Source organism: Ceratotherium simum, chromosome 1, assembly GCF_057802395.1.
Source record: "Ceratotherium simum simum isolate JZ-2026a chromosome 1, ASM5780239v1, whole genome shotgun sequence".
In the NCBI taxonomy this organism is placed as follows: Eukaryota; Metazoa; Chordata; class Mammalia; order Perissodactyla; family Rhinocerotidae; genus Ceratotherium; species Ceratotherium simum.
This window is the reverse complement of record NC_141900.1, coordinates 42,197,519-42,485,876: the sequence shown is the minus strand read 5'-3', so window position 1 is coordinate 42,485,876 and position 288,358 is coordinate 42,197,519. Positions and strand designations below refer to the sequence as shown.

Here is a 288,358-nt window from a genome sequence, read left to right as displayed (position 1 = left end):
TCGATGCGCACCCGGGATCCGAACCCGGGCCACCAGCATCGCAGCGCGCGCACTTAACCACCAAGCCACAGGGCCGGCCCAACCAGTTCTTTCTTTACTTCATCATGCCTAATTTTTGAAACATACCCTTGGTGGGATATGTACAGTTTAAATCATGAGTGCCAGTAGATCTCACTTTTAGATAGTATGGACTTCCTTTAATTTGTTCTTAGCATAGGGTTGCCAGATTTAGGAAATAAAAATACAGGACATATTTGTGCTAAAAAAAAGTATTGTTGATCTGAAATTCAAATTTAACTGGGTGTCATTGGACCAGATATGGTAACACAAGATTATAATTGGAACCAAATAAACTGTTCAAAAACAATTGCTTGTACATTGTCAGTCTACTCATCTCGTGTCAAACTTTTAATATTTTTATTTTAATGAAATTTTAAAGGTTTTGTTGATGTGGGATTTTTTTTTTTAATCATGTGCTTCTTTTTTAGATTCATCCCACTGGAAAAATGTTTATTCTTTCAGATGGAGAAGGAAAAAATGTAACCATTGAGTTGATGGAAGCTGTATGTTTAAGTATTAATTCTGTGTATTTATAGTTAATTCTTCATCTTGGTTTTGTTTGTTGATGTTTCTGATTCTTGGAGTGGATGTATAAAGGACCAGCTTATAAAACTTCCCTGGCTCTAAAATTAAATTGTTTTCCTCTTACATTATATTTCCCTTTATATATTTTTTTTATAATTTTATTTATTTATTTTTCCCCCAAAGCCCCAGTAGATAGTTGTATGTCATAGCTGCACATCCTTCTAGTTGCTGTATGTGGGACGCGGCCTCAGCATGGCTGGAGAAGCGGTGCGTTGGTGCACGCCTGGGAGCTGAACCCTGGGCCGCCAGCAGCGGAGCGCACACACTTAACCGCTAAGCCATGGGGCCGGCCCTCCCTTTATATTTTTAACCAATGATTCTTGGGCTCTGTGATTTTTAATGCATCCCTTAAATGCTGGGTGGCAATCCTCATTCCTTATGAAAGACCATAAAATCACATAAGAAAAATCTTCCATTTAAATCACTTTTTCCTTCTTGGAGGGTTTTACATTTTTTAATTCTATTTTCTATTTTTGTTTACGTATATTTTCAATTGCCACTTATTTGTTTTTACATTTTATGTTTGTTGTACTTAAAAACATTTTCTTGGTCTTTTATGAAGACAAATCCGTGTGCTGTGTATGTATTAATGTATACAGGACACACTATGCAAGAGATAGATTTCAATGGGTCCTTTTAAACAAATTACTCCTTATAGAAATACCGGACATTCTCTGTCTTTAAGTAATTTTGTCTTCAACTTAAATGTTTAACTGTATCTTTGGACCTGAAACTACTGCTAACGGTAACAGTACTTGTGACATGCTGACAGTAAGGACTCAAACATTTCTTAACACATTACAATTCAAATTTAGCATTGGTAAATCTTTTAATTATTTTGTTACATGAAATGAAAGATTAATAAACTGTATAACAATTTTCCAAGTTAATTATTATCTAAAGATGTGATGACACCAGGTTGATATTTTGTTCTTTGTGTTAGCTTGATGAAGAAATCTCTGGAATTGTGGAAGTAGTGGGAAGAGTAACGGCCAAGGCAACCATTATGTGTGCATCTTATGTCCAGTTTAAAGAAGAAAACCATCCTTTTGGTAAATAAAGCATTCTAGTGTTTAGTAGTTTCATGTAATTAGGAGGAAAACAATTTTATTCTTAACCTGATATATGTTAGTCTTGAGTCTCAGTCCTACCACATTTTCAATTTCTATAGAATTTTCTGATCTCAAAGGAAAATGGGAGGACATTTTGGCCTGCTTCTAAGTAGTGCTTGTATATGTAGGGAACTCAAAGATTAATTAATATTTGTGGAAAGAGAAATTTTTAAAATAGGGCAAACAAAAATAATGTTAATAGTTTTGTTTTGTTTTAATATATGGATTGAAGGCATCAAATAATGCATAACACCTAAAACACAACAAGGGAAGAAACTTGCCTGTATAATGGATGTCAAAGTGGATGGCCTCCTGTACTCCATGGTTATTTTTTTGGAGCCACAGTTAAATAAATATGACATCCATATCTCAGTTTTAGAAGATGGATTGTGAAAATAAGTTGACCTCTAAAAGGGAGAGAAGAGAGAAACAGGTAGAAATCTTTCAGATAATAATTGCTGTTACAACTTTCCACTGTAGAGTAAATGTTTGCTAAAATGTTTCTTTCAGATCTTGGACTTTACAACGAAGCTGTGAAAATTATCCATGAGTTCCCTCAGTTTTTTCCTTTGGGGGTTATGCCATATAATTGATCTTGAGGAATGTTTTATGATTACAAATGGGCTACATTGAAGACTATAAAAGGAGGCCCCTGATATTTGAGAGAGAGATTTCTGTGGTTTTTAATATTTAATTTGTTCTTTTTTTAATTTCATTTAGCTAACTTTATTAAATATTCCAATATGCCATTTTTGATGGAACTGGTATATTGACAGTTCTCACCTAAGTCTTCATGAAGAATCGCTTCTCCAGTGTATGGTCAGATCAGATGTAAGAACAAAGCAGTTGTCTGAGTTTTGTTTTCTGTTTTATTAATAAAAGTTTAAATGGTACATACTATTGGTCATTTCATTCTTATTCTTTTGGTCATGTATTCAAGCACAAACTTGGAATTTCATAGCTGTAAGGTCAGGACTTAGACTTACCAGTTGAAACCCTGGGCCAACTGTTTTAAGAATTCACTTGCTATCTCATGAACTACACCATGTTAATTACTTCCTTGACACTCAGTGAAAAAATGACTGATTTTGATTTATGAAAAGAGCAAACAGAATCCTACATCTTCTGTAATTTGTGAGTACCTGTATTAGGGTTTTCCAGAGAATCAGAACCAATAGGATATATATAGATAGATGTAAGAGGAGATTTGTTATAGGAATTGGCTTACGTGGTTATGGAGGCCAAGAAGTCCCATGATCTCCCATCTGCAAGCTAGAGAACCAGGAAAGCCAGTGGAGTAAGACAGTTCAAGTCCAAAGGCCTGAGAATCAAGGGAGCTGATGGTGTAACTTGCAGTCTGGAGTCGAAGACCTGAGAACTGGGAGGCCACTGGTGTAAGTCCCAGAGTCTGAAGGCCTGAGAACCTGGAGCTCCAATGTCTGACGACAGAAGATGGACATCCCAGCTCAAGAAGAGAGCAAATTCACCCTCCACCTTTTTGTTCTATTTGGGCTCTCAGTGGCTTGGATAATGCCCACCTACTTTGGTGAGGGCCATCTTCTTTACTCAGTCTACTGATTCAGATGCTAATCTTTCCGAAACACCCTCACAGACACACCCAGAAGTAACAATTTTTACCAGCTATCTGGGCATCCCTTAGACTAGTCAAATTGACATCACGGTAAAATTAAATTAACCATCACGGTACCACTTTCTTGGGATATTACAACTGAGCATTACTAGTGCCAAATAAGGGATACTTGATCATTAAAATCCTTGGTGGAATCATTTGATTTTTTTTTTTTTCTTCCTTTCAATTGTTATTATCCTTAGTATGAAATTCCTGTTTACTTGTACTTCATACCACCAAGTAACATTGGGGCTGAGCAGGTAGAGTTGTGGCAAGTGTAGGTGAGATTAATGCAGAATACCTGTGGTGACCTATATGGCCAGTCAGGTTTTATGGCTTGACCCATTCTCTTCAGTGAGGAAATTAACTCTAAATCCATTTAGATTGTAAATTATACCAAAAATATTTATTTTAAATTGCTATCATCTTTAATTTCAACTTTCATCCCAAAATATTCTACAAATTACTTAAGAAACATGGACATAGCCACTTATGGTAAAGCATTTTATTATAGGAAGTAAAGACAATTATAGTTGAGATTTAGGTTTAGGAGGGACATCAGCAAGTCTCAGTAACACAGTATTGTCTTGAATGCCACAGAAGGGGTCAGTCTTCAACTGAGTTAACCTCTGAAAACTGCTAGTAAATGTCAAAGGTGCCCTACCTGAAATCTTCCCTTGAACTACTACATTTAGTAAATTGGACTAAATGAATAGGGTATCTTGCTTTCCGTCAAATGAATCATTTATGCTAATAATTTATGGTACCATATCTCTAGCCCCAACCTCACATCTGCACCTGGATGTCCCACCAGCACATTAGCTTGAATGAGTGCAGCCGCCCTGCTATATGTTCCCTGATTTTTTGGTAATAATTTTAAAATATAATTCACATATATAATTCACCTATTTCAAGTGGACAATTCAGTGGCTTTTAGTATATTCAGAGTTATACAACCATCACCACAATCAATTTTAGACCCTTTTCATCATCCCCAAAAGAAGCTTTGTACCATTTAACTATCATGACCCAATCCCTCCACCACCACCACCTGCCCCCTAGCCCTAAGAAACCACTAATGTACTTTCTGTCTCTTGAGATTTGCTTATTCTGGACATTTCATATAAATGGAATCATATGGTCTTTTGTGACTTTCACTTAGCATAATGTTTTCAAGGTGCATTCAAGTTGTAGCATATATCAGTGCTTCACCCATTTTTATGGCCAAATAATATTCCATTGTATGGATATATCACATTTTGTTTATCCATTCCTCAGTTGGTGGTTTCCACCATTTGGCCCTAAAGAATAATGCTATCATGAACATTCATGTATAAGTTTTTGTATGTACATGTGCTTTTATTTCTCTTGGGGATATACCTAGGAGGGGAATTGCTACATCAGATGGTAAATATGTTCAATCTTTTGAGGAACAGCCAAACTGTTTTTCAAAGTGGCTATACTATTTTATATTCCCAGCAGCTATGTTTGAGGAATCTAATTTCTGTATATCCTCAGCAACACTTATTATCTGACTTTTTGATTATAGCCATCCTAATGGGTATGAAGTGCTATCTTATTGTGGTTTTGATTTGCCCTGTTTCTTTTAAAGCTACCATAACCCACCTCGTTGCCCAGAAGAGCTTGAATACCTTCAATCTTTTTCACTGCCATTGCCACTGTAAGTTTAGGCAACTGTCATCTGTCACTTGAACTATTGCAACAGCCCTAACTATATAACCAGCCTTCCTGTTTCCAGCCTCTTCCTATCACTCAGCCAATAGAGGTGCATTAAACATCAGTTGTAATCATCGTACTATAGAGTTTAAAAACCAGAGAAGTGTGGAAAGGGGAAAACTTCCTGGGAAGCTTAGAGTGGAGAGACCTGCCAATACTACCTGAACAAAGCGATGGAGGTTCCACCACCAGTGAGGACATGCAGATATCTCATGCCCTCTAATGTGATGTGATAAGAAAGACATTTCTCACCTCTGTGATATTTTTTTCAAAAACCCTTAACGCCAGTCTGATCATGAGAAAACATCAGACAAACCCAAATTGAGGGACATTCTACAAACTGTCTGATCAGTACCCCTCAAAACTGTCAAGATCATGAAAAAAAAGGAAAGATTGAAACAGAGCAGAGAAGACTAAGGAGACATGAAAACTAAATGTGATGCAGGATCCTGGATTGGCTACTGCAACAGATAAAGGACATTAATGATGAGCCAGCCTTGATGGCCTAGCAGTTAAAGTTTGGTGCTCTCACTGCTTCGGCGGCCCTGGTTCGTTTCCCAGTTGCAAAACCACACCACTCGTCTGTCAGTTGCCATGCTGTGGCAGCAGCTCACGTAAAAGAACTAGAAGGACTTATAACTATGATGTACGACCATACACTGGGGCTTTGGGTAGGGAAAAAAAAAGAATGATTACAAAAAAAATTTTTTAATAAGAACATTAATGGAAAAACTGGTGAAATCTGAATAAATTCTGGACTTTAGTTAATAGTCATGTACCAGTGTTGGTTTATTAGTTTTGACAAATGTACCGTGGTAATCTAAGACAACACGAAGGAAAGCAAACTGGGTGAGGGGTTATACAAGAACTCTCGGCACTATCTCCACAACTTTTCTATAAATATAAAATTACGCCAAAATAAAAAATGTATTTAAAAAGATCAACAACCTCCAAAGGCTCCCCACTGACTAGGTCAGGTCCATATGTCTAACCAGTAGTTGAGGCCCTTCACAATCTGACCATGTCTCACCTCAATCCCAAACCCTACTCGGCCCTCGAAGCTACACTCCAGCACCAATCTGCCATTCCCAGAACACACTAGACCCTTTAAGATCTGGGTCTGTTGAACTCGCTGTTTGCTCTGATTGAAATGTCTGTTTCTGTGCCCAAAGGAAAACATTCTCTAAGCTTTCCCTAACTTAGGCACACAGAATTACTTTATATTATATTCCTTTCTTTATACCTCTCATTACACTTAACTTTTTCTGTTTTTGAAAAAAGTGATTTTTTACATGCTACAAAAATCAGAAAGTAAATTTTCTAGTGTCTCCCCAGAGACACTGCTAGGGATTGGTGGATAGCTTTCCAGAACTTTCTCTACATAAACTATTTGTCAATAGGACCTCAATATACTGTTCTGCAACATGCCTTTCTCCTTTAATATGTCTTGGCAATTGACATATAGAGCTATCTCATCCTTTTTAATGTCTGCAAAATATCCATTGTACCAAATGTTCCCTAATTTATTTAACCAGTCTTCTAATTAGTCTTCCCCACTAAGGACAGGGGGGAACCTTATAGATGAAGAATCTGTAGTTAAAAAACCTGTCTTACTGGTATTTCCCAATGTCTAACATAGTGTATGAATAAATTAGTCCTATCCAGCCTGGAAGAAGCCACAAGGCTGAGAGGAGAGGTAATGAAGGCCTGAACCATAATAGGTGAAGTGGCAAAGGACAGTAGGCAAGGAGTTCAGAATATATTATAGTGGAACCCATTGGACTCAGTGATGATGCTAGGAGCTGAACAGAATAAGAACCAAGGATGAGGTCAATTGACGAGAAGGCAATAAATTTACCAATACAAATTTAAGTAGTTGATAGGCCCTTTAGTGAAGATGTCCAGAAGGTATTTGGAAATGTAGGGCCAGACAGAGATTTGAGAGACAACCTGTCTAAAAGAGTTTAAGATAGGGCCAGCCCCGTGGCATAGTGGTTAAGTGTGCGCGCTCTGCTGCTGGCGACCTGGGTTCGGATGCCGGGCGCGCACCGACGCACCGCTTCTCAGGCCATGCTGTGGTGGCGTCCCATATAAAGCAGAGGAAGATGGGCACGGATGTTAGCTCAGGGCCAGTCTTCCTCAGCAAAAAGAGGAGGATTGGCATGGATGTTAGCTCAGGGCTGATCTTCCTCACCAAAAAAAAAGAGAGTTTAAGATATCTACCAATCCCTTATCTGCAATTTCAAACTCTTACATGGTTTGAAACCCAAAAGCTTTTTCTTAAATTTGGGGCAAAACTCATTTGGCAACAAAAGCTGATAAGAATTATAGTGAGGCCACTTAGAGTCTTTATCCCACTTACTGTAAATACTCACATGCTTCACTGCAGGAATCTTTGATTAGAGGGTGCTGCCCTGGAGAGGGTGTTACATAACATATGGTAGACACACCCTATAACTTTTCTAAAATCCAAAAATTCTCAATTCTAAAGCACAACTGGCCCCAAACGTTTCAAGTAAGGGACTGTGTTCCTAAATCAAGGGACAGCATACAGAGTGCGAAAACCACAGAACCAGTGACAGAACCTGGGGGGGAACTGCACACTTACAGAACAGCAGTGGGAGAGTGACTGGGTCAGGAGAAGAACCCCAGTGGTGCCTGACACCTAGTAAGCACTCAATAAATACTTATTCACTAAGAGCATCTCATGAAAGGCAAAGAAGGAGAGTTTCAAAGGGTAGTCAATAATGTTGAAAGCTCGAAGAACAACTGAAGATGAGGATTGAGGATAAAAGAGTGACATTACTAATGGGCCGGCCTGGTGGCGTATGTGCTCCGCCCGCTTTGGCAGCCCAGGGTTCGTGGGTTTGGATCCTGGGTGTGGACATATGCACTGCTCATCAAGCCATGCTGTGGTGGCATCCCATAAAGTAGAGGAAGATGGGCACAGATGTTAGCTTATGGACAATTTTCACATACACAAAAAAAGAGTGACATTACTAACATATATCACACTTATTTCTAAAAAGGATTAGGAGACAAAAATAAAAAGGGAAACATCAAAAAAAGATGACAACTACAAAAACATTCAACTTAGTAGGAAATACAATTAGCCATTAAATTTAGCTCCAGGTGTTCCTGGGGAGCTAGGACAAGGAAGGAACAATAGGCTATTGAATTTTAATAGCCTTAAATTCATTAGGACAATCAAACTTTTCCCTAATATTAAATTCTAAAAGCAATATCACACAGAATCTAACGTGAAGGATGATGAACTACAAAATGGTTGTCTTCAGTAGTAATTTTACAGATGTTCTTCAAATGGTCATTTTTATTTTCATCTGACAAAGACAAAATTAACACAACTCTGAAAGCATCTCTTCACAGGGGGAGTTAAATGCTTTGAGTGATAAAATAGTATTATTACTAAATTTATAAAATTTTCAGGTTGTCTTTTAAGGTATTAATTTAATATGCATTAACATTGTGCATCAAGTCCTGGGCTAATTACTAGAGATACATAGAAACAAGGTCCCTGTCCTCTGAAATTTCAATCTATGGCAGTTTAGCATAATCTCTAAAGATATCTTAACTCAGAGCTATTTAATATTTAACTGGTCTAAGGTTTCAAAGAAATCCACTATGATTATGAACAATCAAATTCTGTAGGTTCTATTTAGTGAAACTCCAATTTAGTTTCCTCCCTTATTTAATTCACATGGAATTTGATTCTGATCTGTTGCTGAAAGAAAATCAATAATCTGGGTACCACAGGTTATCTTTCCTAAAACGATGATGCTAAATCTAGAGTACTAATAAAGCATATGTTTTAAGTTACTTTCTAATTGTGATGTTGGTTTGAGGTAAGCCATTTATGTCCTTGATGACCCCATTTGACCTACAGCATGGGATTTTGAGATGGCAAATTAAGACCAGAGGTGTAGGACTATGAACAATTTATAGTGTAATACATTCATCTTGATTGCAAGAATTAAATTTGTCATTAGCATGCCATTGTTTCTTCTTTACGTACTACACAAGGTCAGAAGGCACTATGTATTTCCTTGTCTTTTTTTAAAGATTTGGACTGAAATATAGTGGCTTTCATATATGAAAAAGTTTTTTCAACATGATTATTTCTGTAGGTGGGCAGATAAAAAACAACAATCTCTGTGGCCTCTATATAAAGTAGTATTCAAGATGCAAAATTCAGAAAACTTTAAGACAGTTCTTAAAAAACAGTGAGTACCTTAAATTGGAAGAAGGAAAATATATAAGCAGCATATAGTTTTAGGCAATGCCATAGGTGACAATGTGATGAAATTAGCCCCCCCTTTCCAAGATACTATTCATTTTTCATAGGAGTTTGAAATATTACCAAGGAAAATAAGTCAATTATTTTGGCTGTAAGGATCTCTCACCATAAAATGATATGTTAAGGTAATAAAGTGTATTTAATAATAGGCTTAAATGAATAGTTTCATCCTAAATATTGAAAGATGATCAGCAGGGAGAAATTCTTCTATTGAAAAATTACTAATTAAAAATCTAGATAATTTAATATTATTTTACCTTGGATATTCATTTAGGAAATAAATATTTAGCTCTTAACACTTATTTTCATTAATTCAACTCCACTTAACACACAGTGATTACTCAAAGCTAAATTGCATCAAATAAATTTAACATAACCTATAGAAAATCAGAAACAATGTCACATTTCACTTAAACATTTTAATATTTTTCTTTAGCTTTTGAGAAGCTTTAAGAGAAAATACATTTCTTCTTAAGAGCTACATCTATTCTTTAAGTGATCAGGTCCCATTTAGTCAATTATTTCTTCCATATGGCTCAAAGATGTTATGCCTTAGTTGGTCATGTATTTGACCTTTCATGAGAGGCAGACAGTGGACCAGGGGTTGCCTCATTTTGGAATCTCCTCAGAAATTACTGAATGTTTTCCAGATGAACACACTGTAGACCAAGGGAGGAGTTAGGAATTAGAAATCATTGCCTCCAAACCAAGGGAATTTGTAGACTTCATTTCCTTTTGTAACCCTGTGACCTAAAGGAATTGACCCACTGGGCAATTTCCTTCACTCTCAGCAGTATGATTAAGTCATGAAAACAAGTCAGGATGAGATATGATATTTATTTATTTCTACCCCACTTGTTTCCAGAAAAGAATTTAAGACAGCTGCAAAGGCTTCTAGCCTTTCCCTGTTTTCTCATCATAAATTCATACAAAGTGACTTTCCCAAATGTAAACTTGAGCTACCAATGGAGATAGAATGGGACAGTCAATTGATTACTGTCATTTGTCACAGGAACACTCATCTGCTAAAACTGGCACTAATATCCTGCTTTATCCCCTCTTAAGGAAAATTTTAAAATAACATTTCAAAATAAATAAAATATGTTCTATGTTGCTTTTCTTCCTTTATCTTCTATCTTATAACCTAAACCTATTTGAGATACAAATTTAAGGACATATTTTAAGCAATATAGGGAAAATACATTATCAGTACATATGAACTCAAAAACTATACCTACAATAACTTATTTAAACCAAAATAATGCTTTCCTGTTTAATCTGTGGCTCAAGGTTGATTTTTTTCAGTACTTATTTAAAGGAAAATAGCTCTCCCCGCCCAAAAAAAGCCCAAGAAATATTTATAAATTTCATCTACAATAATTGGTAAAAGATACCGGTTACATATACATCTATGATTCTTAATCAAAGGGCTGGAAAGGATTATAAGGCGCCATATGCCTCTAGGTATGACTCCCCAAACAGTCTGGAATACACGACATTTGGCTTCTATAATTTTTAAAATAGGATCTAGAGATAACTTCTCTCATAAATTATCTCATTGGAAATGAGGTTAGGAAACTGCAGAGATTTGGGGAAATAAAATAATGCACAAAGACAGCCATTTGCAACAACAGAACACTGAGGGATTTATCTAAGGTACATTTCAGAAATGAATGATTTGGATTGATGCATTTAAACTTTTAAAATTTTTATGAGTTAAAATCATTAAGTCAATGACATTTAGAAACAGTCATGCTGCCTTCTGTGTTCTCAACAGATTCTAAATTCAGCTACATGTGTCGTGTGATCACAGATCTGGTTACAAATAGCAATAATTGTTGCAAAGCAAATTACATGGTGGCACAGGAAAGCATTCCCCCTTCCAGCAGAAGGGAGAGTGGATTACCCCACTCATATAGCCTGCATGTAATATAATGAAGATTACACAGACTTTAAAATGAAAAAGGAATGGATGCTAAAACAGAAAAAAGATTTCATGAAAAATAAAAAGGCAGATTGCTTTATTTAGGGAAAAACTTTTAAAGCACTCATGAGAAACTTTAGATACAAATATTTAAGTGTTTATGAGCTATGGAAATTGTTGCTACTAAGAAATGATTTGTTCATTTCCATAATATTCATAAAAATACAGGCATGAAAATAAGAGTTTTATTCATATCAGGCTTGGATATATTATAGTATATAATATACACTGTACTGTAGTAAGTGCGGCATGCTCTGCTTTGGCAGCCCGGGTTTGCGGGTTTGGATCTCAGGCACAGATCTACACCACTCGTCAAGCCATGTTGTGGCGGTGACCCACATACAAAATAGAGGAAGACTCGCACAGATGTTAGCTCAGAGGGAATCTTCCTCACCAAAAAAAAAAAAAAAAAAAGTTGCAATGTTTGAAAAAAAATATCCACAAAACAGAAAAAGAAAACTCATACCACCAGGAACAGCCTAACTACTAGAATCTGGAAAGAATCTTAATTACATACAGGGCAGAAACAGCTAAATTGAGAAAAACCTACAGCTGGCTCCATTTCATTGTAGAATCAGTCTCAGCTCTGAAGAAAATGCACATGCACTTTGATTGGGTGACCAATATAATGTAGTTCAGGTAGTAGACTTAATTCAGAGATTGATTAAACAGTTGATCTCATGAAATTCAGAGGAGAGCAGAGACAGAAAAAATGGGAAAGTATAGGGGGAATGTACAAAAGAGTGTCTTGCTGGAAGACAAAAGTAGAAGAGGGAGTTTAAGTTCAGTAATATTGAGAATTCTGAGGGAATCCCAGGAGCAGACAGAGATGCTAAAATAGAAGTTCTAAGTTCCAGTCATTTTCCTTGGGTGTCTCACTTTACCAAAACTATAATCTGTTATTTTTTTGTAGGCCTATGCAGACCCTCATTCTCTGCCATCTGGTTTAGAAATGCAGCCCACATCAGCAAGACATTGAAATGATGATGTTCTTATCTCCTCCATTTCACTGTATCTGAGTATCAGTTGTCAATCTAGATCCTCTAACTTCCCTCTTTCTGGATTAATTCTGGCCTTTCAAAAATGCCTAACTCTACTCTTTTACTTTTTCTCTAATAATTTGGCAACTTCATTGTGCACCATTGCATGCAAGTTGCACAATTTCATAAATTTACATTTCATACAATGCAACAGTGATTAAGAGAATAGGAAGTTTGGAAATCTTAGTGGGTTGTACTTAAAACAACAGCTCCACTTCCCTGCCTTCCACGCTTCCTTCCTCAATCTAAGGTTTTATGATGCTGGCTGATCAGCAAAAACAAAACAAAACAATCTTACCAGGTGTGACGGAGTGACTCAGGAGGGATTATTTTGTGTTATTTTTTTTTTAATAATTTTATTTATTTATTTATTTTTCCCCCAAAGCCCCAGTAGACAGTTGTGTGTCATAGCTGCACATCCTTCTAGTTGCTGTATGTGGGACGTGGCCCCAGCATGGCCGGAGAAGCAGCGCGACGGTGCGCGCCCGGGATCCGAACCCCGGCCGCCAGCAGTGGAGCGCGCGCACTTAACCGCTAAGCCACGGGGCCGGCCCTGTGTTATTTTTAATGACATAACTTAATTATTTTATTTGAGTGTTAATTGATTATCCTAGCACAACCCTCTAGTGGCAGAATCAATTTCAGTAATGATGCTGATGGCTGCCATATAATTAACTGAAGCCTCCACCACTTGGTACAAAAGGAGTGGAAATGATAGGCAGCTCATTAATCATTTATCCCAGAGATCAATGTGTTCAGTTGCTGATAGGGGGCTATAGGTGAATGCTGCCAAAATGAGAAACGTTAATTATCAGGCCTCGTGCATAATAACTGTGGAGCTATTTTTAAGCTTCTTTGAAAATTAAAGTTATGATCTTTATCCCTATAGTTCTGGCACATATCCTTGGCAATTTTGTTCTATGAGAATTCATTTTCACTCTGCTCAGATGTTTCTGCTTGAGAAAATGTATACTGCTCAAAGTCTAGTATAAGACATTTGAAAAGTTATTTAGAAATCTGTAGAATTCCACGTATCGGGAGTGGACTCTAAAAAAGAATAGAGAAGAAGTAAAAGAGACAAACCAAGAAAGGTACTGAGTAACTTTTTGGCTAATTTTTCCCCATAGGGTATGTTTTATCAGCAAGGACAATACACGTTTTTAATTTCTCAAGTCCCCAGAGGGCATGTGCATAGTTTATAATTCACATAACATTTTCTGAAGATGGAGATAACAGAATTCAATAAAAAAGACTAAAAAAGATTATTTGTTTACCAAATTAGGTGAACAATGTTACCAAAAGAGTAGTCATCCCAAATGACCTGGAGAATCTGCCCCAGCTTACTTATCGCCAATTTGTGTCTGATCCTTCCAGTGGAAAATAATGTTCCCTGCCTGGAGAAGTATTCTCCTTTGGAAGCCAGCAGTATCTTAGCATTCACTGAGAAAGTTATACTCACTTTTCCAAAAAGAATTTAATGTATTTCAGAAATCTATCTATGTTAAAAAATGGTAATCTGTCCTAAGAGTCACAACTGACCCTACATTCTATTTTTAAGGAATGGAAGGAAAGGATTAGAAGATTTAAGATGATAAGACATATTACTTTTACAAAGAGATATTTCTCCTACATTTATCAAGTTGCTGAATATTTTTGCTCCATAAATTATACATCTTCATCTATTCTGGGAACATTTATATACCATAAAGATATACACCCATAGTTGTACAAATATTAAGTATACCCACTTAATGCGTAATACAAATTTCCAAATTGATGGGGAAAATAATTTTTTGACATAACTAATGTATGTGGCACAGGAACTTTGTACCAAATTTTTACCATGAAACCATCAGTTATCAAATCGCTTGCCGCTAAAAAGGATACTTAGTTTTATCACGTTTGACAGTGGCAACCTCTTAAACTGTCATCAGCAAAATATGTGGCTGCAATGTGATATAAATCTGAATAAATATGAATTTTGACATTTGCTAGTTCAAACTCCAGGCTCTTGCATGCACACTCACACACAAATCCACTCACACCCTCCCCCCAATATGTATGCATCCATATGTAAGCGGAGCTAACATTCTCTAAACAAAAAGATGTAAGACGAACAATTTGCATGAATTCTTACAAAAATGCCTGTTTCAAGTTTAAGACATTAATCCCTTCAAATGCTCTTCCAGACTACCCTGTCTTTATGACTTTATATTTTAAGAGACCAACTAATTAGATTCCTATATCTGAATTTCCAGTTATGAAATTATGTTAAGGCAACATGCTTTTCATAAATTGAATGATGAAAGACTGTATGCACTGAATTACTATTATTGCTGCTATTTCTAACATTACATAAATTATCCTTTTATGCTAAAGTTACCTTTTTAGTAACGCATTTCAAAACATTGTACTATTAATAGTATTTCAGTAAGAAATTACATTTTAGAGAAATGTTATGGACAATCTACTTCCTCAAATTATTTCTAATTAGAAAATAATTTTCTAAAGTCTAAAATTAGAAAATAAAATAAACTGACCTTTTTTTTTTTGGCTTGCAGAAAGAGACAAGATGCTAAAATGATACTCTTTCCAGCAATTATAAATATTAATCTGAATGGATTTGAGTCTGCTGAAAACTATGCTTATGTCTACCTCTTACATTAGACATACAGCTCCTCCAAGGCAACTATGGTGCCATCAATCCTTTGAAATCATAACCTTTAACAGTGTCCAGCACACCTAGGCATGCAAATACTTGGTAATTTGTTGAAAACATGGATATACAGGCATGTTCTGAATTCATTGCTTAAAGTAACTTGTTAAATTACTGAAAATGAGTCAAGTAAAATGCACTCTAGATTGGATTGGACAATAAATAATCAACAAAATTCTAAACATAGAGAACAGGTTTCCTACCATAGGCCCAGAGCCAAAACAGAGGAGTCAGGAGATATGAGGAAGATCTAAGAGACAGAAGATTGAAATAAAGTCATTAATTATGTACCACTAACATTAGGGAAATCAGAATTCTTTTATGGATCCATTTCCCAATGTTCTAAATGGAGAACAAAATGCACTGTCTGTCTCCAAATATGATGAAAGAGATGACTGAGAGGACCACATCTTTTTATTATTCCTATATATTACTATAGAGTATGAAATCTAGAAAAATCTTTTCCAAACAATTAGATCTCAATACTAATTTTCATAATATCTTGTAGCAAGTTTCTTCACCTCACAGAAAAATTCCCAATATTTGATTGTTCATTATGGTAATAACAAGAGACTAGGTCACGGATGACGGTTTTTTTTTTTTTTTTTGGTGAGGAAAATTGGCCCTGAGCTAACAACTCTTGCCAATCCTCCTCTTTTTGCTTGAGGAAGATGGTCCCTGAGCTAACATCTGTGCCAATCTTCCTCTGCTTTGTATATGGGATGCTGCCACAGCATGGATTGATGAGTGGTATGCAGGTCCGCGCCTGGGATCCGAACCGAGAACCATGGGCTGCTTAAGCAGAGCACGAACTTAACCACTATGCTGCCAGGCCGGAACCAGGTCATGCATGACTTTATAAAAGCCAGTAACACGTATGTGTGATATGCCCATTAATCTATTTATACATTCATCATTATTGTAGAAAAATTAGAAGACACAGATAAGCAAGAAGAAAAATGTCACTTAAAATCCCACTCTTGAAAGAGGATCACTGTCAAAAAAATTTTTTTTTTTAGATTTTATTTATTATTTCCCCCCCAAAGCCCCAGTAGATTGTTGTATGTCATAGCTGCACATCCTTCTGGTTGCTGTATGTGGGACCGGCCTCAGCATGGCCGGAGAAGCGGTGTGTCGGTGCGCGCCCGGGATCCGAACCCCGGCCGCCAGCAGCGGAGTGCGCGCACTTAACCGCTAAGCCACGGGGCCAGCCCATTGTCAAAATTTTTGTAAACACTCCTCAACAGTGTTCCATGCAAATATGTTATTTGCTATACATACTATCCTATAATTTGCCTTCCCCTCCATTTACAAATATATCATGAATCTTCGTCAATAAAAATATCTATACTATTTAAAGAGTTGTTAGTATTCTACTGTATGTATGTAACGATTTCTTTACTCTTTCCTATTATTGGAAATTTAGGTTTCCAAGTTTTTATTATAAACAATACTGTGATGAACCACTTCATAGAAACATACATCTTTGTGCACTTATCCAATCAATCCCTCAGAAAATATTCTCAATATACTATGTCAAAGGGTATAAATCTTTTTAAGGCTTTTGATACATATTGCTCACCTGTCCTCAAGAACATTTGTACTGATATATACTCTCACAAACTGTTATGTGAGAATATTCCTTTCCCACATCCATGAAAATTCATATTATTCTTTTTCATTTACACAGGCAGGTAAACAGTATCCTACTATCATTTTAATCAGCATTTGTTACTAATTAAACATTTACATATATTTATTGGCCATTTTAATTTATTTTGCCTGTACAAATTCTTGGTCAATATTATCTATTGGTTGTGCCTTTCTTTATGGATTTGAGAATGCTCTTTGTGAATTAAGGGTACATTAAATTTGTCATGCATGTTGTAATTCATCAGATTGCTTGCCTTTTAACTGTTTATGGTATTTTTGCCACACCAAAATTTAAGGACTTGGGAAAGAAGCAAGGGTGTGCCTCTTTCCACTTTCCTCTTCTGTATTGCTATGTGCAGAACCAGTGGTAATAACAGGATCCTTGTTTTCTTCCTGTCTATAATGGGAAGGATTCCTAGTACTTCTCCACTAGGCATGATGCCTGCTGTTTGAGACAGTAAAATAGGAGGGAAAAAATGGAGGCAAGACATTTCCTTTGCATGATAAAAACTAAATCCAAAAAACAAATTAGGAATCAATTTTTGAATTTTATCAAATGCCTTTTACATCCAAAGAGCTACTGACGTGGTTTTTCTCTTTTGATGTATTCATACAAAATATAATAAACCCTTCTTTGTCACAGTGGATTATTCTCTTAGACACACCCCATGAAGTAGTACATAGAAGTATAAAATGGTAATTAAAAGTGCAGATTGGGAAGTCAGACTACTGGAGGCTAAATCTTGGCTCTGCTGTTTACAAGCTGTGTAACCTAGGACAAGTGACCTAATGTCCCTACACCTTAATTGACTCATGTATAGAATGGGAACCATAATAGTATACCTGCCTCACAGGGCTACTGTGAGGATTAAATGGGATAAGGTGCATGACACCTGGCACGTAATAAGCACCAACAGTAACTACTGTTCTGATTAATATACTGTTGGATTTGATATTAATTTTACTTATGAATTTATCACATATATTCCTAAGTGAAACTAGTTCTTTGTTCTGGCAATCTATGTTAATTTGATACCTGGGTTATGTTAGCTTTTAAAGACATTTGGGAAGCTTTCTTTCTGTTTCTATACTCCGGAAAAATGAAAGTGCTGCTTTTTACAGTCAGCAAAGTAACATACAAAATTTTCAGGCAAGAGGGAAAATAGGCCAATGATGTCACGGAAGGAGTTAGAGAGGAGAGGAGAGCTGCTGTCGAGCTAGCCCCATGGCCACGTAAGTCACAAGCACTCAATATGAGGATGCTGAACTAATACCTAACACGTCGTCTCTCCTACCTCTCTGACGCATCTATCTGAGCAGATGTTAGACGTACAACTAATTAGTGCCCACTTGTTTTAATTACGGCTATACCCAGGGGGAACAAATTTCACAGTGTACTTCCTTTTTTATTACCACTACTACCCCAACATTTTAACTTAATTGAACAAGTGTAACAGAATGACAGAGAAGGAAGGATTCCACAGAGATAATGCTAGATACTTTCTCTTATGAAGATCAGGATTTAAAAGTTGAATATAGATATGAAAACCTCAAGTTTTCAAGAATTACTGGTCAACTGTCCATATTCACTAAATTTCCATCCCTGGGTTCACTCCTATATCACATTAAACTCCTAGGTGGTCATTTGGAGGATTTCTTCATATGGCAAAAAGTAATAATCTAAATACAGGATAAACAAAAGTAGCTAAGTCCTATCTCAAAAGAAAATGCCATAATTTATCTAGATTTGGGAAAACAAGTTCTTGGGAAATTTTTACTCCTGAGACAAATGTAGATCTTTCATTTAAAATATATCATGTTAATGGGGCCAGCCCAGTGGCATAGTGGTTAAGTTCACGTGTTCGCAGGTTCGAATCCTGGCGCCAAACAATGTACCGCTCATCAAGCCATGCTGTAGTGGTGTCTCACATACAAAAAAGAGGAAGATGGGCACAGAAGTTAGCTCAGAGCCATCTTTCTCAGCAAAAAGAGGAAGACTGGCAACAGATGAGGGCCAATCTTCCTCACCAAAAAAATAAATTATACCATATTCAATTTTTAATTACTAACTCATGAGTAACCAATAAAGATTAGGGTTACAATGACTATTAATCATTACCTTTACAGAGAACTTACTATGTGACAAGGAAATGGCACTTCATGTTTATTTCATCACCTAACACTCCCAATCACCCTATGAGGTGAGTATTTCTGTACCCTTCTTTCAACATATGAGGAAATTGAAGCTCAAAAAGGTCAAGTCACTTGGCCCCGATACTGGGGCTAGGATTATAATTTAAATTTCAAAGCCCATACTTTTAATATTTGCAGTCAAATGAGTGACTGAAATTAAATTCAGCCATGCAATTAAATAGAGAACTATATTCTTTCTAACTCTAATACAGTACTTACCACGTGTAGCATTGACGATGGAAAGCTCCTTTTTAAATGTACTATTTTAAAAATAGTAACCATTCTGGAAAATGTATTAAACTGAAAAACAGAGCCTAAAAAAAATGTTACTTCTGAGATTAAGTATCAAATTTGCCATCAAAATAAGTACTAATATTAGTTTACTGGATTATTTGTAGAGGAGTCATAGATAATTTCTAGATTAGACACGCTGACTTCAACTCAGATTTATTCAATTTTTAAAAAGTAACAAAAACACTTTTATTAAACACTTCTATTGAACATGTTTAGGTAAAATATCTTGTTGAGTTTAGGGACCCAAATAGCAGACACCTAGAAATAAAAACAGAAAAATAACTTGAATCTATTTTCATGGTCCACATACAGTGAAATGCAAAGCAAACATAATGGACATCATATATGATATTGGCTTCACAGAAAACATTAGGAGGTTGACACATAGGCATAAACAATTAATCTTAAAAATGTCACTCTATATGATTACAAACAAGACATATATAACAGACTTTATGTCTGATTATATTGTATTTCCAAAAATTATAAATAGTTTAGATACAACCCTATTCTAAATATAAATCCAACAATTTTATGTTACTTTAGCTAAGGAGAAATGAAAATGTGTATGATACTTGGATGTTACTTAAAGCTGACTTTTCATGTTTAGGACATAGTAAATTTGAAAGGAACACTTCAACTGAAGCAATTTTAAAGGTAAAGGTAAAGGTCATGTTTTAGTAAAATGAAATCAGGAAGACTTACTTAAAAGAAGATTGGAAAAAGTCCCCTCAATAGCCATCTTTGTAAAAAATTTATAACCATTCTCAACTGTTTCATTTCAAAAGAAGATTGTCATCTAGGTGAGACGTTTAGAGCAGATATGCAATAGAGTAGATATGCAATGTTTTCCTAGAAAAGGGTCTTTTGTATCAGATCTCAAAGTAAAAAATTTAATTCACTTTTGTTCAGTATTTAGGTCACACCTCAAACTAATCTAATAGATCTTAAGTTCACCAGGTAAAATTGCTAACATGAAAGCTCTTAAAATTCTTGAAGATACTTCTTTCTCCAAAATCTACAAAATAATTAAGTTTTAGGCTTACTTTTTATTTTATCTATGAATACACCTTCAACTATGACATTCAGTTCAGTCCTCTGCATATGTCAGATGATAGAGAAGCATGCTACAAATCCCTTGTATTTCTCTTCCAACTATCTAGCTGTGAAAAGGGAAAAAATAAAATTTTAAAACAAAGTCCCTGAATTGGCCCAAGTATACTTACTTTCATAAACTTACATTTAAAGTAAAACTGTCTCCAAAGTGACCCCTTTTTTCCAAGCATCTCCCAGTCTACCTTAGAAAAAACAGGGTTTTCCAAAACAGGAGAGAATTTGACAGTAGGACATACTGACACAGATATGCTGAATGGTTGGTCACATATAATCTTGCATAGACTTTGTGTTCAGTAAAATGCTCCCAGATGTTGAGCGTAAGATGATGAATTCATAGGAGAGAAATCTTTGAAGACAAATCAGGACATTGGAAAGCAAAAGGTTGAAAATTTTATAACATGTTTCTCTGAAATGGTGCATATTTTTCTCCTCAGAAGAGAAAAAGTGTAAGATTACATTCTCAATTTTGGCTTTTCTTAGGAAGACAATAATGGTCTGTGCCAAAAGATTTCTTATCTTAAAATGAAAATGTATGAGGGAAAGACTCCTTAAAAAATGTATATCAACCATAACTTAATAAAATTTATTCTCTAGTGTGGGGTATGGGCTATCCAATTCTAAAAGTAAAAATCCACAATTTAAATTTTATCTGAAAGGAATCTAAACATGGGTGAGCTTAAACTATCATCTGAATCATTGAATTGGTCATTTTATTCTATTTTAAAGTGTACAGATGTTATTGAAATATATCCAGTTTCAGCTGGGAAGATATAGGTTCAAGGTCTGTTCTTGATTATTCCAGGAACTCTGTTTGCACAGTGTTCATAATTTCAACAAAACCCTCTAGTTCTTCCAAAATGAACTTTTTCAATCTACTGAACAGAATTCATGTCCACACTCTGATGTTGATTTCAGCAGCATTTGTCTCTGTGAAGCACATCAAAATCACTCAAACATCAAATTGCTGATTTGATAGAATGATTTATTTTCCCATTACAGGAAAGTCATGAGTGACTTGTTCTGAGGTATGTTTTTGAGCTATGAAGGACATCTATTAGAAAGCTCCATACTTGAAGATTTGTCTTCAGGTGATAACATTTTATGGCTGGACAGTCTCTGCAGGTACCAGATTCCCTGTTGTATCCAACTGCATACATTTACACGTGCACGCAGAAACAGGACACTCTGCATGGTCCCTAAAAAAACAGGTCAAGTAACAGTTAAAAATCTAAATTATACATATATACATACATTTATTTATCTATATACCTATCAATACCTATAATGCAATTTTTCAAAATGGCATTTGGAAAAATACAGGAATTAAAACCCAAAAAGTATTAAAAGCATTAAATTGGAAATGACTGCCAAGCTGAACTTGGGGAGAAAGCTACTGAAAAATGAATAGCTTTATATCCTAAATACATAATGAGATATCTCGTTTACAGTTGTGAAGGTGACAGGGATGTGCTCAGAGTTTAAATTAAAGCCAATGTGACAAATTGGGTGTAAAAATTACAGCAATGAGGAGGACAGGGCACTGGCACTGTTCAAAGTAAAAGCTAAATACGGTCTTGAGAGGCGCCATTGCATGAGGTGTTTACTTACTACATAACAAGCTTATTTAGAAGATAACTGATGTAGTAGTTTGATATGTACTCTATCATTTAATTTATAATTCAATTATCTATTACATATGATAGAACATTTAGTCAGTTGTAAAAAACATAAACATATCCTTTCCCCAAAGAAATAAAATAGTTAAATAATGCTATAAAACATTTAACTCATACATAATATTTAAACTATTTCTTATATAAGTATTAACTTTATAGTTTAAGATTACATAGGATATCTAATGATAGAAATGTTGACACCACTTCTGTTAACTCAAGTGACAGTATAAAAGAAATTCATCCTTTGGTTGTATAAACCTGAACTATTTATTTTTTTATTCTTTTTTTTTTTTTAATTTTTATTTATTCATTTATTTTTGTGAGGAGATCGGCCCTGTGCTAACATCTGCCAATCTTCCTGGTTTTTTTTTGCTGAGGAAGACTGGCCCTGGGCTAACATCTGTGCCCATCTTCCTCCACTTTATATGGGACACCGCCACAGCATGGCCTGACAAGCCCTGTGCTAACATCCGCCAATCTTCCTGGTTTTTTTTGCTGAGGAAGACTGGCCCTGGGCTAACATCTGTGCCCATCTTCCTCCACTTTATATGGGACACCGCCACAGCATGGCCTGACAAGCAGTGCGTCGGTGTGTGCCCGGGATCCGAACCTGCGAACCCTGGGCCACCGCAGCGGAGCGCGTGCACTTAACCGCTTGCGCCACCAGGCCGGCCCCTAAACCTGAACTATTTAAAAGGCCATCTGTTTTATCTCCTCTAACTCTAAGCCTGTTGAAGAAGGAATGTGATTACCTGAACCAACTAAGCATATGTCCAGCATGCCCACCGTGTCTGCAATTGTGACACCATGTAAACCAGTTGTTAAATTGAGCTAATTTTTTGTCCTTGCTCAAGTCTACTTTTTCATCTGATTTGGATCCTCCTATGGGTCAAAGAAAATGATCTTCATTAACCATATCACAATATTTTATTCAAAGTTTCTCAAAATGTATTTCTAAAACTATGTCAAAATACAAATCACACATCATATTGAAATAGCAATTTTAATGCTAGGATTTAGTTTAGATTAAAAAAATACCACATAATTGGAGTTTCTTTACACTTTTACTAGCCAATAAAAAAATAGAAAAATATAAATTATCAAACCCACTAAGAAGCAATCTGAATTAACAATTTCAGAAAAACAAACAGTGGTTTAAAATCTTTCCCACAAAGAAAACACCAAATACAGTTTACAGATGAGTTCTACCAAACATTGAAGGAACAAGTGATTTTCATCTATACAAACTCTTCCAAACAATAGGAAAAAAAGAAGGGAAATTCCCCAACGCACTCACAACATTGGTATAATTTTGCTAACAAAACCAGATAAAGATAATATGACAAAGGAAGATGGCCAATCTCCCTCCTGAACAGACATAAAAATCCTAAGTAAAAAAACATTAGCAAACAGTATGATTTAGCAATTCTACTTCTAGGCAAATACACTAGAGAAATTTTTGCACATTCTAAAAGGAGACATATGCAGGAATGTTCATAGCAGCATTGCTTATAATAGTAAAAATCGGGAAACAACCAGTGTCCATCAAGAGTAGAGTGGAAAAACTGTTACAGTCATGAATGAAACACTAAAGAGTAATAAAATGAATAAACTACAGCTACATTTATCCACATAATTGAAACTAAAAAAAAAAACCCAAACCTTCAAAGGTTTGAGCAAAAACGGCAAGTTAAAGGAGATATTCCATATGATTCATTTATATAGAATTTAAAGCACAGACAAAACTAACATGTGATAAAACTATACCCAGACAGGCAAGAGACTGAATAACACACAATTTAGGCCAGTGGTTACCTCTGGGGAGGAGGAAAGAGGTGTAACTAGGCAGGGAGAAATGATCAACGGCACTGGAAGACAATGTTATCTTAAGCAGGGTAGGGGACACATTGATGTTTGATTTATCACAGAACATGATATATACATTTCTATCCGTGTTATAGTTCACAGAAAACTGAACAAAAATGTTATTACACATGCACATCTTCACACACACATTTATCTAACTTTCAATGCTCAAAAAATTCTCATTCTATTAATTTTGATCACCTTAATATGTTTTCTTTTCTTCTAAAACAACAAATTAAAATATTTTAAGATGGTATATAACTAGAGACAAGAATAGAAAAATGAGTAAGTAAAAATATTAAGTTCAATTAAGCAATTGTGTACCTATTAAGACATGATGCTATGCCCAAAATTTCATCTGGACCACTGCTGGTCACACTTTAATGACCACATGGATAGTCTTGCAAATAGTTTTTAAAAATACCCATCTGTTTTTGCTAATGATATGAAGGTGAAAGGATGTGTAGGTGTTGCAAGGATTTAAAATGTAAATACACTGAAATTCTTCCTAAAACCTTCATGAAAACAATTAACAATGAACAAGGGAAAAGAGGGAAGAGAAAATATAGACCTTTTAAAGATAAACTATTTTAGAGGGGCCGGTCCCGTGGTGTAGCAGTTAAGTGCATGTGGTCTGCTGCTGGCGGCCTGGGTTCGGATCCCGGGTGTGCACCAACACACCGCTTGTCAGGCCATGCTGTGGTGGCATCCTATATAAAGCAGAGGAAGATGGGCATGGATGTTAGCTCAGGGCCAGTCTTCCTCAGCAAAAAGAGGAGGACTGGCATGGATGTTAGCTCAGGGCTGATCTTCCTCACTCACACACACACACACACACACACACACTAAATAAATAAATAAATATTAAAAAAAAAAAAAGATAAACTATTTTATACCTTTGTGTATAGCTCTCCTAAGCGATTTTCACTTTGGTTTTGTAACTTCTAATACACACAGAAAACAGAGTGAATCCAGAACAAACTAATCCTTGTTTCTCTGATGAAGCTGAAAATATTAAGGTCTACCTCATGACCATGAGAAAAGGTTTTTTAAGATGAAACAGCTTTAAATTTAAAAAGATTTATAGTGAATTATGAGGATAAGTGCTACAGAATAGTTGAAGAAAACTAGAGTTTCACCTAGGCGCTAACTCATAATGATAATAAAAGAAGAGTAAGAAGGATACTAACTTTAAAAAATGTATTACATCTAGAAGTTAAGCCCTATAAGGTCCTGTTTTCTTTTGGAACTCAGATTCTGCTGTTTTTACACACCAAAAAAGAATATGTTTATTATTTTGTAATTACCTCAGCTCAGCAATGCCTTTAAAAATCACATTCAGGCTCCCCTAATTTTCCTACACTATTTCCTACCAAGTCTACTTCCTCAGCCCTTGTCACACTGATACACTTGCTGGTTCCTATACACTCTCTGTACTTATCATACTCACCAATCTTTTGCCCTAGTTCATGCTTTTGATACTGTCTACAATCTAGAAAGGCTTCCCTAAAATCTTCGTGTATTTAAATCTATGAAACTTTAAAGGACCAGATTAAATGGCATCTTCTTTCTGAAGTTTTCCAGATATCCTTCAAATAGAAGTAATGTTTCTGTCTTTCAGAATTCCTAACACTTTCCTTATATAAATCCCTTATTCACCTCAGGGAGCTAAATGTGTTACAGAATTCGTAATGTTTTGAGATTTAAAAAAAAATAATAAGCAAATATCATATAACACCTCCAGGAAAGTCTGAGGCAGCATTCTGTAATCAAACACATCACTATTTCTGCAGTGAAACATATGAATATTCACAAATAAGAGAAATAAAGACTTGAATAGCCTCATGTCACTTCTGAAAGGGTTTTTTTTTTTGGCCAAATGAGATTATTGTAAATTCATTTAAAAAAAATTGGATTTTCAGATCTTTTTAGAGATTTTGGAATGACAGATAAAGGATTCTGGGCCAGTATTTATTTTCTACAACATATCATTTCTTATTTTATATTAGTTATCCACGCTCATTGTACACCATAAGCTCCACAAGCATCTTTGATTCGTCTCAGCACATCAGCCTTATCTTAATGGATTAAACAAGTGCTCAAATATATGTTATATAAAGAAATTATTTCTGAAGCAAATTTAGAGAAATATTTCTGAAGCAAATATGAAAAAACATTAAGATCTGATAAATCTGAGTGTTGAATCTTCATTAAATTAATAGTCTCCAGGAGAGTGACGTCAGCAACATGGCAGAGTGAGTTGTTCCCTTTGTCTCTCCCCTCTAAGATACAACTAAATGGACATTCATTAACCAACAGAGGATTCCCTACACAGTATAACAGGACTTCTGAGAGACCCACACAGCTATACATCTGAAGGTGGGTGGACTGGCTCCCTGGGAAGCAGTGGAATTAGGTGAGCAGACCTCTCCCCCTTCCTTGTGGCAGTGATCCAGGTCATGGATCCTCACACAGCAGCCGGCATGACCATAAGAGGAGGCGGGGGCAGCCTGGCCCACGCATGAATGCTTTAGGAGTGGCAGCCCGGCCTGCAGGTGTGCCCACCATGCTGTGGCGACCCTGTGCATGGGAACGCTCCCCACCCAGTGACAGCAGCTCAGCCCCCTCGCTTGGGAGCCCCATACACCAGCTCTACCAAACTGCCAGGAGCGCAGTGCCGGACGATGCAAAAGAAAGCGCTCCCCCCACCTAGCGCAGCAGCTCAGTTGGTCCCCTGCCCAGGGGAGCAACCCTGCCCACACAAGAGCAACCCACTCACCAAGCACAGAGGCCCCGCCTGTACATGCGTAATCCACCAAGTGGCTGCGGCCAGCCCGTGCAAACGCAGAGCAGCCCCACTGGCACAACTTCTAGCAGATGGGGCGGGATTAGAAAACACAGCTCCTACCCCTCCCCGCCGGCGGTGGCAGGTGGAATCTGCGACCTAATACTACCACAAATGCACCAGCAAAGGATCAATTCATCAAAACCGTGAAGAACTACACTTCAGAGCAGAAGGAAAATGACAAGTCTTCAGAAAACAATCCTGATGTCACAGTAATTTACAATCTAAATGACAGAGAATTCAAAATAGTTGTCATAAGGAAACTCAATGAGTTATAAGAAAACTCAGACAGTTCATGAGCTCAGGAATACAATTAATGAGAAGAAGGAATACTTCACCAAAGAGACTAAAGCCCTTAAAAAAATCTATACAGACATTCTGGATATGAAGAACAATTAATGAGATAAAAAATAATCTAGAAACCATAAAAAATAGAGCTAACCTTATGGAGGAGAGAATAAATGCCCTAGAAGTGCAGCAAGGCAAAAGGAACTCCTACAAAGAAAACTTACAAAGGAACCCCTATCAGGCTTTCAGCAGATTTCTCAGCAGAAACCTTACAGGGTAGGAGAGAATGGAATGATATATTCAAAATATTGAAAGACAAAAACTTTCAGCCAAGAATACTCTATCCAGTGAAACTATCCTTCAGATACAATGGAGAAATAAAAGCTTTCCTAGATAAACAAAAGCTGAGGGAGTTCGGGAGTTCATCGCCACTAGACCTGCCTTACAAGAAATGATGAAGGAAGCACTCCTACCTGAAACAAAAAGGCAGAGGTTTACAAAGCTTTGAGCAAGGAGATAACTAGACAGACAAAATCAGAAAATTGCAGCTCTCCAACAGAACAAGTTAGCAAACAACTATAACATAAAAGATAAAGGGAAGGAAACCACCAAAAATAACTATATTACTAATTACTATAAACACTTCAATTTAGTCACAAACTCACAACACAAAAAAGAATAATTTATGACAACAATAACTCAGAAGGGGAGGAGAAAGGGATGGAACCTGCTTAGGCTAACGGAGATGAGAAGCTATCAGAAAATGGACTATCTCATCTATGAGATCTTTTATAAAAACCTCATGGTAACCAGTAAACAAAAAATCAGAGCAGAGCCACAATCATAAATAAGAGAAAACTGAGAAAACCACCACAGAAAACCACCAACTGAAAAGTCCAGGACCAGATGGCTTCTCTGGAGACTCCTACCAAACATTCAAAGAAGATTTAATACCTATCCTTCTCAAACTATTCCAAAAAAAGTACGAAAATGGAATGCTTTCTAACTCTTTCTGTGAGGCCAACATCACCCTGATACCAAAACCAGACAAGGACAACACAGAGAAGGAAAATTACAGGCCAATATCGCTGATGAACACAGATGCAAAAATCCTCAACACAATATTGGCAAATCAAATACAGCAATACATTAAAAGAATCATACACCGTGATCAAGTGGGATTCATATTAGGGATGCAGGGATGGTTCAACATCTGCAAATCAATCAATGTGATACACCACATTAACAAAAAGAGGAGTAAATATCACATGATCATCTCAATAGACACTGAAAAGGCATGTGAGAAGATCCAACATCCTTTTATGATGAAAACTCTCAATAAAATGGGTATAGAAGGAAAGTACCTCAACATAATAAAGGCCATATATGACAAACCCATAGCCAACATCTTACTTAGTGAAAAACTGAAAGCCACCCCTCTGAAAACAGGAACAAGACAAGGATGCCCACTCTCGCCACTACTATTCAACACAGTACTGGAGGTTTTGGCCAGAGCAACTAGGCAAGGAAAAGAAATACAAGGTATCCAAATTGGAAAGGGAGAAGAGAAACTCTTGCTGTTTGCGGATGACATGATTCTATATACAGAAACCCCTAAAGAATCCACCACAAAACTATCAGAAATAATCAACAACTACAGCAAAGGTTCAGGGTACAAAATCAACTTACAAAAACCAGTTGCATTTCTACACTCTAATAATGAACTAACAGAAGGAGAACTCAAGAATACAATCCCATTTACAATCACAACAAAAAGAATCAAAAACCTGGGAACAAATTTAACCAACAAGGTGAAAGACCTACACACTGAAAACTATAAGACATTACTGAAAGAAATCAAAGAAGACATAAAGAAATGGAAAGATATTCCATGCACATGGATTGGAAGAATAAACACAGTTAAAATGTCCATATTACTGAAAGCAATCTACAGATTCAATGCAATCCCAATCAGAATCCCAATGACATTCTTCACAGAAATAGAACAAAGAATCCTAAAATTTATATGAAACAACACAAGACCCCAAATAGCCAAAGGAATTCTGAGAAAAAAGAACAAAGCTGGAGGCATCACGATCCCTGACTTCAAAATACACTACAAAGCTATAGTAACCAAAACAGCACGGTATTGACACAAAAACAGACACACAGATCAATGGAATAGAATTGAAAGCCCAGACATAAAACCACACATCTATGGACAGCTAATCTTTGACAAAGGAGTTAAGAACATACAATGGAATAAGGAAAGTCTCTTCAATAAATGGTGTTGGGAAAACTGGACAGCCACATGCAAAAGAATGAAAGTAGACCATTATCTTACACCATACACAAAAATTAACTCAAAATGGATTCAAGACTTGAATGTAAGACCTGAAACCATAAAACTCCTAGAAGAAAATATAGGCAGTACACTGTTTGACATCAGTCTTAGCAGCATCTTTTCGATGTCTACTCAGGCAGGGGAAACAAAAGAAAAAATAAACAAATGGGACCACATCAGACTAAAGAGCTTCTGCACAGCAAGGAAACCATGAACAAAACGAAAAGACAACCCACCAACTGGGAGAAAATATTTGCACATCATATATCCGACAAGGAGTTAATCTCCAAAATATATAAAGAACTCATACAATTTAACAACAAAAAAAACAACCCAATCAAAAAATGGGCAGAGGATACAAACATTTTTCCAAGGAAGATACACAGATGGCCAACAGGCACATGAAAAAGATGTTAAACATCACTAATTATTAGAGAAGTGCAAATCAAAACTACAATGACATATCACCTTACACCTGTCAGAATGGCTATAATTGCCAAGACAAGAAATAACAAATGTTGGAGAGGACGTGGAGAAAAGGGAACCCTTACACACTGCTGGTGGGAATGCAAACTGGTGAAGCCACTATGGAAAACAGTATGGAGACTCCTCAAAAAATTAAAAATAGAAATACCATACAATCCAGCTATTCCACTACTGGGTATTTATCCAAAGAACATCACATCGACAACACAAAGAGATTTATGCACCCCTATGTTCATTGCAGCATTATTCACAATAGCCAAGACGTGGAAGCAACCCAAGTGCCCATCAACTGATGAATGGATAAAGAAAATGTGGGGTGTGTGTGTGTGTGTGTGTGTGTATCTCTCTCTCTCTCTCTCTCTCTCTACACCCAGTGGCATACTACTCAGCCATAAAAAAAGACAAAATCATCCCATTTGCAACAACATGGATGGACCTTGAGGGTGTTATAAGTGAAATAAGCCAGACAGAGAAAGACAAACACCATATGATTTCACTTATATGTGGAAGATAAACTAACACGTGGATAAAGAGAACAGATTAGTGGTTACCAGAGGCAAAAAGGGTGCGGAGACACCAAAATGCATAAAGGGTCACATACGTATGGTGATGGATAAAAACTAGACTATTAGTGATGAGCACAATGCAGTCTATACAGAAACCGATATATATAATAACGTACACCTGAAATTATACAATGTTATAAACCGATATATAATAATGTACACCTGAAATTATACAATGTTATAAACCAATATGACCTAAGTAAAATAATTTAAAAAAAATTAATAGTCTCTATAACAGAGAGCTTGAAATGTCTTATGATTTAATTTTCTTCAAATTCTAGAAAATTGTTTTTATCTTTTCTTACCTATTTCAAAAATAGAAAAGACTGAAAAGCTAATATTTAGCAAAAAGGAACAGCAATCAGGCCATGATAGCTTCCTGAAGCTTATGGTCCAAAATATGTATTAAATTTATTTCTGTGTATCTCAGTTCACACAGAACTTATTTGTGCTATATTCGGCCTCCTTGTTCTTTCACTGTAGTAGATTTTTATTCTGAATTGTTATTTTCTATTTATTGGTATCAGGACCATAAAAAAAAGTGATCACTATGTAATGTACAAAATGAAAATCCTTGATTAAAAATTTTTTTTTTTGTGAGGAAGATCAGCCCTGAGCTAACATCTATGCCAATCCTCCTCTTTTTGCTGAGGGAGACCGGCCCTGAGCTAACATCTATTGCCAATCCTACTCCTTTTTTTCCCTTTTTCTCTCCAAAGCCCCAGCAGATAGTTGTACGTCATAGTTGCACATCCTTCTAGTTGCTGTATACGGGATAACGCCTCAGCACGGCGGACAAGCGGTGCATTGGTGCATGCCAGGGATCCAAACCTGGGCCGCCAGTAGCAGAGCGCGCGCACTTAACCACTAAGCCACGGGGCTGGCCCCCACTTGATTAAAATTTAAATCAAAATTAACACATGTATTTGAAAACATTACATACTGTCTTCTTAAAAAAAAAGGCATCTAGATTGAGAAATAATTACTCAGCCAATGATACCAGCAAATCTCTTTTACAGATGTCAAAGTAACAACAAAACAAACTTACATGAACTAGCTGCAGAACAGAACTACAAAATCTCATAACTAGAAAGGATTTCCCAGTCCAACACTTTATATGAAAGAGGGCTAAAATACCTCTCAATGTCACAGACTGAATATCACAAAGCTAGAACTAAAACAGGCATTCTGACACTATACCCAGTTCTTTTTTTTTTTTTTTTTGTGAGGGAGATCAGCCCTGAGCTAACATCTATGCCAATCCTCCTCTTTTTGCTGAGGGAGACCGGCCCTGAGCTAACATCTATTGCCAATCCTCCTCCTTTTTTTTTTTTCTTCCCCAAAGCCCCAGTAGATAGTTGTATGTCATAGTTGCACATCCTTCTAGTTGCTGTATGTGGGACGCGGCCTCAGCATGGCCAGAGAAGTGGTGCATCGGTGCACGCCCGGGATCCGGACCCGGGCCGCCAGTAGTGGAGCACATGCACTTAACCGCTAAGCCACCGGGCTGGCCCTATACCCAGTTCTTTATTCATTATTCAATTATACCAGTATGCCAAATACTCAAACATTTTTAATTAAAATTTAGTATCATTTTCAAGTTATATAAATAGGTGGAATATTTCCAGCCATTGGGTACATTATATTCAACTATCTACTGTTCTCAAAATTTTTTTCTATGTTTACTATAAGCAGTAAACAATAATCCTAATATTTCTAACCATTAAAAAATACATATATGTGTGTGTGTATATATATATTCACATACACACATATATATATTTAGTAGGTAAGTGACAAATATAGCAGTAAAGGGATCTGACTTCTAGGTTAATAATTTCTCTGTGTATTTCACTGGAAGATTTTGAAGATGAAATAAGAGAAAATGTGAAAGTGCCTTGAGACTATCAAAAGCTCTTTATGCAAACAAGGTATTTGCTAACAGATGAGGGCACACTGACTTTCAAACATAAAATTTGAGGAAACTCCTCTTAGAAAAAGTGATAAGAAAATGGTATAATTATAAGATTACTCAATATGTAAGCTCTTCTCACAAACTTTAAAGTGGCCAGCATTTGTGAGATTACCTGAGATATCATGGATATAGATTTTACTTTCAATGAATAGATTTTATAAATTACAGGGAATACAAAAACCTTCAAGCCAGCAAAGTGGCTCACTCTCAGAAATAATATGAACTCAGGCTACTACGTCTTTGATTTACAACACTCAATCAATTATATAGGAATAACTTCAGCTCAGAAAAGTACATTGTAGAATGATGTCATACCAGGACAGCTAGAAACAGGTGTTCCCATATTAATGAGGCAAAGTGCGCATCGAGGAAGGGGTTTTCGACAGCCAGGGCAGCTTGTGACTTTAGATTTTGTTGGCGAGCCACTGACACCATACTGACTGAAACCTCTGCCCTGATGAGGCACAGTTGAACAGCTATAGGAGATAGACTTGCCACAGAAATTGCAACTCACAAACACCTATAAAACAAAGGAAAGGAGGAATAAATATCATGCCAACTTTAGAAATAAAATAAAAAATTCAAAGTTGATCCTAACAAATTATTTTTAAATATTTTTTAAACTTTATTTTATATTATAAAATAATTTGTCATCTGCTAAGTTTGACTAGTTCTCAATTAAGATTTCCACTTAGAAGTTACATTACTTGAGTACTTCTCTGTTGTTTGTTTAGTTATATTCTTCCTAATGCCACTGATTTCCACCAAAAAACTTGAAAACATTAGATCCCAACATTTTAGAAATAACAAGGACTTTAGAGTTCACACTGAGACATTACAAAATATCCCAATATTATTCCTAATCCAAAGTTCAATGATATAATCTCTTGAACAAAATTTTCTTGTAAAGAAAACACTCATATCCTTAAGATAAAAAAAGAGTTAAGGATCTTAGAATGGTAAATAGTTAAAACCTTAGAATAACTGCAATAGAAACTATTTATTTTGCTTTTACATTAAACTCCTAGGCTCTTAAATACTTATCATATAGATTAGTAACAAATATTATCATGTAATGCTATTTTACTAATATTTGGGTGGTTTTAATATAAGAACTAATTTCTCAACTTTCTAAAATAAGAAAATAGCACCATCCAGTGCTCACATTGAGGATATACCTGATATTTAATGTCTTAGATATAGTGATTTCGTGTCATATGCTTTATGTGATAATTGATCTCATGTTTTTTAAACTAATGCTAAAATAAAAAAAAATTCCATGTGTAATTAGACACATCTATGTGTATAGTTAAAGAAAAAAGCAAATCCTGCCTTATTACATATAAATAGTCCAGAAAAACTTAATACATAAATGGAATTTATAAGATCATATAATAGTTTTGATTCTGAAAGGGCCTGGAATATCCTGGAAAAACCTCAGACAGCCCTAGGATTGATATAGGTTTGCCTAAGATCCTCTAGGGTCTGCTGTGGTTTGCTCTATCTCAGATTAAAGCTCAAGTCAGTGAGACGATTGTTAGGAAGTGGCAGGACCAAAAAACAGGAAGATCAAGGACAAAGTACAGTCTAGAATACATAAAGACATCAATGGGAACTCCATATAAGCAAAAGAATGAGCTAATAATAACTTATTAAATTGAACTCTAAATTTATCCTATATAACATGCTGTAAATACTCTTATTTTTTGCTGGACTATTAGGCACACGTTACAATTTGATTCTCTCCAAAACAATGTACTTACTTGTGCTAAAGGCTTGGAACTGGGATCCAACTTACTTCTGTGGATATCAAATTCGGCTCGTTTGTGCCAAAACCTCCAAGCATCTAATAAATTTCTATAATTCTCAATCCAGTACTGAACTCTTTCATCTTTAAGAACATCTAAAGGAGAACCCTAAAAAAAACATGAATTATTTCAGTTGGTTAAAAATTTCCTGGCTAAGCCAGAGGACTCTAGGTAACATGTGAGTATGAGTCACACGGAAGAATAGGCCTCCTTTTTCCATAAAGTTGGCTCCCAATGAGGATACAGATAAAATAACTGATGGAAGCTCCGTTAATTTACTTTAAGCTGGTCTCTACTAATGACATAAATAAGTACTGTATATATCATTATACCTGGCCAGGGAAGTGCAATTTTCTCTCTCTTATTTAAGTTTAAAAACTCAAGAAGCAAATAATTCACCTTCCTGGCTGAATACAGTAATAAGTGATGTGAATACTCTTTGTCCCCAAAATTAAAACCTCTGGGTTCACAAAATCTGTTTACTATCTAATCCAAATGCACAGCAAAGTTGCTCACACTTTTTTTGTGGGGCAGGGGAGAGAAGATTAGCCCTGAGCTAACATCTGTTGCCAATCCTCCTCTTTTTGCTGAGGAAGATTGGCCCTGGGCTAACATCCATGCCCATCTTATTCTACTTTATATGTGGACGCCACCACAGCATGGCTTGATAAACAGTGTGTAAGTCCACATGTGGGACCTGAACCTGCGAACCCTGGGCTGCCGAAGTGGAGAGCACGACCTTAACCACTATGCCACGGGGCTGGCCCCACTCAATCACATCTAAAATAACAGAGAAACTAGTCCTTCATTCTAGCAATGTCCTGTGACCTGAGATGCTGTTTTTGTATTTATCTGAAAGTTAAACTTGTCTATTCTCTCTCCCCCTCAATAAAAACATACATTTATCACCTTAAAAATTAAAAAGAAAAAACCAAAACCAAACCAAAAGTGTTCTTAGTTCTTTTGCCCCTAGACCACAGTGAAAAGCAACAATTTCTTTTCCTTAAATTTACTTTAGATTTCTTCTCATTAAGAACTTCAATGTCTTGCCACTAAGACTTTTCCTAAAGTTACATTTCCCCCAGCAGCTGTAACATTTGTATTTCACCTATGCCTGCTCTGGGTTTTTCATAGACTGCTTTTAGCCCTGTCCAGGATATCTTCCTTAACTTCACACGATGAAGAAAGTAGAACAAGTCTCTACCTCCAATGATGCCATGGGCATCAATCTGAAGCCCAGTTTTCCCAGTCCTATTTGGGGGCCAGAGAGAAAAGTAAAATGTTAGAGAGAACTTAATATGCATCTTACTTATGGAAAAAGGTAAGGAACCTGTAACAACTAATAAAAACAATCTATCTTTAGGCATTACATCAAAATAGAAGGAGCATATCTTTCACCTATTAATTAGGTATTAATTTCAATCACCAGAGTTAAATTTAGCTAAAAGAACATGAAATGAAAAACTTTTAGCTGACAATTTCATTTCTTAAATCTACTCTACATCTACTCTAGTCCTACTTATGAACAACTACCCAGAACTAAGTACTAAAGTAGAAAATTTAAAAAGAAAATTCACAGAAAAATAAGAAATCTTCATACTTCACTCTTTCCCTTTCCGTGGCAGTAAGGATAAACTAAGAAAGAATTTGGTCAATTCATATTTGGTAAGCCTTCTCTAGATCTGCCCTGATAAAACCTAAAACCAAGCTGTGACAAAATCTGCAGAGGAAATAGTTCAGAGATTAAGTGTGGCCAAATTAGAAGGGCTTGGGAAATACCTAGGCCTTTCCACAAACCCACAGTAACAAAATGCAAGACCAAAGTGAGCAGCAAGTAACTGAACTTCCAAAAGCATTAACCAACATTCTTCAGAAAAATGTAAACAAATCCAAGTCTCTACAATGTATTATACACAACATCCAGTATTCAATGAAAAATCACTAGACATATTAAGAAACAGTAAATGTGATTCAAAGTCAAGGAAAAAGGCAGTCAACAGAAACTAAACCTAAAATAGCCCATATGTTAGAGTTAGCAAAGACTTCAATGCAACTATTAGACACATATTCAAAGATTTAAAGGAAAACAGTGTTTTAAATAGTGAACAGATAGGGATCTGAGCTGAAAAAATGTAAACTATAAAAAAATTGAGATTCTAGAACTAAAAAGTACAATAACTGAAATTAAGAATACCCTGGAAAACTTAACATCACATAGAAGGTTACAGAAGAGTCAATGAACAAATCAATATAATTTATCCAGTTTGAAGAACAGATTTAAAAAAGATGGAAAGAAAATGAACAGAGCCTCAGATACCTGTGGGACAATATCAAATGGTTTAATGTATATGTAATGAGTCCAAAAAGAAGAGAATGAGATTGAGGCAGAAAAAAACATTTAAGAAATAATGTCCAAAAACTTCCCAAATCTGATGAAAAACACTGACTTGCAGATGCAAGAAGGTCAATGAACCACAATCAGGATAAAAAGAACCACAAGTAGGCATCAAGGTTAAACTGCTGCAAATTAAAAAGAAAATCTTGAAAACAGCCAAGTTAAAATGAAACATTATATAAGGGCAATAAGATAATAGCTGACTTCTCATCAGAAACAATGGAGGTCGAAAGACCATGAAACCACATCTTCTAAAGTGCTGAAAGAAAAACAAGAGCCAAGTAGACATTTTCAGTTAAAATTAAGCTGAGAGAATCTGTACTACAAGAAATATAAAGAGCAAGATCAAAGGGAAATGATACCAAATGAAATTTGAGTCTATTGAAAGGAATAAACAGTACCAGGAATGGTAAATAAGTAAATAAATATAAAAGCCCATGTTTTCATTCTTCACATAACTTACATAAAAGACAAACTGACTGTTCAAAGCAAAAATAAAAACACTGTGAGTTGGAGTTTATAACGTATGTAGAAGTAAAATATACGACAAGAGCACAAAGGAGAGGGATGTGTAAATGGAATTACACTGCTGTAACATTTGTAAAACATGAAGTATGAAGCAAAAAGTAGAAAGTGTCAGTTTGAGGTAAGAAAGGCAAAGGGTGGAGTAGGAAGCATGATGTGTCAGGTGTGAAATATGAAGTATGAGGAAGGTAAAATGTCGACTGATGAGTTAAGGATATTGTTAGACCTAGAGCAACTACTTAAAAAAAAAAAAGATAATGAAAAGGGGTATAGCTAAAAAGGCAATAGATGAAATAAAATGAAACAGTGAAATATTCAATTAGCCCAAAAAAAGGCAGGAAAAGAACAGAGGAACAAAAGGAAGAAGGAAAAACAAAATGGAAAACAGAAGCAAGATGGTAGACTTAACCTTGACCATATAAATATATAAATGGAGGAAACATCCCAATTAAAAGGCAGCTGATTATCAGAGTGGACTTTTTTTAAAGCAAGATCCAATTATACACTGTCTGCATTTTAAATATATTTTAGAAATCTTGTTAAGAGGTTACCAACCCATTTGTACTATGTAGCCATATATCAACAGTTTGATTTAATAGATATAATCTCATTTCAGTAGGAAAAAAAATGATGCATTATGTTACAGAAGGACACCTTTTCTTCCATGGGCAGTGGCCTGACACCTTAGGGTAAGTTTACACTCTGGTCTGTGGGCCAGTATCTATGTTTGTCCATAAGAAGGTAGGGTGGGGGTGGGGGCATTTTACTACGTTTAGCCAGTACACAACATGCTATCATATTGTGTAAAAGGATGAGGACAGGAAAGATGACATCACAAAAGGATAAGATTGGGTGGAGGGCTACAGGAAATCTCAGGGAAATGCTCTAAATTTTCACCATATTTCCAACAAGAGTAAAAATAGAAGGGAACCTTTGCCAGGAATCTGTTTCTAAACATTTGACAGTAAAAACTGAGAGAAAATAGATGAACTACTTACCCCAAATCACACTCATTGATAATAAAACGGGAAAATGAGTTAAGAGAGTTGTGGTATAACTTGCCTTCTGCACTTCAAGTGAGACTGTAGTTCAGACCAGGGAAAGGCAATCTCTTCTGTAGAACATGTACTTCCATCAACAATTGGAGAAACTGAAGAAAGGTTCTGCTGCTCCATTTGAGCTTTATATAAATTCAAAGCTGACACTTCCCAAAGCGAAAGGAAAAACTGGATAACCCAATGTAGGAGGCTTAGAGACAGCAAGATAAGGCAGAAGTCCTCTGTAGACCAAGCGATTAGGTTAAAGCTAAATGCCTTCTAAAGATCCTAAGCAAGCAAGGCATACCCACTTAATGAGGGAAGAAAGTACAGAAGGTAGTTAAGCATTTTTTTTCTTTAAGCTGCTGCCACACTGCACTAACCTGTAACATGCAGTAACTTGCTGTTTGGACATCTCCAGTTCTATCAACATAACTCTCCATTAAGTCCACTCCATCTTTAGTCAGGCCTGTAAGCAGTATTCCCTCCAAATTTCCAGCCTCTTTCATTTCATTGGTCAACTTTTCGATATATCTATTTAACTGGAAAATTCAAAATGATTTTTCTGAAGCAATTCGTTTTACTAGATATTTTGTATTACAAAATTTCTACATTTGTAACAATTTTACTCTTAATGGAAAACATTTTAAAACAAAAGCCTTTGAAAAATCTAGATATGTGATCTCTAAGAAGTCTGCATCTATTATAAATTGCAATGCAGCATCCAAGATCATTTAAAATACTTTTTTAAAAAGGCAAGGCATTTACTATGTTTTGATAATTATTCTATAAACGAACTAATAGAGAGTTTACTATTTTAAATGTAAATAGAACTGTCCTCACTATTCTGCAAAGTTCTTGCTGTCTACTATAGTAGGATGTAATAGAATCACAGAATCTGAGTTGGAAGGGAACTTCAAGATTATCAAAAATAACCATCTCTTGTAACATCCTCCCTCACTTCATCCCACTCCAAACTCTAGCCAAGATTCCTCTATATTCCCCCAGCAGTTTCTCATTATTATAGTACTTAGCACTTTTGTATTACTAGTTGTTTATGTGCATTTCTCTTACTATACACGTAGCATATGCATTCAGTACCTGTTTATTATATTAGAAAATGAAGGAATCCTTTTATAGCATCCCTAAGAGGTGAGTTTAACATCTTTATCTACTGATCAATCTCATTCCCAAAAGCAGAAATAAACTAAAACATTAAGTCAGCATTCTTTTTTTTTGGTTAGGAAGATTCACCCTGAGCTAACAGCTCTTACCAATCTTCCTCTTTTTTTGCTTGAGGAAGATTAGCCCTGAGCTAACATCTGTGCCAATATTCCTCTTTTTGTATGTGGGTTGCCACCACAGTGTGGCTGACAAGTGGTGTAGGTCTGTGCCCGGGATCTGAACCTGCAAACCCAGGCCGCTGAAGCAGAGCATGCTGGACTTAATCACTAGGCCATAGGGCCAGCTCCTAAGTCAGCATTCTCTTTTTGTGTGTGCTGAGGAAGATTAGCCCTGAGCTAATATCTGTTGCCAATCTTCCTCATGTTTTTTCTTGAGGAAGATTAGCCCTGAGCTAACATCTGTGCCAATCTTCCACTACTTTATATGTGGGTCACTGCCACAGCATGGCTGACAAGTGGTGTAGGCCCACACCCCAGGATCCGAACCTGCAAACCCAAGCCACTGAAGCAGAACGTGCCGAACTTAACCACTGCGCCACAGGGCCAGCCCCTAAGTCAGCATTCTTAAACAAGTAAACCTAGTTATGATACATGTTTACAATATTTTGATCTAATAAATTTTTACTTTACTTTTTAGAAGAATTTATACATAAATGTCACACACACATATTTATACATAAAGATTAGCTTCTCAATCCAGTGACATAAGTACTAATCACTTCAAATACGGAATTAAATCAGTTCTTACCTGACTATCACTAAGGAATTTACAAGCAAATGCCACTCTGTCACGTACAGCAACTTTGTTTTCATACTGAAAAGAAGAGAAAAAGGAAGGAGTTACTTGTAAGTGCTATGAGTTTTAAATTTTTGAAGACTAAGTATTTTATATACCTAATATGTAATTTTATTTTCAAATGTATTAATAAGTTATGTGTATATATTGGCAGAGCTATTTATTGCCTAAGATGCCTTTCTTAATGTCTCTCTCAAGAAACTCAGTGCTAAGATTATTGTCCTTGCAAAGTAAAGATTTACCTCTTAAATACTGACCAATTCAGTTTTAAAAAAATTCCAGTTCAGTCTTATATAACTCCAGCATAAAACTTAAGTAATGATGTACAGTTTATCAAATTTAAGATGCCATGTAATCCTTCTACCATAGAAATTAATTTTGGGGAAACAGGAAATCTTTCCTTGGCTGCTAAGTTAATCAACAAGTCTAGGAAATCTGTGAATTACCAGTGAATATACCAGTGTGAATACACCAGTAAAGAATCTAGAAAGAATATCAATACAAGTTTCTAAATACAGAGTGATAAGTTTTAAAACATACCCTTACAAATAACAGGCACACTCTTGTGGCTACAGTAAAATATTGTTATATAGGTGGTTTCTGGCAAAATTTTCAGAGGCATGATAAAATAATTAAATTTTTGTATACTTGTCAATATTGTAAAACACTATTTTGAAAAGTGTTTACTACAAATGTAGAAAAGTACAACTTTGTGATAAGTAAAAAACAGTTTAAAAATGAAAAAAGACCCTATTTCCATTGAAGTCATTCCCTGAAATACAGTTTTCTTCCTTTAAATGTAAAATCACTTCAGTGGATACCTATCTTAGTGTGCTTTCTCACTCAGGAGAAAATGAATATGGTTCTGCCCTAAAGAGGGAACAGGTTTGGTACAAACTGAATTTAACTCTTAGATTCAGTTGCATGTGTTACAATTTTGATCTGCAAAGAGTTATAAATTTATCCATGTCATTTTACAGCCAAGAAAACTAAAACCCAAAATTTAACTGACCAGCTAAAGTAAGCGGCAGAGCAAGGACTCAGATCTTTATCTTCAGATTTCCAAATTCAGTACATTTCACTAGATTACTACAACTTATTTTTTTAAAAAGAACGTTAATGATAATTATTTACACATCAAGTATAATTAGGTACACTCTTGGACCTAATTCCTATCTTGAGTAGGAAGTTCATATTTCCAGCAGTTTGGAAATATGAACTTCCTACTCAAGATAATATATCCCTTATCTAATAACCCAAATTTAGGTATAAGAAGAATATTTATAATAGGTCACTTAATTTAAAATACAGAACTTTAATATTTACACAATATACTTCTTTAACCGTCAATTTAAAATTTGAACAATCCACTTCTTTTTCTAGCCTTCATCATTCTCTACCACTTCCTGAAAGTATCATTTTCTTTCTTCAAGATACATTTAAAATCTTCTGTTTAACAAAAAAGAGTACTAATACTAAAAACAACAAACAAAAAACCCAACATACTCTTGGATATTAATTTGAAGTGCTAGGAAAGTTCAACAGTAATTAATTAAAAGTAATGGACAAAATAAACTAAGGAATTGCCAAAATAGACACCAACAACATTTATTAAAATTCTCATTAAAATACCTCAATAAAATACATGTCTTAGGGACTGACATTTAAACCAATTATTCAAGCAATGTATATTTTATAAGAAATGCTTTAATGGCAAACACAGAAAAAGTTTCACATTAGAAAGCTCTTCTCAGCGCCAGAAAGAAGCCCAACAATGCAAAGAAAGTCGTGGTACTAACGTGAAGCCTAAAAACCGATACCTGAAACTGATAAGCAAATCTCACTTCATTCTTTCTTTCCCTACTTTGTGATACAGAACCCACTTGTTGATGTAGTCACAGGTGATTAAAGCAAGAGAGGAAAAAACGGCAACGAAAAGACCAAATAATGAAAAAATAAAATAGTCCGCATAATTAGTGCGATCATACAATTTATCTCCCAAACTGGAACGTGTCTGAGAATGATAAATACTAAGTCAGACAAGATATATGGTCATCCTGACCATAACTAATCATGTGTTGATTTACTTAACTAAAACAAAAGCACCACACATACTTTTTAAAAACTATATTTCAATATAATTCATAAAATTTATGTTTATATAGTTGTAGAATTCTAGAGCTTAGTTCTTAAACTAAAGGATACATACAATCCTATTCCTTCTATGTCTGTAAGTTATATTATTAAAACTATAAAAAAAAAATCAAGTTCAGTTTGCTGTCAGCTATTTAACTATAGGTTGGGAATCACATTCAAGAAGAGCTTCCCCCAAAATTTTTAAGATACTTTATTTTAAATCATATAAAATTCATCAAAATATAACAATATTTTATGCAACAGACATTTGACAATTTTAACAGATAAAAACTCCTATCTTAAAAGGAGAGTCTTGTGAAACAGAAATTAGCTTACCAATACTCCATCATAAGACCCTGTTTCACTGGTCAGAAAGGCAAACATGACACACAGATACGGGTTGTTTAACTGTAATCGTAGAGTGCTGCACATTTCTCTCCAAAGGGAGTTCTTCTCATCCGTATAACCCGATAAAGCCATTGCTACCACATTAAGATTCAGACCGCCTGCATATTAAAAACAGCCAGCTAATCAAAGTCATCAAAAGCTTAATATCTTCTTTCCAGTTCTTAAACCACACCCAAATAAAGATAAGACGGTGACTTTTACCCCCAGAAAAATAAGCCCACTAGAATAAGGGCTTTGACTCAGACTGGAAAATTTGGCAAAGAGCACAAGCAAAAATTTCCAACCTTATAAAACTTCTGCCCACACTGCAAACCCTGTGCAGTACAAGTACATCTTTTAATTGTCAAGTTCTCATTCCAGGCAGCTTCCTACACAGTATGTTATTGCTTAGGGCCTAAATGAAGAAAAGTGAAGCCATCCTATACCAGAATCATCACCAACTTTATCAACAAGTTCATTTATGTTAAAATATTTCAAAGCATTGATAGTAAATATTACTGTATCTTAGGGCTGCAATTTTCAAAATCATTTTGTTTTCCCATTCCTAAATATATAATGTATATACTTAGGTTTATGTTTTAACTGCAAGGTACTGAAAGCCAATATTTCAGCTTCCTTAATATAGCAGTATACTTTTAATTTTTCTAGGACAAAATTAACCATCAGAATTACCACAGAATTGTATTTAGACACGTTTTCAACAAAGCATTTGTTACCAATAGTCTTTTAAACATTTGTTCTTAGCAGTTTATGTGGCTGCTGATAAGCTGCTAACCTGGCAGTCAGCCCTATGGCTGCCTAGGCTTCTGACATAAGTTTAGCTATCAAAGAGAAAAGTAAATTCACCTTTACCTTTTACTCTTAAGTATTTTCTACATTTATTATAGCAGCTTTTGTATTCTGTTTCTTGATCCTAATCATTTTATTTTCCAAATAAAACAGCATTTCCCACTTTATGTTCTTAGCTTTGTTCTTCATTCCTATAAACACTTTCCCCAGTTACTTTGTGCTTGCTTCCTCTGCCTACTCTATTAAAATAGATTTAAAATCTTTTAAGATTAAAAAACAACAACAAAGGAATGTCTTCTTTGAATCCTGCTTAGAACAATTTATTTCCGAACAATTTATTTCCAAATGGAAAGGAATATTTGATTCAGGGAAATCTTTTCTTCAGTCCTTAACTAAGCTATTGAAATCACTGGAAAGATACTTTTCACCTATTGTTACTATGGGTGTTTAAATCTAACACCAACATTTCCAAGTACACATGACAGGGAAGTATGTTCCCAGGTCGTAGCAAATTACAACTAGAAATGACTTTAAATATCAATTCTTTTTTCCATCACCGTATATCTTCTATTGCACTCTCAAATGGGGAAGACTTACGTTAGAGCAAAAGTGAAGGAAAAGAGGCCAATCTGGGCAAAACATTAGCTTTGTCAACTTTTAGACTGCAAGTAAATATATTACAGTTAATTTCATGTTTTTCTCTATGGTACAACAGAGCTGTAATGGTTTCAAAATGGATCAGCAAATAAGAATTAAGTATTATGAATACTCAAAAATAATTTGCTAAGCTAAATAATTAGGTATACAATAAATAGCTGATAATTTGCAAATATTGATATTAAAAATCAACAGCTATATACATGTTAGGTATTTTCAAGTGAAACATTCCTGATAAGAAAAAAACTGAATTTCTGGCTTAAGATTTATTTCTCTGAGTATTCTCTTGCAAAATGTCAGAGTAAAAACTTTATCATATTTCATTACTTCTTCCTTTTTAACTACATTTAATTCTCCAGACTCAAGTAGAAGCATTTTTGCAGGTCAAAGTATCATTTTTATAAGAATCTATATTAGTCTAACTAAAAGTATCATTCAGAGTTTCCTAAAAGTCAACAAATAACCATCCAAAAGACAAAGTATAAACTAAACTATACTCAAATGTTTGCCATAAAAATACATGCAAACTAAAGTAGTCCTAATCTCCAAGAAAACACATTTTAAAAATGTATCTTTAAAGAAAAAACATTGAAAATGGACACATTTGAACATTCCTTATAATCTTATTAAAATAACAATTAAGATACAGTCTCTTTTTTATAGACATAAACCAATGCATAAACAAAAGGGATGGGCTAATATTTACTTTTCTAGCTACAGTTTTGTGCTAATTTCTCTTTCAAAAAAATTACATAAAAATAGATTAGATTTTTGAAAATTATCAGCATCTTTTCTTTAAAGGATTCTATGAACTGCAAGTATCTTAGAAAATAACCTTTTTCTGACGATGCCCCTTCATTCAGGATTTGGATTGCTCGTCGAATATCCAAGTTGAACAATGCCACAGCAGCAGCTCTCTCCCATTCCCCTTCTTGCACAAGGGAGTTCAAAAACGGCCCCACATCTAGATCTGTTCCTTTCTTTATCCACCCACAAAGCTGTAAAGCTAAGATCCTCTCTTCATTTAAATTCTGAATATCAGTTTGCTTATCCAATCCACTCCAACTATGTCTGCTGCTCTCCACCATTCCTAAAAAGAGAAACATTTTTATATTAATTGCTTTATTATTAGTTTTTGAAATATATTTGGAAAATAAGTCAGTTTTACAGAGAAATATTTCAACAGCAGATTTTGAATATCTGACTTCTCAGCCACAATTTTATGACACCATAAGTGTAAAATATGCCACAAACAAAACATATTTTACATATTTGCTAAGTACAATAGATTCTCAAGTTATCAAAAACAGCTATTGAATATAAGAGTGAATGCTCGATGGACCAAGCTGAGTCACTGCTTCAGAGAGGCCTCCCTGACCACCTAATCTAAAATAGGGCTCCACCTGTTATTATCTGACTTACCATTGTTTCCTCTATTTCCTTTAGCACTAACATAAGCTCCCATATTTTATTTATTAATTTATATTTCAGTCTTAATCTCTTCTTCTACTAGAACATAAGCTCCAAAAAGGCAGGCATCTTGTCTGTTTTATTTGAAAGGTATCCCCAGTGCTTGCTCTCTCTGTCCCTCCCCTACTTTCTCTGTCTTTCTGCTCTGTATGTATGTATATATATATGTGTGTGTATATATATATATACACACACACATATGAAAAAATGAGACCATAAACATCAAAGTACTCTGAAAGTTTAAGGTAAGTACTAAAGCTAAAATACAATGAGGATAATCTGAAGGTGTTTTCTCCCCTTACTACCTCAGGAGACTTGATATTCTCATTCTGTCTTCATAAGGAACCTAAATAATTCTTGTAGCATTTAGATTGCAATCAAGGCAGTTGATCTTAAGGGATGATAATTTCAGTTAGGATGACACTTGGTGTCAAATAAAAGTAAAACAAAGACAAAACTTAAGGACTTTATTAATTGCAACTCAAATTCTTAAATGTTCTAGAAAGTCTTATCATCAAAATTTTCATCATGTAATTATCTATTGTTATTTTAACAAAAAGGATTTTCAGAATAAACTGAATTAGAAATTAGGCAGCTAAAATGTCTGACATTACAAATGTCTTTTATTAGCAGTAATTTACATTTGTAATTTACAGTAATTCTACATTTATATAATTCCATGTAATACAGTAATTATACATTTGTAAATAACTAGATCACTAACAAATAAATAGGTTTTAAATAATTTAACTTGTCTGGTAGGCAAAATTATAAGATGGGCTTCATGGTTCCTGACCCCTGGTAACCACATACTTGTATAATCCCCTCCCCTTGAGTACAGGTGGAATCTATGACTTGCTTCCAAACAACAGAATATAGTACAAGTGAAAGCATTTTGCAGGTGTAATAAAGGTCATTACTCAGTTGACTCTGAGTTAATCAACAGATTATCCTGTTTGGGCCTGACTTAATCAGGTGAAACCTTTAAAAGAGCGTCTGGAGGTAAGAGAGAAGCAGCAGGTGAGTGAGTCTCCTGCTGGTCTGGAAGTAAAAGCTGCCATGTTGTGAGTGGGTCTGTTAGAAGGCCATGTGGCAAGGAAATGTGAGCAGCCTCTAGGAACTGAGGGTGGCCCCTGGCTGATAGCCAGCAGGGATATCTCAGTCCTACAACCTCGAGGATCCAATTCTGCCAACAACTATATGAGCTTGAAAGAGTAGTCCGACCTCCAGAAAGGAACAAAGCTTGGCCAACACCTTCATTTTAGCCTTGTGAGACCCTGAGCAGAGGACCCAGTTAAGTTGTGCCCAGACTGCCTGCCCATGGAAATGATGAGATGATAACTACATACTGTAGAAAACTAATATACTATCCAAAGTTAACCTTAGCTATACTCAGTCTGATCATGCATTAAAGGGATAAACACAAGCAAAAATGGGAAAATATTAAAAACAAAATCAGTTGTCATTTGCAAGTCAAATGTGTGTATATATAATGCAAAGCATTATTTCTTAAAATTCATTGAGTTTAAATACTTGGAAAGAGCAAAAACCGTACACAGCAAAAGTCTAAACTCTCTATTGTACCTAATTCATACTTTTAAATAGCTTGTTATATGATATTAGGTAATGGCAAAAGTCTACAATTTCATTCATATTAGGACACATTTTAAACTATATATCATTGCTTTATGAAAACGTTTCAAGATGCGTTACGTGTAAAATTTTGGAAATTTTAAAAAGTTAAATAATACACTCAAAATTACTTATTTTTAACCTTACTACTGGCAACTGTTGCCAGCTCAGGTCAAGGATTTTAGAGGAGACTTATGAAAAGAAGTTTTCTTCCTTTAAAAAGAGGAAGCATGCTGCTCTGTTTGCAACCATGAGGGAAGTCAGTCGAGACAAAATCACTTTTAACTTTTGGAAGTGAAATTTTAAGCACTATGAGAAAATCTTGAATAATTAAATGATTAAGTTAATAAACACATGTTAAAAATTAGAACATTATTTTCCTGAATAACTAAATTGTTTAGATAGAATGTAGTCATTAAATTTCAGGTAGAACAAGCTGCAGATGGAATGTAAGGTATTTATTTTCCTATCTCCCCTATAAATTTTGGATTCACTGCTGATGATATTACTTAATTAATGGTAAAAATAACAATTTTAAACAAAAAGCAGCAATTCATTTTCAAACAATTCCTCACAGTTTATAATTTTTATTTATTTATTTATTTTTTCCCCCAAAGCCCCAGTAGATAGTTGTATGTCATAGTTGCACATCCTTCTAGTTGCTGCATGTGGGACGTGGCCTCAGCGTGGCCGGAGAAGCGGTGCATCGGTGCACGCCCGGGATCCGAACCCGGGCTGCCAGCAGCAGAGGGCACGCACTTAACCGCTAAGCCACGGGGCCGGCCCCTCACAGTTTAATAATATTCCAGTTTTTAGAGTTTTTATTTTCTAGAAATTATATCATGGAATAGAATAGAGATCAAAAAATATGAATCCAAAGAGTTAATTTAATTGCTGGGAGGTAGAAAAATATCCTGTAAGTCAAGTGCATAGACATTGTGTCAGGTATTTTGGCTGCTCAGAGACCTTCTTATAATTATGATTGATAACTATGCTATACAGGTAATTAGGGTTATCAAATAAGCAATGTGATATTATTGTGGGTTTTTAAGTATATAGTCATATTATGATTATTAATATGTATGAATTTTTAAATATATCATTGTAAAATATCTCTGAAAAAGAATTAAAATCTACTTATGCATGTTATGCAATATTAAAATGACAAAATTGTATCCCCCAAATTTGAGATTATCCTATACATAAATAATACAATCAAGGTTTTATTGATAGTTGCAAAGGAAATAAGTTCACTTAAACATTAAAAAACGTTTTTAAAAAAAATTTGTTTCAAATATTACACCAATCAGACACTATGCTATTTGTAGATAGTAATTTGTTGCATTTTTACAACTATGTAAAAACAAAGCAGTAAAATTATCCAGTGTTTATAAGAACATTTTGTTGTTAAAAACACTAAGTCCTAGCTATTCTGCCCCTTAAAGTCACTCTGAATACACAAGTTCTCTAGATCAGGGTTCTTCTCTTTAAGCATGAAAAATATTTTCATCATGTTGGATGGAAGCTGACCAACATTTATTGTACAATTTTCTGCCATCTTTAAAGGAAGGAATTATACCTACCGACAACATCGTGACCACTGTTCTACAAGACTGTACAAGACATTTCCTCAGAATATGCATTCTCATCCTGGTTGATTTCAACATTTACAAGTCTGTCCAGTAAACTAGCCTCTCTCTTCCTTTGCTTCCTTATCTCCAGTGATCTACACCTCCAAGACTTTACCCATTCCTTTCACGGACACACTCCAAATTATTCCTTCTCCAAAAGAGCCACTTTCTAACCACAACCTCATAGCCTTCCAGAAATCTCACTTCTATATTCTTCAACCTCACAATCCCTTGACCACTCATATTTTTACTTATCAGTCTTCTCCTGTCATTTTCCTCCCTATCCAAGTTAGATCCCAAGGACCCACAAATGAATCATTCTCTTGCCAATATCCTTAATTCTCTTGTCCCATTGTCCTGTATTCTATCTTCTGGTAAAACAGCACTGCCCCACAATCCTCCAATGTTTATCAAGAAAACTCTCTTCTTCTCCATATCTTCTCTCCACAACCTCCCTGCTCCTTTTCAACAAGCAAGTCTACTACATTGAGAAAATAGGAGCCATCAGGTAGAAAACCCTTCAGCCTCTGGTCATTGAACCTTAAACAACTTGCATACTCTCCCCCTTTCCCTCTGGCTAATATGGAGAAAGTCTACACGCTCTTATCTAAAGATAATCTTTCACCTCTGCTCTCGATCCCATTCCCTCCCATTCCTAGGAATTTTGCTCTTCACTCCCTTTTCTCTGCATAGTTAACCTTTTTCTATAGGCCTCCTCATGCCAGCATTTAAACATGTTTAAATGAATCCCATGTTAAAAACAACACAACACAAAAGCCCTCCCTTGACCCCAGATTTGCCTGCTGCTACTGCTGTATATATTTTTATCTCCTTCATATGGTCAAATTTCCTTAAAGATTTAAAATGGATGACTTCACTTCTTCAATCTACTCTAAATTTCTTGCCCACTGGACCTCTCTAGCTTTCTATCTCAAATTCAACTTACTCCAAAATAAACTATTCTTTTCTTCTCAATGCACTTTTCCTATGTTATTCCTATCTAATTGACTGGTACCCTTGTAACCCAGTTTCCTAAGCTAAATATATGTATGCTATCTTTCACTCTTCCTTCTCCTCCATCCCCTTTATCCAAATAATCATTAAATTCTGTCCCACTCTCTAATTTATCCACCTTTCTCTAGATCTCCTGCCACTAACCTTGGTAAGAACACCATCATATCTTGCCTGACTACTGTGGCTTCTATCTGAGATCATTGCTATCAGTCTTGATCCTCTCCAATTCATTCCACACAGAGTGACACCTCTAAAACACAAATTTAATCCTGCCACTACTCTTTAAAATCTTTCCTTGGTTTCCTCGTTACAGGATGATAAATCTCCCTAATTCCTTACCATGATTTCTAAGTCCTGAGTTACCCTACTGCCTACCTTCAGGCCTCCATTCTTTCTTCACATCCTTTCCCGCGCTCTATTCCAGCAACACTGAATGTGTTATGCTCCTTCTCCTCTGGGCTCACTGCTTATGCTGCTCTCTGTCTGGACCTTGTCTTTGCCTCTTCCTCCTCCAGGAAACCTTCTCTAATCTCTACAACCAGATTAGGAATTCTTCTACACATAACTGACTGTTCTTCCTCATGTTGCAACTGCCTGTTTACTTGTCCATATTCTGAACTAGAATGTAAACTCCCCAAGAGCAGGGATGATATCTTATTCAATCTCCAGGAAGGAGAAGAAAGAGACTTATCTACCTTGCTGATAGTTATGTCTCCAGTTCCCAGGACAATTCTTGGCACATAGTGAGCAAGTAATAAATAGTTGCTGAATGAATAAACTTACCTCATATTCTAGTTATAAGAATTAAATACAGTAATATGAAGAAAGCAACTAGCATGATGTCTAATTCACAGTAAGCATTCAATATATATTATTTGTCACCAAAGTTAAAATTTAGCTGTGTGCTCCAATAAACCTGTGCGTTAGACTACTATGGGCAAAATGGCTCAACATGTTGACTTACTATGTGTTGAATTATTAGAGATACAATTACAGAAAGAAGTACGGCCAGATAAAATAAAAGACTGAAACTTAGGAGTGCCATCTTTGACAGTCATTTCTCTACTTTTTACCTTTGGGTAGTAGAAACAAAAATATCTAAACCAAACCAAACAAAAAGCTGAAAGTCTAGCAATGAGGAAATCTTTCCAGTCTTTTTCAGTCTGGGTAAAGACTACTTTTGACTCAAGTCAAGATACTCAGTTACTCTCTACTGCACCAGAAGCACATAAAGATATTCCACTTTTCCCTTTGCTTTTCCTCAAGGTAGTTTGTTGGTTTTTCCCTAAAATATAGCAAAATACTATAAAAACAATAATAAACCTCAGAGTAACTAAGAATGCAATGTGGCCTGACCTACTTTATAGCTAAAATACTAAAAATTCTATAAACTTGATGTTTAATTCTTTGCAGCAGTGGTTCTAAAATCATGAACCATGGTATTCAGGTTCGTTTACAGGTGTAATACAGTATATCAGCCCTTTTACTTATATTAGTAAAAATGGCAGTTTCTAATTGAACTCATTAATTTTATTATTTATAATAAGAGTTACTTTTTTGGTGGAAAGCTCATGAGAGAACACCAAAATTAAATAGATCAGATAAGACTACTGCATCTCTCAGCAATGTGGATCAAAGGAATTTGAAAGTGCTTTTAAAAAAAACCTATAATAATATAAGTTTAATTGAAATGCTTAACCTACTGTTATTAAAAAATAGCATTGTATTTTATATAATTTGTATAGTATTTAGGGAAGTTCTACTAAAAACTAAGTCGGATTTATTACTTCTACTACTACTCTTTGATTAATTAACGTGAACTACTTTTCTGGCAGCTTAACTTGGGCCCAAATACGACTGTTATCAAAAGCTAGATACTGAATCCTAGGTTGGGGAGATGATTATAATATAAACCACAATTCAATTCCAATAAAAACAATAACAACAAGTGTTTAAAGAAGTTAGTGAAAAAATAATAAGTTTGGCTCTTTCGTCATCTTTATTTTATTCTTAAATAGTTTATCAATACCCATCCTACATTAATTCATACATTCATCCAATCATCAAGGACTATTTCAGGCAAGTCTCCTTTAGGTAAGGCCATACTTCATGTCAGTTACATAGACCTTCCCATTAAATAGCTAAGTGCAAGTATTTGGGCAGCAAAATGAAAAGAAAGTCTCCTATAATTAGTAATCTTTTTATTTAGTTTTTATAAAAGCAAAATACTCTGATAAAATCCAAACTAACAACCAGGATCCTATAAATCATCTAATGTAATACCTCTCAAAGCGGATCTTCAAAAAAAATAACATTGAATAAATGAGTGAACAGATTTAGAAAGTCAATATCACTTCAAAGAACCAAGACTTCCTCCAAAAGATTTTGGATATAAAAACAATTATGCATTTAACCCAACAATTCACTAAAGTATCTAATCAGAAATAAAAAAAAAAAAATTTATGTACACTATCCTGAAATAACTAAATCATGGGGAAAAAGAGTACAAAAATTACAAACAACTGCAGAAAATAAAATGGAATTTTCTTACCCAAAGATGATTTTACAATTGATTTAATTCCTGCATAAACCAAGGATCCTTTGTTGCCTGGAGATTTCTGATCCATATCTTCTGTATACTGCTTCATAAGTATTTAAATGCATAGGAAATACTAGTAGTGAGCGTAATAAAATATTTCAAAGCTAAATTTATTTTGATTTGGAGCCAATTCATAATAGGCATCAGTGCAAATAAGGTGGTTCTACTCTATTGTAGAGATATACTTTTCTTCTTCCTACACAATCTGCAAAGCAGTATTTCCAGTTCAACAGTTTTAAACAATTTTACTTTGTAATTTTAGTATAATGCAACTGGTATTTGCATATAAAACATTCAGCATTATATTTACAGACTGACCTTTTGGCAAACTTCAAGAACATTTCTACCCGATTCATCTCACAAAATTGACAATGCAAAGGATATAGTGCAGAGTATACCAGAGTGACTTGAGCTGTGGATCTTCATTTCCAGCTAAAATATGGTTTCTCCACACCTGTTCTGTATCAAGTCCGTACCTTGATAAAGCCCGAAGGCGCATCTTCGTTGCTATATCTTTTTCTAAAGAATTATCATTTTCTTCTTCTGCACATTCATACAAATGACGACCACAAGCCCACATTAAAGATGTAATTGGGCTCCACGCAAGAGATATCCTTTCAAAAACAGTGAAGTCAGACATTGTTCGGTTGGGAGTTAGAACTATCATTCGATTTTGACTTGTTGGATGCCAAGCAAAGGAAGCAATGTAATTGTCACAAGGCTGCACACTTCTTTCGATTATTGTGGGTTCAGTTTCATCCCCAATGGGAGTGGGTGTGTGCTGCATATCATATAATCTAATAATGTTACTATCCCTTGTTAAAGTGGCAAGCAGACCAGTCCTAGTTGGACACCATGCTACTTTTGTTAAGGGCTTTGGTTGCTCAGTCAAAGTCAAAACTGGCTTCTCGAATTTCCTAAGATCCCATATTGCAACCTGACCTTCATAGAAGGAAGCAACACGATCATGGAAGTATGGGTCTACTGTCACCCCCTGAACAGCTTTTGTATTTACAAACATCTTTTGGCTTGTATTCCGAAGATCGAATATGGCTAAGTTACGATGCATACCAGCAAGGAGAAGTTTCTGGTCTCGTGGAAGCCAACAAAGAGAGAGACAAGCATCATTCTGTCCTAATTCATAAAGTGGTTTTGTTACTAATAATGTTGTTTCAGTTTCACCTGCTGAAAGTCTCACTTTCTCCATGGGAACTATATCAGGAGTATATTTGCTGCAAATATCCCAAATCAGCACTGAGAAATCAGCTCTATGTTTATCTAGACCAGCAGCGAGCCAGTTACTATCCAGTGGATTCCATGCAAGGGTATTACACTGTCGTGCATGTTTTGGAACAAATTCTTTTCCTATCAAATCTTTGAACTTTGAGTTATGATCTTGACCAAGACTTGTAAGCACAACTCGACCATTTGCTTGTCCAACTGCTAGGAGACATTCAGGATCATAATTGAGATACCAGGCAACACATTTCATGTAGGGTGTATCTGAATTTATTGATAGTAATGTAGCCGCAGAGTCTTCAGATAAACGTAAAGATCCGGCTTTGAGTTCTGAATTCACAGTAGATTCCACATGATAAAGGCTCAGTTCTGAGTCACATACAACAAATCTATCAACCTGGTGTGGTGCCCACAATATATCAGGTTTGGTACCACTCATGTTTACTGATGTGCTCAAAGAGTCCAGTCAGGTCCATTCACTGAAAATCTGTTTAAAAATAAAAAGTTTTAAAATGTCAACAAAATACAAGTGTAAGGTGAATAAACTATTCAGAAAGTCACGGAATTCTCTATACAGGTACCCTGTTTTTCAATATATTTGTATTTCTTCTATTTGCTATGAATTCAAGACAATATTTATTGATTAAAAGGGAAAAAGAAGCACTTCCTCCAATAAGATGAGCTGGTAGGAATCAGAGAACTCCATTCTGGCTTTATTTCCCATGATCAATTATCTTAATTGTACTGTTACTAGTACCTTCAATTTAACTTCAGGATTAAAATAACTTCAGTGTGGTGACCAAATTAATAAGTATCAACCCTTTGAAGGGGACAAAACTTTAAAGGGTTATGAATCATGTTCCCAAGCAATAGTTTGGAGCGGCACTATCCAACAGAACTTTTTGCAATGATAGAAATGTTCTATATCTCTATCGTCCAACACGGTAGCTACTAGCCACAATTGGCTACTGAGCACTAGAAGTGCAACTAGCACAAATTTTAAATTTCATTAATTTTAATATAAATAGGGGCCGGCCTGGTGGCACAAGCGGTTAAGTGCGCACGCCCCGCTGCGGCGGCCTGGGGTTCGCGGGTTCAGATCCTGGGGACGCGCCGACGCACTGCTTGTCAAGCCATGCTGTGGCGGCATCCCATATAAAGTAAAGGAAGATGGGCACAGATGTTAGCCCAGGGCCAGTCTTCCTCAGCAAAAAGAGAGGAGGACTGGCATTGGATGTTAGCTCAGGGCTGGTCTTCCTCACACACACACAAAAAATATATAAATAGCCACATGTGGCCACCATGATAGACAATGCAGATTTAAAGTACAATGCTACTAGTAAGCAGAGGTCTCCTCCTCAACTTTCAACAGTAAGAAGCAGCCCTATAAGGCAGAATAAACACTGGAAAGTTTATTGAGCAGAGTTGAGTTCTATTCCTAGCTCTGACATAAATTAGCTGCACGCCTTGGAAATGCCTTGTGTTTGGGGGTTCTTTCATTTTCTCATCTATACAACACAAGAGTTGGTTTAGATCAGTGTTTCCCAAGCTTCAGTTATTCACATACCACCTACGCTATCATTTAATATTTTTCTTTAAATTGACTCATTTCTAAAATCTGAAAATCAATTTTAACCTCATCGTAAGATCCATAAATGATGGGTATGATATGCTAATTATATTTTTCTAACATACATTAAATGTATAACTATTAAACATGCTTGATTTTGTTTTACCTAAAATCATCCTGTTTACAACCAGTGGTACACACACCGCACTTTGGGAAACACTAAGTGATCATTAGAGGTTCTTTCAGTTTTCAATTCTATAAACTTTGAATAAGTATTGAAATAGGACTTTTGAAAAGATAAATATTCTACCAATTTAAGCACAAACTACAAACAGCTATGTTAGAAATGTTAATTTAATAATAAAAGCTACCTACAAAAATTTAAATTTCTATTTCTAACCAAGTCTGGCTAGAGGGTATAGTCTGGATTAAAAATGAACAAAGATACTTACAATCTTCACTGCAATTAGTAACTATACAACCATGTTGTCAGTTCTTAGAAGGTGAAGCTATGGTTCATTCATCTCTCTATCCTCTATACCAGATATAGAGCCTGGCACAGACTCCTAATAAAGATTACTAAATAAATTCAACTCAAACATACTCGCTTTACTTTTTGATCTTGTAAAAGTTTCACTTAGGAATTATCAGTATAGAATTTCAATAGATTCATAAAATTTAGATGACCAGAAAAAACCTCTAAGAATTCTCACACTGGCTTATCTCCTTCCTTAACAGTTCTGAAGCCCAAGATCAATCATTTCAATTATCTTCTTACTAGTACCCTCAATTTCTTCGTTTCTTTGCCACTTTGGGTTTGCCTTTCCCAACCCTAGATCAACCCAATTATTTACTGTCTTCTTTCCTCCACTCAGGCTGCCAAGTCTCATAGCTCTGCAGACTGACTCCACAAGAAATTAAGGTATACAGCACGTCTGGCCTGTGGTGCTGGTTCAGCAATTCTTTTATTCATCTTTCCACTCTGGCCTTTATGAAATTCATCTTTATATAATACCATAATGATCTTTTTAAAATACAAACTTAACCAGGCTGTCTAACTGCGGTTTAAAACTCTCTAATGCTTTCCAACTGCTCTTAATACAGAGTTCCAAATCTTCAACATAACGTATAAAACCTTAAATGCCTTGGCCTCTATCTACTGCTCTGGCCTCAAGGCACACCATTCTCCCCCTTGCAAACTGTGTTCTAGCTACATTGTCCTTCTTTTCACTTCCTAGAATGTAACCCCCCTCCCCCCATCACCACACCTTTGCAAATGCTGCTCCCTCTGCTTGGAGCATTCTTCCCTCCCTTCTTGGCCAAGTTTTGATACCTGCTCAACCTTAACATCAATTATACTCTATCCCCTCCCCAGTCTAAGTTAGGTTACTGAGATATATACTCTCATTGAACAGTGTTTCTTCCCTTTAAATCACCTTTTCTGTCTCTCCTACTAGATTATAAGCTCCATAAGAGCAGGTAAAGTTATCTTTTGCTCTCCATTTGTACCACTAGTACCCAGCACAGTGCTAGGGACTTAGTGGATATTTCATAATTATTTGTTAAATGCTCCCTGTGATGCTTCTCACACTGCTATCCCCAAGTTTTACCAATCTCCTCATGCTTCCACCATTACCCTTCCTGGTAGAGGTTGGCTTCAGCCAAGAGCAAACTGCCTACTGTCATAACTGGTTCCAATAATGGGCAAGAGCCCAAAGTGAACCACCCTAAGAAAAGATCACTCTAATATACTATCTTTCATTTATTCTGTAAATATTTATTGGGCATCTACTATGCTCTAGACACTGTTCTAAATGCTGGGAACGCAGTGGTGAACAGGGAAACATAAGGCCTCTGGTTGCTATTGACTAAACTGTGTCCTCCCAAAATTCACATGTTGAAGCTTTAATCCCCCATGTGACTGTACTGGAGATAGAGCCTCTAAGGAGGTGATTAAGGTTAAACTAAGGCATAAGGGTGGAGCCCTGATTGGCTAGAACTGGTGCCCTTATAAGAAGAGGAAAATACCGGAGCTTTCTCCCCACCACATGAGGACAGTGAAAAGGAAGCTGCCTGCAAGCCAGAAAGAGAGCTCTCACCAGAACTGGGCCATGCTGGCACCCTGATCTCAGACTTCCAGTCTCCAGAAATGTGAGAAAATAAATTTCTGTTGTTTATGCCACCCAGTCTATGGTATTTTGTTACGGCAGCCCAAGCAGACTAATATACTAGTCTAATACAGCCTGCATTCTGGTGCTTAAGTTATGTCCAATCTTAAAGAGAATTTAAAAATTTAAGAATGAGAAGAGAGGAACCTCTTGTAATAGGAAGTAGCTAAGACAATAAAAAGAAAGAACAGATACTGCCAAGTAACGGTTCATACTCATGCCCTCACAAACAGAGGAAACCTCTTAATTTGAGGTATCCTGAGATTTGGCCCATCTTCCTATCTCAATAAGAGATAAATGCTTAAATAAGCACACTTTTTATCTAGGCTTCCATCACTGACTGGACTCATTAAACGAAACATCTAAGGTAAGAAAATTTGGTGCCACATAGAAATTTCCATCCTAAAAAACACAAATAGAAAGTATTACTGTAGTTTAAAAAACTATTTGATTTACATGACTCTCAATGGAGAATCATCAGCATTTCTTTCGACGTTGTGCATGTAAAATATTTATATCGCTATCTACAAAATCTGATTACAGTAACTCACACAGAATCAAAGAACTTGAGAGCTAGGAAGAGAAGAGCAAACCCTTCTCAATTCACGTAGGAGTAAAGGGAAGACCAGATGTTTTGGTTCTTGTCCAATGCCTCCCAACTCCCATCCTAGATTATGCATAAAGAAAGGATCAGCTACATCATTTGCAAAATGAAAATACAGGGCCCACTATTAAAAAATTATTAAGAATTTCAAGATGGTGACAGCTGAGCATTAAACCAAGTGCCAGCCCTTCTAAATGATGGGCCTCGTGTGACTGCAGAGGTTGCATGCCATGAAGCTAACCCTGAATAGAGAAGTATACCTATAAGCACCCTCTTAAGAAATATATTTCTTTACAATCCAATACACAATATAGATGGATCCTAACTCATGAACATTATCACTAGGAATATGGTGGAGAGCAGAGAAAACTGAACCCGGAATCGAAAGACCTCCAGCCACTCTAGCCACTAGCTAGACCCTAAGAAGTCCCTTAATAGTCCAAGACCCGGCTGGCCTCGTGCATAGCGGTTAAATGCGCATGCTCTGCTGCGGTGGCCTGTTGTCCGGATCCCAGGCGCACACCAACGCACTGCTTGTCAAGCCATGCAGTGGTGGCGTCCCATATAAAGTGGAGGAAGATGGGTATGGATCTTAGCCCAAGGCCAGTCTTCCTCAGCAAAAAGAGGACTGGCGACAGATGTTAGCTCAGGGCTGACCTTCCTCACACACAAAAACAAACAAAACAATAGTCCAAGACAAGAAAATGGAGATACGATACGCCCTATCTCATAAAGCTGTGACAATCAAATTAAATGAATTCTTCACATCACGTGTGTTAGTATCACTACCATTTCCTTAAACAGCCCTGGAAGTTAGTGTTTCCAAATGCTGGAGATATTGAAAAATTGGGAGTAGAAAGGGTAGGACTTGCAATAATTACAGCTTACATTTAGATCTTCACCTTCAAGGTTAACAAGTACTCCATTCCCATCAATGGTTTCTGAGCAAAGGAAAGACATGTTGATTCTGTGTTCCTCACTAGAACATGTATAACAGCATTGTCCGACAGAAATAGAGCGTGAGCCATATGATTTAAAATTTTCTAGTAGCCACATTGAAAAAGTAAAAAGAAATGTATGAAATTAAATTTAACAATATATTTTACTTAACCCAACATATCAAAAAGTATTATCTTTTCCAACATATAACAATGTAAAAATTATTAGTGAGAATTTTTACAGTTTTTGGTCTTGGAAATCCAATTTTACACTTACAGCACATCTCAACCCCGTGTGGCTACTGGACAGTGAAGATCTATAATACCAAGTGTACCAGGTATTCAATCTCCCTTTCACATCCTTCTTGTTGTTGTCTTCTATTTTTCTATGACACATAATAATAGTAGCAGTTTCAAGAAATTTCCACCATCACCATCTTCAAGGAGATGCACTGTATATATCCAAATTCCCCATAAAATATTAGTTACACAAAAGGCCTGCAAATGCAGTCATTTGCTAAGCAATTTAGCAATGCCCGTGGCATATGTCAGAAGCTTTATTCATCCTCTAATGGAGTTTTCATCACTCGTTTCTGCAGAGAACAGCGCTAACCGGGCGACAGGCCCTTTAAGAAGTATTTAATCGAGTCCAACTAGAGCCAGGAGCGTCGCTATTCCGGGTCAACCAGGAGTCCGAGGGCGACTCCCACGCTCCCGACACCCGGCGGAGCGTCTCGTCCAGGGCGAGGCCGCGGTTCCGCACCCGCCCGCCGCGGCGGAGGCTGCAGCGCGGACCCACCGCCCGGGAGGAGTCCCCGCGCACCCTCCGGCCGCCCGCAGCTCCGCGGCTCCCTCCGAGGCCCGGCCGGCCGCCCGGCGCGGTTACCCCGCAGCGCCGAACGCTCCTGCCCGCGCCCCGCGCCTTGGCTCGGAGGAGGCCCCGGGGCCGCCCCCGTCCAGGCCTTTCAACCGGGCTTTCCCGGGCCCCTCGCAAGGCCCCCGGCGCCCCTACCCGAGCCCGCGACCCGACCCGGGCCTCCCTGTCAGGAGAGCAGCGACGCGGCCCAGGCCGCACTCACCGACCTGAGGAGGCAGCGCGGCCAACGCACAGCCGCTTCCGGCCTGGTCGCCGCCCCTCTCCCCACGGGAATTCGGACACGCGCAAGATGGCGGGGCGGCCAGTAACCTAGGCCACCGCGCCCGGGCCCACGCCCCGCCACCTCGCCTCGGCCTCGGAGGAGGGATTCCCCGCCCGCGAGCCCCGCCTTTCGCTCGCCCGGGAGTCGCACCGCCCCGGGGCGGGGCCACTGCCCAGGAGGCCCCGCCTGCCGCCCGAGCGCTCCGGGGCACCCCAGCAGGCCCCGCCCCTGGACACGCCGGCGGGATCCGAGCACGCGGACTTGCACGGCTTCACGGAGCTGCGCTGTCGTCTTCAGGGGGCTTCACACACTTGAGCTCGTTTGATCAGTTGAAATTTCATTAAAAATTTATTGCGGGCCATCAATGTAGTAACAAGTCCGGAGTATTTGGTTCACAATTAACTCATATACTCATTCCACAAACAGGTCTTGAGTGCCTTGTGTGCTGGAATGGAGGGGAGACAGGAATGAACGGAAAAGACACGGTCCCAGCAGGAAACAGGCAGTTAGAGTGTTGCCTTGTTAGGGCTAATACAGTGCTCCACAGAAGGGGCGCCCCTCTAGTGTTGGGGGTTCAGGAAGGCTTCATTGAGGACCATTAGGCTGAGACAAGAAGGATGAATATGGGTTTAGCTGGGAAAGGGAACAGGGCGGAGAGGATTGGAAGAGAAGAGCTTTCTAGTGCGGGAAGACCAAGTGCTGTATCGGCAGGGAGGGCATAGCAGTGGGGATGCAGTGGAGTGTGAATGAATGAGCGGAGGAAGTGGGGAGAGCTTAAGATGTTGTATCAGAAAAGCATTTGGAAACGAGGTTAGTGAGTTTGGATGGACTTTCCTAAAGGCAATGATGGAGTCACTGAAGGTTTTTAACCAGGCCAGTGGTGTCATCAGTTTTTCCAGGAGAAAAAGGGATGGATAGGTAAGTATCCGAATGAGAGATGATGGTAACGGAAACTACCAGGGGTATGGAGAGTGGGGATGGAGAGAAGTGTGTGGCCTGGAGAGTATTTAGAAGGTGGGATGAACAGAGTTTGATGATTGCTGAGTGAGGGACAAAGAAGATTCTAGGTTTCTGGTTCTCATAACTGAGTGAATGGTGCTGCCACAGGTGTTACAAATCTGACACAGAGGCTTTCTTCAGATGTCTGGCAATCGTTACTTGTCTGTTCATGCTTCAAAGCAGGTGGTCTTGGGCTTGTGGTGATGGATATAAGCAGCAAAGGGAGCTTAGTCCTGATGATCTTCAAGGCAGATAGTTTGGTAAGAGAATGAGTTTGGGGAGAGTATTGCCTTTGGAGATCTGAGGCTCCTGTTCACTCCTGCCATTGGAGAAGTGGAGGCTGAAGAAAGGGCTGTTCTACTGATGGGAGATAACACAGGATTCATCATTTCAAATACTATCTTGCCAATCTTCTCAATGGTTTTGGCCCTGGCCCCAAATCCCCACAAGCAACCTCAAATCAATAGAAGTCTCTTCCTTATCCCCTCCCTTATCCTCCCTTATCCCTTATACACAGCTGGGGAAAACATCTCTCCCCATGCTCAGATGAGGTTGCTTCCTACTTCAGAAAGAAAATTAAAACCGTTAGTGATGCCGGCCCTGATGTCAGTTCCCCTACATTAAACCTAGCGTATACAGGGTTAAAACCAAAAGCACTCATCCTCTTTCCCTGCTTCTCTAAGTGACATTCATATGTAAATATCAGTTTTTTAAACCTTCACATCCCTGAACTTCACAAGGCAAATAGAAGTTACAAATTGTTAGAGCCCAGGGGGCCTCATGCTAACATTTTGGCTAGTTACAGGTCCTTTGAAGTTTTGTTACAGGGAAACTGATATCCAGAGAATATCAAGAAGCTAAAGCTTCTCAGACCTCAACTCCTTGGCTTCCTGGCACCAGAATCCACCATCCACCATGGAGACAGACAACCAAGGACACCCACCTTCGATTCCCTTATCTCGCCATCCTCCTCCCTGCCAGCAGACTCACAAGGCCAAAGGCAGGCTGGTGGGAAAGTGCCGACCAGGAAGGCCACAGGCTCCCCCTCCCTACAAGCAGCCACATTCCTCACAACCTTTAAAACTCCTCTGCCTCCCATCTTTCGGGAAGACGGGACAAATTTGAGAGCTCTCGTCTCCTGGCTGGTGTCACCCAAAATAAAAACTCTTTCCTTGCCATAAGCCTGGCGTTCCAGTTTTCTTTGGCCCCTCTTGTGGCGGGTAAAGAACCTGGGTATGTGTCCAGTAACATTAGGTAGGAATTCCCACAGCCTCCTGCTATTTTCTCTTTCCTTCCCCCAACATCTTCATTCACTACCATTCTTACCTTCTTCTAGCTGACATAGAGGAAGAGGAGGGACCCTATATGTTTCTCCTCCTCTGAGACCTCGTACCATCAATTTTCTCCTGTTGCACGTGTCTTCAGCCTCTCTATTTCTACTGGTTCTTTACTTTCAACATATGTTCAAGTCATTCTCATTTTTCTCCTCAAAGGAGAGGACCATACTTGCTCTCTCTAATCCCACATCCTCCTGTCTTTCCCTGAATTCTCTCCACTCAGGCTTTTACGCCCATCACTTCACCACTCTAGAATATATGCTTCACATCACCAGTTTTCATTCTGTTATACCTCCACCCCCAAGTGTTAGCAAGACACTTGGTGACCCAGTTAGAGATGACAATGTCTTGACCTCCCTTTCGGCTAGGTGTGGCTGTATCAAAAAGTTGTGACCAATAAGATGTAAGTAGAACTGGATCATGTCCCTTAAAAGAGAAGCTGCTTCCATTCACTTCCTCTTGTCCCTTCCTGCTGTCTGGAAAATGGCAAAAAGAAACGTGAACTAGATGTGGAAGCCATGTATTAAGGAAGGCAAAACTGCCCAATTAGTCAAAGTCCCAGCCTAATTCAGGGAGCTGAGGTACCTCCTCCCTTGGATCAACCACAGACTTCTGGACCATTACACAAAAGAAAATAAACTGTGTTCTTTTAAAAATTACTGTTGTTTGGACCTGTTTGTATAGTAGCTTAGCCTTTTCCCTAGCTAATACATAGCGGCTCTGTCTGCTTTATTCTCTGCTTAATCTGTGCTCAGTAGGGTGTGTGCTCAATAAAAACCTATTGAATAAATCCTAAAACAATATCTTTCTCTACCTACACTCCCCTCCAGCTCGTATCTTTTTCTCTCCTTCCTTTTTCATCTAAGCTTTTGTGAAAGTGTATTCTCATGTTGCTGCCATTTCCTTGCACTCTAAAGTCCCCATAGGATTAAGTGACACTTTTCTCATTCTACTTGGAAATTGATTCCTCTTCTCCACTAAATCATGTTCTTTGTGAGTAGAGCTCGATCATGTCCCTTAAAAGAGAAGCAGTTTCCATCCACTTCCTCTTCTCCCTTCCTGCTGTTCTGGAAAATAGCAGACAGCATTTTCCACATGGGTAGTGAACTTTTAGTATAGAACATGAATTTCCTATAGCACCTGCTGCATAATTTGTATTCAGAAAATATTTACTTGAGTCTGGCTCTGTGGTGTAGTGGTTAAGTTTGGGATGCTCTGCTTCAGTGGCCTGGGTTTGCATGTTCGGTTCCCGGGTGCAGACCGACACCACTTATCAGTCGTGTTGTGGCAGCAACCCACATACAAAAAATAGAGGAAGACTGGCACAGATGTTAGCTTGGGGCTAATCTTGCTCAAGCAGACAAAGAGGAGGATTAGCAGCAGATGTTAGCTCAGAGTGAATCTTTCTCAGCAAAAAAGAAAAAAAAGTATATATATATATATTTACTGAGTGAGAGAGTGCGTTGTATTTGTTGGAAGATTACTCTGTATCAGAGAGTTTAACAGACTGGCCTGAGGTTATGTTAATTGTCTTTATCAAACATTCATTTTGTAATGGATGCCAGAGTTGCTATAGTTCAGTCTCAGTGGGGTTTTTGTTTGTTTGTTTGCTTGTTTAGTTTAGACTTTTGTGTCCCTAACAGGATATTGTTCTTTTTAAGCTCTTTCCTTTTTGTTGTGATCCAGGATAGGATTTTTTGTTGTGGTTTTAAACCAATAAAGGACAGCAATTGAAGAATTGCTAATTTCCTTCTTATTTACTGCTGCCCTTGGCAGCAATTCAGTTACTATTGGAACTTTCTGTGGAGCCTGTGACTGGCTAATTCCAACTCCCTTTATTTCCACATGCACAAATCAGTCTGTACCCAAGTACAAGCTTTACTCTTAAGCATCTAGTGGAAATTAAGACCCTGTAAATATGTGACATGGCTTAGGTCATGTTTTTACAAAGTTTGAGGATGAGAAGATCTGAGATATCTTAAAATAGTGATCTTCAAAAAGTGTTCTAGCATACTCTCCTGAATCAATTTTGTAAATCAATGCACTTATTAATACATTTTTGGGATTACATCTAACATTGTCATAATAAATTTACATAGTTGCCAAAGATATGATTTTTAATACATTTATTTTTATTATTATTTTTTTTAATTTATTTTTTCCCCCCAAAGCCCCAGCAGATAGCTGTATGTCATAGCTGCACATCCTTCTAGTTGCTGCATGTGGGACACGGCCTCAGCATGGCCAGAGAAGCGGTGCATCGGCACACGCCCGGGATCCGAACCCGGGCCGCCAGCAGCGGAGCGCGAGCACTTAACCGCTAAGCCGCGGGGCCGGCCCAATACATTTCTTTTTATTTATTTTATTTTATTTTTTTGTGTGTGAGGAAGAATAGCCCTTAGCTAACATCTGATGCCAATGCTCGTCTTTTTTTTGCTGAGGAAGATTGGCCTTGGGCTAACATCTGTGCCCATCTTCCTGTACTTTATATGGGATGCCGCCACAGCATGGCTTGACAAGCAGTGCATCTGTCCGTGCCCAGGATCTGAAGCTGCAAACCCCGGGCCGCTGAAGAGGAGTGCGCGCAGTTAACCACCATGCCACAGGGCAGGCCCCTGATTTTTAATACATTTTTAATATTTAAACTGTAAATAAAATTATTGCATTGCACTTTAAATGTATCCAATGAATACATTTAGTGGGAATTGCTAAACTATCATTCATTTAAAAATTTTGTGAATGAAGCATTTTTTAATTGTAGGAAATTTTATATTTTTCTATTCTTCCCTCGTTGAACTTGTATTTCCATTCTACTTTCTCCCACTGGATTATTATTTGTTTGACAACAAACAATCATATAGCATATACTATGTGTCAGGAACTTTACAGCACGGGCTCATTTAACACTTTGTCTCAGGTTGGGTGCCCTGGTAACCATATTCCAAGATGGAGATTAGGATGTAGGATACTTATTAGGGAGTGTTCTTAGGATCAACACCTGTGAAAGGGAAGAGGAAGATGCAGGATTGGGCAGAGGGAGAAGCTGAGCTGTGATTCAATACCAACAAAGGCCTCAGCCATTCCATGGGAAAATTTGCAAGTGGAGTGGCCTTTCAGAGTTGTCTTGAGTTGAGATGAGGGACCCAGGCCTTTATACTACCCTGCTGACGTGGATGTGTCATTGATGTGAACTGTCCCTTGAAGGAAGCAAGACTTTGAGTGAAACAATTTTCTCAGGCAAGGAAGTCCCCCCAAAAGGCTGACAGCTCAGGGATGTCTGCTGGCAATGCTCACAGCAGCCGAAGGAGTAAATCATTCATTACTGAAGGGGGACATCTGGGAGATGCACCATGTAATCCACTACATCTTCATCACAATTTTATGAGCGTGATACTGTTATTTTTCCCATTTTACAGATGAGAAAACTGAGGCACAGAGAGGTTAAATAAATTGCCCAAATATCTGTTAAGTAGTGGAGCTAGGATATGAACCCAGACAATCTGGCTCCAGTATTATGCTTCTAACTACTAGCCCATGTACTGTCAAATGGAACAGCCACTTGATCTAATTCTAAGTGCCATTAAAATAGTCTTTTAAAACAGATATTGGCAAATTTTTGGGGGGAGTAAAGGGCCAGAGAGTAAATACTTCCAGCTTTGCAGGCTATACTGCCTCTATCACAACTACTCAATTCTGCTGTTGTAGTGCAAAAACAGCCCTAGACAGTCCATAAACAAAGGGATGTGGCTGTGTTCCAGGAAAACTTTATTTACAGAAACAGGGGGCAGGTTGGATTAGTTTTCTAACTCCTGTAATCAAAAAATATTTAAAGATACAGGAAAAGCTCATGGTTTATTGTTTAGGATAAAATAGTACTGAATGGAATAAACATAATGATCCTAACCTTATTTTTTAAAGACTAGAGGGAATTATGCTAGCCTTTTAACAGTGGATATCTCTGTGTGGTAGGTTTAAGAGTGATCTTTATTTTCTTCATTATACTTTTCTATGTTTTCTGAAATAAAAATGTAAGACATTTTTAATGAGGGAAAAAACAATGAATATTATTTTAAAGAGTATAGTTGGAGGGATTAGGATGCTAAATTCTCTAATGATAGAGAGGCACACATAATCCTATACCCACAGAGTTAAGGCAGAAGTAATAAGGTTCAAGCAGCATGCTAAGTGCTTTATTAACTGGGGCAGTTTTTGGATGATAACTGCAACATGGGTGATGCTGACATTTCCTGCTTTGCTCATTGCTTCTTCACAAGGTCTCTGCTTCATTTGTGGGTAACTTGGTGTTATCAACTGAATGTTTGTGTCCCTTCAAAATTGGTATGTTGCAATCCTAACACCCGATGTGATATTAGGAGGTAAGGCCTTTGTGAGGTGGTTAGGTCATGAGAGAGTGGAGCCCTCATAAATGGGACTAGTGCCCTTGTAAAAGGGACCTCAGAGAGCTCTCTCAAGGCTTTTCTGCCACGTGAGGACACAATGAGAAGTTGGCATTCTGAAACCCGGAAGAGTGGCCTCACCAGAACCTGACCATGCTGGCACCCTGATCTCAGACTTCCAGCCTCCAGAACCTGAGAAATAAATTTCTGTTGTATATAAGCCACCCAGTCTATGGTCATTTGTTGTAGCAGCCCAAACTGAATGAGAAACTTGGCTCTTCCCTTCTGATGAGCACCAAAGCACTAAAGCAGCAGCCATCAAAATTACTCTCAAATCAACACTGTTAATCCCAGTGAAACCACAGCCATCTCACTGCCTGGTCTCTTCCCTTCATTGGACAGGATTTGAGTAAATCACATTTGGGCTTTTGAAACAGACGATGTGGCTAAATTCTGCTAATCTCTCTGCTCCCATAGCCATTGCCCTAGTTTAGGTTTTAATTACGGCTCACCCAGACAATAGTCTCCCAATTGGCCTCTGGATTCCCTTTTCCTACCCTTTTACTCTAAACTGTCTCCTCTGTGTGGCCAGATTGATCTTGCTGAAGCACGTCTCAAACGACCATCTTATTTAGAGCCCTTCATTGGTTCATGTTCCCTCCAGACCAACATCGAAATTCCTCTGCCTGGAGTTAAGATGTCAATATTGTAAGTCTTAACAGTTGATGAGAAAGAAAATTTGTTTTTTCAATGGATCAAATTAATTTTAGAATTACCTAAACCAAACGAACCCAAAACAGTTGTAAAAGCAAGCTTCTCTTGATAGTCAAATAAGAAAAAGATTCCTAGAACCAACACTGAAAGGTAGACATATATCTAACTATGAAGATAATGCATTCAGAGCCAGTGTTGTTTTGAGGAAAAGACCAGGTCGCAGAAAAATCAAAGCGTATCTGATTGACCTGAGTCGACAATTTGGACTGTTTCTGCTGTAATGCAAAACATGTGACTATAAAACCTTCAAATGGATAATGGACTTAATTCTCATGTTCAAAATCTGGACCATCTGCAGCATATGTGAGAAGCTAAGCCTGCTTTTCTTAGCTAAGTATAATTGTAACCTCAGGAAGAGACGGAAGAGGTAAGAAATCAGAAGCATAAAGAGAATCAGGGCAGAAATGATGAGGAAACAAATTTACTTCCTAAGTTTTAGCCCTTTTGTAACTTTTGTATCAGTCGCTTTTATAATCGTTGCACTGTTGAGTGTATTTTGTCTTTTCTTGAAGAATATTTAAAAGACTCTGCTACTCTAACCTTGAGAAGAGGGATTCAGTTTGCAACAATGTTTACAAGTTTGGAGAAATCTAATTTATTAAATTAATATATTTTCAATGTATTAGTTGTATAAATGAGGTAAATATATATATTAATTTAAATATTAATAAATTATATATAATAGTGAATGTTCCTCTTCATGTAACATGCTCAAAAGCTTCTGGGATATTAAAAACCAAGTTATCAACATGAGGTTGTCCCCGTTCTGGCCAACATGTCTTTCCCGTTTGATCCCTTAACCCACACTAGCTCTAGCCCTACTGAATTGTTCCCTATTACTTTACATAGCACTTTCCCTATAACATGCCTTTGTTTGATTTTTTTCTTGGAATGCCCTTCTCCAAGTCTTATGAAAATTAAATTCTATCTATCCCTCAAGATACATCCCTCAGCTCATCCTTAGTCTCCTACAGCTGGATGGTGGGAGTGCAAACTGGTGCAGCCACTATGGAAAACAGTATGGAGATTCCTCAAAAAATTAAGGATAGAACTACCATATGATCCAGCTATTCCACTGTTGGGTATTTATCCAAAGAACTGGAAAACACCAATGCGTAAAGATACATGCACCCCTGTGTTCATTGCAGCGTTATTCACAATAGCCGAGACTTGGAAGCAACCTAAGTGCCCATCCAGGGACGAATGGATAAAGAAGATGTGGTATATATACACAATGGAATACTACTCAGCCATAAGAAACGATGAAATCCAGCCATTTATGACAACATGGATGGACATTGAGGATATTATGCAAAGTGAAATAAGTCAGAGGGAGAAGGTCAAATACCGTATGGTTTCCCTCATTAAGTAGTAGATAATAACAACAACAAACAAACACATAGACACAGAGATTGGATTGGTGGTTACCAAAGGGGAAGGGGGGAGGGAGGAGGGTGAAAGGGATAATTCGGCACAAGTGTGTGGTGATGGGTGGTAATTAGTATTTGGGTGGTGAACATGATGTAATCTATGTAGAAATAGAACTATAATGATGTACACCTGAAATTTAACTGCAATAAACAAAAAATTTAAAAAAAAATCTCCCACAGCTGGAGGTAATATCTACATTTCTGAACTCCTTGGCACCTTGTCTACTGCACCTCTATCAAACTCTTAGTCTCTTTACACACACACACATTTATATATAATTATGTATTATAATAATGCTATTACCTATTATATTACGATATACTCGTATAGTTCGACCATGAATTCCGTGAGGGTGGGATACATGTTACAATTATCATTGTTCCTCTCATTACTTGTTGAATCAAAACAATGAATGCATGATGAAAAATTATGCAAAGATATGAATGCTTCCATTCCAACTCAAAATTTAAAAATATTATTGTGAAAACAATATTGAAGGAAATGTTTTAAAATTCAGATATTCCTACCATGCACAACTGTTTTCATTTCTCTACTTCTCTTTCAGGATTTAGCCACGCTCATACAGCATATTTGTTTGTGTAAGAGGATGTTAAAAATAGGATTTGTCATCTCTAGTTTTGGCTAAAGCCCCACTAGACTGGAACAGAACAATAGGTGATGGATATTCCCACATCCCAAAGTGAGATGCTACCACCTATTTAGAACTGGAAAAGATTTTGTAACCTGAAGACCATAACCCTCCTAAAGGATATAAAGGGCTTGGAACTGAAGAGTCTGGGAGAGATTTCTTTGGAGAAATTCATTTCCAGGGAGTCTCACTCCTAATCCTCTAGGAGAGGCCTGAGGGTGCTGTTCTCTGACTAGAGCTTGATCTATGCAACTTGGAAAGGGGACAAGGGTAGGGAACGTCGTGGGCTGCTGTCTGAGCCATGCCTGAAAATGCTAAAGGCCAGCTGGTTGTTCTGAAGGCCGAGAGGTGAGAGGTGCCTCTGTTGGGAACAACCTTCACTCTTAGAGTTTGTCATGATAAATGTCATGAGCATGCCCTGTGGGCCAGATGTGGGCCACAAGGGCAAGAGGGGCAGCCTAGAGTAGTCAATAAGAGGGCTTTCTGGTGGGAGTGAGCCTATCTCAGCCGAGAGATTGGAGGTGCTCCACTGGGAACAGGATGCTGTGAGGGGGGATTGTGTTTGACACCTGCCAGAGAGGAGACCTTGCCTGCTTTAAGAAAACTTCAGATGAGAGATCCCCGGCAAAGCAGGGTCTCCAACAAATGCTGGAGAGCTTCACAGTGGAGAAAGAGATCACTTGAATCCCTTCCAAAACCAGAGCAAGGTAGTAACCAGTTAAGTAGATCTTTCTGGCCCTTCTACCTGGAAGAGTCAGAAACTGCTCTTCATGAGTTTGGGGAAGGCAGAGAGGCACAAGGTGGAGAAAAGGAAAATTTGGCCCTGCCCCCTTTCCCGCTGTAGGCTTCCAGCCTGAAGCAAGCCCCAGCTGGGGAGAGGAGAAACTTAAGCTCAGAGTTTTAGTAACTACATGGGAATAGACATTTTGATTATTGGAGTGAGATAGTTTTTATGACTAAATGTGAAAGAAGTGATTTTTGTATGAAAGACTGACCCAAAGACTCATGACACCCACCTGTGATTTCATTCAAGTGGCAAGGAAAATCCTGCCCTCAAAAGTAGATATGAGGGACTGGCCCGCTGGCGCAGCGGTTAAGTGCACGTGCTCTGCTTTGGTGGCCTGAGGTACGCGGGTTCGGATCCCGGGTGCGCACCGACGCACCACTTGTTAAGCCATGCTGTGGCAGCGTCCCGTATAAAGTAGAGGAAGATGGGCATGATGTTAGCCCAGCGCCAATCTTCTTCAGTCAAAAAGAGGAGGATTGGCATCGGATGTTAGCTCAGGGCTGGTCTTCCTCACACACACCCACGCAAAGTAGAAATGAAAGGACAATGGGGAGAAAAATAAACTTGTTTTATAATGCATCCTATAGAGTCCTGCTCTTTCAATGGATGAGTGACATTCAACTGGAATCATAATAAGCAAACCACTTTATGCAACTAAAATTTCAAGTCTTTAATAAATTAATACAAATTGTAAAATATAATAATGAATATACCCAAAATTTTTGCAACTCTACACTAATATATTAATTGCATAAACAGTGTGATGTTACACAGGGCCAAGGCCCACAGTTCTGCAAGTTGTGTATTAAATGCCTCCAGGTGGGACATTTGCATCTTGATTATTCTGATAGTTGTCAGGCAGCAGGAGTCTTGGGGAAGGGGCACTTTTCTGATATAGGGTATGATACTGTATGTCACATGTATGATAGTGTAAAGGGAATGATACTGAATATCATGAGGCGCATTCATACATGGTGTATAAATTAGGCAAATGCTCAGACTATTAAAAATATTCTTTTGTGATATGGATGTTTATACATTGGGTTTAAAAATAATCTGCTCTCTAGATAGCAGCTTAGTTTTTATAAATTTGGGGAAGGGGAAGCATCCCTGTAATTGTTTAATAGTTTAAAAGTTAAAATTTCAATTTTTATTTGTTTTTTTAACATGCCAGCCAAGGAAATACATATATTATATTCGTTTCTTCATAAGTATGCCAAAAGTAAGCATATTGGGTATAAATTAAATAGCCCCAAAGACTGATTTTGACTGGAAAAGACTGTTTTTAAATAGGAAGACACTCAATTATCTTCTGTGAGCAAGTTTAAGCTTTTTTTTTTCTTATCCTCTTCTATTATCTTATTCGATTATCAAGAACTTTGTCTCCCAAATATGTGTAAATTCTACATCTCTGACTGAAGATCTAAACCATTTTCTGTTTACATAGAAATAATTCTTTATATTAATGCCTGCAAGTTATATTTACTAGATACATGTCTTACTGCCTAAGAGTTTTTCTTTCTTGTAATTTTAATATACATGTCTGGGAAATAAGACTCCCATTTAATAGCCTATAAAGGCTACTGATGTATCAGCAGCTGCCTTGACATTATTGGATGCAAGTAAGCCCAACCCTGATTACTAAATAGAACTGGATCCAAAAAATAGAAGAGGAAAGGACTCTTCCAAACTCATTTTATGGGCCAGCCTTATCCTGATACCAAAAACAGACAAGGACACCACAAGAAAAGAAAATTATAGGCCAATATCCCTGATTAATATAGATGCAAAAATTCTTAGCAAAATGTTAACAAACCAAATTTAACAATATGTTAAAAGGATCGTACACGATGATCAAGTGGAATTTATTCCAGCATTCAAGGATGGTTCAACATCTACAAATCAATTAATGTGATACATCATGTTAACAAAATGAAGGATAAAAATCACATGATCATTTCAATAGATGCAGAAAAAGCATTTGACAAAATTCAACATCCACTTATGATAAATAGAATTGAATAAGATTACTCACTCTAATAAATGCATTGGACTCCATTTGTTTTCTTGCAGTTGAAATTAACACTGGTGTTCCTAGCACTTCTTTAAAATATTACTTTCTGAAAATTATTCCTTTTTACTTGAAGTTTTCTTTCCTTTGCATTTATTTTACAAGGTAGAGGTTGGGGATTGGTGAGTATATAAACAATGAAATAAAATGTAGTCACTTTTAGCTATGCCCATATAGATACACAAGGAGATGGGGGTTAAGAGTGATCATTATTCACAACATTCTTCCTCTGGGTTTGGAGTTAACTGAGAAATATACAAAGCAGTCAGAGACATGGAAATCAAAATATCAGCATTATTACCAACAAAGCTTGGAAACGTAGCTTGGACCTGCAACCCCAACGAAGTTTCCTAACTTGCATCCATATCTAGACTTTGGGTTTTCTCATCAAACAGAGTCTTCCAGCTGCAAAGGGTGTCACTCACTACCTCCCATTCTTGGATCCCCGATAGTAAGTATGGAGAAGATGAGGTCACACACGCATAGGACTTTTAGCACATTTACTCGTTCAGGAAACTTGGACTAATGGATGTTAGACTATACCTCATCATTCGGGATAAATCTAACTGCTCGTCCTGTGGAGAGGAGTGAATAAGGGGAGGAAAGAGATACTGAAAGCTATACTCTAGCAGAAGTGTCATAGAAATATGAAAGCAAGGGCATACTTGTTAAAGAAAATGGAAATGTCAATCAGCATTCCAAATGTTGGAACTATAGTCATTGATCAATTGCAACTTTAAGTTGGCTAAGGATGCAAGAATTTGGCAAAAATCAATGAAAACGTTCTGTGAGAAACAATCACTATATGGAATTTACAATAGAGAATATTGCACATTTTGTTATTATTTGTAAATTGTATACTACACACTCTTTATATCAGTAACATTTATAATAAACTTATATACATACATATACACACACACTTTTTTTTTCAGAGAGCCAATTGTTAAATACTTTTCAGCAAACCACTGGGTACCGTCCTTCTCCTTCATTTCCTTCCCTTTCCTAGGCCAATTAGGTACTAAGCTCTTTGATTCTGCTTCTTAAATATTTCTCGAAATTGTTCACTTCTTTCCATTCCCAATGCTGGTACTTGAGAGCCTTATCTCTCATTGGTATTTTATTAAGTTTCCTAATAGGTTTCTCAGTCTCTAGGCTTGCTTCCCTGCAATTAATTCTTCACACAGCCACCAGGGTGATTTTCTAAAAATGAAAATGTGATCATGTCACTTCTCTGCTTAAAATTGTTCAGTGGCTTCTCATTGCTTTCAAGATAAAGTCTAAACCCTTTAACATAGCACAAAAGAAATGCCTACTTATCCTCTGCTCCTTGCACTTCCAACCTCTGTGTCACAGTCTGGGATGGGTGCCCTCTTTCCAGGTCTCTTTTATAGATATTATCACACTGTATGCCATTGTCTCTTTTTGTCTATTATTTTGTTATGAAAATTTTCAAACATACAGAAAAGTTGACAGAATTATCCAGCAAACCCACTACCCACCATCTAGATTCCACAATTAACATTTGAGCTACAATTGACATATTTGCTCTGTCATATATCAATTCATCTACCCATCCCTCTGTCCGTCTTCTTTTTTTAAGATGCATTTCAAAGTAAGTTGCAGATGCCAGTACACTTTGCTCCCCAACACGTCAGGATGTTATCATTAGCTAGAGTTTGATATTTGATTAGCTAAGAAAAAATTTTTTTTGGTAAAATTTGCTATTGCCTTTTACTTACATATCTCCTCCACTGGGCTGTAGTGACTGGGTCTTATTTTTTTCTACCTAATGCCTCTGTGTAGTAGAAACTAAGTTAATGTTTGTTACATGTATTTTCAGATTTCAGAGTGTATTTCAGATTTCATCAGATGTTAGTTTCTTGATTCATATATAAAAGTAATTTTGTCACCCATTTGATTCATTTTCTTATTCCCCTACCCAGAAAATTTGTAGAAAACAACTTACATTCTACCTGTTCAGCATCATAGGCAATTAAGAATTTTAATCTGTTAATGATAGTAGACAAGCTGACTCTCACACCATGTCTTTCTACAAAGCCCCACAAGGTGGTGCCCAAATATCTTTTTTCAAACAATAGTCCCTCAAGACGCATCGTCAGTCCTCACCAATTCATGGTAGTAGTTGGCATTTCTGAATTTGGTCAATTAGTATAATGGAAAATACATAATTAAGTAAAAATTACTTACATTAAATAAAATTATACGTGTGTAATTTCAGAATCTATAGTTCTGGATATAAACCATGAATAATTATTATTATAGGTACCTTATATTTGTGTAGAGTTTTACATCATTAAAAGGTTTTTCATATCCCCAAGTAGTAAAAATATTAACTCACCTCAAGTCCCTTTCATTGTAAACTTTATCTATGAATAACTTACTTTTAGTACAGAATTTAAAAGGACAGAAGGAGAAACAAACTATTATATAGCAGAAACTACAGTATATAATACAGCTGTATCTCAAAAAACAGGTGACTCTGTTACCTCAATTAGGGATAATGTTGTATAAACCAGAGTTGTAATGGGTTGACATAGTGTGGGGTAATAAGTTGCTTAATGTTCTTAAAACACTTTTGTTTCAGGAATTTGATGGAGTTATTAAAAAACTTTCTATTTGGATATTCTTATTAAATCCCAAATGCATTGACTGGAAAACTCTAATGGGTGTTGAGTTTCTGCAGCCTATTATTTATGCAAATAATTATATCTACCTACATTACAGGCTGTATTTTGATCAGGTATCAATAGGAAGCACTACAGTTCACTGAAGTCAATGTAACAATCCCCAGCTACTTAGGCAAACCTGCCCAAACCTGGAGGAGAAAGTTCAACTGAGGGTTTTAAGATGTGGTGTTCATTGCCTTTGGTGGCCCAGGCATTAAGATTTAAACACTGAGATATGAGACTCACTACGTGCTGGAATTTAGCCCACGATAATTTGTCCTGATCCATTTGCTACTAAAGTAAAATTCAAATTTTTCAAACATAAATTGTTGGCCATAGACCAGCCTCCTTTTTCTCCTGCTCTGGCACAAGTCTGGGTGATACAAAGGCCAAGAGACCTCTTGAGGTTAATGGGATAATGAAAGGGATAATGGAAGATGGCCAGCTGATGTGCAAAGATCTAAACTTTATTCCCTCACTGACTCAAGGTATGACCTTTGAGTGAGTGTCAACATCTGCCCTCTATTTTATCATGGAAATGGAAGAATCAAATAAAAGTGTTCTCTAAGGTTCTTTCCAGTTCTGAGATTTGATGCTATTATTTGTCCTCAATATAAGAAAAGTTTAAATACCATCTAGTGAGGAATTGAAGTACTCACCAAGATACAGTACAACACTTTCTAATACCTGAAAGTAAAATCAACTAAACGAAAAATAGAAAATATTTTCCCAATTAAAGGCAGAGTTTAGTCAAGGCTTAACAAGTAGATCCTTTCTCTTTTGGTGAACTCTGCATGAAAAAATTAAGACTGCTCTATTCACTGACTGAAGTGAATAATTAAAAAAAAAATCAAACATTTAAAACCATGATAGGACAAGACCTATCCACTTTCAGATATTTATCAGAAATGAAAATTGTAAAATTTTCCAGAAAGCACTGATTTTGGGGCATAAAATAATTTTCTCTTAGTAAAGAGCAAACCACACAGAAAGAGGAAATATCAATATTGAAGGGAAGTTTTAGAGAAAGATTTTAATAGTCATAAGATTAGTATGATGGGAATTTATGCTGTCATTGTAGTCTAGGGCACTATGTATTGCATATGTGACATTTGGGGACCAAATGACAAATAATGAAGCAAGATATACCAGGCAGTAAACAACACAAAAAATAATTGAGTAGAGGGAATGTGGAAGAGTCAATTCAATCGGAATTTGGTGAAGGGAGGGGCACTGGAGTCACGCTGCTCCAGACTTAAGCGATACCACATTTCCTAATTTTATTAGCAATGATGATTTTCACTTCCTTGTTGTCTGGGAATGCTTTTAATTCTTCCCTTAGCTGATAAATAGGATCAATACTGTTTTGGCATTCCTCTAATTTACTGACAAATGACAGGAGAGAATGTCCAAGTCACACTCTTGGAGTGAAAGAGGATAGTGAATCCCAGAAACTTCAGTGCTTTGAGGCAAATGTTAGAAATTCTATTACGTATATCGAGATTTTATACTGAAAAAAATAGGAGGGAAAGTTTAACGACAAATTTCTCCAAATTGGGTAAGAAGGTCATTGACTTCTCCCTTCTCAGTTGATAATATTCTTTTCTCCTCTGGATCAGCAGTGGGGAGGTGGGTGAAATTGGGAGAAGATTGTGAAACATTGCACTATACCTTGGACTTGGTCCAGATGTATAACTGCGATAAGAAGTCTGAGCTGGTCTGTTACTAGCTTTTTGTGTGTTTCTATAACCTGAGGCAGATAAAACTTTTCAACATATACAAGTCATCCCAGACTGTGATCCCTTTAAATGATCCTAGGACCCCAAAATACCACCACTACTGAAATGAAGATCTTGGCACTGGTACCAAAACAAATAAAGCCAACATAGCTTCTACTATGGTAGAGTATTAAAAATTTTTGAAAAAGTTGAAAAAAGATTTCCTGTCTAGCAGTGCTCTGGAGGAGAGCAATCTGTTGTATCATGGTTCTCAAGTGATTGATGAACATTAAAAAATTAATTCTAATAATCATTCATTCAATAAATATTTATTGAGTGCTTACTCTAGGCTATCCACAGTAGTAACAGCAAAAATAGTGTGCTATCCTTTCTTCTGTAAAGACTTTGCTATAGAACAACTGTCAGAAGGGCGTGGACTCCAAGTTGCCTTTTTCTAGTCAATTGTTGTCTATTTTCTCTTATTTGGTCTGTGTATGTCCAACTGAACATATCTCAAGACCATCCATTAGGATTAAGATTGCAGTCTTCAGCCATGGTGCATTGTTTCTCTGGGTGCAAAGCTAATTGCTTTATATAAATTGACAGAATGCAAGATTTTCTTGAGTCATCTACCCAATCAACTTAGTGCTGATTGCTACACCTGGGAATGAGAGGTGGCAAGCCTTAGGTTTGGGTTACTCTATCTGACTTTGAAGGATGGAGGGGAAATGATGAGCAGGCAGGACTCAAACCCCTCACCAACTTCAATCAGAACAGTTCCCAAACAGGAGGGCTTTATTCCATTTCTTCTCTCCAGGAACCACTTGTTTGCTTCTTAGAGGTATTATTCTGCAGCTTGTTAATCTACCCCAGGAAAAAGAGAGTTGACCTGAAAAAATACCACTTCCTGTCCCATAATTCTCATCTCACAAAAGTGAAAAGTGTGGCAAACAGCCACAGGCTATTTAAGATACGTATGTGGTTGCTTCCTGGGAAATTCCGTTGTTACTTCTGCAATATACTCACAAAACTATTATTGAAGCCACACAAAACTTCCTCAGTTTCCCAAAAACTGCTCTGTGGTGAGGAGACAACGAAAACATGAACATTCACATAGATACTTAATTTAATGATGTAATAGTTGTTATAAGTGAGGCTCAGGGGGCAGAGAGACCTGAGCTGAGATCCCATTCTGGCATTGTCTAGCGTTGGTATGACAGTGGACATGTTACTGAACTCCTTTCTGCTTCAACATCCTCATCTGCAAAACTTCAGTTCTTATAGCACTTAAAATAAGTAGGTGGTTGTTTTTTTGGAGGGCTAAATCCATCGTGTGTGAAGCTCTTAGCACAGTGCCTGGCACCTGGTTAAGTGTTCATAAAATGGAAGCTATTATCATTACAATAAGCAGATCCATAAATGTTAAAACGTCCTCCTAAGAAAGCTGATTTTAAATAATTATAACATGAATGCTTATGTTGCTTTTTCTGATGATCTTGCTATTCTCTGTCTCTGAGGCAGTCCATAGAGAAGTCTGCCTGTTAGTTGTCTAGGGGTCAAGTGGCTTCTTAGCGGTATGTTTTGCACTGAAAAACATTGACTTAGTATGGGCTGTAACTGCAAGGTAGAAAATAGGAAAAAAGAAAATGGAACCACTACAGTGACCACCTTTCCTGGACAGAGACCTCAGAATGTTGATCACTGTAAACCTACCTCTAATGTTACAGTCTGAAAGAATCTAGATAAATAATGATATCCACTCCTCATTTCACATGTGAGAAACTGAGGTCCCCATGTTAGAGATGGAACCAGGACTAAATTCAGATCACTCTTTCACTATATATATATATAAACTTTTTATTATGAAAAATTTCAAAAATCAGATGTAGAAAAACTAGAATAATGAACTTCTATATACTCATCATCCAGCTTGAATAATTATCAACCCATTGCCTCTCTTGAGAAACCAGTTTTGCATCTGAGTCTGGTGTCATTTATACTCCTTCATAGAGCTATTTAGAACTAGTATCTTACAGAACATAACCCAGGCAAAGAAACTTAGGAATAGAAAGAAGACATACCATGAGTAACAAAGGCAGGCTGTCAATAAATGCCTAAAACGTAGAAATTCTGCTCAAGTTGTTTTTACAACAGTCTGTAAAACACAGACTTACTCCAAAAAGACACTGTTCCTTTAAATTACTTACTCATCCCACCCAGATCTTGCACCCTGGCCAAATGCCTGACCACTCTTGCTTTAACTTAGTCTAATAAACATGAATAAAAGATTGCAAAAGATCCAAAAGCAAAGACAATTTTTATTTTCCACAGAACAGAACAATATCAAATAGCCACTCTGTCCCCAACAATGGTCCTTGCTGTTGGCATTTGCTTAACCAGTCTTTAATTCCTGTTTGACAAACTTTATAAGGTAAGACATAACTGTTTTGTTTTAATCACTTGAGATCACATAGGACCATCTAGGAAGTGTGGAAGACTAAAAGGTTTGCTTATTATGTGAAGAAAGCTTATCAAAATTTTTTATCCTGTGCTATTACTTTAAATTAATTATTAGAAAAATGTGAATAATTGTTAAAATGTAGAAATTTAAAATTTATTTTAAAGTTATTTTAAAATAGATTTTTAATTTACAGTCTACTACATAGCATTGCAATGATGTTTATATCCTTTGGAATATCCTTTTCTTAATTTGAAACAAGTTTTTATAATTCAGAATTAATTTATAATTTGGCTAGCTTGGCAATTTGAATAAAGTCTTTATTTGATTATTTTATCCTCATGTAGAAACAAATGAGATGCAAACACAGTGAATAAAATTGGTAAACTCTGCTGAAAGAACTTTACTTTTGAAAAATCATAAAATATAAAGTCTCTTGGATTTATTGATCCTAACATTTATTCAAAATAAACTGTAGGCAAAAATATGGCATTTGGTTAAAGATAACCATTGTTTCTGCATTTATAAAATGTAACCTATAACAAACATAGAGGTTTATAGTTCTTTCATTTAACTAATGGCATTTTTTTCCTCTTGAAAGTTATTTTGCTTGTATGTGATATCTAAATGAGAGAAAGGTGAGAATTATTAACAAATGAGGCAAAACAAAACATGGCAAAAGTGATTAGAAATGAGTGGGCTCTTACGATGCCAAACTAGTAAAGAAGAATAAGAATTCAGGATGGCGTTAGAACTAAAAAATAAGAGAAAGGTGTGAGGATGTCCTCTGGCTAATATCAGAAAACAGAAAGGAATAACAAGACTTTGGTTTGGGAGAACTAGATAGAAATGGTCAGAGCAAATAGTAATAAAATATGGGATATTGTGATTATTGCTACTGAATAAGTTGTGTTAGTGAGCATCATACACACAAGGCTCATGATAGTATGCCAAAAAAGCTGTGTGAGCAGGTGCTTAGGTTTTGGAAAGATAAGTCTTTATTTAAAGCCAGCATTTCAAAAGCCCAAAATGAGGTCTACAAATGAGAAGAAAGTGGTTTTCTTCTCAGGATCCTGTGTGGGAATCATTTTCTTTAGGTTTTTGAAGAGTTGTCTTGATTTGGTAGCTTGTAAAATCTCTCTTATTCTCAATGAAATTAAATTCTCAGTCTCAGTATTTCCAGAACTTCTGAGAAGTTCCTTATGGTATGGGCTCAGCGAAAGAGAAAAGTCATATGCAATACAAGGGACGTGGTGTGAACTGCTTTTCTCCCTCTGAAAATGAGGTAGCAGCTGTGGTTTGCTACATAGCCTTATCCTTACACTACTCTTCCAAGTTAAACTTGTACATCCTTCTGTGTTCTTCTACTTGGCTACCAAGGTGATTCATTGGGGAAGGGTGTCCTCTGTGTCTTATTTCCTTAGCACACTTCTTGTTCTTTTTTTTTTTAAATGCTCAGTTGTCTTCAGATCTTAGCATATATACCTGGTCAGAAGAGCAGTTGACTTTTGGCCCATCGCACTTGATGCACTTGCCAGTAGAGGTGCTTGGCTATACTGATACAAAGTCAGCTTAATAAACGTCCTACTAGACATTGCTATTCAAGGAGCAGACTATGGCATGGAGCCATCCATCGGTCCATCCTCAACCCAACAGCTTTTCTTCCCATTGGGGTTTCTCCACCTGGCGTGTGTGAAAGAAGTCAGTCACGCATCTCATTCCTCATTGCCTTTGCATATAGTTCCACCACCTATTCAGAGCCTGGAAAAATCATTCTCGTGATTTCTCAGTTCCCACTCCCTGAAGGCAAGATGCCAAAAAAGGAAAATGTGATTCCCTTTCCAGAACTTCTGAAGTCAATATAGTTTAAATAGGCAAGCATTTCCAAACCATGTAGAGCATTGGTACAAAATAAGCTTTCTTGTTCATTCTCAGGTATCTGAGCTAGCCACATATGAGTCTTCTCTTGCCAGGGAGGCCTGTGGGTTTAAAAGTCATTTGGTGTATAGCTGGGCATATTGAGTGATGAAGATGGTTTAAGATTTTAACACAGGATTAGATTTTTCGTTGTTCATCTACCCAGAAAAATAGTTTCAGAAGGGGTGCTTCCTATTTGCAAGTCCTGTTTCTGTCCATTAGTTCTTCTAGCTAACACTGGAAGAAAAATGTTGCTTAGCAAATCTATTATTTTTGTTCTCATATTCTTTTGATTCATTGGATATGCAACTGTAGTCCAGCTTGGAACTCTGGTGGAGATAAAGTTTCCAAAATAAGAGTAGAAAAGAGGAATGGGGTTCTATGGAAACAGAAGGGCAATGTAATTTTCAACTTGACCTCTGAACTCACTGAAGTTGTGTGTGTGACAGTAAGACTAATGGTGGATCTCTACAACTCTATATAAATATTGGCATAGTCAGAAATTAGTCATAATGAAAATGAATGAAACAACCATGCAGCAATCTGAATTCACCCTGAAGAATGGGGAAATGTCAAAGCAGACCCGTGATTGAACATAGTCACCATATAGAGTGGGATTGAATGCTTTTTAAGTGCTTCTCCTGACTCTCTGCTCCCCATAATAAAACGGGAAATTCAGACTACTTGGTAATTCTTTGGATATATAGAAACAGAAATATTTGGTTGCAGTGTCATGATTTATTTGGATTAGAAACTTTTGAAATCGCAACGTGTATATTTTTCTATAAATATGAATAAAAACCCTTTTCTTCAGTTGCATACCACTTTTCAATTCTGCTGGCTTGAAATTAAAAATAGCAAACACTATATTTTATTAAAGTATTTATAACTGATTTTTCTATTAAAGGTGCTACAGACAGATGATTTTTCACCATCTACCATAATGTGGAACAGACGTTTTGTCTTTTATCTCCTGCTTTTGCCAGCTTTAATGAGTCAAACAATATATGGACAAAGAAAGAAAGGATCAAAGTCCAATTTACTTGCAAGGAAAAATGATCTCCAGGGTAAAAAAAATGTTTTGTTTTTGTTTTTAATGATAAGTTTTAGCCTGTTAAAACACTAATATGATTTTTTCCAAATAGTATTTGATATGAATAGCAAACCACATATATGCGTATATGTGACATTCTATTTTAATATAATTTTGTTATGGTAATAATACACTTTACATACTTATAGAGCATACTTATAAAACATCAGAGTTTTCAGAGCACTTGTACATTTATTATCTCACTTGAGGCTCACAGTAGCCTTGTAAAACAGATATGACAGAGACTGCCACTTTCATAAAGAAATTGAGGCCCAGAGAGGTTAAGTGGCACACTCAAAGCCATAAGCAAATTAACTAGTAAGATATAGAGCTAAGATTCAAACTTAAATTAAAAACTCTGCTTTTAGTTTCTTTCTCCCTTATTGTTTCTACAATGTGAAGTGTATAGTGATTTTCTCTCTTGATTTCAAAAAAGTTAAAAAATAAAACAAAACAAAACAAGATGGGGCCTCATCAATATGACACACAACCTGAGAATTAGGTAGAGTATTATTTACTTCTAGACAACTTTGCCCAATATTTGTTGAATTTTTAAACTGTGATGCACTCTCTTTTCCTCCCACTTTAAGCAGGTTTTACTTTGGGAAGATGCTCAGAATATATGGTATTTTGTTTATTTGTTTGCTTTTGATCTGCATGATTTTACAAGAGGCAAAAAATTTATGGACTTGGAAAGAGCTTGAGTTCTTTACAACTTATATCCTTTCTCCAAGGTGCCCCTCTTTTTCACCTCCCTCTCCTCTCAAAAACAAACAATGCACAACATACCACCCTAGGGCTTTCCTTATGCAAAGTTGTTTCATGAGAAGGGATGAGTATTACGCCTAACCTATTTGTTCTATTTCAGACTCCACTTGCTTCATAGATGTTGTCTTCATCATGGACAGCTCTGAAAGTTCTAAAATCGTTCTCTTTGATAAACAGAAAGATTTTGTGGATAGCTTGAGTGACAAGGTTTTCCAGTTGACCCCCGTTCGCTCCTTGAAATATGACATCAAACTGGCAGCCCTTCAGTTTAGCAGCTCTGTCCAAATTGTTTCACCTTTTTCTTCTTGGAAGGATCTACAGACTTTTAAGCAGACGGTCAAGTCTATGAATTTAATTGGGCATGGTACTTTCTCTTATTATGCCATCTCCAATGCCACTAGGCTACTTCAGAGAGAAGGGCGTAAAGACGGTGTGAAAGTGGCTTTGCTGATGACTGATGGCATTGACCATCCAAAGAATCCAGATGTTCAAAGTATTTCTGAAGAAGCCAGAACTGCAGGAATATTATTTATCACCATTGGACTTTCTACTGTAGTCAATGAAGCCAAACTTCATTTGATATCTGGGGATTCATCCAGTGAACCCATTCTACTGTTGAGTGATCCAACCCTTGAAGATAAAATTCGAGATCGCCTGGTAGGTATTTAAGGGGTTGGTTTTACATACATATTTCTCATCATAATATTGATATCTTGGTTACAAATTCTGTAAGGATAGATACTGGGTCAAAAAGATGAAAGAAATAAAATCCACCTTGGAAATGGAAAGAAGAATCTTTCTGAAGTCTCTCTCCACTTCCTTGATAGCTTACACCACATAAACTGAGGAAGTACCAGGCTCATTCTCTAGGAATTGCATTCCTAGTTTTATTGCTAGCCAATGTTGAAGATTTGGGAAGGATTAGTTTCCAATCACACACCTCAGACTCCTGTTTATACCTTCTGGGATCACTGAACACTGTGACTTATATTCAATTTGTGGTCAACTTGTGGTCTGCTCTATTTGTACTAAGTTGGTCTTTTCCCATTCCACATATGCAGAAATGTTTTTTGACTCTTGGTCTCACCTATTTCTATATTATGCTCAAGCAAAAGTCATAGACTTCCATTATTTTTTTATTATCTCCTAGTTTCTTGGGTGTTAACAAGGCCATTCAATCTAAAATCATCTACAACATGCAGTCACCCAAAAGTTTCTCCCTTCAGATCAATAAGTCCCACATGATTGGTCTAATTAATTGTGTCAGTGCTTTTCTTTATTGGTTGCTCAGCTGTGTGTGAGAGCCTTTCCTTGATGTTTGGGAAAACACAAGGCAAAGCAATCAAAATGAAATCCCTTCACAACATTTCTCAGGGAGGAAACTCCTGGAGATAAGGTGGCTAATTTGTTAAGTGTTGATTGATTTTCTTAAAAATATTGATTTTTAAAAAAAATTTCTTGAGAAGAGGGCAAAGTGATTGTGTCGTTTAGGTACTGAGATTGTATACGGCTGTTTTCTATAGGTTGGAAAAAAACCTCAGGCCCCATTTCAGAGATTGTTTTGTTTCTTTTGTCCCTTCCCCCAAGCCTTTTTCTCAACATTACTCTTACTTTTTCACTGTCAGTTGTTGTCAGCACGAGTCGCTGAGTTTTTAAAAATCTAAATAATAGCCATCATGTCTTGAGTGTTCTCTGTGTATTAGCAATTGCTCTAAGCACTTTACATATTTTATTTTATTCAGTGTTTACAATAATCTTATGATGTAGCTACTATTATTATCTTCATTTTATAGTTCAAAATTTAAGGCCAAGCAAAGACCCTGGAGTCTGCATGCTTAAACCTTTAAAGTCATTGAGAAGGGAAATATTAACTATTTTTTAAGGTTTTCTCAATCAGAACCGCCTTGGAACAGTTAAGCAACATTTCTCCTCCAAAGTTACTATTGTTTCTAGCTTTTTTTCTTTGCACATTGGGGATCGACGGGGAGAGTTCTACCCAGACTGGAGATGATAGCCTCAGGCCCCCCAGGTTGCTTAGGGGGTGTGTTAACTTCGAGCTTCTTTTTGCACGAAAGGGAAATGTACTGGGGTGCCTGGCTATCTGCCTAGCCCTGCATGCGCTGTAATTTAAGAAGTCGTCACCACTGAACAGAAGGTTCCAGCATGTGCAGGAGAGAACACTGGGGTTGTGATAATAAGTTGCCTGTTGCTGACTGTAGACAGTACAGGACAGGCAGCTTCTTGTTTGGCCAGATGTCTAGGCTCAGGAGGTTCATACTCCCTCCAGACACACCCTTGCCAAGAGCTCCTGCCGAGCTAAGAACACAGGCCCTTGGCAGTAGACTCGAAGCAAGAATGTTTGTTTCTGGGGAAACCAAAAAGTGACCAAGAATCCTAACGACTCTGCTCTTCCTTAGCATCCTGTGATTTCCGCTTGTTTGTTCAGATGGAAGCTCTGTGAACAAACCACTTAGAAGGAGATGCTGCTTTCCAAACACTTCCAGAATCCGAAGGGCTTATTAAGCTATTCAAAGAAAGAGATACCAAGTTTCAATGTTTCAAATTGCCACCATCTAGGAGGCAGAACTTGACTCTTAATCAGACCATTTGAAAAATTCCTCATCTAATCTATTTCTATTGCATCTTTAGTTGAATTTAACTTTTTATTTTGAAATAATTATGCAGTTGACTTTTAAAAATAAGTTAATTAGGTATAATTTAAGTACAATGCTGCATCTACTTAAAGTGCACAATTCCATGAGTTGATAGATATATATACCCACGAAACCATCAACACAAGTAAGATACGGAATGTCTCAATCACTCCTAAAAGATTCCTTAGGACTCTGCAATACAACCTTCCCTTATCCTCAAGCTACAACTGATCTCTTGTCACTCTAGATTAGTCTCCACTTTCTAGAATTTTACATAAATAAACTCGTGCAGTGTGTACTCTTCTTGTATCAGGCTTCTTATTCCCAGCATAATTTTGAAATTCATCTGGGTTTTTTTTGTACCAGCAGTTTATTCCTTTTTATTGCAGAGAAGATTTTAGTTGAATTTATGGACACGAGTGTTCACAATGAATAGATTTTGCAGGAGCCAAGACAAATTAAGGAATCACTGCACGTTCCTTGACGCCTCTAGTGGGAAGTATCATGTAAGAACCCCATGAAAACATTTCAGTTCTAAATTACCCGAGAGAGACCTGATGGTTCCAAATTGAAGAAAATATTTTTATTGCTATTTTATTATGATTTACATAACAGTATTGAAACCTAAGAAGCAAATTCAACCCAATCTCCTGGATATGTTACTTGGTCCTTTAGAAGAGCAAGAGAGAGTATGTGGAGATTAAAAAAATACCTTTATCACCTTTAATGTTAAATACTAAAAAAACCTTTATGGGAATAAATGCTGTGAGAAACGTGTCTCTTTCTCTGAAGATTATTAAGGAAAACATCAATATATTGTATCCCCTTTCTCATATACCAAGAAGGGATCAACTTGATAATTTCTGTATCATCTTTAGAATCCTATGCATTATTAATTTATTTATTATGGCCCACTTCTCAGTTTTTCAAGGCTTCCTCTGTTTAGAGCCTTATTTCTGTTCTCTGTTTAAGATTTTATGGTGACTGTTTTGCTACTATATTAAGCTTCAAATATTTTTGTCATAGAGTTTGTAATCCTTGCCTACTAAGTTCTTTATTCTCATCCCATTTGCTGTCATGCTAATAACTTTGGCACCTTCCTCATATTTCCTCTGTCTCCTCATAGCATTGACCTTATAGTCATTCACAAAAACGGTAATTCCGGGCTAGCCTTCTCGTTTCACATATATGCCATCATAAAACTCTGACTCCATTAATAAAATGCACCTTCTTTTGCTCTAGTGAGGGCCTTTCTCTATTTATTCTTTCCATTTAAACTGTAGTATCCACCTAGACCTTAAGTGAACATGCCCTTCCCTCTGGCTTTGACCACATTCTCCACACAGCCTGCCTCTCTGCCTAAGTGAAAGCCCTCACGACTTCCCAAAGCCTCCAGCTCTGTCCACGTGGGCCCTTCTGTCCACTCTTTTTAAATGTCCCTCCTCACTGCTTCCTTTGTCTTATTGCCCACACTAGTCTTTTTTTTTTTTTTTTAAAGATTTTATTTATTCAGTTTTTCCCCCCAAAGCCCCAGTAGATAGTTGTATGTCATAGGTTCACATCCTTCTAGTTGCTGTACGTGGGACTCGGCCTCACGTTGGACGGAGAAGTGGTGCCTCGGGGCGCGCCCAGGATCCGAACCCGGGCCGCCAGCATCAGAGCGCGCGCACTTAACCGCTAAGCCATGGAGCCGGCCCATGCCCACACTAGTCTTTATGAAATTTTTCCTCATAAGCTTTGACATATAGAACAGCATTCCATCAATGAGTTGGTCCTTTGCATTCTTCTCTTCAAAATTATCCAGAAAACCCACCTATTCCAAGAAACCATCTCGTGACCCCCCCCACACCCCCTCACAGTCTCGAATCTCTTTCCCATGCTGCTTGCTGTGTGCTATTTTCTGTCACTGGGGCTTATAGACTATAAATGCCCCTAGGGATGGAGCTTTGTTCTTTGTTTGAAATAGTCTTATCTATTGTGCAGTTTTGGGTTCATTTTTGTTTGCATAGAAATACAAATTCCAGCAAACACAAAATCAAATGAGTTCCAAAAATAATTAGTTAGTTGTGTTGTTATGGTTTTAAGCCTCATGGCACATGTTTTTAAAGAGTAATATGGCAAAGCAGAAATTGAATTTTCAAAGGAAGAGCCAAAAAAAGTGTAAAATTACACATCAGGCACAGTAGCAGTTAAATTCTTGAGTTTAAAATTGATAAGGATATTGCTTATTATAAAAAGGTTGTGAAGTAACAAATCTTTGAATTTTTCTTTCAGTGGTTGTTTTCAAATATTGCAATTTGACTTGATTCATTAGTTGTTTTATTGTCTCTCTTAAACTTCTTTCAAATTCCTTTTCCCTCTCTCCCTCCCAGAGGAAACCAAGTTTCTGACGTCTGTTTTAAATATTTTCATAACTCGGATCACATTGTATGTATGCGTCTGCAACTTGCTTTGTCACTCAATGTTTCTGGAAAGTTATCTATGTTGAAATATGTAGATCCAATGCATTGATTTTAACTGTGGAATAGTATTTTGTTTGTTGACCCATTCCACTATTGATGGATATTTTAATTATTTCAAATTTTTCATTATTAAAAATAATGAATGCTCTAATATACAAGTACAAGAATTTCTCTAGGGTATGTCTGGAAGGGATGTCAGGATAACAAGTGGAAACGAGGACTGTCCTGGGTAGCCTAGAGGTAAAGCGTGTACATCTTCAGCTTTCCAGGCACAGCCAAACGTTCTGGAGAGGGGTAATGCCATTTTACACCGAGACTGTCAGTGGATCTGAGTTCCCATTTCTCCACATGACCTACTAGTTCTTAAAGATACAAGTATCTCATCTGCTTTCAGCCTGGATTTGCACTGGCTAGTAATTTAAAATCATTGGGGTGGGAGGACGAGGGTTGGGCAGGGACAGGGCCATAGGGGAGACTTTGAATTTTGTAGACAGGGTGTGTGGCCAGTTTTACAGCTCCTGAGACCGTGTGGCCAAACTTTCTCATTTTATATACGTGAAAAATGACCTGGAAGGATTATATGACTTGCCCATGGCCATACGGCTAGTTAATGGTGGAAACAATATGAAAACCCTAGATGACACTTAATTCTCAATCTAATTTTTTCTCCCATTAAATCACCAGAGCCACTTAAAGCATTTTGATTATATCTTCCCTCTATATTATTAGTTTGTATGGAAAAAAAGATAAAGTAAAAACAAAACTAAAGGGATGCAGAGTCTCCATAAAGGTACAACTCTGACTTATCTTTAACTTCCTCATTACATCCTTCATTTTTAATATCTTGCAACAGATATTCTGGGGCTTTTTACTTCTGTTTCTATTTTATAATATGTAAATCCTTCAGATTCAGTCATAAAGCATTCATTTGACATACAATTTCTACCTTAAGAAAGCAATGATTCTATCTGTGAACACAGGTTAATTTCTTTCCAGCATTTGACTTCAGAAATGGCCTTTAGTGCACTTGTCAGATAATACCCCATTGAGCTGAAGTAGGGTAGGAGGCCTAGATGTTGGATGAAAACCAGATGGTGAATTTCTCTAAAACTGTAAATTTAAAGTAGTTTTGAAAAATATCCTGGCTAATTCACTTCCGTGTGGGTAAACATGAAGTAACACTGAACTTGATCGGCGGCTCCGCCCACGTGTGCGACCTTGGGCAGTCGTCGCACTACAGGCCCACGTTTCCTAATGGCAACATGAGAGGTTGGACCTGATTGACTTCTGAGGCTCATTAATATCTCATGAAGTTATCACTCTAAAATTAATGTTTTAATGCCAAAAAATAAATGCATATATATATATATATATATATATATATATATATATGGAAAAACAGAAGAAGAGAAAATTCACAATTATGTATTCTGCCTAAGTCTTTGTAAATGAAAGTGAGAAATTTCTCATTAGGGCTGATTAAGCTTATAGCCAAATTATGGATATTATAGAGCTGATAAAGGAAACAAAAGATAAAACATAGGATGCAATAGGATAAAGTTCCTAGAAAACAGAATCATTTTTAATGTTAGTGCCCTTCATGTCTTCTATTAATACATAGCTCAGAGTGTTCCTTGGGTGATTGGCTGGTAGGTTTTATTGCTTTTAGAAGGTTAAAAGGCTGAATTGCTATTCTTCTTGGAAATTACATACCCCATAGGGAATAATTAAGACTAATAAGAAGCTGGAAGCAGAACCATGAATCGAATTAATGCTTCATTCTTTTTTCCCTCCTAGGATATCCTATTTGAAAAGAATGTAAGTACCACATACTTTGATTACTGTGAATTACTCTGAAAGCTTGCATTATCAAATCAGCATTATAATTCACATTAGAAGATAAGGTGTGACTAAAAAAATGCTTATTTTTAAAAAGAGCCGCTCTATTTCTAGACAGTTATCTGATTTGTTTTTTCATGCCACCATATCCACTGCAGGTTGGAAAAATCAGAAAAACTAGAAAATATTTAATGTGATTTTAGAGAGAGATTTTAGAAATTAACGATGACCAAACGGCATAGTTTTTGCTTACTTTGAGATGACTTCCTTTATTCTAAGCATGTCACTGATACCAGCTACTTGTGGGGGTCCTCCACTTTGGAAGGTGTGCTGAGCATTGGCCAGAGACAGGCAGAGTGTTCCTGGCTAAGAGACAGAGCTCAGTCGACCTCTGCTGCTTGCTGGTTGACTTTTAAACTTATTCTCCTTCCTGATGGTGGCAACCAGACCAAGAGACAAACGAAGCTGGCCGGTATAAGTTGGATAGTTAGCACAATAAATGCCCCTAAGCTTGCTGAGGACTGTTATACTGGATGAGTTTCTTAATGCAAAGAGTTTGGAACGTCTGGCCTTTGGTAAACTGCTTCTTTAATAACAGGAAATTTACAAGTAGCATTGCATAAAATAATAGGATCCAACCAAACCTTGTAGAGCACCACATTCCGTTGAATTATATGTGGTCAGATACACCATTATTTTACCTGCCATTAGACAGAAAAAAACTGCCAATTAAACTATGATACAATGCCTTCTTATCAATTACAATTTTTTAATTTTATACTTATGGTAAGGGTCCTTTTGGATTTATTTAACTATAGGTTTTTAAATCCTGTATCACTTTTGTGCATACGTATAAGGGAAAATATAAGCAAACTAAATTGGTTATTTCTAAAACTTCGCATTCAGAGGCTAAATCTTCTGAATCACGTTTTGTCTCAGAGTTGTTGATTCCCTTGTTTTTCCACACAATACTGGCCTCTGTGCCATCAAAAGCTTTGGTGATGCAGCATTCCTGGAGAGTACTCCAGTAGTGTCTCTGGAATTTTATTCCATTTCATTCTGTAGGTTTTGAAGTGCATGTGCAGAAAATAACTTCATCATGATTGGGCCTGATTGATATAAGACTCATTCTGATTTCAGAGATGTTAAAATGAGGAAAAATGTACACCTTAGAATTGATAAAATATGCTATGTCAAGTGGTTTCCTTTGTTGAATAAAGGAGCATTTGATATTTGTATATTGTTGACCTTTGGTGTGTTATATAGAAGAGAAACAGCAGAAATTCCAAAAGTCCACTGAAAATGCTTATTTCCCCCTTTTAACTAGAAACTAGAACTTATATATATATATATATATTTTTAGTGGGAGATCTATTTTATTTAACTGTGGTAACATTTAATAATACTTTATTAGTTGGTTCTTACTAGATCTGAGTTTTCCTGGAAGAATTTAATATGGGAGCAAAATCTCTGCAAACTTGCAAGGTAAAATTTCTTCGAGGCAGTGTTCCACTTAGTTATGTATTGAATAAGATTTGAATGCTATGTTTCACTATATGTTAATATTGTATTTCATTATTGCTTCAGTGTGAACACAAGATTTGTGAATGTCAGAAGGGGGATCCAGGCAATCCAGGGCCTCCTGTGAGTATATTTCTCCTTTGAACTTAGGGTCAAGTCGGGAAGTCCTAGCGATGATAGCTCTACTCACACTTGAAAACACTGGGGCTATTTCGTGCTGTTGAAAAGCAGTTGCGTGCAAACAACAGCAAAAATGGACATGCTGTTTCTTTCTTTTATTCCCAAAGGGATACGTTCTGTCCTTGGAAATAAGCCTGGGATTTTACTGACCTGAACTGAGGGCAGATTTGGTTTAAAATGATGAAGTTGTTCCCACAAAGGATATTTCAGGATCACTTCTGATGTGACAGTTGGGGCCAGAATTTATCAATACTGAAGTGAAAATACGGAAAAAGAGGTCATAAAAATCCTCAGAGCTTTAGGTAAAGCTTTATCCTACTCCAACTAGAAACAAGTGACACAGACTTCTCTGGAGGGTAACTGTCTTTACACGTACCCAAGAGCAACACCGGGTTGCCTTGTGGTGGGAAAGCTGGTCAAGATGTTTTGGGGATTAGAGTGAATTCGGTGAAATGGCAACGTAGGATTTACTATGATGATTCAATACTTGAAAAGATAATCCAAAAAAGAGTGCTTCCTTTATATTCTGGCCTAATATCTGGGAGGTGCCATGTTGTTTTGAGAAGGCATTTGAAATGACACCACGATGACTGGAGATGCTGAACACTTCTCTAAAACCCATCATCAGAAAGCATCCATGCTGCTACTCAGTATTCCATTTATTTATGTGATTCCAAACCTTAAAGTTCAGAAACCAGTGGAGATATTTCACAAAAATGCATGGATAAAGTTTTTGAACTAATGCTTGTATTTGGGGGCAGGAAGGGGAAAGTGTACTGTGAATTTCTTAGACTATGACACATTTTAACTTGAGACTTGAGTTAAAAGCCTATACTTTTCCAAACCATTCTACCAATCAAGTCATTAGAAAGTGAGAGTTTGTTTATTTTTCTTTTTTTTTCTTTAAAGTACAAAGTTAGATATATTACATGATAATGTAGCAGCCAGTAGAAGCTGACTTTGGCCAAAGCAAAGGTTTAAACTTTCCTTCCTTTAAGATCTTAGTTTATACTTATTATATCAAAAGATTTCCAGGGGAAGGTTTACTTGGGATATTCAATTATGTTTTAGAATGAACAGTAAGAAAATGTGCAATTGCTGAGCTAATCTGACAATTTCAGTCACTCAATATTGTTAGAGGAGATTACTGTACCATGTTTTAATAGGGATAGCCATGGAACTATGTTATTGAGTGCCCCCAAAACCCTTTCTCAGAAAAGTGAGCTTTTTGGTAGTTTGAGAGTAGGAAAAAAAGCACTTTTCTGGAACAGATTGGAGTACTCTCTTCCCCTATCTTTTGAGATTGTCCCTTGGACATCAGAGAGAAAAAGAGACATTATCCTCTTTTGAGCAAATCTAAAGAATCTGCCTATTCAAGACAGTGCAGCCTTCCTGGTGTGCAGTAAAGGAGAGAACAGGATTGAATCTGTGCTTGGTAGGTAAAGTTTTTTTTTCTTTAACAATCTTCCCTCATTTTATGGGATGAAGCTGATCAGAAATTATTGTAAGGTATAGGAAACTAATAGATATATTAGCCTGCATAATATAATCCTTTTTCCCTTTGCTTTCAGGGTACACATGGAAACCCAGGTATCAAAGGTGAGCGAGGACCAAAAGGAAACCCGGTAAATGAATAAACAGCTTTCCTTTAACCCAGTGTATCTTCTTCTAGATTTATTTAAAGAACAAGATTTAAGAAAACAAAGAGCACTGTAGTATATGTCAATGACAAAAATCTGATGATTTATGTGGAGAATTCAAAATGTTCACTCCCTACGCTGTCTATCTGATATGTGTTAGCTTGCATTTACAAATTCTGAGTAATATATGACAATTTTAGTCAATAAGTGTAGGAAACCTAGGGACATTGAATAAATAGAGACGCATACCTAAATAATGGTAGCCCAAATCAATGACTATAATGTTCCATAAATCACTAATACATATTCCATATCAGATTGACATTGGCACTTGTATTTTTTATTGATCTACTTTATGGGTAACTGACCTAAGATAATAATAGAAAAAACACCAGATTGTCTCTTACTCCCAAACCATCTTTAGGCCTTTTCCCAATTCTTTTCTTTGTTACCCAACCAAAAAAATGCTAGATTAATTTTTTAAAAAAATTACCTGTTCAGATCATTGTTGGGATGGTGGTGTTTCAAGTTCCAGAGCAACTGAAGGAATCACAGGAGAGAGATGAGCATATATAACTAAGTGAAGATTTCAGGCAAAATTCTATATAATGAAACATAATAATTTAAATAAAGAGGAAAACATATAGGGAAGTGTTTGCATCAAATACAATGGACATTGGGTTAATTTCTAAAACATAAAGACTTTATAAAATAGATGAAAAAATATCAAGCCTCTAATCATTAAAAGGTCAAAGGACACAAAAAATTTTCAAGAGAGGAAATAAAATTAGTAAATAAAGAAATAGAAAAACCTTTCATTTTACTAGATAATGAATGAACTTTAAATAGAGACAATGAGAGACCCTTTAATACTAGTTATTCACATTTTAGAAACTTTGGAGTCCAGGGTTGCTGGGTTGGTTTTTTGGGGGACAGAGGAGCAATTTTTTAGTTCATATACTTTGTTTTCTTCTGTTCCAAATTTTAAAAAAACATTTCTTTTCTTATGGCAGTTAACACAGCAATATTAAAATAGTGATAACTAGTGATAGCAATGTGGTGGTGAAACTGCTTTGCTCTTCACTGCAAAGGTAACTTGGCAGAAATGTTTTGGAAAGCAATTAGGCACTACATAAGAAGCATTCAAATATTCAAAATTTTAACCCAATAACTCCATTTCTGAGAATATGTTTAGGGAGATAATAAAAAACGTAATAATTAGATGCATGAAAGTATTTTTTCCAATTACCTGCTCGTCAAAGAAAGGGAATGTAAAGTATCCTTGAGTGGCTTTACAATACACACACACACACACACACACAGACATACACACAGACACACACACACACACTCCACACTCACTCACCTTATGTGGGTCCGAATTGATGCCATCATGTCTTCTTTTTGTTTTGCTAAATACCTGTTGTAAGTCTGCGTTCACATTTCATTTATTTGGCTTGTAATTTTGTGCCACATAATATATTTCCCTAAGTCTTGCTGAAATCAAGCAATCACTCTTAAGGACATTTTGGAAAACATTCCAAAGCCCCTTGGAGAAAAGCCAGAGTGGCTGGCTCCAAGTGAGTACAATGCTGTATTTGAAAACAACAGCTGTGTTGTTAAACTGGGATGCGAGACTCAGCCTAAACAGTGAAAATGTACCTGGATTCTGCACCCTATACATCTGGCTTCACTCCAAAGGGCAAAGGCTATCTGAGCTGCTATTTTCTTCCCTAGATTGCATGGTGAAAATGTCAATGGTAAAAGCTGAAGCTTTTTTCCCCATTGGGTTAACTTATTAATCTGGGAATTCTGAATAATGCCTTTTATGGAAAATCAGTCACTCTGCAGGGCTGTGGAATTTTGACTGAGTTTTTTCTTTGTCACAGGGTGATGCTCAAAAAGGAGAACCTGGAGAAAGAGGCCCAGGGGTATGTACACAACTGGAATGCCTTCCTAAGAAAGTAATCACAGGATGCTAAGATCCTGTAAGCGATCATTTTGACCCCGGTAGTGCAAGTGCAAAAATGATTTATATCTACCTGTGCTCTTGATGGCTCACTCAGGCAACCAGACAGATATGATCTTAGGAGTGGAAATGTGAGGAGAAAATACTCTGCTCAACAGGAGTGATGATAGGATCAGGGTGGTCAACCACATGACATTCCCTGACACTTAGTTCAAGATTTGTGAAAGCCTCAAATAAGAAAAGTATTTTGCTTTCTGTCTTTTTTTTTTTGATAAAGGATAAGTTAAAATTCTGGGAGCATAGGAATTATCTAATCTAAACTAAGCTTTTGTTAATCCAATTCTACAGACAAAAAAAGATGATTCTAGTTGATTTATTATTCCTATAATTAGAAATATCAGAGATTTTCTGAGAAACAATTACAGTAAATTTCTTCTTTTGCATTTTTTCTGGGGAATTGCAGTAGTGTAGCAAATAGGAGAGAAGTGTATAGTGAATAAAAAGGAAGCCATGTTACATTTCTCCTCTTGGCTCGCCCCCTTGAGTGAAAGCACAAGACTCAGACTCAGAGGTTTTAAAACCTGTTCTCTTGGTGTTTTTCATCAACTTCATGAAAAAGCCTGATAGAAAGTTTGGTAATTTCAATGGAAATTCATTCAGAAATTTGTGTTATTTATTCAGGAATCATTTCTTAGGTATCTTCTACACATAAAGCATACTATCATTTGAAAATAAAATTAAGACAAAGTACTTATTGAAAAGTTTATTTTCTCATTGGAGAGATAAGGTATTTAAAATAGCTACAATATGAAGCAGAATGTCAAAATATTGTAAAAATTGCATGCACAAAGTATTATGGGACTTCAGAGGAGATTAGAATTTTTAGGGTAGGTTTTATGGGATGATCCCTGAAGAGTGTAGGATTATGACAGGAAAAGACAGAACAGGAAGGTGGAAGGGGACAGGCATTCCAGATGGAGAGCACCATAAGCAGCAACCTGAGGGAACGCAAATGCCTTGGAGAATGGTGAGTATTGTCAGACATGGCTTGAAGTTCATAGTGGGCTATGTTAGGTGATGGGCATTCCCTGAGATTTTAGATGAGGTGCATGACCCAAGAGTTGTGTATTTGGAGGGTTAATCTGGCATGGCTTGCAAAGAAAAATCAAAGTGGGAGCAAGCAGAAGGAAGGAGCACTTAGAATAAGGTTTGTTGCTACAGCCTATATGAGCAGTAACGGGGACATTGGCTAGAGCTGCTCTGGCCAATATGAAAGTCACTAGCCATATGTGCTCACTGAGCAGTTGAAACATGGCTAGCCTGAATAGAGGTGTGCTGTAGGAGTAAAATACACACTGAATTTTGATGACATAGTACCCCCCGCAAAAAGATGTAAAATATCTCATCGATAATTTTTTATATTGTTTACATGTTGGAATGACAGTATTTTGGACCCATTGGGAGAAATAAAATATATTATTAAAATTAATTTCACCTGTTTATTGTTGCTTTTTAATGTGGTAGTTAGGGAATTTAAAATTACATATGTGGCTCACATTATATTGGACAGAATTGGGCTACAGGGATGACAAAATAGAAAGGAAGAGAACATTGTGAGAACCACGAAAGGGTAGAAATGATAGAATGTCATGACTAACTCTAACTCATCTACTCAGCAGATTTTTATTGAGCCCCTGCTATATGCTGGGCCCTCTTTTAGGTGCTGGGGATACAGGAGTGAGCAAGATAGATAGTCCCTGTTTTGTAAAGCGTTCCAGCAGGAGGAGGCAATAAATAGGCAAACAAATGAAAAAGAATTTCAATCACTGACAAGCATTATAAAAATATAAAATAAGGTCATAAGAGTGCTCTAGGCAGAAAGAGTGGTGGGAGATGAGGCTATAGAGGTAGGCTGGGGCTAGATCACATAGGGGCTTGTTGGCCAGGGTAAGCAGAGTGGCTTTAAAACTAAGTGTAGTGGAAGCTGTTGGAGAATTTTAACTGGTTGGATTAAAGGAATATAAAGGGCAGGTAGAGAGAAAAGATGATGATAAACTTTTGATTCTGTGTGATTTGAAATATGATGGTACCATTAATAGAAATAGGAAAGTCAGAAACCAATTTGGCGGAAACCAATGAGTGCAGTTTTGGATATTTCAAATTTGAATATTTTAAACTAGTACTTAAGATGCACTGAAAGTAAGGAAGAAAGGAAGGAAAGAAGCAAGGAAGAAAAAGTAAGCAAGCTGATAGCAACCGAACAATAAATTGACCAGAGATTTCAGAAAGAAATACAGGGAAAAAAAAGAGTATACTATAAAAAATAATATTCCTTTATTTTTGTAAATCATACTGGCTCCTTCCTAAATATAATCTTAACTCTTTTAACATAAAGTAATGACAGAATTTTAAATATGGTTGTGTGTTGTGAGGGGTGGAGAGCACACACTAAGATTCCTGAGATTGAAAGTCTGGCCTTTTTTAGTGCTGCAAATAGGAATTGTTTTAATGAAGAACCCCAATTTAACTGTCTGTAATGTGGCCTTTCATTTTAAGCACAGTACTAAAACTTAAACCATTTATGTGAATAAATATTTCTAAAATGGATTAAATTGTAGTATAACAATATTTTTCACTAGTTCTACTTTTATCTTCAATTTCTCAGTGACCGCTCATTTGGAGAGAAGTGTCATCTCCTTCTGAAGTTTTCCTTTTTACCTTTTGTAAAAAAGTCACACACAGCAAAATTTTGTAGTCTGACTCACATGTAACTGTAATCATACTTGTTTATTCCATTGGTTTCTCCAGCTCACTTAAAATATGTTTTACACTTCTATTTTCATACTTGAAAACTATAGTTGTATGAAAAAGACATGAAATCCTATTTGAAAAAGACTTGCTGTTGTTTAAAGTTGGTAGTTTCCCAGTCCATTAGTATGCAGTATTGTATTACTTAAAGGGCTTATGGGTAGGGACACAATGGACAAGGCTGTGCAGGATCCCCAAGAGCGACACAGAAGAGGAGCAGAAGCACTGGCCCCTTATTTAGCAGGAGATAAAATATAGTAACTTAAAGGTCACTGTCTCATTAGGTTTGATAAAGGAACCATTCATTTCCTCAATGTTCTATCTTCTAGGCCAAATTTGAAAGGAGAACCATAATGGATATAAATATTTACGTACATTTGAAAGGCCATTATCTCAGATCATTTTCAAAGCCAATTTCTCTAACAGTCTCTGTCAAACATTTTTAGCTGTGATAGTTCATAGTTTAAAAGTCAATATAACAATTTTGAAAGGAGCATTATAGGTCGTCTCTTCTACAATGAGTTTCAGTGTATAGTCTCTCCTTCAGCTTCGGGCCAAAGGGTAAGAAATTAGGTTTGAAAAAATACATGGAACTGAGAATAGAATGTAATAAAGAGAAAAATAAGTTCTTTTCTTCTCCCTGGTAAATGCACATTCCCTCAGTGCAAAGAGAAGTGAAATAGCTTACATTTATATGGTCTTATTTTCCAAGACTGTACAGAAGTGCTTTGTTATACTTTATAAATGAAAAACATCAAATACTTCCTCCAACTATGACTTCTAATATCGTATTTTACTTTTTCTTTTCTTTTCTTTTTCAATTAGGGAATTCCTGGGTACAAGGGTGAGAAGGTGAGTTGGTAACAACAAATAGATAGATCAGCATTTCAGAAAGTAAATCACAAACATAACTGTATTTATGTACTTAATAGAAGTTATTTTCCTTTATTTTTGTAAGTCTGGATGCCCTAATTCCTAAGTGTACTCTTAACTCTGTTAACATAAAATAATGATAGAACTTAAGATATGGCTGGGTGTTGTAAGGGGTGGAAGGTGCCCTAAGATTCCTGAGATTAGAATTCAGACTCTCTCAGCTCTGCAGACATGAACAGAGAACTCCAATTTAACAGCCACACAGCATAGGTGTCCAGACTAAAAGTTTCTGTATACAAACGGAAGCAGCAACTCTGCAGTTAGATTGCTTCCTTGGTGCTTAACTTCCTATGAAACCCAAACACGGAACCCGATCATGGGGGAAAGAGGATTTTTCCTGGTTAAGCAGTAAAGAACTTCTTACTTCACTCAGTCAGGCATCTGGGTAGAGCTTGCAGGAGGAGGAAATTTGACAAACAAAATTTATGGGTTAGTAGATTATTTTATGATTATTTGCAAATTATAAGTTAGGAAATCAAACTGATGCAAAAGAAATTAACAACTTGGACCAGGGCTCAGGGACCTTTGAGAGGGTTCAATGGTTCATTTATAAGTTTATGCCATAGTTCTCTGTATTATCAGATTTTCCGTCTGAAATTAGAACGCGTCCCTAGCATCCATTCTGTCCCATGACCCTCAGACCTGCGCAAGAGGCCTGTACTTTAGAGGGTCCTGCTCTGGGTCTCCTCCGGTCTCCCCACTCCCCGTGGAGCCAGGAGTCTGCAGGGCAAGAGGCCCATGCTCCCGTCTTCTGTATCATTCTTTGGGTAACCAAGGCACTAGAAGTCTCTACAAAATGGCCTGAGCCTGCTTTGAAGGCATTCACAAACCTCTTTCCCAGGTCCATCTTCTTCCTGGGCCTGAGGGGAAACCAAATGGAAGCTGTTTGTTGGGGTGGGAGAGGGTCACTGAGGGAAGTTTGTTGTGCTGCCTGGGGCATCTTCCTGCATGTACTCACGGCTCCTCTTGTGTGGAAGGAGCTGGAGGTGAGAAGTGAAGTGGGAGCTGGGCTGTAGGCCGTGGGCATGGGGCTGTACTCCCACATCGAGCTCTGAGAAATCCCCAAATTCTTTAATTTCTTATTCCTTGTGAAGGTATATGTGTCAAGAAAGGAAGCTAGGACATGACTAGTTTATTAGCTTGATTTATAACTTTCAACTATCTAGATACATGGTATGTGGGCCTGTGCTTGCACTCTTGCCCTGGGCCCTGCCAATATTAGGGGTGAACCTACATGCGGGCAAATAAATATATCCCCAAGCGCTAGAAATGTTAGGCCTAAAAGGAGAAGAGTGTAAGAAATGCCGTAGTTCTGCACTTGGCCATAAGAACCTGGGCAACTCAGCATCTTGGAGTGTTTATTTCTTCATCCATACATAACTGGATTAATACAAGCCTCCCTCATTTACAGGGTAGGTGAAGAATCAAATTGAATAATGATTGTGACTGTCTGCCGGTCTACAAATCTAAGGTGCTACTGTGAAGAGGCAGGGAACAAATGATAATATAGGAAAGTTAAGAAAGTTTCATGATTGTAAAATTGTCACATATATATATTGGAAGAAAATTATCATGCCCCCCATCTTGATTTATACAATGAGCTAATTATCAACACCGGAAAGCTTTATATATATATTCTTGAAAAGGTTCATTTAACCTTCTGGGGCATTATAGGTTCATTGGAGGAGTTCTCATCTGGAAAATACAAGCTGTCAGAGCAAAGTGACCCTGAACCATCGACATTCAAACCACAATTTCACTAGTAGCAGCAGGATCAGAAATCAGAGTCCGGGAACAGAGCTAATCTATTCATAGGTTTCTGAAGCACTTGCTCTCTGGAACTGTGTAATTGTGGCCATTCCACAGGGATTACTGAGCCCACCAAAAAAGAAAACGGCTTTGCAGAGGCAAACAACATGAGTACAATATTTTCATTGATGGAAATCTGCCGCCAAAACAAATGCTGCTCCTCAGGACCCTATAGCTAACAAATCCGTCTGGACAAATGGAACGTGAATTCTGGCCAAAAGAATTTTGAGTGTATTTATGGTACTTTTTCTGTTTTATATTTTGGTGGTTGACTCATTTTATTCCCATCCAACATTATTAGTTGCTTTCTAATTGAGTCTATAAGGGTGATTTTCCATTTGTGCTCAGAAATAAATGTTCGACTTGTTCTAAGGGAAAGCTCAGTTTGTCCTGGGTCAGTTTGACTCGCAACATGATGTGGAGAGAGAACAGATTGCTTTTGAACAGAGGCATAGTTGCATCTAAGAATTGTAGCTCCCTCTTTCCTGCTCCCGACGCCAGCAATACCCCACATACTATCCTAGGCAGAAGTGTCAGGTTAGTGGAAAGTAACTTGCCGACCATGGCAGTGCATCCCGTTCAGCTTTGGATGGCTGATAGAGAACATGGATTTGGGAGTCTAACCGACTCAAGCTTGTGGTCCTGGGCAAGCTACTCAATCCCTGTGAGCCTCATTTTCCTTATCTATGAATGGAGATATATACATATATACCTTGCGAGGCTGCTGTGAGGAATAGCAATAATGTAGAGGCTTTGGCACAGAATTTGCATCCATAATTGGTGGTTACAAATATGATTTCCCTTCGTAGAGCAGTGCTATTCAAGGTGTGACCTGCAGGCTGGCTGTCAATCTGTGAACTGTTTCTTGCTGTTTTGTGATGAGATAAAGCTTGCATCAGAATATAAATCCACTATATCACTAAATACACTGTTTAGTTCAGCTGACATTTATTTTTCATAGCAAGACGTCCTTGATGAAGGAAGCAGGGCATTGATGTACATTCTAGTGCAACTTATGTCATTGTGTAGCGGCACTTCTGGTAGCATGTTAGAGCAGTATGGAGATAAGAAAGCAGCAGCAGAAGCAGAAACTAGTAGTGAGGGCACGGGACTAAGAGTCATTGTCTAGCATGTACATTTAAGTAAATCATTTAACCTCTCCTATTGAGTTGCCTTATCTTAAAAATATGAATTGCTTTGAGGATCAGAATAAATATATTATGAAAGTACTTTGAAAATTCTAACTTGGGTAGTTTTTCTAATTCACTTTGTTACTTTTTAGTTCTAATTATTAGAAGTCTTAGAAGTCTGATATAGTGGATTAGTATTCAGAAGTCCCAATTCTCTTTCTACCGAGCAAGTTACTTAACCTTTTTGAAATACAAATTTTTAGTATGTAACATTGGGCTAATAATATCTACCTCAGACAGTTAATGTCAGGTTAACTGAGATAATGTCTGTAAAATAACATTAATAATAAACCTGAAAGCATAATTTAAATGTTAGGTTTTTAAAATTAATATTCCAGGAAAGGCAGGGCAGTAGAGTGTGATGATGTAAGATACATAGTATGCTTGCCACCATGTCCCACTCTCTCTGTCACAGCAGACCTTGCAAATTCATCATGGCTCCTTTCCCCACCAGGTCATGACATGGTCTCAGAACCTTTCTCTCACAATTCTCTGGGTAGACACTACTAATTGATCAAAGTTGGTACTCAGGCTGGAGCATGGTGTTGTGGAAAAAATAGGGACTCTGAGCAGACCTGGGTCCAGACCTTAATTCTTCTTTTTACTAGCTATATGATAGAGGGAAGTTATTTTGTTGAGCTTAAGTTTTCTCATCAATAAAATAAGAACTGTAAAACTCATCTCATTGGGCTGTAATGTGGATTCAACTAAATCACATATGCAAAGGGCATATAATATATGGTAGATGCTCAGTAAACCTTAATTTCTTTCCTTTTAATTTCATCCATCTCTCGAAAATGTTAGACCTCATTAGGTGGCATCACTGATTTAATTCTGTCAACTTAAGGATGGCTCATGGATAAATTTTTTGAGTTCAATGACCAAATAACCCAGAGGATTGAGGATAAAATTGTGTATAATTCATCAGAGTGCTTATGTCATAAGATTCTGCTGAGAATCTTTAAAAAAAATCCTAACACTAAATGACTGCAAATGTCTTCTTATCTGTTTCATTTATTTCTTTTTTAGGGTGGACGTGGAGAATGTGGCAAACCAGGAATAAAAGGTGACAAAGTAAGGAACATGTTTTTAAAATGCTAACAGCTGTGATCCCTTTGGGGCTGAGTTTCCTAAAGAGGAAATTCCTGGGATGCATTATGTTGATTTCACTACTGGAGTTGGAGAGTCATTGGCTCCATTTTCACATCTGCAAAACATGAAGCAGAAAACAAAGCCATACCTAACTCTAGTTAATGGATCCCCCAAATGCCTTTCTTGTGGACTATTAAGACTTTGCTTTGTGGTACTCTAACCTTTGAGGCCAGGCCTACTGAATGTTATGGTGAAAAGAATAACTTAACCAGCAAAGTCAATTCAAGCTCCGATTGGGTCAAAGTAGAATTGTTTTCCAGATGTAAACACTGAGAACAAGCACTTTCCAAAGGAGAGTGAAGAACTCTATGAAATAAGTTAACGAGATAGTTATAAATAATATGGCAGAACTAGATATAGACAAGGACTTGAAATTTTGAAAATGCAGCAAGCTGCAGACAATTGGGTAGGTATTTACCTTTCATTAAAAAATAAATATGAATAAAGTATTTAAACTGGAGACAATATTAAATATGTTAGGGAGTTCTTTAGTGGACCAGAAATACATAGAGAATGCATTTGAAACATAATGATAAAGGATCCAAAAAAGTACAGGGTAAAAATAGTTTTCATTATAGTTAAGAACTATTAACAGCATGCCACCAAGATGCTAAACTCTTTCAATATCTATATTTTAATTATGGGGGAGAATCAAGGAGACAAAACGAGGCAAAATGTGAAAAGAAGAGGATAAGATAATGACACTGGCCCATGTAATTAAACACTTTAAATAGCTTCAGATTTTTTGAAAGCTTTTAAACTGTAGAGTTAAAGGTCAGGTAGATCTGAAAAACGTAGGCTTGGTAATTATCTCCCGGCAAAATGAAAAGTGTGATAATGAATGGATTCTTCCTGGAGGATAACTGAAAGTGGGAGATAGACATGGACTTGAAAATACAGAAGAAAGGGCACATAGACACCAAAAATGAAAGTCAAACATTAACTGGGAAAACTATTTGAAATAAAAATGGCTGACAAAGAGTTAATATCAAATTTCATTGACCAGGATATCAGGGATTGTTAAATGCTCTATCATTTTCTGTGCCAAAAAAAAAAGGAAAAAATACTGCTAATTATAAATATAAGATGCAATTGATTACAAGATATATCCCAATGTCAGAGATGTAAAAATCTGAAAAAATGCATGTCTAGACTCTCTAGAGTCTAGAGCTTGACATGAAGAGTTCAAGCAAGTTTATAAGCAAAACGTACAAAGAACATGAAGAGACACAAAAGAAGAAACATAAATGATTAACAAATGAAAAAATATTCAAACACATTAGCCATCAGATAAGTGAAATTAGAATATTAAAATATTATTTCGGGGCTGGCCAGGTGGCGTAGCGGTTAAGTTCATGCGCTCTGCTTCAGTGGCCCAGCGATTGCAGGTTTGGATCCCGGTGCAGACCTACACACGGCTTACCAAACCGCGCTGTGGTGGTGTCCCGTATAAAGTAGAGGAAGATGGGCATGCACGTTAGCCCAGGGCCAATCTTCCTCAGCAAAAAAGAGGAGGATTGACAACAGATGTTAGCTCAAGGCTAAGCTTCCTCAAAAAAAAAAATTACTTCACCTATCAAATTAGCAAACACTGAAATAGTACATAATATTCAGTGTTGATGGGGATTCTATAAGATGAAGATGTGCTCTCTCTACTCAGGTAGTGAGAATGGAAATCCGAACAAACTTTATGGAGGCAAGTTTCACTTTTTCTTTCCATATATGGTGTAAGAGACAGAAGGGAGTGAGAGAGAGTCTTGTGCTAAGAGTTTCTGCATCAGTCATCCTCTTCTAGGAAATTATCCTTAGGAACGAATCTGAAGTTGGACAAAGATTTATACACAAAGATGTTCATTATAATATTATTTAAAATAACAATCATCAGAAACAATTTAGACATACGTCAAAACTAGAGAAATGAGTAAGTAAATTATGATAGATTCATATTCTTGAGTATTATTCAAGTAACACTCTTAGTAAACTAAGAGTTTTTAATGACATGGAAAAATATTTTTGATACAATAGAAGACCAAATAAGTAGGATACAAAATTGGATATACACTTTGATCAAATTATTTGAAGAAAAATCTATTGAGAATAAAATTGGATGAAAATATGCCTAAAATGTGAACAACAGTTGCCTCTGTGTGATTTTTTTTTCTGTTTCTTTACTTTTTTCTATAATTGTCAAAGTGTGCCTTTTATGAACAAGTTATCTTTCGGTAAGCAGAAAAAAAGTGAAAATCTGAGAAAAGAGAGACTAGACTATATTGTATTCTCATAAAAATAAACTGTAAAAGGTTTCCTAGTTATGGAACACATTGAAATATTTTCTATTAGAAGAGTGCTGAGTATAAAGAGTGTTTTGCCAAGTTCCATGTCTTGAAGATAGCAAAGGAGTGATCTAGACATCGTGGAAACTCAGTAAATTGTTAATTTAACTGACATTGCCTTGCTGGAAGGAAATAATATTCCACTGCTTTCTGAGGAGTCTTAAGAAACAAATCCTTTACTCGGATCAAAATGTCAATATATTGGCCAAAGACTTACATCTAAAATTGTGTTTTTATGGAGCCTTTTACTAAAGGAAGGCTTGACCCCCAGTTGGCTTGTTAATTAGGATCATTTTGTTAACAATGACTCTGTTGGCTTTGATATTTGAATAACCTGGGAAATCTGGCCCTTACTGAGAACACATCCCCTTCTCGTCCATCTAAAATCACAGCACTTTCAAGATGGATAGTTAGAGCAACTCACCGTTAATTTTATTCCACAGGGATCCCCAGGGCCATATGGACCAAAGGGACCCAGAGGACTTCAGGTAAGGAGGCTAAAACCAAATCTAAGTCTGGATTAGAATCACCTAGGGAACTTTTAGAAATCCTCTTGCCCACTTGCACCCTCTAGTTCAATCAGAATGTCTGGGGATTGGAGCCAGGCACCAATATTTTTAAGGATCCCCAGGTGATTCCAATGTGCAACAACATTTAGAAACAACTGCCCTAATCTTTAGAATAACTAATTCAGGCTCCCTAGAGATAAGTACCAGCAGGTGAGTCTGCTTAGTGAGTAGCTGAAGAGATAAAAGTTAAAAAATTAGAGTCTGGGAAGATGGGTGAAGTCAAGTAGTTAAAAGCAGGATGCAACTATTTTTGCATTGCTACTATAATATGGTTGGAAGAGCTCTGCATTTTATCTAAATTACAGTATTTGTATCGTTCCGTCGTTATAAGTAGTTAATGCTCAATAACATGGAATGATTCTTTAAGGCATTTATTTAAGTTAGACATATCCAATAGATTTCAGAAAATAATTTGGATCAGTTTTTTCCAGTCTGAGGACTTGCCTCATCTGAAGTTGTAATGGGGGGAGGATGTGTGTGTGTGAAGAGTTAATTTCAGTATTTCAAAAAGTCTACTGAATATTATTTCTTTACCCACGATTTCCTAGAGAGCATCTAGTTCACCATCAACTCCTTTGCTTTGGCCTGGAATTGTGTCAGTGCAGGGCAGTAACCCTGGTTATCACGGGGTGATTGGAAGCTCTAACTTTCAGTTATATGTGCCTTACATATTTAAGAAAAAAATGTTGTTTATTCCAAATCTTTCAAAAAAGGGATCCAGCACAGGAATAAGTTTGGAAACACAGGTTTTGAAAACTAACACCTCATTAATAAATGTTAGCTCTCAGCTTAAGTACTGTTTCAGAAGCTGCGTATTTAGCACAAACAATTTTATCTCATTCCATTTCTCAATCGTATGTAACCCCAACTTAACTCTGAGTTATTTAGTTTGGCTTCTAACTCCAGGATCTCGAGGGACCCTAATGAATGATTCATTCCTGGATGGCCTTTTGTACACAGCAGTAATTCTTGCTTTTCATCTTGGAGCAGGGCATTAGTGGACCTCCAGGGGATCCAGGCCTGAAGGGATTTCAAGGCAATAAGGTAATCATACCTTTGGATAAAAACAGGCAGAGTGCCTTCCCCCTCATAAGGAATGGTAATACAGGTTTTTATTATGCAGAAGTCAACGGACTCTCTGAGAACGTATCTTTGGAAATATGTAATATCCTGCAGGTGTATACACAAAATCATATTCATGTACATGCAGGAAGTCAGTAGCATAGATTTATCATTCGTTATTATATTATTCAAAGGGGCATTATTAAATATAAGCCATTATCCAGAATCTTTGCAGTGTTTCCTTCTTAATTCTGCCTTTTAGTCATTTTATGGCTCACTAGCAACTGAAAAGTAGTAACACAACTCAAATCACTCTATTTCCCATATGTAATGTCAACTCAATATACAGTTTACAAGAGAAGGGAATTTATAACTGTCATACCAACAAATATCATCAAACTTTTTTTTTTTAATTACAGAGTTGTAATCTCAACCATCAGTACCATGCTTGTAGTGTCATTCTACGGATAACCAGGCAAGACAGAGAGGGAGGGGTTAATTAGAGCCAAATAGAACCAAAAAATGCTACAGCAGGGATCTTTAAAAGACCTAGTTATAAGGCTTTGTTTTCCAATGAGAGTGGCCATTAATTTGCTGAAAACAAGCTTTTTAGTGCCTTTTAAACTCTTTTCAATGCTTATGTAAATTTCACGGATACAGTAAATATCCAATAAATGGTGTTGGGTTGGTGACTGGAGATCTGTGGAATTTCTGGCAGTAATGACAAGAGAAGATGCTGTCTTAATGGACACTAGATAAAACCAATTTTTTAAAGCTGCTATTCAATTTAAGTTGTGGGGAGCAGTTGCGCTACTTGAGTGTTCTTTTTCCAGAGAGAGGAAAGGGAGAGATAAGTACAGTATTTTTTTTTTTTAAGCTTCTGTACATGGTTGTGTATTCTAGCTGTTAGTTTTAGTTCTCTATGTGAGCCGCTGCCACAGGACAACTGACAGACGGGTAGGGTGATTCCACGACCAGGAAACAAACCTGGGCCATGGCGGTGAGGGTGTCATATCTTAACCACTAGACCATCAGGGCTGGCTCAAGTATTTTTGATGAGATAATGACAATGTGTGATTTCCCAGGCCACTTTTAATTTGCAAATTAAAATGGAATGGGCTTTTCAGCGGGTGTGTGCTTAAGCTTCATCTGGGGAGACTGTCGTTTCCAGTCCTTGCCTATGATTAATTCTCTCTGGAGGAAAGAAATAGCTCTTTTGAATACTGAGAAGTTTTTATAAAATTGCTTTGGCTGTAGGTAAAATCCCAACGCAAGAAAAAAAAATTTTTTGACAATCCACACTTATTTGTAGGATTCTTTGGTTACCTAAGATCATAATTTTTACATGTTTGTGAAAATGAGGCTTAAAATCAGGGATCAGGGTTGGGGTTTGCAAGAGTGATACAATTATAGAATGTCTGAGCCACAGGGGATATTAGAGATCATACTGGCCCAAAGTTTTCATTTTGGAAAATGAGAAATGAAGACTGGAGATCAAATGGCTTGCCTGAGGCAGAGGCAGAGCCAGGTTCATCAGCTCTGGAGGGCATCTGTGGAGGTGCTGGGTGGCAGCAGGGCATGCAGCTTTGGGAGATGGTTGGTGGCAGTCCCTGAAAATGCGCCATCATTTGATCACTTCTCTTTATGTCTCATACAATTACGACTTAGGTTTTTTCTTCTTCAATACATTTATCTTAACAAAATTTAGCTTTCAATTCCAATGCTGCCTTAATTATTAGAAAAATAAATAACGAGTCAAGTGTTTTGGGGAGGTTGTAATTTTCTGACATAATAACATTTTGTGCTTAACTTTTACAACATCATCATAAAAGGAGTCATTTTTTCAAAAGTATTTGAGGACTTCATTAATTTTCCAAGGCCCTCTCTTTAAAAATTTTTTTTTAAATTGTGATAAAAGATATGTAACATAAAATTACCACTTAGGATTTAATCACAAAATTCACTGCCAGCTGAATACACAGAGGTCATTGCCAATTGAAAAGACGTCAATTTCTAGACAATGTTCTGGGTTGTTAGGAGGAAGTGAGGTGGGAGTGAGCTTCTCTTTTTCTTCTAGTTATATTTCTAGTTTAAGGTCACAAATTTAGTGGCCTCTTGACTCTTACTTTGAGACTATTACGAATTTCTACTTCTCTTGGGATCTGTCAACCAGAGATGCATGTCACATTGATCACTAATTTTTTTTTAATTTTATACATTTATTAGTGTATTGTCTTAAAAGTCAGGTTTCAGGGAATGATTTCATCTTGCATCCCAGAATGAATTCTAAATCTTAAAGACTTAATAAACTAGTTTTTTTCTCAATCTGGAAATAATGTTATGTTTTATAGTGCCATCTCTTTTCACCCATTACCATTTTATTACAAAATGCTTTTAAGAAATTGCTATCGCAATTTGTGCAAAAAAAATCTCTAAAATCTAGTAATTCTATAGTTTCTAATGGGCACAGGGATGATTATTTATTTTGAAACTTCTATAATAATAGATAACATTTATTGTATATTTACTATGTACAGATCTAATTCTAAACAGTCATTTAACATAATACCACCTTTGAGGCATGATCTATTCTTACCCGTGTGGTATAGATTAGGCTACTAAGGCACATAGAGTTTTAGCAATGGGTCCAAATCTACACAGCTAGTAAGGGACAGAGCCAGGATTCAAATCCAGCCAGTCTACTCTTAACCACCATGTTATATTTATCTCCTTAAGAAAATTGCTGAATTTCCTGGATAGTTAACCTGAGATAAATGCATTTCGTTTGGACAGTATGGAAATTGCATCTGTCTCCTCTTCTAGTGTACTCTGGCTAGAAACAACAATCTGTTGAGAGGTGCATTTCTACTTGGTTATAATGTTCATCTGAAAATGCAGAAAAAGAAGGAAGGGAGTCACTTGGGAAAAAGAAACCAGTAATGTATGTTTTCAGATATTTTGTCTCTTATGAGACCTTAAAATAGAAACCTTTAGACTTGTAATATTTGCAAAGATTCCATGAGAATTTCTAGGTGGGGCCTGCCTAGGTCTTTGAATTTATGAATGAAGTCTCTCATGAACTACGATCCTGTTCTGCTGCTCTAGTGGTTGGATTTTCTTCATTAAAGGGTTTGCAAAAAAGCTGATCAAAAAACAAAAGGAAAAAAATAGCATGTGATAAATCAAGGAAAAATGTGATTCTGGCCCTGTTTCACAAATCATTTCTCTCATTAATATTTTCCACATGTAAAGTAGCTCCTATTCTGCCCTGAATGATCTTGTTGCCTTAGAAACAAAACATAGATATTTCTCAGAATGAAGCCTTGGCTCTGAGGCAACAGCAGCCTCTCCCATACATGAGGGTCATGCAGTGCCGTTCGTAAGAGAGCATCCCATCAGTCTTTAAAGTCAATTAGAATTATAATCATGTGAGTGCCCAAGAAGCCTTATCCCTAGGACCAAATTGAAAATGGAATACAGGAGAGAACACTATGCTCTTTCTGAGTAAAGACAGAGTGCCTAAGAACCCTACGCTGACTTCCAAGGGCTGTTGTGGTTCGGGTTGCAATCACATCTGGCCACGGAGTGGGCCCTCTAATAATTAGGAAGAATGGCTCAAGTTTGGCTGGACTTTCAAATCACAGAGAACAAGTTACCAAAATTAGTTTTGAACAAATAAACACAGTAGAATGCTGAGTGTGCCAAGCCCACATTAGGTAATTTTTGCCATTTTTTGTTGTCTTCCTGAGCTTATTTCTGAAGGATATTTTCTTCTGAAATCTCATGCAAATCTGCTCTTTCCAAGACCTGCTTTGTGCTCCTGGGAGGAGGGACTGCTTACTGTGGCTTGAGCAGGAAACAGTTTGTGACACGGTTAAGTGTCCTAACACTAGAGCTTCAGTGCTAAGGCCAAAAGAGCACTAGGAATATCCCTGATGTGTTTTCCCAAGGCAAAGTGCCACATGTTAATCCCAAACAATTAAAAAACTACCATGATATTATATATTAATTTATCTTAATACATGAATTGCCTCCCTTCTTCTAACCTCTTCCATTGTTCTACTCTAGGATGTTCATATATTTCCTGCAGGGTTTTTTTTCCCGCTAAGTGTTTTGTTCCTGTGCTGCACTCAAGTGTAAGAAACTCAAAGTCCTTTTACGTATGAGGCTTGGTCTTACTTTACGTTCAGTTTAGCTTCTGAGATGTTAAGAAAACTGTAGAGAAATAGCACCAGTCTGGTCCAGTTTAATAAATGGATATGGTCAGGGCAAATAATCTCCAATGAGTCAAACATCCATCCATCCATCCATCCAGAATGAACAAAGGACCCAGTATTAATGAATAAATGGAACCTATGTTTCAAGAGGAGTAAGCAAGGGCAAATTAAGCGCTTAGACGGCTCCAAATTTCTGCCCCACATCGTGATTCTTGGACACCCTACTCTTCCTTATCCGATTCTGTCAAGCTTCCATCCTATTTTCTGAGTTTCCCAAGCACAGTAGATATTTTTAAAGTAGGTGGTATTCTTAAGAAGTTAAGTAAATAAGAGCTAAATGTGCAATCTTGAAATGAAAACTAAATTTAGTATACATCACTACACAACATCCTGTTTTCTTCAAAATGCTCTATGAAAAAAAGTCAGTTTAAAAAAGAAGGCTGGCTGTCAACCTTTGACATAGCTACTAGGAATGCATATGAAGATATTTTTAAGCTGGCAGGGTGCTAATCAAGTTTACTTTTAGCTTCCACGCGTTACACCTTTAAACATTGCTAGCCTTCTTTCAGATCTGAACCATGGGCAGGAGAATTGGACAGATATGTGCAAGTCCATCACTGTTTTTAAAAAAAATCTAAAGCAGAAGATCTAGTGACAATGGGTCAGGAGCACCACTATCACATCTGAGAGAGAAATTATTATATGCATACTCAGTCAGGCACATTTAAGATAAGCAACAAATAAATATTTGTTGACTGACTGATTGAATGAATGAATGAGTGAAAGGTTTTAAATGCAATAAGATCAAACAGATCAAACAGGCAGGAGCCTGAGAGTCACTTAATTTGTCAATTTTGAGGTCATTGGAAACCTTTGAGAGAGCAGTTTCAATAGAGAGATTAGGGAGATGACAACAGCTTGTGGAAGGGATCAGAGAGAAGCATGCAGTAGTCAGGAATTTTGACCATTCTTTCAAGATGTTTGGAAAATAAAGAGAAACAGGCAGAGTGTTGACATAACCCATCAAAGGCTTCTTGTGCACTAAATAATCTAACGTGTTCCAATTTCTTCTACGAGTGGCATGAAGACTTGGGACTTAAATTTTTTTTTTATAGTTTAATATATACAACTCAGAGTCTCATGTTTTTTATAATGTCAATATTTTCACTAAAACAGAAAAATCACTAGCGAAGATTTAGCAGTTTTAAAAATACATTCTTCTTTTGGTCATTATTTAAATACTTGATTTGACTCAAAGTTAGCTTAGTAGCTTTAGTAGGTCAGCCTACTAATATAACTAATACTTCAGTTGTGGTTTGGAAGTAGTTCAATACCACAAATGTGAACAACTATGAAGAATTTTAAACTTTCTCCTCAAACGAGCATGTTGTGTAGTTTTATTTCAGTTCTCACACAACTCAAAAGCCTAAAAATCTCCTAACATTGTGATATTGCTTTTCAACCACTAAAAAATCTTGATTTGTAATAGGATATATTCCTTACAACTTGACAGGAAGTAAATCAGGTGAAACATATGTAGACATCAACCGTTCCTAGTGTAGAATAATTAATCAAACAAAACTTTTTTTAAGTTCACAACTCTCTTAACAGAACAACTATATTTTTGGCTCCATGTAAAGTATTTTAAGTACAGGGTACTGGAACACATCAGCTTTTCCAGTTGTCCAAAAGCAATAATGGGCCTTCTGATTCTCCCGGCAGGCTAACAACCTTGAACAAAGTTGTGACTGCTTAGCGTGTAGCAGTGCAAAGGGAAGAATCCCTTTACAATTTTAATTATAAATATTTGTTTAATGAAGAATCAGAGCGAAGCTGCCAAACCACGTGAATGTTTTTCCTTCAAGGATGTCAAAGTCTAAATGCTATTTCTGTCCTGGGCCTAATGAAAGGGAAAGACTCCTTAGTAATCCAGCGATTTTTGCTGTGGAAAGGGCTTTGACCTACAAGCACATCTGCCCACCAGGGCTCTAAATGAGCTCATTAACTCATTTGACATGAGACAACTGATAGTGACAACTTGAAGTGGCTGCCAGAACATGTGGGATGTCAGCCAATGGCTTCAAGGCAGATGATTTTCATTCCCAACTCTCTGATGCATACGGTTCTCAGCAGATGGGGTATACTGTGTGTGTCTGTGTGCCTGTGTGAATGCAGACTGCCAAGGTGAAAACTCTGATGGATCACGGAACCCAAAATGCTGCCAGCATTTCCCTCAAGGGTGCTAAGTCTAACCCACATGCCCAGTCAAGCTGGGCACTAATGTGGAACAGAATCAGTTACTGCAACGTCTTCAGAGGGATGTCAGATTTTTTTTTTTATAATTACATCAATGTCTTTAGTTAATTCAAGTAAGTTGCAATAGCAACATTGCAACAGGGAAAATTAAGTTTATTCCATTGGTAAGGCACTTCTTATTGTGGTAAAACATACATAACATAATATTTATCATTTTAACCATTCGTAAGGGTACAATTCAGTGGTGTTAAATACATTCACAATATTGTGTAACTGTCACCACTATCTATACCCAAAACTTTTTCATTATTCCATCATAGACTTTGTACCCTTAAAAATAACTCTTCTCGTTTCCACCTGCCCCCAGTCTTTAAGGGTCAGTTTTTAAGAAACCTGTCACTCTGTTATATGAACCCATCTTTTCTCATAAATTGATGTCCTTGTCTCAGATTTATGGAGAGGGTTCACCCAGAATATTTTCCAGCAATTCATTTTGTGCTGGAGGAGTCCAAATAGTGTCCACCAGAGCCTAGATTCTTAAAAGCTCTCTCGATGCATGGCTGAGTGGTCCTTTCTTTTGTGGAAAATGACACACAATTCCTTAGATTTTATTATATATGATGAAGTGTGACTTTCCTATTAGATGGAACCATATGAATCACCATTTTTGTAGGCTAAACATGATCTAATGTTGTCAATTTCATGTGGTTTAACCCAACAGCAATCAAGAATATGAGTTGAGTTACTAAAATCTGGTACAGCACTATCATTTTCATTACATTACATTACATTCTTCACCAATTCTTTGTTATTACGGAGTTTTTTCTTCTTTGGAAAGCATAAGTGGGTGGAGTGTGTAGACTGTGATCTTTTCTCTTATCTAAGTGGATGACGTTCAGAAAAGATTGTAATTCGAGATTTGAAATAATGGTGGTTCCAAACTCAGGGCAGTTGGTTAATAACTGGTTTATATGTAGAGTTACATTGTGTGATCACATATTGCCAATTATAATTTATATTACCTTTACCACTAATTCAGTGACAACACTGATCCAGGCAGACTTTATGTACCTGGAATGGCATGTGAATCAGCTTGTAAAAGTATATTTCCTCTTGGCTTATATTTTATTTTAGAGATTCTTGTCTTCATATGGATCTTCAACAATGGGTAGATTGTAACTGACTTGTGTTTTTCATCCTATAACCAAGATACGAATTTAGTCTGCAATCAAATGAGTTTTTAAATACTTTAAGAAGAGAATTGAGAAGACTCAAGAGGCAGTTTTGCATGGTGGATAGAGCACCGGCTCTAAAACCAGACTACTGGGGTTCAAACCTGACCCACATTGTATTAGCTCTGTGGTTTGGGCAAGTTACTTTTCCTCCCCACGCCTCAGTTTTCTCATCCGTGTAATGGGTTAATAATAGAACCTACCTTTTAGAGTTGTTTTGAGGATTATATGAGTTAATCTATGTAAAGCACTAGAACAGCACCTGTTACCTAGTAAGTGCCATATGTGTTGGCAAGAATTATGCAGTTAAGTATTTTGACAACTCTTTTTTTAAAATTAATGTAGAGCAAGTCTAACCTGATATGTTTTCTAAAAATAAGCCTCTTGTTATGTAACACTTCCTCTGAAACAAGAGAAGTTAGGTTCTAAAAATAGAGCTTGATTTAGAAAGTATTTGACGAATATGTTTCCTGTCCCCTCCACCCTGCTATTCCTTCTTTCCAAAAAAAGGGCCTTTCTTGACTTTTCTCCGAAGACTTTATATACAGTCATCACTTCATTGAGTTCCAGCTAAGAATGTATCTTGGCCATACTTGAACCATTTGGCATCTACAAAATGCTCATCCATCATTTTCTTCCATTTGGAAAGTATGAGAATATTTGCCACAAGACTTAAAATATTAACGTTGGTGCTATACATATCTGGGAAATGATAAAAAGAAATTGCTAAAATATCTTTCCAATGTGAAGAAGAGCCCAAGGTATGATTAAATTGTTCATAATTATATTATTCAAGAAGAGATAAAGTTCTGTCCTCAAAAAATTCAAAGATTCTTGGACAACCGTTCATTATTTATCATCTTAGGAAAAGGAAGCATATTGACTTTGGTTAGAGCCAGTGCCAGGAATGAGGAGTGTTGGGTTTCTCTAGCTAACCTTTCCTTACAGTGTAACCTTAGACCACCTATTGGGATTTCATTACTTCTTCAGCCAAAAAAAAAAAAAAAAAATTAGTTGTGTCTGGGTAAGTTTGTAGGAGAAACTGTGGAATAAGTACTTGATATCACTATGTAATGTATATACAGTTGTTCTTGGTTGAAAACCTAAGTAAACCAGAGGGAACTCCAGAGGGGCAATTTCAAACCCCCATCTTCCCCAGGCTAGACCAGATTTCCTGTTTTGTTCACCTCCAGCAGCTAGCACAGTACCTACTTCCTAGTTGCTGCTCAGTATATGTTTGATTCATGGATGGTTGAGTAAATGATATCAATTAGCTAAGCACCGAGAATGCAAAGCTGAGCAAAATCACATGATGTCCTCTCCACAGTCTAGGTGGAGACATATTAATATGTTTGGAAATGCAAAGTTGCAATTGTAACGAATGCTCAGAAAAAGAAGAAAATGATGCTATCGGTGCCCTTAGAATAGGGATTTCACCTGACCAGTGAGGACTCCCTGAAGTCCTGCTGCTTAAAATAACATCTGAAAGATTAATAAGGATTAACTAGGGAAAGAGAGAGGTAAGCACATCTCAGAGAATAGCACATGCAAAGATCCTGTGGCAGGAAGAAGCATGACAAGTACAAGGAACTGAACAAAGGCCAATACTGCTAGGGTAGCTAGTGAAGAGGCAACCAATAACAGATGAGACTGGAAAGGCCACAGGGGCACTCTGTGCAGGGCCTCACAAGCCTTGCAAGGAGCTCTGTCTTTACCCTAAGAGCAAAGGGAAAGGCCTTGAAGGGTTTTACTCGGATTAAAATTAAAAGATTGCTCTGGCAGCAATGTGGAGGAATAAACTGGAGTGTGCTAGAATGGATGCATGTAAAATACTAAGGACTTTGTAGTAGTTTGAGCAAGAGATGATAATAATTTGGGGTAGACTGTAGAGGCGTGGTAGAGGATCAGAGAGACAAATGGATTTGAGAGATTTAGAGGCATGTTGATAGGTGTTGGTGATGCATTGCATATGGTAGGTAAGGGAGTGAGACATGTCAAGAACGACTCCTAGGTTCTGGCTTGACACATGGAAGGATGCCTTTCCTGAGATAGAGAATGCTGGAAGATGATCAGCTCTGCGAGTGGAAGATTATGCGTTTGTCTTTGGAAATGATGTGTTCCTTTTGAAATTCTCTTTCTCCTGACTTCTTTTACACTGTTTTTGTCAGCTCCCATTTCTTTTTCTCGGCCGCTGTCCTCCCCAACTCCCGGTAAGACATCTTTGTGTTCTTCCACTCCCATCCCACGTAAATGTTGGTACTCTCCATGGTTCTGACCTGAACCACCAGCCTCTTTAATCACTCTAAACCTACGCTGTCCAATACAGTAGCCACATGTAGCTATTGAGCATGTGAAATGTGGTTAGTCTAAACTGAGATGTGCTGTAAGTCTTAAATACACAAAGGACTTCAAAGACATAGCATTAAAAACAAAATCATTAATAAGATTTTTATATTGATTATATGTCAAAATGATATTTTGGATATACTCGGTTGAGTAAAATATATTATTACTTTCTTAACGTGGCTACTAGTAAATTTTAAATTACATATGTGGCCCACTGTGTGTTTCCACTTGACAGCGCTGCCTCAGACAGTGACCCTATTGTCACTTCATTTCCGGTCCCTTGAACCCACAGAGCTGTTTGCTGTCCCTAGAACATTTCACATCATTTTATGCCTCATACTCTTTCCGTTTTCCGAATATTTGTTCCTCTTCTTTCCTACCGGATTAGATACAATTCATATTTCTTTGTTCAGAGAAAATATCTCCTCTACTATATGAAACTTTCCCCATTTCTTAAGGTAGAATTAAACATTTCTGCCTCAGAATCTTACATGCTCTAATATCTTTATTGTAGCTAATTCACATGATTATATTTTCTTTTATATTCATTTGTCTCTTCAGCTAGATTGTAAGTGTCTGCAAAGTGCAGGAGCAATTTGATTTATGTCTATAATTATATAACTACGTACTCAGTACCAGCTTGTTGCTCAATGAAAGTCTGATAAATAACAATTGAATCTATACATAGTAAACAGCTACCATGTGACTGGTTATGACTTAAATGTTTTACAGAGAATACCTCAAATCCTCTCAACAACTCTGTAAGGTAGACATAATTATCCTCATTTTGCATATGAGGATCTTGCAAATGCTCTGACTGTTAATAAATTATAGAGCCAGGATTCAACTGGACTGAATGACTATAAAGCCATACTTTTTTCTGTGATTCCATACATGTTAAAAAATGGATTTAAAAGTGGAGATTATATTCCTACATCATAAAATGGAAAAAATACCTATTTCCTAGGATTGTTAGAAGATTAAATGAGATAATGTATATAAAGTATCAGGGCAGTGCTTGGAAATAATAGATTTTATTAAGTATTGGCTTCCTTCAATCTTGAAGCCCATAGCATATAGTCCTTAATTTCTGAGGAAAACCAAAGTGGTCAACCTAAGCTTCTTGGTGACCCTACACGTGCTTACACTCATGTTCACACACATTGCCACTCATATGGAGGTCATGCGAAACAGACTCCCTCTGGGGTCATCCACTTTAATCCAGTCCTCTTTGGATGTGCCTCTGATGGCTAAAGAAAGTGAAGTAGAGAAATAATAAGTAGTACTGAGGGCATTCAATCTGTGGGTGTGTTTGTGTTTGTTGGTGAGGGTTGGGGCAGGAATAATAGCAGAAAAGGAATCAAGCCTGGTGTCTTACCAGGGCTATCTTGCCTTGGTGAATTCCCAGAAAATGATTCTGAGTAGAGTACTGTCTCTTCTCTTCCTGTTCTGTACTACCCATCTATGGTATTGCACAATCAGGACCACTTTCTTCACCACCTCAGGAATCTTTGTAGGAAAGGGAAAGGAGAAGTGTGAAAGGGATAAACGTTAATTGTAGGCCAATGCTGGTCTGCGGGTCCTATGTTGAGATATTAGGCTCTTGAGAAATAAATTTAAACGAGTGAAATGTGAAGATACATTGCTACAGGGCTGTGTTCAGGTAAGGGAAAGCAATGTCTCTATAAGCTTTAGGTCCCTGTAATTCCCCTGAAAAAGCAATATTAAGAAATCTCTAAAAACTACCAACCCAATTAAAAAATGGGCAAAAGACCTGAACAGACATTTCTCCAAAGAAGATATACAGATGGCCAACAGACACATGAAAAGATGTTCAAAATCACTAACTATCAGGGAAATGCAAATCAAAACTACAATGAGATATCACCTCACGCCCGTCAGAATGGCTATAATTAACAAGACAGGAAACAACATGTGTTGGAGAGGTTGTGGAGAGAAGGGAACTCTCATACACTGCTGGTGGGAGTGCAAACTGGTGCAGCCACTATGGAAAACAGTATGGAGATTCCTCAAAAAATCAACGATAGAACTACCATATGATCCAGCTATTCCACTGTTGGGTATTTATCCAAAGAACTTGAAAACACCAATTTGCAAAGGTACATGCACCCCTGTGTTCATTGCAGCCTTATTCACGATAGCCAAGACTTGAAGCAACCTAAGTGCCCATCAAGGGACGAATGGATAAAAAGCTGTGGTATATATACACAATGGAATACTACTCAGCCATAAGAAACGATGAAATCCAGCCATTTGTGACAACATGGATGGACATTGAGGGCATGATGCAAAGTGAAATAAGTCAGAGGGAGAAGGTCAAATACCGTATGATTTCCTTCATTAAGTAGTAGATAATAACAACAATAAACAAACACATAGGGACAGAGATTGGATTGGTGGTTACCAGAGGGGAAGGGGGGGAGGGAGGAGGGTGAAAGGGATAATTGGGTACATGTGGGTGGTGATGGGTTGTAATTAGTATTTTGGTGGTGAACATGATGTAATCTATGCAGAAATAGAAGTACAATGATGTACACCTGAAATTTTTACAATGTTATAAACCAATGTTACTGCAATAAACAAAAAATTTAAAAAAAAAAAAATACCAAATGAACTGAATGAATAGTAATAAAACAACCAGAAAAGTTACAAGTAAAAAAAAAAAAAAAAAAAAAAAGAAAATAAATTTTGCCTGAAAATTTTTTTTATTCTTGATATCAATTTATTACCCAAAATGGAAAAGATAGCTCTATCAAATGAATAAACTGTAAAACATTTGATTGAATTACCCATTTCACATCTATATCCTAGTTAAATGGAATATACAGTGAGTTTATTTAAAAGAAAAATTTTGCAAATTTTCCTTGTGTTAGCCTTGAGTCATTTTGCTATTTTTTTAATATAAAACATTCAATTAATTATAAAAAAAAAAAAAAAAAAAAAGAAATCTCTCAGTTGCTATTGGTACTTGACCAAGGCTAAAGGGAGCTCATCGGCTCATGGGTAAGATAATTGCTTCTCCTCTTGATTCTCCTGGGTCACATATTTCAAGGTAACAACTGAACCAATGCCTTGTCCATAGTCAGAGGAAATTTTCTCACCTAACTGTGCTCTTGTTTGTTTTAGATCAAATGTATAGATAAGTACTAAGTGGAGAAGAACTTCCATTACCTAAAAAAACCTCAATTTCTCCTCCAAATATATCATTTATATACTTATATGTCTTTATATAGATTTGTATAATATATATATAAATAAGTCTTTATATAAAAGACCTCTGATCCATTACAGCACCAAAGCTACACATAAAACGGACAGGAAATTAATGAAATAAGTGAACTTAGAGCCTTATTTTATTATTATTATTTTAATGGTATGTTTTATCTCTAAAACTAGTCCTTTGAGTTTAGTGACCATGTCTTAAACTTCTCTGTATTTAATTCATTACCCTCCACGTCGCAAGTACTTGGTGTTCTTTTGCTGAGTGATGGAAACACTCACCCATATGCCGTATAACTGACAGATTGATTCCAGCTTGAGTGGAGAGCACAAGAAGTTGTAAGGAAAAAGTTCGTGGAAGTGAAAATTTGGAATCTCTAGGAAACTGAATATTCTCTGGCACGTAAATCAAACTATGAGATTAAGAAAACTTTGAATTTAGGGAGAACTTCTATGTCTGATACTACAAAGAGAGCAATTCCACAGCCAAGAAAATGTGAAAAATAAGAATGGCAGTACCTGGCTGCTCCAGAAAATTTACTCCATATAGAGAAATAAGTACAACCTTGAGTTTTAAAGGGAAAAATTCAAGTTGGTTTATCTGCCAGATTAACTTGTACTCAAAATGATGAACAGAAAGTACTTTTAAATTCAGTCCACTCAAATGCCAAAGCATCATAAACTCTCACGATCAATTGATTTTGAGACAGGTTTTCTTTGTTTTGATTCATCTTGACCCTGGGCATGTCCTTTGGGGAGCTGATTTGACTCTGACTCTTCTTCTTGTCTCTTCTCTTTCCCCTTTGCAATTGGTTAAAGTCCACAGACTTCCTTAAAGTAAAGCTTCTACCATATTAATAGAATATTGCTCTAGTTACTGTTTCCTTCAAAATCGCAAGCCTCTGGGGTAAACTGACGCTTTAACATTAGTGAAAATTTCTTTGTTGCCCTCAATCGGGGAGAAGGTTAGTCTCAATTTCCTGTGCCATTTTACTGTTGGTTAGTACAAGGATGAAGAGATAAATCTTTAACTTGAATGAAATTTTAGATAGGAAGTATTCATTAATTCAAACACAGGAGTATTCAGAAATATTCCTTAAAGTAAATTAAAGGTATATATATATGTATATAACAAAAATAGAAGGAAACGCACCAAAAAATAAAAGTAGTTATAGATGGATAATTTAAAAATTTCTTTGTATGTATGCTTTTCAATATATGACACATTTTCTACAATGAAGATACAGTATTTTGATAAAGAGAAAAAATTAGCATTATAAAAAAAGAAATTATAATCAATGGGCACTCTCCTTTTCCCTATCAACATGCCACAGGACCAGAAGCCTGAGAGACCTGAAGAGCCACATTCCTGTGGGTGATATTGAGGTGTGAGTTTAGGCAGGCCAGGTAACCACTCTGGGGCTCAGGTTCCTTACCTGCGAAATGTACGAGTTTGAGTGCAATGGTCTGGTTCAGTTCTATAACGCCTGAATTCTATCATGGGCCTGCCACATAATAGACTGTATTTGTTTTTTTTTTTTTTTTTTTTTGTGAGGAAGATCAGCCCTGAGCTAACATCCGTTCTAATCCTGCTCTTTTTGCTGAGGAAGACCGGCTCTGAGCTAACATCTATTGCCAATCCTCCTCCTTTTTGTCCCCCAAAGCCCCGGTAGATAGTTGTATGTCGTAGTTGCACATCCTGCTAGTTGCTGTATGTGGGACGTGGCCTCAGCATGGCCGGAGAAGTGGTGCGTCGGTGTGTGCCCGGGATCCGAACCCGGGCCACCAGTAGCGGAGCGCACGCACTTAACCACTAAGCCACGGGGCCGGCCCAATAGACTGTATTAATTGAAAATGCTTCTTGCTTCTACTAACAGACTCCTTGACTAATAGTGGCTTAAATCACGAGAATTCTTGTTGTTGAATAAACAGAATGTTTGAAGGTAGATAGTCTACCTTCAAACTGGAACAGTAGCTCTACGAGGCTGTCTGAGATACAGGCTCTTTTAAATCTTTTCTGTGTCATCCTCTTCAATTGTTGGCCTTCATCCAAGAGATTGTTGCCTCATGGTTACCGGATAGCTATCACATCTCCAAGTAGGAAAGAAGAGGCAGAGACAAAAGGATTCTCTTCGCATCCAGTGAGGTCCCTACATCTCATTTGTCAGAAGGGAGTCAAAGGATCAACCCAGACTAATCAGTGACAAAGGGAAAGGAGATTCTAGATTTGCATTCAACCAACTATCATTCATCCTACATCTTTGAGGGCAAAGATAGCTGCCCATGACCTGAACAGATCCGAGTTCTAAGAGCAGGGAGGAAAGCAGGGAGAGGATGGACAATGTGTCTGCCAGAAGCACTTAATAAAGATGTGTTGAATGAATGAGTGAAAGTCTCATTATGACTCATGGATTCTAAAACCTTTTGCCTCTGTGGACCCCTTCCTCCATAAAAAATATTAAAAATTATATTTTATAATTGAGTTGGTATAAAGACAAATATAATCCAGACTGAATTCATTGTTATGTATTCATTATTATTATGCTTATTTTTTAAAGCAGAATTCTGATTTAAAAAATTAAATGGAAACATTTTTGTAGGCCCTAGATACTGTGCTTACTGTGCCCAGTGGCTAACTCAATCTTGGGTCTATGTTGTGTTTCCAACTAGATTGTAAATGCTTGAGGACAGTGACTGTGTACTAGGTTTTGTTGTTGCCCTCAAAGCCCCTATTACATCACTATACATCTAAGAGCTGCTCAGTGAATACTGTAGAGTTGACCTAACATATCACTCTTTCTTTCCCTAGGGTGAGCCAGGTCCTCCTGGTCCTTATGGTCCTCCAGGAGCCCCTGGTATTGGACAGCAAGGTATTAAGGTAAAGATTCCTGTCTCTTTGCCCATCGATGATTATTGAATTTTTTATAGGGGCTGGGGGAGCTGTGATTTGAACTCTGCTTAGCCTTACCCTCATAGACACAAGGAGGCTGCCTGCAGAAGTATTTACAGTCTGGGTGCTTGGACACTGCAACACCCTGGTCAGTGGGAATTATCCATGTATACTTTGATTTGGTTGGAATGAAAAATTTGCTTATTTCCAAATGCCCACCCTCTTGCCACCCTCTTGTAATCTAGTTCTGTTGAGTTTTCATGGACTTTAAATATCAACATGCAAAAATGTTATTGGGATGTGAAGCACCTTAACACATCGAATATCACCTGCTCACATTAAATAAGCATAGAGGGGCAGAAACCAGAAGGACCATGGCACTGAAAAGTAAATACTGACAGAAAGATTTGTAGGGAACTATAAAGGATTGGGACACCCGACACCATGGGGTGCTCTGCATCATGCAGGATGTAATAGAGCAGAAGTGCTTATTTTAAATGGCTTTTCTATGTCCCTGGGACAATAAGATTTTGCTGCAGGACTAAAACAGAGAGCAGTACAAAACAGTGCACTTCGAAGGTACTCGAGTGTCACCACAGATGGGATTTAGACAATAAGCACATTGAGACTCCAGAGGAGGTGTAGTTTATATTGGCAGAGTTACTGGAGAAGGGCTCTGAAGGAGATCAAGTGCGAAGCAGAACTGAAAGGAGAGGTGAACTGGAACAGAGTGGGGATGAGGAAAGGGCAGCATTCCAGGATGGTGGCGAGGGGGCAGGGAACAGCACGAGCATTGTTAGCTTGGTCACCTCAGTAACCAAAATGAGTTTCACACAGTCCATCCTGCCAATTACCACACAATAGTTTCTGAAAGCAGAAAGTGCCATATTGCGTTTAGACAAGAAGGGATGATGAACATTTTAGGGTGATTTGTTCACTTAAATTCAAGCCATTTCTCCTCCTCTAGAATTTTTTTATCTTTATGAATGTGAAAAGTTTAACTACTTTGCTATTTTTCTTTGTTGAAATCTCCAGAGTATTTTGTGATATGTTTATTCTTTATTTAAAAATTCAAACTTTCTTTTGATTATTTCTTTCTCTTAGGGGGAAAGAGGCCAGGAAGGAAGAACAGGGGCTCCAGGACCAGTTGGCGTTGGTGAGCCCGGCCAGCCAGTAAGTAGCAAGAAATTCTAGATGGAATAAGGACAAATATAGATCTTATGTCCTCTTTCTGGTTAGAATAAATGGTTAAATTAAGCCATCTTGTATCTTTTTTGGACAACAAAAGACGGTAAATATGCAAGGACCAGATCCAAGGGTTATTTTTCATAATACTTGAAATAGGGACAAACACACACACATGTATAACATGTACAACAGGCTTTCTCTTAACTGTAATCTCTTACAAGATTAATCAGCTTGTCCAAGAAGAAAAGAGTTGTCATGCGTCAAAATTTCCTAGGAGATAGGATATCTGGATTCAGGCCTAATGTCTATATTTTGTAATTGTCTTTCCTGTAACCACGAGAAAATCACGGAGAATGAGGACTTTGTTCATTAGCGAATCCATGAGTATACTCTAAAGCTAGGATTGATGATGGTAAACAGGTCACACCTGTGTTATTTGCATCTTCTACCTTTAGTAGCTTTAAAGTTTACTGTTGTTGGAGAAGAAAAAAAAACTTTCTATCAAAAGAGATCTGGAGAGGGAATGAATAAAACATGACTATTCTAGTATAAAAACCTTCTTAACTTTTCAAGTAATCCTTTTCCAAGGAAAGAACAGTAGCTGACTCGCTGGGGCACAAATGAAGACAACTGGCTGTGAATAACTGGTACCAAATTGGTTTTGCATTGCATAGTTCCTCATATGTAAATATTAATGGAAACACGCGCTTCCTTGCAATGCTCTGTAAGTGAAATGGCAGCATATTGTTTGAGGGTTAGGCTTTTCACTAATGTCTGGGTAGACTAACTCGAAAAAGATAGTATCATATGGAGGAAAGATACACAGGGCTAATTATCTAGAGATCAATGATCTAGTCTCAGTTTCCACTAACTAGACAGTGCCCTTAAAGGTAAACCACTGAGAGAGGAGGAAACAAACTCCGTTGCAGACACTGCTGTTTCTTCACTGGAGAGGCTGGAAACCTAGAAAACTGAAGCGACATCAGCTAGAAAAACACAGGCCTGATAGGTTGCCACGTGTAGAGGGTGTGCAGCAGAGAATTTGGGAAGTATTTAATAGGAATGAAAAATAATCGTTTCACAATGCTCTGAATAAGTAGGAATAAAAATGAGCTTTATATTTCACTGCAAAGCCATTATGAACCGTCCAAAAGAACCCTAGAATTTTGAAGCAAACACGAGACCTCTTCCACATGCCTACTTTTAACTTAATAAACAGCTTCTGTCTTGCTGCTGAATCCTAGGAGAGATTGCATGGCTAATCATGGGACAATGCATGACTATACATGTTGAATTATTCAACGTGAACTGGATGTTATTTGTTCCTTCAAGGTATCTGGGCTATTTGCCATAGAAATCCATGATTAATTCTTGAAGATACAAATAGTTTCATGAGTAATTGACTTAGATTCCCATGGCATCTGCTCCGTTGCTACTTCTGCCACAAGCTACACCTATGGCCCCATGGATAATATGATCAGTTGACTAAGGAAGAACAAAATTGAGCATGTTATGCTGGCCTAGCTGGAAATAGACTCCTACAGCATTATATCTCTTCGTGAATACAGAGTATGAAGATATTTGTATTCTATGTGAATGTTCACCAAAGGGCATCCATTTTAGAGAAGGTTCTAAATAATCAAGTCAATAGGATGTCAGTCAACCTCTTTTCCCAGCTCCACTACCATCCACTCAGTTTTAATGAGTGGCAGGGGTTGAGGTTATACATGGAACCAACATGACCTGCCTTTCAACAAAGCTAACCTGGATACTACCACTGCTGAGTGCCCAACCTGCAAAAGCTACAGCCTGATGTCATCTTTCTTTGGAAAAGGCCAGTCACACTTCTGGTAGTACGTTGACTTCACCGGAGTTATTTCATAATAGAGGAGGCCATGATGGCCGTAATGGGAGTAGGGAGGACAGGCAAGTAAGGATTTGCCATTACTCTCCACCATTGAGAAACTTACTGAATATCTCATTCATCATTATAATCCCATATACCTGTGCTTCTAAATAAGTAAATAATTTAAAGTAAAATAAAGTAAAGCACCGCCCCCCCAACCCCACCCCAACACACACAAAGTAAACTACTAATTTCTTTGAATCTCTATTTTGGTTATGTAGTGCTACATAACAAACTACCTCAAGACTTCGTGCCCCAAAACAACAATTTGTTTTTCTCATGATTCTGTGGGTTGACTGGGGAATTCCATATAACATGAAGTCAGTTTGAGTGCTAGAATGGTTAGAATGTTAAAAATGGTCTCACACACATCGTTGTCACTTTCACTGGCTGTTGGCTGGGGCTCAGCTGAGGCTGTTGTCGAGAATTCTCAGTTTTCCTCCACTTGGGCCTCTACATGTGGTTGCTTGGACTTCCTTACAGCATGGCAGCTCAAATCCAAGTGGAAGTGTTCCAATAGGCAGAAACCACAGATCACTTAAGGGTCTGCTTCAAAAATTATACAGCATCATATCTGTGATGCAGTTGGCTAAAACAGTATAGGACCAACTCACATTTGAGTGGAGTAGAAAAAGACTCCACCTTCCAATGGGAAAATAGCAAAGAACTTGTAGACATGTTTAATTCACCATAGTCTCAAATTTCAACTTCTGTAAAATTAAAAGATTGGGTTCTCCCTAGCTCTATGATTTTAAGAGTTGGAAATATGGAACCAAAGTTCTGAAAATGTCAGAGAAACAAGTCACAACTTTTTATTTTTTAATATAAATGGAAGAATGTTTTGTTGAGATTGAACTTTGTGTTTTGCTATTATTTACACTTTTCAAACTCAGCAATAAACTTAAGAATGAGTTTCATTTATTCATTCTAGTTCTTAAAATGGTTTTATTTTTAAATAATAAAATATTTTAAGCATGCTCAAAAGCACAGAGAAGGATTTAGTAAACTTCCGTCAGATAGACAAATCTTAACCTTTTGCTATACTTGCTTTAGATTTTCTTTAAAAGACATAAAACCTTAAGGATACAGTAAAGTCTATATAACCTCGTCTAGAAAATATAAGAGGAAGAAACACTTCCCAAGTTATTTTATGAGGCCAGTTTTTCCCTGATACCAAAACAAGACAGTGACAATACACAAGAAGGAAACTATAAACCAATATCTCTCATGAATATAGCCACAAAAATTCTTAACATAATTTTGGCAAATAGAATTCAGTGATATATAAAAAGAATTACACAACATGGCCAAAGGGGCTTCATTCCATGGATGCAAGGCTGGTTTAATAATTGAAAATCAATCAATGTTAATAGGCTAAAGAAGAAGGATCACATGATCATATCAAAAGACACAGAGAAGTATTTGATAAAATTCAAAGAAGTATTTGATAAAATTCAAAACCCTCATAAACCCTGATAAAAACTCTCTAGGAATGGAGGGGGACCTTCTTTAACTTCTGCAAAAAACCTATAGCTAACATTATACTTAATGGTGAAAGATTAAATACTTCCCTCTAAGATCAGGAATAAGATAAGTATGCTTGCTCTCACCAATCTTATTCAATGCAGTGCTGGAAATCCTAGCCAGCAGAATAAAGCAAGAAAAGAAAATAAAAGGTGTAGAGATCAAAAAGAAGAAATAAAACTGTTCCAATTTGCAGATAACATGATGGTCTTTATAGAAAATCCCAAGAAATATATAAAAGAGTCTCCTAGACCTAGCAAGTGAATTCAATGGGGTCATAGGATACCAGATCAACATACAAAATCAATTATTTCTATATTCTAGTAACAAACACATAAAAACTGAATTAAAATACAATATCATTTATAATCATTGACAATAGAAATACTTGGGTATAAATCTAGTAAAACATGCATAAAATTTATGTCCTGAAAACTATGAAACACTGCTGAAAGAAATAAAACAATATTAATGTATTGAGAGAGAAACTGTGTTCACGGATTGGAAGACTCAACATCATAAAGATGTCGGTTCTCCTTACAGTGATGTAAAGGTTTAATGCAAGCCTTTTTAAAATCCCAGCAAGAGTTTTTGTAGATACGGACAAGATTATTTTAAAATTTATATTGAAAGGCAAAGGAGATAGAATAGTTGAAACAATTTTTTTTTTTTGTGAGGAAGATCAGCCCTGAGCTAACATCCATGCTAATCCTCCTCTTTTTTTTTTTGCTGAGGAAGACCAGCTCTGAGCTAACATCTATTGCCAATCCTCCTCCTTTTTTTTCCCCCCCAAAGCCCCAGTAGATAGTTGTATGTCATAGTTGCACATCCTTCTAGTTGCTGTATGTGGGATGCGGCCTCAGCATGGCTGGAGAAGCAGTGCGTCGGTGCGCGCCTGGGATCCAAACCCGGGCCACCAGTAGTGGAGCGCGTGCACTTAACAGCCAAGCCACAGGGCCGGCCCAGTTGAAACAATTTTTAAAAAGAAGAATAAATTTGGAGAAATCACACTACCTGTGTTTAAGACTTATTATATAGCTCCAGTAATCAAGACTGTGTGGTATTGGCAGGTCATGGAAGTACAATCAACGGAACAGAATAGAGACCCCAGATACAGACCCACTTAAGTACAGCCAACTGATTTTTTGATAAAGGTGCAAAAGCAATTCAATATAGGAAGCATACCTTTTTCAACAAATGGTGCTGGAGCAATTGGATATCTATACACAGAAAAATGAACCTCAATCTAAGTCTTACACCTTATAAAAACAATTAACTCAAAATGAATCAAGGTGGATTATGGATTTAAATGTAAAATAGGAAACTATAAAACTTTAAGGATAAAACATAAGATAAAATCTTTGGGACCTAGGGCTTGGTGAAGATTTCTTACATGTCTCACACAAAAAAACATGATCCAAAAAAAAAAAAAATTGATTAATTGGACTTCAAAATGGAAAATGTTTGCTTTCTGAAAGACTGTTAAGAGAATAAAAAGACAAGCTACTGACTGGGAGAAAGTATTTGCAAACTCCATATCTGACAAAGGATTCATGTCTAGAATATATACAGAACTCTCAAAACTCGGTAGGAAAACTAAAATTTAATTAGAAAACACATAAAGCTTTCAAATATATATACCTTCTATATATGTGCCTAATATGTGTATGTGTATTTAGTAAATATCATATATATGTATATATATACACACACATATATGTGTAGCTATATCTGTACGTATATATATAGTTGTATATTCTATTTCTATCTTTTTAGTGTCTACTGAACTTTTGACATGTGTTTTTAGCTGGCAAGTTTTAAATGTCATCAATATTGCCATGCACTTCTGGAAAATACACTGACCAGAGGAGGCTTTTACTCCAATTATCTCTCTTCCACTTTTAGAGTATTCTTCTCTGTTAACTTAGTTCTACTTTACTTTCTTACCACCAAAATTATTTATTATTATTATTTTTGTAGATTTTTCAATCAGTATTCATTTAATTTTACACATATATTTACCAATTTCTAGGCTCACTGTAGCTTCTTAAATTTTCCTCTTTTCTTTTTTCAAAAAGTATATCTTTTAGAAGTTGTTTTCAGTGCAAGTGTGTTAGGACTAAACTCTTTCAGTCTTTAGTTGAAATGCCATTATTTAGCTTTCTTTATAATAGTTTAGCTGGTGTAGAAATCTGAATTGAGTACTAATTCCACTGACCACTGGCAATCATTGTTCCTGTTGAGATGTCTTCATAAGGCTTATCATTTCTTAGTAAGTAATTTATCTTTTATATTAGGCTGCTTTTGCAATTTTTTCTTATCCTTTAGATTTTCCATGGATTCATTATGATGCATATATGTGTGGATATACTTTCATTTATATTGGTTCAAATTCACTGTTTTATGAATCTGAGATTCAACAGTTTTGAAAGTTCTTAGCTATTATCTCTTCAAATATTTTCTTTTTCCATTTTCTTCTTACTTAGAAATCCTATTAGATATTTCTTTGCATTTTGGGTAATTTCCTTAAATGTAACTTATAATTCACAATTTATCTTCATCTGGTTATAAAGTGTCCTTAACTCATCCATTGTATTTTTAACTTCATGAGTATTTAAAAATTTTGTTTGAAGTTATTTTTAAAAATCTGCCTATTTTTTTAAACTAATATGTTTTCACTATACTGTCTTCTTTGCTTCTTGTGTTTCTGTTCTTAAGAGCAACAATCATTTAAAGTATATTTCCTTTTTTTGGTGTTTATTATTTTATTCTATTGTTTGACATGCTTGGGGAAGTTTATGTTATACTGTCTCACTTTTACTTACTGAGAATTGTTTTCCTGTAAGTTTTGTACTCTGGCATCTGAACTCATTGTCAGCTGGGCGCTAATTGTGAAAATCCCAAGTGTTCTGTGTGGAGTATTTGAAAGGAATTTGCATTTGCATCTCTTATGTACTCCAGGTGTATCCTTGATGCTAATATCTTGACTAAGGTGTCCCTGGACCGCCTATGTGGTGTCGCTCGAAACTACAAACACAAACACAGAACAGGACCAGGTTTTCAAGCCAATTTAGAGCCCAAGTGAAGGCAGACAATGTTCTTGTTATTCACATCACTGTGTTGATGTGATGGCTTTTTTCTACCCTGCCTTTCATTGAAGGTATGTAACTTGGAAGGTCCTAGCTTTATGTGGGGATCTCAGTTCTAAGTCTCTCCTCATTTTCCAGAGTGAGGCAACGTCTTTGCTCCTAGTTCTCCCTCTTAGACTTTCTAGACTTATTCCCATCACATAACCATGTTTTTTCACCCAGGACTGCTATAGCATCAGCTTATGCTTACCATTCTTATTTTTAGCTCTCTTTCTGTTTTGGAATCTTGTGATTTCCCTTATTTATTTATTTATTTTGGACCTCAGCTATGCCTTTCAAATTCATTTTAAAGAAAAATTTGTATTACTTGCCTTTCTGTTTGTAGATAGAGAGTTTTCACAATATTGCCAGAACATGAAATTCTTATTTGTTTGCTTGCTTTCCAAGCCACAATTACACAAATCAGAGTGACACTGTGAGGTCTGTGATTTAATTGGGAACTAAAATCAAAACAAAGGTAGGAAGCATCTCAAATAATGTATGAAAATGTTGCATCAAAATGTCATAATAGAAATCAACAATGTGAGTTTTTGAGTTATTTAGAAGTAACATAAATACTTTCCTTAGGACTGACAAAGGTTCTGCTGGAAGCCCTTTACATGTGTTTCTCTGCCTGAATCATTTCAAGTGGTTTCAGGTTTAGTATTATTCTCTTTTTCAGTACAACACCAATATAAATCTGATCAATTGAATTAATATTCCCGCTGTATGACCTAACTTTGAACTGTCAGCCATCATCTTTAATTGTATGATTACCACTAGTTTTGTATTGGTCTGATAGATGACTGATTCATGCAAAATAAATTGGTTCAGACTCTCGGGGTGATCTGTTTGTTTTTTGTGCAAGGTTATTCAGAGCACTATCAGTAAAAAATACCCCTGAAGTGGAACTATAATTACTTGGAAGTTAAAAATATAGTAGATGGCACTGTTTGAATATTATGGACAATTTTTATTATTTAGCACATTTATCTTTAATGCTTGCAGTGTATATTGAAACCACCTTATTGATCATCTATACTATTGATATTATTAAAGAAAATAATAAGATAATGGACAATCATATTTTATCTCATTAATGCCTCAAATAAAGCATTTCACTGTTCAGACTGTGTTAACTGCTAATTAGATTCCTTTGTTATATTTTTTAATTAAAGGTGTTCATTAGAAACCAAATAAATGTCATAGTTGTAATTGGTTCTCACGGCCTTTGAAAAGGACACCATGAGTTTTTTATGGAAGCATTTCTGTCTTTTATAAAATGATGCGTTGGTACTGTCTTAATAAATTAAAAGTATAGTTCATTTAACCCAAGTACCTGCTCTTTCTCTTCTCTAGTTAACAATCATCTTCCAGCCTGACTGTTTCAGGGAAAACTTGAGAATATAGTGATGGTGTGGAATATTACTTTGACAGTTTACAGTAATTAAACCTTAGATCACTGTTTTTTTAAGTGCCCCTAAGTGATTGTTCATGAGCATTAATTCTCCGTTCTCAGCAGCTTGGAACAAAGGGCTCCTCAAAGCCTGCACTATTTTCACTTTCACCGTGGCTTATGTGTTCTAGAAATGCAAAGACGGAAGGAAGTTTTAGTGTTTATTCTGTGCAGTATGTTCTCTCCACATTGCTTAATATAAACCGTTCACTCTGAGACTACCTTATTTGTAAAAACTTCGAAAAAGAGGACATTCCTACCAATTGCAGGACTCAAGTAAAAGAATTTTGATAGTGATAGCAGATATTTATTGAGTGCATAATATGTATGAGCTTTAAATCTCTCTGACTTAATCCTTACATTCATACTTATTGTTGAGGTAGATAATATTATTATCACCATTCTGATAAGGATGCTAAATTTTAGAGAGGTTAAATTGTTTAAGGTAACACTGCTAATATGTAGCAGAGCTGGGATTTGAACCTCAGTCCAAATGACACCAAAATCTGCTTTTAATTATCATGCAAGACTATAAACTCCATGAGACAGGCAGCAGGGCTGCCTGCTGTTCCTAGAACCTAGCACAGTGCCTTGCACACATAGGCATTTGGTAAATATTTGTCGGATGAATGAAAAAAACAAATTGAATGAACTGGAAAAAGACTTCTTTGCATTTAATGTAAATTGTTTTATCTTTATTTGTCATCTTGTTGGGGAAGAAGAATATTTATCAATTTTTTCTTATTAAAGTGTGTGATGTTAGCTAGGCACTCGTCTGTTTAGTCGGCAATCTAATCTTCATGCTTCTATTCATTTTTCCCCTAGCTAATTGCTCTAACATTAGAGTAACCTGTCATTGATATTAGTGCTTTGACTAAGGTCTTAGATTGTTAAAAGCTAGATTTCCTGTAAGCATGGCAATTTAAGTTCAATTAAATGTTAGTTTTCTAAAAAAAAATTAAAGTCATTACTAAACTGGCTATGCATAAATACTAAAGACGACTGTCTTTTAAAATATTCAATGTTAGGGAAAGGCCAAAAAATTAAACACCGGGATATAGTTAGCTTGCTTTCTAACAAATCCATAGCTATGATCAGTTACTGGTTAGCATAAGACTGCGTCCTAGTTTTTCTACCAGACTTGAGTAGAAAGCCTCTCTTAAATTACCCGGGAGTACTGCATATCCAGCCCCGGGATCATTCAGATCACGGCCTGCGGCGTGCTGCCTCTGGAGCTTCCGGGCACCTCAGTAGACCTTGTTCCATCACAGGTTTACTTACCTGGCAAGCAAGTCCTAATTGTCTTTTTAAGTCCATTAGAGGTAAAGTTCCAGTTTGTGCTTCTAAGACTCTTGCTGTTAGTCGCTTTTCTACCTTTTGCCTTCTGGCCAGAAAGAAAAAGAGGAGAAATTTGTAGCCTTTTAAAATTCCTGGTTTAAGTGAATATCTTGCTGTTGCTTTTATTTTTCAATTAGTAAGTTTCCTGCCAGTCCACTTCAAAGCCTGAGACTCTGTTGTTTTTCTTTCCTTATGTGATAGTTACATGGACTTCATTTTAATCACTGAGACCGAAAATCATGTTTTCCCTTAATGATTCTATCAAGATTCCTGTTTGTGCATAAACCTCCTGTGGATTCAACTAGTTTCGGAAAGAATTCAACTTTGAATCCAAATTTATCAGGACAGAGATTAAAACACACGTAAACAGAATTCAATGCTTCAAAACAGCTGTGCAGTGATTTCTTCACAGAGCTCCCCTGATACCCAGTTAGATTATTAAATCACTCTGCCTCCTTCTCCAGGCCACGATTTTTAGCTTTTCCTCATAGGATTTATTTCCTAATCCTTATTCTGAAGCATCACTTAATTTCCATTTTTTTCTAATTTGAGGACACCAGAATAGAACATCTTATGCCAATCAAATGCAACGAGTATTTAATACAATGGGAATATTATTCTTCACAACTCTACAATTCTATTGATCAGGCGGGAGCTTACTAGAAGGATTCTCACTAATAACTAGGATCATATCATCGCCATGCCCATGCGAATTGCGATATAACCATTTTCTTTCTTCTCCTCTCCCCTCCTCCTATTCTCTCTGTCTCTCTCTTCTCTCGTGCCTCATTCTGTCTTATCATAACCAGGGTCACCGTGGTCCTGAGGGAGCACCAGGAGAGAGGGGCTTACCTGGAGAAGGATTTCCAGGACCAAAGGTAACAATACTTTCTGTACCAGGAAAAAATGCTTTGTCTTACATGATCATGAATTACAAATTTAAAAAATATGTCCTAGCCAATTATTGGAAGTCAAGTATTTTCCTGACCATCTTCACTCTATTAAATGAAGCAATATGTAAATTTCCCCTTAATATGAAACTATAGTGAAATTTGCAATGATAAATAAGTGACAAACTTCTACTTCTTATAGTTACTGCATATGAAATTAGAAAAATCTCTTAAGTAGCTTGTAGTCATTAAAGCCACAGTGATAAATAGCATCTTCATGCCCAGAAGTTAAGTTATTGAGCATTGCTATGACAAAGCTTTCCTCATAGCTTAGTTTGTGAAACATAGATAAGAAGAAGTCTAATAAACCAATTTGTAATAGTATTGCCATTAGTATAATAAGAAAGGAAATATGAGTGTGAGGAGGGAAATGGAATTATCTTATTACCATAAGGAGCAAAAAGTTTTGAAAGACCTACCTTTTACCTGGCAATTGAGAATTTAAATGTTTCCACTGCTTCCCATACAGTCAGGCATCGCGTAACAATGTTTCAGTCAATGAGAGACTGAATAGACGAGAGTGGTCCCATAAGATTAGTACCATATAGCTGAGGTGTGTAGTAGGCTATACCCTCTAGGTTTGTGGACGTACGCTCTGTGATGTTTGCACAACGACAAAACTGCGTAATGATACATTTCTCAGAATGTATCCTCGTCGTTAAGTGCCGCATGACTGTATATAATTCTTGGACCTCAAGTTCTTCTAGACCAGGGATTGGCAAACTTTTTTGTAAAGGGCCAGGTAGTAAATATTTTAGGCTTTGTGAGCCATATGGTATCTGTTGTAACTACTTAACTCTGCTGTTGTAGCATGAAACCAGCCGTAAACAATGTAAAAATGAATGAGTGTGGCTGTGTTTCCATGAAGCTGAATATTTGTAAATACAAATATTTACATGTGGGCTGGATTTGGCCGATGGGCTGTAGTTTGCTGACCCCTGATCTAGGCTCTTTACCTACAATCTATGGCACACAGGAAATGATTTTCCAGGACACTTTGGGCAACATCAACAAAATTTCAGAGTAAGTAGGGATAAATTTTGGAGTCGTTTTTCCTTCTTTTCCAAAATCTTTTCCCCAAACGCACATGCATGCATGCACACATTGCCCAGAGAAGCACATACTGTTTTCTAGTCTGAGGAAGGTCTGAGACCTTCCACTTCAGTCATTCAGTCAGATCACTATGATCTGACCTTCTCAGTACAGCCTCACGCTCTAAAATTGTATCTCATTTTCAGCCCCTTCCACCATGATCAATATTCAATTATCTATGAGAAACCTGAATCTCAACGAGAGGGAAATCAGTTAGTTAAAACAAATAATTCATACTAAGTTGTGAGTGACTGCTGGGTTGAATTTTAAAAGAGGCTTTTGTTAACTGATAAATTTTAATTTGTCATAATAAATGGAAATAATATGTTGGATAAAGGGGCTGTTACTAATGCTCTTGACTAACCAGAGTATCACTATCAGAAGACAGAGGCCAGCAATTTGGCACTACATTTCAGAAAGTTTTATAATATATAATTTCTTGAATTTTTTTTGGCGTGTAGTACATTTCTACTTATGTGTAAACAACCTGGAAAATTCACATAGCCAGAATTATTTTTCTTTATAATCTGTGGAGTTTTTTTTTAAGATAAAGAAATAAATGAGAAATGAATAAGTGAAACATTAAGAAGCATATTGCAGGGCACATCTTAGTGACAGGTTCACCTCTAAGATATAATGATACACTCTTATTCATAATAACCCATGGCTCTGCATTGTCCTCTATCTCATCAAAGAAAGAACACATTATAGTCAGTGTTGTTTTAGGGTCTACTGTCTGCAATTATTCTCTGTGGTAATGATCAGAAGAATCCGTTAGTAAGAATACTTTATTCTCCAACCAGCAGGACCAATGGGAGTTTTCTATATGTGCTACTTGAGGCTGCTTTGCAAAAATGTAGGGCTTAATCAAATAAATCATGAATACGAGAGACATAAATATATATTTTCCTGTTAGGTTTCTTGCAAATTTTTGATTTTACTCTTTGTTCAAATGAATTCATGAAATGAATGCTATTTCTGATTGATTACATGGTTTATTTTTCATACAAATGCACAAAGTGTTATGTCTTCATTGACATTATTTTACAACCAGAGCTATTGGCATAGGTCATATGACTATAGAAGTATGTCCAAGAAGATTTTCCATGTATTCTTTTAGAACCGAATTTTCAATAAATGTTTATAAATTCTGATATAAAGTATTAAATAAATAATTCAATCCTAGCAAGTACTAGTTCATATACTAATATGAGAGGTAAATTTTCATTGTGTGATAGATCCAGTTGTAGCAATGTTGAGGAAATGAAGGATTGATTAAGTTAGTTGTACTATATGTTTGATTAGGTCTCCCATTTCCAGATATTTCTGATTACATTGGGAATGGAGCTTTTTTCCAACTTTAGTGATGCTGTGTATGTGTTCTGCTTGGACAGAATCCTTCCTATTTAAGAGTGTTAAGACTAATTTTTTTTTTTGCAAGTTACAAATCTTGGAGTCAGTTAGAATTACCCATTTGCAGTGAGCAGTGAATTTGGGTGCTTTGAATGCTTTAACTGTTTTAAAATCCTGATTTTTATTAGTGCACCGATATCTCTCCCATAACTTTCAGGGTGAAAAAGGTTCTGAAGGACCAATTGGCCCACAAGGATTACAAGGCCTGTCAATCAAAGGTGACAAGGTACTGCATATAGGGTATATAGTAGAAGAGATGCCAATAAAATTATTTTTTTCATTGTTCTTTATATGTGTACATTTATGAACTGTATATAGCATCTCAACCATACTGCATAGGTATCTAGTTAATTATAAATCAAGTGTATGTAAGGTATATTATTATGTAGGATGAATTATGATCTGGAAAATCCCATCATATATATTTATAACAATGTCTCATTTATTTAGCTTCTGACTTCCAGTGACACCTATCATCAGCCAAGCAGCTTTGAAGCCAGACATGAGCAAAAGAAATTCTTCTTAGTAAAGAAAATAGTAGTTAAGAACATATTGAGTTGACCCCATTATAGAAGTGCATATCCACCCTTAGGCTCACTCAAAAATATTACCTTAAAATGGGGCTGTAATAAGAGAACTCATTTAAGAAGATTAGTGTTGATGCCCTCCAGCAAAGCCAACAGGAATCCTATATTTGAACAAAATAGTTGAACCTATAGTTGAACAAAATTAGGCTTATTGACTCATTGCAGTGAGGAAGACCACATACCACAGGGAGCTGATAGCCACTCAGTAAGAAGATGAAAGATTTTTCATGGGATTTGGGCTTGTGTTAGGCAATTTTGGGGAGTGTCCAAGAAAGCAGGAGTTGGATCTGTAGTGGATGCTATCAGGAAGTGGGGGTAATTTTAAGATTGGGTATTTTAATGAATCTTATCTAGGAGGGGGAAAAATGGAACTAGGCTTAGTTGTAATTAGTAAAGAAGTAGCAGTCACTCATTTTAGCCAATATAGGGCGATGTTTGATCATTTTGGACAGTGTTTCTCATTTTTGTCTGTGTTTGGACATGGTGATGAAGTGGTCTAGCTTGGTTCGTCACACACAATGGCCATGCCTGACATTGGCACTGTATTCTGTAAAATTGCTTATGTTCAACACCATGGCCTACCTGCCATTACTTTTCTCTTTCTCACTAGTTACTCATTTTCTCTAAAATAGCTGCAGATTATACCCAGATTAGATGTGGGTTGCGAGGCTGGTGAGAGAAGCTACTGGAAACTCTAAAGACCCATGGGAAGTGAAAGTTGCCAGAGAGGGAGGTGATATAAGAAGAAATATACAAAAAACAGAGACCTCATATCAATTTGGAGTCATTTATATGTCATCTTCTATGCACATCATTATATTATAAATTGTATTAGAATAATGATTGATATTCGTGATTATCTTAGGTGTTGTGTTTCAATCTTGAATTGCTTATTCCTTTTATTTACTGGTAGCCATCTCTTCTGGGTATCTGTATTTAAATACAGAGATATTGGTAAATAGTGAGTTATACAAATTTTTGATGTAATACAATTCTTGATTCAAATAGCTCAGCTCTGGTTGTAACTCCAGCTCCCAAATACTCTAAAAATATGTAAGATACTCTTTATTCCTTTGGAGCAGTGAGAACTGAGTACAACAGAATGGTTGTTTTATGAGCTTAATAAGTTAACTTTTTCAGGTGTTGTTTACACAGCGTTTGTGTTTTTACGTCTGGAGCTCATGCAAAGAAAAAAACACATTTAAATATCAGGACATTATCACAAAGTAATTGCAAAGATTTTATCTGCTATTCCCTTACTAAATCAATACCATCTTCCCTTTCTCTTCTCCCTTTTCTTCCTTTCTATTTTTTTTTTATATATAACTTTATATTCAGAGACTTTGGTGTCAGTGATTTGAGTGAGAGGATAACCAGTCCTATGATAAGAGCTCTCAAATATATGCAATTGGTACAAGACAAGGAAGTAGTTTTGATACAAATATTTAAATATAAATAGTACTGCACAGAAAGGAATCTCTCATTATTTATATATTATCTCTCTTATTTATTGAATATTTGAAGAATAGTTGTTATGAGTTGGGTTCTGGAGTCAGAGAGTAGACTTTAGTCTTGCCCATGCCATCTCACAGTTGTGTAACCTGGGACAAGTTGCTTAACCTCTTCTGGAAAATGGGGATGCCTGCTTTCAGAGGGTTGTTGTGAGGATTAAATGAGATAAAGCATGAAAAGCATGTAGCACAGTGCCTGCTGCATGATAAGCAATCAAGTTCTGAATCAGAATAATCCACTTCTGAATTAGAACTTGAGTCTATTACATTTTTCCTCTCATGATGTTTATTGAGACTGGGGGTTGACACAAAGTGAAACACCAAGAAACATATTCTAGGGCATGTCTTAATGACAAGTGCAGCCTACTTTTTAATATTATACATGGTATGATCTAATGACATGCCTTTGTTCATAAAAACATATTTATTTAGTCCAGGCATTGGCAAACCATAGGGCTGGCTGCCTATTTTTGTAAGTAAAGAGTCATCAGAACGTAGACACACCTGTTTGTTTAGGTATTGTCTATGGCTGCTTTTGCACTACCAAAGTAGCATTCATCAATTACTAAAGAGATCTTATTATGGCCCTTATACATAAAATATTTACTATCCAACTGTTTAAGAAAAAGTTTACTGACCCTGATGTAGTCTAAATACAATTGATATTAAAATAAGCATACTTATCCACGTTGTTCAATCCAATGGTTAATTCTCAGTTGTCAACTTACTTCACCTATCAGTAGCACTTGACTGATCCTCACCTTCTTGAAAGAATCTCTTCACTTGGTCTCTCTGGCTGTACCTTCTCTGTCTCCAGTGCTGGTGCTTCCTCATCTCTCTGAACTCTAATACTTGGAGGGTCCAAGAGACTCGGTCCTTGAACCTTCTGTCTTCTCTATCTACTTGGAAAATTCACTCAGTCATGGCTTTAAATGTTATCTGTATACTGAGAACTCCCAAATCTATGTCTCCAGCTCAGACCTCTCTTGCCTACTTGATGTCTCCATTTGGATGTCTATTTTAGGCATCTCAGACTTTACATGTCCAAAGCTGAGCTCCTGATACTATACCTGCCCAACATTGCTTCTCTCTCAAACTTCTCCTTCTCAGTAAATGACAAGTCTATTCTTCCAAAAACCTTGGAGATAACTTAGACTCCTCTCAATCTGTAGTAAATCATGTTGGCTCTACCTTCAAAATATATCCAGGATCTGAGCTCCCCACTGCCTTCATTCCAACACCCTGATCCATGTCCCCATCATCTCTCATATAGACCTCCTTTCAGTCTGATTTCAGTACAGCCAGATTGAGCCTTTCAGATCTTTCTGTCAGATCTTTCACTTCTCTGCTCAAAACCCTGTAGTGGTTTCTCATCTCACTCAGAGAAAAGCCAAAGTTCTTTCTTACTATGGCCTAAAAAGCCCTTTGGATCCTTCTGCCTGACCCACTGCCATACTTCTCTGGCTTCACCTTCTGCCACTCTCCCTCATGCTCACGGGCTCTAGCCATCTTGTCTCCTTGTTGTTTCTGGAATGTGCCGGGCATCATCCTTCAACTGGATGTTTACTCTGCCCGGAAAGCTTTTCCTCTAGGTTTCTACCCAGCTCATTCCCTCTCATCAGTGAGGCCATCATGGGCCACCTTATCCAAAATTTTAACTGTCTCCCTGCTTCCCTGATTTATTTTTCTCCTTAGCACTTATCATTATTCAACATACTATTTATTTTATCTATCCATCTTATTATCTTCTGTTTCTTCTACTAAAACGTAAGCTCTACGAGGACAGAGATTTTTGGCTGTTTTGGTCACTGTTGTTTCCCCAGTGTTAGGAACAGTTCCTGGCACATAATGGACACTCTAAATATTTGTGGAAAGACACAAAGAATGGATGAATGATATTGTTCTTACCAATAACATTCACTTTGTTTCCCAAATTTATTTCATGGAGGGAAAAGGTGAGATTCTTTAATTTTGTTACATTTACCTTAGATAATTTCTTAATTATAAAAATGCATTTTTAATAAGATTTGGAGGGAAAAGGTATTTAGAAAAATTTTAAACATTTTTCTCCAATTTCTCTCTCAAAGTCTGATTTTCTTGCACCCTATAAATATTATACTTTTAAATATTTCTGTTATGGATCCTAATAGGAAGTGTTTGTGTCATTATAATAAACATTCAGGAATTTTTGGTTCTTATGAGAAAAATGATTGATAAATATAAGCTGGTGCAAATACTCACCAATTTAGACTAAATAGCAAAAACATTGTTTACCATTTTGGCATATTGGAACTATGAACTGTTTAAAAGGAATGGAGTTTTCTAGCTTTCTGTGTTGAACATTTTTATGGTGTAAAGATAGATTTTAGTCCAGCAGAATTCAGTATTAACCAAGTATGAAAGGATGAGGTTTAGTTTTATTGTTATATTTCTAACTTATTTTCTATACAGGGAGATTTGGGACCTGTGGGGCCCCAGGGACCAATGGGCATCCCTGGACTCGGCAGTCAAGGGGAACAGGTAATCAATGCTTTCTCCCTTTCCCTTTGGTAGAGAACATTCTGGCACAATCCTGACGTTCACTGAAGGCCAGTCCTGCAAACACCTATGAGTATATTTAATAGTCAAATTGCAATGGAATATATGTGTAAAACTGAATGTAGGGAAGGATAAGGTGGTTTCATGAGATTTTACTTTTTAGAATTTCCAAAGACTTAAAAAATAAATTGTGTTTCTTTGTGCTGTAACTTTTAACATTAAAGCCTAATTAATGGGATAAGAATTTTTGAGTAATATTTTATATTTTTAGTTTCCCTTGAGAACAATAGTTTATTTATCTGTGAGTTTGTGTTTTTCCCCCTTGAAGCTTTGTAAATGTTTATATCTCACTCTTTTCCAATGCCAGTAGAGCAGTATTTCCCACCCCCAGCCACGTAAAAATCTAAAAAAGTACTAAACTTAAAACAAGGACTGGAATCAGAGGTAACCACTTAATTTATGGGACACCATTCCTGAATAGAAGCAAACCACAGAGAGGGTTTATACATGACACTTGGCCCCTGTTGGTGAGAAGAAAGGAAAAATCTCCGAGGATGTCTTTACATTCATGGCTGGAACTGCTTGTAAAATCTTCTGACAATAAATTTTGGAAAAACAAGGCAATTTTGTTAGATCTAAATAATATGAGCATGATATAACATTACTATCCACCTACGTAATCTCATTTAATCAAAGTGACCAACAAATCCAAATTTATGCTGAACATCCTCCTGTGTAGAAAGCAGCAAATCAGTTTGTTTAAAATTTATGATTAAGGTTTGAGTCATTCTTTTGCCTAAAGAATGAATAGTGCTTCCTCTATCTAGGATAGCGGGAGAAAGGAGGGATAAAAAAAGAGATAATTCCCAATCTCATTGTTGACATTAACTCTGAATTTATTTCTAACTGTCTTCTAGCAATCAATAGCCAAGCAACAGCCAAGTTGGATATTACTCTTTGTTCCCTTTCCTTCCCTTTGGTAGAGGTCCTAGTGTAATACATTAGGAGGATTAACGTCCAGGAGAAGCCAAGATAAATCTGTATATAAATATTTAGATAATAATTAAGAGCTGAGTATTTTGACTACACAAGGATCATGGTTTGACTGTGCCACCAGGCATTCTCAAACTTGAAGTTCATTTGCTGGTTTCAGCAGGTCTTACATTCTGATCTCGGAAGTCGCTAGACACTGCTGTCACATCCTGTGTCTGGTGGTGTTCTTGGTGCTGAGTCACCACCATGGGGCTGGGAATAGGTTCAAAGAAAGCCAAGTCTTTCCAGATGGCCCGTGAATTCTGTACCTCCCACCTGCAGCTTTCTGTTGCTTTTAGTGCTGGTTCTTGGTAGAGGGTGTTGTTCTTTAGCTTCAAAAGAGAAAACCTCTCTGACTTCTTTTGTTTTCTTACCCCTTTCTCTTTTTTTCAAAGAGAAAAAAACTTTTAAGGTAGATGTGTCCATATGGAGCTGACCCCTATTGGGTAGGAGATTGAATGAAATGTATTATTTGTAAACTGCTCTGAACAAGAATTTGTTTACTTTTTAAGATAAATTATTTAAATTCTACTTAAATTTAACCTCTATGCAGTTATTTATTTTTCTTCTTATCTTTAACATGTTTACCCACTGAATTACTGTTATTATTAGATCTTCCTATTTCTCATATAGAAATGAGTTTTCCCACTCATATCTTTATGAGGGAACTTCTGTTTCCAGCAACATGTTTATAATATCCCTCAAGTGGCCTGCAGATTTTCATTAAATATTCGGAGATTGACCTCTTCAAACCTTTCATAAAATAATGTGGAATATAAATAACCACATATACACATGTAGAAACGTATATGCACATATGTCTTTGAATTTTTTGGTTCCATGTCCCATTGCATGCTACTTGCAGATTCCTGTAAAAGCCAGGAAGGATTCCTTTTTATAAGGGTTCAATATAAATATTGAAATATTTCCTTCATAATAAGGAAAATAGCTTCCTTAAATTTTTTAGACTGCTTCATCTTTATCAACCAGGGAAAGGGCAATAATATTTTTCATAAAAATGAATTCATAAAAATGAATAAGCAGTTATATCATCTAGCTAGAGAAAAGAGGAGAACATTTGTAACAAAATAATCATGCATCGGTAACATTATTTGCACAATCATGCCTTGTGGAGTGTAAGCAAAATCTTAGTTTTTTTCTCTCATCGTTGCTTTACATTTTTTTTTATTGGGGGAAGTTTTTTCTTTTTCCTACCACAGAAAGAAATTATCAGCAGGCTATAGAATTTTCTTATCACTTTCAGGTAACAGAAAACTATAAGGTCACTCTAAGTTGCTAATCACAGTTTTAATTGTATAATAAACACTATCTAGTCAATGTACTGATCTTCCTCTCAATCGTTGTTCATCTGGTATGAGCTGCAGGGAGAACCTGTGGCCCATGGAGGGAATGTGCTTCTCATCCCTCCCAGGCGGAATCAAGGATGGGAGGAGAAGCGTGGCCTCGGATGTTCTTTCCTGGCTGATCTATTGTCAGATGGCCTTGTGTCCTGTGGTCTCGGCAGATGTTTGACGCTGACACTCTTCCTCATGGGGATCCTGCACTGGCCCTTCCCAGGACACGGATGAAGGATGTTCTTCCTCCAGCTGTTTCTTCCTGTCAGCCTCTGCTTTTCTGGGGGTTTACTCTATACTGACTTTCTCTGTTGGAGTTCCATTACTCTTTGAGGTCATCTTGGACAGGATTCAAAATAGTTCCAGGCCAGCTCTGTCTCACACGTAGAGTACATCTGGTCCACAGAAAAAACTCATGTGTTCTTTGCACTGACAAACTGGATGCACAATCTGATCCCACCCCAGCCCTCTCTTGGCTATCATAGCCCATGTTAGCTTTCTCAGGCATGAGTCAGACACTGGTCCCTTGTGTCTACAAAAAAAAATCAAGGTCTCCAAGTGGTTTCATTGAAGTTCTTTTTCTAGAATGGGATAAAGAGAGAAGCAACTTGAACCTCTCCCATTTTCTCCAAAGAAAATTCTTTGTAAGACTACTTTCTCCAAAGAAGAACTTTATAAATGGTCTCCCCACCCCAAACTTTTTTTTTTGGTGAGGAAGATTAGCCCTGAGCTAACATCCGTTGCCCATCCTCCTCTTTTTGCTGAGGAAGATTGGCCCTGAGCTAACATCCGTGCCCATCTTCCTCTACTTTATATGTGGGATGGCTGCCACAGCATGGCTTGATAAGTGGTGCATAGGTCCGCTTTGGGATCCTGGACCGCAAACCCCGGGCCACCCGCGAGGTGGGGCGGGCGAACTTAACCACTAAGCCATTGGGCCAGCCCCTCCCCTCCCTTTTTATACCCACAATGTGAGTGAGAGTCAAGTGTCTGAACATTCTTCAGTCTGGTGTCTGCAGGCTATCACTTCTTACAGCCTGGGTCAAACCTTCATTTTAGCATCCTGATATATATCAATTGGTACAGCTAGGATATAGGTTTGTTTGTGTGTGACTGAGATGTGAAATAGGTTAACAAGATGGAATTTTATTTCTCTTATTTAAAACGTCCAACTCGGCACGATGGCTCTGTTTATCAGGGTCGTCAGGGGTTCGGGCTTTTTCATTCTTGTTAGTCTGCCATTCTGAGAGTGCTTTCCTCATCTACATGATCCAGGATAGCCACTATGTCTTCACTTCAGCCGCTGGGGAAGGGGTGTTGGGAAGGAGGAGGCATACCTCTTCCTTTAGCATGAACCAGAAATTATACACATCACTTCCATTCACATTCTATTGGCCAGAATCCGGCACATGGCAACACTTGGCTGCAACAGGGACTGGGAAACATGGTCTTTACTCTAGGCAGCCACGTGGGCCAGCTAAAATTTCTCTTACTGTGGAAGAAGGGGAGATGCATATTATGGTTCAACTAGCAGCCTATGCCACCCCATTCAACAAATATTGAGTATGAGTAATCTGTTATGGGATGTGAACTAAACTCACTTTAGAGGATTTGAAACTACTCATCCATATTTCTTCTTAATTTCACGAACACTATTTTTTTAAATTTTATTTTAAAGGGAATCCAAGGTCCTATTGGTCCACCTGGTCCTCAAGGGCCCCCGGGACAAGGCTTACCTGGTTCCAAGGTAACTTTCTAAATGAGAGCAGAGTTTGTATACCTATAGTCTAATTGCTGTTTTCTGGTCAGTCAGCAGCCAGTGCATTTAGAAGACAGCAGATGAAATGAACTTAAAAATCAGACATCTTTACTTAAAACAAAATGTTACTGATATTCTTAATGGTGTAGAAAATGTAATATGAATTCGTTATGCTCTTCAAATTTTTTATTTAGACAATCTTTATTTATTGTTTTCTTTATTCCTTTTACTTATGAGATCCTATTCTAGCAATTCAAGCAGTACTATCAGTAGAGGCTACCTGTGGGTTGTCTAATTTTCCTTCTCACCAATGCTCCCACAGTAGGTCCAGCCACTAAAACATGTAGTTAAAGACATGGAGTCAGAAATAACCTAATAAATAAAAATTTTCTATGAACTTGGGATTCAAATTAGCTCCTAACTTAAAACTACTATCTATCCCTTGCGGAGAGGCATGACACATTATTTAACTAGCTGTCCTTAATGTTGCTTTGACCAATCACTGTTAAATAAATACAATACTTCTCTGAGAGTACCCACCTTTGAGTACACTCCTTAGAGATTTCCACGTAAGAAGCAGCTCAATTAGAATCCAGTCACTGTCCTTGAGATTTTTGATTTGAGGCCCATGTTGAAAGCTCAGGTTGTTCTCTCTGGTTATGATATTGCTCTTGATTAGCGGTCACCTTGGCTTCTCATGTGTCAGTTTTAGTTGTTCTGGAATATAACTGCCTATCTTTTCCAGGTGGCCTCCACCGGGGCTCCTTAAAATCAATTTTGAGTGTGCTTCATAGCCTATATTTTAAGCCAGATCATTATATATTTCAAATTTGGTAAAAATCCATCCACGTGAAGGGATTTTAGGAAAATATACATATTTGCCTAGAATATATATATATATTTACATTTGAATATATATACATATACACACACACACATATATATATGAATTGAGCACATGAAACAGTTTTATCTTATTTTGCTGATATAAGACAGCTCTTAGGAGATCAAAGGCAGGAATATATTATGTTTATTTTGCTGCTATAGTCACATACTCTTCAAATACTCTTTCCTTACCAGGGAGAAGTAGGCCAGATAGGACCTACAGGTCCTAGAGGACCCGTGGGAATTGGAGTCCAAGGTCCAAAGGTGAGTTGACTATGTTGCTCAGGAGCATTTAGATAATTTACGTAGTATTATGTAAAGTTTATTTATCTCCAAATGCAACGCAGATCATGCATGTGTCGTCTGTTATTTCACCAGACTAGAATGTTTATTCAGAAAAGGGTCTGATGCTGAATATAGCTCTTACTGTTTAAGAAGAACCAAAATCTTAGTTTATTTTAATGACTGCTATTTGTTTGGTTTTTATGCATTTATTTATTAGTATCAGAGGCCCTCTTTTGGCACAGAGTGATTCTTTAAGAACATTATTTCCTGCTGTATTATAAAACAAAGCACCAGAATAGTAGGATTTCAGTAAAGGTTACTTCCCTTCTTTTGTTTTGTGGCTGGCTCCTTCTCATCTTTCAGGTCTCAGCTCAAAAGCTACTTTCTCAGGAATTCATTCCCTGAATCTAAAGTGTATCCACCCAACTCCTATCACCCAGTTATTGTATACCTCAGCACAGCACACTGTTTCCCTCGCTTTTACTGCTTATCTCAACTTGCATGTTTTTTGAATTACTTTTCATCTTGCTATACCCTCTAGAAATGCACTGCCCAGTATTGCAGCCACTAGCCACATGTGGTTATTGAATACTTGAAGTGTGGCTAGTATGAACTGAGATTTGTAATATACACAAGTGTAATATACACACTGGTTACAACACTTGGCACACAAAAGAATGTAAAGACTATCATTAATACATTTGTGCACTGATTACATATTAAAATTATGATGTTTCAGACATATTAGAGTGAATAAAATATTTTATTAGAATTATTCTAAACTGTTTCTTTTAGCTCTTTAAATGTGGCTGCTAGAAAAGTTGTAATTATATATGCAGCTAGCTTTATATTTCTCTTGGACAGCGCTGCTTCAATGGGGCAGGGATCTTGTTTTCTTGTTTATTATTGCATCCCCAGTTTTGGGGTCATGATAGGTACTCAATAAATGCTGTTGAATAATGAATGAATCCTTACTTCACCCTTCGCAATTTCTGTAACTCATCCTGATGGCATATAGGACCTGGCAAGCCACGCTGAGCGTTAAACTCCATCATTGTTCTGCTATCATTGTCATCGCTCTTATAAGTGTTTGTGTATTAGAAGAATATGTAAGACGTGGGTCTAAGAAGAATATACATGTTACATATACATAAACATAATTACAAGGGATATAAAATGTGTTAGTATGGTAATAATAGCTGCCATTTGTTGAATGGTTTTGATGTGCCTCACAATGTGCTAAGTGCTATGTATGACGTATAGATGTCTATACATATATGCAGTGTATATATATGTATATACACATATTAGGTCATATACATGCCAATCTCAGAGAGGCAATATAGAGTAATCAAGTTCAACAGTTAGACTACCTAAGTTCAAATCCCAGTCTTGTCACTAACTAAATGTGTAATCTTAAGCTTCTCTCACTTTAAAAAATGAAATATTTCAAACATACTCACTAGCGTAGAGAATAATACAAAGAACACCCATGTATTCCACAGCTCAGCTTTGTCAAATGTTAACATTTTGCCATATTTATTCTAGACATGTTTTTTAAGAAGCATTACAGCTATAGCTGGAGGCCTCTACCAGTGCTCCTCAATCCCATCATCCTCTCTTCTCTCCCCAGCCATAGTCATTATCATGGATTTGGTGTTTATCATTCTTTCAAAGTTTTTATAATTTTCCCACATATGTTTTTATCCATAAACCATATACTGCTTTTTTGTGTTCTTGAACTTTACATAATGTATCATTCTGCAAAATATTTATACTCAGCCTTACGTTTTTTTTTTTTTTTTTCCTATCCAAAATCATTTATTTCTTTTTTATTGTGGTAAAATATACACAACATAAAATTTACCATCTTAATCATGTTTAAATGTACAGTTAAATGGCATTAAGTACGTTCACACATTTCTTTCTTCGTAAAAATTTAGATAAGCGTTAAGAAAGGAAATTAAGGAAGAAAATACACATAGTGTGGATGCTATAGGAATCTAGCCACATTTATTCAATTGTGTACCCATGGGAAGGAATTGTGATAGAATAATTGATTCTTAGTTGCCTTTGGTCATTAAGAATGTTCAGAGAATATACAGAAACAAAAGAACATCCATATGGAGAAACTGTAGACAACACGCAGATGAGTATTTCTAAATAGAGCCTTACGTTTTATTTGTGTTTTATATGCCTCTAATTTATTCATGGTAGTCTATTGTATGAAAATATCTCATTTAAAATTTATCCATTTTCCTGTTGTTGGACATTTAAATTTCTTCCCATTTTTTGCCTCTGCCAACAATGCTGCCATAAAGATTCTGAGTTTCCTTTTGTGTAAGTCAGAGTACAAGTTCCTCACACTGGGAGATGATAAACAGCTACAAGTAGAATGGAAGATCACAGGGTATGCAAGTTAACTTACCTTCCTTCCAGCAACAGGTGACAATGCTCCTTTCTCTACATTCTTGCCAATATGAAGTATATAAAAATATATCTCATTGTTTTAATTTTTACTCGATAACCATTTGAACAGTTTTTGTGTGCTTAGTGGACCTTCAGCTTTTCTCTTTGGTAAATTCCTGTAGATATTCATTTTTTTGAGGTTGGGTGTCTGTTTCTTACTAATTGATAGTTCTATATATATCTGGATATCAATCCTTTGTTATTTGGGTTGCAAATACCTTCTCACAGGTGATGGCTTGTCTTTTTCCCTTTACATAGTGTAACTTTTAGTTTATGAAAGTTTTAAATTTTAATGTATTTCTATCCCTTTATGGCTTGGGCTTTTTGAACATTATTTAAAAACGTTTCCTGACTCCAAAGTCATAAAGATATTTTTATGCATTTTCCTCTGAAAATTTTGATGTTTTGGTGTTTTTTTGTTTAGGTCTTTAATCCACCTGGAATTTATTTTGTGTATAGGGCAACACAGGCATCTATTTTTCTCCCCTGTAGATAACCGGATGTACCAGCACCAGTTATTGACTAGTTCATCTTTGCCACACTGATTTGTAATACCAGCTGTGTCATATGTCAAGTTCCTATATTTGTGAGGATCAATGCCCGAGCTCTCTATTCTGCTCCATTTGTCTGTTTATATCTCAGTGCTGTTACCTGTCTTGATTACAATAGATTGATAATAAGTGTTGTCATTGATAGGGAAAATACTCTTATCTTCTTCTTTCTTGGTTATTCTTGATTCTAACATATACATTTTAGAATTGGCTTGTCAAATTTGACAAAATATCCCATTGGGGTATCCCACTAGGATTGCATTGAATTTTCAGATTAAATAGTGAGTCTTTCAAACCACAGAGTAAAATTGTCTAATTTTTCAGAAAAATATTTGTCATTTTATCCTTAAAGATCTTCTACTTTTTTTTTTTTTTGTGAGGAAGATCAGCCCTCTGCTAACATCTGCCAATCCTCCTCTTTTTTTTTTTTTTTTTTGGTGAGGAAGACTGGCCCTGGGCTAACATCCGTGCCCATCTTCCTCCACTTTATATGGGACCCTGCCACAGCATGGCCCGCCAAGCGGTGCATCGGTGCGCACCTGGGATCCGAACTGGCAACCCCGGGCCGCTGCAGAGGAGCGTGCGCAACTTAACCGCTTGCGCCACCGGTCTGGCCCCAGATCTTCTACTTCTTTAGTTTAAAAGGTACCTTGGAGAAATTTTTGCTATTGTGAATTGTTTTATTTTTTCTACATCGTCTAACTAGCTATTACAGTCTATAGGAAAAGTATTGTTTTGTTATATTGATTTTGTACGCAACCCCTTATAAAAATCTATTATTTTGAATTGTTTACAAAGTCTCTTGCTTTTTTACTCCCTGTGTACATAATCATATTGTCTGAAAATAAAAACAGTTTTACCTATCCCTTTTTAGTTCTTTTTCTTATTCATCTTTTACCATTTTACACTGCTAGGATCTCCAGTGCAATGTTTAAAGGAAGTGACTTCAAAGAAAGTGCTTCTAAAATTTCACTTTTAAATGTGACAGTTGCTGTAGGTTTTTGATAGACACCTTCTATTAGGTTAAGGTAATTGCTTTCTGTTTCAGTTGTTCCAAAAGTTGCTTATTAATCATAAATGAGTATTGGATTTTATCAGATTCTGTACCTATTAAGATAATTATATTGTTTTTCCCTTTGAACTTGTTAATATGGTGTATTTAAATTCCAGAGTTTTTAGATGTTGAACCATTCTGGCATTCTTGAGATAAACCCAACTGATTGTGATGTATAGTTTTTTCTGATAATAATTCAATGACTAATCTTTATTTAGGATTTTTGCATCCATTTTAAATGACTCTATTTATTGCATGATTGACATACATACAATAAAAGCACATGAGTAGTGTACAATTTGATAAGTTTTGACATATGTCTATGTTCTTGAAGCCATCATTACAACCAAGATAATAAAAGTATTCATCACTCCCAAAAGTTATTATGTGTTCCTTTGTAATACTGTCCTTCCATCCCTCCCTAACTTCTCTTATCTCTACTGGTCTGCTTTCCATAGATCTGCTTTCCATTCATCTGGTAACCATCGATCTGCTTTCTGTCATTATAGATTAGTTTGCATTTCTTAGAATTTTATATAAGTAGAATAATATACTATATATGCTTTTTTTAAGTCTTTTTTTTACTCAGCAAAATTATTTTGAGATCCACGTTAACATGTATGAATAGTTTGTTCTTTATTATTAAATAGTCTTCCATTGTATGGATATACCACAATTTGTTCATCCATTCATCTGTTGATGGAAATTTTGGTTGTTTCCAGCTTTTGGATATGATAGATAAAGCTGTTATAAACATCTATATACATGTCTTTGTATGAACATATGTTTTTATTTTTCTTGGGTAAACAGCTAGGAGTGAAATGGCTGGGTCATATGGTAGGTATCTGTTTAGATTTTCAAAAAACTGCCAAATTGGTTTCCAAAAAAGTCTTTATTTTGTCTACACTTTCACTGGGAATGGAATTTTAGGTCGATGGCTTTTTCTTTTTCTTTTAGTACTTTCAAGATGTTGTTCTACTGTCTTCTCACTTTCATTGTTTCTGATGAGAAATCTGTTGTCATCTATACCTTTGGTTCTCTACATAATATATCTCTTTTCCCTGGCTACTTTTGATATTTTTCCCTATATCACTGGTTTTGAGCCATGTGATTATAACGTGCCTTAGTTTAGTTTTCTTCATTTTTCTTGTGCTTGGAGTTCATTGATCTTCTTGAATCTATGGGTTATTGATTTCATCAAATTTGGAAAATATTAAGCCAATATTTCTTCAAATATTTCCTATCCTCTGCCTTCACCCAGGGAACTCCAATTTTACTGAAATTTGGATGCATGAAGTTGTCTCACAGTTCACTGATGCTCTGCTCATTCTTTTTCAGTCTCTTTTCTCTCTGTGTTTCATTTTGGATAGTTTTTATTGTTATATCTTTCAGTTCATTAATCTTTTCTTCTGTGGTATCTAATCTGCTTTTAATTCTATCCAGTGTATCTTTTATCTCATTCTTTGCAATTTTCAACTCTAGAAGTTCAATTTGTGTCCTTCTATATCTTTCATGTCTTTATGTAACATGTTTCAACTTTCTTCTAGTTTCTTGAACATATGGAATGCAGTATAATAACTGTTTTAATGTCCTCATCTACTAATTCTATCACCTGCGTCATTTTCTGGGTCAGTTTTTTCTGCTTTTTTGCATGCTTGATAATTTTTGGTTGGATGCCAAATGTTGTGAAATTTACCTTTCTTGGTGCTGGATATTTTTGTGTTCCTATAAATATTTTTGTTCTTGGTTGCTTTTAATTACTTGAAACTAGTTTTAGCCTCTTGGTTTTTCTTTAAGATTTTATTAGATAGGGCAAGAGCAGCATTTAGTCTAGAGTTAACTTTTCCCCACTATTGAGGCAAGACACTTTTTAGAACTCTAATCTATGCCCTCAAAATTGTGAGGTTTTCTTTCTTGCAATTGGGAACAGGCACTATTTTTGGCCTGCTCTCAGTTCTCTCTAATGCTTTCAGTTAGTTGTTTTCCTGGCCTTGAGTAGTTTTTTTCACACTGTGCTAATCAGTATGCACCTGAATACTCGAGGGGGATGCTCAGCAGGTCTTCATAGTTCTCTTTGTAACTCCTTCCTCTCTGGGAATCTATTCTGTGAGTTTTTGATACTTTGGCTTACCCAGATTCCTACCTTTGTCTCCTCAAATTAGAGAGACTTCTAAGCTTTCCCTGGGTTCTCTCTCCCTGCACCAAGACCTGGAAACTTTATCCGGATAGTAAACTGGGGAAATTACAGCGTTCATCTAATTTGTTTCCTCTCTCTCAGGTATTGTTGTCCTTCATTATTTTATGTCTAATGTCTTGAGAGATATTGTTTCATATATTTTATCTGGTTTTTCAGTTGTGTCAGGCAGGAAATTAAGTCTGGTCCCTATTCTCCATTTTGACTGGAAGCATAAGTTACATCTATTTTCATAGATAGACTGGTCTATAATTTAGTTTATTTGTCTTGTTATTGTGTGATTTTTAATCAAGATTTTACTAGCCTCATAAAATAAATTGGGTAGACTTTCCTCTTTTTCAGAACTATTTGTATAAGAAAGGGAATATCTGTTCTTCAAAGGTTTAAAAATATGGTAAGCTTTGACTGTAAAACCAACTAAACCTGTGATCTTGGAGGGAGAGGAAGTTAGAGACTTTGGATTACTGATTCAATTTGTTTACTGGTATTGGTGTATAGCTTGTCCATTCCTTCTTATGTAATTTATATTTTTCTTGAAGATTATCTATTTATTAATGTTTTCCAATATATTTGTTTGAAATTGCCACAGAAATTTTCTATGATTTTTAGAATCTTTACTATGTATAAAGTTATATCTCCTTTTAATTCCTAATACTATTTATTTGTGCCTTTTCTTTGTTTTTGCTTTTTTTTTTTTGGTGAGGAAGATTGGCCCTGAGCTAACATCTGTGCCCACCTTCCTCTATTTTTTATGTGGAACACCACCACAGCATGGCTTGATGAGCGGTGTGTAGGTCTGTGCCTGGGATCTGAACCTGCAAACCCTGGGCCACTGAAGCAGAACACGCAAATTCAACCACTATGCCACTGGGCTGGCCCCAGTGCATTTTCTTTTTTAATATTAATCATTCTTGCTAGAAGTTTATTTTATTAGTTTTTTTAAAGTATTACCTTTTAATTTTGTTACCCTTCTTACTTTTTATTTTCAAGTTTGTTATTCTCTGCTCTCATCCTTATCATATCCTTCTACTTATTTTTAGGTTACTGTGCTTTTTATTTTTACTAGCGTTTTTTTAGCTTAGTTGAAATGACTTTCAATTATTTTTAATATTTTTTGCTCTTAATAAATGCAGTAAGGACACTTTTATATTGTTTGAATGTTTTAAAGAACTTATTCTTAATAATAAATTAACTTGAAAGGAAGTAGAATTATTGTATATTAGAGCTGGAAGTGATGTTAGGGCCCCTTTCATTTCACTTTTACATTAGTTTCTTAGGGTTGCTGTAACAAAGTACGACAAACTGTGGCTTAACATAACAGAAATTTATTGTCTCACAGTTCTGGAGGCTAGAAGTCAAAAATCAGGGTGTCTGCAGGGCCATGCTTCCTCCAAAACCTGTAGGGAAGAATCCTTTCATGCTTATTCTTAGCTTCTGGTACAGGCCATGTATCCTTGGCATTCCTTGGCTCGCAGCTGCATCACTCCAATCTTTGCCTCTGTCGTCACATGGTGTTCTCCCTCTGTGTCTGTCTTCACATAGTGTTTTCGTCTTCTTATAAGGATACCCATCATATCGGATTAGGGCCCACCCCAATGACCTCATCTTAACTTGGTTACATCTGCAAAGACCCTATTTCCAAATAAGGTCACATTCATAGGTACCAAAACTTAGGACTTCAACATATCTTTTTGGGGGTCACAATTCAACCCATAACAACATAATTCAAAACTGAGATCCAGAGAGGTCAAATAACTTTCCCAAGGTCAAAGACTTTAATGACTATTAATTACTATTCAGATTTCTCCGCTTAGAGGCTGTACTCAGACACTATAAGATATATCCAAATGCAAGTTCCTCAAAATGGAGGTGCATGATTTTATTTCTGGGAAATAAAATCTTTGCTCATCCACCAGGGGGAGCCAGGCTCAATAGGGGTTCCAGGACAGCCAGGAGTACCAGGAGAAGATGGAGCTGCAGGGAAGAAGGTAACACTATGTTTTTCATATTACTGAAGTAAAACGTATTGAACCACACTGATATCTTGGTCCTGCAGGAGCTCAAATTAAACCATCCAGGACAAATTTAGTCTTTTTAAGAAAAAATTTCCTACAACTCTAAATTTCCTTTTTCATTTACTTCAGATAGAAAGAGCACCAATTCAAAGGCTGAGTGGTATCTTATGCCCTCTGCCTTCTCTCTGGTGTTTTGGCCATGGCGTCCTCCAGTGACCTAGTCCCTTTGGGATTCCTGGAAAGCATTTTAATTTAAACTTAGAGAAAAACACTTTTTCTTTCTTCCAGAAGGAGAGTCTGTAAATGCATTCAGGAAGTAAGGCCATTGTAAAGATTTCCTGAAGTATTTTGAGTTGACATTTGAAATACTCATTTTTCGCTGTAAGTAGTGAAAAACAGCAGATGGAAAGGCTGAAGGTCTTTAAAAAAACAAAACAAAACAAAACCACCAAATGTGAATGAAAAGCCAAAGGAAAGTGAGCTTATTTCTTTGGAAATTGGCTGAGAAATTGGACTTTTTCATGATATTTCAGCTGCTCTAAGCTAAACTGGAGTTTGAAATTAATTTATTCAAGTTGGTAAACTTCCAACTAATTTTGAGACCAGAGTGAAGGTCTGGTCTGTTTCAGAGGGTCTCAGCAGAGAATCCACTGGCTGTAAAAGAAGACAAAGTGGGCTTGTACAAACTGTTTATGGAAGGTCAGCTAAGACATTAGTGTCATTTCCTCTAGGGGGAAGCAGGGCTTCCCGGAACAAGAGGCCCAGAAGGACTCCCTGGAAAAGGACAACCTGGCCCCAAGGTATGGAATTGACAGAGTGTTGGGGGAAGCAGACTGTCTGTGCTCTGGTCCTGATATTAAGGAGCCAACTTAGGAGAAATTTGATTGTTATTCTTGCTATGTCAAATGTGTTTACTTCTGGCTTAAAATTATGGATACTAGCTTGTGAGCTTTTGGAGGACTGCAAGTATGTATTATTCATTTTTATTTTCTTAAGATCTGTCATAAGACCCAGCTTATAGGAAGAGTTTAACACATGTTTTCTCAATAAATGGCCAGATTGACATTCTAAAAACACATAGGAAAGGAAAAGACTTGAGATACATCCTTGAGACTTGAAAGTCCGTAAATTTTCTTCACGTTCATAGAATCTCACACAGTAATAAGAAATATCACCTGTTAAATGACAGTTTCACTTGTACAACTTGGCATAAATTTATTTTACACATTGTAGAAATGCTAGTTGAATAACATCGTTATATGTCAAGATAAGAATATCCAAATTTATCCATAAGACCATTAGTGACATAACCTACAGCCTCTAAAGTGCCAGATGTTCCTGATGTTTTTAAAAAGTCATCAATGCCCATATTAAGATTCTGAAGAATTATGTATGAGTAAAAAATAAAGTCTGTATACTTATTAGTGTTCTAGTTATAATTGTACTAAAATAGTAACTGATAACTTAAGAAGTCTGTCTTGTGAAAATATTCGCTAAAATTGAGTCCTTACCCTTAAATGTGAGAATTTGAAATTTAAATATATGTGTAGAATTTTAAACATTTTTGTTTATTGACTTACCAGACTATGAGATCCTTTTATTGTGGGGGAGGGGAGGTATATGGACAGAGACTATCTTTTTTAACATCACGCAAAAATACTTTTAGAAATTCTTGCCTACTAATATTCAGGAGAACTAATGTTTTCTAGAATATGCTTTTGGAAAAGAGACCCTTGGAGTTAATAATTGAAGCTTTAAGAATGAATGATATATCTGAGAGAGTTGAGGTTTGAATTCCATGGTGTGCAGAGCTGGAGAAAGAACATTCAGAACAGCACGAAGATGAGCACAATAGTTACACGGCAGGGAAACCAAAGACAAAGAGTTTCAAGAGGAAAGCAATGGGTGGTGTCAAATGCCACCAACAGAGCAAGGAGAATGTGCATTGGAAAGAGAGGCCCCTGGATTTGTAGCTTTTAGCTGACTTGTGGCTTATGGAAGGCTGTTGAAGAAGAGTGGTAGGAATATGTTACATAGTACAGGCATGCTATCGCTCAGTGCTGGCACTTTATTACATTTAGTTGGGTTCCTGCTGTTGTCTTCCGGGGAGATTTATGTCAACAAGTTACATTTGGTAGTGAATGGAAGAAAACAAATAGTTGTGGTTAGATTTTTGTCTCTATTGGCAAATGATAGTGATATTTGGACATTCAACTGTTATTTTTTTATTACCTGGGTCCCCGCTCTCCGTTAGTATGGACCATGGAGAGTTAATTACCTCTTTGTAGACCCCTAGAGGGGAGGTCACTTCTTCTTCTTAGTGGAGTGTCTGCATTGCTGATGACCTTGGTATAGTCCAGTGGTTTTTAAGGTGTAGTCCCTGGACAGTAACATCAACATCACCTGGGAACATGTCAGAAATGCGAATTCTTGGGTCCCAGTGCAGACCTACTAAATCAGAAAATCTGGATGTGGGGCCCAGCAATCTGTGGGCTAATAAGCCCACAGGCGATTCTGATGCAAGCTCAGGTTTAAAAACCTTTACGTCATACATGTTTAACTGGTCTCAGCTGCAAACCCCCAGGAGTTATTCCTTTGTTGAGCTGGGCACACACTTGGATATGGTGCCTTGCTGTTGAGCCCTAGTTTAAGAATAGTTTTGTAATGCTCTGAAGCTTCTGGTTGAAGGTAACAAAAGTCTTTTGAGGGAGCATTGGTGTACACAACTAGGCTGGAGAACAGCCAGTAGGCAGTTTCTAGCTCTGCCCCCGGTTAATGCTCACACATCTTTCTACCAATAGAATTATTGGTCTCCTTTGGGAGAAAGAGCTAGACTCCCCACTGAGGAAGAAGTGGGGCTGGATTTGAAAAATGTCTCATTTTATGTTTTGAAAGTGAAATAGCATGAAAGCTGAAAACCAGTATGAAAAAGCACAGATAGCTCTCTTTTCTGAACGTGTGAATGTCTCAGAATCATCTGTTAATAGACCAAGGGTACAAGAGAACTGTAAATTCAAATAAAAGTCCCCAAAGAAAGATACTGAACTTAGATTTTTAAAAATATTAAATCATATTGAATAAATGGCGAAGACTGAACAATTCTGAAGTCATCCAATCTGTTCAAGAACACTGACAAACCCTGTACAAGTGAGCTGGGCTTGGGGCACATCGCTTTACAATTGGTATTAGTTGAGAATCTGGCCCTGATATGGTTATTATAAGATTAAAGAGGGTTTGTTAATTCAACAACTATATTTTTATAATTATTTTGACAGGGTGATGAAGGAAAGAAAGGGAGCAAAGGAAATCAAGGACAGAGAGGATTTCCGGGGCCTGAAGGGCCAAAGGTATGTGTCATATATTCTCATTTATACTTTGGGAAGATTGGAATTGTGTCTGGTCTTAATAGAATATTAGATTTCTACTGCAAATTTGATTCCCTGTTTCCTTCTCAACAAGTACAAAACAAAAACCCCTAAATGAAAAAGGCTTTAGAAAATATACTATTCCAGACGGTAATAGAATGGAATAAAGAGATTGCGTAATTACGTAATCTTCATTGGAATATTTATGCTTCTAAGAAAGAATCTGTATGTCAATTCTCTCTAATAACCACCAAATACTCAGAATTGGGATAAAGTTAGGACCATAGGACATACCAATTCTCTATCATCTTGTTTTTCTGAACTACAGAAAAGTCCTGGATGGAGAGGCAGCACAGTGATGATGAGGAGCAGGGCTTCAGAGGGCAGGAGAATGGGAATCCCATCCTGCTCCCTCTGGAACCTTCCGGGCCAGTCACTTCAAGCATAAAAGAAACTAATAATAGTATCCATCTCACAGGGTTGTTGTGGGGACTAGAAGAGTTAATAAAGCACTTAGCACACTTCCTGGTATGTAAAAAGTGTTCACTACATGGAGTTACTCAGAGAGAAAAAAATCAATACCGTGAAATGGAAAGTAGGGGATATACGTCCTAATAAACTGCCCAAGACAGGGTGCAGAGGAAAGAAATGAAGGAAACTGTGAGACATGCGATCAGGTATGTGTCCTGAATTAGCAGGAGAGAATATTGAGGTCATTTGGATGTGTCATGAAACAGAAATGGCAAATCTAAGAGAGTTCAGGCCTCTAGGAAGATGCTAGTTGTAAGAAAGAGACAAGGAGTATGTTCAAGCACCAGACTATTAAAAAACAACTGAAAAAAAAAAGGTACTGGCAAGATAACAGAAGGTACAAAACAAAGCATCCTGTGTAGACCAGTGATTCTTCAACTTCAGTGTCCATCAGGATCATCCGGGGAGCTTGTTACAAATTCCTATTTCTCAGCACCATGCCCAGGGATCTGGATTTAGTAGGTGAATGGGTCCGAGGAATCCGCATTTCTTAAATAAGTGCCCTCTGCTGCAGGAAGTTCAAGGAGCACATGATGAGAAATGCCACTATATGAGAAACGTGTTGTGTTAGTATTAATAAGAGTGATTACTCTTTATATCTTAGTTCCTTTATTTCAAAGTGAATATTTTTCTGTATTTTGAAATAAAGCTTTTTTTGATGAAGAATTAACATATTTTAAAGCACAATCACACCTTAATACACGGTCTTGAGAAGAATTGTATACTTTCTATGTATATAATTTTGTATTTTGAAAGTAATTGGCCTCTTTTTTAAATAAGAAGTAGAATAGATTAAATATAGAAGCATAATTTTGCTTACCCTGGTTTTAGTGAAAATTTTAACAGGTTAATATTTTATTCCTTTGCCATAGGATTAAATAGGGGGGATTTCTGTTGGCAGAATCCTGGCCGTGTCATGCGCCATTGCCTTATAGGTTTGAATTAAGGATTGGCACATACATGCGTTGGTATAATCTGGACCCCAGTAGACGAGAGTGCTCAGCCTGTCGGTAATATTGGGTGATCAGCACAGCGATAGGCCAACTCAGGGCTGGAGTCATTACAGGTGAATCTGATTGATGGAGTCCCTCCTGGAGGAAGCAGGAGGACCAAATGGGCAGCTCACCCTATTGAAAATAGTTTACTCTCTAAGGCAGGGGGAGGCAAATTTTTTGGTAAAGGTATAAGTAGTAAATATTTCAGGCTTGCGAGCCAAGAGGCAAGATTAAGGATATTATGTAGGCACTTATATAAGAATCATTTAAGAAAGTGAAAACTGTTTTTAGCCCGTAGCTGTACAAAACCAGGAGACAGGCAGCATTTGGCCTGCCGGTTGCAGTTTGCCTCACCTACTCTAGATCACTAGTTCCCAAACTGTTTGCTTACAAATCCCTACTAGTAAAGAAAATCTTGATCATACTTCAATATAAGTTTGTTTGTTTATTTATTTTTAATTGTAATTTTTATTCATAAATGATCATACTAACATATGTTATGAGATTTACATAAACAATTAGAATTTCAAAAGATGAGATAAAAATATATAGTATAGCCCTAATATTTTCTTCTAATATCCCAAATGGGTCATTTTGAACACCTCTTGGGATGTGTGCATCCTCTTTTAATGCCAATTGCTTTGCATAGTGTTTTTAAGTGCAGTAGTGGTACCTATATCAGAATCACCAGAGGTGCCTTATGAAAATTTATACTTCTAGACCCAGCCCCCAGATCTATTGAATGAAAATCTCTGGGGCTGAAACCCTGGACTCTGTATTTTACCAGATTCCTCTGATGATTTCCTCTACTCCCCCAAATTTGAGAATAACTTGTCTAGAACCAGGTAGGACAGAGATATTGCTTGTTGTTCCAGATTCAGTCTTTATCGAGACTCAGTATTGAGATACCAAAAAAAGAGAGAAATGTTTTAATTTTTCTATTTGAAATTTCATGACTGTTTTTTTTGTTTTTTTTTTTTTACCATAAACTCTCTACTTTTAGAAAGGAATGTGAGATAGCATACAATGGAAGACTGATATACTGTCGGACATAAAATAAAATAACAAAAGAAAAAGTTATAAACTGGAATGAATATTATTTATCTACTAAGTGTACTCAAAACCTTATGCTGAAGATAATTGCTATAACTGAACAAATATTTCCCTCTGAGCTTCCAGGCATGTAACACAAAAGGGAAGCACCATGAACTGCATAATTTTATTAGCTAATAAAAGGATGCACAAGAGATAAAAATTTCCTAATACTCAGGAATTAATTGAATGCATTTATTAAGGCACTGAAATCTTAATCATCAGTAACTTTAGTAGTGGCTTAACAAAGATGCTCAAATATTTTCACATTGGTCTGTGAAACAGACAGTATTTTAAAATACTGGAAAGACATTTGTATGTTTTTCCTAATATAATTCCTGTATATGGTTTCTTTGCTTGAAATGTAATGAGTATTTTGCTCATTTTTTAGGGTGATCCGGGGATTATGGGCCCTTTTGGGATGCCTGGAGCGTCAATTCCTGGACCACCTGGGCCAAAGGTGTGCATTCTTGGGAGTATTTTTTTCTTTCACTTGGATCTTTGGCAGCTGGAGGGGGGAAGAAATTCATGATACCAGTCAGTGAACTAGAATTTTAGTTTTGGAAGAACTCCAAGATATTATCTAGTTCTATTATCTGATATCTCACAATTAAGCAAACTAAGGGCCAGCAGCAAACTTAAGATTTGAAACCAAATTTCTTGCTCCTGGTCTTGAACTTGTCACTTCACTTTGAACCACCTCTTCCGAATCCTAGACCCTAATACAGGTAAGAATTTATTGCATTTATTTAGAAGAATCTGCTAGGATTTATAATCAGAGTGTCTGGCAGAAAAGAAATCCACTCAGATTTAAGAGCATTCCTAGACATTCTTAAAGTCTAAATATTTGAGTCTAAAGAGCCACCGATTATTTCAGTGGTCTTTCTCTAAAGAGTGGTAGTAGTCTTTACTGACAGGTTTAATTTGCTTAGGATTTGAAATTGCCTTTAAATATACTAGAGGAACGTACTATCTCAAGATCTGAGACCCTTTACAAATTGGCCAATTGCTTTTTTGCTCTGTGCCATTATGGTTTCTCATGCAACCTAAAGTCTGAAACTGAGCATTATTTGAAATGTACAGGGAGATAGAGGAGGACCTGGGATGCCTGGATTTAAAGGAGAACCTGGAATTGCTATTCGAGGACCAAAGGTATGCTTTACTCCTGTTTTTTTTTCTGTATGTGACAGAAGTGAAAGGAGATTTAATGCCTAAGAAGTTGATGATTGAGATTGCTCTGCTCGCAGTCTCTTCGTTGATGAACTCAGATGGAAGAATGCACTATTCCCTCTTCTAAAAATCAAGCCGTCAGATCATTTATTTTTCATAAATGTGGGGGATGATAGCTCCTAAATTTTTGCTGACCAAACAGTTGTTCAAAAATGCTCTTTTTGTAATGTCTGTGATATAAGAGATGATATGCCTCTAGCCTCTTTCATTTCAATATTAATGGCCCATGTATCTCTTCCGCAAAACATTGTCCAAAAAGTTTATGTTTGGAAGCTTTATGGAATCAAATTTCTCTGCTTTGTTATTCATCTTTCAGGGTTATTTTAAATGAAAATGCAAATAATTATAGGAGAAGACAGCTTTAAGTAATCATATCTATTTTTGTATGGCAACAAAGCTCCATTTCCCTCCTCACACAAAACCCAGCATCGCAGCACAATGTAACATCCAGATGTCAACAAGCACATCCCTGTTTCTGAGAACAGGCTGTAGGACTCCATAATCGGCACTTACTAAATGAAGAGCATGTTGTTATGTAGCCTGGAAGCTGGCTTTATTTCTATCAGTCTGTCTCTTCTAGATAAAAGGGTTCAAGTACTAACATCAGTGATTTTCAAACTTCAAAAAAGAAAACTTAGAACCATCTGTGAAATATAATGCAGAACCTGTTATATACTGGTGTAAGTTGTTGTTCTTCTTGAAGGTTGAGGGAGGATCCTGACCTCGGCATCCGTGCTAGAGTGATAATCTCATTTACTGGGGGCAGAGGAAGTTCTTGGAATGTGGACTTTCAAGCTAAAACAGACAAAGTCCTGGGCAAACCAGAGCAAGATGGTCACCCCATTCCCGAGACCTTGAGGCACGTGGGAGCCCACGTTATGTACGATTCAAGGATGAAATTCTAAATTTCCTAATGTTAAACCTACAGATATGACCTCCATCAAGAACATTTGGGTGATGATTTTTGTGTTGTTGGATAACTTCCTGAATCTGTGTATTCCTAGTTCCATGATTTAAAGTTACTTCTATTTATACTATTCTTTACAATAGAAATAAAATCCAATTAAATGTGCGGCTGGGGTTTATAAGCCCCACCTGCTTTCTACTGGTCATTATTGGACATTGTTAGTGATGGTATTTAAAGTTACTTGCTTCTTCACTCCAAGCATTTTTCTAATCCCTTGGCCTCTAATGATGCTCTTTCTGCCATTCTTCCGTAATGCATTGTTTTTTAAGCTCTTGGAGGGTTAAATGTCTGATGGAAGTTTTGACACATGAATTCAGTTTTGTGTATTATTTCAGGGAGCTCCCAGATCCCCCCTAAAGCCTGTTTCTAAACACCAGATTAAGATTTCTGCCCTAATTTCTACTGAATGAGAGAAACACTTCACAGTGAATCACTCCGCAGGACATTTTCTTGAATCCAGTGCAGAAAGGCCAAGTGGCAAAATTCCACCTATAAAAATATTATGGGGAGTCCAAAATAAAAATATGAAGAAGAACACTGCCCCTGTCCCCATCTCTTGATAGTTCCTATTAACATTAGAAGTAACAAGCTAACTGAAATTTTGCAGGGGAGAGGACAAAGATCTCAAGGGAAAAAGTGTTTGTAAACTGTGAATGTTTGAATGTTTTTCCCTCCAGTGTGGGTGCCAGAGGATAAATAATAGCAGCTGCTGGTAATTTGTTATAGGCTTGGAACTTAAAAATAAAAACTGAAAGTGAATTTTGATTCCAATTTTCTTTTCCTTTCAACTTAACCAAGGAGCAGTTACCGCTTTGTTTTGTTGTTGGCCCACTCCTTGTGTCAGCATGTCTCCAGGAGAGAAAGAGGGGTCTTATTTTGGCACACATCCCATACTCCCATGTGGAATGTTTAGAGCTTTGACCTTAAACATATCTGCAAGAGCATAACAAATTGCTTCTGAGAAGTGACCAGTGAGTTCCCTGTCGTTGGGGATACACCAAAATTCATCTCTCCTGAAGACCTTGTTTTCACTGTCATAAAACTTTTTAAGAGATCATCTTGTGTTTTTGTTGATGATAAATAGTACATTAAGATTTTATAAGTGGCCACATGTTTTCTGAAGTAGGTTAACCACATGAAACCAGTCTCTTAGATTTAATAGGAAAAAACAGCTGTTACGTTCATGGTTTTCAAAATAAATTTAACTTTATTATTGCTTAAAGGGCATGCAGATTTTTTTTTTTTTTCCAATCAGTCATTCATTTATAGAAGTAGAATTAGGAACAGTGTTTTGGAGTTGGATTTTGGGCAACATTGTGGCTTGGAGTAATGGCAATTTGATCTCAGTGTTTGCTTGCATGTAAGAAAAGTATTGAGAGTCTTGCTACTTTTTCCAATCTTGGAAAACAGAAGTCTGTCTATTATTCCAGTTTGTAAAAAACCATAAATATTTTAAAACATGAACAGCTCTTTATCAAAATAAATGATGTGTATTGACAAGGGCCATTGTAAGAGTGATCACAGTAACAGAATGGAATGTGGTATAAAAAGATATATTACAAGTTTTGGGGCCGGCCCTGTGGCTTAGCTGTTAAGTGCGCGCGCTCTGCTGCTGGCGGCCCGGGTTCTGATCCTGGGCGCGCGCCGACGCACCGCTTCTCCGGCCATGCTGAGGCCGTGTCCCACATACAGCAACTAGAAAGATGTGCAGCTATGACATACAACTATCTACTGGGGCTTTGGGGGAAAAATAAATAAATAAAATTATTTAAAAAAAAGAGATATATTGGAAGTTTTAAATATAAGTGTAATAGACATATTTAATAAATCTTCTTCTAAAAGAGTCTTCCTCATTTTTTTCTTCCTCTGTCTCCATTTTACTTTAGCCAGAAATTTCTTTGATTTCCATTTGTAGAGAGTTATACATCTCAGAAGATTCTATTGTTCAAAAGGCAATAATCACCTTCCTTTATATAGGAGGTCAGTAATTGCTACTAAAAGTTTTTGATGCCTAAGGTTATCACTGTAAAGCAATATTTATAACTTTTTCCTAGGTCTCAAGATATGAAACACAAATGCTGTGTTCTACCCCTTTATAACTTGTTTTTAAAAAATTAATCTGTTTTTAGTTTTTATTTGGGCTTATTTATTCCCCATGTAATTTGGGCTCCAGTAGGAAGACAATAGATGTAACATAATAATAGGTAACATACAATTTATCTTATTTTACACTGAAAATTTTGCTGTGTATGCTTTTCTACTTTTCTTCTCACATGATGCTTACTCAATTTTCTCATTTTTATACTTCTCCCTGATTTATTATGGGCTAAAATTTTGTAATTTTTAAAATTAAAATATCAGCAATCAGCCATTTTCTAATTCTTATGAAGTGTTTTCCTGCGGAGGACTTTGTAATGATTCATGTAAATTCCCCACATTCATTCCATGCTTCCCACCGAACACAAATGGATAAGACTAATGAAGAGATAACAAGTTGTCATATGTGGTAGGATTTCCTTCTAAAAATTTTCAACTCATTTCTTTGCACCTATCAAATCCACCTTTGGCATATTGAGTTGGTATTGTGGTTAAGTTTTGCCAAGTGTTTCGTAGTTTAGTCTTATGATATCACCCGGTGTTGGAATTTACCCAGGGTGCCCAAGGCCCTCGGGGACCAGTGGGCGCTCCAGGACTCAAAGGCGACGGCTATCCTGGTGTGGCTGTAAGTGTGGACTTTGCTTTTATTTCCTTCCTCCTCTCCCCTTTTCCTTTCTCCCTCCCTCCCTCCCTCCCTCCCTTCCTTCCTTCCTTGCTTCATTCCTTCCTCCCTCCCATCCTCCCTTCCTTCCTTGCATCGTTCCTTCCTTCCTCCTTCCCTCCCTTCCTTCCTCCTTTCCTTCCTTTTTTTCTCTCTCTCTCTCTCCACCCTCTCCCTTTCTTCCTCCCTCCCTCCCTCCCTCTCTGTCTCTCTCTCTTTCTTTCTGAACACAGCACATGACAAGGACACTCACTCTCTCCCTTATTATGTCATCTCAGGGACCTCGAGGATTACCAGGACCCCCTGGACCAATGGGTTTACGTGGAGTGGGGGACACTGGAGCGAAGGTAAGATTTTAAAGTAGGTAACATAGTAGCTTCTAAAAATGTATCTATAGGTAAGTGAATTTGATAAAGGTGAAATTTTTTATCAGACATTACGGAAAAGTAGAGGTGTCTAAAGAATTGACAAAGTTATTTATCCTCATCTATGGACTTTCCGGGGACCTTGTACTAATTTGAACACGTAGATTAACTTGACGGTTTTTCTCCTGCTTCCCTGGTAGCAGCTGTAACTTTCCTTTGCTGCTTTTTCTTCCTGTGCCAAGATCCAAGTTCGGTTCCGAGCACCTCCTCTCTCTAGCCACGCTCTTTCCTAGGTGCTCGCAGCCAGTCCCATGGCTTTAACCACTATCCACATGCTGATGGCTTCCAAATTTCTATCTTCCCTCCTCTGAGCTTTGGCCTCACACATCTAGTTTTTTTACCATATGTCTCCTCTTAGATTTCTCACAGACATCTCTAACCTAAATCCAAATAGAATATCCAAAATAGAATGTTTGATTTTCACCCCATAAGCCTATAAATGGCACTACCATGCCCCCCAGGCTCATGCCATGACACCTGAATCATTCTTGGTCCCTGCCTTTCCCTCTCCTCCTTCCACGTCTAGTCTTTTGGTAAATCTTATCAGTTCTATATATATACATATATATATATAAATATATATATATATATATCTTGACTCCGGCTGCTTTTCTCCTGCTGTTTCCACCAGGGCAGACCACCATCATCCAATGCCTGGACTATTAAAATAACGTCTTCATTTTTCCACCTCTGCCCTTCTATTATCTACCAGGCAAAGTAGTCTTTTAAAACCATAAATCAGATCATATCCCTTTCCTTCTCAAAAAACACTCTGGTGGCTTCTCTTTGCAAAGAGAACAAACTCCAACCACTTTCCATGGCCTTTGAGGCTGTTTGTGGCCGGACCGCAGCTCCTGCCCCTTCCTCCTTTGCTGCCTCCCTCCAGCCATGCTGGCCTACACTACTTCAGCTCAGTCCTGCTTCCAGGCCTTGGCTCTGCCAGGCCCTAAGGCCTCAGCTCAAATCTCACCTCCCTGACCACCCATCTCTCCCCTCCCGCTGCCTCCCCATCACTATCACACCCCCCTGTGTATTTCCTACATAGCGTTGATCACTTTCGGAAACGACCTTGCTCATTTACTGCTCTGTGTATTCCACAATAGTGTAAATTTTCCTGAAGGCAGGCTCTTTGTCTTGTTCTCTGCTAAATTCCTGGCACCAGAACTAGGGGTGCCACCCAATGGGAGCTCTATAACATGTTGAATGAATGGAAAATGAATGAATGATTAATATTACCCTAAAGAGAGAATTTTTTCCTTAGAAACATATCTACTCACTTATCTACTCACTTTTCAAATGCTTCCAGGTCATTAGAGAGAGATGTTATGAATGTTCAATGTCAACTTTTTGTCTTGATTTTTTGGTCTCTGTCCCAGCACTTAGGAGTGACGACACCTTGACTCTGCTTCTGTACAATGGGGTAGGTGCCCTTTTGCCCTTTCCCAGGTAGAATGAAGATTGGAGACCCATGGCACTAACTTGCATCTCTAAAGGAGATCTTGATTCTGGCCCCATCTCTGTCTGATAGGGCAATTGTGAGAGTCCAGGGAGAGGCTGTGTCTGAGAGTGCTCAGTAAACTGTGCAGAGGAGACACACCTGAGCTGCTTATATCAAGGTTCTGTCGTGCTCTGACTTGGGACTGAATCCGATCCGTTAACACACCTTGGCAGTATCAATGACCAGGCTGAATTTGAGTATTGAAGTATGCTTTTTTTCTTTAAGGCACAGTATATGTCAAAATGTTAAAATTTAAAAATAGAAAGAGAAATTTCAATACATAAACCTCATTATTTTCTGCTCTGAGTGAAACATTGGTACAAACTTTTGTTATTATGCTAAATATTCCTTTAGTTAGGGAAGTAGAGCTTTCTCCTATTTAAAAAATGGAATAAAATAAAATGTGTTAAATATATACTGCAATGTATGTGTATTCCAGTGGAAACATATGATCATTTACATTTCCACAGAGTAGATTATTATGAATATTTTATATAAGTATGCATTGTATTATATTAACTTATCCTATTATGTTACTGCTTTACATTTTGCAATAATAATAAAGAGGCACTTAGCCACAGATAGAGAACATTTGAAAATTTGATTCTTGTGAATATTCCACTATGTCAGATTATTTATCATACAGACTAAATCATTTACTAAGTGATTTCATATACCTTTTCCCTCTAAAAGTCTCTTGTATTTGTTTTCATACATTTTAGGGGGAAAAATGTTAAGAAATAAGTTGTTCCTTCAAAATTTTATCCGGCCTACTTTATTTTTTGAAACAATCAACATGTTGTCAGAAGATGTGTCTTAGGTGAAACTCATATTTCTCTGTAAGCCCACACAGGAGGTTGAGTGGAAGCAGCAGCCGACAGCTCACTTCTAGCCGAGGGGAGAAGAGAACATCAGTTAGGATCTGCCTCTATCTGCCAGCCTTCCTCTCAGCTACCTTTTCCTTGTCTCTGTTGCCTCTTCCTGTGGACGCTAGGAAAGTGTGTTTTTCTAGAAATCTCTAGCCCCAGAAAGAGATGTTAGGAGTGTGAGCTGGTCTTAGAATCAAAGAACATGGATCATAAACTTGAAAATAAAGGAAATTCTAAAAGCAAACACCAGCTTTTAAAGATAACTTTCAAAATCATCTTTCTTCTTTTATAAAGGCCTTAAAGTCTCTATGTGGCCTTTCTTTTCTGGAGAAAACTTTTGGAAACACACACACACACATACACACGTGAACAGAAACTGGTAAAGAAAGGGAGATATTAGGAAAAGTCTAATGCCACTTCACTTTGTCTTTCTGATTTGGTAAAGTGGAGATGAGACTTTCAAAATACCTGAAGTTGTCAATGGTAGCAAAAGCATTGGGCTCAAATGTGTGCAAAATTCCTCTCCTTCCATTTTGAGTTAAAATGGCAGAGGAATTGTAAGTATGTGAGAATGTGTGTGTGTGTGTAGCTGTACAGACATATATTTCTGATATGTTTTTCATTTAAACTCTGTGTAGTCACCTTAAAATATTGGCCTTAGGGCATTAACTTATGAAACAAACGTGTTTTGAAATGAGGAAACCATTAAGGTTGGCGATTAATTTATGGTGGGTTTTTGTAATACTTAGTTAAGGTCACATGTGTTTAGCATATGACACAGACATTAGAATCAAAGCTTCTATGTTTCAAAACATATCAAAAACAGTCCCTGACATCTCGTACCCTTGCGGGACTCCATGGCTTTTGTCCAAGTAGAAGAATTCCATATGACATCAGTGATTATAGTACTTCTATATACAATTACCTTGAATTGAATCCAAATTTTGACAAGGGCTTCTGAGATAGTTCTAAAATTCTTGTAAAAACTACAACTTCCAAGGAGATAGTAGACATAGTTTTAAAATCCACTTTTGAAACATGCTAGGAAGAGGAACTGACAACTTGGTTTCTTGCTAAGTAGGAAGTGCTCGTCTAGTACCCTGACCCCTAGACCCAAACTCCCAGCTTATTGATGGGGAAGGGGAGCTCAAAGATTCTACCTAACACTGCCTGCATTTCTTTATTGGAGCTCTAGAGCTTAGGGAGACACTTTGTGATCTGGGGACAATCATTATATAAATCTCATCTCCCCCTTTTTTTTTTGTGAGGAAGAAACAGCCCTGAGCTAACATCCATGCCAATTCTCCTCTTTTTGCTGAGGAAGACTGGCCCTGAGCTAACATCTATTGCCAATACTCCTCCTTTTCTTCCCCCTTTACTCCCCAAAGCCCCAGTAGACAGTTGTACTTCGTAATTGCACATCCCTCTAGTTGTTGTATGTGGGACACCGCCTCAACACGGCTGGACAAATGGTGCGCCGGTGCGCGCCTGGATCCGAACCAGGGCTGCCAGTAGTGGAGCGTGCACACCCAACTGCCAAGCCACGGGGCCGGCCTCTCATTTCCCTTTGAGAAGGCCAGATAACTCGGCTCCTGTATTTTCATTCTGAGGTATGTGTAGCCCAGTGGCTAATTCCCTGACATCTCCAAGGGTAAGAGTTTGTTCTTGGTCTCCTAGAGAGGAATACAAGGAGTGGCTGTCCTGAGCTCCATAAGGGCAGGTGCATCCTGCCATGCACCTCTCTGAGCTCTTTCAGCCCCTCTCAGGGTGCTAGCTCATCACAGAGAAAGCCATGACCTTCCCCAAAGCCTTGGAGCAGTTGAGCTAAAGCCAATCCTTGCACAAAGGAAACCTAATTTGGCTTTTGGGGCTCTCAAGGGGCCTCTTCATCACCAGGTGGTTGGAATAAAGTCTGTGGGCAGAAAAGACTTGTTGGGTCATTGTTGTTGTTGTCATTATTATTGTATACTACCTCAATATTATATTATATATTGCCTAAATATTTCCAGAATATCTTGGCATTTTAACAACTTCCTTATTTTATAGACCAGAAAGTTTGAACTTACCTCTTTATAATGTAAACAGTTTTGATACTATATAGTGTTTGTGTATGAGAGGAGACTATGAATATGGATGAATGAAAGACTACATGGATGAATAAATCAGAGCAGAAAGAATAACTTGCCCTCATCTACAGATGCTCAGCCTCCAATGCTGTCCATCCTATAACTATCTCAGCACCGGCTAGCATACAGTTGGATTGTTTCTTTCCATTCTAGCTTTTCCATTGTCAAAATTTAAATTATGTAAACATTAAAGAGAAGCATAAACCTAAACCCAAAAGAGTTAGACATTTTTCAGAAGCTCTGAATATTTGAATATTGTAAATACGTGCTTTATTTGACAAAAGTGGCCCATAGTTGTAAATTAAAATGCACGTCTTTGTGAAATTCCACTGAGTATCATTATTCTAAAAATGTTCCCAGCATCTGAATCGCCCCTCTGTTCTCTGCAATGGCTCACATATGTGCACACCACCAACAGGCAGTGGTGGAACAGAGGAGCAATTCACACAGAGATGCATTAGGAATTTGTGGATTCCATCGGTGGACATGGACTGGTCAAGAAACTCCATTTTGAACAATGTCTGACAAGAAGGCCTGGCCTAGGATACGGGCTTAATGATAGTAAAGCTAAGGGTATGATTCCAAATTGGAGTTGAAGAAACCCACCTCCCACTGTATGACTGCAAAATTGCTACAGGCAGGACAGTTGGCTCAAAAACAGGACTAATTAAAGCCAGAGCCATATCAAAGTTAAATGTCAAGCAATTTGACTGTTGGATTTCAGAAAAGGTCACATTTAAAACCAGGAAAACTTGCCTAGGTAACTTTTCAAGGTTACTCTCCCAGTTCTATGCGTGATCTCTAAAATCAGAGCCGTACTCCATTCTACCTTATGACTCTCAGTACTGCTTTCGTCTCTCTGTGCTGTTTTCCTAGCTCTGCATTTCTCTCCCCAGGAGTATGTACATACCTTTCTTTCAGCCCTGGAGACTCACTCTAAATCCTCTTAACTTTCACCACCCACATCACCATCAACACATTTTTATTTTTAATCACGCAGACTGGAGGAACTTTCCCCCAGTGGAAAGTTGTATTGAGTATCTGTACAAGAGAGCCTTCTCTTCTCCCTGTCATTAGGGGCTGTATCAATGTTTCTATTTTTAAGGTCTCTAAATCAGCTAAATAAGAACAACTCTCCCTCTCCAATGAGATTCTTGGCACAAGGGCATCATTTGCTCATGAGTTTGATGAGTTGATTTTGAGAAAACGAAGAAACAATCAACAACAAATCCTCCCAAATCCTAAAGCAAGTTTTTAAATGATCATGGACTTTGAGATACTGCTGCTTTGGAGTGAATATTAAACTTCTAGGAGAGAAATTAATTCAAAGAATTGAAATTATTTTAAATATTTTGAAATTTAAAGCTGGGAAAATACTCCAAAGAAAATGATATGGCTGGGCCAGCCCAGTAGCACAGCAGTTAAGTTCACACATTCTGCTTTGGCGGCCGGGGGTTCTCTGGTTTGGATCCTGAGCGCGGACCTGATCAGCACTCATCAAGTCATGCTGAGGCAGCGTCCCACATAGAAGAACTAGAAGGACCTACAACTAGGATATACAACCATGTACTGGGGGCTTTGGGGAGAAAAAAGAAGAAAAGAGGAAGACTGACAACAAATGTTAGCTCAGGGCCAATCTTCCTCAAAAAAAAAAGAAAGAAAGAAAGAAAATGATACTGCGATTTGAGTGCTTGTTTTCTGGCACCTTCTTAGTTATTTCCTCATCCCCCTGATAATTGTGCTGGTAATTGCTACTGTCTCCCTTTTCATGTTAAAGGGTGTCAGTGAGAAGTGACTGAGTGATATGACGATGGCCAGGCAATGGTCAATACACATGATCAATATCAGGTAGTCTATCCATGAGCTTAGAAGAAGGCCTTTAAAATTTCTGTTAACATCCCGGCAACCACAGTGAGGTGTTCCGGAGCTACTAAAATGGTGCATACACTCATGGCATAATTCATCCCAGAGTGGCGCTTATGTTTGTGGTAGTTGGAGCCTTAGTAGTTATGTCTTAATTTTATTTAAAAGCCAGAAAGAAATGTTAAGCAGCAGCTAATCATCACTTTGACTTCTACCTTATTTTAAAACTCAACCGTTTGTTGGTTTTGTCATTTAGTAGAATCTTCAGAGTACTATTCTTTGGAAAATTCTTAAGAGGCTAATTCTTTTCACAGTGAATTCAATTTGCTTTTTATTGTCCCCAAAGTAGAAAAGCATGAAATCACTTTTAGAACAACTGTAACCTGCTTCCACGGTCCTCTCAAAGAGTGACGAGGACTTAATTGGCACAAACAAAGGGATAAGTAGTGATTAAAACCTTATTAATGTGTGTAGGGGGAGATTGTCTAATGGGCTGTTTTATCTCTAAGAGAATCATCTTCTCAAATGTTGTATTTAAATCTTATAAAATGTGGAAGGTGTAGGAGATTGTTTCCTTATGACGGCTCCACATTGAAACCTCTGCCACTCCTTGGCTGTGTGACCTCAGCAAGTCATTTAATCTCTCTGAGACTTAGCCTCTTCATCTGTGATTTGGTATAATAATGCTTCCTTCACAGGGTTATTCTGCAAAATTAAAGGAATAATGTCTATAAAACATTTTTATGAGTTGTAACATACTAAAGTATTACAAGTAGGAGTAGTAGTCATAGTATGCATTACTCTCACAAATCAAGTACTGTATATTGCAGTATGGATAAAAAGAGAATAAGAATTTGTGTAGGTAGGAGATCTGGAATAGACCACTTAAAACATTGGGGTAAACCACAAAACTGAGGAATGGCAGTGGAAGGAAAGTGGAGAGGCAAGCTTTAGACAGCTGGGTACTTGTGCAGATTTTGTGGGCCTCTTAGGAATTCTATAATTAGGAGGTGTGATGGACTCAATGTAGGAAAAGGACTTTCACAGCCACACAGCCATGGTCTTTGCATTAAATAGCAGCTAGAAGAAAGTCTATGGAGAAGTTATCATCTTGCATCTAGCCCCAGCTAACACCAAGATGGGAGATGGGCTCTTGAGTCAGACCTGGGTTTGAACTGCTTCTGACTGCGTGGTTTTTGGCAAATCGTGTATCCTTATCTATAAGCCTCGGTTTCCTTATCTATAAAATGGAGTAAGTTGATGTTGATAGGATCAGATAAGATAATAAATCAAAAGTACTTGCCACATAATAAATTTAATAAACGTTAATTATTATTTATTTTATTATTAATTATAATAATTTTAGTGTTAACCAACTCAAAGATTTACCAATGGGAAAAAGAATGAATGTGACAGTACATTTGCTTTCTTTTAAAAAGTGAAAGGTTCAATGAATGATTACCAGGACCATCATAAGGTTATGTTTGATTTTAAAGAGGTTGAAATGAACCACTCTGCAAGGTCATGGTCTAGGTAAAAGGACCTTCACTGAGTCGTTTGTTAAGTTCACATGTACAAGTACTGCAGATAGTCCTAAACTTGGCCATTGCCTGTGAAAATGAAAGGAGTATCTCTCATCTAGAATTTCTTTAGCGGGCCAAAAGGAAGTAGGCAATCTCAATAGCTATTCTTTTGTGAGGGAGTGGAGGTGGGAGGGTGGAGGTAGGGCTAAGGCTATGGTCTTGTGAAATTGGTGGATACAGTTACAAATGGCAACTCCGGAATTTGCTTTCAGGTCTGTTCATTATCTCCTAATGCAAGGGCTCCCTCTGCAGGCTCCAATAACCCTCAGATCCTGCGTGGGAAGCTAAGTCCAGCTATGCAAGTACCTTTTGTGATTTTTTTTGTTTGTGAATGTCACTCTGTCCCCTGATAATTAAACTGCATATCTGAAAATATCATGGTATACGTACTTCTTAGGTACCAGTGGTGCTGCCTTGTGGCAGAACCAGTGCTATCAAGTGGTGAAATGAGTCCTGACCATAGTCCTCTTGTACACATTCACCTGGTATTGTGGCCTAGCATGGGCATTGGCCTATGGAACAAAAGACACGATCCATTTTCAAGACCCCACCACATTAGAGAGACACTATGTCTGTGGATTCACACAGCTCATTAAGTGCCTGATTTTCCCATCTATTGAAAGTATGGTACATATACACCAAGGAACAACCCTAATACCATGTTATAGACCAACTCTAACATCTGCACAATATGTTAAGATAAGACTTGATTTAAAACCTACCAGATTCATAGATGCATATATCAGATTATATTCACATAGGTCAAAAGATACAAAAGAATATTTTGATAGATAAAACATAGCTACATGTCAACAATTTTGTGGATAAGGATGGACAACTTGTAGGGGTAACACTGCAGTACCACAGATGATGTGGGATCATCCCCTTAAAGCTCATTGGCCAAGGTTCACATATACAGAGGGCAATAAGGTGGCCACAGGGTCAGCTTTCCTATTGCTTTCAGCCTTCAGACACGGTGAGGCTTAGGGGGAATGAATAAGAGAGAAAATGAATAGCAATAATAAACATTGACGAGGCTGGCCTAAAGTAAACTCACAACGTATTTCGACTGTTTTTCCCATTTGCTTTTCCATCTGGTTTGGTTGGTTGTGTGTGTGTGTGTGTGTGCATGTGCGTGTGCACGTGCGCATTAGTATGATTAATACTAATTGAGAAGGAGATTTTAACTAAAATCATCACAAGAAAAGTACTGCGAATTAAATAGTAGAGTGTCAAATTCTTTCTTAAAAGAAATATTACTTTGTAAAATAATTTCCATCTGCCTTCTCACCATATTCTTAATTTTCAAAAATTATGTAACATTTTGTACAGACCAAGACTGCATGAAACACGTGTAAGTTCTGCTAATGATGATGAATCTCCCTGTGTGCTCCCCATCTTCGCTCATCTTTCTATCTTTAAAATCTTGTATTCTTCTCCGTATTAAGGGTGAACATCACAGCAACCTTTCCTTTCCCTCACTGGTGAGATTTTTATTGGGCATTGTTCATGGATTTAAAAAAATATCGTATTAAAAACATTATGAAAATTATTAAGCATATACAAAAGTAGAAAGACTAGTAAAATGAACTCCCATTTACCCATCAGACTTCTTCAATAGTTATCAACATGTGGTCGGTCTGTATCTGTAATCCCCACTCCTCACATACCCTCCCCCTGCTACATTATTCTGAAGCAAATCCCAGACATCACCATATAAAGCTTTAGCATTTGTCTCTCTGATATGAGCTCTTTTTTAAAAACATAACTGCAGTACCATTAGCAAACCTAAAAAGATATTAACAATTCCTTAGTATCATCAGATTTCCAGCATTCAAATGTCCCAGTTTGTCTTATAAATTTATTACAGTGGGTTTGTTTGAATTGGAATCCAAATGATGCCCAGACATTGCATTTGATTGAGATGTCCCTTAAATCTCTTTTAAAATCAAAGGTTGCCTGTCTTTCATTGTTTCCTTGTACCTTCTTTGTGGATGGGTTCTTTGTCCTTGAGGATTTTGCTAATGGTATCCTACAGTGTTGTTCAACGTGTTTCTCCACCCTCTGTATTTTTTTTTTTTTTTTGTAAACCGGTAGTTGGATCTAGAGACCTGCCCAGATACTGGTTCCGTTTTCTTAGCCAGAATACTCACAGGTGGGGCTGTGTACTCCCCATTGCATCTTTTCAGGTGTCTGGCCATATATTTTCTAACCTCATCATGGAAGAGTGGAGGTAAACACAGGAGGGGGAGCCATTGTATCCGGGGTGGGGTTGAGGGTGACCAGGCAAAAAAAGACAATTATTTTTGGTGAAACATTTAGTGATTCTGGGTAAAATCTATTTAACTATGTTTACCTGTGTCCTGTTTTACTGGGGAGTATAAAATGTAGCAAGGGTGTGAATCAGTCAGTTATAGTTGAAGACCCACACTCAGTGAATCGATCAATACCCCCTTTAAAGGTGCTTTAGAGGTTCCCCAGAAAGGAGGGATAACAGACATGTATGTAACACAGGACAAATTCATGTTCTCTACTTGGAACTCTTGATGATAGGAGTGATCATTTAAGCGGGGAGAAACTGGGGTCCCTGGAAGGTGGGAGTTAGAAGGAGAGAGGTATTAGAGAGAGAATTAGTACCTGTGATCTGAAAAACAGCTGAGTACTAAGTGGGAGTGATGGAGGCAGAAGACCAGAATCACAACAGTGGCCTGCAAACAAAAGGGAAATATGTAATTGTGAAAGTAGAGATTGAAAGAATTAAGTCAGTGATAAAGTTTAAAAGTTTCCCCATTCTTTTAAGGCCTTGTTTTCTCTAGAAGTATTTTAGGGTTTGTAAGTAGAAAGTAAAGTTAAATAAAGGATGGGCTGTTTTTCTAGATAAAAAATTTCATCATTTCTGATGAATCCTGATTTCAATTCTGATTTTTGCACTGTTGAAAGCCGTAAGCTATTTAGCTCCTAACAGGACATGAATAAAACAAGACAAAAGAGGCAAAGAGCTTGGGAATCCTAGGTTCAAAGCCTGGCTCTGGGTCTTTTTCTTTGAAACTTCATTGAGGCATATATTACCTATCACAGAATTCACCCATTTCAAGTGTACAATTCAATGATATTTTTAGTAAATTTACCAATTTGTACAGCAATCATCACAAATCAGTTTTAGGGCATATTTCATCCCCCTGATAAGATCCCTCATGCCCTTTTACAACTAATCCCTATTTCTAGTTTCTATTGCTGGCCCCAGGCAACCACGGATTTACTTTCTGTCTCCATAGATTTGCCTTTTCTGGACATTTCATATAAATGGAATCAAACAATATGTGGTCTCATATGTCCTGCTTCTTTCATTGAGAATAATGTTTTTGAGGTTCATCCGTGCTCTAGCATGTAGCTGGAGTTCATTCCTTTTTAGTGTTGAATAGACCACATTTTGTCTATCCATTTACCATTGATGGACACTTAGATTGTTCCCAGTTTTTGGCTATCGTGAAGAATTCTGCTCAGAGCATTTGTATGTAAGTCTTTGTGTGGACATATGTTTTCATTTTCCTTGGGTATATATCCAGCAGTGAAATTAGTAGATCATATGGTAAATTTATGTTGAACTTTTTAAAAAACTACCAGACTATTTTTCATAGTAGTGGCACCAGCAACATATAAGGGTTCCTGTTTCTCCATATCCTCCTAGCCCTGCCTCTCAATAGCTTTGCAGTTTTGGACAAACTTTAGTTTCCTCTTTAATAAAGTAGGTCAAGTGGGAAGTTGACATTTACCAAGTGTCTACTCTATGATAGACACTGTGATAGAAGCACTCACATTCTCTGTCTTACTTCATTGTTATCCCCGTGAAATGTAGGTATGATCTTCTATATATCTGATGAATTTTTGAGGTTCAAAGAAGTTAGGTAAGTTAGTTATCATTGTAATATAGGATTGTTGTGTATACTAAATTATATCAAACAACATATATGAACATGCATAGCATGTTGGGTACATGGGAGGTGGCTAATGAAGAGATTTTCATTTCTCTGCTTCTTCCCATCATTCACATCTCAAATAGGTCTAACCACAGGATCTGACCTACCCTAATCAGGTCCCACCACGTTTCTGGTCATAGTTGCCTGTTTTGAATACTCATAGAGTATCCCTAATCCAAGTAGCATAATCTTCGTTGTATAAAATAATAAGAGCGACTACTTCAGGATGGAGTTGTATCTTTTAATGGTTGCTTTTAATTCTTGTTTCTTCTTTCTCCCTCTACTCACAATGACAGTAATTATTTTCCCAAATTCCAGAGAAGGGAGTTCTGAAAAAAGTATATATTAAGGTTGACAAGAAGTTAATGGACTTGATTGCTTTGAAATGGACCTATATCATTTGGCTTGAAGAGTGCATAAATGGCAATAGGAAATGGAAATAAAGGGAGATAACACTCCCTTTGTCAAGTATAGGAAAACAATCTGGGAGAAAAGAGCTCAATTAATATCTTAGTCAAATTCAAGTGTTTGGAATTTTTAAATATATTTTTAGAATATGAAAATTCATATGAAATAGTTTTAATATGAATTATGCAATTTTATATGAAGTATTATACAACATAAAGTTTCTTTCCAAAATCCGTAACTTGTCATTCGTGGTGTCTTTTCAGGGAGAGCCTGGCGTCAGAGGCCCTCCAGGCCCATCTGGGCCTCGGGGCATAGGAACCCAAGGGCCAAAGGTGAGTCCTCAGGTCTGTGCTCTTGCAGGGAGCAGGTACCATCAGTGACAACCAAGTGAACATTAACTTCACAGTAAGTGTTCATTTTGGTGTTGACTTATTTTTTCTTGATTGCTGATGGAAAGTCTTATTTTCTTATATCATATGAACTTTCAGTAGAATAGAATATTAAAAAAGACATTCACTTCCCCCAAATAAATTTAAAAGTGAGTGTCTCTTAAGAAAGTGTTGTACTCAAAATGTTTCCAGTTTCCTTAGAGGCTGTGCCCTCATTAAGAAGCTCATCTTTACTTTGGCCAGAGGTGCCTCAGGTGGCCTTTGCACGGAATGTCAGCTAACGTATCTATTGTGTCATGTGTGCGTAGTCCGTTGGGTCAGGGCCTTGGTGCAAGGGTCTAGGTTTACTGCTCCCATGGAAGGTAAGAGGAACTTCCTTTGGCTCCCTTTGCTTTCATTTCTATTTCTCTTCCTTTTGTCACCTCCAATTTGGTGATTATTCATCCTTTTATTCTTTTAATCCAGTGTTTCTCAAGGAGGGAGATTTTGTCCTCCCCCTCCACCCCAGGGGGACATCTGGCAATGTCTAGAATCATTTTTGGGTGTCACAACTGGGGAAGGAGTGCTACTGGCATCTAGTGGATAGAGGCCAGGGAAGTTCCTAAACATCCTACAGTGCACAGGACAGCCTCCCATAATAAAGAATTATCCAACTCAAATTGTCAATAATGCTGAGGTTGAGAAGCCCTGTTTTAATTGTTCATTCACTTGCTCAACAAATATTACTTTGATGTGTTCAAAAAGTAAGGTAAAGGAGTACCAGGCATGTTCATTGGGAAAACAGGTGTCAATGAGCCACCTATCACAAATTCAAATTTCAAATAAGTGTATTCACGCCCAAAATGCACAGAAGTGAATTATCAGAACCCCATGCACAGAACCCCGTTATCAGAGAGGAAAAGGAAGAGGCTTTATGAGGCAAAGATTTTACTAAGGATTCCAGAATTACCCAGATTCTTAGTTTTTCCTTTGTTTGTCTATCTACTCCGTTTTAGCAGTAGGCTATGTCTTAACCTTAGAGATCACTTTATACAGATGAGGATTCCCCCCAAGGTGTTAGCAGTTATCACTGGGTGATGTAAAGAGGGGTTTATTTTTTATTCTTCATTGTCATCTTTACTTCCGTTAAAAATTTTTTTTTTTTTTTACAATGAGCAGGTATTCCTCTTACAATCAGAAAAAATAAAGGATTTTCCATACTGGAAAGAAAAAGACTGACTTATACAGTAACTTATATAACCCATCATTTGTCAAAGCTTGTTCTGTCAAATATTAACTAGGGAACTTCTGGGATAAACAAAGTGAAACTAATCTCTCTATTGTGCAACTTCTTAGAGGTTTTAATATATTAATATACACTAGGGATCTCCAAAGAGAGGCCTATACCATGGTGCAGAATATTTTCCAATCTCATTTGACCACAGAAGTCTTTCCTCAAGAAACATGAGGTCCAGGGCCAGCCCCGTGGCTTAGCGGTTAAGTGCGTACGCTCCGCTGCTGGTGGCCCGGGTTCGGATCCCGGGTGCGCACCGAAGCACCGCTTCTCCGGCCATGCTGAGGCCGCGTCCCACATACAGCAACTAGAAGGATGTGCAGCTATGACATACAACTATCTACTGGGGCTTTGGGGGGAAAAAATAAAAAAAAAAAATCTTTAAAAAAAAAAAGAAACATGAGGTCCACTTATGCTGTAAGGAACACATACTGGGAAATGATGCACTTTTTGCTTCATTTACATATTTTCTTGAAAATTCAGCACTGATCCATATCAATATCCTCTGACTCTTTAACAGCTACCCCAGTGAATTAGCACTCCATATTGGAATGGAGTAACATATTAAAAGATACATAGAATTCTGTGTGAGGGGTCTTCACACCCCTGAGTGTTCCAGGGGTTGGTGTTAGGGCAGCTCGAGGAGCCCAAGCAGACAAGGCTACCAGGCCAATGGTTTTGCTCATGCCAAGCAGCTCTGCCTTCTCTCTTTATTTATATTTGGATTATATGTAAGATTTTTGCAAAGAACTCTGTGGCTTAAAAATTTTGGAAAAACACTGCTTTATATAAAATATGACATAGCTTACAGGCAGCATGGATGTAGGTTCTGATCAGACTGAAGTAAGAACGAAGCCAAGAGCAGTAAAACGTTGTTTCTTCCTAAATGTTCTTACACTTCTCTTCGATTTCTCTCCATCTTCCAACAGGGTGATACTGGGCAGAAAGGCTTGCCTGGCGCTCCTGGCCCCCCTGGCTATGGATTACAAGGAGCTAAAGTAAGTGAATGCGATTGTGCTGGAGTCACCTCTCAGTCCACTAGGGTGGTGGAGAAAATAGGTTGTGAATGATATAAAATATGACTATTACGAAATGAATTTAATGTATGCTTAGCAGTTAAAATTGCATCCAGTATTTAGAGACACCATCCAGAAGTGTAAAAATGGTATAAGTACATTAGTTTCAGGAATGCTAAACATTACATAAATTGCTTGGTGAAAAATTTAACTGTTACAGTGGTTTGTTGTTCTTGCTGGTTTCTGAGCTGAGTGGAGAATTTCTGCCCAGCTGCCTGGTCTCTCTCTCCCCGTCACTTTCCTCAACTGTATCCTCCATTCTTAGCCCAGGGCTTCCTAGTCTTAGCTCCTAACTTTGTTGCTATCTTGAAAAGAAAATTTTAGAGCTTTGATATCTTCTTACTTATTTCAAGCAGCATCAGGGGCCCCAGTGGATGATTTAGAAATTGTTTTGAGTAGACAAGTTGAGTACCAGGCAAAGAGCTGGAGGAGGATTGGGGTTCAGTAGGACCAGGAAAGGAAGAAGAAATGCTCATTCTTGTCTATGACAAAGCCAGGGCCAGAGGTCGAGGGACACCTGAAACATGGTAGGAAAGCTGTGGTTCAAAGGCTGGGGAGAGATGGGCATGGCATCTGAGGAAGGAGGCAGAGCTGGCGCAAAGAGCCCCATGTCAGGAGATAAAGAGAAGCCAGCAATTAGGCTCAGGTGGGGAAAAAGGGAAGAGTTGGATTCCTAGGGGATCGCTTGGGATGCCAATAGCATCTGAGCCCAGCGGGCGTATGATGGTGGGTGAGTCAGCCCAGCTTGCAGGGCCTAGCACAGGCACAGCCAGAAAGAAAACGGCTTCTGCCACCAAAGATCTCTGATTAGGAATTCAGGGTAGAACCCAGAACTTTGTAGGACTCTTGGCTCAATGTTTAAAGTTAATGTCATTTCTTAGGTAGATTTTTTGTTTGTTTGTTTCAGCTGAGTTGGTAACTGTGTTTCTGTAAACTCCAAGCCCTCTTTTAACAACATCAGGTATTTTTGCCTCCTTCTGGTGTCGCTTCACCAGAAAGGTGAAAGCTTGAAAGGATGTCAGCACACTGTGGTGGAAATCTCACCCGGAGCCTACCAGCCTCTGTTTGTCTCCTATCTGTGACCTGGTCACTTTGAAAGTGTTTCCAGAATCCATTTGACTAAATTTTTTGTTAGAGTGGACCTATTACAGCATGGAAAATCGCCTCCCTTCCAGGCCAATCAGAAATGATTTATTTGTTGAAATGAAACTGACGTAAGGGGAAAAAAGGATCTCAATTATAAAAAGTCAGGGGTATGTTCCATATGCACTAAGTTCCAAATACCTGAAGGTTAAGAGGTATTGACATGAGGAGGTTTTTTCAGTCTTCTAAACTCAGCCATGCATATGATGGTGTTAATATTACTAAGGGAGCAATACACACACACACGTTTTAATATGGTGACTTGCTGGTGTTTCAATTTAAAGTTCTCTTCCCCCCTGCTGACCTCGAACAAATAACAGCATCAAAAACAGAAAACAAAACTAACCCTGGTAATAGGACAATCACTGCATTCAACCCGAACACACCTTGCAAATTAAACTGAAATGATAAGGAATATAGTTCACAGCATAACAGATATATGTGTGCTTATGCCAAAACCATCTTTGAATTAACTTCTAATACTTTTTCTGTATTGTAATTTTCAAGTTCCCACAATGATTCCTCTACACAGAAAGGAATTGTCAGAACCACATGAGAGGTTTAATCTTTAAAATTGTTCAGTGTTTTGGGATTACACCTGCCAAAATGCCTGTGGCAGGGGAGAGCTGTGGCTAGAAATTGATCCTGGTAGTCTAAGTCCACAGACTGAAGCTCGTACCTTTATATTTTTTATTGTTTTCTAAACCAAGTTTAAAAAAATTATGTGGGTTACAAACCAAAGCCAAAAGCGCTGAGCCCATAGAATTCCCTAAATAGGTTGGATAGGTCACGGAGAGTTTGCATTTATTAACTGGGGGTGGCTCTGAGACCATTTGGATTTCTCACTTACTGGTTCACACTTTCATTTTCCTGTTGGGCCTAGTGGCTTTCATTCCTTCAAGCCAATTAGGAAAAAGGATTTGTTTTTTTTTTGTTGTTGTTTGTTTCTTTTAATTCCTGAATCTGATTCTGAGTTTATGGTATAGGGTATTTTCCTCTCTTGATCTTATTATTAAATTTTCCTTTTTAAATAGCCAATTTAATTCCCCAAATCAGAATTAGAATGGAAACTTTAAGCTCTCACTTTAGTGGGACTTGAATCATCATCATTACCAACTCATATTTATTGTCTGTTTACCTTGAATGAGGCCCTATGCAATGGCTGCTTGACTTCTACCATGCTCCTTACACTGCCATGAACCTAAAAGGAAAAACTAATTTCTACATCATTTTTTTCCAAGGTAAATATTGTATCCTGCCTCAAGGTTTACTATGGTTTCCCCAATTCCAAAGAAAAGTCAAAAGGACTAAAGACTTGGTAATAAACATAAGACAATGTCCAACACCGTGTGCTGATGCTGAATATTTAAAAAAAACAGATTTAAATTTTCACCAAAAGTTAGAAAATTATATGAAAGATTTCATTTGAGCAGTTATATACTAAAACTACTCATGCTATCATAGTATATAATTTATAATTTATGGTAAGCATGCTGCCATTTTAAATTGTTCTGACTGTTTCTCTCCCCTTCCTTCCTTCATGTCTTCCTCCCTCCCTCCCTGCCTCCTACCCACCCACTCATATCTATCTAATATATAAAGATGTAAATACTGTATATTTATTCCTTTTCATTCTTGTAATAGATATTGTCCATATAAAAACCAAGCTGAGTAAAGGAGATGGATAAATTACTCTTAGCTGCTGCTGCCATCTTTATAGCTCATGAATTTCACTGTTGAAAATTTATAAAAGATTTTATCTTTTTTCCACCCAGCAATGGTTTGTTAGAAGTAAGTTACTAGTATATATTTTTCCCCTTCTCCTTTCAGCAAGGTGAGAAGTACCTTTACTATTCAGAGCTTTTGAGCTCAGGGAGAGAACCAGGGCCATGTCACATTCTCTAAATTCCGTGCATTATCTTATTCAAGGTGACCAGCCTATGAGGTAGGCTCTAGGAAACCAGGGCACAGAGGTGTTAAGTAAGGTATACAAGGTCACTCACAGCTACTCCTCCAGGCAGCTGCCCTGAAGTAATCATGTGTTGGGTAGTAATCAAGTCAGAGTAGATGTCAGAGAGAGGAAAATAATCAGTTTGAGACTTTTGAAAGTAAATGCCGCTCAAAATTCTTATTTGCATCTTGAAATTAAAAGTTGGCCCTTTGAGATGTGAGATATATACAGTGAGGTCTTTTTTCCTGATAATCTAAATTTTTTTTTTTAAAAAAAGAAGTATATAAAAACATTTCTTTTTCCCTGAGTGCAGTTCTGTCAGAAGCCAGGGGTAGGACTTAGTGACCTTTTGAAATCAATTTCCAGGAATAAGACAAAGAATTACAGCAGGATCTGGGCTGGTGTGTGTAGCCGCCCTGGGTGAGGCTGTAATAACCACTATCCCTATCACACATTCAAGGGCTTATCAAGTTCTTTCTGGTTTGGCTGGTTGAAAGATATACTCTTTTGTACTGCAAATCAATGAGTAGCCAACTGGTCTGTAATCTAAACTGTTTTTGTTGTTCTTACAAACATCTTAAAAACTTTACAATTATTGGCTTTTCATTATCAGCACTTTTGCTTATCTAGTTGGAGATATGACTCTGATTTTAAATATAAGAAGTGAAGGGAAATGAAGTAAGCGACCTGTTCAAGGTCATGCCACGATTCCAGAACAAAGCAAAGATTATGGAGTTGTATGGGTATTTGTAGTTCAAACTGACAGGCCATAAGGTAGCTCCAGAATCATCTCTCGTTCATCCTACGAAAAATTCTTCAAGCAGCCGTTCTTCAGAACTGCTTCTTGCATTATCCAGGTGGGAGTCCTGGGCCCAGCTGGTGTATACTCTGCCCCTGGAAAGCCAACTTGCATGAGAGGAGCGAAGGGTATTGAAATGGAGAGAAACAGGCAGAGAAATTGCCTCTGAGACAAAGAGAGGGAATTAGGAGAAAAAGGAGAAAGAGAAATAAAAGAAAGAGACTAGGAAATTGGTTATGAAGACTTTTTAAAGACACTATAATTAGAAATGCTTTGGGCCTTAAAGTCTTTTATTATCTGAAGTTAATGTAGGAACTGTCTTCTGGTGAAATTTTACTGGTGTTCTACTCTCATCCTTTTACTTCTGCCTTTTTGTATCTTTTTATTTTATACGTTTCTTTTAGACAACAGGTATTTGGATTTTTAAAACTCCAGTCTGACAATGTTTGTCGTCTGCCAGGAGCATTTAGTTCATTTACGTTTAATGTAATTAATGAACTGTAAAAATTTATTTCTACCATCTAATTTTGGGCTATTTGTCCCACTTGCTCTATGTTTCTTCTCCTTTTTAAGATTTATTAATTTTTAACTGTTACGTTTTCCCTTTTACTAGTTTAGAATTTACAAATTTTTCTCCCTTTTTTTCTGGTATTTACTCTTAAAAGTATCCACATTTACTTTGTGACGTACGCATACCAACTTTCTGGTTACCATAATAACTTAGAACACTTTAATTCCAGTTACCTCTATTCTAATATTATTGTTTTATATTTTAATTAATTTTTCAATCCCTCAAGACTTTTTTTGTACAATCACTGTTTATTTAGATTTATCCACCTATTTTCTGCTCTTTTCCTCTTTACTTCGTCTTGCATCTTAGTCTGGAACGACTCTCCTTCTGCCTGATTTAGATTCTTCAGAATTTTCTTTGGTGAAGTTCTACTAGAGCAACCTTTCTCCATTTCTGTTTCCCTGAAACTATATTTTTTTCTCCTTAATATTTTCTTCAAACATATTTTTTCTGAGTATAGGGTTCTAGGTATACAGTTTTTCCTTTCAGTGCATGGAAGATTTTCCCATCATCTGCCCTCCATCACTGCTCTTGAGAAGTTACTTGTTGGTCTAGCTGTTCCTTTGGTGGTAATTTGTCCTTTTCTCTGTGGCTTTTAAGGCTTTCTTGTTTTATTTGGTGTTATGCAGTTTCACTATGATGTATTTAGATGTAGATTTATTTTTATTTATCTTGCTTAAGATTTGTTAGAATTCCTGATTCTGTGGACTAGTTTGTTTTGTTTTTTTTTTTTTTAATAATTTCTGGAAAATTCTCTGCCTTATCTTTCAATAAGCAATCTGAAGCAATCTGATCCAGTCTTCCCTGCTCCATGCCCTCTGTGTCTTTCTGGAACTGCAATTAGTCAAACCTTTTCATTCTTTCCTCCTACATATCTGTCCTTTCATATTTTCAATCTTGTCTTTCTGAGCTACATTATGGCTGATATTTTTCTAGCCTGTTTTGCAGTTTACTAAATATTTCTTCAGCTGCATTGAATTTGTTCTATTTGAGTTTTTAAAATCCACATTGTTATTCTAATAGATATTCTTTTAGAAAAAAAAATTCAGACCATATGCCTTCCTTACTTAAAAAGTCTCTAAAGTCTTCCTATAATATTTTTAAAAAATTAAAAGAGAGAAAAGAAAACCTCTACAAGGCTGTATATGATCTGGATTCTGCCCACCTCTCTACTTTGTCTTGCATCTCAGTTGCTTCATCTCACTCAATACAATCAAGTCACACTAGTTTTCTTTCTGTTTTTCAAAAATAAAGTTCATTCCTTCTGTAGGGCCTTTGCACTGTTGTTTCTCCTACCTTGGAATTTGACATGGCTGGTTCCTTCTCTTCATGTAAATCTTAGTTCAGACGTTATCTCCTTAGAGAGACCATCCCTAACCACACCATCCCATTTCCATTGCATTCTCAATCATTCTATAATATTGTCCCATTTTATTGTTTTCATAGCACTATCACCATCTGAATTTTTTTTTGTTGTTTTTTTGTGAGGAAGATCAGCCCCGAGCTAACATCTGATGCCAATCCTCCTCTTTTTTTACTGAGGAAGAGTGGCCCTGAGCTAACATCCGTGCCCATCTTCCTCTACTCTTATATGGGACGCCACCACAGCATGGCTTGACAAGCCGTGTGTCGGTGCGCACCCGGGATCCGAACCTGTGAACCCCGGGCCACTGAAGCAGACGGCGTGCACTTAACCACTGCGCCACCAGGCCGGCCCCCATCTGAAAATATTTGTTTCTTTGTTTACTTGTTTATTATCTGTCTTTTCTTGGTGAAAAGAAGCTGTTTGAGAGCAGAGACTTTGTTTCTTTCATCTCTAATTCCCTCGCACCTAGCAGAGTGTCTGACATATAATAGGCACTTAATAAATAGTTGTTTAATGAATGAACAAAGTAATAAGTAATTGAATGAATGTATGGAGGTTATATGGTGGATGATGGTAAAGTTCCACCCATAACCATTTTGTTGACCAACAAAATGATTCATTTGTGTATACTTTATTCAATAAACAATTATTGAATGCCATCAAGAGAACTCTAAACTTGTGAAATGATAAATTCTTTTCTATATCCTAAGTTTTAATAGTGGAAGTACATTACTCTTACAGATTGGGACACTTGGTTGGCCTAACAGGTAGAAGTTTACTTGGAAGTGCTGGATTTGTCTTTCTTGAAAGTATATCTTTGTGATCAAATTATCTATTACCACAATGCAACAGGATCAAATGAATGCTATAAAAGTAAATGTACTTGTTTGATATGAATAAACTTGAGGGTATTGTATCTGGTGGTTCTTTTCTATGCTCAGTGGGTTCTGCCCAGAATCAATAAAATTCTTGATTGGTCTGATCAAGTCCTATTTTTATTTATGTATATATTTTTAATTTTTTTTGTGAGGAAGACTATCTCTGAGCTAACATCCATTGCCAATCCTCCTCTTTTTGCTGAGGAAGATTAGCCCTGAGCTAACATCCGTGCCCATCTTCCTCTACTTTATATGGGATGCTGCCACCACATGGTTTGACAAGCGGTGTGTCAGTCCATGCCTGGGATCCGAACCTGTGAACCCCAGGCCACCGAAGTGGAGTGAGCGAACTTAACTGCTACGCCACTGGGCCGGCCCCTAGGTCCTATTTTTAAAGACTCATTAATTGGTTAAAGAGCTAAGGAGGAGGAAACTTAATCCATCATTGCCTGTCTCCAGACCAGCCAATGATTATGCAATATAATTATACTTTCGAAACATGGCCTCTTAGGTTAATAATTAAAGTAGAAATAAATAGGAGACCCAGTGCTATCCAGTTGTTAGATTTTCACAACTCTGTAGTTTTTACCAGGAAGTTTAAGTCTTGGAAACGGACAGATTTTCCAGTGAGTTCATATTTGTAGAGATGACATTTAAAGAGTACGTAGTACTAACACACTCATTATCAATTCCTATTCATTGGTGTAAAGACAGTGAACTCTTATAAGACTTTTTTTGGCTTATGCAATTATGCTTTTAAATAGTGGCTCTCAAATTCAAAGGAGAAAATAGATTTTTAATCTCTTAGAACACTGGTCTTCTGAAAGTTCTCCAACTGGCTTCTGTTGATTTTGAAAAATGAAATCTGAAGAGTCAATAGCTGCCATTGTGATTATTATGCTAGTTTTAGAAAGAAATAAATCTTCCACAAACTTCAATAGGTTTTTCCTTCTTAAATTACTTTACTGTGGAGATTTTGTAAAGTAAACACATTTGCTGTTTTCCTGCTACGTATATACTTAAATAATAATGCACACACACTCTTTGCCAGGATTGTGAGGTGAGTAATGGTAATATGCCCTTCCAAACAGAATAGGATCTGTTTTTGTTCTGCATATAAGGAAAATAAGTTTATATACAAGTTTTTAAATCAGATCTTCTGTCTGCTCAAAATTAAGAATACTGACTGCAATATTCAGTCCTGGCTAGTTCTACAACATTTTATTTTGGCAATTCATTCAATAAGTGTTTATTAAGCATATGTAAATATGCCACAGAGCCTCTGTCCTAGATGCTTGGGATATATTATAAGGAAAAGAGACAAAGATTCCTGCCTTTATGGAAATTGCATTCTATTGGCAATAAATATAATAAATAAATAAGTTATATAGTATGTTTGAAGATGAAAACTGCTATGAAAAAAAAAAAAGGAGAGCAGGATAAGGAGGATGGAGGGGTGTGATGAAGTTTTAAGTGGGATGGCCTCATGAGAAGATGACGTTTGAGCACAGACCTGAAGGAGATGAGAGAGGGAGCCTTGTGGATTTCTGGGGAAAAAGCATTCCAGGCAGAGAGAAGAGCTCGTGCAAAGGCCCTGTGGTGGCAGAAGGGTGCCTGGCATATTCAAAGAAGAGCAAAGAGACCTGTGTAGCTGGATATGAGGTCAGGGAGGTAACAGCAGTGAAGCTGTAGGAGGGCCAACTGACATATAGCCATATGGCCCTTGTAGGGACTTTGTCTTTTACTCAGAGTGAAGTGGGGAGCTATTTTCTGGGTTTGAACCAGCAGCGTGATATGGTCTGACTTACTTTTTAAAAGAATAGCTGTGACTGCCGGGCTGAGAATAGACTGTAGCAGGACCAGGATTGAACTAAGGAGGCTATTTAGGAATCCAGGCAATTACAAATGGCATTTGAAAAATCTAAGTTTTATAATCTAGTTCACATAAATTTAAGTCCCTAGGAGTGGCCTATGTCTGAAAGCAGAAACATGTAATAGAAAACATTCTGACAAAATTGATGCCAGATATATAAATCCTATTGCAAATCTACCACTGAATTTCAAGGCTATTAAACTGTACTGACCTGTATTTTATATCTGGACTGTGCACAAAAATCCTAACCCTAGATACATGTTTGCATTATGCATTTGGAGAGAACAAAGGTGGAATTTTCTTCTCTCCTCTCGCCTTTCTCCCTTTCCTCCCTTTTTCTCACTCCTCAATCTATGATAATTGTATGCTGAGACATTATAGGTGAAATTATGAGTCTTAGGACATATATGTGACAGGAGTACCCCTTGTTGTTACCTGACTTCCCTGCCACAGTCCAGTAAAACAGGTATCTGTCTTGGTTTGGCCATTAGAAAACATTCTGGAGTACTTCTTAACAAACTAAACCCTCACCAATAATAAAGATGTAGATGTGAATATATTATCCAAAATCTATTTTATAATTTTAAAAATCTTTATGTATTTAAATATCAAGAAAATAAATCTAAAGAGTTTTTAACACGTGCCCAAAGAGATCAGCTTCAAAAATTAGCAAGTCTCCATATGATCTGGGTACCCAATCTTAAATCTTCTCAACCCTTCGGCTCTCAAAGATCTAGTCATACTGAAAGTCTTTCAGTTCCCTGTGAAAGCGATGCTCCCTGGACCCAGTGCTTTTGCATATGCTGTTCCCTCTTCTTGGAGAGATCCCTTTCACCTCCCACCCCTCGCTTCAACAGGCTCACTTTTACTTATATCTCAGGGCACCTGTTAGGTAGCACTTCCTCCAGAGGCCTTCCCTGTCTCCTTAAACCTGGGTTCCCTTGTGTTTCCATGGTACACTGAACACCCACCATCACAGCACTTCTCACATTATATCGTAAGTGCTTGTTTTCTTGTCTAACCACCAGACTGTGAGATATGTGAGATAGCAGATGTGTTGTGTGGGGTTTTTTGGTACCCTGAGCACCTTTGTGTATCTATACATGGCACACATTAGGTATCCAGTAGAAAACGAATGAGTCCTGTCTTCCTTAATATTCATCATCTTGCCTATCTTCCAGAGCGTTCAGTCAACAAATATGAATCAGCAGCTGCCATGTGCCAGGCACTGAGCTAAGTGCTGTGGATAGAAGTGACTATGACGGTTAAGGCACCTAGGCATGGGGATTAGATTCTATAGTTTCCATCTACATTCTCTTATATCCATTTAGTCAGGAAAAAAAAAAGACCAAAACATACAGTGGAGAAGAAGAAAATAGGGACCTGTGAATTGGGTCTGTTGGCTCTTTACCTTATGAAGTATAAGATGACTTTGCTTAATATTTTGACTTGATAGTTATTTCACTCACAGTCAGAACTGCACGTCTACGTAGTCTGATTCTCTAAACAGCTTTATAAAGCAATTTTCTTTCAATCTGAGACATCTGCTACATACATTCTGTCATAGCTATCTGAGTAGTAGAATGTGTTTCTGTTGAAAGTATTGGTTAAAGAGTGGAATATGAGATGGGACTGGGAACTAGTAAGACTGAATCCATGTATCACACACCAAAATAAGCCCATTCCTTCTGAGCCGTAGAATACATGTATTTATAATTTACCACTTCTCGTTGCATAAGATAATGGCATTGCAACCAGCCTTGAAAAGAAGCAGCAAAATGTCCTCAAGTTTAACCCTGATTACTTTGCTGATGAAATCAGGAACCAGAACTAAATCCTAATAATGTCAGCCAATGTGGAAAACAGTTTCCCAGAGTAAACAGCTATATTCGTGGTAGATTCTAAAGTATAAATTAAAGGAACAAAAGACTCAGGGTAACACTTCTTATACTGGAAGAATCCCTTTTACCACCTGCTTGTGCCTATTTTGTCAAAAACACTCCCTTATTGACCAGGTTCTTTGTCCGTCTTCACTCTGCATTCCTAGCCTTTGACATTCCATGCTGCACGTTAAAAAGTGGGGTAGAAACTCAGGTGGTGGGTAGGAGGAATTTTGGGGTTCTTAATTAGGGATTTGGGATAAGAACCCATGCCTGGCATACTCAAGGAACATCAGTGACAGGATGACTGGAATGCAATGAGCCACGAGGTGAGATGAGAATCCACTGGAGGGCTTTGCATAGAGGGTTAACCTAACATAAATCATGTTTTAAAAGGATGGCTCTAGCAGCGTGTGGCAAATAGACTGTGGGTGTACAAAGACAAACAAAGGGTTGAGATAGGAAGATATCGCCAAAGTGCAGGTGAGAGATGGTGGTGGTTTAGTCCAGGGTGGTATTGGTGGAAATGGTAAGGGGTGCTTGGATTCTGGATTGGATGTGGGGTGTAAGACAAAGGAGTGAAGGCTAGCTATGATTTTTGGCCTGAACAACTGGAAGGATGGAGCTGCCATTTTCAGAGATGGGATAGATTATAGGAAAATGGGGATGGGTAGATGTGGAAGAAATCAGTTCACATAATCTGAAATTTAGATTTGGACAGGTACAGCTCCAGCAGAGCTATTGAGTAGGTATTTGGGGATAGAAATCTAGAGTTAGGGGGAGAGATCAATACAGGAAATATAAATTTGATTTACAATATATAGATAGTATTTAAAGTCTTGAGAGTGGATGAGAACATGTGGGGAGTGAAAGTATACAGAGAAAAGAAGAGATCCAAGGACTGGGCCCTGGGCCCTCCAGCATTTGGATGATGAAGAGGATACAGCAAAGGAGACTGACCAGTAGTAGCCAGCATGGTAAAGAACCAAGAAGAAGTGGTTTCTGGAAGTCAAGTGAAGAAGTGTTTCAAGAAGGAAGGCATAATCAACTATTTTTGAGGTTGCTAATTGGATAAGAGCTAAAAGGTGATCATTAGATTTGACAGCATGGAAGTCACTGGTGACCTTGACAAGAGCTATGTGTACGCACACGCACACACACACACACATACACACACACATTCATGCGTACATGCACACATACAGAGAGAGAATAAAACATGGAAAAAATCTTTACAATTGATGAAACTGGGTAAAGGGAATACGGGAAATATTTGTTATTATTGCAATTTTCTATAAGTTTGAAATTATTTTAAAATAAAAGTTTTAAAAAGAGATAATGGTGAGACAGGAAGTGAAGACAGAGCATACAGGCACTTTTGAAAAAGGGAACATAGAAATGGAGTGATATGTGTGATTAAGGAAGTTTTTTTTTTTAAAGATGGGAGATACTATGATACGTTGTATGCTGATGGGAAAGATATATTAACAAGGAAATATTCATGATGCCAAAGATAAAGGAGTTCATGCCCTTGATCTTTTGAATTAGAAGGGGCTTCTACTAATTCCCCTTCCATCCAACACAAGAATCTATTCTACAACATTCTAAGGGGCATCTGGTCATCCAGATTCTACTTGGACACCCCAGGGAATTGAAGTTTTTTTCCTTTCTTGTGTGTTTTCCAGTCACCCTGTCACAAATTCAAGAAGCTTTTTTGTTTAAAATGAACATAATGCATACTTGTATCAAATCCAAATATCTCATAATTATGCAAAGCTGTGAAACTCTCCCTCTTTCCCCTTCAGTCCTACTCTGTAGAGGTTGCCACTGTTTGCGGTTTGGTAGGTAGCTTCCATGTTTTCGACTAGATTCGTAAAAACACACATAAACAGCACAACAGCCTTTAAAATCATTCTATACATAATTTCCCCAACTCCTTGCCCAGTTAATAGAGCATGAATGGCCCTCCAAATCAATACAGTTATGTGTCACTTAATGATAGGGACGGATTCTGAGAAATACATCATTAGGGACTTTGTCATTGTGCAGACATCATAGAGTATACTGAAGGGGAATAAAACTTGCCACCTCAAAATGTGTCTCTTTAACAGAAGGGTTACTTCAGGCTGATTGCTTTTAAGAAACAAAAGACTCAACAAGTTTTTCTTGTTACTTCCCCCTTAACTGACTAAAAGAATTCAGATAAAAAAAAAACTTGTCTCAGGATGCAAGCTATCATCTTAGCATAACATGAACAGGTGGTAGGCAGGGAAGAACCTAGAAAAGCCTATTTGTTGGGTTCCCCTCTGTGTTCTTCTGTTTCTGTGTGGCCAAACACTTGTTTTGCAAATGTTTGCCCCTTTTCACCTACCTGTGAATTGCTTTCCTTCCCTTTGAAGTTCCTGACCCTTCCCACCCCCAACATCTTCTTTTGTCGTTAGCTGAGGATGGTATTTAAGGTGAGGGCTTTGGCCATTTTGGCGAGTTGCTTGGTTTTCCTTGGTTTCTCCCATGCATATATGTTATTAAACTTGTGTTTGTTTTTCTCCTGTTAATCTGTCTCATGCCAATTTATTCTTAGACCAGCCAGAAGAACCTAGAAGGGCAGAGGAAAATTGCTTCCTCCCCTACGGTACTTACACAAACCTAGATGGTATAGCCTACTACATATTGAGGCTATATGGGACTAATTTTATGGGACCACCTTCACATATGCAGTCCACCCTTGACGGAAACATCTTTATGTGGCACATGACTGTACATAAAGATTTACTATACATATATATATATTTTTTGTGTGTGAGGAAGATCAGCTCTAAGCTAACATCCATGCCAATTCTCCTCTTTCTGCTGAGGAAGACTGGCCCTGGGCTAACATCTGTGCCCATCTTCCTCTGCTTTATATGGGACGCCGCCACAGCATGGCCTGACAAGTGGTGCATCAGTGCATGCCCCGGATCCGAACCTGGGCTGCCAGCAGCGGAGTGTGTGCACTTAACTGCTACGCCATGGGGCCAGCCCCTAGATTTACTATATTTTTTTAAACAGCTATGTAGTAGTCCGTTACATGGATGTGACAATTTATTTATATATTTCCCTTCCTTAAATAATGCTGCAGAGAATATTTTTGTATTTTCCCCATACTTGTATCTCCATTTCATTGTTTTGAAAGGCTTACTCTATAATTGGTAGATTTTCTTTCTTTCTATTCAACTGAAATCTGCCTACCTGTGAATTTTTCTGCTGCCGCCAAGCCTCTGATGTGGTTTTCTATTTCACTTTGAGCATGAGTCTAGGCTTATAAAAGTTTGTGAATACAATTTCATAATACATATATTTGTCTCTTTTACTGTTGAACTTTAACTCAGGTGTTTTCTTGGTTTGTCCTTGAAGCAAGAATGATGCAATGAAAATCTGAGTTAACTTTTTTACTAACTGAATTTTCCTGAGAGGTATGTTTTTGTAGGAAACTCTGACTTTGTGGATCTTTTCACATAGTTTCATTCTGTTTCTTGGCCTCAGATACGCCAACCACATCCGTGTGTTCTGTGGTATAGCAAGGCCACCCTCAGGTTGTCATTAAGTAGTTTATGAAGAGAGTCTAGAAGAGTTTTGTAGGGAAAAACCAAGAGAAAATTTTCCATATATGAGTAAGCTCTACCTCTCTGAAATTGGCATCTGAATTTTCAGGAATAGTTCCTATTAAGTTGGAAGTGATGAGAAAGGAAAACAGGGCATATAAATGAATGAAGTTGAGGACTGCCTATAGGAAGAATTAACCATAAGGCTCTATTATACTTTCACTTTTTTTCAGTTTTTATTAATGTAATTTTCTTTATTTTATTTAAAAAATACTCTTGGATATATTTATCATTTCCATTGTTTTAAAAAAATCATTATTTTCAGCTATTGTTTTAATTTTTTTATTGTGGTAAGAACACTTAACATGAGATCTACCCACTTAACAAATGTTTAAGTGTACAATACAATATCATTAACTATAGGTGTTGTGTTGTATGGCAGATCTCTAGACCTATTCATCTCGAATAACTGAGACTACACCCATTGAACAACATCTCATTTCCTCCTCCTAGCCCCAGGCAACTACCTTCTACTCTGCTTCTATGAGTTTGACCATTTTAGTTATCTCATATGCGTGCAATCATGCAGTATTTGTCCTTCTGTGGCTGGCTTGTGTCACTTAGCACTCCTATGTTCATTGCAGCACTATTCACAATAGCCAAGATACGGAAACAACATAAAAGCCCATTGAGGGATGAATGGATTAAGAAAATGTGGTATATACACACAATCAGATATTATTCCTCCCCAAAAAAGAAGGAAACTCTGCCATATGCGCCAACATGGATCAACCTGTAGGACATTATGCTAAGTGAAATAAGCCTCTCATACTTTTACTTAAAGAATTCATAGGACTTTATAAATATTACTTCTTTAATCCCCACAGCATATCCAGGAAAAGAAACGTAGAAAAGCTAATACTGTGAATCCTCTGGTGAAAGACATTCTCTGAGAGAATAATTCATTGTTAGTCCTTTTCGTGCTTTCAATTTCTGGCAGAGAATAACCAGTTTATAGAATCTGCTGTCTTTCAGTAGTTATAAGCCTTTCTAACAGGTGATAAAACTAGGAGAACAATACAGAGGCGTATGTTCTATAATTCATATCTCAAATACAAGAATTTAATTTTATTTATTTATTTATTTTTCCCCCAAAGCCCCAGTAGACAGTTGTATGTCATAGCTGCACATCCTTCTAGTTGCTGTACATGGGACGTGGCCTCAGCATGGCCGGAAAAGCGGTGTGTTGGTGCACACCCGGGATCCGAACCCGGGCCGCCAGCAGCGGAGCGCGCACACTTAACCGCTAAGCCATGGGGCCGGCCCTCAAATACAAGAATTTAAAAGCAGCGTATTTCTGTTGTGGCTTTTTGATGTCAGTGTCAACAGTGCCTCCAGAATTTCTCCATGGGAGGGACAGCAACCTAAGTGCCAGGGTGGCCGGAGGCCTGATCCGGGAGAGTGTTGACATAGCCAGCTCTCTGCTTACAGTGGGTTGGCAGTCATGGTGTGGCGGAAGGAGATCACGTACTACACAAGTTAACAGGTCTTGTCACACCCACTGACAGGAAATAATTTAGGACTCAGGGAAGACCCGGCTGAACGTCACACTGGTATATTCTTTTTGATATAATTAAACATGTAACCTATAGTCTAAACAAATTTCCCTTTCCCCAGAATCATTTGGTGATGATATAAACTGAACATCATTTTTTACCTGCCTTCACACCAAAAAGTGTGACAGTCAAGACACATTCATTCTGACAGCTGGAGCTGCTAGCTTCTGCTTATGTATAAGCTACTTGCTGTATTTGGCTGTTCATCTTAACAGAAAAGACTCTCACTATACATTTCTTCTTGGTGTTTCTGAAGTCTATGCACTGAGGCTAGTTAACACTAACTAGAATCTTCCCTTTGGCTACATGCCCAAGGAAGCATGGCTTATATATTTTGGTATATTTCAGATTTCTTGGTTTACACCTCATGAATATTGTTTGGCTTTTCTATTCCTTTTTCTTTATGGCGTTATCCCAGGGGATTTGGACAAGAGGGGAGCACCAGCTTTACAAGGAAGTAGTTACTTGTTTACGTGAGATGATGGAGTGCTGGAGTGGTCTGGGCCCAATCACTAGTTCAAAGACAATAATTGAATATCTGCTATGTGCCAGGCCCTGGGCTAGACACTAGGGATAAACTGATACCTAACATATGGCCAGAAAGCGTGGGGGAACTAGAACTAGATCTGTATGAATGCAGGTTAAGATGAGACGAAGCCTGCAGAGACACAGGCTGGCAAAACAGGCAGAGCTAGACTGTGAAGGGCCTTTACGGTCTAGCTGAAGAGCTTCAGCTAGAGCCTATCAATCAGCGCTTCTCAAAGTGTGCCGCCCCCCTCCCCCAGCTCTATCAGCATCGTCTAGGAACCTGTTAGAAGTGCAAGTTCTTGGGCCCCACCTAGACCTAATGAATCGATAACTCTGACGGTGGAGCCAGTAGTCTTTGTTTTAACAAACTCTACAGATATTTCTGATATACATCAAAGTCTGAGAGCCACTGCTCTGATGATAGAGAGCCCAGGAAGGATTTATTTATTTTAAAAGACCCAGTTTTATGGTGATGTAGTCCACATACCATACAAGTCACCTGTTTAAAGTATACAATTTCATGATTTTTAGTATTTTCACAGAGTTGTGCAACTATCAATACAACCTAATTTTAGGGCATTGCTATCATCCCCAAAAGAAGCCCGTATCCCATAGCAGTCGCTCTCCATTCCTTTCCCACCCAAACTCTAGCCCCTGGTAACCACTAATCTACTTTCTGTCTCCATGGACTTGCCCATTCTAGACCTTTCATATGAATGGAATCACGCTATATGTGGTCTTTTGTGGCTGGCTTCTTTCACTTAGCATAACGTTTTCAAGGGTCATCCATGTTGTGTAAGAACTTTCTTTTTATGGCCAAATAGTGTTCCATTGTATGGATATACTGTATTTTGTTTATCTATTTGTTCATTGATGAGCATCTGGGATGTTTCCACTTTTCAGCTATTATAAATAATGCTGTTATGAATATCCTTGTGTAAGTTTTTGTGTGAACATATGTTTTCATTTCGCTTGGGTAGTACCGTGTCCTTTTTAAAGACAGGAATGACCTGGCCAGCTGAGTGTTGTGGTGTATTACAGCTTGGGGCAGTGCTTCTCATTCTTCTGCCTCCACACCATTCACATGTCCAGAACACTCCATTGGCAACTGTTCTCACCATTCCCTTTTTATTTTTATTTTTTGTTTTGTTTTTGTTTTTGGTGAGGAAAATTAGCCCTGAGCTAACATCCATTGCCAGTCTTCCTCTATTTTATATGTGGGATGCCTCCACAGCATGGCTGATGCGTGGTGTAGATCTGTGCCCACGCCTGGGATCCGAACCCACGAACCTGAGCCACCGAAGAGAAGCATGCGGAATCACTTGGCCACGAGGCTAGCCCCCACTGTTCCCTTTTTAGATAGTGGTGTGGGAGTAGGCAGTGGGCTGTATAGTTGGAAATGTCCTCCTCCCTTTGCATTCAGAGGGTGTCCTGTAGCATCTCCTCCTCCTGCCCCATGTTTGAGAATCTCTGGTGTAGATGGCTATGTGCTGAAGTAAAGGCATGGATTAAGAAGCTATTGTAATAATTTAGTCCACAGGTGATGTGGATCTGACCCAGGACAAGTTTAGAAGGGGTAGATTTGTTGCTTCTGAATCATTATCCTTAGTGACTCCTAGCCTTCTTCCACCACTCTCCAACTATACTTTGAAGGCAAAGTCATGCATTGAATAACCGTCCCTCTGGTGTGAAATATTATTTTTCAAAATTGCTTTCTGTCCTGAAGGGAGAAAAGCCACAGAAGAGTACTGTTTCCCAGAGAACTATCTTTTCCTGCAAACGCAAAGCCACCCTGGGCACTGCTCATGGCCTCCTCATTTTAATGTTAGAATTTTCACTTTGTGACACTTGAAATACAAATGATTTCTGAGCCAAATTATTTTTTGATAATTTAATGCAAATACTCTGTGTTGTGGTCTGATCTGCTAAAAGCGGGAGAAATGATAACATTAGTATCTGTGTTAGTTTCCCTTGGATACTGTAACAGATTATCACAAATGTAGTGGCTTAATACAACACTGATATATTCTTTGGCAGTTCTGGAGCCCAGAAGTCTAAAATGAATTTTATGGGGTACCTCAGAAGGTAAAAAGACAAATAACATGAAGTGCCTCTATTTAGGGAGTTTAAGATAAGTAGGACGGAAAGGATGGGAGCTTCCAAACCTGTTAGGAGACACATGCTACAAGAGAGGTGTAGTTGATGTGGGGTCTTACCCTCGGCTGGGGTGAGAGTGGGTCAAGGAAGACTTCATGGACGTGTTTGGTGGGCTGGGACCTGCCCATGGATAAGATGAGGGTGTTCAGGGAAGACAGAGAAGGTCAGAACACAAACAGAATCCCAAGCTTGGGAGACTGGGAGGTGAATGAAGAAGGGAAAGGCTGGAAGCCAAGCAGATGTGTCTGAGTAGGATTCTGTATTTGGTGGATTTTGTTCTGAAATGGCTAGCAGGTGGAAAGGTCTAGAAAGCAGATAAAAGTTAGGCCTGGAGCTTAGAGACTGGGATGAGGCTGGTGATTAGAGAATTGGAGATTTTCTAATGCCATGGATGTAGACAAGATGGCTAAGGATGGTATAAAAGTATAGCTAAGGGACTCTGGCAGACATCTACCTTGAGGGCACAGAGAACACCAGAGAGACACTGGAGCTGTGAAAAACAAACCGACAACCAACCAAACAAACCGCTAGATACTCGGGAGGAAAACCAAGAGACTGCACTGTGCAGATGGCTAGCAAAGGGAGCATTCGAGTCCCTGTCTCCTGCAGAGGCAACTGTCGTAAAGCTAACCCTATCTCTGTGTATTTATCATTTGTGCTGCAAGTATATTAAAACACCATGCAAGATGTTCATGAAATTTGGCAGGTTTTACAGAAGGCTATCTAGGCAGGAGAAGTTAGTGTATGCAACTGAGTCCAGCTAATAAAGCCCCGCGAAGCCATGATGGTCTTTGGGTTATGACCTATCAATGTATTTACTTCTAGCATTTACACTAAGGACAATCTTATTATTGGAAAATGGGACTAAATTCTGTGAATCAGATAGAAAATCATAACAGTGAGCACATTTGTCCACAAAGCAATCAAACAGTCCAGTTAAGTGGCTTGACTTTTACTGAGATTATCTGTAAATATTCATGTGCTAATTGTTCAATCACCTTAACATCTGCTAGTGGATATAAACAGAAAAATGGAAGCAGGGACTAAAAGTTTAAGAAAAATGATTGGGGGAAAATATGCCCAAATTGAGCACATTTGGCTATGACTGTTGTTAGCTGAGCAAGGCCAATTCAGACATTTAAATTGGTCAGATTCTTTTTGATAACTCTTGGTAGCCTCTGAAGATTAGAAGTTGGTAAGAGTTACCTGCTTCCTCCTGGACCACCTTGCTATCAGGTGGCATGTTTCAATTAAAGCAAGTTTCAGATAGAATTCTACCCTACGTTCAGCAACTTATTAACAAGAAGGCACAAAAACATGTACTGAAAGCTTCATCCAAATTCCAATTTTCTGTCTTTTCTTTTTTTGTGAGGAAGATTATCCCTGAGCTAATATCTGTGCCAATCTTCCTCCATTTTGTATGTGGGATGCCGCCACAGCATCGCTTGATGAGCAGTATGTAGGTCCGCACCTGGGATCCGAACCCGCTAACAGAGCACGTGAACTTAACCACTACACCACCGGACCGGCCCCAATTCTCTGTCTTTTTAAGCACATTGACAAGCACTTTGCATAAAATGATCACTCTGAGGCAACTACAACAATATTCTCATGACAGGACCAATTAACCTTTTGGTCAGATCAGGTGAAGGGATTCTTCACTATGGGATGAGGGTAGGAGGCATCTGTTCTCAATGAGTTCTAGAATTAGGATGCTCTACCACAAGTGTTTTGCTGGTGGGCTCACCTGGCTCTTACACTCCATTTATGCGTGGGGTGAGTTTCCAGTACAGCATTTCTAGCTACCGCGTCTTGAATAACCCTTATTTCCCCAAGGATAAATTGTATCTATCATCCCTCTGGAGCAAATTCAGATAATAATAGTTGAAGCACATGTCTCTGAAGTGTGGACTACTGATTATGGTATTTCAAATGTTAATTCAGCACACCTAGAGCGTAAATTAAATTAATTTGCACATACACACATTCACGATACTGTCTAATCCAAATTAAAGAAAAAATTACACTGGGGCCGGCCCAGTGGCGCAAGCGGTTAAGTGCGCGCGCTCCGCTGCGGCGGCCCGGGGTTCGCTGGTTCGGATCCCGGGCGCGCACCAACGCACTGCTTGTCAGGCCATGCTGTGGCGGCGTCCCATATAAAGTAGAGGAAGATGGGCACGGATGTTAGCCCAGGGCCAGTCTTCCTCAGCAAAAAAGAGGAGGATTGGCATTGGATGTTAGCTCAGGGCTGGTCCTCCTCACAAAAAAAAAAAAAGAAAAAATTACAGAAACTATAAATTACAGAAACTATAATGATTATCTTACTTTTTGCATGAATAGGGGAAAAGCCACTGTGGTAGGCTGAATAATGGCCCACAAAGATGCCCATGTCCTAATCCCTAGAATTTGTGAATATTACCTTATACGGCAGAAGGAACTTTGCAGATGTGATTAAGTTAAGCATTGTGAGATGGGGAGATTATCCTGGATTATCTGAGCGAGCCCTAAATGTAATTATGAGGGTCCTTATAAGATGGAAGCAGAAGGAGAATAGACTACAGAAGAGTCGATGTGATGATGGAAACAGAGATGATGGGGTGGAGGAAGATGAAGAAGGGGCCACAAACTAAAGAACCACTAGATGCTGACCACGGGTGACCACTAGAAGCTGAAAAAGTCAAGGAAGCAGATACTCCCCTCAGAGCCTCCAGGGGAAACCAGCCCTGCCAACACATTGACTTTAGCCCAGTGAAACTGATTTTGGACTTCTGACTTCCAGAATAGTAAAAGAACAAATTTATCTTGTTTTAAGCCACTTAATTTGTGGCAATTCATTACAGCAGTGATAGGAAATGAATATAGCCATCAATATTAATCTCATGAGCATTTTGGCCCAGCTTGTGGAAGTTTCCATAGGAGCTGTTTTGAAAACCCTTGCTGTACATGGCTGATGGTTCTTGGGTTATTAAAGAAGACCCTGCACTGAGGGCCTTGGAGAGGAAGAGAGGAACAAGTGGTGCAGGTTTTAAACCATTTTTAGGAACAGACTCAAAATCAGCCCCTGAATCTGTAAAAAGCAAACTGTTTCCCTGACTTTCACCGGACGCAATGGGACTAGATCACCATTTGAATAGAAATAAAATATAATAAAGCCATGTTGTTTTTCCATTAAACCCATTAGGACTGTATTCTTGTCAGGTACCAGGTGAGCCAGGGCTGCACTCCAGCAAAAGGCTCATCTGATAACAGCTAATTTACTCATTGATTCTATTCCTAACCAAACAGACTGCTTCATTGAACAAGCATTAGGCTGTCTTAGTCCCCATTAGAAAATGTTAACATATCAAAATGGGACATTAAGTTAGAGGAATTCATTTTCGCAAAGGAAAGGATTTTAAGAAACTGGAAGCTCTTGATTGTCAGGTTTGAGATGGGGAAACTGCCTGGCTTCTGCACTATCCCAAGATAGAAGTGAGGAATGAAAATCAGCAAAGCCTTTGGAGGAACTGTCAGCTTCACATTTGAGAGAGAGAATTACTGTTCCAAGCATTTCTGTGAAATCAGATAACAATACGAAGTGACATGGAAGAATTGCAAAAGCTTCAGTTTTATCATTTATATACTTGCTCCCAGGGTTATTATAGAAATTAAATAAGAACGTGTCTAGCTCTATTATTACCTAGCTCAGTCCTTTGCACATAGGCACACAATAAATGGCAGTTGCTAGTTACAGCAGGAGATTGTTGTGATCAGAACTTCAGGGAGAAGGAGAAAAATGCCAAAATGCCAGACCATTGGGTTGTTCTAGGGGTCTCTGGATAACTGCCTTCTATCTACATGCACTCCATATGTACTCCATAGGCCACTAGGAAGATATCATTTTCCTTCTAAAGTGAACTAGCTGTGCCCACAAAGCATAAGAAAATAATCCCTTTCAATACAGAGTGGTTCCTGGATTCCGGGCCAAATACTAGATGACTATTCAGGCAGGCCAGCACATCTTGCTAACTTTGCCATTTACCCACTAAGTCAACATCTTTTTTTTTTTTTTTTAAAGATTTTATTTATTCAGTTTTTTCCCCCCAAAGCCCCAGTAGATGGTTGTATGTCATAGGTTCACATCCTTCTAGTTGCTGTACGTGGGACTCGGCCTCACGTTGGACGGAGAAGTGGTGCCTCGGGGCGCTCCCGGGATCCGAACCCGGGCCGCCAGCATCAGAGCGCGCACACTTAACCGCTAAGCCACGGAGCCGGCCCTAAGTCAACATCTTAATACAATACTTGTTTCTTTCTTCAAGCTGGCAGAAGGCCACTTGAATAAACTTTTGTTACTGCCCAACATGGGGCCTTCTGCTTGCCACAAGACATGCCAATAGTCAAGAGGGAAGGTGATAGGAGAAAAAGGACTTTTTTATTACAGCTTGCTAGCAAGAGGGAAGATGGCCGACTCATGTCCAAATGAACCATCTTAAGGGGGCACAATCTTACAGCAGTTATATAGGCCATTGTGTTATTGGGGAGGGGGTTAGGAATGTTGACCTTCTGGTGTTACAGACTGGGAGTGCCACACCAGATCTTTCAGTTTTCCCTGATGATGGCTATCAGCATAGATTCTCTGTTCAGGGGTCATCACATTCCTAAGGAACTCAAAAAAACAAAGTTATCATCTTATTGTAGCTGGAAGGTACATGCACAAGCAGGGGTCGTAAAATCTACAGAGCAGTTAGATCTCCTGGAGGGTGCATATCCAGCTGGGTTAGTTTGTCAGAGGTCATTCAAAGTTACAATAGAGTTTTTCTTTTCTACCATATGGCTTCCCTCATGTCAACCTTGTCTTGAGCTGGTATCACTTTTACTCTCCACTTTGAAAATTTATAATTCCCCTAGTTCCTAATTAGCAATACTCTAATCACCATCAGAAAGGAGGAAAGACAAACAAGAAGAGAGGCAGAGGAAAGAATGATAAATTGATTTATTCTAGGATGTTTTGGGGGCCACTCCAAAGTGATGGGGATGGGTTTAGACTTTTAATAGGGTTGCATGATTGCATCCCAGCAAAGAAAATTAGATATCAAAGTAAAACGCTTCCTCTTCCCATAGCTTCTACAGCAAGTGCTCTTAACCTAGAGTGTTCTGATTGACTATGACCAAAGGTTAGCCACAGGTTGCCTTTGTTTTCAATATGTAACCAGGCTTCTGCAATTTATCAGACAGGACCACAAATCTTGACAGAGGAGAAATCCAAGATTCTGGTTGAGCTGGAAATACTGGGGATTGGATGCCTTTTATCATTATTGACTTTAGCCCTTTTTTTCCTAGCAAGAAATAGAAATTGAGAAGGAAAAAAGCAGCTCGACAGTAAAATGAAAAGGGTGTAAAGATAAAATGGTTAAGTGTTTTCACTGAAGTGAGCCTGGGTTTGAGCCAAAATCCCACTTAGGTATCATAGTTGGGTTTTTTCTCTTACCTTCCACATTTCAGTCTGAGGCAATGAGCAAGTGCTGAAATCCTAGAACAATTAAAATTTCCCCCCTAGTAGTGGACTTCCTAGTACTCTTTTGTAAATGTGAAATAAATATCTCTATGTTCTAAATCACTCTCTCCGTTATTACCTATGAGATGATGGAGGAAACTTTGGAGGCATTAACTCGAGCAGGAAGGGAAGGTGGTAGCCAAGCGCTCCCTTTCTTGTGCTCCAATGGATCCCACGTCTTCTGTGAGCATTTACATCATCCCTGTGCAGGTAAAGTCACAGTGTAGTGGGAGGTAACCAACATCAGGCTTATAGACAGGCTGTGTCCAAGTGGGACAATGCTACTGCTGGTTTAAAAGGTTGAAGTGAACTTGGCATGAATGTAAATCCTGGAGAAACAGGTTTCCGGTAACCTTGCAGGCCTCCTGAATTCAAAGAGCAGAAGTTGTCTTTGGGTGGGGAGAAATCCATACCTGTGGCTTTGCTTTAGGTCTCCTGGTTCTTTTAGCCTATGGGTTCCCAAACTTTGGGTAGTAAAGTACCTGTATACTCATATGCTTCATCTCCTACAACATTGGTAGATGGTATCTTTTTGCCACAATTCAGTCCATTCATTCATTCATTTCAGATATTATTTTAACCTTTATTTTGAAATAATTCAGACTTATAAAAAGGTTGCAAAGGTAGTACAAAGAATTAATTCCCATACACCCTTTATCCAGATTCCCTAAATATTAACATTACCACATTTGCTGTATCAAACGCTGTGTGTGTCTGTATACACGCACATTATTATGTTTCTAAAAATAACACTTGAGAGTAAGTTGCAGATACAGTATCCCCTAACTATTTCAGTATTTTTCATACAAACACGTTCTCTTACATAACACAGTGAAATTATAAACATCGGAAAATTATCATTGATAAACTACTATTTACTCTATAGACCTTATTCATTTTGCCAAGTGTTCCATTAATTCTTTTAATTTGTAAAAGGAATTTTTTTATTCTTTAGTAAACGATTATTTATATACAGAAAAAGTTATCCTTATAAGTGTACAGTTCTATGAGTTATAGCAAATGCACAGGAGGCCTCTAATGGTCTGGGCTGAGGATCGCTTCTGACCCTCCCCAAGCAGTAGGGCATCTCTAATAGTCTGGGGCCCAGGATTCATTCCTGCCAGTGTTCTCTTTCCTTCTCCCAGCTGCCATGGGTCATCATCTGTGCCCTAACGGTACCAGTGTTTGCTGTACTTCCCTCAGCAGCTTAAGACTTTTGTCCCATAGGAGGCTTCGTGCCTTTTCCCGGGGGGACTGCTGCCTTCCTCCCCTAGGCCTGCACCACTAGGGAAGCTTCGGGACTCACCTTGTCCTGTCTTTCTTGAAGAGCCTGTGAGTGGGTGTGAATTCCCCTTGTGCCCGAAGCTCCTAGGGTTCTATCCTGTCACGCTAGCTCACACTAAACCTTCAGCAATTTGTTAAGAATTTTAGCTGAATTCTTCTTACTGGCTTGCATGACATCGGGTATCTTCAGCAGGTAAGTGCCCACGTCTTGTTTCTCCTTGGAGGATCATGTGTTTCCTTAGATTTTGAGTTAGCTGGTAGCCCTGCAACCACTGCTCTATGATGGATTCGAGGAACGTTGTGATTTCGGAGATTAGTTAACATTTTTTGCTGTTGTTTTATGAATAAAAACAGCCTTTTCTAGTTTTCTACACTCTAAGTGGAAGCCAGAAATCCATTTTATATTTTTTGATCATCTATGAATTTGATATTTTTTCTTACTGCACCCTACTGAGACAACATTTGGAAAGAAAAACTGTTGTTTCCTGACATATCAGTAATGCAAAAACAAAAACAAAAACAAAAAAACCTGTTAAAATATTCAGGTAGTTGTGCATCATCCTCAGAAATTTCTCTCCCAGAGAATAAGAAATCATCTGAAAGACTAAAATGATCACATCTTTAACAGGGCAAATCTAAGAGTGAGATACAGTAGTTAAGAAGCCGGCCTTGAAATTTGGATTTAATTATGCCTTCGGAGAGACAGGTTCTTTCCTGCAGTTGCTTCTGACCCACGCTGAAATAATTGTCTGTCATTTTCCTGAGACTTATAAGGAAAAACATTTGACAGGACACCATTCACCTCCACCAAGCTGAGGCACGGACTTACTTGCTAAAGTCTTTTAGCCAGATAGTCTGAATGTTATAGGAAGCCTCCAAATATTTTGAAGGGAAGCTGGTGATTAAAAAGAAAAAAATTACCTTTATTGTAGGGAAAACCAGCTGCTTGGAATAGCTGCAGTGTTAACAATTATATATAAAATGTCTACGATTGAAGTAATACAAATAAATTCCTGAACACGGAGCTGATCCTGACATGATAATTGGCTACTCTAAGGTTCTTCCCTCAGGGCACTGCAATGAAGCCACAGTAGCTTTAACTTTGCTAGGAAATTGTGTCATTTCCTAAAGGCAGCTAGTTAGTCATAAATATTTATTGGAGATCTTCTATATTAGCTGCCATAGACATCTGAAAGGTTTTAAAAGAAATGATTAGTTTGAATAGTTGTAAGAAAGTTCTTTCTGGACCCACTTTGTCTAAATGTATAATTCCCAGTGGTAATTCACCGTTGCCTCACAGTCTCAGCTCCTTTGTTTTCCACACTGTTCTGTCCTTTGGGGTTAGGACAAAGCCAACTATAGATTACCTTTTATTCTTCTCCCATGAACCTTTCATGTCTCTCACACCTGGCTAGGAACCCACCTGACGCCCCAACTCAGGTACCAATAGTCTCAAGCATCTCCTTGACAACCCAAAACTACGTTTCTACCAGGTATCTGGTTGAATGAAGATGTCCTCATTCACCTCCACAAAAAAATCTGAGAAAACTAATTTATGCTAAAGTGTCATTTACTGATATATCTTTCCTAAGAGGATACCTTTCTTATAATTTTTGTTTTTTATTTTCTTTTTAATTATAACAGAGAATGGCAGAATCCCAGGCAGGTATCTTCCCACTGTCCTTCATATCACTCTGTGGGCTGACCACCTAGTCTGTACGTAGGCAGATGCTTCTATCCTTCATATTCAAGATGAGGCTGCAGATCCACTCTTAGTAGAGCATGTTTTCCAGTAAGTGGAATGAGGTTAGTCTGTATTATACACCTTCCCACCTATTCCTCTTCATTGCACCTGAGTTAGCAGTGCTGTCTTTGGAAACAGAACAGAGTCTTCTCCTCTCCTTTCTCCTGCTTGGAATCTCCAGCTTGGAATCTGAGTGTTGGTTTACTGTTTTGGGCTTGTTTAACTGGCACCAATCCCTATCCAGGATTCTGGGCTCCCAATACCACTAGGTTTCCTGGTGGGAAAAGACTCTTCTCTCCTGACTGTAAACTGAATAAAGAAGACCAATGATCCCTGCCTGTCTCCTCTAACCAACTAAGCTCTATTAGGGGTCCCTCCTTCTGCAGAGGTGAGTCTCCTCGGTTGGGCCTGAGACATCTGTGCACAACACTGCATAAACATTCACTGTGGGCCCGCTGTACTATGGCATTGTGCTTGGCTCAAGAGTTACCAGGGTGAAAAAGACATACAGTGAATGAGTTCTCTGCAATCTGACTTGTAAGGAACTTGTTCTAAGTCCTCTAGAGTTGAGTTGAGGAGGCAAAACCGTAACCCTATACTTGCTATCCATTTAGAAATACAACATGGCAGAAACAAAAGGGACCTGAGTTCAGCCAAGCCAGTCTGCTGTGAGAGGCTAGGGATGGGTGCGAGAAGAATTGAGCCCTTGCCTTCAATAAGAGAATCTCCACTTGTATTCATTTTATTTTGCATCCTTCTGTATAAGATTTGTTTTAATGAAAGGGTTCCCTCCTAGGGATGCAAGTGTGCAAAGATATATAAAAGAATATTAATTGAAGCATTATATATAATAGGGAAATATTGGAAACAAGCTAAATGTCCATCATTAGGATAATGGATAAATTGTAGTCTAGTTATTTAGTGGAATACTGCACAACAGAGAAAATTAACAAACTAGAACTACATATATGTACACAGATAAATTTCAAATATATAATGTTGAGATTTAAAAATATAAATTGGATGCATAAATATATCACTTATTTGAAGTTTAAAATATTAAAAACAATATTGTGCATTGTTTTAGAATATATAATTTGTAGTTAAAGCAGAAAAACATGGATATGAGTCATGCATATCAATTTCAGAAAGAGGTTTCCTCTCTCCTTAGGAGAATGGGATTGGGTACCTTGGGGGTTTCAGTGTTATCTGTGCTATTTCATTTTTTTGTGTGGTGGTATACAGGTGAGTGTTTGTCTTTTTTTGTATAAATTTTGTAAGTCTGAAATATTTCATTATAACACTTTAAAAAAAAAGTGTTCAGTTGATTTAAAAAAAGCTTGCAAGACAATGAGCTAGGAAAGAGGGCTCATGAATGCTGATGCTCAAAGTTACGATGGTCTCCGAGCAAGCTTCTGTGGCCCCTTCCAGGAGTGACCTTCTAAGGCCCATCCTGTCGTCCGGAGTACTGGCACTCAAGCCTTAGCAACCCTATGGCAAAACGCATATTTTACCCTGCCCCCATCCTTGATTCTCATTTAGTCTGTCTGAGGTGTTTATTAAGCACACCAGTGATTCTAGCGGGTGTGGTCAGGATACCTTTGAGAAAGATGCTAAAGGTATGCAAATCAAATCCCAGGAGCTCATGGTTCTTCAAACCTTTGCCACAGTCTCATTGCTAATGATGATCTAGAGTTAAGTAGGGGTTGTGTATAGGATCCAAGCAGCATTGGTACTATGACTTTGTACACTTGTTAGGGATTATTCCTGTTTAAGGCTCAACATCATGAAAACCCTTTAAACCTGTGTGGTTTTGGGACTGGGGGGTGGACGTGGAGGGTGGGCAGGAGATGATGTTAACATATGGTGGGGAAAGTTAAAAACAAGTCCTGAAATGAAAACATTTTTATTTTCTGACTTAAGGAGGTAGTAAATTTAGAAATAGATTCATGCTGCTACAAATTATCAGGGATGGAACTAAGAGTGTATGGTAAATTGTATACACATCTCCTTGGTGTTAATTGGGGAGAGATGCTGTTATATCCTCTTTTCCTCTGGTATTAAGATAATAAATGCTTGGGCCGGCCCCATGGCTTAGCGGTTAAGTGCGTGCGCTCTGCTGCTGGCGGCCCGGGTTCGGATCCTGGGTGCGCACCGACGCACTGCTTCTCTGGCCATGCTGAGGCCGTGTCCCACATACAGCAACTAGAAGGATGTGCAGCTATGACATACAACTATCTACTGGGGCTTTGGGGGAAAAAATAAATAAATAAAATTATTAAAAAAAAACAGATAATACATGCTTTTAACACATCAAAAAATGTACAAAAATGTAAAGAAGATTATAAAAATCACCATTAATATCACAAATGAAATAACAGCTGTTTGTTATTTGTGAACTGGTTGATATCGTGTTCACAGTTTGAAATTGGCCAAGGTGGGAGTATTTACACCACAGAAATAGGCACATGCTATCAACCAGCTCCCTCACTTCCACCCCAGAGTCAGTAGCTAAACTTTTACAAGCAAAGCACTGAGCCCGTCTGACATATATATATTCCCCCCCCAAATTTAGATAATGCTATAATGCAGTTTTGAAACTGCAAGTATATATCTGACCCCCAAAATATCCTGAGTTGTCTTAGAAAATTAACAGGAACATCTCTTTCTCGTATTGTATATAGGGGGAACAAGGACCTCAAGGCTTTCCAGGGCCAAAGGGCGCAACAGGCCGTGGCCTCCCAGGCGAGAAGGTAAGTATTTCAGGACCTTAGAGAAATGCTTAGGTTTAGGATCTCAGTAGCTTAACTTGAACTTTGGAAGAGCTCTCATATACTCATCACTCTTCTCCTTACAGCTCACAGAGGAGAGAAATCTATTTGAAAGTGGATCCTTATGCATTTCCTTTCCTAACTACAAACATGCTTACTTTATAAAATCTTCTTTTCTTCATTCTCGAAAGCCAGTTGATAAAGGAATAAATCCTTACAACATACCATGTAGAAGATATGAGATAACTCAGGTGTAAAATTATATAATAGTTGCATTTCCCAAAGGCAGTGAGCTGATCAGATGGTATCTCAAGGGCACTTTAGCTTGAGATCTCTGGTTCACCAGGAATTAGATTATGGTACCTGGGGGGAATGTAAATAAAGTGCCCCCCATTTTTTTTTCCTATAGTTTATTTGTATCAGCAAGATCCACAGGTCTTCAAGAGATACCAGCTGCAAATAAATCAAAGAGTTTTTCTTATTTGGCTTTAATATTCACATTCTAAGCTTACCTTTTCACTATATGATAAAGGGAGAGCATGGAGAACGGGGCGATGTGGGAAAGAAAGGCGAGAGAGGGGAAGTTGGAGAGCCTGGATCTCCAGGAAAACAGGCAAGAAGTGATTTTTAAAATCTTACTGTAATTTCATACATTAACTAGTTCCAACCTATATTGACTGTTACTCTTCTTCCACTAAGTAGGGGTTACGAGGACCAAAAGGAGACCTAGGACTTACAGTGAGTATCAGTCCTGGAGGGTAATGGAGGGTTGTGCTTGCAAAATTATTACATTGATGTGTTAGCTTTAGAAGTATGAATTCTTCTGACGCAGCGCTCCGGTTGCTATGTAAATGCCAGCACTGCTACAAGCCCAGGGTTGACTTAGATGCGCGACGTCATTGACTCTGAATGTGAGGGGGGAATAACACCAGGCAACCCTTATCTGGCCTCGTGGTGGAGATGTGACTACTCCCCTCTGATTCCTGGTAGTAACGGTAACAAGGAGATGAGCTGTTTAAAAGAAGCCAAATGACTATTTATTTCACACGATCCTTCATATTTCAGAATGGGGGCTCTTTTTTCCTGAATTAATGCCTTTAGGAAGTGCTCTGAGAAGAACAGCAATCACAGAATTGGAAGTGTTTTTATGCACTCATTCACTTATTCAACAAATATTTTTGAAACATCTACAAACTTTTCGCTGTTCTTCTCTCTACACCATTGTAAACAAAAAGCTGACTCTTTGAAGTCCCACAGGGTGGGAAAGTTCTAGAATTTTTATAGCAAAGTCTAGTTCTTCCTTTCTGATTTGAAGGCACTATGTCTCCTGGAGTGGAGAAGAAACAGGGACCTTCTCTTTTTTCCCTATTAGCTTTTTTGGTGGGTCATGGTCTGGGGATGCTGATCCTATGTACTGTGCTAGGCAAATCCAGGTGTGAGGGGGTGGGAGTTCAGGTGATGAAGGTGAGAGCTGTGAGCTGGGCATGTGACAAACAGAACTGCACATGGTCTTTATGGCCCATTTGATTTTTCTCTTTGTTCTTCCCCACCACAAGCCTGACCTTCCCCCACCACCAGATGCCTGGTGGATGAAGCAGCTACACATGCAGCAATTCCTCCCCAAAAGTAGCAAGGGAGAGTGTATGTAAAATGCCCAGAGGAATGTTCCCCATAAGCTTATACCCTCCCTCCTATCCCAACATGGAGAGTGGGACTGATTTCCTTCATCCATTCATTTGTTCATTCATTTCACCAACATTTACTGGGCATGTACCGTGGGTCAGGCTCTGAGACAGGCACTGGGAGAATAGTAGAAAATAAGAGAGAAAATAGTAGAAAATAATAGTAGAAAATAAAATATGTCTCTGGACCCAAGGAGCTCACAGCCCAGTAGAGAAAAAGACAAGCAAAGGGTGTTCAGCTACCATTTGATAAATCCTATAATAGAAGTGGGTATGTGGGTCCAGAGCAGACAAAATGATGTATGATGATGTTTGGGAGCAAGATAGGCTTTTATCTCTTGAGCAGAAGGTTTTTAACCCAACCACAGAGTACTTACAAATGGGGATACCATTTTGCTGACCTTGACTTTCTAGATTCTAGAAAAAGGGACTAGCAGGAAGCGGAGAGTGAAAGAAAAGAGAATTTACATTAAATGAAAATCTAGTATGTGACGGGCAGTGTGTTAGGCTCCTTCCTATCAGTAGCATCCTTACCCCGGTACTGCTGGTTACCCAGGGGCATGCTTCAGAGGCCCCACTGTGGACCTCTAGTCCTTCTCTAGCTGCACCCCTTCCTCTGGGTGAGGAGTCCTTTGGGCCAAGGGAAGCAACCGCCCTGAGCACATGCCTCCTTTATACCACACTCTAGATACACAGGATTCCAGAATTGCCTGCCCAAATGGCCCCAAGTTTGGAGAGCTGACAGCACTGGCCTGTATGCATGGGCCCACCCAAGAGGTGGCCAAGGGGCAGGAAGTGAGGACTGGGTTCACCACATGAATGCTGGCCAAGGTCCCATGTAGTGTAGGACTGGTGGAGATGGGATGCGATGAGAAGGGGACAGGCTGTAGGTTACAACTCTCTCTTATCCAAGACTCCACATTAATCCACCTAACAGCTCCACGAGGCAGGTAGTGTTATCTCCACTTCAATGAAGGCATGCTGAGTCAGACAGAAAGCTTGAGCACTATTCCTGAAGTCATCTAGCTAGCAAGTAACAGAGCCCTTAGAGCCCGAGTTGGCTTGTCTGATGTCAAATCCAGGCTACTCCCCCATGAATGCTATTATTGGAAGACCTCTTTCCTCTCCCCACCCCCATTCTCTCCCTGATCAAATATATTCCTAAATAGCTGTCAGTCGCAGATTCATTCCAGACTAACAAACTTCTCTGTTAAGAGGCAAATACCATTGATGGAGTTCAATGTTTTAATAATTCACCCCAAATTGCTTCACAAAGACTGTTTCTCCACCTGTCCCTTAAATGTTAGCACTTCTCAGCATCTACCCTCAATATTTTCTTTTCTGTATTCAAACTCTCAGAGAGAGACAGCCATTAAAGGCAAGGGAGATGTATAGTTTGACAAGGCTAATTTAATATCACAGTAAAGTTGTATGGACAATAAAAAATATTGTTTTCATAATATAAACATAGAAGAGAACATGTTTAACAAATGGGAGCGGGGGGCACAATGGTTATAAAAAGACTGAGAAGCCCTGCTCTACACATCTCATCTGCCATCCCTTTTCAACAGCCAACTGTACACTGGCATTTCTTAAATCTGCCTCCAGCTCGATCTGTTCTCCTGAGCCCCAGACCTTACATCCTACTGCCCACTGGACATCTCTAGCTGGATGTCCCATAGATGCATCAATCTCAGCCAGGCCCAAGCTGAACCCAACGATCTTCATTAGCTCCCAACCTGCCTCTATTCCATTCCTCCCTATCTCAGAGAGTGCACCATCATCATTTGCCTTCTCCTAGACTCCTTCTTTCCCTCACCCTTTCCTCCGATTACTCACCAACCCCCTTCATCTCCCTCTGAAATGTCCCTCCAGGCCAGTCCTTCCTTTCCGTCACTACTACCGCAGCTTTCTGGTGTCATTTTCTTTGCCTGAACTATTTAGGAACCTCAAACCTCTCCATTGGCTGCCACTATCACCTTTCTTACTTAAAGTGTGATCATATCACTTCTCTGCTTAGGGACCATGTGTCTTCTCACTGCCCACGATAAAGTCCACATTCTTCAAGATGACGCCAAGGGCTTCTAGAGTTCATCTGTCTTCCACATTTCCTGTCATTCTTTCTGCCATGTACTGAGTCATAAGTTTACTCAGGGACTGTAATGCAATGTGCTCTGTGTACTTTGTCCCTGCCTGGAAGTCTCCTCCTCCTCCTCCCCACACCCTACCCCAATCTGGTCAGAATCTACCTCCCTGGACCACAGCCTCACCCCAACTCTCCCACCCCTGGAACTCCCAGCAGATCAACATGGTTCCTTGGCTCCAATCCAAAAGTGTAGCACTTACAAAAGTATTTGTTTGTCTTCTTCTTATTAGACTGTGAATCCTTTAAGGGATATAAATTTGATGCCTTCATCATTGGCACTGAGTAGCCAAAGTAGTCATTCAGCAATTTTAGTGGAAAGAATGAAACTATTCTGGTCACTTAAAAGCAAAGAATATGAAGAAAAGATTGATATATATGACTACTTAAAGCATTTTAGATTTGGTTATGCCATAAAAGCACATTAAAAAGAATTAATATACAACCTTGATATATAAATTGGTCTTACAAGCCAATAAAAGACAAACATTCTAATAGGAAAAATGGACAAAGGACATACAAAGACTATGCACAAGAGAATACACTTGGAAATACGCATATAAAATAAAATTTAGCCTCACCAATAATTTAATACATGTAATTTAAAACAATGAGATATTTTTCTCTATCAAATGGCAAAGATTATATAATAATAACCAGTATCATGTGTCTAAAATAAAATAGATTCTCTTATATACTGCTGTTAGAGGTGTCAGTAACTATAACCTTTCTGAAGGACAGTTTGGAAATATGTATCAAGCCTTAAAATGACCATTCATTTGGCATCAGTAACCAAGTTTTTCAGAATACTTAATAATGTGGGAAATTAATTATGATATAATGTTAAGTGAAAAACTATAGTCATAAAACTTGGTGTATAGTATTTTCTCCACTTGTACAAAATCAAACATAAATATAAAAATACATACATTTCCCCTTTCTAGATACACAATATAAATATATACATTTTCCATTTCTAGACATATTCCGGTTTCAGATTTATTAAATACATCTCTAAATGTAGAAAAGCATGACAAAGCCTGAAAAAAAGATGACTGTTGACTCCTTCATTTTATATAATTTTATTAATATCATATTGGGAGTTCTTTTTAAATAGCCACTTGGAGTCATTGGCTTTTACTCAATTTACAGTAGGAAAAAAAAATTAAATTAAAATGCCCTGATTATTCTTCTTACATACTTCTGTTCAGCGATGTTACTAGCTGGCACCTTCACCCCAATTCTGTCATTATAGAATTTTTCTTTAAAACTTTACTCTTGCAACTGTTAAATTTTGTCTTCTTCGATCAGGTCCACTGCTCCTTCCTGTTGAGATTTTCTGGGCTTCTGTTTCCTTCATCTATTAAGTTAATCACCCCTGTCAGCTTCCTGTCTTTGGCAAATGTATAATCTTGCCTTCTCCAGTCTCATCCCAGTCACTTGTAAACATGCTTCTCAGGGCAGGGCATTAGCAGATTAACTTCCAGTACCAGCTCCTCTCAGGTTCTTCTGATGGAGCTGATGGGCAGCAGGACCAGGAAGGAGCATTCAGGAAGCCAGGGACATTTCACGGAAGAGCCAAAGTGAGAGTATTAGGAAACTGGGGAGGGTTCTTGCAAAACTGGGGAGTGGTACTGAAAAAGAGGGGGGAACACAGCAGAGAAAGAACTCTCTTTTGGCCCTGGTGCTTGTCTTGGTTGCTCAGCACATGTGGGTTAAATCGTGTAACTGAAAGCGTGCATTGTCCACACCAGTGTAGCTAGTACTTTGTGGGGCCAGACCCCGTGCTAACAGCTCTGCGAGCATTTCCTCATTTAATCCGCACCACAGCTCTGAGACAGAGACACTGTTAGGTCACCTAATGCCCAAGTTCACACAGCTGATAAATGCCGGAGCCACAATTTGAACTCCAAAAGTCTGAGCTACGAAGTTTCACAACTCAAACACATTTCAGTTATGTTATATTACAGCTAACTTTTAACCTCTGTGCCACGTATTTTATTTTCTGCAGTGGAAGGATTAAATCAAATGGCCCAATGCTGATTGTAATAAGACATATATTCTATAACCAAAGGAAAAAATATCATAGTCATACAATTAATACATTTTTCTTTTTTCCTCCAGAAAGAAGAAATTATCAAACTTATTTTTGAAATGTGTGGTAAGATTTGACTATCAAGAAAAAATCATCACTTTAAAGTACCAACCCCACTATGTTCTGTGTGGTCAAGATAATGCGTTCACCCAGAAGATGCATATTATATAGTTTATGGGCAAGTTTGAAGTGCATTTGAAAAGTCAATGGGAAACTGAAAGGAAGCAATGAGAGGGGCTGGGGTAATCCTGATTTAAGGAAAGAAAATCATGTTCCCAGGGTAAAAGCATGATGATACCAGCCTAGAGTCTGTGGGCAGCCGGGCCTTTTGCAAGCACAGAGCTCATTTGTGTTCAGTGACATTTACCTGAGCTTGGGAAGAAAAAAACAACAAAGGGAATAGGACCACAGGGGCCTAACTGGTATTTGAGTCCAGGCTTGCTAGTGCTTATAATGTCTGTGTTTTTCCTGAAGCAAGAAGTCTTTCTGAATTGAGTTTTGAGCACATTTCTAGAGTGCATTACACTTCAAAGGCAGGAGGACAGGGTTAGGAGATCATCTTGCTTCACGACTATATCTAAATGTTTCCGTGGCTAAATACTTTAGACTTAAAATATACTTACCAGAAAGAGGAAGTGAAGAAAAGAGATTAGCCAAAAGGCAAGAGATTAATGGAATAATGAAGATAAGAGAAACTGGTGAGTTTAAAATGGATAGAGGCAGGAATATCATTGTCTCTCCAAACAGAGAACCCCAGAACTGGCTTGTCCTCCAAAAAACTTCTAGACTTTAAGAACCAACCTGGAACTCTGTATGGTGACAGGCAAATTTAGATGTAGCTTTTGAGTTCTAGAAGCCCTGTAAAAATAGGACCAAGTTTCCTCATGATTTTTTGTGGTAGAGTAGTTGGGCAACATGGTATGAATAACCCAATGGAACCGTGATCATTCTTATTGCCTGGTGACTCTGGCAACTGCTTTGAATGGTAAACCCTATATAGAAGTTGTTTATTGACCAGCATTCTCTGAGATCATTACCCTCAAAAGGTCTCATAGTATGGATGCCTACTTGATAAAATGGGAGCCACCTTAGTCATCACTGTGGGTGACTGGGGACATAAACTAGAGTAGCTAGGGGCAGCTATTCTTGTGTACATTTAAAGGCCCTAATCCCTCCCCCACAATTAAGAAATTTCATCCTATTACTTTACCCATTGGCCATGCCAATCAACAAATACCCGTTTTCATATAGGGATATGGTTGAAGACTGAAATATTAGCTTTCAGATTCAGATTAAATACAAATGGTAATGACAAATTTAGGATAGTGGTTATCTCTTAGGGAGAGGGTGGGGAATGTAATCAGGAAGGCATACACAGGAGACACGAACTCTTAAAAATACACTCACCTGTCACTTAATGACGGGGATACGTTCTGAGAGATGCGTTATTAGGCAATTTCTTCAGTTTGCAAACATCATAGTGTTCTTATACAAACCTAGATGATATAGCCTACTACACATCTAGGCTATGTGGTTCTAATCTTATGGGACCACTGCCGTATATGCGGTCCATCATTGACAGAAACATCATTATGTAGCACATGACTGTATTTTAGTTTTTAATCTGAGAAATTGGCAAATAGGTGTTTATTATTTTGTCATCTACAGTGTTTTGTTTTTTTTTGTGTGTGGGTTATTTTGTAAGAAATTATTTTTAAAAAAGAGTCAGGTATAGGGACTGGCCTGGTGGCGTAGTTGTTAAGTTTGTGCACTCCACTTTGGTGGCCTGGGGTTTGCAGGTTCGGATCTCTGGTGCGGACCTATGCACTGCTTATCAAGCCATGCTGGGGCAGGCATCCCACACATAAAGTAGAGGAAGATGGGCACGGATGTTAGCCCAGGGCCAATCTTTCTCAGCAAAAAGAAGAGGATTGGCAATGGATGTTAGCTCAGGGCTAATCTTCCTCACCAAAAAAAAAAAAAAAGAAAGAAAGAAAAGAGCGAGAGTCAGGTATAGAAACCAGAGGGGAGACAGTTGTCAACTGTGTTCACAGTAACAGAAAAGGAAGGTAACTATCCAGGTCTCGAGTTCATCCTTACTTGTATCTCCCCTCCCCCTCCCCCAATTTGATATCAATCAGTGATGTTTTGATTTTCATTTCTGCAATGTTTCTATCTCAACATTCATCTTTTAGGTTGTGGGCCCAAATGCAAAGAGACTCCGCTAGAGCTGCTTTTTGTGATTGACAGCTCAGAAAGTGTAGGGCCAGACAACTTCCAGATCATCAAGAATTTTGTGAAGACTCTGACCGACCAGGTTAATCTGGACCTTGACACAGCCCGCATAGGCATCATCAACTATAGCCATAAGGTGGAGATGGTGGCTCATTTGACACAGTTCTCCAGCAAGGACGACATCAAGCTGGCAGTGGACAACATGCAGTATCTGGGGGAAGGTACCTACACAGCCACAGCTCTCCACGCAGCCAACTACATGTTCGAAGCCGCAAGGCCAGGAGTAAAGAAGGTGGCCTTGGTCATCACTGATGGGCAGACAGATACCCGAGATGAAAAGAATCTGACAGAGGTGGTGAAGAATGCCAGTGACACCAATGTGGAAATATTTGTGATTGGGGTGGTGAAGAGAAATGACCCCAACTTCGACATGTTCCACAAAGAAATGAATCTAATTGCTACCGACCCAGATAGTGAGCATGTTTATCAATTTGATGACTTCATTACCCTGCAAGGTAAGACTCAGCACCAGGGGAAAGGAATTTATGTTGTCCTTCCAAGTACCACAACACTGGATTATCCTGACCAAAAATGAAAATCAGGAAGCTAATGAGGCTTATGCTAACATTAAATTGTAACGCATAAGCTCTAGAAGGTAAAAATGTCTAGTATCATCCAGTTCAGAGAGTACAATCTCTTGTCTTTATTCATTCATTATAAGTGCTGAATTGGCCTTGGAGTTGTTTAAGTGGGGTATCTATAGTTGAAGGACGGGAACGGAAAGAAAGAATAGGACTTGGGGGTATTGCTAAGATTAGTTAGTGTTCAAAAAGTTACCTAACTTGAATAAGAGATGGAGCTAGCCAACAGCAAGGCAGAAAATCACCACAGAATCAAAATGGATTAAGACGTGCTTGATGAATGAAAAAAAATTATGGTGATATAGAGAAGAGAAACACAAGTAGTGGGATTATTCTGTTCTATTCTCTTCCCTGTTATATATTCTCTGTTCTTATGAAAATAGATAATGTTTTGTTCTCCGTTTTTATGAAAACAGATAATGTAGAGTAAATAGGTTGGTGTCAGGAGTTTGTCTTAAAGAACTACATTTTGAGTATTCTTCATACAGTCCATGCCAATCTGATGGGCTTTCTTCCTATGCCACTTGACCCTTTCACGTGAACTGATACTTCCTGATAGACATTCTAAGGCCCCAACTCATCTACGATTGATGTGTGGTCAGTATTGCTCTACAATGAAACACGTTCCAATTCTTTGGAAACTGATAACTCATTCTGAGAGGGCCCACACCCAGCAAGCTTGTGAAATAAGTAAAATTTATGCTTAATATGGTTGCAGGCTTCATCCTTCCTCTCGCACCCATGTGGGAGTGGGCCTGACGTGGCCTGGCACAGACCCTCTGTGCTGCTCCAGGCCTACTCTGGGTACCAGCAGGGCTGGCCCCAAGGGTAGCATGTCATGCTCAGAACCTTCCCACTTTCTCTTTCCCCTTGTCTCCAGATCTTTCTAACCTGGGGTCCCATTTCCTTAACACCCTGCTTGGTGACCAGTGGGTTTATCTGATATGTTCAACCTCACTGGGCTGTTAATGTGTTAGAACGGCCAGAAGTATCACACATTTCAGAGACAGGTTATATTTTAGTAATTTAAGAGCTTTATCATCTTAACCAAAGGAGTTAGTAATTTGTTGCAGCCAGTGATGGATATATTTTTAGATTGGCTGGCCTTTTGCTATCCCTAAAACCAGAGGTAATTGCCTATTAAACTTATTATGGGGGAGACTCACTCCTTCTACAGAATAGTTCATAATTATCTGTCGCTTTGGATAACAGCATTTAAGTCATTCTTTTGCCTATTTGGGACATCGTATATTATTAAATTAAGTTAAGCTATAGCCTCTTACAGATAAGGTAAAAATGCCCTAAAGCTTAGTTCACCTAGCAGTTGACTTCAAGTGATGGGAAAGTGTCTGTTTATTTTAAGAGGAGTGCAGAAGATCTCTTTAAACAGGTTTTGAGTAGTTTCATTGCTCATAGTATCTCTCTTTTCTACTTCTCTTTTAAAAGACACCCTGAAGCAAAAATTGTTTAAAAAAAAATGTGAAGATTTTGATTTTTACCTCACTCAAGCTTTGGGTTCGCCATCACTTCAACCTGGATTTGGGATATCAGGGGAAGAACTCAGAGAATCCACTCCGGAGCCTCAGAAAGAAATTTCTGAGTCTGTAAGTAACTGTCTTGCTTAATTTGCAAGCTTAAAATTGTGTATTCTATCTGTTTTATGTCAAAGACCGTCTTGCCCTACACTGTCAAGAATCAGCTGAGGTATGTGTATTTTCAGGTCCTTGGATCTAAATATTAGCACTTTGTCTCCAGATTTCTAGTTCTGAAATAGCTCTGGGGCTTGTAAGCATAAGACTTTAAAATATTTCTATATTTTATAAGCGATTATTTATTAAATGTTACAAGTAATATTTTTATATTATACCCCTGCCACCACCAAAGTAATCCAGTCCACTAGAACAGATTAACACTACACCATCTGAATCACCCATGGGCCATGCTTTATAGATCCTTTCACACCAGATCTCAGCTCTCCTTCATTCCTTTGTGTATGCACTCCCCACTTTGCACCCTCTCAAGTTTCTTCAAAGTATGCACACACTCAACCTGCCACTCTCCCACACTCCAAGACATGCTCTTGCTTTTTTAACCTCCACCTTCTGTACCCAGAGTGGGGACTGGGAAGGAGGCTATGCATGCATATGGTACAAGGTGGATGCTTTGCTTCAAAACTCCCCAATCATATGTGCATGAAAGAACTACCTCCTGAATGTATCGAGACAAATGTGACTGTCCTCACAGCAAGCTTCTGGGCACTGACCTCAGCCAATCAGGTCACAAGAAACCATTAAGTTCTTTTAGGTGAAAATTGGATAGTCTCTCATAGTTACCGGTAAGTGAGTGTTGTCGTCCCCCTGCCAAGTTACAACTAAAGCAGGTCTAGGCCAATCTGTACACACATACAGACGTCCTCTAGCAAGCAGGCACACAGCAGTCATGCCCCTATTCTGTAAGCTCAATGAAGTCCCTGTGCTGTCCTTTCAGGAAGGCTTCCTGGACATGAAAGATTCATCTTGAGCAAGTGCAACAATATTTTAACATCGAGATTCAGCTGGTTGGATCTTAGTTGGACTAAGGCCCTGAGAAGCCTCCAGATCAGTAGTTGGACACAGGACCATTGAGGAATTAGGCCTAGGACGCTGCTCCTAAGGGGACAGACTATAGGACTTACTAGGTTTTTATACTTTGTTCAAAAAAGTCTAGAAAAGTCTCCAATATATTTCTGTTTGATTAAATACTAACTGATTCCGAGATGGGCAATTCCAATTAGGGCAACAGATTGCCCCTGGATTGTGGATTGAAATTAACACACACATTTATACCACAAGGTCTGTATCAGGGGTCAGCAAACTCTTTCTGTAAAGGGCCAGATAGTAAATATTTTTGGTTTTGCAGGCCATTTGATCTCTGTTGCAATTACTCAAGTCTGCCTTTGAAGTGCAAAAGCAGCCATAGCCAATATTTAAATTAATGAACTTGGCTATGTTCTGATAAAACTTATTTACAAAAACAGATGAAGACTAGGATTTGGCCCACAGTGGTTTGCTAAGCCTGGTCTTTACTGAACATTTTAAAGTAAATTACAGATAATAATGTATACAGTCTGTCTCCTCTTGAGCACAGAATGCTCTTGGGACCTTGCCTGCTTGTGTAACTTATCACTTTGTCCCTCCGTTAGTCAACCCATGTTCCTTTCTAAAGACTTCCTAAACAAGAGCAAACTCAGGTTTCATCCAGCAAGTGGCACTTAAATTGAGCTCTCCTCACAATCAATGAATTCCAGCAGTATGTATTGATCATTTACTACTGTGCTAGGTTTTGGCCGTTAAGACAGAGTTCCTGCCCAAGAGAAATCCACGGTCTATCAGAGAGATAGAAAAGTACAGGAAGTATTAAGGACTTTAGCAAAGCTGTGGATGAAGCACAAGAGATGATGCAATTAATTTCAAGGCAGAGTAATGAAAGGCTTTATAGAGGAGGTGGTGTTGAGCTGAGTTTTAAGAATAAGTAAGAGTTTTTCAAGGCAAGAGTAGGGAGGAACGGTATTTCCAGCAGAGGAAACATGTGGGCAAAGGGGGATTCCAAAGGGCATGGCATTTCAAGAAATTAGGACAAGTTCAGTCTAACTGGAGCTTAAAGTGTGTGTGGCAGAATGGTGGTAGTTATAGCTGGACAGATAATTTCAGGACTAATTATGAATGGCTTCATGTGTCAACCTAAGGAGCTTGAACTTCATCCATAGACCAGGCAGCCAGGAAAAAGCAGAGGCATTTTTAAAGCAAAGGTCATCTGGTCATATTTGGTTCATAGGAGGAATAACCCTGGTTTCAGTGTGAAAGGTAAATAGGAGGAGGGGGACAGGAAAGGGGTTATACAGCACACCCCCTAAGGCAGGGGTGGTTGGAATAAGAGGAGGCATGGACTGGAAAGCCATTTCTGGGGTAGAATGAATAGGATTTAGTGATTGGATGGACTGGAGGTTAGGGAGAGGGAGGGATTTGGGGATGACAGTTGGATTTCTAGCTTGGAGATGGGGTGAACTGAAACACCATCTACTGAGACAGACAATATAGGTGGCAGGGCAGGGTTTTTTTTGGAAGACAATAATGAGCTTAGTTTGCACCAGGTAAAGTGAAAAGTACCTGAGGGACATCCAAGGCAGTTATGACACAGAATGAGGAACAGCCAGACTCTATCCTCTGGTGTCATGACTCAGGCAGTCTGATGACCCTGAGAGACAAGTGGTGTTAATAGATTATGACAAATGAGGCATTCTGGTAGCTGGGGAGGGGAGGGTATAGGAGGAGTACATCCAAAATAGTTTGGATTTATAACACAAAGAGTCACATAGAGGGAAACTGAGCATCAGCTAGGTCTCTCTAGGGTGCCTCTGACTGAGATACCGGGAGCTTGCAATGAACTTGAGCTTCTTGGATAGCCCCTCTTGTCTCAAGACCTTTTTACCCTGGCTCTCTTTGTAGAAGCACCAAGGCAAAACTGAATTTTTTTCTGTGTATGAAGGAGATTGGCCATGAGCTAACTTCCATTGCCAATCTTCCTCTTATTGCTGAGGAATATTGGCCCTGAGCTAACATCTGTGCGCATCTTCCTCCATTTTATATATGGGATGCCGCCACAGCATGGCTTGATGAGCAGAGCACAGGTCTGCTCTGGGGATCCGAACCCGGGAACCCCAGGCTGCTGAAGTGGAGCACACGAACTTAACCACTACGCCTCCCAGCTGGCCCCAAGACTGAATTTTTAAACAATGAATGTTCCTAATAGATATTTAGTCTGAACAAACATACATGCATTTATATTCACATTTATATCTCTGTCATATGTACATATAATGCATACACACACATAATACAAAAACATACTTATATATCTGTGCACACATACCCACCTTTATCTAAAAGTATAATTACAGAATCCAGACATCTAAAGAAAAGCGAATCTGTCAAAACCTTTCAAGTCTCAGATTGTCCCCAAGCCTACTCCAGCAATACTGCAAAACAAATAAATGATGATGTCAGAAGTCCTGTTTCCCTTTTTGTGTCTCTATTTCCTTTCTCTGTTGTCTCTTATGTCACTCCTTAAGACACCTAGCTCTACTCTTCCTTCTTCCTCTTCTATCAAAATTCATTCTTAGAAAAAAATCTGATAGCGGTTATTTACACTTTTATATGAAATCTAAGTCAATGGGTCTCTACCTCGAAGGACTTACATTTAAGTATTTTATCTAATTGTGGAATGAATTTGATGTGCACTATACATCTGGGAACAGGTGTGTTGGGAAACATGGAAAGCAGAAGGATTTCCCAGGTTCCACTAAATCCCTAACACTTAGGCAACACCCTGCCCTGCTGCTCTTTCAGGCCAGTCTTGGGGAGCTAACCATGTACATCCTTTCTACTCTGTCCCTCTCCTAAAATCTGAGGATAATTTATACTTTCTTCTGGAATTGATCACATTTTATGTTGTTAATAATTATTTATGTATATACTTTAACTCTCCCAGTGGATTTAAATTCCTTGAGGACATGATCTGTATCTAATTAAACATTGTGTTCCACTCATGACCTAAAATTGTGCTTTGTCTTGCACACAGTAGATGCTCAATAAGTACTTATTGACCAAATGAATGCTGTACCAGCTGTTGGACTAAAAAAAGAAATCTGAAGATTTTCTCAATGAAAGACATCAGTTGTACTGTTGTAAAAAAGATTTTATATGTAAAAGAGGCTTATCTTTTATGGGACCAACAATATTGGCACTTCATACTCCTTTATTATCTCTGGGTTTGGCCAGTTGGGTTAAGACTTCCAGGACATAAATGGGAGTGGGGCAATAAAATCAAGTAAACGTCATTTAATCTGACCAACTGGTTTATCCAGTCATGAGTCATTAAGCAAATAAGCATGGTAATTTCCTGCATGAAGTCACTTTCTGTCCTTATTTTTTTTTTGTTTGTTTTGCTGATGAAGATTTGCCCTGAGCTAACATCTGTTGCCAATCATCTTTTTTTTTTGTATGTGAGCCACTGCCACACCATGGCCATGAACAGATGAGTGGTGTAGGTCCACGCCACTAGGCTGCTGGGGCTAGCCCACTTTTTGTTATTCTAAATGCATTAATAGATAAAGTCATGTCAACACACAGAGTGTTTATTCACTGGAGCTGGTTTCTTGTAACAATATTCTAGATTTTTTTTTCCCCTTGAAAGAGTAGAAAGGAAAGAATCCCTATCTACCCTTTCCATTAAGCTTCTTTTTTGTGTTGTGAAAAATTGTTCCCTGATTGCAAATAACTTAGATAGCTGGTAGTAGAGATTTCTTCCTCTCTGTAGAAAGGAGGCTGTGGGATTCCTATGCAGAATGATTCCACAGCAACCCAGTGATGGAGATAGCCAAGCTAGTTTGGTTGGGGTCTCATTGGGTTGCTCCTCCAGCAGGGGGAGTGGTGGAGGAAAAGGGGGAGCTGTGAGTCTCCTCCCTCCCTCTGAGACCACCCTGATGTATACTTCAATGTTAGCCTTAAGTCTAGATGCAGGCTCCTCATTTCCATGGAGGAAATGTATATTCCATACCCATGTAAATTACAGAAAACTAACACAGTGGGCGGTCCTACCCTCTCTTTGTCCCATTTCTCTTTTAATGAGATCCTATCTCTGGTCCCCATCCCACTTCCCTCATTTCTCCCCTCCCATCATTATCACATAAGCTGCTCAAAGATCTCTATGTCTATTTCACTCTTGCTGTCTCTCCCATCTCTTACTCTTCTTTACTCACAACTCTTACTCATTCTTTCTCCATATCAAGATCCTTCTAAAGAAGTCCACTTCTGAAACTGGGGCTCCTCTGGCAATTTTTTCAAGAACTGGAGCCCTGGGCAGGCTCTGACTTAATATTGGAATTGGATGTGTCCCTTCATTCCAAAACCTGACCTCAGGCTCTATCCTCTATGCTGATGGGACACCTTTTAGTCCTCTATCTGTGCTCTGAGACCCATTCCCTTCTGCCTCTTCTAAGACCAGGAACCTGCTTCACTGTTGTGCCCTTTCCCGTCAATATTTCTGATTCCTTCCGTAAAGTCAGTAAATAGGCTTCAGACTCTCCCACCTAAAAAATAGCCCTAACCCTCTCTTAGTTCACATGTCTCTCCTGCTTCTATCCTATTTCTTTCATTTTATAATAAAATTATTCCACAGGCAGGTCTTTATCTGTCTCTGTCTCTTTCTCACACACACACACACACACACCCTCGCCCTCTCTCACACACACACACTCACACACACTCACATCCTTGCTCTCCTTCCTTCTCTCTCCCTCTGGTTCTTACTCTCAACTTCCTCACTTCTCCTTCACTTAAGAAACCCTCTGAAGTCAGGCTACTGCCTCCAATATGCCACGGAAGCTCTGCTGGAAAAGTCAGCAACGACCTCCTAATTGCCCAATCCTTATTGCCATATTCTTACTTAATTTCTCTTTTGCATATGTCAACACAGCCACTCCTTTCTTCGATTTTGACAGTCTTCTCTCATTCTCTTCCCACCCTTCTGCACATTCTTTCTCAGTCACTTTTGGGGGTTCTCTTTCTCTGTCTAAGCTCTAAATATTAAACTCTTAATTTTTCTGAGATCTGTCCTTAGCCTGCTTCTCTTCCTGTTCCGCATTCTCTTTCTGGGTTCCAAAGCCAAATATGCTAACTACTCTCAAATCTGCCTCTCCAATCCAGACCTTTCTCCTGGGCCCCAGGTTCATAGTTTTGATTGTCTCTGTACCTCTTATTGTGGGTGTCCCACAGGGGTTCAGCGTGGAATATGTTCACAAGGCTGCTTCTCCACATTTCCTTCCGAGGGGTATAGTCCCACCAACCAGCCAGACACCCGACAAGAGACCAGGGATAGTCTGTAGCTCTCTCCTTACATTATCTTCCAGATTTGCTGTTACTGTCTTTTTTGGTCTATTCTTAACATCCCTCTATCCATACCACCAACCCCTTTCCCCTCATCCGTACCTCTACTTTCTTAGATCAGAGCCTCATCATTTCTTGTCTATATTAATGGTATTGTCTCAGAACTCTTGTCCCATCTCTCTTTCCTCTATCTTCTCCAGTTTATCCATTACCTGTTGATAGTGTCATTTAACTTATTTTTTTACTTTTTAAAAAATAACATCATAGCGCTGGCCTCGTGGCTTAGCAGTTAAGTGTGTGAGCTCGGCTACTGACGGCCCCGGTTCAGATCCCGGGCGCGCAACAACGCACCGCTTCTCCGGCCATGCTGAGGCCGCATCCCACATACAGCAACTAGAAGGATGTGCAACTATGACATACAACTATCTACTGGGGCTTTGGGGAAAAAAAGGAGGAGGATTGGCAATAGATGTTAGCTCAGAGCTGGTCTTCCTCAGCAAAAAGAGGAGGATTAGCATGGATGTTAGCTCAGGGCTGATCTTCCTCACAAAAAATAAAAATAAAAAAAGAAATATAAAAAATAACATCATTGAATTATTTCTCTTATATATAATTCCATTTTGGCTGAATTTTTTAACGACCTGTCTATAATACTATGGCATATATTTTAACTTGGTATTAAGCCTCCATGACAGTAGATTAAGAGCAATAACATAAATATTTGAGTGCATCTATATTTTCTCCTAATGTCCTATTCAAGAAAAATTTCGTAGGTTGTTCAATCATATTATATTGACTATTAAATGAAGTAGCCTATTCAAAGGCCATAATCAATGCTTTCAAAAAACCTGGGAGTTTTCAAACTTTCAAAAGACACAGGACTGAGCCTAGTGTTAGTTTACTAGTGTCTCCACTGACAGGAAAATTAAGTTGACTTCCTGAAATCATACCTAATTATTGGTAAGTGGCCTTGAATAAGCCACATATGCAGATATGGTTATATTGGTCAATACTATAATTTGTTTATAATATAAAATTAATACTCTCTCATTGTGGTGGTCAAAAAAACTCAAATTCTTCTTAATAAAATCCTACATAACTAATTATTAGTATTGTTATGTGAAGCTGCTGTGTAAGCATTTTATGTTGCTAATAATAAACGTATTACTCTTAGAATATGAGATGCTCCTATCCTATGGAGGAGGCAAAAAAACATTGTAAACTGATCTAGAAGAAATATCCTAGACCTGGAAGTCAGGAAACTTAGCTTATAGTCTCGATGTTGAAGCTAAATACTTTTTTTCCTTGGCTCCAGAGTTTATATTTTTCCTATTATACTTGAGAGATTGGGATGCATCTATTTTGTGTGTGGTGGCCTTTTTTTAAAGGCTTTTTAAATTTATAGTGTATCTCACAATGAATGACATCTTAGAAATGAAATCTGACAGCTGCCTGATGTTGAATGAATCACCTATTTCTTGAGATCTCCGTTTCCTCATTTGTAAAATAAGGGATTATTACCAGAATATTTTTCGTGCTCTAAAAATATGTGATTAGAACAGAAATGTTTACTGGGCAATGCCAGAATGGAGGGCGTTATACTAATGAAGGGGAGGGTGTAAACAGAATAGAATCCTGCAGTCCGCCTCTAGGAAAGCTGCAGGCAATCAGGGGAGGCGCGGCCCAGACTCCAGGTGCTGCTGACCAGCCTCAGCAACCTTAAATGCAAATAAAGAGCATTCAGTGTAAGTACTTAAGTGCTGAGAGACCTGGCAAAGAAATGTTATCACCTGGAAAAGGTCCAGCAAGGTCAGAAGCCTGAGAAGCCAGGCACCTTGAAGGCACTGGCTAGGAGCCAACTGTCGGGAGCAGCATCCCCACAGCCAGCTGGGGGATATTCGGATCTGAACTGCTGGGAAGAGCTAAGTCTGAACGCATGGGCTAATGCAGATGATTATTAGCATTCATCCAGAGAAGACATGAGCTCAGATTTGAAGAGCTGCTCTGTAATATATGCAAGATTCTGGGTGATGAATTATGAGGAAAATGTTTGGAAATCAGAAACCAAAAGACCTTTTGGAATCATGAGGCACCTGGTTAGAAATCCTCCTTTAGCTCAAGCATTCCCGTTCCTAGAATGCTGCTCAAAATCTGTCTTTCTCCCCTTCATGATCTGCTCTAAGGCTGAAAGGGGATAATGACAACATATCTGCTTGTCCAGCTGCATGGAGCAGCCCTGCACTCCAGGTGTCAGCCTTTCAGGTGCCCCAAGTACCCTCTTCTGTGTCTTTTCACAGTAGGGAGCCCCTGCTTGGAGCTGGGACCATTCATCTCCTCTGAGGCTGGCCAGTATGGCAAGAGTAGAAATGTGCAGAGCTGGTCGGCAGTCTTTTGTTTTAGGGTTTAAGATTTATAAAAAGAGCCAAGAATACATATAACAAACACCTGAGTGCCCACCCGTGTTTCCATTTGTTCACTCACTCATGCTTCAGATAAAGTTCAAGTCCTGGCTTGTTTCCCTCCAGAGTCTCTTTCTCCTCCTCCTCTCTCTGGAAGTGACTACTGTTATGAATTTGGTGTACATCCTACCAGTAAAGTTTGGGCTGCTTAAATCCCACTTTTAGAGTTGGAAGGTATGTTAGGGTCTAATCTTTTTTTATTTTAAAACGACATTAAAACCTAGAGAAACTGAATAATTAACACAAAGTCCATCTTCTCCCTCTCTCTCTCTCTCTGCCTTTCTTCTGTTTTGCATAGCCCTATTAAGTTCAACCTAAAGATGAATGTAGCAGAAAGGCTCTAACCCATTCTGAATTTATCTAGTGGCTAGTATTTGCTCTTCTATGCTATAAAGATTTTTAAAAAGAAGAACAGAAAGGAAGAAAAAAAAAAAAGAAAAGAAAGAGAAAAAAAGAAAGGAAGAAACAGGAAGAAAAGGAAAAAGAAAAAGAAAGAAAATGTGGCATGGTTTAACTTCTCTTATCAAGGAAATGATATTTATGCATGGGAAACAGGAAATGGTACAAGATAGTATAGGACTAAAGGTTAACTTCTGTATGGTCAGGGTCAAGTATGGAAGTGTTGGAAGGTACTATGCACTATCTGGGAGGGGAGCGTTAGCAGTGACAGGGTTATTGGGGAGGTTTTGCCTGTGGGAACCAGCTTTTCCTGGACCCTGGTGGGAGGGTAGACTTTGAGAGCCTGAGGCAGAATGAAGAGGAGGAAGGGATGAAAGATCATAGCCAGATGCGCTGGGGGTAGTGAAAGGTGAGGTTATAAACGTGTGGAGGAGACAGATGGTGGCAGGGCTATGCAGATCAGCTGAAGCATTTTTCACTTATCAAACTGGTAATTAGCTCTTTTTTCAATCATAATATCTAGAAAGTGGTGATAGTTTAAGAGAAGACACTCGCCAGTAAAAGTCCAAATTGTAAAATTTTTTGAGGAGGACTGTCTCAGAAGCCTGAATCATGTGTGTTCTTTGACCCAGCAATGAGTCACGTGGTTTCTAACAGGACAAGAAAAGGAAATAAATTAAATATTCAAAAAAGGCCATTGCAGCTACATATATATTCTATATTTAAACTGGTGTTATAGAGTCATAGTAAAATGTATGGAACAACCATAATATATTAAATTAAAAAAAAGAAACAACATAGAAAACTAAACATACGGTACATTTTTTGTTTAAAAAAAAAGGGTATGCACATAGAAAAAAGACCGGAAAAAAATACACCTGAATATCAACGATGATTCTCTCTGGGAGGTGGGATCACTTGTGATTTCCATTTTTCTCTGGTTGCTTGTCTAGATTTTCTAAATTCTTTTCAACAAACATGTTTGCTTTTGTAGTAAGGAAGAAAATGATAAAAATGGCAAACCATAACAATGATGCATTTGTTTAAATACTAATCTGAAATCTCACGGAACCAAAAGATAAAATTATTTTCATTTATGAAAAAAATTAATTTCACTTGTTCTGGAACCTGAGGTATAATGCTCCAGCACTCAAAATTCCCTAATGATCATGCGATTGAGAAAGAAAACACATATTCCTAAACTTACAAGAGGTAAAGAATAACTCATGAGGCCTTAAGACTTGAACAAGGTAACGATTTAAGGGCTGAGTTAATTCTTTTAAGAAAGCCGTGCTGCCCAGCATGCTTCTTCAAAGGAACATTCTCACCTGACAGACAGCATATCTGGAGTGTAGCCTAATGTTCCTTGGCTTTTATATTTGATAAACTGCTCCTCAGTCAAGCTTTTCTTTTAATTTATTTTTTGCTTACAGTGAAATATATGCAAGCAAAAACATGACAGTATTTCTTTCCTGAAACAGACATTTCTCAGATTTTGCCCCTAGCTTACCAATAATTTTTGGGAAGTTCCTTAATCATTTGGAGCTTTAGATTACCCCATAGAAAATGAGATACTGAGAAAGTTTTCTTGCCTTAAAATTCTCTAGTTCTATGATTATAACAAAAGTTCATATTCAAAGCATCATATGTACATAGAAGATCATTCTGAAAGAAAGAGGAATCTCAAGTGACCCCCCGGTTTTCACCTGTATTTGTACCAGAAATTGTATTTTGAGACTAGTGAAAAGTCACTACTGTACTTGAATTGAGTGCCTTTTATACAGGGCTGATGACCAGAGCAGTTCAACGGAAATGCTGATTTACCTGATACTTTAATCACTGTAAAAATAACATACATGGGTAACAGTATTGATTAGCTCTTCCCTCCATTGTGAGTGTGCCTGTGTTTTTGTGTCTGTGTGTGTGTGTGCCTGTTTGTGTACAGAATCAAAAGCAGAACAGCTCAGATGACAGGAAACAGGTAATGACAGCTGGCTCTGGTCACAGGATGACAGAAATCTCGAGTAAGAAAGCATCAAAAATGACTTTACCTACTTCACAGATTTGCCTGTTTAGATAAATAAACAGCAAATGAACAAACAAGAGAACACAGTATGCAAATGACCACCCTGGGTCAGGACTGAGATGAATGATTGACTCAACTTCTTGTAGGCTGGGGTCCAAAGAAAGAAGAATTTAATTAGTCTTGTAAAAGATTGGCCTAGCTCCTGGCAATTACAGACAAGAATAACTAACATGATTTTTTTTTAAACAAAACACTTTTTCTTCCTTGTTTCATTACATATCATAAATTTAGATGAAACTTGGAAACTTTAGTCCAGAAAACTTGATTTTGAAATTATCCTCCTTTGTTCCTTAGATAGCAAACATTTCTCAGAACTTCTTAGAAGCTAAGCATCCTGAAGCATTTGGCATTATCTGGGGTCTGGATGACCGGAAGTGCAGGCAAAGGTGTTTTCAGCTGTGATTCGGGTAAACAGTCAAATGAGATGAAAAATGATTGCTTTTATTTTGGCTGTATTATTGTCCTCTCCCACCCCAATTCCCAATCTCAAAATTGGTTGAGTTTGTGGGAGATATTTGTGGTAAGTTCTCTAGTGTTAGGAAATGCAGAGAAAAAGGCCATGAAAAAAAATAAGGTTAAGGAAATTAGCGGTTATTTTCCCTCCTCATGCCAGTGACTAAGAATGAAGATAAATTTTTCCTGACCTTATGTCTTTCACTCCCTGTGTGTGGATGTCTCTGGAAGGCCCAGCAGAAAGCATCCATGCCTGGAGGAGGGAATTCTGTGTGTGTATGTGTGTACACTTACACCCACACGAAGTGATGGGGAAATCCACAACTTAGGTATTCCGGGATGCATGACATAGAGGAGCAGCGTCATTCCCTGAACTTTTATCGAAATAATTAATATTGGAAAGTTGGGGAGAAGCAGCAATGCTGAACTTTTCCTTAAATGTTCCCAAAAGCTAACTAGCTATTTTGACTTGATATCACCAGAAGGAAAAATGTGATTTTTTTGTGTGTAGTTCAGTGTCCCCGGAACCCAGGACAAAGAGAGTGAGCCTCCAGAGCCTACCTGGACTCACAGCCTGGCCACCACTCCTTCATCTGAGGCTGCCACCACCCAGGGGCCATTACTCAGCCCCTCTGAAGATGGGGCAGAAGGTCTAGAACCCAGAACTCCAAGTCCCAATTTGATCTTACCACTGGAAAAGCTGGTCTACAAAGGTAAGAGACATCTGAGAATCTGCTGCTGCTTCTATAGTGTGAGAAAGGCACAGGAAGGATGGTCTCTAAAATCTCATCCAGACAGAACACGTTTTGACTCTAAACAGGGAGGACGAAAGATGCTTTTCACTTTATTATATATATAGAATTAGAAAACTGGCTGGCTGTGGAACAAATCTGGTCAATAAAAAATTTTAAAGTTCTTATAGTGTTGTTTATTATTATTAATTTGAACCCCTTTAGAGAGGATTGTGCGCTCATGTTTGCCATAGTCTGTACTACTCCCTATTGTCTTGCATGTGAACTTCACACATACAGACATTTGCATTTTTGATCCCTAGATTGTAGAAGAAAGAGAAAAGAGCTAGAATCTAGATTCCAATTCATCAAGGTATTTTCTATGGAGTTAATATCTATAGAAATTCATCATTATATACATAGTTTCTGAAGAACACGCGAGAGAGACAATCTCCTTGCCTGAAAAAAGCTTAGATTGGCTTGAAAACAATTTACACAATATATGTTATTTAGTTCTTATTTTTAAGAGTGGATGTTGTGAAAATCTACTGCTCCTTTCCATTTACTCTAAAGAATCTTCATTTAGTTTTAGAAAATAAATGAATCGAGACATATTCCAAGTCTGGGGAAATGATTGCGGGAGGTGGAGAGAGGGCTGGTTTTGCTATTGAGAAATGAAGCTTATGACATATAAACCCTCTCACAGAACACAGGTCTCAGCAAGTACCTATTTGGTCTTTTTTGTGGCTTCTCTCGCCTTGGAATCAGTTCCTCAGGTAGGAAATAACAATCAAGGCACTAAAGAGTACTGTCAAATAAAAAGGGATTAAACAAATGGCTTTATTGTTGTAGCTCTCCTTTGCTTTGTTTATAGTGGATGTGTTTCTAAAATTTATTCGTAAACTGACGTTAGAAGGGCATGTTTTTTATTATCCTGCAAGAGCTGCTCTTTTTCAAAGAAAATTGTGATATAAAGGAGGCCCTTCATTTAGGTTTTGTTGTAACTTAAAGGGATTTTCCTTTTTTACAAGGCACAATGACATGTGACCCTAGTGGTGATTTCTGTGAACAGACTGGAAGGGAATGTGTACAGAAAGCTGAAATCATCTTTATTCCAAATATTAATTTGATTTTGAATCAAATCCAAAATAAATGAAGAAATCCCATCTTTCTCCTGTCAACTAATCCCCACAAAAGTATTAGCCAATGAAGGCTCACAGTGTAATGCTTTCAGGGAAATATGCATTTTTAATGGGGTTTCATGAAGTTTTCAAAGAAATGACTATCTAATGGTAGAGTTTCAGGTGATGGGGGAAGTTTGGGAATTAGGGAACTCTTTAACTTTGAACCATATTTTCTTAGCTGGTGTGTTAGTGGGCATGGAGAATAAACTTCACAAAGCTTTTACTTTTCATCTTTTCAGTGAGAGAAAAATCCATAATAACACATTATCCTTTTCTCACCCTAGATCCTAGATGTTTGGAAGCCCTAAATCCTGGAAACTGTGATGAATATGTGGTTCGATGGTATTATGACCAACAGGTCAACTCTTGTGCCCGCTTTTGGTTCAGTGGCTGTAATGGCTCAGGAAATAGATTCAACAGTGAAAAGGAATGTCAAGAAATCTGCATTCAAGGATGAGCAAGTAAATCAATTTGTAATGAGTCAAATCTATGTCTCTATTAACAAGCCCAGAAAGAACCTCTATAACTTCCACATATTCACCCAATACAAATAAAGTACCATATTTGATTGTATAGTGAGTACTTAGAATGTATAAATGTAATCGAATCCTTGCAACCACTCTGGGATGTAGGTATTATTAACCATTTTTACAGAGGAAGAAGCTGAGGCCCTGAGAAGTTTAGTAATTTGTCAGTGGTCACCCAACTGACCAATGGCAGAGCTGGGGATTTGACTCAAGGCTGTGCAACCTCAATCCATGGGCTCGACTCCACAACACACAATGTGGTTGTGATTCCTGTTAATTCCTCTTCTATGTATTATGTTGAATTAAATTCCTGCCCCAGCCCACCCCTCCATTCCTCCCTGGCCCCCCTCATCCCTCCTACCCATCTCAGTCCTCCAAATCCCTCACAGCCCTACCAGTAGCAAAAAGTAGGTGGTGGAGAAGGACTTGGGTTTGGGAATTAGGAGTGATGGGAGCATGCTTGTGTATAGGCGATGTATAGGAATGAGATAAGAAAGATACTCTGCTTGGGGGAAATCCAGCAAGATGGAATGTTCTGAGAGATGAGAGGCACCAGGATAGGAGTTGGGGTGGCAAGGGTGGTTAGATTTTTGCCTCATTTGCCCTGAAAGTGATAAAAAACCAATTGGAATTGAAATGACTTAAATTGATTAACAACTGTCACTCCCCACTCCTCCAAGAGGTTTGGTAACAAAGCCTTTATTGTGTGTTTAAACTTTATATTTAAAACAAAAATTGTAATTTAAACAAAGGAACTTTTCCCACCCTTCCTTTAAAATGTGTAAATGCAACTTTCAATTTTAGGAGGATGGAATGAGAAGGCACTTGACAGGCAAGAACTATTGAAGCCCACATCCAGTCTTGAGCAGGGTATTTTAAAGATAGGTCTTATACTGAAAAATGAGCCACCAAACTGAAATATGACCCCACAGAGTAGTAGAGAATTGGCTCTGTCATTTCATAATAATTTTGAAACATCCAATCTGGGAAGATCATTAGTTCTGAGCTGAGCTCAGACAGCCTTTGTATATATCATCTCACGACACATTTCTTCTCTCAGGCCTGTGACCCTTATTCAAATTTGCGGCACAAAAAAGAACACTTAAGGAGGCAGGAGCTGGAAGAACAACCATCTTAGCAAAGACAATTTTGTGTAGTTTAAATGTTTATTATGTAATATCTGATACTACAAATAATATATGCAATATACTTGTAAGTTAAAAAACATGATAATAAGATGAGCACCAGTGAACACGTCACACAGAGAATGAACCAAACATTCGGTACATGTGTGTGGTGATGGGTTGTAATTAGTATTTTGGTGGTGAACATGATGTAATCTATGCAGAAATAGAAGTACAATGATGTACACCTGAAATTTTTACAATGTTATAAACCAATGTTACTGCAATAAACAAAAAATTAAAAAAAAAAAAAAAGAACATAACCAATTCTATTGAAGTTTCCTGTGTGCCCCTCCACCATCCCAACCCCCGATCCCTGCCAGCGATATCCTATCTTGAATTCTGTGTTTACTATTTCAACTTGCTATTGGTTTTTATACATAATTTCACATATAAAAACCACATATATCTCTATGTATCTCTAAACAATACATAGTCTTGCTTAGTTTAGAGCTTTATAAAAATGGTGTCATATTCTAGTCTTCTGCAACTTACTATTTTCATTCAATGTGATAATTAATCCATACATTTTACTGTATCTAAATGTATTTCTAAATGATTTATTATTTAAGTTTTTCTGGGCTTTAGAAAATTTGTTTTATAATATGTAATTCTCTGCAATTTGCTGTTACTACATTATAATTAATACACATTCATTTACTTTCTCAGTTGTATAATATTTGTGTTATATTATATATCACAATATATTTAACCACTGCCTTGTCTATGGTCATTTCAATTGTTTCTGTTTCACTTTTTTCACTATTCCATCAGTGCTGCTATGAATGCCCTTCTGCACCTCTGGGTGCACACGCACCAGTGTTTTTCTAGAATATATACTCAAAAGTGGGAATTGCTGGGTGGTAGCATATGTAAACATTCAAAAATAGTATATCATATCAGTATATCACAGCATATCACATATCAGCATATCACAAATTTTTTCCCAAAGTCCTTGAACCAATTCATTCTAAATTCCCACCATTGTGTATACGAGTTCCCATTGATCCATATTCTTGTCAACACGTAGTATTGTCAAACTTCTTCATTTTGCTAATAGTGGGTGTAAAACGGTATCTTATTTTAATTTGCCTTTCTCTGGTGACATTTGACCATATTTATTTACCATCTGTTCTGCTGCTTCTGTGAAATGTCTGTTTATAATTGGGGAAGATTTTTCTATTGCACTGTCTTTGCCTTATTGAATTTCTGGTGTTCCTTACATAATCTGAAATCAAATTCTTTGTTCAGTATTTGTGTTGTTAATATCTTTGTAGCTTGTTTTTCTACTTGACTCTTTCTTTTAAACGAACAGAAGTTCTGAATTTTAATGCAGTCAAATTTACCCATCTTTTCTTTTGTTGCTAGCACTTTTTGTTCCTTGTTTATGCCGCTCAGCCTCTCGCCACCTTTCTTGGATGGGAAACCCCCCGAGGACAAAAACTGCTCTGGGTGCTGGGCACACCTCTCTAGATTCCCATCTTCATGCCTGGTAATTCCTTATGATCTTATTAGCGTCTTAGTGATTTCTAGGTGATTGGGTTTTTTCATCTTTTTTAGTTGTCTTCAGCATGAAAGTGGGTCTGAGCTACATAGATGGCCATTACCATATATTTTGTTGTGGGATGGAGGACTTTGGGTATTTTCTTATTTCTTGGAATCCCAGCAATGCATTAAAAAGTATGTATTAGTCACCATACGGTTGTTGGAAAGCAGAAAGATCCTTCAGAGTATGTAGGCTGCTATTTTGCCAAAAGTACTTATATTCCTTTTCTAAGCTTTTCACAACTTTGCCCACATAGAAAATTGATATGCAAACACATTGTAATGTTGACTTGGGTGTTCATCCCTTTGTGTGAAAGGAACTTCTTTTCCTCCTGTGACTGACCAAATCCTAATACTTCAAGGACAACTTGGGGGCCTCCTCCTTTGTGGTACTTTCTCATCTCTATCAGTTGGGCCATGCTCAACACTGAGGGCCCTAAGCACTTGGCTTATTCCTCCCTTCTACCCTGACCACAGTCTGAGCTGCTTTACACTTAGTGGAGAGCAATTAATCTGCATTAATTTCCTTTCGCTGCTCTAACAAATTATCACAAATTTGATGGCTTAAGCAACACAAATGTATTATCTTACAGTTCTGTAGGTCAGAAGTTAGATGCAGGTCTCACTGGGCTAAAATGTTTCAGTGGGGCTGTGATTCTTCTGGAGGATCTAGGGAAGAATCTGGTTTTTTTACCTTTTCCAACTTCTAGAAGCCACCCAGATTCCTTGGCTCTTGGCCCCTTCCTCCATCTTCAAAGCCAGCAACAGCAGGTTGAATTCTCCTTATGCTGCCATCTCTTTGGTTCTGACTACAGCTGGGAAAGGTTCTCTGCTTTCAAGGACGTAGGCGATTAGACCCAGCCCACCTGGATAATCCAGGATACTCTCCCCATCTCAAGGTCTTTAATCTTAATCACATCTACAAAGGCCCTTTTGCCATGTAAGGTCAGTATTCACAGGTTCTGGGGATTAGGGAATGGACATTGTTGGGGCCATTGTTCAGCAGACTACAGTATCTATATCCCCGGCCTGCTCTTTGAGTTTAGGAGCAAAAATATGCCTTGTTTATATCTGTCTCCCTAATTCCACACAAAGGAAGAACTCAATACATTAAAAAAAATATAGAACTCACTTTATAAAAGTCATTACAGAAATAATTAAATACTTGGAAGAGAGGAATAGAAAAAAAATCAGAAAAAAACCAAACAACCCACACTAGTTTAAAAGAAGAATAAGAGAAAAGTGATATATCAGTGAGTAAAAACTATTACTCTCTCATCCACTTTGAGGTTCAGGACTCCCTCCCCTCTTCCCCCAACCCTACTTAGCAAAACAAAAGGAAAAGTCAGAGGTAGTGTTAGCTAGATAAAGGATCAAAGAGGCTCAATCAAACAATCTGAGAATTCTGGAAAAGAGAATGATGATTTATATTTTCGTTTCAAGCTAGTTAAAAAGCCAGTAGAGATAGAGGAGATGTATGACATTTTGTTTCTCCATTCTCAAATGATAAAAGGACAGACTATGCACACAATGAGCCAGAAATAAGGATGTGTATCTAAAGAAGTCTCCATTTAAATTAAACATTGAGAAATTTTTAGTATTTTATGAAGTACTAGTGATGTTCAAGAATTTTAACAATGAAAAAACTCCATTGAAATGTTAAAGTATCTTAGATGATCATTTCTATCATTTCTGTTTAGTTGAAACATCAGCTTTGCTAACCGCAAGAGATGCTCTAATCAGGTGTTTGAAGAACATGCTGAATTTATAAAGCAACAATTAGGCTTGGTGATTTCAGTCTTAGTGTTTATCCTAAACACACAAAAAAAGTCAATGAGAGAATGAGAAAAGAATATTTGCATGTAACGTGTAACAGAATTGCTTCACATCTCTAATAAACCAAGAGATTCTATAACTCAAATGAATTAAAATGAAAAAATAGGAAAATGATAGGGATTGACAATTCAAAGAAAATGGCCAATAAACATAAGAAGAGACGCTCAGCTTCATTACCTGTCAGAGAAATGCATGCCAGGCAGGTCTGGACAAGGCTGGGCGCCCACGGGTGATTCTGCTGAGCAACCTGGTTGAGAACCAGCAAGGGGACATCTGAATTATGCTAACCTTAGGAGTGAGTCTGCTATTTGACTTGGAATTTTTGGTGTTTAACTATTTATGCCCTTTTTCTCTACAATTCTGTAATTCAATGTCTTTCATGAATAGCAACATAAAGATGGATTAAGGCTGTTGAAGTGTCCAGGATTTTTCCCTCTCCTTATGATATCTTTTAGTGAAATATCACTAGAATAAGACATGTTTTAGAATGTGTGTCTGTGTATATATGATCATCAAAACAAGAATAGCCCCATATCATATTTCACACATATATTTATGACATTTCAGGGTTTTAAAAAAATATATTGTATTTGATTTCTAAAAGCATTCATTATCTCTTATCATTTTACATAAATTAATATCTTTGAAAAATCCTTCATTTAAACTCATTTAAAGTTCGTGTAATTCATTTAAAGTCATATCAGACTCTGAAAGTTAGGAAATTTTAAACCCTGCTTTAATCACGTTAAGAAAATACGGGCTCTTAGAATTGCCAAGGATCCTTAGAGTCTTCTAGTCCTGTCTCCTCTATTGCTTATATTCTTTAGACAAATATTGTTAAGTAACTAGGCATTCTTGGGGTGAACATTTCTGGTAGGACACTTATCTACTCCCGAGGCAGCCCATTCTTTAGATAACACCCACTCCCACTGCGGTAACTTGAACTGGATGTCTTCTGTGGCTTCCACCCTAGCAAACTCCTACTCTGACCTTGTGGAGGCTTTCGGAATGGTTGTGTTATTATGTTGAGACAGTTGATATGTCCTTTCATTCAGGCTGCTTCAGCAGCTTCTCCTATTTCCATGGCTCTTTTACAATCCTATCCTCTACTTCTGAGCATGCCCTCCAGTTTGTCAGGACGTTCTTGGTGACTAGAGTAGGGAAGAGGCGCACGTCCCTCATTCTAAATATTATATTCCTATAGAATACAAAAAACCTAAGATGACTGTTGCAATAGAAGACATGGGAAAATTTCCCTCTGTCTTGGAAGCAAAACAAAACAGAGGCATTACACAGTAGGAATTCTAAATGTCTAATTAGGACTTGTGGATTGCAAAGACAGCAAAGTAGAGGCTAATCTGTTTCTCTCTGAAATTGACTGAAGGCTTCAATTTTGTTTTCACCATCCTTCAAATTTGCCCTTAAACTCCACACTCAAAGTTTCTTGATATTATTTTTAAGTACTAGTGAATTCTCCAGTTATTTTCTCCTTAGGATATTAGTTGGTGTTACCTTAAGTTTATCATTTGGCTGTTTTCCCTCTCTCACGTCTTAATGAAGAGTGCTGTGGTTTTCCCAGTATCTGCAATTTGGGATTTTTCTCAAATTGATTCTGTTATGAATAAATCACTCCTTAGACTTGTTTTCAGCTGTTTAAAAAACAAAACAGGGCCGGCCCGGTGGCTTAGCGATTAAGTGTGCACGCTCCGCTACTGGTGGCCCAGGTTCAGATCCCGGGCACGCACCGACGCATCACTTCTCTGGCCATGCTGAGGCCGTGTCCCACATACAGCAACTAGAAGGATGTGCAACTATGACATACAACTATCTACTGGGGCTTTGGGGGAAAAAAAAAAAGAAGGAGAAGGATTGGCAATAGATGTTAGCTCAGAGCCGGTCTTCCTCAGCAAAAAGAGGAGGATTAGCACGGATGTTAGCTCAGGGCTGATCTTCCTCCCCCACCCAAAAAACAAAAAAAACCCAAAAAACAGAACATGGCCCTGATGGGAAAAAAACAAAAACAAAAACTCGACAACCCTTGCTTTTATGTAATCGTCTCATCTCTAGTCTTCCAAGAAATAAACATTGGAATTTGTATAAAGTTACCCTGTGGTGTATTACATAATTTGCTATTAGAAAAATATTGACAAATATAGTAAAATTGACTAAAATTGTGCCTCTTCAAATTTTAGAGTGTTACTTCAGCTTTTCCCATGCTAAAAGTTAGAGACCAGGTCTATTAAATTTGCTTTGTACCCTCCCCCTTCACCACAAACCAGCAGTCCCTCTGTGTTCCATTTCTCATAATGGTGCCATCACTCAGCCAGTGACCTCGTCTGGCCTCTGAGCAACATCTCAGACTCTTTCCTCTCCCTCACTCCTCATGTCCAGTTGCTCAGTGCATCTGGTCCACCTTACTTCTTCCTGTTCCTCTCCACCCTGAGTCTGTCATTGCTTCCAAACTGGCCTCCTTGCCTCCACCTTATCCTTCACCTCTGGTCTGTATCCACCTAGTGCTGTGGAGTTACAGTAAATCTGACCCTATCATTCTCCTCCTTAAAATGCTTTATGGGCTCTCCATCTTCCTTAAGACACCTCAAAGCTTTTAGCATAGTATTCGTGGGCCTTTAGGACCTCACTGCTGCTTATGTTTCCAGTTTATCTCCCTCCGGTTCCTTATACATGTTCTTCAATTCAGCTATGCTCAACTATTTTACTTCTTGCAAGGACCATTCATTTCCCTTTGGAATTTTCCTTTCTTTGCTTCCTCTCTTTCTCTCTCCCTCCTTCCCTCCCTTACTTCTTCACTTAGCATTAGGGAACTCATTCCTTATCAGTAGATAAAGAGCTAGCTTAATCTTTTTAAGGGCTTCACAGCTATTCGTTTTATTTAATCAATTCATCTTTGCTGGACATTTAGATGTTTCCAATCTTTTGTTATTACAACCAAAGCTTCATTGACTATCCTTGTACACATTAGTCTTTGTGTAGCTATACCTATAGATTTATAAAGGGAAATTGTAAGGGCAAAGAGAAAGTACTTTTTTTTTTTTTTTTTTTTGTGAAGAAGCTCAGCCCTGAGCTAACATCCATGCCAATCCTCCTCTTTTTGCTGAGGAAGACCATCCCTGAGCTAACATCTATTGCCAATCCTCCTCCTTTTTTTCCCTTTTTCTCCCCAAAGCCCCAGTAGATAGTTGTATGTCATAGTTGCACATCCTTCTAGTTGCTGTATGTGGGACACCACCTCAGCATGGCTGGACAAGCGGTGAGTTGGTGCACGCTGGGGCCGCCAGCAGCAGAGCGTGCGCTCTTAACCACTAAGCCACGGGGCGGCCCCGAGAATGTACTTTTGATAGGTATGTCAAAGTGCCCTCCTTAATGGCCATGCCAATTTACAGTCTCCCAATTTAGGAGCCTGCCTGCATTTTCACTTCCTCACCATGATTGAGTATTATCAGTTATTTGATCTTTACTCATCTGATGGTAGAAAATGGAATCTCACTTTAGTTTTAATCTGTATTTCTCTTTCATTTCCTTATATTATGAAATACTTGATATATACAAAAGAACGTATGTTACATATAAGTAGGTTTTAAAGTAAAATAATCATATAAAAACCTGTGTATCTACCATCCTGCTTAAGAAATAGATTATTACCAATAACACTGAAGCCCCCTCTAAGTTTGCTCCCAAAAGGACAAAGCCAAAGCCAATTTGAAAATAAGTGGTCATGGTGATTTACAGTGCCCAAGGATATGCCATATAAGTTTCCAGAGATTACCATGGCCAACACTGTGCAATGCAGATCCTGAGGTTACTGTGCTCAAAGACACCCTATGTGGATCCCAGAGATTACTATGTCCAATGATATGTCATGAATCCCCAAAGGCCACTGTTGGATGCAGTTTAAAACAGGATAACCTGGGGCAGCCAAACCAGTAATAACTCCAAATACCTGATACAAATAGGCCAAAATTTCTGTACTAGAGCTCTGTGGGAAACTAACCCAGCCCATTTGGCTCACAGGGATGCAATGTCAAGTTCTAAACACCACCAGAAACCTCATCCAACACAGGAGCCTTGATGTTCTCACCTGGTGTTCTGCTTCTCTTGCTGCCACTCAGTATGCAAGTGTTAAAACTGGGTATGCTTATGGAAGTTATTCATTTGGAATTATGCCAAGAACCCAGGAATGCCTGAGTGTTGCTCCAAACCCCAGCTCCCTATGTCCACAAGAATATGTACAGACAACAGTAGCAAAAGAAAGCAAAGCTCTGTATCATTTTCTATACTTGAGTCAAGTACCAGGACTGAGCTCTCTGGTAAGCATGGCTGGACCTTGTAGCATCTTTTTAGGCTAGTTCATCCTAAACAGTTTCTAACCAAATGCCATCTAGCACATTCTTTAGCGCCTTGGAAAAGTAAGCAGAAAAAGACATTCATTCATTCATTCATTCACACAACAGCTATTTACTGCCTACTATATGCCAGGCACCGTCTCTGCATTTTTGATGCTTATTTTCTAGTGGAAGAAAAACAAAAGAGTCACATAAGTGTCAAATTGAAGCTAATCTGTGAAATACTATGACGTGCTCAATACTATGATAAAGGTCCATTATGCTAGCAGAATACATAGCAGAGAAAATACGGCAAGACAGAGCAAGTCTTCAATGCTATGGGAGATTATAATTGTTTGTTCAGAATTCTTCTTTATCTCTCTAACCTTGCCATGCTCCCGGTAGGCAGGGTGTACTTTGGGCTTGGCTATTGTCTTGCTTTGGCCAATGGTATGTGCACAGATGTGAGGTACGACATGACTGAGCAGAAGCTTTAATATGTTTACATGCTTTGGCCCTGTGCCTCTTGCTCTGGACCTTCACCAAGAAAATAGCATGCCTTCACCTTTGGTTCTGGAATAAAAAGACACACAGAGCTGAGCTGAGCCCAAGCAAGCTCAGTTGAACCAAGCCAAGCTAGCTGAGCCCAGCAGAGCTGGAGCTAATTACAGCCTTCACGTCACGCAAGCAAGAAATAAATGTTTGTTGTCAGCAGCCACTTAGATTTGAGATTGTTTGTTACTGCCATAAAAGTTGACAGACATGAATTCCTACTCCTAGGCTTGCCTGGCTGTGTATGGGAGGCTGTAGCCCCTGGCCTGGCCGACGTGTGAGAGAAGAATGAGGCTATAGGAGGTGGGTGGATCTCTTCCCATGTAGGAAAAGGCCCTGACACATCTACTGTTGCAGCTTCTTGGAAGAAGAAAGAGAGATATGAAATATTTTGCTTCCAACCAAGATGAAGTAACAGGGACCAGATTTATCTCCATTCCTAAACAACCAAAAACAGACAAAAATATAGAAAATGACAGCTTGCAAAACACTGTAAATCAGTCAAGGAAGAGCAGTGATTCCCAATAGGCAGGAAAGAAAATGAAATGAGCCCTACAATTGCCCCAGCCTACTGTTTTGAGAGTGTTTCCAGGCCACAGTGCAGAGAAGAGGAACCAAGGCTGAACCTGGCAGACTTGCTGGGTTGAGGCAAAAGAACTGAGAGTCCAAGAAAACCAAGGTGGCTAGAATTCTGAGGACAGAGTGCCAGAAAGGGGAGAAGTTCACAGAGTGAGAACTTGGGAGATCTGCAAGGGGTTCCCCCTGTGTATTCAGCTAAGTACCAATGAGTGAATGCATTAGAGGAAACTATCCAAAGCTGAACTAAGTGAAAGGATTAGAGGTCACAGTGCCAGATGCTAATACTGAGCCAGGAACAGTGCCTGTCACACCAGCCACACTGAAAACCTAGAGATTCACAAAGTATGGGTAGAGTACATATTCTGAGCCATAAAATAAGTACCAATAAATTTAAAAGAATTCAAATCATACAAAGTATATTCTCTTATCACAATGAAATTTAATTATAAATCAATAACAAAAACATATTTGGAAAATTCTCAAATATTTCCAAATTCTATAAAACACTTCTAGATCCAGAGATCAAAAAGGAAATCAAAGAGGAAATTAGAAAGTGTTTTAAATTGAATAAAAATAAGTACACAATGTATCCAAATTTGTGGGATGCTGCTAAAGCAGTACTTAGAGGAAACTTTGTAGCACTAAAACGACTACTAGAAAAGAAGAAAGGTGTCAAATCAATGACTTCAGCATCCACCTTAAGAAACTAAAGAGAAAGAGCAAATTAAACCTAAAATAAGTAGAAGAAAGAAAACAATAAAGACCAGAGTGGAAACTAATGAGATAGAAAGAAAATAAATGGATATATACATATTTCAAAACTTATCAAATTATATACTTTAAATGGATGCACTTCATTATCTGTCAATTATACGTCAAATATTTCTGAAAGTATTTTGTAGGGAAAGAGAGAATGAGCTGACCCTTCCGCAGCCTGAGGGAGAGAAAGGCAGAACTCTCCAGAGACTAGAGATTCCTTACGTGTTGGCATTTTAATACACATTGCCCCTGTCTAGAGGTAAATGTGGCTATTTGGTGAACTGAGTGTGGTCAATTAAATTAGCATCCCTTATTCTTAAGAGGAGGATTGGGGGTATGAGAGAGGGATAGAGATCTTAACTTCCCCTTTACAATATTTAACCCATAAATGAACTGGCATAGTTCCAATGATAACTCCAAGTCCTTCTGAACCCCAGCTTTACTCCTGTTGTCCCCATCTCAGTTAATGGCATCACCATGTAGCCAATAGTCCAAGCTTACCTTCAGCTCTTACCTTCCTCTCACAATCTATAAGTCACCAAGTCCTACCAATTAGACCTCAGAAATCTCTCTCAAATCTATCCTCTCCTCTATGTGCTAACTTCCACTATCTTTAAATGTTCTCCTTGATTTTATTAGTTGCTATGTCAATTAATACTCCCTAGAATCATCAGAAATATTCTAAGATATAAATCAGATGATTTTCAAAGCACTACTCTCCATTACCTATATGATGAGGTTCAACCTCATCAAGGGCTTATAATTCCCTTCACAATCCAGTTTTCATCCTCATTCATCATTTCTTCCTCACCCTATGCTCCAGCCATTCTGCTTAATAATCCCAAGTGTACAGTTGGGTTTGTTTTGGTGTTTTTGCCTTTGTGTTTTCATACCTGCTATTTCCTCTATCTCTTCTCCACAAGGAAACCTACAAATGTCATGAGTTAGTTTAAATATTACATATTTGATGAAGGCTTCTCCAACTTCCCAGAAATAGCCCCCTTTTTTTTGACCCCTAAATAGTATTCCTTACTGGTATTTACTAATGGCACAAGTAAGATGCTAACTAACTACAACCTGGGGCAGTGAACTTGGACACCTACAGTGCTTTGGTCTGGGAGAAGTCACAGAAATGCTAGTGTTAATGGAATTGCAGGAAGAGAGAGGGACTGCTTAGGTCACAGGTTGCAGTATCACCTTTCTTGGAGGCACTTAGAGACTAAGAATTTTTTTAGAAATATAGCAATAGGGGCCAGCCCTGTGGCGTAGCAGTTAAGTACGTGCACTCTGCTGCTGGCAGCCTGGGTTCGGATCCCGGGCGCACACCGATGCAACGCTTGTCAGGCCATACTGTGGCGGCGTCCCATCTAAGTGGAGGAAGATGGGCACGGATGTTAGCCCAGGGCCAGTCTTCCTCAGCAAAAGGAGGAGGATTGGCATAGATGTTAGCTCAGGGCTGATCTTCCTCACCAAAAAAAAAAAAAAAAAAAAAGAAAAATAGCAATAAAATGTGAAGAACAACCATTTTTCTTAGAATAGACATTAGAAGAATAAAGAGCTGTGTTCTGGGCATTTAGAGCTTGCAATTATTAACCCCACCTACCTAGGAAAAAAAACAATTTGCTTACTGATAGACAGACTTGTGTCATTTCAATGGGGCTAGAATGACACATTTTAAATGAGGGCTCATGCACCAGGGACAAGAAGGAAACAAGCCATTTCCTTACACCGGCCAGTGTGGCCAAATGCTAACTGAAAGCCCACGTATGTTCTTTTTCATTAGTATGGACATTACAATTCATTTTAATTAATATCCTTCACTGCCACCGGTGTAAGAAGTGGAAGTCAGGAGACAAGTTCAAATTTCTTAATTCGGCTCTGCTAAAAATATTTGCAATTTATTTATCTGGTTTGTTGGATAAAGGAAAATAATTTTAAATATCTTAAGATAATGAAGCTTTTAAACTTAACTTTATAAATAATATTTATATTTCCAGTATCAAAAGATTCTGACAAATAATTTTTTTTTAAACAAAGGTTTATTTATTTATTTATTTATTTTTCCCCAAAGCCCCAGTAGATAGTTGTATGTCATAGGTGCACATCCTTCTAGTTGCTGTATGTGGGATGCAGCCTCAGCATGGCCGGAGAAGTGGTGCGTCGGTGCGCGCCCGGGATCCGAACCCCGGCCACCAGTAGTGGAGCGCGCGCACTTAACCGCTAAGCTACCGGGCCGGCCCTGACAAATAATTTTTAAGTGGAGTTTTGGTGCAGAGGTGGCAAGTTTTTTCCATGATATATTTATCTACATTTTCCTAGAACAGTTATTTTCAAATTAATGAATCTCTCTCTTAAACCTCTTTTCCCAGTACAAATCCTGCCCCTCCTCAGGTCATTTTGTCTTATTTAAAGCTTAAATGAGCTTCCAAAATGAATGAATTTTCCATTATTTTTTTTTGAGAAAAGCCTCTCAAATTAATTAGTACAGGATATTAGAAAGTATCCTTTGATTCCCTGAACCATCCAATATAAAATAGTCTTGAACATGTTAAAAGCCTTGAGTAGGTTTCAGGTACTTTCTGTAGGCTTTCTTCAGTTTCCACTTTCACAATGGGAAATCTTTGTTTTCTCTCCAATTCAAACAACATTGTATGGCCTTTAATAGGGAGGGCTTTTTTATTCTTTAGATTCTCATAATTTTAGAAAGAATGTGTATTTTTCTAGAAGAGTTCTTTAGTAAATAAATACATGTTCTTATTTAAAAATCAAAAAAGAAATTTTTGAACATATTTAAAATGAGAGACTTTTGTTTCTGGTAATAGGCAGGGCTACTTTTGTTGGGCAAATTCTCCTGCTGGAAACAATGAAATTGTTGAAAAAAGTGTAAGAAATTTATTAAAAGCATCAAACTGCTGATGAGATATTGAGGGATAATAAGCCTAAGATCTAAGGGGAAATGGGAAATTAGAGACGTTACTAGAACACTTGAGATGGTTTTGCCACACAACACTTGTTATTTCAGAATGTGTTAAACTTGAGCTGTGGTGGTTTCTGAGGGTGAAAGGAACAAAATTTAAAGCTCTGAGCCACATGAGATGGGGAGTTTAATAGGAAGGGGCCAATGACTGCAAAGGGACATGAAGGAGCTTTAAGGGTGATGAAAATATAATATATTTGAAGATATAGTGGTAATCTCAAATTAGGTGAAAAAAAATTAATTTATAGATCCAAGAAGCTAACAGACCCCAAGCAGGATGAATACAAAGAAAAACACACCCAGCCACAACACAGTCAAACTACTGAAAGCCAAAAGGAAAGGAAAATCTTGAAAGCAACAAAAGAAAAATGTAACATTACATACAGGAGAACAACAATATGATTAACTGACTTCTCAGCAAAAACAGTGGAGGTCAGAAGACGTTCCCACAACATTTTCAAAGTGCAGAAAGAAAATAGCTGTCAATATAAATACAATAGAAACAGTCTACAAGATTAAAAATGTACCTAATTTCAACAAGCCAAGAAAAATTTACTTTTCTTATATTTTCTTATTTACTATGTGCTACTTTTTAAGCACCTATACAGTGGTTCAGTTTGGTGAACAAGATAGCTTGGTGATTCTCATGTGGTCATTAAATAATGTACCTTTTTTCTTTTTTAATAGAAATCAAATCATGAAAGAAATAGAAATTTTCTGAAAGAAAATGAATGCATGAGGTCTCTCAGGAAGAATTATAAAGTGGGAAGAGTAGAGCCCTAGGACATGTTTCTCAAGTAACAGCAATGTTAGAGTGTTGGGAATCAAAGAGAAGCTTGCCAAGGATCCCCAGAGGGAGAGGCCTGAAAGTCAGAAGTGTGGTGTCTAAGCACAAAAGCCAAAGCAGAAGAGTCAATGGTGATAAACGCCACTAAGAAGTTTGGTAAGATTTCCATCAAAAGTGTCCAGTGGTGTTAACTACAGGATAGTCTTGGAGATCTTGGCAGAAACACTCTCAGAAGAATGAATGTTGCGGCTAGAATAAGACTGAGGTGCCTAAAGGAGAGAATGGAAAGTAAGGAAGTGAAGACAGCAAATGTAGTGTGGTCTTTCAAGTAGTTATCTGAGAATTAAGAGAAAGAGAATAGTAGCTGAAAGGGGATACGGGGTGTATCAGTTAGCTATTGCTATGTAACAAACAACCCTAAAACTCAGTGTCTTAAAACAACAAGCATTTATTATCACTTGTGTCTAAGTGTAAGTTAGGTGGTTCCACTGATCTGGGTCTGCTGGGCTCACTCATACATCTGGTGTCAGCTGAGGGCTAGCTGATCTAGGATGGTCATACTCACAGTTTTGAAAGTTGGTTTTCCATTGGCTGGGGTACTGGAGGTGATTGGGCCATGTTTCTCTTATCACCCAACATGATAGATCACATGGCCATAACAGGGTTCTCAGAGAGAGCAGAAGTCTGCAAGATCTCTTGAGGCCTAGTCATCAATTGGCACACCATTCTGTTACATCCTACTGTCCAAAGTGAGAGATGAAGTCAGCCAAGATTCAAGGTATAGGGAAAGAGATTTACCTCTTGATAGGAGAAGTTGCAAAGTCTCATTGCAAAGCACATTGGTATGGATGAAGAACTGGGGCCATTTTTTGCAATCAGTCTACCACATGGGATAAATGTTTTTTATATTGCTTTTGTTTTTAATGGTACAGACTTGATTATATCTAAATGATGTTGGAAAGGAGTTATATAGGGGCAGAGGTTGAAGATATGAGAAAGAAGAGACAATTGAAAGAAGGATATTCCTGAGGTAGAGGGAGAGCGTATGAGCTACAGCACAAGTGGAAGGATTAGCCAGAGATACCAGTTTCATTTAGCTTGTGGGAAGAAGGAAAAAATGGGCAGACAGAGCAATGTGTTGATGTGATGGTAGGAAGTTGAGTGAATTGTTGTCTGATGGCTCCTTTTCACCGAGAAGAAGGAGGCAAAGTAGTTTGTCAAGAGTGAGAGAAGAGGTAGAAAGCTTGCATGTCTATGGATTTAGAAAGGGACCTAACTAGAGAAATAGTAGGCCTGGTTGAGATTTGGGACCATGACTTGAACGTTTCACCAATTAGCATGGTGTTGTGATTTTCTCCAACATATAAAGGTGCCTGGGTGCAGGCATGGATAAAACAGACTGTTAAATTCATCCAGGGTTGAGATTTTGCTGGGCCAATGAACTGGAAGGACAATGGATCAAGGATGAGAAAGAGAGTGGTGACTGGCTCATGGAATACAAATCAGACTGAGAGAGAAGCAAATATGGAAGGCGGTTGTATTAGTTTGCTAGGGCTGCTGTAACAATACCACAGTCTGGGTGGCTTTAACAACAGAAGTTTATTTTCTCACAGGTCTGGAGGCTAGAAGTCCAAGATCAAGGTGTCAGCAGATTTGGTTTCTTCTGAGGTTGCTCTTTTTGGCTTGCAGTTGGCCACCTTCTCACTATGTTTTCACATGGCCTTTCCTCTGTGTACACACGTCTGTGGCCCAGTCTCCTTTTCTTATAAGGACACCAGTCATACGAGGTTAGGCCCCACTCATATGACCTCATTTTACCTTCATTTACCTCTTTAAAGGCCCTATCTCCAAATACAACCCCGTTCTGAGGTACTGAGGGTTAGGACTTCAATATATGAGACTTGGAGGAACATAAATCAGCTGAAAATAGGGCTGATAGTTGGGAAGAGAAGGGATTCAGTGACTCGTGGCTTTGTTGAAGTCAAAGAACTGGTGTCATGGGAATGGATAAAAAAGAATTGGAAGAACACAATTTAGTGGTTAAAGAGTGGAATGACTGAGTTTATTACTTCAGAGAAGCTCCTCAGGTTCAACAAAGTTTAACACAAGGCAATGAGAATGGGTAGCTGAAGAGGAAAGATTGGTCATGAACTCAAGAAGCCAGGATTCTGAAGCGATTTTCCACATGAAAATGGAAGTCACTTAGGTTGGGACAGGGCTTGGGGTAGAAGGTACTGATAACAGGGGACTGTATGACTGTGAGAGAATTAGTCCTCAAAGCCCTTTGGTTGATGTAGGAACATCCAGTGGGCCTTAGGAGAGGTCAAATATAGGGTGGATGAGAAGACTCCAGGCCTTCTGGAGCTTCAGACTGGCTTGAGTATGAGGACTCGGGAGAGGCCCTGAGCTCAGGACTCCTGGATGGAGGCTCTCTGGGGCATGGAGGTGCTCCAGGAATGAGAGGTCTGGTAGATGGTTGCAATGCCAGTGGAAAGGTTGGTGGAGTAGGGGTGAGGCCCTCACACTTTGCTCTTTGAGCTGGATTTAGATTGTAACATTACTCCTTACTTTACACCTTTCCTATCAGCACACAGCAATGGAAAACAATAAATAGATACTGAAATATTGGGAAAATAAATGCTACTCTTCATGTTGTTGAATCATGTATTTTGAATCCTATTCTACAAATTTACCTTTCTACTGCCTTATAACTGTGGATACCATGTTTTCCAAATCAAAAACCAAACACGTAGGATAGGAATAGGACAGAAATTCAGAACAGGAGAGTCCTGGATCTTTGTTCTGCTTAGTAATAATAATAGCCTATACGAAGTGAGTGCATATTATGTGCCAAATCCTACTCTAAACCTGTATTAATTTATTTGATATTCATAACAATCTGCCTTTTTAAATTGACTTTGAGGTGCTCTATGTTTTGGACTTGAGTTCTTCCTCTTCTATTCTGTGGATTACCTTTTCACTCTCTTAATAGTGCCTTTCACGTTCTTCATCTTATACTGTAGTCCTATTTATCAGTTTTTTCTTGTTTGTAACATTTTCTCTATTCTGTTTAAGAAATCTTTGCTGGGGCCAGCCCCGTGGCGTAGCGGTTAAGTGTGCGTGCTCTGCTGCTGGCGGCCTGGGTTCGGATCCCGGGCGCACACCGATGCACCACTTCTCCGGCCATGCTGTGGCAGTGTCCCATATAAAGTGGAGGAAGATGGGCACAGATGTTAGCCCAGGGCCAGTCTTCCTCAGCAAAAAGAGGAGGATTGGCATGGATATTAGCTCAGGGCTGATCTTCCTCACAAAAAAAAAGAAAGAAAGAAATCTTTGCTTATTTAAGGTAATGAAGATGTTCTCCTATTATTATTCTAAAAATTTTGTTGCTTTACATTTCATATTTAATTCTTCAATCCATATGGAATTGACTTTGAGGTATGGTGTAAAGTAGAGATCAGGATTTTTTTTTCCATATTTCTATCCACTTAACCAAGTCCCATTTATTGAAGTAACCATCCTGTCCCCACCACATTTCAGTGTTACCTTTGTCATAAATCAGGTGAGCAGACATAGGTGACATGTTTCTGGATTCACTATTCAGTTCTGTTGCTTTATTTGTTGTTGCGAGGTTACCGTTATTAACCTAATTTTATGGATGAGGAAACTCAAGAATGGGCAGGTTAAATAACCTTAGGCCCTAGGTTGTATAACTAGTAAATCCACCCTGTTAATTATATAATACGTGTATCTTAAGAGCAAGTTTACCAGAAGTTTCTATGTCTTTCTAAGGAGGTCCTTGAATTGATTTTTCAAAGAATACTCCCCCATACTGGAAATTGGTATTAGGAATTAGCAGAAGAAGGTTCAAGTGAGACATGTGGTTTTGAATCACCATTCCAACATTCATTAGCAGTGAGAATACAGAAAATTAAGCTCTCTGAAATGTTTCTTTGTCTGTAAAATGAGAAAAGTCATACCTATCTAGCAAGTTTTTTTTTTGTGAGGAAGATCAGCCCTGAGATAACATCCTGCTAATCCTCCTCTTTTTGCTGAGGAAGACTGGCTCTGAGCTAACATCTATTGTCAATCCTCCTCCTTTTTTTTCCCCCCAAAGGCCCAGTAGATAGTTGTATGTCATAGCTGCACGTCCTTCTGGTTGCTGTATGTGGGACGCGGCCTCAGCATGGGGGGGGAAGCAGTGCATTGGTGCGCGCCCGGGATCCGAACCCGGGCCGCCAGTAGCGGAGCGCGCACACTTAACCGCTAAGCCACGGGGCCGGCCCAAAACAAAGTTATTTTAAATTTATCTTAAAACTGTATGTGGTGGAACCCATCCTGTCCTGGCAGAGGAGGTGGGGGCATACCAGCTCACAGCCCTGTCTGGTACCCAGATTCACCCCTGCTGTGGACAGATGCATTAGGCTGTCACAGATTAATGCTGGCAGACGTTTGAATCATCCCACCAAGGCCCCTTGCTCTGCTTCAAGGCTTCTGAAGCATCCTTCTAATTATGATTCTCGTGAGATGTGCCTATGGGGAGAGATGGGACTGATTATGCACTACTCATTTGCCTAGTACAGAATAAGAAGGACTGAAATTTCTTAATTTCAGTAATTTTTTAAAGACTTGAGCTAATGTAATTCCGCTGAGGAGGTGGGAGAACAAAACATAGGAAAAGAAACACAAAGAATTTGCCCTGGAGTCCCTTTTCAAACTCATGGTTAATGTGCAGAAGTCATCTAAACAGAAGAAAACATTTAATTTCAGAACATATAAAGAATGGGTGAAGATCATTTTAAAAAGCCAGAACATAAGTCTTATACTAACCATTTTGTTTCCCTACTTGCAGAATCTGAGGCTGTTTTGTAGGTTTATTTAATGGTATATGCCTCAGGCTCTGCTTTGTAATAATCCCATTTTCCCTGGAGTTCTCACTCTGAACAATTCTAGGACCTAATGGTACACTGGAATTTTAAGCATGTGAGGAGGATAATTGAGAAACAGGTTCTGTTTGCTTCCCCTAACTCTTCAGAAAGCAATTACAGACATGTCTGGCATCCTCTGAAACCCAGAGCCCTCCACGCTTTGAGCAGAATGCAGGATTTCTCAACCTTTGTGTCCCGGCCAGAGACAATCAATGGGGCTATGCCTCGGAGCAAAGAAAAATATGCAAAGAGAAGTGGTGGAAGCCTTTTGAATTGTAACACGGCAGCACTCTCTCAGATCTGGAAGGGGTGAAACTGATGACAGCTTTATTTACTCCCTTGATGGAGTCTAGAACACAGGACTAGAAAACAAAAAGTGCTGTCTGTGGTCTAGAACTGGACATCTCTGAAAGTTCTCGGTCTCTGTCCATGAACCATCTGTCCATCCCAGCCCCTCTGTCCCTTCTGTACCACTGATGTCAATAAGCGGAAGGAAGTCATGCCAGAACCACTGTCAATTGCTCATAATTCCAGGAGGTATGTTTCCAGCATGCCATGCCAGTTCCTGGAATTCACTTCCTGTTGGCAGTGGCTTCTCAGCAGTGCCTGGAGGACAAAGGCGTAGTTAAAAGTCTGAGCCTGTTTAACACCTCGCTGGCTCTGAGGAGCCAGTGCCAGCACTGCACGATCAAATCCCAGTGCCACTGTGGGAAAGGAGGTTTTGCCTTGGCCTCGGTGACATAGGCCCTCACATCCTCTGCTCCATCATCAGACACAGCTTCATCAACTGCAGATGTAGCTATAACGTCTATTTAAAAATCTGGAGCTTAATTCCAGTCACAAAAAGACAAGTACTGTATGATTCCACTTATAGGACGTACTTAAGAGTGGTCAAAATTACAAAGACACAAAGTGTAACGGTGGTTGCCAGGGGCTGGGTGGAGGGGAGACCAGGGAGTTATTGTTTAATAGGTATAGAGCTTCAGATTTACAAGATGAAAAGAGTTATGGGGATGGATGGTGGTGATGGCTGCACAACAATGTGAATGTATTTAATACCACTGAACCGTGCACTTAAAAATGGTTAAGATGAGGGGCCAGCTGTGCAGCCTAGTGGTTAAGTTTGGTGCACTCCGCTCCAGTGGCCTGGCTTTGGTTCCTGGGCGCCGACCTACACCACTCTTCGGGGACTATGCCGTGGCGGTGACCCATATACAAAATAGAGAAAGATTGGCACAGATGTTAGCTCAGGGAAAATCTTCCTCAGCAAAAAAAAAAAAAAAAAATGGTTACGATGGTACATTTTGTGTTATGTGTATTTTAACATAATAAAAAAAAGAAAAAAGTCTGGAGCTTAATTAACATAAAGCTGGAAGCAAAATGTAAAGTTACAAACAGAAGTCAAGAGAAACCACCATGGAGGTAATGTCATTTCCTTAGGAAACAAGTTTTACTGGGAGAGTAAATTTATTTAGCTGAGTGTGTGCTAAGGAGATAGGGATGGACGATGAGTTTACAAATCTTTTTAGGCCACCTGCCCTCAGACTCAGCTCCATGGGAAATCAAATTTCTAACCACTATACGAGCAGGACGTGCGTACCACATAGAAAACAAACAGGACTTGCGTATGCAAGCACCACCAATATACTAATTCGCCTATTAAACTTTTACTTCCTCTATTGTCCTTGTGCAGCTCAGAAGAGCAAGAACATATCCTGGCAATAGTTTGCACACTGTTTTCTTCTCAGACTGTAGCTCCTTGAGGGTCAGAAACCATGCTTTTTCTTCTCTGTATCCTGAGCACCAATGTATAATAATTATCGAGGAAATGAACATAATTCGAAGTAGGATTCAGTGGGAGGAGGCAGTGAAAGAGCAGAAAAAAGTTTTTCTCTCTAAAATTAGAAAAATCATCAACATAAGAACTTTCCATTAGGGCCGGCCCTGTGGCTTAGCGGTTAAGTGTGTGCGCTCCACTACTGGTGGCCGGGGTTCGGATCCCGGGCGCGCACCGACGCACCGCTTCTCCCGCCATGCTGAGGGCGCGTCCCACATACAGCAACTAGAAGGATATGCAACTATGACATACAACTATCTACTGGGGCTTTGAGGAAAAAAAAAAGGAGGAGGATTGGCAATAGATGTTAGCTCAGAGCCGGTCTTCCTCAGCAAAAAAAGAGGAGGATTAGCATGGATGATAGCTCAGGGCTGATCTTCCTCACAAAAAAAATAAAAGAAAAGAAAAGAACTATTCGTTATTTGTAGGCTATTTTAAATAATGAAAGAAATTAGAGGGCCGGCCCCGTGGCTTAGTGGTTAAGTGCGCATGCTCCGCTACTGGCGGCCCAGGTTCAGATCCGGGGGGGGCACCGACACACTGCTTGTCGGGCCATGCTGAGGCGGTGTCCCACATACAGCAAGTAGAAGGATGTGCAACTATGACATATAACTATCTACTGGCGCTTTGGGGAGAAAAAGGGGGGAAAAAAAGGAGGAGGATTGGCAATAACTGTTAGCTCAGGGCCAGTCTTCCTCAAAAAAAAAAAAAAAAGAAATTAGAGAACTTTCAGAAGCTAACTGCAATGGGTCAAAACCCTTTTTTATGTTTTGATGTGTGTGATGGTTAATTTTACGAGTCAACGTTGCTTGGCTTTGGTGCCCAGATGTTTGGTCAAACACCAGTCTACACGTTGTGAAGGTATTTTTTTTAGATGTGGTTAATATTTAAATCAGTAGACTTTGAATAAAGCAGATTACCCTCCATAACGTGGGTGGGCCTCATCCAATCAATTGAAGACCTAAAGAGAAAAGACTGAGGTCCCCTGAGGAAAAGGAATTTGCCTCCAGATTGACTTCCGACTTGAGCTGCAACATCAACCATTCCCTAGGTTGGCCAGCCTGCCCTGCAGATTTTGGATTTACCAGCTCCCACAATCAGTGAGCCAATTTCTTAAAATAAATCTCTCACTGCATGTATATACATCCTATTGGTTCTGCTTCTTTGGAGGACTCTGACTAATACAATATGTAACAGTTACTTTTTGAGAACATAATTGGGAATTGACAATGAATGTGTTGGTGCTGCTCTTGAAATGTTGTGACTTGTAACAATGCCTTCCACGGGGAAATGTGGGAGGCCCCTGGACATTTAATCTCCCTGATGGAGTACTCACAAAAATCTTTCTAATATGACCATGCTGGATCTCATTTTCAGCCACCGACCTTCTTTTGGGGGAAGATCAATTGTGCACCATGCTTAGTTTACTGACTGATTATTTGGAAAGGCAAAAGTGGCATTTAATCACAGAGGCATGTCCAAACAAATAGCAATGTCCTTTTTTCCCCTGACAGCCTAGATTCAATCAATAATTAAATTTTTACTGAATGCTGCCTATATTTAGAGTACTGAATTGGGTGGTTTGGGACTGAAAAAGAAGTAGAAAACATTGTACCCCCAGTGAGCCTATATATTAAAAGAGTAAGTTTAAGTCCACATGTAGACAGCAAATCAACTACAACAATATTTCATAAAACTATCACTGTTAGGAAGTGTCAGGTGCTACCCAATGAACTTTTCTTATAATGTAAACTTTTTCATCTAATACTGAAATTTTATTCTAAGTTAAAAAAAACAATATTGGAGGTTTTTATGAAGTATGTGTATTACCCATTATTAAGGAAATCCAAAAAAGTTGCCATATCAGTTAAGCATCTTTATTTATGACTCCAAGGTTGACCTAATTGAATCATTTGGGAAGTACCTTAGGGAGTTCCAGATGAATCAGACCTAGACTTTTCTTCTTAAGACTTACATCCTAACTAACACAAAGTTCATGTTTCTTCTCATAAACCTTAGTAGAAGTTGATCATTTACTAGTCATTACTGAGTCTAAGGCCTTCATTTTACAAATGCCAAGCCTCAGGTCCTGGAGGTGGATGATTTGCTTACAGCACTTAGCTAGTTACTTTAGCTAGTTAATCTGACCAGTCCCACAGCTAGTTATATAGTAAAGTTAGCACTCAAAACTTGTTCTTCTAACTCTAAGAAATGTGTTGCTATTGCTTTAAGTGCCCTAGGTAGTTGTCCAGGGGTCTAGAAATGGGGTAACTGACCTGCAAGGAGTCCTTCACACACAGCCCACTCCCAAAGGCTGGTCCAGTTCTGGTCTTGCCTCAGGGTGCTGTCCATTTTGTGGTTTGTTAAGACCTCAGAGTCTGATACTGAAGAAACAGTAATTTCCAGCCTTTCCGGCTCTGGGTTATTCCTGGGTTACAGGTATCCAGAAGGGTGGACAAGCTATGAGTCACACCTGTAGGTTTGGTTGACTCTGGGCAGCCCAATCACTGTAACAGAAACTCAGCCTCTTTTCTGCACAGGGCATATTTCTAATCACATTAGAAATATGAGTCAGACAGCAGTAGCTACTTGCAAAACTGCTTGTGGCCTATTATTAATAGAGTGTCTCTTAAAGTTGAGTTGAAACTAAAGAGCTGTTAAAGGAGTTCTCAACACAAGTGTCTTCGAATTTTAAATCTACACTTAAGCACACTCCTACCTCCCTTCCCCACCATCTCAAGATCGAAATAGGCCCTTCCTGGTCCTCTGTGCTCTGAAGGCAGACTGTAATTTAAGAGGGATTCAGGGCAAGTTTCATTAGGATTTATACCCATTCCTATGCATGATGCTATAAGTGTTATAATTGCCACTGACTATTATTTGTAAAACGCCAATTCCTCTTTACATTAATATCAAATCTCAACCTTAGTTTTCACAATGGAATTTCTTCTAATTCAGCAGTAACTCCAGACCCCTTAAGAATTAGCCTAGAGGTCCAAACTCCAATGTTAGGGAGTGAAACCCATACCTCTCAGAAGAGAACCCAAAGGCCTTAGTTGTATTAACGTGGTGAGGGTGGGCAAGGGTGGCCCACTAAGTATTTCGAATATTCCACCAGGCTACAGATAGAGGGGCCAAAGGCTTGCTTTGTGTGGGGGTAGGTTGGATGTTTCCTGAGAAGTCATGTCCTATAAGAGACAAGGAGTAACCACGGGAGACATGTATGTCACAAACTCATTACCAGTGTTTGATCTCTTTTTGGAGTGGGGCTGGTCTTCAAGAGAGTCCAGCACTAGTTGAGTTGATTAACTCACTGCTGAGGGCACTGCCCAATCCCTGGATCTTTGTCTTCCACCAGGGAGGCCCCTCGCACAGAGGTCTATGCTGGCTTTTTGTCTTCACGAGATACAGAATCCAGGTCTCCTTGCTCTCAGCCCAGTGCCCTTTCCAATTGTCTCTATGCACCCTGCTGCCATTCACAGACAATCACTACAGTGAACCAAATGAGAAGAGCGTAAAATGACTCCTAAAACATTAAAACATCTGTTCAACAACATCATACATAGACAATACGTTGAAACACTTATTACATCTACTTTCTCATGGCCAAAGGACTTTTGTGTTTCTTTGATGGATTTTGGAATTTTTAAAAATTTTATCTGTGCCTTTCTATTCCCAGTTCCCTCATGTCCACTCCAATTAGAAGAGCATAAACTGAAGTCTTCTTCAACTCTTAGAAAAACAAAAAACAAAACCAAAAAACTACAAGCTTGGAATCCCTGCTTCCTTTTGCATCCTATAGGAAAGAACGTTCCCTTCTTTCCCCATATACAGGGAAGTGATCTATCAGCCATTTGGTGGCTTGGTTCCTAGTCTTGTAAAGAGCAACACAGTCATGCTTGCTTCTGCTGAATCTGTTTCTTTTTAATCATATTATTAGTTAGACTCTTAGATAGCAAGGAAGAAGCTTGCTGGTGTAATTTAGATGATGGTATCCACAGGGAGGGCAGATACTGAGGAAGCCAACTCTTAGCCCAGTGTCTGCTCCAATCTCAGCACTCCCGAGACTAGGTTGAAAGCCAGGGAAGAACAGACACCTGGTGATTCAAGATGTAGAAGTTGTGCTGGTGATTCAGATGTGGTACTATCTACTCATCTATTTCAATGGCTGTTTGGGTAATTCTTTGTGTTCAAGTTGAAAGCATAAAGCAATTAGTGGGAATTGAAAAATGATTGTGAAGAAATGAGGCTGCTTTTGCAAGCCATGGGTCTTCACACATCCTTTTTACCTGTGTGAAATGAAGGTCACAGCTTAGATCTAATTTGCATGCCTACCTTGGGAATTCTAGAATATCAGGGCCAGCTGTGAGTCTAATTTGCATGAGAACATACTCAGACTCCTGGGAGAAAAGGCAAAGGCAACTTCAGATCTAATGGTCAGATTCCTGGGGTGGGGTGACTTATCTGGGCAGAGAATGCATCCATGGCAGTCCTCAAGTCTTTCTCACAGGGAATCAGGGGTCAGTTAAGCAGACCTGTAGGCTCCTGGGGCTACCTGTAGGTTCTATCACAGCACAGATGGGGAAGGACAAACCAGGTCAGAGGTCATTAAGAAAAGCTGAGGGTCAAAAGCCAGAAACATCCACAAATGGCCATTATTGAAGATAAACAGGTCCACAGAGTCTGGGGTTAGAATCACACTAGATTAGATTGAGGAACAGGATGGGAATAGGTGAAGGGAACATGACAGTTGCTGAGGTAACTCCAGGGTGTTGGTTGTTAGCAGGAAATTAGAAGGTGGCTTAGTGGGAGCCACTCAAAGAACCAGAGGCAGGACAGTCCAACAACAACAGAACACTGAAAGGTATGTTCTATGTGGCAGCTGGTAATGACCTTCAAATGCCTTCTGGTTTGGACTCTAGGACATTCTTACCAAGTGAAATTTCTCTAATCATGAGGCAAAACCCCCAGCACTCCCTGGCCCCGCATAGCCTTTGCAGCAGCTGGACAGCAAGTGGCAGCAGCGTGAGCAGGGAAAATATGAGTGTACAGATGGCAGCAGGTGTTTCTAGGTGGTCAATAAATAATGACAAGAATGTCTCCACATACCCCCAGCACAAAAGACACAATGGTCAGTAAAGAAAATCAAGCACCATTGATACCTTTGGGAATTGGGGGACGAGTTCTGGGTGGAGATGAAGACAATGCATGCTTCCCCAAGCACTGATGCTCTCCTCAGCTGTTGCAGCGCTGCAGAAGAGGCTGAGGGAGGAATTCCCCAGTCTCCCACAATCATTCTTCACTCTCCCCTGCAGCTCCAAGGCACAATACAATCTCCCAGGGCTGCCACTGTGGTCTTTGTTCTTATAAATTATATTGAGCCACTCTCCTACAACGAAACCCTCAAACCTACACAACAGGACCCAGCATGCTCTGGCTCCTGCCTGCCTACCTGGGTCTTTCATACCTCTTTCTGGTCACTTCCGGTGCACTCCAGCCACACTGGCATCCTTTCTGTCCCTCCACAAACAAGGTTCATTCCCATCTCAGAGCATTTATTCTTGATGTTCCCTCAATCTGGGAGGTCTTTCCTCCATCTCTTTGCATGGCTTGTTCAGTCTTCATCTCTCAGGTCTCAGCTCCAGTGGTCGTCTCTGACCTCCCTATCTAGTCACTCCCCTCCCCCCTCCTGCCCCCAGTGACTCTTTATTACATTCGCCAACCTTTTCACAATGTTTATTTACTTTCTATTATCTCTTCTAAGGGCAAGTGCCTTACATATCTTGCTCACTATATCACCAGAATCCAGCACCATGTCTTGTGCATAATAGGCGCTCTGATAAAATCGTGTAAGTTGAATGGGTGGATGAAAGAATTCTCAGTTGGGAGGGGAGGATAGGATGGGAGGAATAGGACTAGCAGGTCTATGCTTTGTTGAAGGGACACTGAACCATCACCATCCTGGGGCCTCTCTCTACCCTCCTGTTGGCTCTAGGCCCTTTCCTATTATCTGAGCGGTTGAGGTACCAGAAAGGCAGTAGCAGCTGGTGCAGGCTTCAAGCACAGATGGAGCAGGTTCCAAGAAGGGATTGGCAAGTACTCTCTGACCCTAAAATATCTACTCCATTTACTTGCCACATTGTCTTTTTTTTTCAATTGAGATAAAATTGACATCCCATTCTCTGAAATCCTTCCATTAGCATTGCATTCTTGCTTTTCAGGTAAGATTTTGCCTTCTGGGTCCTCCTTTTTCCAAATGTAAACAGCTCTGGGCAGGGTAACACAAAAGGTGTCACCAGCTCCCTGCCATTAACTGCACAGAACACTCTAGAGCAGCCCCATCCCAGGGGCAGCATGATCCTGCCTGGGACTGAAGCAGAACCAGGTGGCTCCCCTTTGCCAGATATAGAAAGTCCAAAGAGACCATCACTCCTACCCTAACAACAAGAACAAGCCGGTAAGGTATAAAATCATCATTTACAGACAAAATGTTTGAAGGAAGTGGTGAATGGAGTCCAACTGAAGCCTAAGGAAGCCCAGCGCCAGCTCAACCACAGACCTGATGACTGGGCCCCCACACTAGCGCCCCCCCATCAAGCTGTCAGCCGGCTGTAAGAGTTTAGCTTCACCTAACTTCTCCTGGAGGCCTCCTCCTCCACAAATGTAAGAATGACAGGATTGGATCAAGTAATATCCCTGAACCTGCCCAACCTGCCTCCCTAAGGTAATTATGAAGATGGAATGCGATAAAAGCTGTAATCTGTCCCGAGTTATGCAAATGTAAGCATTGACATTGACTTAAGCAGTTCTGCCCTCTGCCTCTCAAAAGGCTTTGAAGAGTTTCCAACAGGAAAAAACTCGACCGCATGGATACTGCTCGTGGAACCAGCACATTGTATGCTGGCATTTTAGGTGTAACTATCAGTGTTTGTAGATGACACTTCAAAAATCATTCTCTTTGAGAGGTAACACTTTTCTCCCTCCTGCTCTTGGGCTTCTCATTTCTCCTTTGCCCCACCCCTACTCCTACACACTCTCTCTCTCTCTCTCTCTCTCTCACCCTTTCTTCCTCGGTTCCAAAGTCAGCCCCACTGACCTGAAGAAGCATCCATCTTGAGCAGGAAGCCAGCTCCCATCCAGGTTGACATACATAAACCTGTCTACTCTCTTAGGTGAGGGACTGGTGGGTTCCACCAGCATCTCTAGAGTAGTTACTAAAGTTCTCTGCAAACCCACACTTGTGCACATCACCCAGCCCTTGGCACAGGTTTTTTGACTTTGTAAGGCAAACCTACGCCTTTAAATGCCTCGAGACTAATTTTCATTTACACCTGAAATTTTTCCTCTGAGTTTTCTTGCTTTCCTTAGCTTGGTTTTCAAGCCACTAAAAGGCATGGAGTTTTCTACCTTAGTAGCTAAAGCTCTGTAAGAGCTTTTTTTATTGTAGCCCATGGATTCTTTTTTGTGTTTGTGTGTGTGGTATGTGTGTATGTGTGTGTGTGTGTGTGTGTGTGTGTGAGGAAGAGTGGCCCTGAGCTAACAGTTGTTGCCAATCTTCCTCTTTTGGTGAGGAAGACTGGCCTCGAGCTAACATCTGTGCCCATCATCCTCTGTTTTGTGGGACACCACCACAGCATGGTTTGATGAGCGGTGTGTCAGTCCGCGCCTGGGATACGAAACTGCAAACCCCAGACCACTGAAGCGGAGCACGTGAACTTAACCAGTACACCACCAGCCAGCCCCTGTAGCCCGTGGAGTCTTTCCCACAGCCTTGATCTAATTCAGGTCCCAGAGATGTACTGCATTCACATATATTTCAAGCAGCATAACCAGACCAGCTCCCTGATAACTAAGAAAAAATTTATTCTGGAGAAAAAAACATAAGGTCATAAAGGAAGGGCAGGGGTTGGCTTTTCTAACACACCCATTTTATAGATGAGGAAAGCAAAGGTTGAAGATTGCTCAGGTGATTTGACCAAAGGCACACCGCTATATAGGACTAGCCGAGATGGTCCTGGAACCATGACCTGTGCCTCCAGCCTCGTGTTATTTCCACTCTGTAGGATGACAGGGGCTGCTTTGGCAGAGAGAACCAAGACGAAGACCACACAACTAGTGTATCATTTAGGATACACTTATGGTCAGTTGCCAAGTAACAGAAAATAAATGCAAGATAGAGATATATATTTTTTCCATAAAAAACAAATCAAAAGGTAAATAGTCCAAGACTGGCCTGGAGGCTCCATAATGTCATTGGGCAATCCAGCCTCCTTTCAGCTCTCCTATCCACCTTCCTTAGGGGATGTCCACAGTCCTTTTGCTGTCAGGATGGCTACCAGAATTCCAGCCATCATGCTTCAGGCAGGAAGAAAGGATGAACTAAGGGAAACAGACACATAGGTGTCTGAGTTAGTCCACTTTAAAGAACTTTTCAAAGATCCCAATTCCATGCCTTCTGTTTACCCTTGATTGACCAGACCTGTGTCATATGATTATTTCTAGCTTCAGAGGAGGTAGATACGTTACCACCCTGGATAAAATTGGAGTCTGTAAGTAAGGAAGAGGAAAATGTCTTCAACAGGTGATGAGCAGTCTCCCTTGACTGGGAGGGTTGGCTCTAAGTGCACCAGGGATTAATCCTAGTCTATCACATGGGAAGAAACATGGAGGAAGGAGCCAAATCCAGTGGAAAACCTTCAGGCCTCATTTTGTTTAATCTCTTGGCATCCTTTCCAACACTTTATCCCTCCCTCCTTGTTAAGCCCCTATTTTTCCTTTGGTTTCCAGGAAATCATATCCCGCTTTCCTCCGCTGACACTGGCTGTTTCTTCTTGGTGTCCTTGGCTGGATCCTCTTTCCCTTCCTGACCTCTAATACTGGAGAGACCCAGGGCTCAGGCCTCAGGCCTCAGATGGCTTTTCAATCTAGCCTTCTCCCTGGAGGTCTCATCCAGCCTCTGACTTTATATACTCTTTATATGCTAAAGACTCCCCAATTTTTATCTCTAGCCCTGTCCTCTATCTTCTAGTCTCATCCATCTGTCTACCTGAAATCTCCACATGGATATTTAATAGGCCTGTCAATGCTTACAGGTCCAAAGCCAAATTTATTTTCAGCCCCCAAAACTGATTTCTCCCCCAATATTCTCCATCTTCATAATAACAACACCATTCACATGTCCATGCCAAAACCTCAGTGTCATTCTTGACTCCTCTCACCCAATGCCAGACCTTCAAAGAGCATCTGGAATCTGACCAGCTCTCACCAAGTCCAGTGCTACATTCCTAGTCCAAGCCACTATCATATCACCTCTTGTCGCGTCTATGCGATCGCCTCTTAACTGGTCTCCTTGTGTGATGGTTAATTTCATGTATCCACTTGACTGGGCCACAGGGTGCCCAGATATTTAGTTAAATATTTTTCTGCGTGTGTCCGTGAGGGTGTTTCTGGATGGGATTAATGTTTGAATTGGTAGGCTGAACACAGCAGATTTCCCTCACCAATGTGGGTGGGCCTCATCCAATCCAGTGGAAGCCTGAATAGAGCAAAAAAGGCTGAGCAAGGGAGAATTCACTCTCTCTGCCTGACTGTCTTTGGGAGGTTTGTCTTCTCCTGACTTTGGACTCGTACTTGGGGTCTCAGCTTGCGACCGCAGATAGCGGGACTTCTCAGCTTCCATAACTGCGAGAGCCAATTCCTTATTATAAATAAACAGATAGAGAAAAAAATAAATGAATGAATAAATCCTGTTGGTTCTATTTCTCTAAAGAAAGAACCTGGACTAATATACCTTGCTTCCATGCCTTCTCTTCTATAGTCAGTTCTTCACACTGCAGCCAGAGTGAGCCTTTTAAAATGTGAATCAGGTTACGTCCTTTTGCTCAAAAATAGCCAGTGGCTTGCAGAATCTTCCTTATCTGCTCTAACTGCGTCTCTACTCTTTCCCTCACTGTACTTCTCCAGCCACCCTGGGCTGCTTGCTCTTCCTTACACATACCAAGCACAGCAACACCTTTGCATCTGCTGTTCCTTTTTCCTGGAATGCTTTGCCTTCAGATCTGACATTGGTCATTCCCTGAGTTGATTCAGGTCTCTGCTCCAATGTTGTCTCTTCAGAGAGGTCTTCCCTGCTGGCCTGATCCTTGTTATTCTTCATCTTCTTATTCTGCCTTATTTTATTTTCATAGCACGTATCACTACCTAATATTATGGTATATATTGATTTACTTATTTGTGGTTTTTTTATCTGTCTTCTCCACGAGAATGTATACTCCAGGAAAGCAGGAATTTAGTTTTGTTCAATGCTGCTTTATCCCCAGTGCCTGGTTATGTAGTATGTTGCAATGAACTGGATATTTGTCCCCCTCCCCCACCAAAGTCATATGGTGAAGCCCTAATGCCCAGTGTAATGGTATTAGGAAATGGAGACTTTGGGAAATAATTAAGCCATGAGAGTGAAGCTCTCGTGAATGGGATTATTATTTTTAGTGCTATCGAGTTGATTCTTACTCCTGGCAACCCTGTGTATGACCCAGGGTACCTGCTGGATCTTTTTGGCTGTCCTCTCACCTTCTGGCATATATCATATCTGGCATATATCAAATGGAGCTCCCCTGCTATTCATAGGGTTTTCCTGGCTAATTTTTTTGGAAGTGGGTGGCCATGTCCTTCTTCCTAGTCTGTCCTAGTCTAGAAACTCTGCGGAAACCTGTCCATCATAGGTGACCCTGCTGGTATTTGAAATACCAGTGGTATAGCTTTTAGCATCACAGCAACATGCAGCTGCCGCAGTATGAAAAACGACAAACGTGTGATGTGGTTCCTTGACCGGGAAATGAACCTGGACTGTGAATCTTAACCATCAGACCAGTAGGACTGAGTGGGATTTGTGCCTTTATAAAAGGGACCCCAGAGAGCTCTTTCACCCTCTTTTTGCCACATGAGGATACAACAAGAAGATGGCCGTCTGTGAACCAGGAGGCAGGCTCTCACCAGAACCCAACCATGCTGGCACTCTGATCTCAAACCACTAGCCTCTAGAATTGTAAGTAATAAATGTTGTTTATGCCATCCAGTCTATGGTAATTTGTTTATGGCAGCCTGAACTGAATAAGACATAGGCGCTCAATGAAGATTTGTTGAGTGAATTAATGAATTTATAATAGAAAAAAAAACCCTTTAGGAGACATTAATCATAATACAGCATTTGAGTCTTTCTAAGGGAAGCTTATATAGGGCTTTAGAACAGTATTGTTTAGCCTACATGGAAATCCCAAGAGACAGGTGGATCAAGTTGGCAATAACCTAATAAGAATCCTCTGATGAAAGACATAATATGCCCTATTCATGTTAATGCTAATTCCTTCTATCTTATAATAAGCACTGTTGACTTGCAACAATATAATCCCTGTTCAGCAGGTAATGGAAATTCTGGAAAATGGAACATAAAGGTGTTGCTTTATCTTCCAAATGGCATTGAAAGTATAACCCAAGTACAAGCCCAAGAAACATGAAAAGGGTTATGTCCTAACCCGATGAGGCTGCTGCTGATGACAAATGTTAGGAACTGACTGCGTTCCTAACATTGAACCCTCTCTAGCCAGAGGGATAAGGATACCAAGGGCTTTCTGACCAAGCTGCTTCTTGAACAGAGATTCAGGGTCACTGTGAGAAGGGTACATAAGTAGAGTAGGAATCAGTGTATGCATGTGGCACAGTGAGAAACAAGAACAATTAGCCCAATGGTCAGGGCTCCAGAAGCTCAATGAACCCCGGAAAGTCAGGACCTCAGTGACAGTGAAAAAAATACCCAAGCATGAGTGGATAAATGCTGGAAGAAAAAGTTACAAAAGATTCAGTGTTGTTAAAGCAACAGCCGGTGCTATCTCCTAAAGGCTAGTTAGGATTTCTCAAGATGGCATTTATAAACAGGAAAAGAAAGTACTAGAAGAAATCATGAACGATTTTTTTTTTTTTTACTATTATTTTTAGGGTGAAGAATGTTCTTCTTAGCAAGATACGAACCCCAGAATCCACAAAGGAAAATAATGACAAATTAATTATGTAAAAAACACCACAGGAAAAAAAATTTGTTAAAAAGTATAACACAAATAATAAACTGAGAAAAAAAATTTGTCCAACCTGTGACCAAATGTGAATTTCCTTAGTATATAAAGAACCCTTAATAATCAATAGACAAAGAGAATAGCCCAATGGAAAAACAGAGCAAGGCCAAAAAAGTAATTAAACTTTTCACTTATAAACATAATCATTTTGAATGAGCAAGCTCAACTCACTGGTGTATAAAAAAAATGTAATTTTGGGGGCCGGCCCCGTGGCGTGGCGGTTAAGTGTGTGCGCTCCAGCCGGCACGGGCGCCCACCAACGTACCACTTGTCAGGCCATGCTGTGGTGGCGTCCCATATAAAGTAGAGGAAGGTGGGCATGGATGTTAGCTCAGGGCCAGTCTTCCTTAGCAAAAAGAGGAGGATCGGCAGATGTTAGCTCAGGGGTGATCTTCCTCACACACACACACAAAAAATGTAATTTTTATTTTTCCAGAAGCTGCCATGAACTGTACAGTCTTGAATCACCTCCCCCTTCCTTTGTTGCCCACTTAGACCTGTTAATACTCAGAATAACTTAGCAATATCTCAACCTGACTCCACAAGTTTTCAGTCATTAAAACAATCTCATTCCAGTTCTTACGTTTTGGTCACGTTCATTTATAAAATTTCAATCTCCTATGCAATGAAAATCGTAATTTATAAAACTTCAATATCATATTGGGTCTACCCCCTCCCCCTCCAGCACAGGCTGAGTGGTGGCTGGAATGGAGGAGGCGGTGATGTCTCTCACCCACCCCTGCTCTGTGACTTCCCCGTTCTGTGACTGGGGAGGGGGCAGGAAGGAATGCTTCTGCCCAGGGCAACGTTGTCTCTTTCTCTTGGTTATTGTCGCTTCTTTCTCTAACACTGATGGGCCTTGGTTTCTCTAGATGGGGAAGATGGCCAGAGACAGGTCTCCAGGGCACAGATCATTTTATTTCCTAAGGAGACCCCTGTAAGGGGCTTCCTCTCCAGAGTTGCTGCTCTGGGAGGTCTAGGTAAAGCCTGACTCTCCCTCACCCTGCACACCCTCACATCAGCCTCAGGGACAGCAGGTCTGCCTCAATTGCCCTTCCCAAGGAGGTTTCCTACCTCTGCACCCTCCTCCTCCCACTAGAAGGGAACTTTCTCTCAGTGAGATGCAATGTGAGAAAATCCTACCCATTACAGTGAAGATCTTTTTAATGATTTTTATTTTGAAACTTAGGTCTTAAAAGCTTAAAATCAAGAACAAAATGTATTAACTATTTATTAGCAGTCAGAAGGTGGTAGAGATTATGTTCTGGAGAGAAGGCTTCCTCCCGTGCATCCTTCCAGTCACAGCAGCCAGGCCACTACCTACTCCAAAGGTAGAAGAACCCTGACATAGAACTGTTATTTTAGTTGACTGCTCAGGAGCCTTAAAAGTAATTCTTTGATTGTAACCTGCTTCCTTTCCTTGTCTCTATCAAAAAATTTTCTAGCAAGAAACCCACTATACTCCCAAAGCCTCAAGCTTTCAGTTTGTATTTAGAGAATATACCTGTGCAGTGACATAAACCTCAGTTCACAAAGTAAATACATGAGAAATCTCATCTCTGTTTTTAAAATATATTAATTTAGCTTTTATTCTGAGTTTTAATAAAGATTTGATTGGAAATATTTTGGAATAATAAGCAACCTAGCAGTAAATTCAAGCAGTAAATTCTTCTCCTGACTTCCACTCTACACTGAAGACACAGGGATCTTTTTGGTGCTATAGCTTGAATCCCAGGGACTACGAATTCTTCCACCTAGACCTGGCACACTGCCACATCCTTGTGGCCCTATCACCTCCTCAGTATACTGCCCTGAAGCAGAACTATGGCCCTGTTCCTCCAAGACCAGAGATCTCGTCTCCTTAAGCCAAGGGCATTGTGTCACTTCTCTGTCTCTCTCCCTACTGTGGCCTTGACCCTTCCCCTCAAGCCTTAATCTCCCTAATTGATGAAAGCTTCTAGAAAAACAAATCCAAGAACTCTCCAAGCTTCCATAGACCTCCTCTTTCCACCCTTCTACATGCCCCCTCCACCCTCGGAGACAATGGAGCACAGAGCCTGTAATGAGCAGGGATGGGGGTAGAGAAGGTAAGAAAAAAGGAAAGTATGGAGAGCATAATAATTATACAATTAATTCACCAAAATATTTCCAACCAAGTCTTGTTCTTGTGCTGTTTTCAAAGTGCTTAAATCACCCTGACCTTTAGAGTGCCCCTCACAGTGTGACATCAAGGCCCATTTCCTACGATATGCTGGCATGTGGTTTCAGATAAGGTCACCTTGGATGTCAATCTCAGTGTGAATAAGGCTCCAAGTAGGATGGTAAGAAGTAAGGAAACCCCATGTTAAATAATCTCTCTTTCCTCCTGAGGGCTGTGAATTAATCTGCTAATCTATGTACTTTGAAGCTTTCTCTTTAGTTGGCTGCACAGGCATTTAATAGTAAAATAATTGGATAGGAGTTGATTGTCTAAGTGCACAGCTAATGGGGTTTAAGTGCTTCTTTTACATTCTCTTTTCAGCTTGCCTGACTAGCTGCCATTCTTGGTTCAGGATGAGACTTACTTATGAATAGGCAAGTTATAGCATCTTCTATTTGTGTGATCTAAGGAGTTCAAAAGTTTTACTCCAAAGAGTAAAACTTCTCTATCTACCTGTCATTGCTATCTGAAATTCTACTACAGTAGTCCCCCACTGTTCATGGGGGATGTGTTCCAAGACCCCTGGTGGATGCCTGAAACCGTGGATTGTACTGAACCCTATATATACTATGTTTTTTCCTGTACGTACATACCTGTGATAAAGTTTAATTTATAAATTAGGCACAGTAAGAGATAAACAACAATAACTAACAATAAAATAGAACAATTATAACAATATACTATAACAAGAATTACCGTAGACCTTAGCAACCTCAGCATACAATTTTTTTCTTATTAAGTCGAGAATTTTCACCTTTTCACTTAAAGGAAGCACTTTATGGCTTCTCTTCGGCATATCCAAATTGCCAGCGTCACTACTTTTGTGCTTTGGACCCATTATTAAGTAAAATAAGGGCTACTTGAACAGAAGCACTGCGATGCCACAACAGTCCGTCTGATAACCAAGCCGGCTGCTAAGTGACTAACGGGTGGGTAGCGTATACAATATGGATATGCTGGACAAAGGGATGATTCACATCCTGAGCGGCATGAAGCAGGACACTATGAGATTTCATCATGCTACTCAGAACAGCCCACAATTTAAAACTTATGAATTGTTTCTTTCTGGAACTTTCCATTTAATGTTTTTGGACTGCGGTTGACCGCAGGTAATTGAAACCATAGAAAGCAAAACTGCAGAAAAGGGAGGGACTAATACCATTTATTTGTTTGTAATAAACAATGTCTCTGGGATAGTTAACGTGTCTTTTTAAAAAGGCAATTATTAACCTTGGGAAAGAAAACACTTTTATGCGACAGTGATTTTATGTGATTGCTTTTAATATGAAAGGAGCAGCTAATACCCTGACTCCACTGACGCCCTGGGGAATGTAGACCATGGTTACTGGGAAAATGGCGTGTGACTAATATGTCCCCAGGCTTCATGTGCTTGAGGCCACCAAATAAGGCCACTTTTTTTTAGGTACCCATAATTCAAAGACATAGAATCTTCATCTCCTAGATTCCAAAAATCCCATTATTTTTCAGCCTTGATCCCAGAGGGAGAATGACTAGAATTAGAGCCCTCCAGCTGACTCACAATAAAAATGTAGTGTGAGTAAAAAATAAACTTAGTGGTCTTAGGACACTGAAATTTTTGGATTTGTTTGTTACTGAGACATACGCTAACCTATTTCTTTATTTTTTTAAACTGAGTTTACCTCTGCAAAGTAATCTCTGAAAATCATCGAGGGATGCTTGCATGGTCCATGGATTCTCTCTGGCTGTTGCTTGCCACCTCTGCCATACTCTGAGCTGCTAATGCACCAGGACTCAGACGTCACCTCTTGACATCTCATAGGTTCTGCAGTTCTGCTTCTTCTTCTTCTTCGCCACTTTCCTCCATGCCCCTTTGCTAACTCTCCAAAATACCATTAAAAGCGGGCTGAAGATTTAAAAAGATTTACTGAAGACTGAGGACAAGAGGAAGGAATTACTGTCCAAAAAAGAAAACTTAAAGTTGTATGCAAGCTATTGCTCTTGCAGTGTGAGACCCCTTTACAAGGAGTGCCCCCCTGATGACTGTCTCTCTCCTTGGTTTCCCCCAATGTTGAAGTAGCAATTTTATCTTCCACCAAGAGAAGGGCCATTCATCATGTTCCATCTATTACGGGACCTCACCATCAACACAAAATCATCTCCAGGAGTTTAACTCTGCTCTTCTTTAAGAGAATCTGCTGAATTATTATGCATAACTGTTCAGCATCTTATCTCTTAGATGAAATGGACAAATTCATAGAAAGATATAAATTACCCAATCTGACTCAAGAAGAAACAGAAAATTTGAATAGACCTATAACAAGCAAAAAAATTAAATTAGCAAAGAAAACTTTTTCCACAAAGAAAAGCCTAGGCCCTGATGGCTATATTGGTGAATTCTATCAAGTGTTTAAGGAAGAAATAATACCAATACCAGACAAACTCTTTTAGAAAATAGAAGAGGACAGAACACTTCCCAATTCATTTTATCAGGTCAGTGTTAGTCTGATACCAAAGCCAGATAAAGGCAACACAAGTAAAGAAAACTAGGCTCATGAACACAGATGCAAAAATATTTAATAAAATATTAACACAACAAACCCAGAAAAATATAAAAAGAACTATATACCATAAACAAGTAAGGTGTATCCCAGAATGCAAGTTTTTTTTTTTTTTTGTGAGGAAGATTGGCCCTGAGCTAACATCTGCCAATCGTCCTCTTTTTTTGCTGAGGAAGACTGGCCCTGGGCTAACATCCATGCCCATCTTCCTCCACTTTATATGGGACGCCACCACAGCATGGCTTGACAAGTGGTGCGTTGGTGCACGCCCGGGATCCGAACTGGCGAACCCTAGGCCGCCGCAGCGGAGCGCGTGCACTTAGCCCCTTGCACCACCAGGCTGGCCCCACAAGTTTAGTTTAACATTCAAAAATCAATTAAGGTAATATACTGTGTTAATAAAAGAAAAGAGAAAAAAAAATATGATCATCCCAATGAAGCAGAAAAAGCATTTGACAAATTTCAATGTTTATTCATGATTAAAAACTTTTAAAACACTAGGAATAGAAGGAAACTTCCTCAGTCTGTTAAAGGGCTTCTGCAAAAACACTACAACTGGCATCATACTTAATGTGCAAGATTGAAAGCTTTTTCTCTAAGATCAAGAACAAGACAAAGATACCCACTCCAACCACTTGCAATGGTTAATTTTATGTCAACTTGACTGGGCCACAGGATGCCCAGATTAAACATTATTTTTTAGGTGTGTCTGTGAGAGTATTTCCAGAAGAGATTGGCATTTGGATTGGTGGACTCAGTAAAGTATGTTGCCCTCCCCAGTGTGGGTGGACATCATCCAATCTGTTAAGGAGGAAAGAAGGATTTGTTTCCTGCCTGCCTGCTTGATCTGGGACATCAGTCTTCTCCTCACCTGGGATTGGAATTTACACCATTAGCTCCTCTGGTTCTCAGGCCTTTGGACTCAGACTGGAATTACATGACTGTCTTTCCTGGGTATCCAGCTTGCAGATGGCAGATCATGGAACTTTTCAGCCTCCTTAATTATGTGAGCCAATTCCTCATAATAAAAATATTTTTATATATATTCTATAGATTCTGTTTCTCTGGAGAACCCTGGCTAATATGTCACTTCTATTCAACATGGTACTAGAGGTTCCAGCCAGTGCAACAAGGCAAGAAAAATAATGTAAAGGCTTATATCTTGGAATTTAGAAGCATACAGATTGGAACAGAAGAGGTAAAATTGTATGTATTCACAGACAACATAATCTTGTATGTAGAAAATCCCAACAAACCTATAAAATCTATTAGAACTACTAAGTAAGTTTAGCAATGTCATAGGATACAAGATCACTGACAAAAGTCAATTCTGCTTCTATATACTAGCAACAAACAATCTGAAAATGAAATAAAGAAAACAAATATATTGTTAATAGCATGAAAAAGAATAAAATAATAAATCATGTTCATGGAATAGAAAAATATATTGTTAAGATTGCAATTCTCCCCAAATAGAGCCACAGATTAAACACAATCTCAATCAAAATCCCAGCAGGCATTTTTGTGTTTTTTGGAGAAATTGACATGCTAATCCTAAAATGTATATGGAAATGCAAAAGACCTAGAATAGCTAAAATAATTTTTAAAAATAACATATATCAAACTCACTGTAAAGCTACAGTAATCAAGACAATGTGGTATTGGCATAAAGATAGACATATAGATTAAAGGAGCATAATAGAGAGTTCAGAAATAATCCCACACATTTATGGTAAATTGATAATTCATAAAGGTGCCAAGGCAGTGCAATGTTGAAAGGATATTTTTAGCTCTCTGTGCTGCACAATTGTGTATACATATGCCAAAAAAACCCAAACGAACAACCAAATATTAGACCCTTACCACAAACCCTACACAAAAATTAACTCACTGTGCATCATAGACCTAAATGTAAGAGCTAAAGCTGGAAAACTCTAGAAAATAACAGGAAAAAACCTTTATGATCTTGTGATAGACAAACGTGATACATAAAAGAAAAAAACTGATAAATTGGATTCCATTAAAATGGAAAGCTTTTGCTTTTATTTTTTTATTTTTTAACAGTTATTTATTTATTTATTTGTTTGTTTATTTATTTTGTGAGGAAGATCAGCCCTGAGCTAACATCCATGCTAATCCTCCTCTTTTTGCTGAGGAAGACCGGCTCTGAGCTAACATCTATTGCCAATCCTCCTCCTTTCTTTTCCCCCAAAGCCCTAGTAGATAGTTGTATGTCGTAGTTGCACATCCTTCTAGTTGCTGTATGTGGGACGCAGCCTCAGCATGGCCGGACAAGCGGTGCGTCGGTGCGCGCCCGGGATCCGAACCCGGGCTGCCAGTAGCAGAGTGTGCGCACTTAACCGCTAAGCCACGGGGCCGGCCCCAAAGCTTTTGCTTTTAAAAAGATACCATTAAGAGAATGAAATGACAACCACAGACTGGAAGAAGTATTTATAAATCATACATCTGATAAAGGACTTGCTTCTAGTATAAAGAATTTTATGGCTCAATAATAAGACCATCTAATTTAAAAAATTAGCAAAATATTGGAAAAGATATTTCACTAAAGAAAATATACATATGGCTAAAAAGCACTTGAAAATATGCTCAATATTATTAGTCATTAGGTAAAACAAATTAAAGTCAGGAGATACCACTTCACACCTATTAGATAGCAAAAAGGACTTTCAGTATCAAGTGTTGGTGAGGATGTGGAGAAATTGGAACTGGTTAGAATGCAAAATGGAAGAGTCACTTTGGAAAATAGTCTGACAATTTCTTAAAAAGTTAGACATAGACATACCTTATGACCCTGCAATTCCGTATGTAGATATTGACCCAAGGGAAATGAAAACATACATCTACACAAAGACTTGTACATGAATGTTGATAACAACATTATTCATAATAGCCCAAAACTGGAAGCAATCAAATGTCCAAGCATCTGGTGAATAAATAAACAAACTGTGGTATATCCAGACATGGAATACCCCTCAGCAATAAGAAGAAACTAACTACCTGTACTTGCAGCAACATGAATGAATCTCAAAAATATTATGCTAAGTAAAAGAAGTCAGACACAAGCAACTACATATTGTGAATGATTCCATTTAACTGAAATTTCTAGAGAAGGCAAAAGGATAGAGACAGAAAGCAGATGGGAATGGGAACAGGATTGACTGCACATAAGCACGAGGGAAATTTTAGGGTAATAGAAATATTGTAAAACTCAATTGTGAGGGTAGCACAACTGTATAAATTTACTAAAACTTGCAAATTTTATGGTATCTATGCTAGTGGGGCATTATTTGAGGCATTGTACCCATTGGCCTTTAATAGAAGGTTTCACCTAGGTTCGCCCACACCCCCGCCCACCATTGGAGTCACCTACAAGACCTTTCACTCTGCAACGTCACAAGGTCACATTGCTCAGACGTTCATTAACGTTGCTGTCCAGTGCCCTTCAAGGCAAGGGAGAAAGGCCTCTCCCAAATTCCAACAAACTGTTGCAGGATTATTTGTATCTGCTTGGTTATAGATATCTGTATTAGCAGATTTTAGTCTGAGATTTGTCTTCATTATCTTTTACTATCTGATAGTGAAGTTTCTGACCTAACAATTGACTTAATGCCTTTGAACTGCCTCTACCACTTTCTACAGATAATCTCTAAAAAGAAACTGACATCTGTCAAGCGACCACATTGGCCTAGAGGTGTTCTACACAGGCAGCATGTGAAGCCTGACACCACTTGGGAGAGCTATTAGAAATGGTCCCAAGCCCAGGGTCGCCTGCAGGGAGGCATTTGCAGCTCCTCATTTAACTGTCACTCCTTCCGTTTCCTCTGCTCTTTTCTCCTGTTAGAGATACCTTGTGGACTCCTGGATTAATCTCTTGCTTTCCCCATCTTTTCCCTCCTATTTTCATTTCTTTGCCTTTTTCTCCTTCTATTTCCTGGAGATTTCCTCAACTTTCAACTCTTCTTGTTAATTTTGAACTACAGAATACATATAAGGTGTTTTTTCTTTTTTCAATGAGTTTTCCTTGAGACATATCTTAGAATTCAATAGAAACTTTTTCTGTGTCCCAATTATCTCTAATGCAGCAAGAGGAAGCAATTATTAATGGATGATCAATATTATTAAACAATAATCTTGGTGAAGAATGGAGCAAAAGAAGAAAAGAGACTAGAAGTGAAAATAATGGTTAAAAAACAATTGCAGTCTCTCAAGCCAGAGGGAATGAGTACTAAAACAAATATTAGCAACTTTTCAGAGGTGGAGGATTTGGGAACTCAGGAATAGGGAGGAGGAAAAAATATCCGTAACCACCATCAAAATAGGAAAGTCAGCAGTAACATTTTTGGTGAGGGTGGAAGATGGGAGTAGTAAGGTATGCGGCTTAATGGCAGATTTGGTTTTAAGTTTGTCTAGTTTGAATACCAATGAGGACTTCAGGGAAGAGCTGTTTAGTGGGCATGCAGAAATGCACATCTGAAGTTCATAAGAGGGGTCAACGCTGACTTACTTGTGAATAAATAAAAAAACACACATGGACACAGCCTAAAGAGGAAAAGGGAAAAACGTTACAGTAGCAGGAGTAGAAGAAATTAATGCAGATGGATGAAGAGGCTGTGAATTATCCTATCAATAAGTGTGATGGTGAAAAGAAAGTGAATTAGTATGGTGACTCACTGGGCGAGAAACGTCAAAGAGAGGATTACTCTAGGAAAACGAAACTCAACTGTGTAAATAGTAGAGGGAAAGAAGCAATGGAAAGGGAGACTGTGCACACAAAAAAGATGAAGAATGACTAAAGGGGTGATTTGAGATGCAGGTCATAGACCAAAGACTGTTCTTACAAAGTAGATGTTTCACCTCTTTCTCCCAAGAAAGAAGAGTGAAGATAGGGTCAAGACAGAGTGTGCGAGGCCCTAGGCAAACATTTTCTGCAAGTTTCTGTCTATAAAAACAATTTGATTTAAAAATGTATTGCAAAATTCGTGGGCCCATGTGAGGCATCATTATTAGTCTATCAATGAAGATTTAGAACAATGGCAGAGCAGTATTTTTTGTTTGTTATAAAAATCAGCACACATGAAGATTCTTTGTAAGATCTCTCTCTCCCTGTTCAGATCCAGGAACCATCTCTTTGTGTTTTTTATTGTCAAATGCACCATTCCTGGCCAATTTCTTATAATGCTATGGCTCTTCAGACCTGTTGGTATTGAAACAATATAGATACTCTTGCCTTTGCAGTTCCCTGATATCACTGATTTAATGATGTCTGCATCATTACTCATGACATGGCATCATCCATCATGCTGTCCGTGAATATTGACTTCCTTGGCTCTTTTACAGGTTGTTATCATGCTTTGTTGACGATGACCACAAATGCAAGTCTCACCCAGAGCATGCAGGAAAATGTGAATGACAACTCATTTTCTGGTCATGTTAAATTTGTCATTTGGAATTTTACAACATAATTGTAGTACAATATGTCTTCCAACCATGTCTTCTCTTGAACTCTTTAGGCTGTAATTACTGCATTTCTAGAATATGATTTCTTTCAATGTTGGCTGCACCATTCCTTTCCATACACCACTACCTACAGGGAGGATAGAAGAAGGACTTGTAGGCAAAGCTAGAAGGGCAGTCCCATTCATGCAAGGAATGTTCTCCATTTACCTGATCACCCCAGGAGAGTATGGTGTCACCACAACAATGGAAGGCAAGAGAGGACCTTGATCAGAAGGACCCATTGGTATTGTGGGGCAATGGTCTCAGAAGACCTCAGTGGAGACAGTTGCAGCCATCCCTGGAGCTGACTGACACAGGGTGCCAAGCCTGAAGAGGGTATGGGGTAACTACCCTGGATGCAGTGGTGGAAGGTACACAGGGAAAGAACACCTGCTCCCACCTCCCACCCTCAGGTGTTATAGGCGAGAGGTAGAATCACAGTCAGAACACTGATGGGCAGGAGCCTAGATGTGGGCTCACACAAGTGGCTCAGGGTCAAGGGTCAGCAATGGATTTTCATAACCTGGAGTGCCACAGTTGTCCTCCAGCTGCAGGCATGCCTCTCTGGGCGTAACCAAGTGGTTGGTTTACATGGAGGTAAAGATTGGAGTAAAAATGCTGCAGCCCTTCTTATACCTTCCCCAGGGCCATGATAACACAAATCTCTCACCTCATATAAAGCACCAGATAGACAGTTTTTCCCTATTTTTAAAATTAAAACATTAAAGGAAGCAAGGACTATTTCTAGACAAAGACGGACTTTTGACAGGAAATTTGCAAACATGACATCACCTGTCTTTTGTAGAAATGCAGTTATCTCTAAGAGGTAGTACACTGATCTTGTTTAAGAGTCATAGATAACAATCAGAGTCTGCTAATGCCATCTACTTCCCAGAGAAAAGGAAGTATTGCTGAAAGTGGGTGTCACGGCGTCTCCAACTCCATGTAGGGATCTTTTCCAAGGTTTTTTATAAGAGTGTATGCACAAGCAATGTAAGATATTGCTATAAATTGACAAATTTTGCAAAGAGTTGTCTTAATAGGGGTGAGTAAAAACAGTGCTTCCTTGGAAAGGTAACAATGCTAAGGTTTGAGCTAAGCTAGAGTTTCATGGAGTAGAAAGCAATACACTAAGAGGGACAGAACTTAAGCTGAGATCTGATTGAAAGAACCCTTCTTAAACCACTATTGGCATCAGACTCTAAAAATTTTATAGAACAAGCTCCATCTTAAATCTCTACAGTGAAAGGTATAACATTTACATACAAGGAAACAAGTTATTTAAAACACACAAGATAGCAGATTATATCTAGATAAGTGGCAAAGCTAAACCCTAGCCAACCCTCTCAGTAACTTACAGTCTCTGATTTTGTTCTTAAATTAAGAATCAGTTTTTTGAACAAATATTCAGTGTTATCATCATAAATATAGAGTTCTAATATATCAAAATGGTTTATTCATTTAGATAAAAGTTAATTCCACACAAAAAAAGCATTTTTGAGGAATAGAGATTCTTGGCTCTCTACTCGGTGCACCCTGGAAGCACACACTGTTTGGGCAGGAAAAAGAAAATTCTGCACGCACTCATTATTCATGGTTTTGGTTTTAAACTGCTTTCTTCCTCATTCTTGTCACCTGGGTCCATCAAGCTTTCAAGCCCTTAGGCCCTAGACATTGCTTCTTTTTTTTCTTTACCTCACTTGACATGACCATTGGCTCTATTCAATTTTCTGGGTAAGATCATTAGTTCTCCTTAGGATGGTAACTGCCTCTGGCTGTGCCAGGTCAACATACCTTCACAGTTGGCCCAGAACTGTTCTGCCTCAGTGCTGGCCAGTGTGGGTGGCGCTGCCAACTGGGCTCACCTGTGAACGAGAGCAGGTCTGGACAGTAACCAACATACCTTTCATTTGAAGAAACTATCTCTTGGGAATTGCAGATGGAAAATAATTTATATTAAAAATACTGCTTTGGCAAACAAAAACAATAACAACAATGTTCCTTGGGCTGAAATACAGCCAGAGATGGTATGCCATCTTGGGCAGTGCGCATCTTTAGAAAGGAAAGTTAATTTAAAAGCCACTTAGCTGGTAATGGAGAGGTCACACCAGCAAACACCTATCCACACTCATGCCTCCTTCTACAGGAAATTGCTCTGCCTACAGCCTTGCTGACTAAGTGGCCACGATTGGATGACATTGCTCTTGGCCACAGCTGACTGGGCAAAGACTGAGCACCCCACCCGAGGTGGCCACATTCTGAGGTTGACCTGGCACCAAAAGATAGGCTGAGTGTATAAGTATCCTAGGGCTGCTATAACAAATTACCAGAAACTGTGTGGCTTAGAACAACAGAGATTTATTCTCCTACAATAGGCTGAGTGTATTAGTATCCTAGGGCTGCTGTAACAAATTACCACAAACTGAGTGGCTTAAAACAACAGAGATTTATTCTCTTACAGTTCTGAGGCTGGAAGTCTGAAATCAAGCTCCAATGGCTCTAGGGAAGAGTCCTTCCCTGCCTCTTGCAATTTTGGGTGGTTGCCAACAATCCTTCTTCTTTCTTGGCTTTTAGATGCATCACTCCAATTTCTGCCTCTCTTGTCAAGTGGTGTTCTCCCTGTGCGTCTTTTTTTCTGTGTTCAAATTTGACATCTCCCTTTAAGGACACCACTCATATTGAATTAGGGCCCACTCTAATCCAATATGACCTCATCTTAATTTGATTACATCTGCAAAGATCTTATTTCCAAATAAGGTCACAATCACAGGTACTGGGGATTAGGACTTGAATGTATCCTTTTGGGGGCACAATTCAACCCCCAAACACTGAGTCAATCAAAGTTTTCCCTTGGGAATGTGAACTAAGAGACACACAGAACTAACCAGTTGGTAGTGAAGTTCAAAGTAAAATGATCTGGGGCCGGCCCGGTGGCGCAAGCGGTTAAGTGCGCGCGCGCGCTCCCGCGGCCCAGGGTTCGCTGGTTCGGATCCCGGGCGCGCACCGACGCACTGCTTGGCAAGCCATGCTGTGGCGGCGTCCCATATAAAGTGGAGGAAGATGGGCACAGATGTTAGCCCAGGGCCGTCTTCCTCAGCAAAAAAAAAAAAGAGGAGGATTGGCGGATGTTAGCTCAGGGCTGATCTCCTCACACACACACAAAAAAAAACAAAGTAAAATGGTGTGATGAACTTGAATCGGGGCTGTGGCAGCTGAAAGCCATGAGCAAGCAGGAGTTATTTGGGAGCAGCAAAGATGTAGGGCGGAAGCCAACGAAGCTGGAAGGAGAGACAGGAGCCTGGAGCAGCCACAGAGAGGGAAGTGGAGCTCCCAGTGTTCCTGAAGCTGCCCCGCACTCCGTTGACTCTCGCCTCCACTGCCCCTCTAGCTGTATAGTAAACCCCCTCTTCCTATGAGAACTGCTTTAACAGTTGTTCCTCGAAACTACGTGAGCTAAGATACACAAGTCCAAGGAGAATCTTCTTTTCAGAGGTGAGGGAACAGAGGCCTGAGAGAAGTGGTGGCTCCAATCCAGTGTTCTGCTCCCAGTGTGGCCTCCTCCCAGGATCCTGGCCCCAGGCAGCGGGGAAAGGATTCCTTCTGCATCTCTCTGAAAGAGTAATAATTACCCACAGGCCACCAGGAACTTGTCTTTTGTCTTTTAAGGTGACCCAGGCCTCGCCAGGAGGCACTCAGGAGGCACAAGAGTGGCACAATAGCCGCCTTTCTACTCTATCCTGGATTCCAGGCCAATTCCCCGCAGGCGGACATGCAGATAGGCTAAGATATGCTGACTGCTGTTTACCTTCCCCATCAACCTCACAAACGCATAAAAGGGAAGCTGGCCCTGGGCCTGGAATAGGCCAGAATGACTTGGTCAAGGACTGCTCTTTTCACTTTCAACCTGGAATACCCCTGACCCTGTCTCGCCTCAGCTGGCACAGAACAGACCACTCCACAATTTCTTACCATCTCCACTTGTTCCCTGCTTTCTGCCACCCCCATCGAAAAGTTTTGTGTGAGCGTAAAATAACTTGTCATTCTGGGGATAATACAACAGACGCTTATTAAGAATTTCCTTATAAAGCTCTCAACTGTGAATGCCTGAATGACTGATAAATTCATTTTATTTTAAATTTAAATATCAGGTAAGAGGAGAAATCCAGTTTGGAAGTCAGAGAAGTGGCTTCTGGTTCTGTGGCTCTGCTAAGCCATGGAGCTCTGAGCAAGGTTTTGATCTGACAAGTGAAAGTCTGGATGCAGGATCCTGGAGGTCCCTTGTTCATGTACTGATCCTTGCTCCCTGGGACTGACCTGGCTGTTGCTCTGAAATGCAGAGGTCATAGAGAAGAGGAAACTCACCCCATTTGAGTCCCGACCATCTGCAGGAATGTGTAGGAATTTACTGCTAATTATTTCATTTAATCCTCAGAACCACATCAAGAAATATGTTTAGCAAATGAGGAACTAGAGAATCAGAGAGATGAAGGAGATTTCTGGTACTTGAATTTCTGGTTGAGCAGGAAATATTGGGAGATCAATATCCTTTTGAGAGTTTTATTTTCATCAGCCTTTTCCTTTAGAAGGGACCAGGAAGTTAAAAGAAAAAAAAAAGGTAGTGTAGCCTTGAGATACAAAAAGTTAAATATCAGCCACTAGATGCTTAGCAAGAGTTTGTATTAATGTAGGAAAATGTTTATATTAAGACATTATATCAAAAAAGTCAGATGCAAAATGACAAATACAGTATCATCTCTGTATTACAATCCTCACTAAAGTGGCAAGCCTAAGCGAACGAAAATAGAATAACATTTCCAAATCTGGAGATAAATACACCATAATGTTCAACAGTGGTGGGGACATGAGTAGTCGTTCTGACTTTTCTATATTTTCCTAATTTTCTATAATAAACAATTAGTATCTCTATAATGAAAAAAAAAGCATTATAATTATCTTAAGGGAAGCAGTCACCCAGCATTGTGGGTTTAGACAATGGTGTCTGGTGCTGGATCAAGGCCAAGGAGGGTGCATATGCTGAGTCACTCTCCACTGTGGGAGTCCAGGGAACTGAGAGAGCAGATATCATCTCCAACTCTCCTTGGTCCTGACCCTGCAGGAAATGCAGGCACCACTGCTACTTGGTGGAGAAGAAGGAAGCGGTTGGGAGGTCGTCTCTCCCTTTCCAGGCATCTAACCACAAGAAACACTGACTCTGTCACAGGCACGGCGAACACAATGACAGATAAGTCTGGATCACTGCCCTGAGGAGCCACAGTCTAGTGGAGGAGACAGTTAATTTCAGAACAGTGTGACCAGGGCTGGTAGCAATGTGCACAGGATGTCATTCACGTGTGTGTACACGGCAGCTGCAAGAAAACCAGCCCAAGACGTGGGGAGGGCTTCCCGGAATGGGGGCGATCTGGCCTGGCAGTCTACGCATCCTGATGCCAAGACCTCGGACCAACTTGCAGGCAGATGTTCAGTCTGGGCATGCTCTGTTGCTCACCCATTTTGTTCATCTCTCTCAACACCTACAGGGCAAAGCTGCTCAAGATGAGTAGATATGGGCTTGACGTGGGTGAGAGGTGAAGAAAACGGAAGGAAACCCCAGGCTGAAGAAGCAGTGTGCAGGGGTGTGGTGGCAAAAGAAGTCTATTTAGGGGAACTGCAATAGTCTGTGTGGCTAGAGCTTGGGAGGATTCCATTCTGAAGGCACTAGGAAGCCACTGAAGGGTTTAAACCAGAGCAACATTAAGGTCAGATTTGATTTTTTAGGAAGATCAGTGCAGGATAATGTATGGAATGAATCGGAGGCCAGGAGACGAGGGAGGAGATGGCTTTGTGGCAGTTGTCAAGGCACACAGGGTATGGATTTCACCTTGGCCGATTGGACCAAGCTATCTCTTCTTCTTACCACCACACCATAGGTATCCCAGGGCCCTACCTCTAATCCAGGGTCACTGTACAGGAATTTTTCTGGTATGTGTGAACGTGTGGTGTGTGTGTGATGTGTATGTGTGGTGTATGTGTGTGGTGTGTGTGGGTTTGTGTGTGATGTGTGTATGTGGTGTGTGTGTGTGTGGTATATGTGCATGGTGTGTGTGGGTGTGTGTAGTGTGGTTTGTGTGCGATGTGTGTATGTGGTGTATGTATGTGTATGTATGGTGTGTATATGTGTGGTGTGTTTGTGTGTGGTGTGGTGTGTCCGTGTGTGTGTGTGCTGGGAAGGGTTTCCAGGGTATGGATGAGTATCAGCCCACATAGACTACTTACTCAGGGAAAAGTTGCCTGCTGGTGGCTGTTGGCGCTCCTGTGTCTGCCTCTGCACGGCTCCCTCATGATTCTCCCTCCAGGGCTGAGGTTTCTCTACTCCATGCTCAGCAATCCCCATTCTAATTTACCTAGTCTATCTAAGAAAAAAAACACTCAGTTTGTCAGCATGTATCTGAATCTTTTGAAAGCGTTCTCAGCCTTTCTGTTTGAGGGTCAGATGGTGAGCGCTGAGTAGAGGAGGAGGAAGCTGTGTGGGAGAAGCCTTTGTGATGGTAGTGGCCGAAAGGTATCCCCCCCAAAAGATATGTCCAAGTCCTAACCCCTAGTCTCTGTGAATATGACCTTATATGGAAATAGGGTCTTTGCAGATGTAATTAAGGATCTCAAGAGATTGTTTTGAATTTAGGATGGGCCCAAATCAAATGACTCGTGCCCTTGTAAGAGAAAAGAGAAGGAAATTTGAGACAGAGAGACACATAGAGGAGGAAGCCATGTGAAGATGGAGGCAGAGGTTGAAGTGATGTGTCTATAAGCCAAGAAATGCCAAAGATTGCTGGAGTCCCCAGAAGCTAGGAGAGAGATACGGGAGATGGTTTCTTCCTTAGAGCCTCCAGAAGGAACCAAACCTGCCAACACCTTGATTTTGGACTTCTGGCCTCCAGGACCATGAGACAATGAATTTTTGTTGTTTTAAGCCACTAAGTTTGTGGTCATTTGTTTCAGCAGCCCCAGGAAATGAAAACAGTGATATATTAGAAACTATTTGGTGAGAGCAGAGGAAGGGATAAATATCCAGTCACTTAAATTACTAATTAAAGCGATTAACCCCAACAAGGCAAGAGACAACAAGGTCTAAAGCAAAGTTGGGGCAGTGAGGATGGAGAGAAGTAGAGAGAGGTAAGAAATAAGTATTTTCTGTATTTAAGAGCAGACTCTTGCCTCTTAGACTGTGATATCCCGAGGTGGCAGTGCATCTCCTTGTCAATCATACACAGAGCATAATGCTGCTTCTCTCCCCCAAGTCACTTAAAAACTCTTACAACGTAGATGGTGTTACAAAAGACGGCATCTAAGAATCAAGAACATAAAGTGCAACAGGGTGTTAAAATTGACTCCTCTTTTTGTCTTTTTTTTTGCTGAGGAAGATTGGCCCCGAGGTAACATGTGTTGCCAATCTCCCTCTTTTTGCTGAGGAAGATTGGCCCTGAGCTAACATTTGTGCCCATCTCCCTCTATTTTGTATGTGGAACACTACCACAGCATGGCTTGATGAGCGGTGCATAGGTCCACGCCTGGGATCCGAGGCTGTGATCCCCAGGCCACCAAAAGGGAGCACACGAACTTAACCACTACACCACCAGGCTGGCCCCTCCTCTTTTTGTCTTGAAACTTCAGCAGAGGCCCCAAGTTTCGAAGACAAAACAGTAAGTGCCAAGTACTCCCTCATTCCAAGGTAGTGGGTCGCCTACCTGGAGCGTGTGAAGAGACTGTGAAGTGATTTTGCCAGCATTAGCCCAGCACCCACCTCTAGACTATAAAAGAGAAGGGGAAGAATCTTTGGGAGGTTGAAGAGCTTCCTGTGAGGACTTCTTTGCAGAGAGGTGTTGCCGTATTCCTCAAAACAGGGTTGCAGAGGAGGCTGTTTCCAACTCATTTTAAGCTAATGAGAGAAGCTTAGAGAAAACCACTTTTGGAGAGCTTGAACTTGTTGCCTTGACGTTTGAGAGTCATTGGAACCATCATTTGCTTCCTGCTGGGAAACCAAAACCAGGAGCCTGCGATGGGAGTGGCCCTGCCTGGGAGCAGCAGCCGGAGGAGAGATGGTTGCTGAGGAACCACCTGTACTTGTATAGTTTGGCAGGGCAAGAATGACTCAGGGTG

At 38.4% G+C, this 288,358-nt stretch overlaps 3 protein-coding genes across 7 annotated transcripts in view; 2 read left to right on the top strand and 1 right to left on the bottom strand.

The window, feature by feature from the left end:
- RPA3 (replication protein A3) overlaps positions 1–2,650 on the top strand; it is a 3,728-nt gene extending 1,078 nt beyond the window's left edge. Inside the window, exons 2-4 of the mRNA XM_004431386.3 lie at positions 489–563; positions 1,589–1,697; positions 2,268–2,650. Of these exons, the coding sequence (XP_004431443.1) occupies positions 489–563; positions 1,589–1,697; positions 2,268–2,350 (267 nt within the window). The 3' untranslated portion in view covers positions 2,351–2,650. The remainder of the gene's footprint in view (positions 1–488; positions 564–1,588; positions 1,698–2,267) is intronic.
- Positions 2,651–19,456: 16,806 nt separating this feature from the next.
- MIOS (meiosis regulator for oocyte development) lies at positions 19,457–60,307 on the bottom strand. Of its 4 annotated transcripts, none has more exons than XR_015549876.1 (12): positions 60,165–60,307; positions 52,947–54,288; positions 52,515–52,613; positions 45,052–45,306; positions 42,699–42,868; positions 40,179–40,244; positions 38,630–38,788; positions 34,245–34,397; positions 32,797–33,001; positions 22,864–22,993; positions 20,366–21,631; positions 19,457–19,577 (listed from the first exon to the last, which is right to left on the bottom strand). XR_015549876.1 is itself a non-coding variant. In XM_087423630.1 (12 exons), exons 3-12 carry the CDS (start codon positions 54,238–54,240, stop codon positions 21,535–21,537), a joined length of 2,628 nt encoding a protein of 875 aa, XP_087279756.1. In that variant the 5' UTR covers positions 54,241–54,288; positions 59,032–59,084; positions 60,165–60,307; the 3' UTR covers positions 19,457–21,534. The 4 variants fall into 4 exon arrangements, 3 of the variants coding, with proteins under 3 accessions (XP_087279756.1, XP_087279721.1, XP_014643688.1); XM_087423630.1 differs by adding an exon at positions 59,032–59,084 and having other exon boundaries at positions 19,457–21,631; XM_087423595.1 differs by lacking the exon at positions 60,165–60,307 and adding exons at positions 59,032–59,186; positions 59,359–59,804 and having other exon boundaries at positions 19,457–21,631.
- A 22,084-nt stretch (positions 60,308–82,391) lies between these two features.
- Positions 82,392–236,428, top strand: COL28A1 (collagen type XXVIII alpha 1 chain). 2 transcript variants are annotated; one of them, XM_087435021.1, is made up of 34 exons: positions 82,392–82,515; positions 83,410–83,966; positions 90,223–90,243; positions 91,852–91,908; positions 93,537–93,590; positions 95,495–95,536; positions 99,208–99,234; positions 103,344–103,388; positions 106,243–106,287; positions 107,359–107,412; positions 123,531–123,599; positions 124,716–124,784; positions 134,961–135,029; positions 137,764–137,832; positions 142,156–142,224; positions 146,308–146,376; positions 147,469–147,537; positions 155,743–155,814; positions 156,573–156,641; positions 159,117–159,188; positions 162,216–162,284; positions 162,908–162,976; positions 166,675–166,743; positions 167,058–167,126; positions 179,792–179,860; positions 182,120–182,188; positions 211,855–211,923; positions 212,474–212,554; positions 212,644–212,679; positions 217,891–217,927; positions 220,057–220,611; positions 222,184–222,341; positions 234,568–234,706; positions 236,256–236,428. In XM_087435021.1, exons 1-34 carry the CDS (start codon positions 82,392–82,394, stop codon positions 236,426–236,428), a joined length of 3,384 nt encoding a protein of 1,127 aa, XP_087291147.1. The 2 variants fall into 2 exon arrangements, with proteins under 2 accessions (XP_087291147.1, XP_014643686.1); XM_014788200.2 differs by having other exon boundaries at positions 234,568–234,769.
- Positions 236,429–288,358: the final 51,930 nt, after the last annotated feature.

Excerpts from the sequence above, each read along its gene's own strand:
- MIOS (XM_087423630.1), bottom strand. The coding sequence starts at position 54,240 with ATGAGTGGTACCAAACCTGATATATTGTGGGCACCACACCAGGTTGAT. Across the intron at positions 38,789-40,178 it reads AATTCCTTAGTGATAGTCAG|TTAAATAGATATATCGAAAA; the intron begins GTAAGAACTGAT and ends TGAATTTTCCAG. Across the intron at positions 33,002-34,244 it reads GTTCCAAGCCTTTAGCACAA|GTGTTTGTGAGTTGCAATTT; the intron begins GTAAGTACATTG and ends TTTGTTTTATAG.
- COL28A1 (XM_014788200.2), top strand. The coding sequence starts at position 82,392 with ATGTGGAACAGACGTTTTGTCTTTTATCTCCTGCTTTTGCCAGCTTTA. Across the intron at positions 95,537-99,207 it reads CTGGAGAAAGAGGCCCAGGG|GGAATTCCTGGGTACAAGGG; the intron begins GTATGTACACAA and ends TTTTTCAATTAG. Across the intron at positions 162,285-162,907 it reads CTGGACCACCTGGGCCAAAG|GGAGATAGAGGAGGACCTGG; the intron begins GTGTGCATTCTT and ends TGAAATGTACAG.